General features: G+C 40.4%; 3 protein-coding genes, 1 long non-coding RNA gene, 99 other non-coding genes and 1 pseudogene across 104 annotated transcripts; 1 reads left to right on the forward strand and 103 right to left on the reverse strand.

Moving 5' to 3' along the window:
* Positions 1-8,539: 8,539 nt before the first annotated feature.
* On the reverse strand, positions 8,540-8,612 carry TRNAV-CAC (transfer RNA valine (anticodon CAC)). The gene has a single exon. It is a non-coding gene; the product is annotated as a tRNA-Val (tRNA).
* A 65-nt stretch (positions 8,613-8,677) lies between these two features.
* TRNAV-CAC (transfer RNA valine (anticodon CAC)) lies at positions 8,678-8,750 on the reverse strand. Its single transcript has one exon. It is a non-coding gene; the product is annotated as a tRNA-Val (tRNA).
* Positions 8,751-8,815: 65 nt separating this feature from the next.
* TRNAV-CAC (transfer RNA valine (anticodon CAC)) lies at positions 8,816-8,888 on the reverse strand. Its single transcript has one exon. It is a non-coding gene; the product is annotated as a tRNA-Val (tRNA).
* Positions 8,889-8,953: 65 nt separating this feature from the next.
* TRNAV-CAC (transfer RNA valine (anticodon CAC)) lies at positions 8,954-9,026 on the reverse strand. Its single transcript has one exon. It is a non-coding gene; the product is annotated as a tRNA-Val (tRNA).
* A 65-nt stretch (positions 9,027-9,091) lies between these two features.
* Positions 9,092-9,164, reverse strand: TRNAV-CAC (transfer RNA valine (anticodon CAC)). Its single transcript has one exon. It is a non-coding gene; the product is annotated as a tRNA-Val (tRNA).
* A 69,935-nt stretch (positions 9,165-79,099) lies between these two features.
* Positions 79,100-79,173, reverse strand: TRNAP-AGG (transfer RNA proline (anticodon AGG)). The gene has a single exon. It is a non-coding gene; the product is annotated as a tRNA-Pro (tRNA).
* Positions 79,174-79,261: 88 nt separating this feature from the next.
* TRNAP-UGG (transfer RNA proline (anticodon UGG)) lies at positions 79,262-79,333 on the reverse strand. The gene has a single exon. It is a non-coding gene; the product is annotated as a tRNA-Pro (tRNA).
* Positions 79,334-80,059: 726 nt separating this feature from the next.
* On the reverse strand, positions 80,060-80,131 carry TRNAP-CGG (transfer RNA proline (anticodon CGG)). Its single transcript has one exon. It is a non-coding gene; the product is annotated as a tRNA-Pro (tRNA).
* Positions 80,132-80,380: 249 nt separating this feature from the next.
* On the reverse strand, positions 80,381-80,452 carry TRNAP-CGG (transfer RNA proline (anticodon CGG)). Its single transcript has one exon. It is a non-coding gene; the product is annotated as a tRNA-Pro (tRNA).
* A 1,208-nt stretch (positions 80,453-81,660) lies between these two features.
* TRNAP-CGG (transfer RNA proline (anticodon CGG)) lies at positions 81,661-81,732 on the reverse strand. The gene has a single exon. It is a non-coding gene; the product is annotated as a tRNA-Pro (tRNA).
* Positions 81,733-82,462: 730 nt separating this feature from the next.
* Positions 82,463-82,534, reverse strand: TRNAP-CGG (transfer RNA proline (anticodon CGG)). The gene has a single exon. It is a non-coding gene; the product is annotated as a tRNA-Pro (tRNA).
* A 10,805-nt stretch (positions 82,535-93,339) lies between these two features.
* Positions 93,340-93,411, reverse strand: TRNAP-CGG (transfer RNA proline (anticodon CGG)). Its single transcript has one exon. It is a non-coding gene; the product is annotated as a tRNA-Pro (tRNA).
* A 1,076-nt stretch (positions 93,412-94,487) lies between these two features.
* TRNAP-CGG (transfer RNA proline (anticodon CGG)) lies at positions 94,488-94,559 on the reverse strand. Its single transcript has one exon. It is a non-coding gene; the product is annotated as a tRNA-Pro (tRNA).
* Positions 94,560-95,635: 1,076 nt separating this feature from the next.
* TRNAP-CGG (transfer RNA proline (anticodon CGG)) lies at positions 95,636-95,707 on the reverse strand. Its single transcript has one exon. It is a non-coding gene; the product is annotated as a tRNA-Pro (tRNA).
* Positions 95,708-96,783: 1,076 nt separating this feature from the next.
* TRNAP-CGG (transfer RNA proline (anticodon CGG)) lies at positions 96,784-96,855 on the reverse strand. The gene has a single exon. It is a non-coding gene; the product is annotated as a tRNA-Pro (tRNA).
* A 916-nt stretch (positions 96,856-97,771) lies between these two features.
* TRNAP-CGG (transfer RNA proline (anticodon CGG)) lies at positions 97,772-97,843 on the reverse strand. The gene has a single exon. It is a non-coding gene; the product is annotated as a tRNA-Pro (tRNA).
* Positions 97,844-98,919: 1,076 nt separating this feature from the next.
* Positions 98,920-98,991, reverse strand: TRNAP-CGG (transfer RNA proline (anticodon CGG)). Its single transcript has one exon. It is a non-coding gene; the product is annotated as a tRNA-Pro (tRNA).
* A 1,076-nt stretch (positions 98,992-100,067) lies between these two features.
* On the reverse strand, positions 100,068-100,139 carry TRNAP-CGG (transfer RNA proline (anticodon CGG)). Its single transcript has one exon. It is a non-coding gene; the product is annotated as a tRNA-Pro (tRNA).
* A 1,236-nt stretch (positions 100,140-101,375) lies between these two features.
* On the reverse strand, positions 101,376-101,447 carry TRNAP-CGG (transfer RNA proline (anticodon CGG)). Its single transcript has one exon. It is a non-coding gene; the product is annotated as a tRNA-Pro (tRNA).
* A 1,717-nt stretch (positions 101,448-103,164) lies between these two features.
* TRNAP-CGG (transfer RNA proline (anticodon CGG)) lies at positions 103,165-103,236 on the reverse strand. Its single transcript has one exon. It is a non-coding gene; the product is annotated as a tRNA-Pro (tRNA).
* A 9,357-nt stretch (positions 103,237-112,593) lies between these two features.
* TRNAP-CGG (transfer RNA proline (anticodon CGG)) lies at positions 112,594-112,665 on the reverse strand. The gene has a single exon. It is a non-coding gene; the product is annotated as a tRNA-Pro (tRNA).
* Positions 112,666-115,212: 2,547 nt separating this feature from the next.
* On the reverse strand, positions 115,213-115,284 carry TRNAP-AGG (transfer RNA proline (anticodon AGG)). The gene has a single exon. It is a non-coding gene; the product is annotated as a tRNA-Pro (tRNA).
* Positions 115,285-118,137: 2,853 nt separating this feature from the next.
* Positions 118,138-118,209, reverse strand: TRNAP-AGG (transfer RNA proline (anticodon AGG)). Its single transcript has one exon. It is a non-coding gene; the product is annotated as a tRNA-Pro (tRNA).
* Positions 118,210-121,062: 2,853 nt separating this feature from the next.
* TRNAP-AGG (transfer RNA proline (anticodon AGG)) lies at positions 121,063-121,134 on the reverse strand. The gene has a single exon. It is a non-coding gene; the product is annotated as a tRNA-Pro (tRNA).
* Positions 121,135-124,308: 3,174 nt separating this feature from the next.
* Positions 124,309-124,380, reverse strand: TRNAP-CGG (transfer RNA proline (anticodon CGG)). Its single transcript has one exon. It is a non-coding gene; the product is annotated as a tRNA-Pro (tRNA).
* Positions 124,381-125,618: 1,238 nt separating this feature from the next.
* TRNAP-CGG (transfer RNA proline (anticodon CGG)) lies at positions 125,619-125,690 on the reverse strand. Its single transcript has one exon. It is a non-coding gene; the product is annotated as a tRNA-Pro (tRNA).
* Positions 125,691-127,394: 1,704 nt separating this feature from the next.
* Positions 127,395-127,466, reverse strand: TRNAP-CGG (transfer RNA proline (anticodon CGG)). The gene has a single exon. It is a non-coding gene; the product is annotated as a tRNA-Pro (tRNA).
* A 1,238-nt stretch (positions 127,467-128,704) lies between these two features.
* TRNAP-CGG (transfer RNA proline (anticodon CGG)) lies at positions 128,705-128,776 on the reverse strand. The gene has a single exon. It is a non-coding gene; the product is annotated as a tRNA-Pro (tRNA).
* Positions 128,777-130,642: 1,866 nt separating this feature from the next.
* TRNAP-AGG (transfer RNA proline (anticodon AGG)) lies at positions 130,643-130,714 on the reverse strand. Its single transcript has one exon. It is a non-coding gene; the product is annotated as a tRNA-Pro (tRNA).
* Positions 130,715-130,962: 248 nt separating this feature from the next.
* TRNAP-CGG (transfer RNA proline (anticodon CGG)) lies at positions 130,963-131,034 on the reverse strand. Its single transcript has one exon. It is a non-coding gene; the product is annotated as a tRNA-Pro (tRNA).
* Positions 131,035-132,419: 1,385 nt separating this feature from the next.
* TRNAP-AGG (transfer RNA proline (anticodon AGG)) lies at positions 132,420-132,491 on the reverse strand. The gene has a single exon. It is a non-coding gene; the product is annotated as a tRNA-Pro (tRNA).
* A 2,359-nt stretch (positions 132,492-134,850) lies between these two features.
* TRNAP-AGG (transfer RNA proline (anticodon AGG)) lies at positions 134,851-134,922 on the reverse strand. Its single transcript has one exon. It is a non-coding gene; the product is annotated as a tRNA-Pro (tRNA).
* A 1,718-nt stretch (positions 134,923-136,640) lies between these two features.
* TRNAP-AGG (transfer RNA proline (anticodon AGG)) lies at positions 136,641-136,712 on the reverse strand. Its single transcript has one exon. It is a non-coding gene; the product is annotated as a tRNA-Pro (tRNA).
* A 262-nt stretch (positions 136,713-136,974) lies between these two features.
* On the reverse strand, positions 136,975-137,046 carry TRNAP-AGG (transfer RNA proline (anticodon AGG)). Its single transcript has one exon. It is a non-coding gene; the product is annotated as a tRNA-Pro (tRNA).
* A 583-nt stretch (positions 137,047-137,629) lies between these two features.
* On the reverse strand, positions 137,630-137,701 carry TRNAP-CGG (transfer RNA proline (anticodon CGG)). Its single transcript has one exon. It is a non-coding gene; the product is annotated as a tRNA-Pro (tRNA).
* A 730-nt stretch (positions 137,702-138,431) lies between these two features.
* Positions 138,432-138,503, reverse strand: TRNAP-AGG (transfer RNA proline (anticodon AGG)). Its single transcript has one exon. It is a non-coding gene; the product is annotated as a tRNA-Pro (tRNA).
* Positions 138,504-139,406: 903 nt separating this feature from the next.
* TRNAP-AGG (transfer RNA proline (anticodon AGG)) lies at positions 139,407-139,478 on the reverse strand. Its single transcript has one exon. It is a non-coding gene; the product is annotated as a tRNA-Pro (tRNA).
* Positions 139,479-139,900: 422 nt separating this feature from the next.
* TRNAP-AGG (transfer RNA proline (anticodon AGG)) lies at positions 139,901-139,972 on the reverse strand. The gene has a single exon. It is a non-coding gene; the product is annotated as a tRNA-Pro (tRNA).
* Positions 139,973-140,234: 262 nt separating this feature from the next.
* On the reverse strand, positions 140,235-140,306 carry TRNAP-AGG (transfer RNA proline (anticodon AGG)). The gene has a single exon. It is a non-coding gene; the product is annotated as a tRNA-Pro (tRNA).
* Positions 140,307-140,889: 583 nt separating this feature from the next.
* Positions 140,890-140,961, reverse strand: TRNAP-AGG (transfer RNA proline (anticodon AGG)). Its single transcript has one exon. It is a non-coding gene; the product is annotated as a tRNA-Pro (tRNA).
* A 262-nt stretch (positions 140,962-141,223) lies between these two features.
* Positions 141,224-141,295, reverse strand: TRNAP-AGG (transfer RNA proline (anticodon AGG)). The gene has a single exon. It is a non-coding gene; the product is annotated as a tRNA-Pro (tRNA).
* A 583-nt stretch (positions 141,296-141,878) lies between these two features.
* Positions 141,879-141,950, reverse strand: TRNAP-AGG (transfer RNA proline (anticodon AGG)). The gene has a single exon. It is a non-coding gene; the product is annotated as a tRNA-Pro (tRNA).
* A 262-nt stretch (positions 141,951-142,212) lies between these two features.
* Positions 142,213-142,284, reverse strand: TRNAP-AGG (transfer RNA proline (anticodon AGG)). The gene has a single exon. It is a non-coding gene; the product is annotated as a tRNA-Pro (tRNA).
* Positions 142,285-143,041: 757 nt separating this feature from the next.
* TRNAP-AGG (transfer RNA proline (anticodon AGG)) lies at positions 143,042-143,113 on the reverse strand. The gene has a single exon. It is a non-coding gene; the product is annotated as a tRNA-Pro (tRNA).
* A 583-nt stretch (positions 143,114-143,696) lies between these two features.
* On the reverse strand, positions 143,697-143,768 carry TRNAP-CGG (transfer RNA proline (anticodon CGG)). Its single transcript has one exon. It is a non-coding gene; the product is annotated as a tRNA-Pro (tRNA).
* Positions 143,769-144,498: 730 nt separating this feature from the next.
* Positions 144,499-144,570, reverse strand: TRNAP-AGG (transfer RNA proline (anticodon AGG)). Its single transcript has one exon. It is a non-coding gene; the product is annotated as a tRNA-Pro (tRNA).
* A 903-nt stretch (positions 144,571-145,473) lies between these two features.
* Positions 145,474-145,545, reverse strand: TRNAP-AGG (transfer RNA proline (anticodon AGG)). The gene has a single exon. It is a non-coding gene; the product is annotated as a tRNA-Pro (tRNA).
* Positions 145,546-146,770: 1,225 nt separating this feature from the next.
* Positions 146,771-146,842, reverse strand: TRNAP-AGG (transfer RNA proline (anticodon AGG)). Its single transcript has one exon. It is a non-coding gene; the product is annotated as a tRNA-Pro (tRNA).
* A 1,224-nt stretch (positions 146,843-148,066) lies between these two features.
* On the reverse strand, positions 148,067-148,138 carry TRNAP-CGG (transfer RNA proline (anticodon CGG)). Its single transcript has one exon. It is a non-coding gene; the product is annotated as a tRNA-Pro (tRNA).
* A 249-nt stretch (positions 148,139-148,387) lies between these two features.
* On the reverse strand, positions 148,388-148,459 carry TRNAP-CGG (transfer RNA proline (anticodon CGG)). Its single transcript has one exon. It is a non-coding gene; the product is annotated as a tRNA-Pro (tRNA).
* A 247-nt stretch (positions 148,460-148,706) lies between these two features.
* Positions 148,707-148,778, reverse strand: TRNAP-AGG (transfer RNA proline (anticodon AGG)). Its single transcript has one exon. It is a non-coding gene; the product is annotated as a tRNA-Pro (tRNA).
* A 1,225-nt stretch (positions 148,779-150,003) lies between these two features.
* On the reverse strand, positions 150,004-150,075 carry TRNAP-AGG (transfer RNA proline (anticodon AGG)). Its single transcript has one exon. It is a non-coding gene; the product is annotated as a tRNA-Pro (tRNA).
* A 422-nt stretch (positions 150,076-150,497) lies between these two features.
* On the reverse strand, positions 150,498-150,569 carry TRNAP-CGG (transfer RNA proline (anticodon CGG)). Its single transcript has one exon. It is a non-coding gene; the product is annotated as a tRNA-Pro (tRNA).
* An 88-nt stretch (positions 150,570-150,657) lies between these two features.
* Positions 150,658-150,729, reverse strand: TRNAP-AGG (transfer RNA proline (anticodon AGG)). Its single transcript has one exon. It is a non-coding gene; the product is annotated as a tRNA-Pro (tRNA).
* Positions 150,730-151,139: 410 nt separating this feature from the next.
* TRNAP-AGG (transfer RNA proline (anticodon AGG)) lies at positions 151,140-151,211 on the reverse strand. Its single transcript has one exon. It is a non-coding gene; the product is annotated as a tRNA-Pro (tRNA).
* A 408-nt stretch (positions 151,212-151,619) lies between these two features.
* On the reverse strand, positions 151,620-151,691 carry TRNAP-CGG (transfer RNA proline (anticodon CGG)). The gene has a single exon. It is a non-coding gene; the product is annotated as a tRNA-Pro (tRNA).
* A 249-nt stretch (positions 151,692-151,940) lies between these two features.
* Positions 151,941-152,012, reverse strand: TRNAP-CGG (transfer RNA proline (anticodon CGG)). The gene has a single exon. It is a non-coding gene; the product is annotated as a tRNA-Pro (tRNA).
* A 248-nt stretch (positions 152,013-152,260) lies between these two features.
* TRNAP-CGG (transfer RNA proline (anticodon CGG)) lies at positions 152,261-152,332 on the reverse strand. Its single transcript has one exon. It is a non-coding gene; the product is annotated as a tRNA-Pro (tRNA).
* Positions 152,333-152,741: 409 nt separating this feature from the next.
* Positions 152,742-152,813, reverse strand: TRNAP-CGG (transfer RNA proline (anticodon CGG)). Its single transcript has one exon. It is a non-coding gene; the product is annotated as a tRNA-Pro (tRNA).
* An 877-nt stretch (positions 152,814-153,690) lies between these two features.
* On the forward strand, positions 153,691-155,237 carry LOC149644182 (uncharacterized). 2 transcript variants are annotated; one of them, XR_016371999.1, is made up of 3 exons: positions 153,691-153,797; positions 153,852-153,975; positions 154,047-155,237. It is a non-coding gene; the product is annotated as an uncharacterized LOC149644182 (long non-coding RNA). The 2 variants fall into 2 exon arrangements; XR_016371998.1 differs by having other exon boundaries at positions 153,788-153,975.
* LOC149644183 (uncharacterized) lies at positions 154,218-156,270 on the reverse strand. The gene is made up of 3 exons (XM_089850430.1): positions 155,509-156,270; positions 155,360-155,438; positions 154,218-154,341 (listed from the first exon to the last, which is right to left on the reverse strand). Exons 1-2 carry the CDS (start codon positions 155,944-155,946, stop codon positions 155,406-155,408), a joined length of 471 nt encoding a protein of 156 aa, XP_089706556.1. The 5' UTR covers positions 155,947-156,270; the 3' UTR covers positions 154,218-154,341; positions 155,360-155,405.
* Positions 156,271-165,137: 8,867 nt separating this feature from the next.
* TRNAP-CGG (transfer RNA proline (anticodon CGG)) lies at positions 165,138-165,209 on the reverse strand. Its single transcript has one exon. It is a non-coding gene; the product is annotated as a tRNA-Pro (tRNA).
* Positions 165,210-165,457: 248 nt separating this feature from the next.
* On the reverse strand, positions 165,458-165,529 carry TRNAP-CGG (transfer RNA proline (anticodon CGG)). The gene has a single exon. It is a non-coding gene; the product is annotated as a tRNA-Pro (tRNA).
* Positions 165,530-165,938: 409 nt separating this feature from the next.
* TRNAP-CGG (transfer RNA proline (anticodon CGG)) lies at positions 165,939-166,010 on the reverse strand. Its single transcript has one exon. It is a non-coding gene; the product is annotated as a tRNA-Pro (tRNA).
* A 408-nt stretch (positions 166,011-166,418) lies between these two features.
* TRNAP-CGG (transfer RNA proline (anticodon CGG)) lies at positions 166,419-166,490 on the reverse strand. Its single transcript has one exon. It is a non-coding gene; the product is annotated as a tRNA-Pro (tRNA).
* A 249-nt stretch (positions 166,491-166,739) lies between these two features.
* On the reverse strand, positions 166,740-166,812 carry TRNAP-CGG (transfer RNA proline (anticodon CGG)). The gene has a single exon. It is a non-coding gene; the product is annotated as a tRNA-Pro (tRNA).
* Positions 166,813-167,861: 1,049 nt separating this feature from the next.
* Positions 167,862-167,933, reverse strand: TRNAP-CGG (transfer RNA proline (anticodon CGG)). The gene has a single exon. It is a non-coding gene; the product is annotated as a tRNA-Pro (tRNA).
* A 249-nt stretch (positions 167,934-168,182) lies between these two features.
* Positions 168,183-168,255, reverse strand: TRNAP-CGG (transfer RNA proline (anticodon CGG)). The gene has a single exon. It is a non-coding gene; the product is annotated as a tRNA-Pro (tRNA).
* Positions 168,256-168,663: 408 nt separating this feature from the next.
* Positions 168,664-168,735, reverse strand: TRNAP-CGG (transfer RNA proline (anticodon CGG)). The gene has a single exon. It is a non-coding gene; the product is annotated as a tRNA-Pro (tRNA).
* Positions 168,736-169,143: 408 nt separating this feature from the next.
* On the reverse strand, positions 169,144-169,215 carry TRNAP-CGG (transfer RNA proline (anticodon CGG)). The gene has a single exon. It is a non-coding gene; the product is annotated as a tRNA-Pro (tRNA).
* A 249-nt stretch (positions 169,216-169,464) lies between these two features.
* Positions 169,465-169,536, reverse strand: TRNAP-CGG (transfer RNA proline (anticodon CGG)). The gene has a single exon. It is a non-coding gene; the product is annotated as a tRNA-Pro (tRNA).
* A 408-nt stretch (positions 169,537-169,944) lies between these two features.
* On the reverse strand, positions 169,945-170,016 carry TRNAP-CGG (transfer RNA proline (anticodon CGG)). The gene has a single exon. It is a non-coding gene; the product is annotated as a tRNA-Pro (tRNA).
* Positions 170,017-170,258: 242 nt separating this feature from the next.
* Positions 170,259-170,330, reverse strand: TRNAP-CGG (transfer RNA proline (anticodon CGG)). Its single transcript has one exon. It is a non-coding gene; the product is annotated as a tRNA-Pro (tRNA).
* Positions 170,331-170,418: 88 nt separating this feature from the next.
* Positions 170,419-170,490, reverse strand: TRNAP-CGG (transfer RNA proline (anticodon CGG)). Its single transcript has one exon. It is a non-coding gene; the product is annotated as a tRNA-Pro (tRNA).
* Positions 170,491-170,738: 248 nt separating this feature from the next.
* Positions 170,739-170,810, reverse strand: TRNAP-CGG (transfer RNA proline (anticodon CGG)). The gene has a single exon. It is a non-coding gene; the product is annotated as a tRNA-Pro (tRNA).
* Positions 170,811-171,058: 248 nt separating this feature from the next.
* Positions 171,059-171,130, reverse strand: TRNAP-CGG (transfer RNA proline (anticodon CGG)). Its single transcript has one exon. It is a non-coding gene; the product is annotated as a tRNA-Pro (tRNA).
* Positions 171,131-171,860: 730 nt separating this feature from the next.
* On the reverse strand, positions 171,861-171,932 carry TRNAP-CGG (transfer RNA proline (anticodon CGG)). The gene has a single exon. It is a non-coding gene; the product is annotated as a tRNA-Pro (tRNA).
* Positions 171,933-172,662: 730 nt separating this feature from the next.
* TRNAP-CGG (transfer RNA proline (anticodon CGG)) lies at positions 172,663-172,734 on the reverse strand. Its single transcript has one exon. It is a non-coding gene; the product is annotated as a tRNA-Pro (tRNA).
* Positions 172,735-173,303: 569 nt separating this feature from the next.
* TRNAP-CGG (transfer RNA proline (anticodon CGG)) lies at positions 173,304-173,375 on the reverse strand. The gene has a single exon. It is a non-coding gene; the product is annotated as a tRNA-Pro (tRNA).
* Positions 173,376-173,944: 569 nt separating this feature from the next.
* On the reverse strand, positions 173,945-174,016 carry TRNAP-CGG (transfer RNA proline (anticodon CGG)). The gene has a single exon. It is a non-coding gene; the product is annotated as a tRNA-Pro (tRNA).
* A 569-nt stretch (positions 174,017-174,585) lies between these two features.
* Positions 174,586-174,657, reverse strand: TRNAP-CGG (transfer RNA proline (anticodon CGG)). The gene has a single exon. It is a non-coding gene; the product is annotated as a tRNA-Pro (tRNA).
* Positions 174,658-174,906: 249 nt separating this feature from the next.
* On the reverse strand, positions 174,907-174,978 carry TRNAP-CGG (transfer RNA proline (anticodon CGG)). Its single transcript has one exon. It is a non-coding gene; the product is annotated as a tRNA-Pro (tRNA).
* An 88-nt stretch (positions 174,979-175,066) lies between these two features.
* On the reverse strand, positions 175,067-175,138 carry TRNAP-CGG (transfer RNA proline (anticodon CGG)). Its single transcript has one exon. It is a non-coding gene; the product is annotated as a tRNA-Pro (tRNA).
* A 409-nt stretch (positions 175,139-175,547) lies between these two features.
* TRNAP-CGG (transfer RNA proline (anticodon CGG)) lies at positions 175,548-175,619 on the reverse strand. The gene has a single exon. It is a non-coding gene; the product is annotated as a tRNA-Pro (tRNA).
* Positions 175,620-176,508: 889 nt separating this feature from the next.
* Positions 176,509-176,580, reverse strand: TRNAP-CGG (transfer RNA proline (anticodon CGG)). The gene has a single exon. It is a non-coding gene; the product is annotated as a tRNA-Pro (tRNA).
* A 249-nt stretch (positions 176,581-176,829) lies between these two features.
* Positions 176,830-176,901, reverse strand: TRNAP-CGG (transfer RNA proline (anticodon CGG)). The gene has a single exon. It is a non-coding gene; the product is annotated as a tRNA-Pro (tRNA).
* An 88-nt stretch (positions 176,902-176,989) lies between these two features.
* Positions 176,990-177,061, reverse strand: TRNAP-CGG (transfer RNA proline (anticodon CGG)). Its single transcript has one exon. It is a non-coding gene; the product is annotated as a tRNA-Pro (tRNA).
* A 409-nt stretch (positions 177,062-177,470) lies between these two features.
* On the reverse strand, positions 177,471-177,542 carry TRNAP-CGG (transfer RNA proline (anticodon CGG)). The gene has a single exon. It is a non-coding gene; the product is annotated as a tRNA-Pro (tRNA).
* An 889-nt stretch (positions 177,543-178,431) lies between these two features.
* On the reverse strand, positions 178,432-178,503 carry TRNAP-CGG (transfer RNA proline (anticodon CGG)). Its single transcript has one exon. It is a non-coding gene; the product is annotated as a tRNA-Pro (tRNA).
* A 15,518-nt stretch (positions 178,504-194,021) lies between these two features.
* Positions 194,022-194,937, reverse strand: LOC149644212 (uncharacterized). The gene is made up of 4 exons (XM_089850359.1): positions 194,853-194,937; positions 194,730-194,792; positions 194,409-194,672; positions 194,022-194,351 (listed from the first exon to the last, which is right to left on the reverse strand). Exons 1-4 carry the CDS (start codon positions 194,912-194,914, stop codon positions 194,075-194,077), a joined length of 666 nt encoding a protein of 221 aa, XP_089706485.1. The 5' UTR covers positions 194,915-194,937; the 3' UTR covers positions 194,022-194,074.
* A 5,179-nt stretch (positions 194,938-200,116) lies between these two features.
* Positions 200,117-200,188, reverse strand: TRNAP-CGG (transfer RNA proline (anticodon CGG)). The gene has a single exon. It is a non-coding gene; the product is annotated as a tRNA-Pro (tRNA).
* A 729-nt stretch (positions 200,189-200,917) lies between these two features.
* Positions 200,918-200,989, reverse strand: TRNAP-CGG (transfer RNA proline (anticodon CGG)). The gene has a single exon. It is a non-coding gene; the product is annotated as a tRNA-Pro (tRNA).
* Positions 200,990-201,718: 729 nt separating this feature from the next.
* TRNAP-CGG (transfer RNA proline (anticodon CGG)) lies at positions 201,719-201,790 on the reverse strand. The gene has a single exon. It is a non-coding gene; the product is annotated as a tRNA-Pro (tRNA).
* Positions 201,791-204,279: 2,489 nt separating this feature from the next.
* Positions 204,280-204,351, reverse strand: TRNAP-CGG (transfer RNA proline (anticodon CGG)). The gene has a single exon. It is a non-coding gene; the product is annotated as a tRNA-Pro (tRNA).
* Positions 204,352-205,720: 1,369 nt separating this feature from the next.
* TRNAP-CGG (transfer RNA proline (anticodon CGG)) lies at positions 205,721-205,792 on the reverse strand. Its single transcript has one exon. It is a non-coding gene; the product is annotated as a tRNA-Pro (tRNA).
* A 1,209-nt stretch (positions 205,793-207,001) lies between these two features.
* On the reverse strand, positions 207,002-207,073 carry TRNAP-CGG (transfer RNA proline (anticodon CGG)). The gene has a single exon. It is a non-coding gene; the product is annotated as a tRNA-Pro (tRNA).
* Positions 207,074-207,641: 568 nt separating this feature from the next.
* Positions 207,642-207,713, reverse strand: TRNAP-CGG (transfer RNA proline (anticodon CGG)). Its single transcript has one exon. It is a non-coding gene; the product is annotated as a tRNA-Pro (tRNA).
* An 88-nt stretch (positions 207,714-207,801) lies between these two features.
* On the reverse strand, positions 207,802-207,873 carry TRNAP-CGG (transfer RNA proline (anticodon CGG)). Its single transcript has one exon. It is a non-coding gene; the product is annotated as a tRNA-Pro (tRNA).
* A 248-nt stretch (positions 207,874-208,121) lies between these two features.
* Positions 208,122-208,193, reverse strand: TRNAP-CGG (transfer RNA proline (anticodon CGG)). The gene has a single exon. It is a non-coding gene; the product is annotated as a tRNA-Pro (tRNA).
* A 409-nt stretch (positions 208,194-208,602) lies between these two features.
* TRNAP-CGG (transfer RNA proline (anticodon CGG)) lies at positions 208,603-208,674 on the reverse strand. Its single transcript has one exon. It is a non-coding gene; the product is annotated as a tRNA-Pro (tRNA).
* Positions 208,675-209,243: 569 nt separating this feature from the next.
* Positions 209,244-209,315, reverse strand: TRNAP-CGG (transfer RNA proline (anticodon CGG)). Its single transcript has one exon. It is a non-coding gene; the product is annotated as a tRNA-Pro (tRNA).
* A 248-nt stretch (positions 209,316-209,563) lies between these two features.
* On the reverse strand, positions 209,564-209,635 carry TRNAP-UGG (transfer RNA proline (anticodon UGG)). The gene has a single exon. It is a non-coding gene; the product is annotated as a tRNA-Pro (tRNA).
* Positions 209,636-260,521: 50,886 nt separating this feature from the next.
* Positions 260,522-266,316, reverse strand: LOC149644225 (uncharacterized). The gene is made up of 3 exons (XM_089850334.1): positions 266,227-266,316; positions 265,499-265,906; positions 260,522-265,426 (listed from the first exon to the last, which is right to left on the reverse strand). The coding sequence occupies exons 1-3, from the start codon at positions 266,314-266,316 to the stop codon at positions 260,522-260,524; spliced, it is 5,403 nt and encodes a 1,800-aa protein (XP_089706460.1).
* A 13,011-nt stretch (positions 266,317-279,327) lies between these two features.
* LOC149644226 (SCAN domain-containing protein 3 pseudogene) lies at positions 279,328-281,241 on the reverse strand (annotated as a pseudogene).
* Between the last annotated feature and the right edge of the window lie 7,117 nt (positions 281,242-288,358).

The raw sequence follows: 288,358 nt of genomic DNA on the forward strand, positions 1-288,358 counted from the left end.
ATAGTGGCTCAAGGTCTTGTTGCTTGGGGTCTAAATATGCGAGTCATTTCTCTGGGTTCTTGGAAAATACTTTCCTTGCTAGGTCTTTCATTTTGCACTGTGGATATAGAGGTATACGATAGTTCTAAAAGTTCTGTGTCAACTATGATGGGTTAGTTCCTTTTCTATTTTACGAAAGAATTTCTTTTCAGTTTAATTTAAAGTGATATGTTTAAGTTTAAAGGGCTAGTAATATCTTTATAATGTTAATTTAAGGTATTTCGTTATTATTTTAATGATTAATTGAAAATTCAATTTGATTTTCGAGACAAGATGGTTATAGCCTGTTAAGTACGGTAGGATGCGGCTACTATTATGAGCCCAGCCCTTCCCGTACAAAAATTTACGGCTGCATTTTGCTGTTATTTAGATTTTTTAGAATCTGCAATATATTGCAAATAAACTGGAATATTCTGGAAAAATACTGGAATAAACCTGAAAAATGTTCAATTTCAGACAAAATTAAGATGCATTCCAGAGAGCAATGCAGAACATTTTTGACGTTTTGCAGAAAAAATATCTTCCGTTGGAAAACTCAGTACAGCAGTATACAAAATTTAGCTACTCTAGAGTCATAAAATAGCTACCTTACAGCTAGAAAACAGAAGGGAAATAGTAACTCCCGTAAGAAATCAGGATGTTTGTAGGCTCATTACAGGTACTGTACCTTCCAGATATATTGTATGCATGTTACAGTCAGAAATTGCTAAGTTTGTAGGATAATGGCAGGCGGGTTTCGGATACTTTTTAGGATAATTGCAGGCGCGTTTAATATACTTTGTAGGAAAATTGCAGGCGCGTTTCAGATACTTTTTGGATCTTTGCAGGCGCGTTTATGATACTTTATTGGATCATTGCAGGCGCGTTTCAGATACTTTGTAGGATAATGGCAGGTGCATTTCCGATTCTTTGTCGGATAAATGCAGGTGCATTTCCGATTCTTTGTCGGATAAATGCAGGTGTGTTTCAGATACTTTGCAGGGTCATTGTAGGTGCGTTTCATATTCTTTGTAGGATAATTGCAGATGCGTTTCAGATACTTTGTAGGATAATTGCAGGCGCGTTTCAGATACTTTGTAGGATCATTGGAGGCGCTTTTCAAATACTTTGCAGGGTCATTGCAGCTGCGTTACAGATACTTTGTAGGATAATTGCAGCCGCGTTTCAAATACTTTGCAGGATCATTGCAGCCGCGTTTCAGAGACTTTTAAGGACCATTACAGGCGCGTTTCAGAGACTTTTAAGGACCATTACAGGCGCGTTTCAGATACTTTAATTTGTACGATATTTGCAGGTGCTTTTCAGAGACTTTTTAGGATAATTGCAGGCGCGTTTCAGATACTTTGTAGGATAATTATAGGCGCGTTTCAGATACTTTGTAGGATAATTGCAGGTGATTTTCAGATAATTTTTAGGTTAATTGCAGGCGCATTTCAGATACTTTTCAGGATAATTTCAGGAGCGTTTCATATACCTTGTAGGAAAATTGCAGGCGGGTTTCATATACTTTGTAGGAAAATTGCAGGCGTGTTTCAGGTACTTTTCAGGTACTTTTCAGGATCATTGCAGGCGCGTTTCTGGTACTTTTTAGGATAATTGCAGGCGCTTTTCATATACTTTGTAGGCAAATTGCAGTCGCGTTTCAGATGCTTTGTAGGATCATTGCAGGTGCTTTTCAGACAATTTTTAGGATCATTGCAGCCGCATTTCAGATACTTTGTAGGATAATTGCAGTCGCGTTTCAGATACTTTTCAGGATCATTATTGGCGCGTTTCAGATAATTTTTAGGATCATGGCAGCCGAATTTCAGATACTTTGTAGGATAATTGCAGGAGCATTTCATATACTTTGTAGGAAAATTGCCGGCGCTTTTCATATACTTTTCAGGATCATTGCAGACGCGTTTCAGATACTTTTTAGGATCATTGCAGGCGTATTTCGGATACTTTGTAGGATAATTGCAGGTGCGTTTCAGATACTTTGTAGGATCATTGCACCCGCGTTTCAGATACTTCGCAGGATCATTGCAGGTGCATTTCAGATACTCTGTAGGATAATTGCAGGCGCGTTTCAGATTCTTTGCAGGATCATTGCAGGCTCTTTTCATATACTTTGTAGGATAATTGCAGGTGCGTTTCAGATACTTGTAGGATCATTGCAGCCGCGTTTCAGATACTTCGCAGGATCATTACAGGAGCATTTCAGATACTCTGTAGGATAATTGCAGGTGCGTTTCAGATACTTTGCAGGGTCATTGCAGCCGCATTTCAGATTCTTTGTAGGATCATTGCAGGTGCAATTTAGATACTTTGTGGAATAATATCAGATGCGTTTCAGATACTTCGCAGGATCATTGCAGGTGCATTTCAGATACTTCGCAGGATCATTGCAGGTGCATTTCAGATACTTTGTAGGATCATTGCAGGTGCATTTCAGATACTTCGCAGGATCATTGCAGGTGCATTTCAGATACTTCGCAGGATCATTGCAGGTGCATTTCAGATACTTTGTAGGATCATTGCAGGTGCATTTCAGATACTTCGCAGGATCATTGCAGGTGCATTTCAGATACTTCGCAGGATCATTGCAGGTGCATTTCAGATACTTTGTAGGATAATTGCAGGTGCATTTCAGATTCTATGCAGGATCATTGCAGGCGCGTTTCAGATGCTTTGCAGGGTCATTGCGGGTTTTCTTATCAATTATTGTGAATCAGTCGCCTTATATACCCTAAATTTCCAAAAAAGTTTAAAGAGGCTTACGCTTGAGTTCAAACGTCAACAATAGCTATGTTTAAAATTATTTTAGGAATAAAGTTCCTTAAAACGATTTAACTAGAATTAAGGTAAATTAATGACGATTAAATTAATAAATATCAATTATATTTTTTTTAATATTTAAAAATAACCTCTAAATTGCGTCTCGACTTGGAGAGTATTATTTTGGATTCCCAACTTGTACTCATCCCTTACAAAAATATTAAGCTGTAATTTATCTGAATACACGCTTTTCTGACTTGCTAAAGTAATATCTGAGATGGTCCAACTGTTTAGGTACATGTACAAGTTCTTACCACATCTAGCTAAAAAGGTTTTTTCGTCTATCTAACATCCACAACATACACACTCACAGAACATAATCGAAAAAGTCTTTAAAACTTGTAGCTAAAAACCGACTACAACTGAAGGGAAGGGTCCCGACAGGCTTGTTTTACGTCTATTCGCAACCAGGAAAACTGCTGTAGACTTATATGATAGCGCTAAAGTACTTTGGTTCGCAATTTCCTTCACATTTCGAGCGCCATGATGATAGTAGATCTTGTCTTAATCGGTGAAGTTGGACTGCAAAACCGAGTGTATTCAATTCTCGAGTCATTCTCGAACTAGCTCTCGACAGTAAGTCTCTAGCATTACGAAGCATTGGCAGTGTCATACTTATTGAAACATATCTGATAAACCTTTGATAACTGTATATACAATACTGGCCCTTTTATGACCAAAAATGTTTCAATTTTCTATCTTTTATGGTGGATTAAATATTTTTAGGATCGAGACGTGACAGTATTAGATCAAAAGATCTTATTGAGACGAATGAGTAAAGCTTTATTAAGATGCCTTTTTAGGCCTAACCAATTGTTTATTCAAAGTTTAGGAAAATAAAAGCAGTAATATTAATGCCTAACAGAAGCAGATAAAAATTTATGGAGCGCTCGAAGTTGACTTCCCGTACAAAAATTTTAAGCTGTAATTCATCTGCATACGCGCTTTTTTATCGCTACCACGCTGTAACCATTAAGGCTACATTTCTGCAGCTCAAAAAACGGGAAAATTTCACAGCAATTCTAGAACTCCAAATTGACTGCCGTTTCTACATTTTCTGTTTGTTAACTGTTAACTGTCTAGCCTGGCAGAAATATGCAGCGCAATTCTGCAAACGCTATGCAAAAGTAGAAATACCAGCTGTTAGTTTAAAACTGTAATTTGACCGTTTTAATAGACATGTTACAGGTCTGCAAAAGTGATAGAAAAGTAGAAATACAGCTGCTAATTTAAAACTGCAATTTGACCACATTTATAGACATGTTACAGGTCTGCAAAAGTGATGGAAAAGTAGAAATGCAACTGCTAATTTAGAACTGTAATTTGACCATTTTTATAGACATGTTACAGGTCTGCAAAAGTGATAGAAAAGTAGAAATCCAGCTGCTAATTTAAAACTGCAATTCTACCACATTTATAGACATGTTACAGATCTGAAAAAGTGATGGAAAAGTAGAAATGCAGCTGCCAATTTAGAACTGTAATTTGACCATTTTATGGACATATTACAGGTCTGCAAAAGTGATAGAAAACTAGAAATCCAGCTGCTAATTTAAAACTGCAATTTGACCACATTTATAGGCATGTTACAGGTCTGAAAGAGTGATTGAAAAGTAGAAATCTAGCTGCTAATTTAAAACTGCAATTTGACTACATTTAAAGACATGTTACAGGTCTGCAAAAGTGATAGAAAACTAGAAATCCAGCTGCTAATTTAAAACTGCAATTTGACCACATTTATAGGCATGTTACAGGTCTGAAAGAGTGATTGAAAAGTAGAAATCTAGCTGCTAATTTAAAACTGCAATTTGACTACATTTAAAGACATGTTACAGGTCTGCAAAAGTGATGGAACAGTAGAAATACAGCTGCCAATTTAAAACTTTAATTTGACCTAAATTGACCATTTTTATAAACATGCAAACGTGATGGAAAAGTAGAAATTCAGCTACCAACTTAAAACTGTAATTTAACCACATTTAGAGAGATATATTGCAGGTATTCAAAAGTAGGAAATTCTACTTTTGAATACCTGCAATATGTCTACAAATGTGGAATAGTTACAGTTTTAAATAGGCAGCTTGATTTCTACTTTCCCATCACTTTTTCAGACTTGTAACATGTCTATAAATATGGTCAAATTACAGTTTTAAATTGGCAGCTGGATTTCTACTTTTCCATCACTTTTTCAGACTTGTAACATGTCTATACATGTAGTCAAATTACAGTTTTAAACTAGCATCTGATATTTCTACTTTTCTATCACTTTTGCACACCTGTAACATGTCTATAAAAATGGCCAAATTACAGTTTTAAATTGGCAGCTGGATTTCTGCTTTTCCATCACTTTTGTAGACCTGTTACATGTCTATTATATGTGGTCAAATTGCAGTTTTAAATTGGCAGCTGAATATCTACTTTTCCATAAGTTTTGCAGACCTGTAACATGTCTATAAATGAGGTAAAATTACAGTTTTAAATTGGCATCTGGATTTCTATTTTTCCATCACATTTGCAGGCCTGTAACATGTCTATAAATGTGGTCAAGTTGCAGTTTTAAACTAGCAGCTGGTATTTCTACTTTTTCATCACTTTTGCAAACCTGTAACATGTCAATAAATATAGTCAAATTGCAGTTTTAAATTGGCAGCTGGATTTCTACTTTTCCATCACTTTTGCAGATCTGTAACATGTCTATAACTGTGGTCAAATTACAGTTTTAAACTAGCAGCTGTTATTTCTACTTTTGCATCGCGTTTGCAGAATCGCGCTGCATATTTCTGCCAGTACAGACAATTAACAGATAATAAACAGAAAATGTAGAAACGGCAGACAATTTGCAGTTCTGGAATTGTTGTTAAATTTTCGCGTTTTTCGAGCTGCAGAAAATGTAGCCTTAATGTATACCTATTACAGCGTGATAGCGATAAAAAAGCGCGTATGCAGATGAATTACAGCCTAAAATTTTTGTACGGGTAGGAAAAGGACTTAATTTATAACATAATTGTTCAATTGGCGATTGAATGAGAACAAAAGCCAGACTTGGCTCTTCATGGGATCTCAGAACGTTATACGGCGTAGAGGGCACGAGGCGAGGCTTGGTCCATTTTTGTACATGTTAATGTTTTTCATAGGATCTCACTGCTTTTTGTAGACCCTCTCGTTATACTTCGGTAGTTATATTTGAACAATATCTCTCGCTGTACTTCGTTTGCCAATATAATTGCTAACGCTTGTCCATATTTACGCTGAATTACCCCTTTCGACCCCTTGAGAATATACAAGAAAAAGATAGTACGCTATATTCTAATATAAGAATGTAGCATCAGTTACGACCTTTACGTCCTTTCAACAAGAACACACACTATTTCTGTTGAAAAGACGACAGCGCCATCTAGTTTTAAAATAATTTTAAATTAATTTTTTTAAATAATTAAAGAACAATTTTACAAAAATTTCGGGATGTTTTAATTTTTCTGTGCTTAATAAAATAAATGAAAACTAAATCCTGAATTTTAAGTTTCTATCTACCCTCGAAGTACCTTAGAATTTTTATGATCGGTGAGTGAGTTACAAAATAAGGTAGATTTCACCTTCGATATTTCGAAACGTATATAGGGTAGGAACTTGAAATTTGGAAACTATAGCTAGGATTGACAGTCCTCGCGGCAAGCAAAATTTCAGACTTTTACCTGTACCCATCACGAAGTTACAGTGGGCTTAAAAGTGCCGTGAGTTGCTTCGAGAAAAGGATGTCAGTGCTCGACTTGGCGGGGAGCACTGCCGTGCTCCCCCAGATTAGGGTTATTTTTGTTATTCCATAATTTTATTATATAAAAACGTCTTGGTTTGGACCAAGGCCGAAAAAACAAACGATATGTGTGAGGTTTATCAATTGACTGAATTATCAGATATTGAAATTTTTTTCTAGTTATTTTTTCCACTCAATCCTTAATCAATATTTAACTCAATCAACTGATTTTACTGTTAATCGATCTATTCCTTCTAAATTAATTGAAAAAATTACATATCTACGCTTTTTCAAGAACAATTACATTTTCCGAAAACATTTTATCATGAAATTAATTATTTTGAAGGGAGTACGTGTTGAGGATACAGTATTGAATGTTTGAAATGTTCTACTGGATGTCTAAAAAGAGCAAGCGAATTTTGGCATAACTCGAATGGGAAATGTAAATATTTAATCGTGGATGCCAAACAAGGGTGTTGCGCGAATTTATACATTTAATTTCTTAAATCGAAATGCTATATTTCTATTGTCGCCTCTTTGATGGTAAAGTTGCACTGGAACTTCCATTTCCGTACTTAAGAATTTCTTGGTCATAACTCAGTCTATGGTAATATTGGCTGAGTGTATTGCGACGGCTCAGATGACCCATACACTGAAACCACTGGTGATTATAAAATGCCATATATTGGGAAAATAGAGGAAGGGAGGGGGTGTCGGAGTTAAATGTGACCTTCTTGGCATAACTAGTAATGAATGATGTGTTTAACCATATTATTTCCGCGGGAAATGAATATAACAAGTACTGAGAAGTATTTCTGTTTATGTGATCTTTACCCTTTACCACACAGGATAAACTTTGTTGTTTTGTATTAAGTAGACGACATTCACTGTAAACGACAGTCTTATCAACAACTTAAAACAGATATAAACTTCTTTTGGTGCAAACTTGAAAATTAGTCAAGCCAGCGACAATTAAAACTATGTCGGTCAAGGTGCTCACAAGTTAGTGAGCGTCGACACGAAATCCCTTCAAAATAATTAATTTCATGATAAAATGTTTTCGGAAAATGTAGTTGTTCTTGAAAAAGCGTAGATATGTAATTTTTTCAATTAATTTAGAGGGAGTAGATCGATTAACAGTAAAATCAGTTGATTGAGTTAAATATTGATTAAGGATTGAGTGGAAAAAAATAACTAGAAAAAAATTTCAATATCTGATAATTCAGTCAATTGATAAACCTCACACATATCGTTTGTTTTTTCGGCCTTGGTCCAAACCAAGACGTTTTTATATAATATCTGTCACTTCAGTCTTAATGTAATTAAATTTTGAATAATTATGTTTGCTTTACCGTCATACATTTTTATGTTTGCTTTACCGTCATAAATTTGCACTCTAAAATATAATGGTACATTCAAACACCATATATGCTGTTTTTTCCAGTGCCAAAAAAGACATCATTTAGGGTGTACTTTAACCCCATTTCTATGATCAATTCACGCCATTTACTAAGATTATTTGCAAGTATTAAGGAAATATTAGGCATTTGAGCACCATTTACAGTGGCTTTTAACATCTTTTTTAGACAATCTGTTGAACTTCTAATATTACTTAGTTTAATGGTTTTAAAAATAGGGAAAAAGTAAGCTACCTTTGTCACATAATTAAACCAAGTGGAGTGAAATAATTGTTAAATATTTATTATAACCACTACACCACAGACACGTGGTAAATCTAAGTTTTCCATGAGATCTAGCTAATTATTATGTCCAATCACGATGGTTAAAACAGGTATCTACCTGGGCTCGAACCTGGGACTTCCCCCGTGTTAAGCGGGCGTGATAACCACTACACCATAGATACGTGGTAGCACAGAGTTTTCCAAGAGATCTAGCTAATTCTTATGTCCAATCCCGATGGTCAATACATGTATCTACCAGGGCTCGAACCTGGGACCTTCTGCGTGTGAAGCGGGCGTGATAACCACTACACCATAGATACGTGGTAATACCGAGTTTTCCAAGATATCTAGCTAATTCTTTTGCTCAATCACGATAGTCAATACATGTATCTACCTGGGCTCGAACCTGGGATCTTCCGCGTGTGAAGCGGGCGTGATAACCACTACACCATAGATACGTGGTAATACTGAGTTTTCCAAGATATCTAGCTAATTCTTTTGCCCAATCACGATGGTCAATACATGTATCTACCTGGGCTCGAACCTGGTACCTTCCGCGTGTGAAGCGGGCGTGATAACCACTACACCATAGATACGTGGTAATACTGAGTTTTCCAATAGATCTAGCTAATACTTATGTCCAAACACGATGGTCAATTCATATATCTACCAGGGCTCGAACCTGGGACCTTCCGCGTGTGAAGCGGGCGTGATAACCACTACACCATAGAAACATAGTAAAACTGAGTTTTCCAAGAGATCTAGATAATTCTTATGTCCAATCCCGATGGTCAACACATGTATCTACCAGGGCTCGAACCTGGGACCTTCCGCGTGTGAAGCGGACGTGATAACCACCACACTACAGATACGTAGTAACACTGAGTTTTCCAAGAGATCTAGCTAATTATTATGTCCAATCACGATGGTCAAAGCCGTACTTCTGTAATTAAGTAAAATTAACATACTTAGACTTAATTGTTTTGATCAAGCTGGCCGATAGCACACCCTGAATACTTAATTGTTAATTTAAGATAATTCCGAAAAGTATCTTCGCTGTAGTTTTTAAGTTATCGGTGGGGAAAAATCACGAAAAACCCATGTTAATCTCCATAGGAAATTAGCAAAAGCGGGTGAATATTACTTTAACGTTACAAAACGGTATCAAGTCATATCTACAAGGGCCTACCGGCCCTGTAGAAATCGCTAACTTACAGGTAATTTTGCTAGGTGTGGTTATGTAAGCGGACCTTGCTTTGCGCTGATGATCTGTGGGTGTGTTTGTTTGTGTGTTTATGGCCGGGGTACGCCAGGAACAAGTGTGGCTAGATTAAGCAAAGAATTTCGATAAAAAAATTACATTGGGGCTTTTGTTTGCGGGCACGGCTCTTGGGAGTATTGGTAAACAGCATTGGTATCGTCAAAGAATTCACCCGGTTATGTCGCGGCAACCCTCCTATTTGGTTTAATTTGATGGACAGCTGTAGCGAAGCCCATTTGTTGAAAGCGTTTCAAATTAAGATATTTTCTCTTTACTTCGGTGTTTGGGGTTAACGCGGGGAGGGGGATAGGGAATGCGGCCAAGGTAGCTAGAGTGAGAGATTCATTTTTAGGCGTAAAGGGCACTATGTGTGAAGGCAGGGCTGCTGTGTATGTTCCGTAGACGAAAAGACCTTTTCAGCTATGTGTGGTAAACCCTTTATGTACCCCAACCGAATATTACCTAAAGGAGTTAAACAAGACGGCCCAAGGGCTCGTAATAGTAGATACATCGTACGAGTGAATAGCCCTCTATACCCTACCCTAATGAGCGGATAACCCCTCTTTCCTTACCCCAATGAGTGAATAGCGCTATCTTTTACAATGCTTAAATGATTTACCGTACATACAATCTTTTATAACCTCTTACTTGAATCGAAGAAGGAAGAATAACTCATTGTTAATTATATCACAATAGTCATTTAATACTGATTCATTCGGTTACATAATATATTTTAGTTATAACAGTTAAATCCTGACTCATACTCTGAGCAGGGAGTTCCGGACGACTAACTCTTTTAGTGCCCTCTAGGTTGGGGACTTAACACTCCTCCCCTCTAGGATACGAAGTCCGCTAAATACTTGGGACGGGCGTGAGGACGAGTTGAGCGACGTACAGGGGTGTCTTGATGAGGAGCTGGTGGTAGTTGTCGTAAACCAGCAGGAGGAGGCTCGTCGATAACCAACTGACTATCGGTTGGAGGGGTGGTATGGTCCGTTGATGAGTTAGGACCAGTTGGGTCGGCAGTCGGAACTGCTATGGTCGACGGAGAGAGAGGGTCGGTGACCAGTTGTGCGTGACGGCGAAGTTGATCGGTATGTCGGCGATAAAGTTGACCATCTGGTGTTTGAAGCCGATAGGACAAAGGACCTGTGCGATTGACGACATCCTCTTGAATCCAAGGCGGTCCAGCCGCATAATTTTTCATATAAACCGTGTCATGTGGTTCGAAGCTTCGAAGTGTGTGGTTATCAAGAGAACCCGGGCGATATCTTCTTTTTTATTACGAATCGCGTCGTTGAGATCAGGATGTAATCTATCCAAAAGTGATATTAGGCGGCGATTCATTAAAAGCTCGGCGTAGTAGAGGGTAAGGTGTGCTGGCCGAACAGAAAGCGGGCGAGGGGTGTTTTCCAATTTCCCTGAATTAACCGCTTTTATTGTTCTTTAGTAGTAGCGACCATTCGTTCAGCTTGCCCGTTTGAAGATGGGTGGTAAGGGGCAACAAAAACCCCACGAATTTGATTGCGGGCGAGGAAGTTTTGAAATTCGGAAGACGTAAACGTAGCGCCGTTATCGGAGACGATGGTATTGGGAAGGCCATGGGTTGCGAATAACCCGCGAAGTTTGGTGATAGCGGTTGTTGCTGACATGGAAGTGACTGGTAAGACTTCCAACCATTTCGAATGGGAGTCGACCACGAGGAAAAAGTTTTGACCTTGAAAAGGCCCCGCATAATCGATATGCAAACGAGACCATGGCTTGTCCTTCCATTCCCAAGGAAACAAAGGCTCTTTTGGTGGGTTTCTGCGAGTCGCTTGGCAACTTTCACATTTTAAGAGTTCATCTTCAATTTGAGCATCCATACCTGGCCACCACACGTAACTGCGCGCCAGGCCCTTCATTCTAACAACTCCCGGGTGTGCCCCGTGAAGTAGGGTTAAGACTTCCGGTCGAGCCGTAGGTGGAATGATTACACGACTTCCCCACAGAAGTAAATCCTTATGAACGCTAAGCTTAAATCGGCGGCGGAAGTAAGGCAAGAATGGTTCCTCATCGTTCTTTGATGGCCAACCGTTCAATACCCACAGAGAGACTCGTGAGAGGACGGGGTCCCTTTTTGTACGAGCAGCTATCAACGCTGCATTAATCGGTGTCTCTAGTGAAGATTCCAAGAGAAGGATTTCCTGTGGGGCCGGAATTTGTACTTTCGTCTCAAAAGGCATTGGGAGACGACTTAGGGCATCTGCGTTACTAATCAGTTTACCCGGGTGGTATTCTAAGTTATAGTTATAGGCTGCCAACAGGAGACTCCAACGCAAAATTCGTGGCGATACCATGTTCGGAAGTGGTTTCTGAGGGTTCAACAAACCCAGAAAGGGCTTTCGGTCTGTTATAATTGTAAAACGACGCCCGTAGAGGTATTGATGAAATTTCCGTACAGCGACGAGAATAGCGAGAGCCTCTTTGTCTGTTTGACTATAATTACGCTCTGCTGAAACCATGGTCCTGGATGCGTAAGCTACGGGTGCCTGGATAAACGTGGCCCAAAACCGCTCCCACGCCATAGGCAGACGCATCGCACGTGAGAACGATGGGCAATTTATCATCGTAATGGGCCAGTAAGTCGGAAGATTTTAAGAGATCCTTAGCTGCCTGGTAGGCCTTATCGTGCACCTCAGTCCAATTCCATTTCGCATCCTTATGAAGTAACTGATGTAGTGGTTCAAGCACGGTAGAGCGGTCTTTAAGGAAGATACCGTAGAAGTTAAGTAGGCCCAGGAATGCCTGGAGCTCTGTCAAGCATGTGGGAGTCGGAGCCTTATGAATGGCTTCGACTTTTTCAAGAGTTGGCTGAATTCCCTGGGAAGTAATACGGAATCCAAGGAAAACTATCTCCTTGACTGCGAAAACGCATTTATCCTTTCCTAGGCGAATTCCTGAATCGGAAAGGCGTTTTAGGACTTGTTCTAATTTCTTGTTATGATCATCGAGATCCTTCCCGATGATTAAGAGATCGTCTAGGTATTTGACAAGTGAGTCGATTCCCGCCATTACATCTTCTATTCGTTTCTGCAAAATGGAAACGGCGACCGAAATACCAAAAGGTAATCGCTTTGCGCGGAAAAGTCTTTAGGGGTATTTAACGTGAGAATTCGTGAAGCTGCGTCATCTACTGGAAGTTGTAAATAAGCTTGCAAAAGATCCAATTTTGAAAAAATCCTTCCGCCATGAACCGTAGCCAGTATCTCTGAGATGGTTGGTAATGGAGAGGTGAATTTTTTTATAGCTTGATTTACTGTCGATCGATAGTCTCCACAGATTCTAATACCATCATCTTGACCGGATTCATTCCTTTTAATTACTGGGACTATGGGCGTACCCCAATCTGAATAGTCTATTTGTTCCAAAATGCCCTTACTGACCATAGAATCCAATTCCTGATTCACCCGCTCTCGTAAACCGAAGGGTACTGGACGGGGACGATAGAATCTAGGTCGTACATTTTCATTCAATAGGATCGAAACCGGCGGACCCTTAAAAGTTCCTAATTCTAGAGTGAAGACGTCCTTGTAACGGTGTAGAATTTGATCCAGGCCAGTTAACGGTACATAATTTAATTCCAGAGCGGAGCTGTCATTGATCTCAAACCCTAATAGTGTAAACTATGATCGTCCAGGAAGTGAAGTGCCCTTTCCTTCCAAAACTCGTAACGGAAGGGTAGCATGTTTAGAATTGTAAGAAACGTCTACTGCGCACGTACCCAAAGTCTTAAGTTTCTCGTGACTCCACGTGCTTAAGCCTTCATTTACGTCAACAGGGATGAGATTGGGTGGATGAACAGGCCAAAGTTTAGCGAAGGTTTGCGAGCTTATGACCGCATGCGGCGAACCACTATCTAGATCCATAGTGTGCTCTATTCCATTGAGCTTCAATCGAACCCAATAAGGGAGCATGTATTTTCCACTTTCTTACCCTTGTGTTAGAGAATACAATCCCTGAAATCCAAAGGGATCTGTGGGAGAAGACGATGTGGAAGCGTCCCGGTAGTCATCAATCTCCAAACAATGTGTTTTGGGCAGTTTTTAAACTTGGCTGTCTGCTGTGTTCGTGGTTTTCCTTTCTGTGACTTAAGGTTACAGACTTTCTCAATATGACCAATTTTATGAAAATAATGGCATTCGGCCGTAGCGAAGCGACAAGAGGTAATAGGTGAAGTTCACCGCAGCGATGACATGGATTTTTTATGACCGTGGGTTGAACTTTTGGTTCCCGTTTTACTGACTTGTTCTTTGAAGCAACATAATTTACTTCTGTAGAAGTAGATTGACTTGGAGCTCGAATTTCAGCTGTGTTACGTGCTGTAGCCTCTCCCGCAAGCGCTTTGTTTACAGCATCGGTGAAGGATTTTGGAGGATCGTCAACGAGACGAGATTGAAGCTTTTCGTTATGAAGACCAACGATAAAACGATCGCGTAGTAACCGATCAAGAAATGTACCAAAATTACAGTGTTCCGATAAACGGCGAAGTTCAGTTACGTAATCGGCAACTGATTCAGAAGGAAGCTAGTGCCGTTTGAAGAAGCGAAAACTCGCGAGCACCTCCGAAGTTGCGGGGGGAAAATGAGCGTTTAGTTTAAGTACTAGGACGACGAAACTCACAGTATACGGTTTGATAGATACCAACTATTTCTCAAACCCACACCCCAATCTTCTTTGTCCTGTTAGGGATTAACCTTCCCTGCTTTTTCTAGGAAGGGTTCGACAGTTATAGCCTTTATTATTTTGGTTCCATAGAAATAGTTTCGCCTGCATTAGCAGCTTAGACTGTCCCCATGAAAGTTTTTTAGACATGATATTTTTCGCACCTCCCCAAACCGCCCTTCTCAAGAGACGACTTTTCGAGCCATCTATATTTACGATTAGGCAAAGCAAAAATGTAAAGTGCTGCCTCTAGTGGCTTAACTGCGTACTTCAAATCGCTAGACTTCCCCTTAAGGTTAAGCCCTTTGCTTTAGAGCCATCTATTTATTTGCAAATTAATTCTTAAACGTTGCTTCACTGAAAACACTTTTTTCCAGATTTGGAGCGGGTAGCTTTGCGTCATGGGAGTCTTAACGATGGTTGACATCATTCACAAGCGAGTCAAGGGAATTCCAGGATCAATGATGTCCTTCGCTGCTCAGAAACTCTTTCTTTATTTCGGAGCCATTTTGGAAAAAGGTAGAGTCTCCAGAGTCGAACAATTTATCGGGCCGGCCGGGTCAGGCTTTTCAAATTTTGGAAATTAAGGGGCAGTTAGTTACAAAATTTTAAAGCGCGCGCCCTGATTCCTATGCCAAGCAGAGCCGCGGTGGTCTAGTGTGACGTCACACAAGCGAATTGTTGGAGAGAGAAAAAATTTCGAAGGGGGCGTGAGCCCCCCTTGCCTGTCTTGCACCGTCGCACGCGTAAACACAAAACACGAAAGATGCCGTATAAATCTGTAAATTTTGCACGCCATCTATGATGGACGCGCAAAGTTAAAACTACATCCAATCAAAAGAGAAAAAACCCCTAGAGGTGGGCATTTTCTATCCATTTTCCACAAATTAGTGGAAAACGATTTTTTATAAACAAAGTTGAGGATATAATACGATTTAGCAAGCCAGTTCTGAGAACAACTTTCGAGTATCGATAAAGATGGAGAGATAATGCCGAGTTCTTAACGTCCATATACATTAAAGCCAGTATTCCACGCGGAATAGCTAAGGTAGTGAAATAAAAAAAAATTCGAATTTCCCTGAAGTGTGAATGCGGTCCAGAAATTTCAAACACTTTTTCTTCGATTTGCAAACTTGGGTGCAACAATGCACACAGACACACCCACACGTCCATTACAGTAAATGGTTTTTGTCAGTGGCTTTCAACCACTCAATCTTGTTCTATTGGTTTGTGTTGGTGCAGGCTTCGACATTCCTTCGTCACTGGCGATTCGCTTCAGCGTTGGAGTTTTCCTCTTGATAGTAGTGGTCTTCGTCAATTTGTTCAACGGAGTCTTGAAAGCCAATTTCTCGTCTCAGAAAAAGGAAAACATTAACAGGATACCCGATTTATTGAAAGTACCCGACGTCAACGTTTACATTTCTGGCTTTATAGATGCCATTGTTAAACAATCGGTGGAGATTTTTGAACACTTTAATCTCATTCCTAAAGTGCATTAATAAAATTTCATTTCTAACAGACTGACGATGACATGAAAACCATGTGGCATCAGCGAGCAAAACGCTTTGAACCGAGAGACTTACCGCCAGGAAAGCAAATATGGTTTGGAGATTTACCTATGTTACAGATTGTCTTGTCAAAAGAATTTGATGAGCCAAGGCTGAAACTATTGCATCTTCATCTTGGTTCGGCCAAGTACTTGGAACAACCGCTTGTGTTCTCAGTTGACAATGCAACAATGAATCCTAAAGCTCTGAAGAACATCAACCAAAGGTTCGTTAACTATCCTAATGCAAGAACAGTATCTGACCATTTGGTAATTGCAGATTTCGGTTTTTCTTGGAAACTGGCCAAATCACATCGTATCACCGCTTGTTCGAGAGAGACTGGCATATTGAATTGGAACCACAACATTCGACGGCTGAGAATGAAGTCCACGTACTCGGGTTCAAGGACATTGTAGCCAAGTTCCGATTGTGGGCGGCAATGCTTGGAGTCGCTTCTTTCGTCTTCACCGTCGAGCTATTGACAAGATTCCAGTTTCGAGAACCACTGCACATCATTAGGCTTAAACGAGGATTGTTAGGAATGTAATCCTTCGCAACGGAACTTTAAACTGGAAACTGATTTAAAACGATCTTGATCCGAACAAACACATGGCTAAGAGTCGGTTCAGACTAGTATTTATTTGCACAAAGCATAGGTATCTTCATGGTTAAATCACGCATCAAAATTGTACCCCATCCGTAAGCGAAGATTAAAAATTTTAAGACTTGGAGCGAGACCGCATTCTACCGAATTCAATTTAGCATACACAATAGCAGACGACGGTAACCACGAACTAGCACAAGACTACTTTAGGGGAGTGAATAAGCCTAATATAGCTAGCCGATTGAACGGCCAATCATGGCGAAACTCTGATGCCTCGCGACTTCTGGCCACTTTCAAACTTTCCCCTCATCCACTTTTGGTGATAGTAAGCTAGGGCCTACTTCATTTATTGTCGTTTGCGGACGAAACCAAGTTGATTTAAATAAGTGACACTTGGAAATCACCATAATCTAAAGTTACTATAGCGTGTAAATAGCTAACGCGATCTTCGGCAAATACTCAACTGACCAAAGTTCTAAGTGAAACAAAATAGAAGTTCTTACAATAATTGTAACCGTAAATAAATTATTCTGTCGGCGAATGAAAGCAGTCTTTTTCAAAATTTGAAAAAAAAGCATGGCCTAGTGATAGAGCGTTCCAATCAGGGAATCCAAAGTTAATAGTATACACTACTATAATTACTTAAAATATTGGAAATACTAATATGTTTGTAAAACCACGATGATTCTTAAATCGAATATACGCGTATGAATTTGTTAACGAGATATATAAATTATTACATAGATATTTATTGATGTATTCTAAGAAATAAATGGAAAATAAATAATTACTAAATGTATTTGTGGGAAATTAAATAATTACTAAATGTATTTGTGGGAAATTAAATAATTACTAAATGTATTTGTGGGAAATTAAATAATTACTAAATGTATTTGTGGGAAAATAAATAATTACTAAATGTATTTGTGGGAAAATGAATATTTACTAAATGTATTAATAAGAAAATAAATAATTACTATATGAATTTGTGGGAAAATAAATAATTACTAAATGTATTTGTGGGAAAATAAATAATTACTTTTTTTTTCTGGGGAAATAAATAATTACTAAATGTATTTGTGGGAAAATGAATATTTACTAAATGTATTTGTGGGAAAATGAATATTTACTAAATGTATTTGTGGGAAAATGAATATTTACTAAATGTATTTGTGGGAAATAAATAATTACTAAATGTATTTGTGGGAAAATAATAATTTCTAAATTTTTTTGTAGGGAAATAAATAATTACTAAATTTATTTGTGGGAAAATGAATATTTAATAAATGTATTTGTGGGAAAATGAATATTTACTAAATGTATTTGTGGGAAAATGAATATTTACTAAATGCATTTGTGGAAAAATAAATAATTACTAAATGTATTTGTGGGAAAATAAATAATTACTAAATGTATTTGTGGGAAATTGAATAATTACTAAATCTATTTGTGGGAAATTAAATAATTACTAAATGTATTTGTGGGAAATTAAATAATTACTAAATGTATTTGTGGGAAATTAAATAATTACTAAATGTATTTGTGGGAAATTAAATAATTACTAAATGTATTTGTGGGAAATTAAATAATTACTAAATGTATTTGTGGGAAATTAAATAATTATTAAATGTATTTGTGGGAAAATAAATAATGACTAAATGTATTTGTGGGAAATTAAATAATTACTAAATGTATTTGTGGGAAAATAAATAATTACTAAATGTATTTGTGGGAAATTAAATAATTACTAAATGTATTTGTGGGAAATTAAATAATTACTAAATGTATTTGTGGGAAATTAAATTATTACTAATATATAAACCGGAAGCGGTTTTTGCTCTACTAAAAGCCACATATAAATGCGCTCTTTCAAATTTTTTTGTAGCCTTACAATGAACCACTACCGACGAGTAAGTATCACCCTGACTTTTATGTATCGTAATGGCATCAGAAACAACCAAAGGCAATTGTTTCCTAGAAACTCAGGCACTATTTTGTCTCCATTTTCTATTAATCGACTTGATGACCTTTTCAACAGGCGTTCACGAAGCGTTAATATTACTATTCAAATATAAACCGTGACATTTTTGCCTCAACATTTTTCCAACTTTGGGATCGTCAAACTCAATCCATACCCTGAACGGGATTTTATCCCCAAGCCTATTTGTGCCGTACTCTATCTTTCTTAACCAACCGGTCGCGCCATTAGTTAGTCCGTCAGAGGTGTCAACATTGTTGGTCATCATATATCTCGCGCCACACGCAAGAGTCAATTGTTTGGGTAGACCATACGTATCAGACGTTGCTAACTTTTCAACTTGGGAAAGTATGTTATTTTTAACTTCACTAATAATAATTATAATAATAATAATAAACTTTATTACGGATCAATCTTTAAGTCGGAACTTATTTACAAAGATGTCCAGTATTAAGTATTGTTGGAAAATTTATAAAACTTTGTTGTTTAAAAATTTAAAGTGATTATAATTCGAATTCAGGTTGAATAATAAAAGGGCAATGCATTAAATAACAATAAAACTAGCAGAGAATTTAAATTAAGGTTTTACTGATATGGCCACTAATTTAAGTTTTAAAGATTTTTATTGTGGGAAGGGATTTGATGTTATTATCTAGGGAATTCCACAGGGTGATTCCATTAAATTTGGTACTCTTGTCCCGAAACCTCGTTACGAAGTGTTCCACGTAGAAGTTGTTTGTGTTTCTAGTTCGATGATTACTTCCTGATTCCAGGAACCAGCTTGAAACACTCCGTGGAACTTGGTTGTTCTTGATACGATACATAAATGGTAGTATTTTCTGTAGATAAGTGTGTCTAAGAGAAGGTACCTTTGAGTTCTCTATAGCGTGCGTGGCAGATGAAAATTTACCAGCCTTCATGATGAGTTTTGCTCCAGAAACGTATAGGCTATGCAATTTATTTAAGTTACTTTTGGTGGTATGCGAATAAAAAATGTCACCATATTCGAATACCGGCTTGATGCAAGCGTTATAAATCATTCTTAAAGTTTCCGAGTCAAGGTAGGTTTGAAGTGCTCTTATTAGCCAAAGTCTGGTTCTTACTTTTTTCGCGACATGTGCAATTTGCTCGTCCCAGTTAAATAGTTCGTCAATCCAAATGCCAAGATATTGAAATTGTCTTACTCTCATTATTTTGCCGTTGTATATACTGCTGATAGGTTCTGTGGTGAGTCTCATATTTTTTGTTGGGGCAAAAATCATACATTTTGTTTTATCAAGATTAATAACTAAGCCTCTTGATTTTAATGAGGTGTTTAGGTTTAATAGGTCTGTTTCAACGTTCCTTGTTAGTTGGTAGAGATTTGTATCTGCTCCCAGAATAACAGTGTCATCGGCGTATTCGTAGGCATTGGTGTACCTTAGTGTCTCGTGAATTTCCGACGTATAGACATTAAAAAGCAGTGGCCCCAGCACACTGCCTTGGGGAACCCCGTTTTTAACTGTGAGTTCTTCCGAGGAATGGCCGTTGTGCCAGACTATCTGTTTTCGCTGTTGTAGGTAGGAGTAGAACCATGCCAGGGCAGAACCAATGACGCCGGATTTTCTAAGGTCGTCTAGTAGTATCATGTGCTGCACAGTGTAAAATGCCTTTGATAGATCGAGATAGACACATACGACAAATTGCCTTTCATTGGGTTTTTGCAGGATTGTTTCTAAGAGATTAAAGATGCAATGCGTTGTCTAATGTTTGGCTCTAAAACCAAATTGGAACTTGTAGAAAGCTGCTTTCTTTTCTAGGTAGGTATAGACTTCATTGTGTACCAGTTTTTCAGTAATTAGAGAGAGGGAAGGCAGTATAGAGATTGGGCGGTAATTCTTTGGTTCATGGTGGTTACCAGACTTAAAGATTGGGGATACCTTGGCGGTCTTCCATTGTTGGGGGAAAGAGCCGAGTTCAAATGAGAGGTTAATAATTCTGGTGATAGGTTCGGAAATTATCGCGGCCAGTGCCTTTAACAAGGCGGGGGACAAACCATCTGTCCCGGTAGCTTTATTCGATTGTAGTTTCTTTAGAGCAGCGAAAACCGTTTCTTCGTACACTTTAGTGAGTTTTTCTAGGGGGTTTGTATGGTTTACACGAGTTGTGCAGTCTACATCTTGTATGTCCTCGGTGTTGAAAAGATTGTCAATAACATTTATATAGTACCTGTTCATGGTATTGACAATTTCTAGCGGATCTTCAAAGGAATGATTTTGGTAGTCAAGTCGTGCTATCGGTTGACTTGCTTTCAATTTTAAATATGGTTTTGAAGTTTTCCATATGTTAGTGGTCTAGTTTCCCTCTCCCATTCTATTTCTGAAGTAGTTTGTCTTGCGCTCCCAAAACTTCTGATTTACTAGGTTCCTTTGCTTACGATATAAGCTAGAGTAATGGTCACGATTGGGATGGTTGCGGCTTTTGGTTTTGTAGATGTCGCGAAGATGCATGTGAGATTTGATTTCAGGGGTCATCCAGGGCGTGTTTTTAGCTGTTACGAATTTAGTTCGAAGGGGAGCATGTTTATTAAGAGTTACTTTTATTGCAGTCTGTAGGAAGTGTAAAAGCTCATCGCGGGTGTCAGAGGAGACTGGTGTCCTTGATAAGAGCCTGGCTTGGAGATCTTTTACGAATAGTTCTGTGTCCATTTTCTTTAAGTTCCGCACGTCTTTAAGTATTTTGTGGGTCTTTGGACAGAGTTTTTTCCGTATAACCCAAGTCAGGTCATGGTCCGAAACACTGCATGGGACTACCTTGGTTTCTAGAATACGGTGCGGGTAGTTGGTGAAGATGTGGTCTATTAATGTAGATGAGGTCAACGTTAATCTCGTACGCTGTGCAATTAGTTGTTTAAATTTATTTAACGTTTGTAGAAGTGTCTTGGTTTTTGTTAGTTGAGGTTTTGCTATTATGATGCAGTTTGTGTCGCCTAATATGATCATTTCGTTGTTATCACGGGCGCTGACAGATTCAACGCAGTTCGTAAGGTCTTCGAAGGAAGCCTGAGTGTTGATTTGGGGAGGGATATAGACTATCCCTATACATAGGGCGCTAGAGTTGTTGTAGTTTATCGAGACCCAAAGTGCTTCCAAGTCTGAGTCCAGTGGTGGAAGATCACCATTGACAACATCTACTGCAACCGAAACAGCCTTTTCCGTATTCATGTTTAAAAGCTTATTTTGATTGAATTGGTTTACTTCCGCGTTAGTGGCGAAAAGATGTATCGCTTCTTTTGGGGGTACACGCTCAGGCGTTACCTCCAGACTACTAAAGAAATCAATATAATTTTGAGTCATACTTCCCACAGCCATTCTATTTAAAGATTCAGCAAATATTTTATCATCTCTCTGTCTCATAATTTCCTCAAGTTCGGCAAATTCAAATTGCTCCCATATTGGGTTACCAATTAACGACGCGTAAGAATTATCTGTCTCACTTTGACCTTGAAATGCGAAATAATCGCAAGCTGGTCTCAATTGGTTAAAGTCTCCAACTAGAACGACAGACACACCACCAAAATAATCAGGACAACCCATAATCTCTTGTAACCTAGCGTTTACCCGATTAAACACCTTCGCTCCAACCATTGAAATTTCGTCAATTATTACTAGTTTTACTTGACCATAGAGTAACCTGCATTTATGAAGTGTTTCACTTTCCAATCTCGATATATTTCCACCAAATTGGCTAACGGGTAAACTAAAAGTACTGTGCAAAGTTGTCCCACCTATGTTAAAGGCAGCCTTGCCAGTAGGTGCGCAACGGATTACTTTCGCTTCCGATGGATTACTCCCAGGTTGTTTGTTGTAAAACCTTGACACAGATTCAAATATAGCACTAATCAAAAGACTTCCCCACACCAGCGCCCCCTGTAACAAAGAGGCGCAACGGAGTTTCTTTGCTTTTTACATGATACAAAACATGGTAATATATCTCTCTTTGTTTTGAATTCAATTTTCTAAGAAGGGCGTTGTACTCAGAGTCATTAATTAAGGTAAATGACGGAGCAACAGTATTTTCGGCATTGCCATCAATAATTTCTCTATTAATATTTCCTACAGGTTCTTGAACCGTATTAATTAAAAAATCGGAATCATCCATAGCTAAAGATCTATCAACGTCATTTCTATGTTCTAATTCAGGCTGGATATTAGTAACATCCACTTGAATTTCTCCATTTTCTAAATCAGCTACAGCCTGTTCTACGGCTTCTTCGTCAATTTCATTGTGAAATTCTTTCCTAACTTCATTAATAGTTTCGCGACAAAGCTCATATTCTGATTTCATATCCTTTGTCAAAATATCATTACTTTCATCGCGCCAAGGCTTAAACAACATTAATTGTTCACGATAAAAGTTATCGGGATCTTTTTCTAAATTGAATCTTCTGTACCTAATAATTTTAGCACGGCCACGTTTCCTAATAAACCCTGATTCATCTTTAAGTTTCAGCCATTTACCACAAGCTTCAACTTCATTGCTCTCTCGCTCATCAACATGATCGTGGGCGGCTTTAGTCACTCTACGGGCTTTGGAATATTCGTACCAGGCACCAAATTGAGCTAACGTTATTGCCTCTAGTTCCTCTGGCCTTTGAACAAAATGTTTTAGCATCCCAGAGGCAAAAACATCATTACTGTCTGCTGGTAGTTCTTCAAGTTCAGATTGACTCTTAAGAATGTGTACACGATATTCAGGGGCATTGGTGTTTATAAAAACACAGGCGCGACTGCACCTGGACACAGGCATTTGTAAACCACAGTAAGCCGCTTCCTGAGCGCTTACCTCGTGGGCATTCAAGAACTGATTAGCAATTAGTTTCAACTTCTGTTTTACTGAACATTTATCATTTTTAGCCTGTTTAGAAGCTTCGCGCAGAAGCAAAGACATCCCTCTTTGAGACTTTCCTATATATGATACAATATACATAACCAGTGCGTAAGCATGAAGAACGAATTGAATGTCCATATTCGCCTGCCAAAGACGCAAAGCGCACGGATTGTAAGGATTAACTCTAGTATCTTTGGGGTGTCTTTTCAACAAAACTGTTTTCCTTTTGAGGTCATAAGTAACGGCAGAAATATACTCGTCTTCAGTTATACGCAACTTAGCTAGCAACTCCTCAAAACTATCTACCCGAAACTCTTTTTCTTTCGATTGCAACATCTCATACAATTTCTTTGACCTTTCCTTACATCTGAGTTCTTCCTGTACGCTACCAGGCTCTCTTAAACCAGGGTCGTAAATTATGGTTCTGGGCATAGGTTGAAACGGGATTCCAAAACGACAAAAGGAATTATTAACGACCTTCTTTCTACAAGTCGTTGTGTGTTTGTGAATTTGTAATCGTGTTAACAAATCTAAATGTTCGTCATTGTGCTCAGCAGCACAAGAAATAACATTATCAATAAATTCCTCTACTTCCTTAACATTTGAGAGATCATTTTTAAGTTTTGGAGCATCTTTTATCCAAATCAAAACATGTTGGTGGGGCGAACCTCTTTGCTGTATTTCAACTCTACAATAATAGTCTTCTATAACGCCAAGAGGACCTAATTTCTGTAGAGCCTTAAGCACAGCCCGAAAACGATGGTCAAAATATCTAGCGCAAGTAACAGGATCATCCTGAATCAGTTTTGCCCTTTCAGAAAAACTTAAATTGTTAATATCATCGTTAGGTAAACTCTCCTGCCCAGAGGTTAGTCTCAAAATATTAAGTAGCTCAGGCCATTTACTTTCGGCAGCTGAAAACGTTATGAAAGAGACGGCCCAAGGGCTCGTAATAGTAGCCATATCGTACGAGTGAATAGCCCCTCGTTTCCCTACTCTAAACAGTGATTAAATTATAACCGTATAAATTTACTTATGCTGTAATTCTAATATTCCGGCGAATCGAAGAACAGATAGTTTTTAGTGATAATCCCCTCGATGAGTTTACAACATAGACTTATGCCGATGGACGCTTATCGCATCTTATAAATTTCTAACAAGGACTTATGCCCAGAAACCTTTGAAAGAGAAAGTTTAGTTATAGTGATTACGCATTTTAGTCATTATCCCCTCGAATTACCTTTAGCAATGCTAAAATGATCAAACGCATAACGCTCATTTAACACTATGTTAGCTCTATCAAAACCCACATTTGAATTAACCGCCAAAACGTTCCAGTCAAACATAACATAGATGACGATAGCTACCGAAGGAGAACGAAAAACGGGGAAAATCGTTATCTATTTAATTAGCACATACATAAAAAGAAAATAAATATTAAAACCCCAAACATACAAATTCATAAGTATCCGTCTCCACAGATAAAAATTCAAAAATTTCCGACCCCACAGATTAAGAGGTACCCCACCCCACATCACCCCGACATTTTAGAGATAATAATAAATAATACAAAACTCGGAGTTTCTATCAAGTCTCTATGGTTCATTGGTAGAGTGGCTGTTTATTACGCCAGCGACCCGGGTTCGACTCCCGGGTCTGACCTGAAAAATTTTAATTAAAATTAAATCTCTAACCGAGCCCAGTAACCCCTATGGGTGGGTTGTGGTAATATAAAGTTCCTTTTAACCTAAAATCTGACGATAACGAAGCGACAACCCCGGCCACTACTACTACTACTACTACCACTACTACTACTACTACTACGACGGCTCGGGTCAAACTAAGAGCCTATCGTATACTACGATATGGCTAAAAAGGTAGCCGTACCAAGCTGTCTAATCATACCCATTAATTCCTTTTCTCTGTGTTGCCAATAAGAAGGCGAGCTCTGTAGTCTTTCTAAAACCCTAAAACCATCATCCTGCTTAATTAAAGCATCAAGAGAACCTGCAGAAGCTAAATGTCCAGCAGTATAATTCGACCCATCTGTTCTTTTAGTTTTCCTCATGCAAACCTGTATAGATTGACTAACTTTCAAGGTTTCCAATTTGACAAAAGAGTAAAACAATTTCGAAGGATTTTTAGCACAGCGCCTATCAATATTACGAAGCTCCCAATTAAAAATATCACCAAAACTTCCCTTAAGCTTAAGGTTCATTTTTTGACCCACGTAAATGCTCGGGAATGACAATTCTTCCGCATCCTCGTCAAAGAGTAAAGACATTGGGGTTTGACCTTCACCAGGAGCAAACTTCACATGCATGGTATTACTTGGCAAAAAATTACTTAAAGAAACTAATAATGTGTCTTGATTCCCAACTGTTAACGAACTACTTTCGTTGGGTTCATTCCACATATCATCGCTATCATTCTCTGCGATTATTGGTGCTACTGGATTATCTCCTCATACATCAACTTGATTTACCTGACGGTCATTTTCGTCAAAAATAAATTCAAGTTCTTCAGGAATGGGGTCTAATATGTCACTCTTAACGGTAATTCCATGTTTAACATACAAAGGCGTTTTTACCAGAACGTTAAGGGCCTCTAAAATGACTTTAAGTCTCACAGTTTCGTACAAATAGGGTGTGTTATACTGCATTCTTCTCATAAACTCAATTTGAATAGTATCCGTGACTCGAGGTAACCTGGGTAAAACCGTGGCGGTGGACTCTACATTTATAGGGACGTTAACCACATTTCCTTTAATACCACGTTGTTGGTCACACCCTAACCTTTGTATTTGCATAAATGGTATTCGTGGTGATATCATTTTTTCTTCTAAATTACTTATGTTACTTAATTGCGCAGGTATTTCAGGAAACACAAATCCATTTTCCCTTAAAAATTTTGGAATTTGCTTTCTCTTAACGGTTTTATTACAAGTACTACACAAAAATATTTCATCATTCAACTCTCTTTGTTCAATACCAGGGACTGACAAAAAATCTATGGACTTTACAATGGTGCCAGATGACTTAAAAAAAAGATTTGAACATCCTTCACACGGCCACGTTGGGCCGTCTTTTATGCTATCAAAATAGGTCTGCTCTATAAGCGAGGGGTTTGCTCGCCTATCTGCGGCTGAAGATCTTTTTCTAGCACGTTCAACATCTCTTTACTCGGGATCTTGGCGTTTAGCCGCCATACCCGTCTGGTTTCTAGCACGTTCAACATCTCTAAACTCGGGATCTTGGCGTTTAGCCGCCATACCCGCTTGGTTTCTAGCACGTTCAACATCTCCATACTCGGTATCTTGGCGTATACCCGCCATACCCGTCTGGTTTCTATCACGTTCAACATGTCTATACTCGGGATCTTGGCGTTTAGCCGCCTTACAAGCCTGGTTTCTATCACGTTCAACATCTCTATACTCGGTATCTTGGCGTATACCCGCCATACCCGTCTGGTTCCTATCACGTTCAACATGTCTAAACTCGGGATCTTGGCGTTTAACCGACTTATACAATTGGTTTCTGACACGTTCTCTTTCCCTATAATTTGGATCTTGGCGTTCAGTAGCCTTACTTAACTGATTTTTTACACGATCGCTTGCTTTATACGATTCATCAACCCTTTTTAATTTCTTGGTAAATATTCCACCCTGATTTTCAATTTCAAAATTTGACTCATTCTCTCGCTTTTTCCCCTTTGCTAGCGACTCCCTCTTACTGCATTCTTCATTTTGTCTCAAGATTCTTAATCTTTCTAAGGGATAGACATTACCATGGGACGTACAAGGTTCTTGTTCATCGCCTTCGATTATTTCAGTAATATTAGCATTATCATTTTGTACATTATAGGGTTCCTCATTAATAGATATGGCTACGCTTAAAGTACTTTCAATAGAGCTTTTATTTAATGCATCATCTTTCGCAGAATCATGGCCAACTGGCCTCGCGGTAGGACCAACATTGGGTGTACTAGAACCTGTTCCCGAAACAGCCTTTTTTTCAGCTGCTAACACTCTTCTCCTTTCATTTTCTCGTTTCCTAAATTCAGGATCTGATCTTTTTGCCCTCATTCTTTCCCTTGCTTTACGTTTCCTCATTTCCTATTTACTTAAATTATTATCTTCCTCCATTTAATGATTAATCAGTTAAATACTCACAAAGATTGGCCAAATCAATCTCCTTCAGTAATACGTAACGCTTAAATATATTATTTGCTGAACAAAATTAATCGAGCAAATTTAACGCTTAACTTCTGCCTTTGAAATTCTATCAAAGAGTTATTCAACTGTTTAAAAAACGGTTTTTTTCGCAAATAGGGCGCTATCATATCAACCGCAATTCCGTCATATTTAAAAATATACATTGCCAACACTTTTTTAGACAGAATAGTGGAAGTTTTAGTCTCATTTAAAACATGTAAAACAATTATCTCATCTAGAAATAGCTTACGCATGTCTTTTTACCAATACCTAGCCGTTTGGATTTTTCTAAAGCAATCTTAGCACCAAAATATTTTTGATACAAAATAAATGTTCTATATTCTTAATTTTTAAAAATCTGTTTTTAAGCGTTTATAATGATTACTCTCTAAACCTACACTAATCTTACACAAACAAGGAGTATAAATCCACTAGTGGAAGCGGTGTTTTTATTGAAAATATATATTTTTAAGCGTTTATCATGATTACGCTTTACAGCTACACTAATCTAACACAAACAAGGAGTACTATAAACCCACTACTGGAAGCGGTATTTTTATTCAAACGTAAAACAATTTCGTTTAAGTTTATCATCTCTAGACATCGGTAAAAATGTCTCTATCACTCCTAGGTAACTGTATGCCGAGGATTTTACGGCATTGTAACTCAAATTCATCTGATTATATTTTAAACAAGGTTAAATCTAACTGGGAGTAAGATGAAAGGAGTAGAAGCTTATCAGTCTATTTTATCTTAATATTTCGTTAAATCATAAGTTTATAACGAAAAAACGCGGAAGGGGAAACGAGCAGACAACAACGATTTTTGGGGGTAGAAGGTCAAGAGCGCCATCTGTCGTCCGTGCCAAAGTTGAACTTCCTCTCGAAACGCAATGAGAAAGTGGATAAAATAATGCCATCAGCTATTTAACTGCGTCGATATATTTAACGACTTGACCCATGGCTTCTATGAATCCTATTTATTCTTGGATGCAAGGAAACTTGGTAGACGTAACAGTCTGTACCAAGTACCCAAGCATCCTTCAATTAAAGGCTGGGCACATTGTGGTACGCATGGTACAACTAAAATATAGGATGTGTATTTATCTTTCGACTCACTCCAAGCCGTTACAGAGGATTTGAAACACTATCGTAATTCATAGTGTCTCGAATCTCTACGTTCCTGTCCATTATGAACAGTGCTGAGAGAATGATACATCAGAAAGAGCCATTCAAATTGAATTGCCGAAAATATTATCCATATTTTCATTTCATTTAACAGAGAAAATAAATTATTATGGTTCTGATAGGAGCTTCCCATTTTGGTTGTTGTTTTCAAAAATATATCGCAATGCACGGGCCTTGATAGAATAGGAGGCAATGAAGGATATATATCTCAATGCACGGGCCTTGATAGATATATAGAGGCAATGAAGGAAATATATCACAACGCACGGGCCTTGTTGGATATAGAAGGCAATGAAGGAAATATATCACAATGCATGGGCCTTGATAGATACTGGAGGCAATGTAGGAAATATAACGCAATGCACGGGCCTAAATAGATAGGAGGCAATGTAGGAAATATAACGCAATGCACGGGCCTTGATAGATATAGGAGGCAATGATTTATCGACTTCGGTACTTGAGAGGTTTACCTTTAATATTTAAATAAATATAATTATTTTTAATTATTTTAATCGCCAGTAAATAACTTTAAAAATAGTTAAATCGTTTAAAATAAAGTTGTTCATATTATCTTGCGAAACTTTGCTAATATTGACGTTTAAAGCGAAGGGTACCCCTCTTGCCCGCTTTCTTCAAATTTTGGGGTATATATACGATTCATTTCCATTATAATAATAGATAAAAACGCATTCGCGTGAACTGATGGTGGAAGCCCTGCCATTGGGAGGCTAGACGTTTCTCGTAACCCTAGCCGCTCGCCGCGTACATCTTAAGCCTAACGACGATGATGGAGTAGAAGCCGATGTTACAGATTGGTGTCTATGTGGTATAGACGAAAGACCAGTAGATGGTGGTGTTTGAAGCCAATGTTGCAGATTGGTGTCTATGTGGTATAGACGAAAGTCCAGTAGATGGTGGTGTTACAAGCCAATGTTGCAGACTGGTGTCCATGTGGTATAGACGAAAGTCGAAGAACAGAAGATGGTGGTGCTTGGAAGCCAGCATGTACAAACTAATGTCCATGTGGAGTGGACGAAAACCAAAACTGGTGGTGTGGGAACTCAAGTAGAATAGCCAGCGGAGACAAACACAAATTTCCGTGAACTGTCAATGCAGTACGGAAATTGGGAACACGTTTGCTCCGATACGCAAACTGCGAACGCGGTCACGTGGGGTGTGACAGACAGACACACACAGACAGACACACCCACACGTCCAGTGTAATACCTCTCCGTGACATACGTCACTCGGAGAGGTAAAAACGATCTACTACTGATAAAAATTCTCGACAACGTAATGAACGAGTGGAATCGTCATGACAAAGAAGCTGGAAATGAAACCTTACTACACCCGACATGACGAACTATCGACTATGCAAGGCGTAGTAATGATTTATTATTATTTTTATTGGGGGAAGAGAGGGGCTCACGTCCTAGCGCCGATGCCAGAGACATATTGTGCACCCTCATATTCAGGCTTTGAAGAGACCCGTGGCCGCGGCGTAACGTAGAATTCGTTCCACCGTCATAGAAGAGACCCGCGAGGGCTGCACAGTATGTGAATCAAAGTGATCTAGTCTGAGTGAGGCGAAGTAATCGCACTCGCCCAGTATGTGAGAGGGAGTTTCTTCCTTCTCCCGGCACGACTGGCAGAGACGGTCGTCAGCAAGGCCCATCAGATGGAGGTGTCTATTTAGCCGACAGTGTCCGGTCAAAAGACCGTAGCCAGCCTAATATCCCATCTGCTGAGCGAAATTAGGTCTCTAGCACGAGACCTGCAGAGACCATTGACAAACTGTTTTGTCTGTCTCTGGCCCTCCATGTTATGCCAGAGCTGATTTTGAATGACAGTCAACCTGTCATGCAGGCTTCGTCTAGCGTACCCGTAGGGGATGGGAACGACCGGCGCCGGTCCCAAGAACATAGCTTCCGCCCCCCGTTTAGCAAACCTATCGGTTTTCTCATTGCCATGATGTCCGCTATGCTCCGGCACCCAGTACAACTGGATTCAGTTGCGGGACGCCAGTCGCGCAAGCAGATAAAGGCAGCTGCGCACCAGATGACAAGTGATCTGACACTGGTTCAGCGCTTTCAGGGCGGCCTGACTGTCAGAGTAAATTCTGACAGTCCGTCCGGTATACCCTTTTTTGATGCATTAGTCCGCGCAATAACAGATCGCGGCAATTTCCGCCTGGAACACACTTGCGTAGGCGCCGAGACTCTGAAAAACCGAGCTTTGTGGTTTGGCAGTTGTAGCTGGCACCAACGCCAGAATCAGTCTTGGAACCATTGGTGAACCAAATAGTTTCATTCCCAGTACCAAGAGGCAGCGGGTTATTCCACTCAGCCTAACTGGGAAAGTGGATGTAAAATAAAAACTGCTAACGGTTTTGTCAGAGCACATCGTCAACGATGGCTCAACTGCAGCATACTCCCGGAAGAGCTTAGTATGGCTGTGATCCCAAAGTCTGGGTACCCAGCAGCCATTTTTGTAGAGCCTGTAGGCCCCATGGCAGCCTTCTCCTCAACGAAGTGATGAAGAGGAAGCATGTCAAAGAGTATCTCCAGGGAAGCAGTCGGGGTCGATCTCATGGCCCCGGTGATACCAATGCAGGCCAGCCTTTGAAGCTTGCGCAGTTCAGCCTGCACCGTTTTAAGCCGAACCCTCGTCCACCAGACAAGAGCCCCGTAGGATACTATGGGTCTAATGATCCCAGTGTAAAGCCAGTGTACGGCCTTGGGGTTGAGGCCCCAAGTCTTGCCGACAGAGCTCCTGGTTCTCCAGAAAACCATTTTGCCCTTCTTGATGCACCGATCAAGGTGCGGCTTCCATGTAAGTCTGCAATCGAAAGTCACCCCCAGGTATTTCACTTCGGAGGACTTAGTCAGGACCTGACCAAAAAAGGAGATATCATTGAACATTTCCTTAGTATTCTTCCACGTATAGGGAACAAGAGCAGTCTATCCAGGATTATCAGTGAGGTTAACCACCCGGAACCACTGCTCTAAGTTAGAAAGAGCAGAGCTCATAAGCGTGGCGACAGTAGCCGGGAATTTCCCGGTAATTACTATCGCCACATCGTCCGCATACCCGAAGCACCGGTAGCTCCCTACACCCTCGAGCAACCCCAATAGCTCGACCACTACCAGGCTCCACAACAGGGGGAAGAGAACTCCACCCTGAGGGCAGCCCATGTTGGTGGTCACCCTCAGAGTGTCCCCAAGAAGGGACGCCATGACCTCGCGGTCGTTAAGCATGGATTTAATGCAACGGCCAAGAATGTCGCTGATTCCAAATCTCATAACAGTTTCAGTAATAACCGAGCTGGAGACCTTATCAAAGGCCCCCTCAATATCGAGGAAAACGGCCCAACGAAGTCTAGGAATCGTAACAACCTGCCTGGCTACAAGCCAGTCCTCCCTCTTCGCCCTGTGCGGAACAGGGAAGAGAGAGTCAAGTCTCGATGGTTTTACTATAGTTGACAGGGTATTATTAGCATTAACCTTCGCACCACCTTTGTTTTCTTAGGAAGTATAAATAGGACCTATCCCTATTGAGACTATCCGCACTCTTCAACTAAAACTACGCTGGTACTTTCCAAAATGAGTAAAACAGTTGTGGTGGAATTCGACTGGCTTTTGGGAAAAACCAAAGAAAATAAACGTCCGACATTTATACCGAAAGAATTTTCCATCTCTACCGTAGAATCAAAACCCTCAGTCATTCTCTAGGGCTCGGACTCCGTTATACATTATCTGAAATGAGAGATATTGAGAATTATATATTATTAATATATATAGCGGAATGAATAATAATAATGACTACGTTATTTACAAACAATTACATATGTATATAGAAGTGTGGATATTCAATTGACATTGTTTGTATACAACATTAGCGCTAGATATTTATATTCGCGTATAATATTGGCAACTGAAAATTATAACATATTTGTTCATATAGGCTCTTTTCCATAACCGTTCATACGAGCTTTATTTCTGAAAGTAATCTCTCACAGACAATGTATAGCAACGTTACCGTTAGTAACGTATATCAATGAGAGGTTTAAATTTAATTCCGTGCCTATATTGGATCTGGCTTTGTTTAATATTTAAAAATATGCTTCAAAATGACATTAGTCGTTACAGCTGTTTTCGACGAAACTCGTGTTTCACTAGGAAACAGTTATCATTTTACGACATTCATTACTCTTAGCTTGATTCCAGCGGCCGTATTCTGCAGAAAAGTTAAGCTCCTCCTTCTGCCCTTGGCTCGCTGGTTGGACCGTCAACCATTGCCCTTGGCCTTTTAATTGGCTACTTCTACCGATGACGTTACATGCCTTGGCTCAGTGATTGGTGCAAATTCCGCGCAGACTCAGATGTAAACTATCAAATTATACACCAAATTCAAAATGTTTTTTCATAAACTGAAAAATGAGTTACCGGTTAAACACCGGTTTTAATGGTTGCTTCGGTAACGCTATGTGCTGAACGCACTTACAGCAGACGACATTTCAACACTTTTTATCAACCTCCCGACGTTGATCAACGTGTCGAGTAAAGTGGTGAGTGTAATTTATGAAGGATTAATTAATTTATGAAGTATTCAACTAAATTCTTTAATTTTCCCCCTTAAAATCCGATTTAAATGAAAACACAACATTTAATTTATTTCTTTTATGATTTATTACTTGTTCAGATTGTGTGGCAACTGTGGATCGCAGTATAGAAATTAGAAGTCACTGCAGTAAAAAAGTGAGAGGGCTGATCGCCTGTGGTAACTGAATGGTTAAAGCCTTATTTGAGCATTTAGCATGACCAAAATAGCAAAAGAAATTCCATGATTTGTTCATGCTCTTGTGGCATTAACAATTTCGCACTTATCATATTCTCATGGAATGGTGTGTTGATGAGCGAGATACACCCTTACCCTTTAATCAATATTTATCCTTTCCTCTCTAAGACGAGGTATATCTTCCAACTGCTGACGAACAAGCTTATCCAGAGACTGAGTGTCAAGCCATTTGCGCCTCGCAACTAACACTGGAAGTCGCGGATCACCCGCTTAGCGCTTTACAACCGCAAATCGACATAACTTATAAGACATAACCAGTAACCATATTTGCACCCTCCCAATGAACAGTTACTTGAAAAGTAAGCATTTCAGTATGCAGCAATTGGTATAATCACCTCTTTGTTTCTCTTAATATGAATATGGTAAATCTGAAATAGGTCTAATGAATGACAATATAATAGTTAAGTTATATTTAAAATAGGTATGTGGTCATGAAGACTTCGGAGGATGTAAATTGCAATCATGCAACAGAAAAGAGCAATGAACTCTTGACAGTCATAAATATGTAAAGTTTAATACACGTGGAAAATAAATTGCTGGATTTTTGGGTTTGAGAGCGTATCGGGATTGATTGGGTGCTGGCATGCTGGTTATAAATAATGTCATGTGAATAGATTAAAAACATGCCATTAGCGGTTTTTAAGCATTAAAGGCGGTAACAGACTTTTTCTTTTTTTTTTAAACCCCTCCCCGGCTCCACTTAGCTCTATGAGGATGACAAGCACTATCCACACAGGCTCACAACCCCTTTTGATAACAGTCAATGATAACAAAAATCCAAATAATTTAAGAAATGCTATGAAGTCTATCTAATAAAGTATTCAATGCATGCATATAACCCATGCAATAAATTTAATTGGCTTATTAAATGAAGCGTCTACAAAATTACAATATAAGTTAACAGTAAACTAACACGTATGCGAGAAATAAATCATAAAATACAAGCAAATAGCGCATGTAATAAATTAAATGGATTAAACGCGAAAAAAATAACTATTTATAATGAGAGAATGAAAAAAAGTACGTGTCAAATTGGATATAAAAGAAACTGTGGTGAAAATGAATTAATAGAATATCTACAATGAGTACTATAAAATCACAAAGGAGAATACAATAATCAGAGAGAGTTCATGCCGTCATGAAGAAAGTGCATGCCAAATTGAGCATTGAAAATAATCGAAATACAGGGAGACGTTATTCAAACAACCTTTCATGGCATTTAGAAAATTATCTACAGTAAAGTAGAACATGCTTCGCTTGAGCATGTCTTCAAAAAAGAAAACTAGTCATTATTTTCAGGCTGCAATTTTTCACTTCGGTCATGATGTTAGCTTGAATACTCTCGGCTTTCAGTCTAAAGCTTTTATTTTCATTTTCAAACCTAAGCTTTTCGAATTCATTCCTAGCCCTTTCATTTGCAGTCATTATTCGCCAAACAGACGCAAACATGAGTAGGGCCTCCAAACATGCATTAGCGGAAGCTATGAGAGTTTCTTGCTTTTCTTACTAGGCAGCGACTAAGCTATAAGAAAGTTTAGCCCATTTATAAATGAAACAATAAAGGAATAAGGCCATGCATGCAGAAAAAATAGCAAGGAATGATGGAAAAAAGAACAATGAAATGTTGAAGCGAAGAATAAAATTAAAAGGACACCGCAGTAACTCTTAATGGTTAACTGACTTTGCAGCAACCCTTTATCTCAAAAAAAGTGTCCAAATGAAATTTTCAGAAGGTGGACTATTATACCCTACGTCGAATAGAAACCATTCTTATGACCTTTTCTGTGTTCTTCAGTGGCAAGTGGATCAGCACCATGTTCATGGAAAGCAGAAGGCTCTTTTTAGGAATCTTCAGCAAAAACTGGAGGAAGGCTATTCAAGAAGCTTGCATCCACCTGCAACAAAAAATAATGTTAATAACATGGTTAATACATTACGAGAACTTACCAAATTTGCAATACGCAGAGCTTCACGTTCTTCTATAACAAGTGGAATATTGTTGAGGAATGCCTTTCATTGTCACCTCGGGAAAGGGTTCTCCGTTAGCGGTGGACATCATTTACCTGCTTTGTGATATGTTATCACATCGTTGTCCTCTCTTCGGGCGTGTTACCTAAGTCACTGATGACCAACAAGGGTACAGCCTTCAACTCATAGAGGGAATGCGGCGCCTTTTTCAGTTTTTTAAACATGTTTCATTACTATGTATAATTCAATACAATAACTACAAATAAATCTTACCAATGTTAGAAAATATAAATATACATGTAATTACAACTTCAAAAAATGAAGATAAATTACACAGGAATGAAAAAATTACGGTTTCACCATTACCAATAAAATTACTGACACAAAAATCTGTGTGCCCTTCACGTTATGCCCTCATTAGGCTTAGGTAATTATGGTTCGATGTTATCAAAGTAACAACATGGATAAAGGGAAAGATTTGACGATTAATACTTAACTCGCCAATTACAATTGGTTTTTATTTTTTATACCAATATGTCAAGCACATTATTTACGTGAAAATATATAACTTACTCAACATAAAACGATGTTACCTTAACAAGTGGCTGTCTGAAATACGTTGACGTCATTTAAAATTAAAAAAGAGCAGACGGCACGAAATTACTATTCAGTTCATAAGATAGGTGGCGTTAATAGCTTCAACGTTTCCGGTGAAAGGTTGCAGCACTGACCTTTGGCGACAAATTTACACTGTACACTGACCTTGCACCGAAATTTGGTTCAACTTGAAACTCAAACTGAACTGAATTCAAAGGCTTATTTTTGCCGGTTGAACCTCCAATCACTGAGCCAAGGCAAGGAACGTCAACGGTAGACGTAGCCAATTAAAAGGCCAAGGGCAATGGTTGACGGTCCAACCAGCGAGCCAAGGGCAGAAGGAGGAGCTTAACATTTCTGCAGAATACGGCCGCTGGTGTTTTAACGATAAATGACAGCAAGACATTAATGAAGTAACGTGTGTGTTTGGTATCAAAAATAATTTGAACGAGATAGCCTCTCAATAACATTTAAAACCTTCAGTATAAGAACTTGATTAACACAAGAGATCCAAAGAGCGTCAACGGATGTCTATGCGTAGGACGAACGTTATAAATGCGGTGGGTAACTCAGCTTTGAGAAAGGGACAGGTATTTAAACACACTTGGGTTTACTTGTAATATCGGTGCCACAACAATAATAATAAAGCTTTAGTTACACTCTAAGAAAAAAAGGTTCTACTTGGCCGAGAAAAGGGTTCTTAGCGCTTGTCCCCTATTTTAAACCCTTTTTTGATCTACAAAGAACTCTTTGATATGAGTTCTCTATAAAGCCCTAAGGAGTTTATCTACGATCCGAGCTGGGGTTTTTCTTTGAACCAAGTTAGTTTCTTTTGGAACCGTATTAGGTTCCTCCCTGAATCATGTGGCGTGTGCATCAGAACCTTGTTCATTTGTAATCGGAACCATGTGTAGTTTGACTGAGAACCGTGTTGAGTTCGACTCTGAACCCCGCTTCGTACGGCTAAGAATTGTATTGCGTTAAACCCAGAACCCGGTTTAGTTCGACCCAGAACCCTGTTTAGTTATAATCCGAACGCTGTGTAGTTCGACTCTGAACCCTGTCGAGTTTGCCTCTGAACCCTGTTTAGTTATAATCAGAACGCTGTGTAGTTCGACTCTGAACCCTATCGAGTTTGCCTCTGAACCCTGTCGAGTTTGACTCTGAACCCTGTCGAGTTAGCCTAAGAACCGTGTTGCAGTCAACCCAGAACCCGAGTAGCTCGAATCTGACTCCGGTTTAGTTCAAATCTGAACCAGATTTATTTTGACTCAGAACCCTCGTTTGTTTCAAATCCGTTGGAAATATATTATTGGGAGAGGGCAAACCCATTCTTGCCACGTCATAGGCTTATATCTCTTACCTCGATTCCATCCCCCTAACGGGGGAATTTCAGCATCGCGCCTACAAACGCTCCCGTAAGTAGAGGTATAAAATGACGTCGGATGTTCTTTCCCTCCCTGACAAACGCCCTCTCCCTATAGCATATGACCACCTCATAGAGGTTCTTATTTTAACAGTGTTAGGTTGCAATCATGACAATGATATTCAATTTTTCTCTCTTGGTGACTCCTTAAAAACACTCCACCTTGAAGTATAAGTTTACACTATATATAAATGTAGTAAAGCTGAATTAAAGAGTAAACACCAAATTTGAAATATTAATATAAAATCATTTCTTGGAATATTGAAATGAAACAGAGCTTTATAGCTACAAAACTACTAAAGGAATCGTAATGCTGAAACATATTTAACATATTTTCATTTAATATTCAGCAATAAGAAAATGTTATGATTTTGTAAAAGATCAATTCATCCTACTCGCTTCATATTAACCTTGTGTTTCTATTCATATGCAATCTTCATTACTCGTTCTATATAAACTTTCACTTGTGCCGTTCCAAAGAAAAGAAGATTATCTTAAATAATTAAATAAATATAACTGATATTAATTTTTTTAATCGTCAGTATTTTACCTTAATTCTAGTTAAGCCGTTTTAAGAAACATTATTCTTAAAATGAATTTAAACATAGCTATTGTTGACGTTTGACTTCTAGCGTATAGCGTTTTCACAATTTTTGGAAATTTAGGGTATATAAAGCGATTCATTCACAAATGATAAAAATGAGAGCAATTGCGTTACCATTTGGTGGAAGCCCTGCCATTGGGAGGCTAAACGTTTCTCGTAACCGTAGCCGATCTCGCGTACATCTTAACCCCAACGATGATAATGTAGTAGAAGCCAAGGTTCCAGATTGGCGTGTATGTGGTATACACAGAAGACTAATGGTGTTGTCAGAAGCCAATAAGTACAGATTTGCGTGTATGTGGTATATACCATACGGAAGACAAGTGTGGAGATACCGTAATGAAGTAGAATTTTCCCAATTTCTGTTAACTGCGAACGCGGTCCGGAAATTGCGAACACGGTTGCTCTGATTTGCCAAATGCGAACGCGGTGATAGACAGACACACACACAGACACGTCCAGTGTTATACCTCTTCGTGACGTCATCGTCACTCGGAGAGATAAAAACCTGTGTTAAGGGAAAATTCAAGTAATTTTATGAATTCCTCTAATTTGAAGACATTCCAGCATATTGAACTCTCCGAGAATTATTTCTCAATGACTTAAAAATGAAAAAAAATATGAGTTCCTTCAAATATTTAGTATAAGGTAGTCCGAAGAATTATAAATTAATTTTGATTATTAAAATCTTTGGGATATTTTTAGAATGTTTCACTATGCAGGTAGAATTAATAGATGATTTCTCTCTTCACCCTTCACGATCTAAGTTCATATTGAAAAACCTTTAACTTAAAAACACTACATATGAAGAAAAAAGTGTTAAGTAAAGCCCAAAGGTGTTAATCCCCACCATTCAAACAGTTTTATGTTAAACAACAATGCGATTCGGAATTGATTCGGTTAAAAACGGTTGTGTAATCGTGTCCAATGCGTTGGCAACGGTTGTGCAAGCTCGTGTAAACGCGGCTTATATTTCCGTTTATAAACATTTCAATAAGGGTCAATTAACACCGTGCCGTTTTTCTAAGCACCCATTGATAGAACACCTTCCAACTGAAACAAAAACACCCTGCAGATAAAAGCACACCTGGAAGAGTTAATAAAACCTAAAGGTGTTTCTAAGTACCAGTGAATCGCCATTTCCTTTAAAAAATACCTAAAAAGAGTCAACTAGCACGTTTTTACGGAGAAAGTACCATCCCAGTTACAAAACACTCTAAAAAACACCCATGAAACACCTTTTTTTCAAACAGTGTTCTTTCACGAACCTTTAAGGATCTTTCAAGAACCCGTATTTTTTTCATGAACCCTCAAGGATCTATCAAGAACCGAAATGTTCTTTCACGAACCCTCAAGGATCTAGCGAGAACCTGAATGTTCTCTCACGAACCGTGAAGGCTCTCGCAAGAACCCAAATGTTCTTTCAAGAACGTTCAAGGATCTTTCAAGAACCCGAATGTTCTTTCAAGAACCTTCAAGGATCTATTAAAACCCCACACGTTATTACAAGAACCCTTTTAATTAGATACGATCTGCTAAGAACCTTCCTGTTCTACTGTGAACCTTCATCCACGTCTGGGAACCTGTAGCGTTCCAACTAGAACGTAAGAGTGCTATTGAAAACCCTCGAAGAACCCCTTTTTTTTACAGTGTACGTGAATATTCTTATCAGCTACGCATCTAGTTTACATAAGAGTCCCTTAAGTTAAATTCACTAGTGTTAAGTAATTCCCAGGTCAATTCGGTTAAAGTTAAATAGATTCATGTAGTACGCAATGTACAAGTCAGCTGAGTTCTGTTATTAAAATTTATACACCTTTTGGTAAATATGTTTTTAATTAATTTTAAATGTTTTAAATGAGGTTTGACTTATTAATAATGGATCTAGTGCATTCCATAAGCGTACACTAAGTCCTCAGAATTCCTACCTTCATTTTTCTACTATATCTTTAAGGTAGAGAAGGGTAGCGGGGGTAATGTAGGTGTTTCGCTCGTGTTTTGCCGAACGACTATAGAGGGGGCAGTGATCGGAGCGGCGCCTAAAACCAATACTTTTAAAAATTAATTAAAAATAGTTAAGTTATTAAACCTATCAACATATATATATTTTTGAAAACGTAATTTTTGGTGCTATCTGATTTAAAAAAATTAAAACTTTTAATTAGTAGTCAAAAGTTTGATTCTATAAGCCACAGCGTTATTCTTGTAATATCTAAAGCAAGGTTTATCTTATACACAGATGTAGTATAGCTTAAGTGATATATAAACAACTAATTCAAATAATAATAATAATAGAAAAAATGTTCTTGGAATATCAAAATGAAACAGAGCTTTATAGCTACAATAATACTAAAGGCGTCGAAATTAAGAAAAATATTTCCATTTATTCTTTTTATATTATGAAAAAAGGAAATATTAGTGTAAGAACGGACAGACACACACAGACAAACACATAGACTGCTTTTTAACTCTTTCCGTATCCATTTTCAGTTGAGAAACAAGATTATCTTTAATACTAAAATGAATATAATTAAAGTTATATATTTTCTTAGTAAGTTCCGCGTTACATCGTTTTAAAAAAGAACAATTAAATACTCTTCAAAGACTTGCCTAATATTGACGTTTGAAATGAAGCATACGCCTAATGTTTCGCCTTACTCAAATCGGTAGCATATACAGGTTTCGAAGGGTAAGAACAGCGTAATTGCGCAACTTTTGGTGGAAGTCCCACCATTGGGAGGCTAGACGTTTCTCGTAACCCTAGCCGATCGCCGCGTACATCTTAACGGTGACGTTGGAGTAGAAGACAATGTGACAGATTGGTATCCATGTGGGAAGGAGGAATATTAGCAGATGGTGGTGTTCAGAAGCCAGTATGTACAGGCTGGTGTCCATGTGCGATGGATAAAGACCAGAAGATGGTGGAGTTTAAAAGCCAGTATGTTCAGACTGGTGTCCATGTGGCATTGACAATGACCACAAGATGGTGGTGATTAGAAGCCAGTTTGTACAGACTAGTATCCACGTGGGATGGAAAAAGATCAGAAGCCAGTAATTACAGGCTGGTGTCAATGTGGTATGGATAAAGACCAGAAAAGGGTGGTTTAGAAGCAAGTATGTACGTACAGACTGGTGTACAAGTGAATTTTCAAACATGCTACCCTATTCCCTTTCTCCATTCACGCGGGCTCCGTTGGGAACGTAAAAAATCTCAACGTCACAACTTTCAGAAATTTTGTATTAACGTTTAGTATTTTTAAGGGCATACGGAATGGATATCATTAGCAACGAGATTTTCAACTCTATGAAAATGCATCCTAAATGAGAAAAGTCGGAAAGAAATTACAAATTCTAGTGGCCTGTAAAATATGGTTTTTTCGATAAGTGAAACTCTGGAAATATATACTTAAGGTGTGGGTAGGCCTATATCAGTTGGTTGAAAATAGCGATTCTAACCCAAACGATATCAATGGTATCGACGGTATTTCTTTTTTGAGAAATTTTCAAAATTTTCTGCGGGGAATATAAAAATCTTATGCCTTGCCGTGCTGCATTTAGCCATCTACTTTCCTAGTTATTTTAATATTTAAATAACTTCCCAGTTCTCTAATCAAATGGATAAACAAGCCAAGCCTCGGGATGAACTCCGCAAATTTCAAAATGGCGGCTGCCTAGTAAAAGCGCTCTGAGTGTTAACCTCGTGACTAGCATACCCTCAATGTTTGGTGTGTGCCTACAGAAAAAAATGTGAAAATCGTATAAAATTCGCCCAGTGAAAACCGGATATGAATTTGGTAGATAATTCCTAAAAAGGCCGGCGGTAAACTGTTTTCACTGAAACTTGTAATATAACAAGACGGCCCAAGGTCTCGAAATAGTAGCCACATCGTACGAGTTCAGAAGTATCCGACCCCGCCGAACTCGATGCACTGTGTCATGCACGACAAATACCAATTCCTCTACTCAAGGCCACGAAGAATGAGCTCGATAGAATGGTTACAAACGGCGTAATATCACCCGTCGAAGAACGAACGGATTGGTGTTCGGCAATTGTTCTGGTTAAGAAGAAAGATAAAGCGCCGTTGAACAGAAACGAAAACCCGCCGTGTTCTCAACATCAGACGAAACGTCACGTTAAAGACCAAAGTAATGAAGACATCGACCTCCGAATCTGCGTCGATTTCTCGCCACTAAATAAGTATGTGAAACGAAAGCGTTATCCACTTCCACTCGTTGATCACATATTGGGCCAAATATCTGGAGCAAAATATTTCACAAAGCGGGACGGGAATAGCGGTTACTGGTAGATCCCACTTGATGAGGAAACGGCAAAACTTACGAGGTTCATTACACCCTTTGGACGTTACTACTTCCATCGACTTCCATTTGGGCTAAGTTCTGTATCGTAACACTTCCAAAGAAAAATTAACCAAATCATCGAAGGAGTTGAATGTACACTCAGTTTCTAGATTTATTACTCCCCCATGTCGTTTTCACATAACGGGGGACACGCTGGGCTCATCATGATCCCTGCTAGGAGACCACAGACCAGGGAAGGGAAAAACCTTTAAATCGGATTAAAAAACCCGCCGAGCTTGAGTCTAGTTAATTTACTAATTGTTAAACGAGTAAAATTGAATGAGATGGTGCATTAGTGTCCTTATTTCTTTATTTATTGTTTTCGTTTGCGAAAATATTTGTTTCGCCTTCAGCCCGTGCTGGCCGCTTTGAGAAAAACCCTACACATTGTGGACAGTCATAGAAATAGTGCAGGACATCACCCTCTGCCTGTCCACAAAAACAAGTATCATCTTCGCGACGTCCAAATCTATGCAGATACTTTGCAAATTGACCGTGACCACTCATGAACTGACTCATGAGATGGTCAGGTATCACGGGGTTTTCCTTAACTTTATTTCTAAAATAGTACGCAATCCTGCCTTTCTCAGACATATTCCAGTCGAGCTGCCACTGTTCGAGACAGAAGGAATGTAGCAATTTCTTGATATGCGTTTTAGAAACGCCCGTCTCTAGCTGAATAGTCACGTTACTTATAGCTGCCTTTGCAAGCGCGGGCCTATCGTTACCCACGGTACCATTATGAGCTTTTACCCAGGTAAAGCTTATATCCTGATCCCTAGCTCTTATAGATGATATTTGATCCCTTATTCTTTGTATTACCTTAGGTTGCGTTTTTCTAACAGCTATGGCTTGGATTGCCGATCTACTATCTGAGAACATAGTTACCGGTTTCTGTGACGCATCGCTTAGAACCCAATTTAGAGCTAAATTGATCGCAATTAGCTCTGACTCAAATACCGTCGCCCAATTACTAATTCTAATATTATCAATTTTTAATTTCAGATGTACCATCGAAGACACAGAAAGCCGCACCATTTCCAGCTTCGGACTTCGACCCATCCGTAAAAATCGCCAATCCCTCCACGTCTAGACCTTGCCCTAGCTCTTCCCGACGCTGTGCCGGGTGCGCATCCCAAAGTAAAGCTTTCTCTTCAAGGTAAGTAAACCTAAATTCCCTATTTTTAATAATTACTTTTTCTTTACATGTTAGGATCCTATATAGCACAGCTTCTTCAGCAATCGTATAAGCGATTGGTAGAACCCCTGCCATTACGCAAAGTGCATCATTGGAAATAGTTCTATAGCCTAAGACTATTCTTTTTAAGGGAATCCTTTGGATTGATTGTAATTTACGTTTAAGAACGGAGTTATCAATTTCGCGCCACCACGCCCCACACGCATAGACTATCCCTCTTTCTATACACGCCTTGTAAATTGCCTTTAAGGCTGGGCCCTTCATTCCCCAGGTTGACGTAGCTATTCTAGCAATCTTAGCCGTAATATTTGCCGTTTTTTCTTTTAGGTACGCCAGATGTGGTAAGAGGTTCAACCTATCACCAAGAACAACCCCAAGGTAAGTCATATGGTTAACGTTGGTAACTTTTTTATCGTTAATTTTAAATATAGTTTTCCTAGACATACGATTCTTACAGGCGATGGTCAGGGCGCACAACTTGTTCTCTGCAAAGGTGATTTTCTAAATTCTCCTCCATCCCTCCAAAACCGATAGGCCATTATTTCCAGTCCTTTCTAGCTGATTTCTGGAGGGTCCCCACAGAATTACCACCAAGTCGTCAGCGAAGGCCTGAATGAAACTATTCTACCCCAAGTTAAGCTCCAACGCAGTATCTGCAATAAGATTCCAGAGGATTGGACCGCTACACGAACCCTGGGGACATCCTCTAGTAACTTTTCTGTTAAAATATGAAGAGCCAGTTTGAAAGATGACAGACCGTTCCTCAAAGTAGCTAAAAAATACCGCGTATAAATTTCTGGGGCAATTGACTTCCTTAAGCCTGGCAAGAACTGAGGGCCACCAGACGTTATCGAACGCGCCTTGGATATCAATTGATAAAAGAGCTACATGATTACTCCGTTGTCTTTTATCCTTAACAATATCTAAGATACTTTTTATGGCATCTGTAGTGGAGACACCGTGCCTAAACCCAAACTGGCGACTATTGAGAAGACAGCTATTATAGAGTTTGAAGTATAATCTGTTTGTAATAAGTTTATCATAAATCTTGCCAATAACCGATAAAAGACATATTGGACGATATGCTTTGGGATCGCTTCCTTCTCTACCTTTTTTGAAATTAATACTAGTTTGGAGATTTTCCAACACCGAGGGAACAGGCCTAGTTTTAAGCACGCATTTAATAAATCTGTAAATTTATTAGGGATCGCTTCAAAGACTTTTTCAACTATCTCGATAGTAACCGAGTCAAGACCCGGCGCTTTCTCCCTAGCAAAGCCTCCTATTACATCCGGGATTTCGAAACAGGTGAACGGTAAGTCATCTGGGGTATTAGGGAAAACTAAACTCTGGGTCCTAACTTTCTGGTGAACAGGATTGTCCTCGGCGGGATTATCGTTAGGGAAAAAATTCTCGAGAAGTACGGAAATAGTTTCGTTAAACGAGGAGGTAAGCGTCCCATTGGCATTGACAACAGCGCGAATTTCTGTGGGTCTAAAGGTCTTCCCCACCGCGATCTTGTATGGCTTATCGAAGTAATTATTATGATTGACCCTTGAACAAAATTCTTCCCATGATTTTTGCTTGGAGCTATTAATTAAACGCTTATAACGCGCGTGTTCCTATATATCTTCCTTGCGGTCCGTATTTGCGCAGTTTTGGACTTCTGCGTTACACGACGAAGGGCTCTAACCCTTTTCCTGAATATCGCTATCTCTTTTGTCCACCAAGACACAGCACGGAATTTCCGTTGTACAGAATACTTTAAATTAGCGGAGCAAATCGCGGAAACCCTATTCATGAATTCCTTAGTAATCCTTTCTAATTCTAGTTTGGTAACGTCGTATATGATAAAGTCCTGAAAAGCTTCTCGGGTTGCCCTGGAAAAATTCTCCCAATCAGCATTCTTAGTTGAATATCTTATAAAGCTTGGGGCTTCACCCTCCCTAGCCAAACTAACGTTGAAACTAACATGATACCTCGTCATTGACTTCCCACAAGTTGATAAAGTCCAACAATGGTCCAGTAATAATGGTGAGGTCTATCCAACTCTCACCATTACTAGAGGAAAATTTAGCTATAGAATTTGGATCATTACAGATATGAAGGTTTAGGGTATTGGAAAAATCAATAACAGCTTCTCCCCTATGATACGGTTGTGGAGACCCCCAAAGAGAGTGCTTAGCGTTAAAATCCCCGCAGATAATAGTACTGGGATGTTTATATGTCGTTAAATCAGTTACAATGTCTTCAAGAAGAGTGTAAATCTCCCGCGAAGGTGGGGCATAAACCGAGACCATTAAGAATTCCTTCCTCTGAAATTTTACGTTTACAATAACTTAGAGCTCGATTACTTTAAGGGCAATAACGTCGATCTCGGGGTTTATAACTAATATAGCTGCCTTTGCTATACCAGAAGCAAAGACTGCCCTTGTACTTAAGGCAAGTCCGCCTATCGAACCCTCTAGGATATAGGGTTCTTGAATAAAAACAAGGTCAAGGGAATTAGCAAGAACCTGTTGTCTCATCTGGGCAGTAGAAGATTTTGCTTTGTTGAGATTAATTTGCAAAAATTTTAGGGGCGAGACGTCACCTATACTAATTGATTGCCTCGAAGAATCGAGGGTCTGATCAACCATAGTTGGTTCGCGCTTTTCTATACTGAATGGCATATAAGTAGCTTGGACAGTTTATATCGAGCGCCCCGTGTCCTAATCGATATTCCGTATTCCGTGAAGCATTACTACTCTCGCAATTCCTACAATGTTTACCTTTCGCGTCACAGACATTAAATTTGTGCCTACCCCCACAATTAGTACAGAATTGTTCCTTACTCTTACAATTGTTTGAGGTGTGTCCAAAAACGCAGCACATATAGCATCTCGGGATGCTACAATACTCCTTAATGGCAACTATCTCCCACCCAAGCTTGATCTTTCCTAGTTCAATGAGAAACTTAAATTTATCTGGTTCCGTTTCGAATATAAAGTTCATACTAAGGTTACGCGAAGCATAATTAAATAAATGCTTAAGATCAGATTGCTTAAGGTTACCATTAATTTGGGTGATAAAAGCATCAATTAGGGTCTCCCTAGAAACGTCCACACTAACGTCCCTAATAATAAATTTGGGATTATGCTTAGTAGAACTATAGGTTACGACCTTGGAGCTGATAGCTATAGTACTTTCTATCTGCGCTTGAAGTAATTCAAGATCCTCTAGTCTGTCTTCATGAATGATGACCCCATCATTCTTACCTGACCTAATATTTTTGACGTTAATGCCCAAATTAACAGGATCTATCTTACCTTTTAATAAACTTATAATATCTTTCGAGCTAAGGGGGGGTTCTACAACATTACTCGTAGCCTCAGCACTCTCATCGGCGCTAGTGCCCCCGGATTTGGTCTTAGGATACACTATTAAGGTAAAAGCCTCTAACGCTCTGGGTTCCTTAGCTCTCCCGCGCGCTTTACTGTTAGAATTTTCACTGTTTTTACCCTTAGCTCTATCAAAACCCTTGCTAGGAACCTTATTGTTCCCTTATTAATATTGTTAAGTTTCTCCTTATTGTTGTTGTTATTTATCTGATCCTTTCTAGTGTTCCCCATGCGAGGCTTTCCCATTTCTCTACCTATATTATCCCTAGAGTTAGTTGGAGTATTCAAACTCCGAGTTCTATTTTTACGTTTGCGCCTTGAGACTAAGTTAAATCCCTCACAATCCCTTTCCTGTCGATTTGGGCCCTCCTCCATGTCCGAACTCTCCATCAAATTTACAAATTCTTTAATTATTTCCGGCCTAGCTTCCGCATTGGACGCGTCTCTTAACCTAGTCAAAAGTGCCACTTGCCCCTCTAACTTCGCAATCTCAAGGGTTTGCGCCTGGAATACGGTGAATAATTCCTCAAAAATATCTAATATTTGTCCCCCTATAGCTTTGGGGACCCGTTTCTCAGAATTTGTTATAAGACGTTGCAGACTACACCTAGAGTCAGAGGCCAAATTACTGAACTTTTCAGCCACGGAAGTCGGTTCGCTACCCTTCTCGCTAGTATCTAATTTACGCTTCTTCGTTGCAATTGGGTAAAGCAGCCCAGACCAATCAAGCGAGGAATCTAACACCTTGTCGCCCACTTCCCCGTTAGGGTTAACATCGGGTTTGCCAGAATTTACCCCATCTGGCTTGGGTGAATTTAGAAAATTATCCATGATTAGATTAAAAAATATATTCATAAGGGATACTCCTCACCCACCACCGAGCCCAACCAAGGGGACCTTAAAACTAAGGCCAGGGATATGCCCCCTACATACTCAGGCGCGACCCACCAAGGGAGGACACCCAATTGACCTAAGTCCCAAAATAGGAGAGCCGATTGATTCACTGCGGTCACAATGAACCACCTGTCTTGGTCTAGCTCAAGGGTCAAAAGGGAATGTTGCCCAGAAGCACCCCACAAGACACCCCTACACTCAGCCCCCAGGATCCCTCTTACTAGACCCACAGGACGCCACCCACGGCAAACGGACGGGCCAGCAACGCGCTTAGCTAACGTGAATACATAAATCGTTAAATTAAAGACCTAAAGAATAAAATATACTAGTAAAACTTGGTGTTAAAAACGGAATAGAGTTAAAAGACTAATAATTAAATTACTGATAAGAAACTTAAAAGAGCTAATATTTAAAAGCGATAAAACTTAAGGTCTTTACGCTGCTACCAAAATTCCTAATCCTTAACTAGGTAAAAGGGCGGGAATCAACACAAATGGCGGAAAGTTAAGGCACTAACAGGCGAGTTAATCTTCTGTTGATGGCCGAACTCATCAACGGGTCCAGCGAAAGAAATAGCGGCTATATGGCTACGAGAGTGCAAAACTGTCCGGTAAAGAATTATCCCATACAGACTAAATACAACTCTACGCGCAGCGGGTTAATTATCATAGTAGCGGAATAACAAGAGCTAAGCATTACTAATTGGGGAGGGCAAGATGCAAAACAGCAAGTAGGGGAACATATAGCTAGGCTTACTACTTAAAACTAGGCTTACTATTTATAGCTAGTCATACTTCCTATAGCTAGTCATACTACCCATAGCTAGGCATACTACATATAGCTAGGCGTACTACATAAAGCTAGGCAGGCATACTACATAAAGCTAGGCATACTACCTATCGCTAGGATTACTACTAATAGACCCACTACCTAAACCGAGAATTACGACCCATAATTAATCTTGACTTACAGCTAGGCATACAACCCAAGAATTGGTTATCAAATTAACTACTACATCTTAGAGCTAGGCTTACACTTACGCTTACACTAACAATTTAACTTACGGTTTACTTACAGCATATTGATTTTACGACTACATTGATTAACCTCTACTTTTGCTTTACGGCTAAACTTATATAACATGAACGAATGGCTCAACGCAGCAAGGCGGAGTACTTAAAGAACTCCTCCAGCAAAACAAAAAGGCTCGTGGAGCCCAAAAACAGTTAGATGGCGCTCGCGTCTTCATTTTTCAGGTCTTATGCGTGACGTCAGAGTAGTCATTTACAGACGACATATCGGGCAGACTCTGCTTAGTTTATGTGTTTCGGGTCTCTTTAGATGCATTCAATTATAAGTTTTATTTAAAATATTTAATAACAATTTAAGAAATTGAACAAAATGGTTTATTGCGTTGCGTTTGGTTGTAATTCTGCAACATCTCCTGGAAAGAGTTTCTTTAAATTTCCCTTGAAAAACCCAAACCTTTTGAAGCAGTGGCTTATAAAGCTTAGGAGAAAGGATTTTACTCCAAATAAGTATTCAAGGCTCTGTCAAGAACACTTTGAAAATAGTTGTTTCGAATTAAGCGGAAATGAACAATTTTTGGAATCAATTGGGTTTACAAGCAGCAGTCAGACTTATAAAAAATTGAAGCCTGACGCGGTTCCAACCATATTTTGCTTTACCAAAAAGCCTAAATCCCCACGGAAATTAGCAGTAAAACGTCGTAGACAAAGTGTGAGTTTAAGTAACTTTGCCATTTGCCAATTAAAATACTATTATTTTATTAATGATTCCATGTTGGGTGTTAGGAATTATTAACCATCATGAACGAAGGTTCGACTTCTGACTTGCAAGTTGAAAATCAAATTAACGCTGATGATAATCTCCAACCTTTGCAAAGAGATGAAGTTATTCAATGTTTTGACTTTAAACGTGAAATTGAAACTCAGACAATGATAGAAATGGTTGGTTATTAACGTAAAACCATTTTTGTGAAAGCGTTGCTCATAGCCTCATATAAACATTGTTCTAGATTGACAGTTCTACAATGACTGCAGATTTGAATTTTGAAAAGAAAAATCTGAAACACTCTCAAAAGAAGAAAAAAACATACACACCTAGACGTTACAGATCAAAAGGATGTCAGACTTTTTGGAAATGTTTTGTCGAGGTAACTTTACCTTTCACTCGTCATTTAGCATCAGTAATTTTGAATATATTATATACCACTCTTAGCTCAAAGTAAATGTAGAACCAAAGACATTGAATATGATGTATCCAAATTTAAAGTTCGTATTGGCACTCAGTATGCTCTCAATGACATTGAAAGTGATGAAGAAGAGATTAAAGAAGATGAGGACCCTAATGTGTCCTTTTATGTTCCTTCGTCTGATTCTGAGAAGTAAGTGTCATGGTGAAAGATTTTAAATGGAATGTTGACCACTCTTCAAATAACTGAAACTAACCTAATAGCGAGGAAACTGATGAAGAACCAGAAAGGGAGTGGCATAATCAGGAATCTAAATTCATAGTATTCCTAACGAGCCTCATGCAACTTTTTTTACATTTTGCAAAACTTGTTTTTGCAAAGCCAGTGCGAAAGTAAAATATGTGAAGGGCACCGTGGTGTGTTTTGAGAGCTGGTGTGTCAAAAAGGTGTATGACGCTACTTGATAGCCACAATATAACTGTCAGAAAAGTTGTCACTGATCGTCATGTTCAAATAAGAAAATATTTACGAGAAAAACGACCAGAAATTGTACACGAATTTGACGCTTGGCATCTTGTAAAACGTAAGAAACACTAGAAGTTTGAGATAAATTTTTTAGATAGCATTTAAAAAATTTAAATGAAAATTAATATATTTTTATGTGCGGTCCTTATGTTAGCAGTGAATAAAAAATTAGCCAAAGCGTCACTCGTAGAAGGATGTGAAAATATTCAAAACTGGGCACGCAGTATATCAAATCACTTGTATTTTTGCGCCTCATCTAGTGCAACTAATCAAGAGAAAGTTGACAAATGGTTGAGTCTTCCCAATCATGTATCAAATATTCACAAAAACCACCCAGGGGAACTGCTTCCAGAATGCACCCACCCACCTATTACTAGGAGAGATTTGAGAAAATGGAAGAAAATCTGGATTAAAACGCGTAAACTTTTATTATTCATTTATGGGCCCGGATTAAGGGGGCACTGGGTCCTGAGCCCAAGGCTAGTTGAGGGCGCATTGAGTTAAACTATTCATCTAGCAATATTTGCTGTTCCTATGCTTCCCCGGCTTGACATGGCGCATATTATCTCGGCCCTAGGTGCAAAATCGCTTAATCCGGCCCTGCTAATTTGTATACTTAAAATTTAAAATATAACTTTTTCAATGTTTAATTCTCCCATATAGGCACTTTGCCTCATCTTAAAGTTTCTCAAATTGTTGAAATTAAGTTATTTCTAAAAGATGTTGCAATGATGTCTGGTAGCGGTGAAACAAGTGCTTTGGAAGGATTTCATTCGACCATTTTACATTTTGCCCCCAAGAACACTCATTTTTGCTATGAGGGCATGCAGTCAAGGCTGACAAACTCTTAAACGTTTACTTTATAATTTATACACGCTTACCTTATGATAATTTTAAGCAAAGTTCTCTAAAAAGTTTCATGAAATTATTTTAGAATTGCACTAGCTGCAATGCACCACAATGAAAACTGCCAAAAGGGTTTAAAATATAATGAGGATGAAGTTCAATGTTCAATTAATTTCCCAAAAGCAAAAAAGGGTGAAGCGGTCTTGTCCTTCAAGAAGGAAGAATGAACTTAAAATATAATGAGGATGAAGTTCAATGTTCAATTAAATTCCGAAAAGGAAAAAGGGGTGAAGCGGTCTTGTCCTTCAAGAAGGAAGAATGAACTTAAAATATAATGAGGATGAAGTTCAATGTTCAATTAAATTCCAAAAAGGAAAAAAGGGTGAAGCGGTCTTGTCCTTCAAGAAGGAAGAATGAACTTACAGTAATATTGACAAACATTCCATAATATGGAGTATTAATAATTTTAATTTAATCTTAATAATATATTTAGATTACGTTCAGAAATTATTTGAAGAAGTTTTACATATGAGAGAGGTTTACAAAACTTACGATGAAGCAGCTAAAAATTTAGAGAAATCAGTAATACCTCCACCCCTTGCTCATTCCTTTGAAATACCCAACAAGGAAGATATGATTAAAAAACATGAAAGCAGATTCAATCACTAAGAAATTTAACTTGAATCATATTTTTATTAAAGAATTTAATTGTACAAAAAGCCTCTATATACATTGTTCGGACTTGGAAATCTTTCTCTAATTGATTTTACAACACATGCTGGAATAACCGCCCTATTTCTCCTTCCCAAGTCATGCTCATAAATAAATCCTTTGAACATCCTATAGGCTGTATATCTAAATTTCCTATAAATAACTTACGTACGTTAACCTTGAGGTTCACTTTTTTTAACTAAAGTTCAAATCCATTTCACCAAAAACGGATTTATGGGATATTTCACCTACGTTTAATTTGGTAATCATTTTTTGGCATTACTTACATATTGGGATCTTCAACGTTTTGATTAACTCTTTGCCTAAATTCTCTTCGTGTATAAAGGCCCCAGACCGCCCTCAACACCCCTGGGTTTAAGCAAACTCCAGGAAACTCCGGATGAAGAGTTATGCATCCGCTTTCGCTATCGTTTGCTTTATTTCTTACCCTTAATTGCTCTCGGCAACAAACACATTCATCTTCTGTTTCCATTACCTGGCAATAATGACAACTACACCTAATAATTTTTAATTATATTAAAATTCCGCTCCATGGTGATTTAAATGTTAATTTTTAAATAATGATAATAATGTCCTGCTACTTCACGGAATGAATTTTTAAGACTTTTAGTTTGAATAAGCTATTGATATCCATGAAGTAGCAGGACTTATTATTATTTAAAAATTAAGTTGGTAGATAATAAAGCATTTTACAAAACGTACCAGGTGTCTAAGTTTTCTCTGCGATCACCAAAAATAGAGTCATATCATTGTTCAGAATCATTGATTTCCTCATTTTGACCTAAGTCACTAACTGATTCACAGCTATCAGTACTATTACCTTCTGGCTCAAATCGATATGGTTGTACAATATTCGTCATTTTATTTAAAATTTCTTATTTTCACTGCAAATTTTCCAACATGAATAGCTGGGGATGACTTAGGCCTAAACCTATATAGTCTGGCGGCAGCCAGCAGGATCCACTCCTCTGACGTCAGCGCGCCGATCTCCCTAAAAGTCACGTGACTTAGACTATCCGATTGTTTTGTCATCTGCTACATTTTTGAGTTTTAATTGGCAATAACTAAATAACTAATCATATTTAATTTTTTAAATATTTTTTCTCGATGTTTTAAGCGTTTTTACACCATATTCAATATAAACGTTTTTTTACTGGAGGTGTCCTTTAACTAGGGTAAGTCTTAGATTAGTCGCGTGTATAACTTCACATTCCTTTAAAACGAAACTAGGAAGACTCAACGCAAAGGGCGGAGTAAGTATAATAACTACACAACACCAACTTAAACCCTAGAGGGTACTAAGCCTGGCCTACCTGCCTACTCCAGGAGTCATATCAAACAGACCGTGGTCCGATGCACCATAACCTTTCTCCTGCGCCATGCCCCGTGTGCCTAGCTCACACGTCATGGACTTCTACGTCCTTATAGGGTAGTGAAACTAAACCATTCACTCCCTAGGAGATGGAATCGACCAGGTCTGTTTCCCACGCCCGTTCGGTAGGGACAAACCACACTGCCTCCGAACGCGGGACAGCACCTGAGTCGAAACCAAGGGAAAAAGGAGCGCGAGTGGGTGTGGACCTCAAGGTGCCACACACCATCTCGACCGAGGTCCATATAATTTAAATCTCCATGGCCTGGATTTTGTCTTGAAACGACCGGAGCCAATGCCATAGTCTAATTTAGTAAACCCCTAGACTATGGACTTTCTGGGTTGCGAAACCCTAATTTAATAAATCCCCAGACTTTGGACTTACTGGGTTGCCGAACACCATATCTTTTACTTCCCTGGCTCGCACTTAAGGGATTTTTAGTTCATATTAGACAAGTCGACTCATCCCCGCATCACCGCCCCCAGAAAGCTGGTTTTGGTGACACGCGCGATGGAGCCGACGAGAGCCCTACCACCACGACAATGTTATGAACTTTGGTAGGGTTGAATGTACAGTCAGCCTTCAAGACGATATTCTGATATGGGGACCAACGCGCGAAGAACATGACCGAACACTGCGTCAAGTACTAACGAAGCTGGCCAATGAAGGAATTACCTTGAATATGGCAAAATGCCAATTCGCCCAGCGGAAAATAAAGTTCATCGGTCACGTAATTGACGAAGATGGTATAAAACCTGACCAAGAGAAAATCAAAGCAATTACGAAGATGGCTCCACCCACCAACGTCATAGAATTGAAACGGTTTCTGGGCATGGCGAATTATCTCAGGAAGTTCATTCTGCAGATGTCAGAGTTATTGCATCCACTCCACTGTCTGCAGAGCACAAAGGTAGCTTGGACATGGCAAGAAACGCAAGAGAGAGCCTGTCACGAGAATCAGTTCTGGCTATCTTCGATCCAAAGAAGGAAACGATACTCTACGGAATTGGATCGGTTCTCAAACAGCGACAAAGTGACGGCACACTCAAAGTAGTAGCTTATGCATCAACTACCATGTCCGAGGCAGAAAGACGATATGCACAGGTCCGTGACATTTAGGCGCCACCATTTAGGTGCTGGCTATTTAGGCGCCGCTATTTAGCCGCCAAGACAATTAGGCGCCGTGACAATTGGGCGCCGAGACAATTAGGCGCCGCGACATGTAGGCGCCGCGATATTTAGGCGCCGTGACATTTAGGCTCCGCGACATTTAGGCGTCGAGACATTTACGTGCCAATAATTTTTCCACTATTTCTTCTAAAAATCCGTAATGACCTCTCATTTTGGCAACCCGTGTATTGTCCCTGTGCGTCACTGCATGACCATGTTCGCAATCCCCATTAAAGGACACGAAATTTTACTTGTTTTTACAAAAAAATCCTAAAATAATAATAGAAAAACATAACCTAAGTTGGGAAATCAATGAAAATAAACAACAATATTTTGGAAAAGGCGTATTATTTTGGAAAGTCAACGAATATGAACAACAATATTTTGGAAAAGGCATATTATTTTGGGAAGTCAATGAAGATAAACAACAATATTTGGAAAAGCCAAATTATCCTGGGAAGTCAATGAAGATAAACCACAAAATATTTTGGAATGGGCATATTATTTTGGGAAGTCAAAGAAGATAAACAACAATATTTAGGAAAAGGCATATTATTCGCTTTGAACCGAATTCCCATTCGACAGAACGGCTTTTTTGTGGGGTCCCATTCGACCGAACGGCTTTTTTGTGGGGTCCCATTCGACCGAACGTAGCCAAAAGGTGCGATTTTATTATAGTCCCATTGGACCGAAATTCTATTGAACTGGAAGAAGACATACTGTATGGTTTTGCATTAAATATATTTTTAATTAATAGGAAAATCTTTTGGAAAAGGTGGCAGCTAATTAATTGGAGAAAATTTTAGAAAAGGTGGTAGTTAATTAAAAGGAGAATATTTTTTGGAAAATGTGGCAGCTAATTAGTAGAAGAATGTTTTGGAAAAGGTTGCAGCTAATTAATAGGAGAATATTTTGGAAAAGGTGGCAACTAATTAATAGGAAAATGATTTGGAAAAGGTGGTAGCAATTTAAAAGGAGAATATTTTGGAAATGGTGGCAGCTAATTAATAGGAGAATGTTTTGGAAAAAGTGGTAGCTATTTAAAGGGAGAATATTTTGGAAAAGGTGGTAGCTAATTAAAAGGAGCATATTTTGGAAAAGGTGTCAACGAATTATTGGAACCAATCCTAACCTAACCTCACATAACCTAACCTAATCTAACCTTACCTAATCTAACCTTAACCTAACCTAACCTAACCTAACCAAACCTAACCTAACTCACGCGAAACCAAAATATTATAATTTTAATTTAAAACTTAAAGACATTAATGGAACTACCATTAAGACTGTACTTCATTTTAAGCACAATTTGTGTATTAATTCTATATATCTCTTGCCTTGAAAGGAATGAAAGTGAGCGTTTCAATTAGTATCATGAAACATTTACTTTTAATATTATTAACATACCTTTCGGAGATTCGAACCAACAACGTATCGCTTCGCAGTCCAACATCGTATCCACTACACCACCGAATCGCTGACGGCAACAGTGCTTCAAGTTATATTGATGTATTTTTTAGGGGCATATTCGGACGATTGGGATTTCGGTCCATCGGGAATATAGCCATTGGGCTGGAAATCTAAAATCATTGCGGGATTTTCGGTCGAATGGGATTTCGGTCCATTGGGAATTCGGTTGAAAGGAACGATACCATTGTATGTAGAGACTAGAGAACAATTGGCCGTGTTGGGTTCGTTTTAAGGTGTTTCACCTGGTGCCATCGGCCAACGATAGCCGCTAATTAGGTAATTTGTTTAAATTAAATCAATTTTTGTTGTTTAAAGTTCATTAATGCAAACTACGCATCAGGGTTCATTTCCTGGTTTCTCGACTGGTGCCACCAGTGGCCAGCCAAGTGCCAACGGTTACCGCTACGAAGATACGTTTTTTACTGGTAAAATAAATGATGGATTCAATCACACTATCACCAAATCCTGTTACCAAATCAACCAATATTTTTAATTCAGGTCCTTCCAATCATTTGTACTAGGTAACAATTGAATTGTTAATTATTTTGCGCCAATTCTAACTTTACCTAAGAAAACAGTAAACAATGGCCAGATTGCCAACGATAAACGCTACAGAGATTATATCTGGTGCAACCGGCAAACGATAACCACTGCTTAGATCATTTTGATTGTTTCATTAGTGGTAAAATAATTGATAGATTAAATCACACGATCACTAAACCCTGTCAACAAAAAACCAATAATTTTTATTCCGGCTCTTCCAATAATTTTTATTAGGTAACATTTAAATAATTTTTATTATTTATTAGTGCCATCGACCAACGACTAATTAGAATAATATTTTTCTTTAAATTAGATAAATTTTTGTTGTTTAAGATAGATTAATGCAAACTATATGCATAAGGGTTTGTTACCTGGTTTCTAAACTGGTGCCTAGGGTAGAAAAGAAACCATATGTAACATATAACACTAGAAATGTGTCCATCGATTTCCTACTCCGCCTTTGGTAATGCAAATTAGTTTAACGTTTAATCTTCTCGAAAAAGGGGTGCGGAAGCTGTGTATTATTCTCGAAAAGTTAGACAAGCCTCAAGGACTCCGTCATGCTACATTTTATTTCATTTCTTTATTATTTATAATTCAATTGCCGTTCTCAATTAGTTAAAAATGACAATTACCCAACAAATTATTTAACACCGCTGTGAAAAAAAAGCCATATTTTGTATTGTGGCTCTTCCAATCATTTTGATTAGGTAATAATTAAATTTTTCATTAATAATTTAGTGCTTATTTTAAGGATACATAGGAAAAAATGAAACCATGGCCAGTTTATGTATATAATGTTCATTTTAGTGCATATTCTAACATAACCTAAAAAAACCATAAACAATGGCCAATTTGTCCCAAGATTATCAGTTCCCTTATTGGTCATGAAAGTATAAAACAATCTTACTAATAAAATTATTAATATATTGAATCATAGGGTCGCTAAACCCGGTCAGGCAGTCACCCACAAACCAATATTTAATGTCCAAGCTGTTCCAGTCATTGTAATTAGGTAAAAAAAAATTAAATTTTTTATCAATTGTATGGGTGTCTGTAACTCAGTTTAGAAGATCTTAAGTTCTTAACACTGTTGAATTATTGATTTACAAAATTACATTTCACTAGATTTATCATAGGCACGAAATTATAAATTAATGGATCACTGTGTAGCTTTCTACATCATCAAATAGATCTACTGGGCAACCGTGAATTTCGTAGCTATATCAGTGCATTTGCTATTTATGTTCAATCCATCTGCCTAACCAATATTCCAGGAAATAGTAACACTACTCCCTAAAACACCTTCCAAAATGGGCCTAACTCGTTGTACATCCCTTTACAAACTTACTGATAAATCAAGGCCTGTCAACTCCGCTCTTGGACTACAGGACCATCTAGTGGCGTATGTTTAAACTAAACAAAGGCAAATATTGCTTTCAAATTAGGAAATTATAAGTTTAAAATGTTTACAAAAAAACACGAAAATTTAGGACATTTTAATATTACTGAGCGTAGCAGGCCGGTTAGCTATTCCCTTTCGACTATGGGAGCATCTAGTGGCGTTTCTTTAAACTAAACCACAACATGTATTTGCTTTAAAATTCGACGAATTTTCATTTTTTCATTATGTTATAAAGAAATTGATTAATGCAAGTTGATAAAAAAATATTTTATTTAAATTATTAGTATTTGTTTACAGCAATTAATGATGCATTCATATTAGTATAAATTGTTCATTTGTGTTAATAGGAGTTAAAGCAAAGCGCGGGCCAATGGATCCCCTACAAGTTGACTTTCCTCCTTGGCGAAGGCTAGTGGGCGGGGTTTATAAGTGCACTTATAAATCCCGACCATGGATGAAGAATGCACGTGAGTAAATTTGTTTTCACTCTATAGGGTCGGCAACTCCCTATCTCCAACGAGAGCTTATTCATGGAAAGTTATTTTTTTCAAGAAATGACAACATAGCTGGGAAACCGTGTTTTTACTTAAAGGGATAAAGAAATGACTAGGAAACGTTTTCTTCAGTTCAAGGGATAAAGAAATGGCTGGGAAACGTTTTCTTAAGTTCAAGGGATAAAATTTTTTAAAATGGATTAATTAGAACGGACCTTATTAAATAGATCAATAATGATGAAAAAAATTATTTGGTTCAAGAGATAACCAGTTTTTAAGTATTATGACATGGCTGGGAAACCATTTCTCGGGTTCAAAGGATAAACAAATGACTGGGAAACCATTTCTTATGTTAAAAGAAATAAAATTTTTCTAAAATGGATTAATGGGAATCAAAAGAATGAAATATTAGTTCATTAAAAAGAATTAAAAAGAATGCAATAATTATGGATGCAATTTATTTGGTTAGATGGATAAATATTATGACAAAAAAATTTAATGAAAATTAATATGGTGATGATGCTACAAAAAAAATAAGAAAAATATATTAATTACCTTCAATGAAAATTTTTAATTGAAACTCAAGAAAAGAATTCAAACTGTATAAATATTTAAAAATCCACCTTATTCCCTTTCGCCGGAAGTTAGGCTTAGCTCGGGATTGATGGGGGTGAGTAACGGGAAGAAAATTGTCTGTCGTCTGCTACAGTACATATTTTTGGCTTTTGTAACAGACGACAGACGAATTTCTTCCCGTTACTCACCCCCATGAATCCTGAACTAAGCCTAACTTCCGGCGAAAGGGAATAAGGTGGATTATGACTTTCGAGAAATTAATGAAAAAAACCCGATAGTAACTTCTTTTCCTGTGCCCCAATTTAATAAATGTGTTAACTTTTTTAAATGTGGCATAATACTTACAAAATATTTACAATGCGGTTTCCATGTTTGTACCCTCTTGTGGTGGGGTGGTTGGGTTGGTGGTGGTTTGGTTTGTGGTAGTGGAATTGGTGGTGGTGGTGGTGGAGTTGGTGGTGGTGGTAGTTGGATTTGTGGTGGTAGTTGGGTTCGTGGTGGTAGTTGGGTTCGTGGTGGTAGTTGGGTTCGTGGTGGTACTTGGGTTCGTGGTGGTACTTGGGTTCGTGGTGGTACTTGGGTTCGTGGTGGTACTTGGGTTCGTGGTGGTGGTGGTGGTAGTTGGGTTGGTGCCCATTTCTACCGGTAAGACCGCAAACGCGTCGTCTACTATGTAACCGTATATAAGTCAACTATATATATATATGCTTGAGCCTTTAACACCTTTGGCTGGTTTGCGTGCGATGTACTTTTTTTATAATTCATTTTGGTCTCACATGCAGAGATTCTGTGTCGTACAATTTCAGTCTAATATTCCCTTTTCTCTAGATACTTTTATACCATAGAATACCTTTCTACCTCATTGCCAATATTAGAACAAAATTACGCTATGAAAGCCATGGCGATAAAAGGCTCTAACTAAGAATGCTTGCATTAGGGCCACCTAGTGATAGCAGGGAACTTCACTGTCTTTTTTATTAAATTAAAAACTCGTTTCCCTAAACGAGAACTTTAACCAAGTGCATAGATGTTTTTAGGTAGCCCCAGGAAAAGCAATCGAAAATAGATAGTACCTAGATTTTGTGGGCAGTCCCGCATTAAATGGCCCGCCTTCTTGCACTTATAGCAAGTTCGGACCCACTGCCACCGACCGTTACGTTTACCACCGCCTCGTCCACGACCGCCGCCTCGTCCGTGACCTCCGCCTCGTCCGCGACCTCCGCCTCGTCCGCGACCGCCGCCTCGTCCCCGATCGCCGCATCTGCGTCCTCTCTTTCCACCGCCGCCGTAAAAATAGGCGTAAACTACCTTGATATTTTTGCCTTCCATTACTAAACCCAAACCGAAAAACAAGAAATTTCATTGAATTACTTTCTATCTAGTTTAAGGTTTGACATTAAATTTAAACATTATAACTTTAAATTTTATGACTTAGCTTCAAAACCCGTTAATTAATAAAATTAACTATTAAAAATACTGTTCAAAACATACTTACGAGGTTCAAGTTAGTCTGGCTGGATTAGAAATGATAAATCCTGGGATTTCCCGCCAAAAACTTCCCCGCGGGCCGCGCAAGCGGCAGTAGCATGGAGCAATTAAAACATTGGAGTGAAAACCATGATTTCACAGCAACGTTCTAGGTATAATTGCTCCATGCTACTGTTCTAGGCTCGGAAGGGCACTAAATTAAAATCGCTTGGCTGCTATTTGGGCGGGAATTGTTCCAATTTCCTCATCGTTCTGTTCTCTTACAATTCTGAAGACTTGTAAATGAATATCAGTTGCCACGAATCTTAATTATTAAGGTTTTATATGATCTATAAACAATTTTTTTAAGTTCCTACTGTAACAATAACTTTTGTTTTCTTTTTAGATTGTAAAATTGTCTTTTTCACTCTTAGCCTTAAAAGGCTTCACTATCCCTTGTAATTAATTTATTTTCATTCATTTTAATTGTATTTTTTTACGATTTGCAATTCTGTCAGAGGTATTTATCTTCATTCATTTTAATTGTATATTTTTTTACGATTTGCAATTCTGTCAGAAGTTTTTTTTTTGACACTGGGTTCTTTCTGTGCGCCCAATAGGTTCTCTGTGTTCCTATTATTTAGCCAATTCTTTGTGTTTGGCAATTGGGTTCTCTGTGTTCTCATTAATTGGGTTCTCTGTGTTCTCATTAATTGGGTTCTCTGTGTTCTCATTAATTGGGTTCTCTGTGTTCTCATTAATTGGGTTCTTTGGGCTCCCATTAATTGGATTTCTTTGTGTATCCAAATTGCAAGTTCCAGTGTGGAATTAAGGTATCTTTGTGACCTATTGCAATCTGTGTCAAATATAGTACTACTTGTACTGTTTGAAAATTTACAAAAATTGAAAAGAATTTGCTATTTTGAGTCCATTAAGAAATTTTGAAATGGTTTCTCAGGAGAGACTTAGGAAAAAAATTCCGTGAATTAAACCAAAAGAAAATAGCTGAAGCTAAGTTAAAATTACTTGTTCAAAGGAAAGCTGCGCAAAAAAAAGCAAGCTAAATGACTTAGTAACAAGAAGTACTATTTGAAAAACAAAGATAATTTTCTTAGAAAAAGTAAATCAACGCTATGTACACAAAAATGTGGTAAAAGGGCTAAAGTAGATAAATTTGGTTTTGCGAAAAAGCTCCTCAATGCGGGGATTTTCAAAACGAAAAACAAAAAAATTATAGCCGAAAAATATAAAAGGTTTCTAGTCAAACGTCTCACTGAAAGATTGGCGGCGTCAATGTCTTTTGACACCGAGACCAAAAATAGACGCACGAAGTCCATCTCTCACAAGCTAAAATGCCAAGTGCTAGCTGGTAGAATATTGCATTTGAAAGGGCAATTATATTCGGCTTACCACGCCCAACTAACGGGGGTTGTTAGTGAATTTAAGGATTTTGTTGAGAAAATCAAAAAATTCGGGTCCATTGATAGTGACAATTTGGCAGACGTTGTGGGTAGAAAAAGGCTTCACAGTAGCATGAAAGAGGCCTATTTCCATGAAACTACCTATTATCTGATTGGAAATAATGGAAAAATATTGAAAAATGGCAATGAGTCACATTACGGCAAATTTTTCAATTGGATTCTGATGGTCGTGTACGAAAGGTTCTGAGAGGCCGTGCTACCAGTTCGACTAAAGAATTGTTTGTTGACGAAATGGGAAATTTCGTTGACATAAAAAACAATAACGCAACTAGTAACGTTGAACGAGTTTTACAAGTTAATGAGTCGGGAATTGTTACGAATCTTTTCAAAATTGTTGAAACTGAAGAGAAGAATCCGAAAGCAAATTTTGTGATCAATGAAGGGGGGTTTATTGAAACCTTAAACAAAACTGTATATTGGGAATGCAGTGATATTTGTAATGTTCGAACTCGAGCCATTGCAAAAGTACTAGCTTTCGTAAACACAGTTGCCAATGCGAATGAAAAATCATTGAGTTAAAATTTTTGAGTCTGATTTCGACCTTTGCGAACTAAGAAAAGAATTTTGCAAAAATCAAACGTGTATATACGGACGAAATAGTGGTGAGAATAGTTCCGCTCCTAGGACACACTTCTTACTGCGCTGATAGCGAAGAATTCCAAAGTTATTTGCGTTCTTTCGCTGAATTGGCTCCTCATTAATCGGGAATTAGAACTATTCTGAATAAGATGTATCAAGTCAAAGCCTTGCTCAACGCGTTAACTACAATTCAACTGAAATTGAACGTAGTGATTACGATTCTCTGACGAATGTCATGGTGCAATCGAGAAAAATCCTAGCCACACGTGGGGAAAATTTAAATAACGAACAAAACAATGCTCCCACAGGATGCGTTAACGCTCCTCGGCCCACTCTCGATGAAAGTGAAATCTTGAGTCTTTACGAGAATCAATTCGCTCGGGCAATGCTAAACACCAACGAGTTTCACGACACGCCCTGCGACTGCTGTTTTAGATTACTGAAAAAAAACGATTTAAGAGCTGTAGAAAAACTAGTTAACTGTGCTGTTTTTGATAACGAGGCCTATCTGATTTTAACAGCTGGCTGGATAATGAATAATTCGGACGCTAGAGAAGCAGAGATGCTTCTATGTCGTTACTGCGCTACGGATTTGGGAAAGGGTAAAGTTCCCATTAGATGTTTTCTGAACAACTTGGCGGTTGACAATCCTCCGCCAGATGTCACCAATTTAAACATGTTCGAGAAAGTTTTAATTCAGCTTGTGAAGCCCTTCCACACTGTGGTGCGGTTAGGCACCAAAACCAACTCCAACGTGAAGTTTGGTACGGTTAAAGCTTTAAAGGGAAGAGAAATTTATCTTCCAATTCCAGTGGAAAATTCCCAAGACGTTGCCCAAAAATCACGAACTGCATATCTTGGTGCATGGCGTTCCCACTGCGGACAAAAAAGTTTGGCAGCAGGTTGTTTGCCTCGAAAAAGTGTTGAAAGCTTTTAGTGTGCTGAAAAAAAATAATCCTTTTTTCAAAGACATTGATATTTCGGCAATGAACGAGGATTATATTTGTGGGACGCCAAATATTAATGGCGGGGAAAATTCATTGATTCCCAATGAATTACCGAGCGTAGCAGATCCACTTGCGCTGATCAACGATGGCTGTGATGCGGTGCCACGTGGTTCCGCTGCGCTTCCAGTGGATTGCAGTCATGACATGCAAGTTGACCAAAACGCTTCAAATATGAGCGATCAGGGAGAAAATCAGTTGACCTATGCAGCAGATGACTACGCAATTATAACAAAACCCGAGGCTTTGTTGCGAAAACTTTCTGAAAGCGAAGCCAATGATCTGTACGATCATTACTCTATTCATCCGGTGAACGTCCAACCACCGAAGGATTTATGGGATGCATACCTAATAAAGCGCGTCGAGCTCGAGCCGGTTAGCACTTGGGACAAAAAACTGGAATACATGAACTTCGTTCATTTGTTCCCTCGGGGTCGCTTCGGCAAGCACGATGATAGACCATTTGGGAAAATAACGGAAACCGAGTATCGTTTATCCCGTCTTTTGAACAAAAGTCCAATTTTTAGACGAGATTACGCCTATTTGTTCCATTCTTATCAAGAATGCGAAATGAAAGCGATTTCTACCAGTTTGAACTACGTTCTTCGTGTTAAAAAACACATGCCAATTGGGGTTGAAAATTTGCTCAATCGAGTTGAATCTGCCGATAAAGAACTTGAGAGTAATTTAGCTAATTTCTTAGGTCATATTCGAGGAGCGAAGGACTACTGGTAAAAAGTTCTTAGACACGTTTTAGCGATGATTCGGGAATTTGGTCCTCCACCTGGCTTCTAACTTTTAATCCGGCCGAGTACGATAATATGGAACTGCACGATCTCTTGAGAAAAATGAATTCAGACGTTCCAGGAGTAGAGTCTATGACGGTGGCTGAATTGTTGAATTTCGACCCACTTAGCGTCAATTTGCACTTTCACAACAAAGTGCGGTCGCTGTTAAACAACTTTGTCTTGTGTAAGCAAAATCCAGATCTTGGCATGATAGAACATCATTTTTGGAGGGTTGAATACCAATCTCGGGGTTTACCTCACTACCATATGCTTTTGTGGGCCAAGGACGCTCCAAAGATTGGAACTTCTTCGACCGAAACGATTTTGGATTACGTGCAAAAACACGTCACGTGTTCGATGCCAAGAGCATCGGTAAGTCCGGAAGTGCAACGGCTGGTAAAAAAATCCAAACTCACAAATGCACCTCCAGTTGTTACAAGAAGGTGAAAAATTCTAAAAAAGGATTGAAAGTGTGTCGTTACGGTTTCCCTCGAAACGTAACAAAAATTGCCACCATGAATTCTGTTAGATCAGTTACTCGTCACCGTAAAATGAAAAAGGTGCAGAAACGACTGTACGACTTGCCGAGAAAACAGCACGAAGTTTTAATCAATGATTTCAATCCCACGCTACTTTTGGCTTCCAAAGCCAACATGGATTTGCAATTTGTCGCTTACAAATCGGAAATAGTGGCAAACTATGTCACGGCTTACGTGACAAAGGGAGACCGGGCTGACATGGACCAAACTTTTGCCGAGTTAGGGAACGAAAGTTTATCCAAAAAATTATTTGCCTATAGATTGAAATCTTTGACGTGCAAGCAAATAGGAACTTATGAAGCTCTCGATATGCTGCTGGGCCAAGACCTTTACAACAAGTCCGACAGCACTAAATTTATAAACACTAATTTCAAAAAAAACCGATCGAGAGTTTTGAAAGGTTACATGGAACTCGCACGTTTGAGGGAAACTGACCCCGAAAGCAAGGACACTTTTAAAAAAGGGTTCGTCGACGACAAATATCCGAATCGTCCTGACAGCTTGGAAAATCTTAGTTTGCGGGAATTTGGTCAGTTTTACGATTATGCGAAGCACTCTGAAGGTGTCGAGAAAAATGCGAGTGTAATCGTGTTGAAAAACAATCTGGGTTTCATCAGAAAGAGAATTAAGCCCTACACAGTAGAGCACTACATTCACGACCCGATAGAGGAGAAAGAAAAGTATTGTCACGCTCTACTGATCCTCTTCAAACCGTGGCGCGACGAAAATGAGCTATTGGGCGAGTTTGAAACCTACGCGGATGCTTTCGAAAACTCTCTTTCAGTGTTGAAAGACATGAGAGAATATGACGAGAAATTCTCGGTTTCCAAAGAAGGTGAAAAGAAACGGATGGCTTCTAAAAAGGCGAAAGAGCCAGAAACCATAGTCTCTGAGAAGGGAAAGAAATTGTTATTGAAATTGAGAATGCCATGGCTGATGTGGAAGCTGCCATGGAAATGAATTTCGAGACTGTTGTTGACAATGTGGCGTTACTAAACTCGGATCAAAGGAGAATTTATGATCACATCATGGATCACTTCTCCCAAGAGGGAGAAAAATCTGGAAACAAGTGCCTTTTTGTGTCGGGACCTGGTGGCACTGGCAAATCGTTTCTTGTAGACACTCTCGCCAACGCCGTAAGGCTACGCTTTCAAAATCCTACTAGCGTGGCAATTGCCGCGCCAACGGGTTTGGCAGCATTGAATGTTAATGGCGTAACATTACACAGATTACTAATGTTGCCAGTAGATCATGGGCGTATCGCCGAATACCATTCCCTGAGTTCTGACAATATGAGCATTATGAAAGAAACTTTGAGAAATTTAAAACTGTTGATTATTGATGAAATTTCTATGGTCTCGTCGGTGTTACTGACTCACGTTCACTTGAGGCTGAACGAAATTTATGAAATGAACCAAACATTTGGTGGAGTTGTATTTATCCTTGTTTTGGGAGACTTTCCAATTACCTCCGGTTCAAGGAAATCCCGCGTTTATCAAAATCACTTCCAAAGAAGCCAGACGTAGATTCAATTGCATCGGAGGAAGTGATCTTTGGAAGTTTTTTAAATACGATAAACCAACGCAAAATGTTAGACAAGCCAACGACCGAAGTTACGGCGACATTCTAAGCAGAGTTAAAATTGCAAATATTTCCGAATCTGGTGTTGCAACCTTTCAATCTAAATTGGTTGAGGGAGGAAAAAACATCGAGGTGGCTATGGAGCTTTTCATTAAGCTGTCCAATGAAGGGTTTCAACCAATTTGTTTGATGCCTAAATTAGCCATGTGCGAAAAATTCAACTTTGAAATGCTGCGAGAAAGTTGAAAGCATTCCTTGTCAGGATAGACTCGCAGACAGTGAGAAAAAAATGAATAAAAACATTCTCGGGAGGTTGCCAAGGCTTGAAAACGAACCGTCCAAAACGGGCGGTTTGGAGAGGAAGTTACCTCTTTGCGTTGGCTGCCGAATAATGGTCAGAAGGAATATCAGTTTTGAAAAAGGCGTTGTAAATGGTACGATGGGTTTCGTAACAAACGTTACTGGTATTTTTCTCAGAGTAGATCGCGAACCGAATAACGACGACGATATCTCCGATTTTTTATTTGTGAAAATTAGCGTTAAATTTTTGCTCATGGCAAAAATTTTCATTAAGAGCTCCCAGTTTCCCGTCATCTTGGCATACGCTATTACGATACACAAAAGCCAAGGCATGAGTTTAAAATGCGCCATTATGGATTTAGTTCCGAATTTATTCGGAACCGGCATGGCGTACGTCGCTTTGTCAAGAGTGACGTCTTTAGCCGGACTCCATCTATTACAGTTCGATCCGAGTAAAATTAAGGCGGATGGACGAGCCATTATGGAGTTTAACAGGCTTCGCAAAAAATATAGGCCAGATATGCCTCCGGGACCCGATGGGGTCTTCCCTCTGCTTTTGCAGGAGGGCTTAGACCACATCGCCTCTACGCTATGCAGGATCTACAGACTCTGCATTGCTCTCGGTCACAAACCCCGTGACTGGAAACGCTCTAGGGTCATCTTTATTCCCTAGCCCGGGAAGACTTCCTATCTCGAGGCGAAGGCATTTAGGCCCATATGCCTGACCTCCTTCTTCCACAAAATTCTGGAGAAGCTGGTGGACAGGTACATTAGAGACGAGGTACTCTCGGTAACTCCTCTCTCTTCTTCACAATTTGCTTACCAAAAAGGCAAATCCACTGAGACGGCCCTTCACGGCCTTACGAATTGCCTGGATAGGGCATTCGAGTTTCAGGAAATTTCACTGGCCGTCTTCCTCGACATTGAGGGGGACTTTGACAAGGTCTCTAGCTCGGTTATTACTGAAGCTGTTAAGAGATTTGGCATCAGCGACACTCTTGGCCGCTGGATCAAGTCCATGCTTACCGACCGCGAGGTGTCGGCGTCCCTCCTTGGGGACTCTCTAGGGGTGACTACCAGCAGGGGCTGCCCTCAGGGTGGAGTGCTCTCCCCCCTGTTGTGGTGCCTGGTGGTGGACGAACTCTTGGGGAGGCTCGGGGGTGCTGGGGGCTGTAGCTGCTTCGGGTATGCGGACGATGTAGCGATAGTCTTTACCGGGAAGTTTCCGGATACTGTTACCGCGCTTATGAGATCTGCTCTCTCTAACGTGGAGCAATGGTGTCAGGCGGTCAACCTCACCGTTAATCCTGATAAAACTGTCCTTGTTCCTTTTACGAGGAAGAATACTAAGGATCTGTTCAATTATATCTCTTTCTTTGGCCAGGTCTTGACAAAGTCCTCCGAGGTGAAATACCTGGGGGTGACCTTTGATTGCAGACTCACATGGAAGCCGCATCTTGATCGGTGTATTAAGAAGGCCAAGATGCTCTTCTGGAGGACCAGGAGCTCTGTCGGCCAGACTTGGGGCCTCAACCCCAAGGCTGTACACTGGCTCTATACTGAGATCATCAGACCCTTACTATCTTACGTAGCACTTGTCTGGGGGACAAGGGTCCGGCTTAAGACGGTGCAGGCTGCCCTGTGCAAGCTTCAAAGGCTGTCATACAAAACCAGCTCTGGCATAACATGGAGGGCCAGAGACAGACAAAACTGTTAGTCAATGGTCCCTGCAGGTCTCGTGCTAGAGACCTAATTTCGCTCAGCAGATGGGATATTAGGCTGGCCACCGGTCTTCTGACCGGGCACTGCCGGCTTAATAGGCACCTCCATCTGATGGGTTTTGCCGACGACCCTCTCTGTAGGTCGTGTCAGGAGAAGGAAGAAACATCCGCTCACGTACTTTGCGAGTGCGACTGCTTCGCCTCGCTTAGACTAGAATATTTTGATTCACACACTTTGGAACCCTCGCGGGTCTCCTCTATTACGGTGGAGCGAATTCTTCGCTATGCTGTGGCCACGGGTCTATTCAAGGCCTGAATACCTGGGTGCACAATATGCCTTTTGGCATTGGTGCAAGGGCGCGAGCCCCCCTACTCACTAATAATAATAATGCCTCTATTGAAAATAACTGAGTCAAAACAAAGCCGAGTTAGAAAAAGAAGTGCACCAACTCTATCTAAAAGCCTTTCAGATGGCTAGGAAGAGAGATGTGACGATACGGCGCAGGAAATGCCAACGAAGAAAAGGAAGGACCAACAGAGTTTGGATGGTTTTCCCGTGAAAGGTTTAAATAACGATGATCAAGTAACATGCTATTCAAGTAGCGTTTTGCAACTACTGTTATTAGTGCCCGAATTAAAAGAATTGGTCAAATCTTGCAACGGATCATTCGTAGAAAAACCAGTTTTACGCTGCCTCCATAACGCATAAACGACATCGAGAGTTCTCAAGGTAGTTTTAGCCATAAAGGCTTGGAACTGAGAATAGCTGTTGGTAATCACTTTGCACAAAATGATCAACAAGACGCCAGTGAATTTTTGATGGTCCTCTTGACGACACTAAGCCAAGAAATGGAAGCCGATTACTCTAAGGCTCTAAAAGATCTTTTTTGGTCAAAGTCTCTAAACGTTACCAATTGCCCCAGATGTCAAGTTGAACAAAATTCGGAAAACATTGTTTAAAGCAACATTTTCAATCTTCCACTAGAAAACCGAGATAAAATTGATTGGAAATCTTTAGAAAAAAGGATGAGATTAACAGAAATGCGATGCGTATTTTGTGATAATCCTACAATACAAGAGCGTGATGTATTGATATCCAGCGGAAAGTACGTATTTCTTTGTCTTCTATGTGGCGATTACAAAGATGGTCGACCAATTAAGATTTCGACCAAAATATCAAGTTTCGAAAATCAAAAAGTGTCAATGAACAAGATGCTTTTTAAAACTATAAGGGGTGATTATTCATAAAAGTGAATCGTTAGCCGAGGGACATTATGTGAACTTTGTGAGAAAAGACAACGGCTGGTACGAGGTCAGCGATACTGTGATTAGAAAAAGAGAGAGATTTGTCAGTAACTTAACTGACGTCACTGTTCTGCTTTTGGAATGAGTATAGACATTTTAAAGGGAATGTTAAGCGCCCGGATTCCTAAAAAATTAACCCGAGTAAACCCTAAAATTAATCAGATGGTTTCACGTCCTGCCAGAGATGTGCCAATAGTTTCATATTACCTTAAGAGTAATTCATAACTAGGTAAAATTATAGGCCCTCGAGAAAGTTTAAGGTTTACGTTGGTTCAAGGTTCATTTCGCAGTTGCCTTGCCAATAGCTGTGAAAAGGGAGCGGAGGGAGGGTTGTTGGGCCAGTGCGAGGGGTCGGACGTTCGTCAAAATCCCGTACAGTTCGTTTGAAATCTATTAAAATCTCTCTCGAAAATCTCGAAATCCCGAAATCTTACCCTTAAAATCTCAAAATCCCGAAATCTCACGTCAAAATCTCAAAACCCCAAAATCTCACGTGAAAATCTGAAAATCCCAAAATCCCTACCTCAAAATCTGAAAATCCCGAAATCCCTACCTTAAAATCTGAAAATCCCGAAATCTTCACCTAAAATCCCGAAATCCCACATCAAAATCTAGAAATCCCGAAATCTTAACGTAAAAGCTCGAAATCTCACCCTAAAATATCAAAATCGGAAGGGTAAAACTCTGCCTTCCGTCTCGATTTTTGGCGCCTGCGCTATATAAGAGTACTGTATTACAAATTAGACTATTTTTGTCGATTTTTCTCCGGTATTCATTACGGTAAATTAAAACAAATTTATAGTCTAAAACCTAAACCTATATTTCAAAATCTCGAAATATCCTATGAACACGGGAAGTTAATAGACCAATATGATTACCTACAGTGAAACAAACTTCCAGGGGCACGCCTACATACTGGATAATTTCCCTGTCGGCAAGACAACACTAGAGGCAGCCCAAGCTCACTGCATGAGCTTGGGCTGCCTCTGACATGATTGAAATTATCCACTATAGAGGCGTGCCACTGGTAGTTTGTTTCTCTTCATGTAATATTCGTATTGGTCTATAGTAAATCTTGATATCCCCTGCAAATACCCAAAATTTCATCAAAAATCCGAAAATCTCCTCGAAATCTGAAAATCTTGTTCCAAATCCCGAAATCTCCTTCAAAATCCCGAAATCTCCTGAACAAAATCCCGAAATCTCCTGAACAAAATCCCGAAATCTCCATCAAAATCTGAAAATCTCATTGAAAATCTTGGACTCGATTTCAAGATTTCTAAAATCTCAGTCAGAATCTCAAAATCTTAAAATCTCAAAATCCCGTACACTAAAATGCTGAACGTCCGACCTCTTGGGCCAGTGTTATACAGAAGAAAAAGCTATATAGGAAAAAAAATGTAACTTTTTCTTAAGAAAGATTATCGTTCGCCTCGAAATTAAAACGTAATTTTTTTTTAAGTTTTGTAGTACATCATCTAAATCTGAGTGTACTTTGGATTAACAGTTCTGGGTGTGAATCTTTTGCAGGTACAAAGTGTTGTTTGTGAACCACTCTATTGGATATCTTCGTGATTCCAAAGTGTTCTGTGTGAATCACTCTATTGAATATCTTTGTGATTCAAAAGTGTTCTGTGTGAACCGTTATATTGGATAACTTTACGTTACATCCTGCCATAGATGTACGAATAGTTTCGTATTACCTTAGAGTAATTCATGCCTAGGTAAAATTATCGGCCCTCGAGAAAGTTTCAAGGTTCATTTCGGAGTTGTCTTGGCAATAGCTGTGAAAAGGGAGCGGGGGGAGGGTTGTAGGACCTAGCTATTGCTACGAGAGAAAAAAAACAGGAATCTGCTTTAATTTTAGAATTTCCAAGAGGTAAAAATAATTAAATGCGTAACCCCTGTTAGTAAAGCATTGAAATGAAATTTAATTTCTTAATAAGCTCGTAAAAAGGCTACTTAAAACTGAACAGACTTGTTGAACTGAAATTTAGACACTATAGTATCCAAATTTTAAACCAATATCAATTGCAATTAATTTTTTCAAAGGGTTCACTAAATATCAGTTTCACCACTTCATTATCAACGCTCCACATATTTTAACGTTAAGACACTCTTTAAACTAATGCATTACTCATTTTAAAAAGTTAAAAATATCTAAACTAATTTTAAGTATTTACAACTACAACACCCAAATAGTTTAAATTTTATATTTAAATAATATCTTTTATTATATCCTTTTCTTTGTATTATTTTTGTATACCAGTAATAGTATTTTGGCTAAGAAATATATGAACTAATTTAATTGTCTGATTAACTATCTCTACACTTTGTGTAGAAATTGATTTTAAAGTGTAATAGAACTTTTCACTATTGTCGTCACCAAAAAAATATAGACATTGCCCCCATAAATAAAAAATAACTAAACTATTTTTTTCAATCAAAATATTCCAGGAAGTTTTGCATATTCTCTTAGTGTTTCTAAACAGCTAGGGTAATCTATCTGCGTGACAGGTGACGTTTCCTATAAATCAACAGGGGTAGAATTTGCAAAAATATTCTGGTAAATTTAAGAAAAAAAAAATTTAAGTTTAATAACCATTTCATTGTCTTTTTGGTAACCCATGCACAAAATAATGATTATAAAACAGCAGTGTTCTTTAAGTTTAAGCTAATAGTTGCGTGATAAAATTTTAAAAAGTTTTACTTCAAACCCCCTCGCCATTTACACAACTTATATAACCAAGTACAACATTCTTTCGACAAATCAGTAATTTCCCATCGTATCAACATGCGCCAACAGAAAGATATTTCATCATAGCCAACACGAGTAATATAAAATACTTAAAATGTACAGTTAAAAATACGATGACCAATAGAACTTCCCAAACTATCATTTTGAAAAAAAAACCCCAACAAGACCTACGACAGACACGACATATCCAGAAATATCCATATTCAATTTCTCTACTGATATTCAGACGCTTTGGATTCAAAAAGTGAAAGTCACTTTGGATTAAGAACAACAAAGATGTACAAAGAAACAACCTTTGTGTTGGCTTCAACTATACCAATTCCAAAAAATATATCCCAATGCTTCAACTTCGCTACATAACTACTTTACGACTTGGCAATTGGTCCACAAACAAAATAGAAGCTCGTAAAAGGATTCGCAAAATAACTTCTTCAAACAATTTGCATTGAAACTTCGTAATTAAAACCTTCGCAATTCAATTTGCATTGAAACTTCGTAATTAAAACCTTCGCAATTCAATTTGCATTGAAGCTTCGCAATTAAAATCTTGGCAATTCAATTTGCATTGAAGCTTCGTAATTAAAACCATCGCAATAAACCTTTGACGAACAAAACAAGCTCGATGAAATCGGTAATTAAAGATGTCAATTAATGACACTCACTCATCAACCACTAACGCTATCATGCAATAATAATGAATACGAAAAATGTTTATGAAATGAATTAGAATTATCGCTAACAATTAAAGGACATCTGAACAACTCATATTTTACATCAACAAATCAGAACGCTTTTAAAAAGCACCTTTAAAATTGTTAAAGGTGATTTAACAAAGACACCCCTCCCCCCCTTTATAGGAGAGCAAAAAATTACTGTTTTTCTGGCAACTAGGCTATTATTAATTCCCAATTTAAGAGTCCTAGGATTAAATGTATATAAATACTTTTTCAAAATGGAATCTTTCACTTGAGAGATTATCAAAATTATTATAGGCATTCAAGATTAATTTAGAACTTTTAAGTCCATCCTTCACGTATGATTATCTTTGAAAATTTCATTAATCTCTTCAATGATTCCATAGTGAAACTTACATTTACCACCGAATTGACAATTTCACGAGAACAAATCACTAACTATTTTAAAAACCATTCTGGAGACAAAAATTAAATTTTCCTCGGAAGCTACGAATAAAACCTTATAAAATACGCAACTATTAGCTTAAACAAGGAAAACTAAAAATATTACTAGAAAAAAATTTAATAATACAATTTATAATAACAAATCAACCATGGGAATTTAAGCCCAAATTAAAGGCTTTAAATAAATTCAGCTATACCAAACCAAAAGTGTACATAAAATAAATCTATTGTGCATTAACAGAACATCATCATACGTGTTTAAAGCTTTTAAAATACTCAAAAAACTAAATATCCATAATGTTATTTAATTCTTTAATGATTCACGAGTAATTATTAAACAAAAGTTAACTTCAAAATTCCAGATAATGTTATAATTATTCATTTAAGAACTCTTTTCTTGAATAAAATTGTTGACCATAATTTTTATAGTTGTTAAATTATTGTACTCAAGACCTAAATAGCTGACAACACGTAATTTCACGATTCATTTCATAAGTATAAATAAATAGTTACATCTAATGCTTAATGCTAAAGCTAAACAGTTCCATTGCCTGCCCTAACACGGTGCCTAATATTCTACCCTACAATTTTACAATACCAAAGTCAGAAACCAATTAGAAGTCAATACGAGGGCGGACCTTAAAGTAGCTTATGCCAGCTTTTTCAAAAATACACAAAAGAGAAAATCTCTAACAGTACCAAAGGAGCGATGTTGCACTAAATTTGCGCCTGTTATTGCTTTAAAATTTTTATCAAATTGCCCCATTTAGAACGATATTACTAAATTGGATGTTTTTCCACAAAAATATTGCTACCTTTCCCAAATTATTGGTAGTTGGTTTATTTATAGTCAGGTTTACCAAAATTTGCCTATTTCACCAACTGCCAGAATAAGACATACTTAAAGTCATTTATGATGAACGTGAAAGTTAAGAGCAATATCCGTATTTAAATGTTGTTTGAACAATGGCATTAAAAGAGCCTTCAAGAATGATGTGCGTGGGAGCATCTGGTATATTTCTGGTCAACCCCCATCGGGAATTAAATAATAATGCCGATTCTATGGTATGAGGGAATACGCGATGAAATAATGGCTAAAATCAACCCCGGTTTCAACATTAAAATAAATTAATAATCAATTAAGACTGAAGTTGCAGATATTAGTCAAAAATGTCTTGATTAGAATCAAGACTTAAAAAAGTATCGATAAGACTGAGGTTATCACTTGACTTAAGGTTCAGATATTAATTTTTCTTTTTAATTGAAACTTAAAGGCATGCTTAAGAAAAAACAACGTTCCATTACCGTTTTACGTTGAAATAACTTATTTTACAGGTAATCAATTTCCAAAATTTACTTATCTCGGGTTTTCGGGCACAATTCCATTCCCCCAAAACATTTTATCATTACATTAATTACTTTTGAGAGATAACGTGTCAAAATAAACTTTAAAACAATAGAAAACTGAATGAGCGGTCTGTTTAGCCATGACCAAAACTTTCAAATCAGTGTTGCCAATGTTAGAAAGTGGATTTTCCCACTTCCATTTTAAAATTTCTCTCATTTCCCGCACCCCCTTTTTTACAGTCATATTTATCTGGACTATTTTATCCTACTAAGCTTAATATGGAATATCACTCCGCATGGTTTTGACAAATGTACAAATGCTCCAAAATGCTATAAAGCTTAAAAATTCTCAAAATATGCGTTCTTTCTTTTTCAGTGGCAAACTTAAAATCACCGAATTTATTTCAAAATGTCGCTTGAAATTATTAAACCGGACAAAATTTTCGAAAATACACTAATTTCAATTGCACAGTCTGCACTATTAATCCTTTAACAGGAAAATTCCGACATTTGATCGATTTCGGAAAAATATTACTTTTTCCCCACAGAGCCTAACATCAAACCTAAATTTCCCACGATGTGAGAAATTACCCACACATTGGCAACACTGCTTTAAAAAGTTGCAACATGCACCCTTTCGAGACATGTCCAGTGCAGAACATATTAGTGCTTAACCCGCTAATAGTACGACCACGGAGAATTGATGTAAACTGTAGTTGAAATATCATCATGTGCGACAAGCGGCACTGAATAGTCTCTAACCATTGTTTGAAACTAGAGAGAGAAATAGTTGAGTAGTATTAATCATGTCCTGAACTATGAGAATGAACAGTATGACTGTTGACTGAAGTACACTAGACATTACATCATTTTGCATAACCACGAGTAAAAATCCAACTGTCCCTACTTAATTTTCCGCCATTGTTTTCAACTGTTCCACTGCGAAGCATGACGGGAAGAAATGGGGGAACCTTTTAAAACTCAAAGTCATACACGTACTCTCTCAAAAGTAATTAATGTAATGATAAAATGTTTTGGGGGAATGGAATTGTGCCCGAAAACCCGAGATAAGTAAACTTTGGAAATTGATTACCTGTAAAATAAGTTATTTCAACGTAAAACGGTAATGGAACGTTGTTTTTTCTTAAGCATGCCTTTAAGTTTCAATTAAAAAGAAAAATTAATATCTGAACCTTAAGTCAAGTGATAACCTCGGTCTTATCGATACTTTTTTAAGTCTTGATTCTAATCAAGACATTTTTGACTAATATACATCTGTTATAATACATGAAGAACCAACCGCAATTTCATTAACGAGGTATTTATTTTCCGGTTCAGAAAGTATTGACTGAAAACGCGAATGAAAACCTTTCTAAGGATCTTTCAAGTTTGGTGCGAGAAAAATGAAGAGTGCATTTCCATTTTCATTTCAAAATTGTCACATTAGGCGTATCTACTTCAAGTTCTTTGGAACTGTAAACTTAACGAAACTAAAGTGCGAAAAGGTTCCGGGCGCTACACTAGACGGAGTACATTTGTATCTGACTGTATTCTGATAAACATGAAACACTTCTCAATCAAAGCCTCTAAACCAAGTATGGTTTGACAAAGACCCCTACTCACGCTCATATTCGGCTGTATTGTCAACCTAGAAAACATTTCAACCCAAGAAACTAGAGAGCTGCATGGAAACGGTAAATTTCCATTTATCGCGGTAACCATCGAAAACCCTGGGAATGGATGGTTTTTCGGATCGGGAATGGACGGAAAAACCAATACGGAATGAATGTGGTTAAATTGATACATATTTTAGTTGGAAATGGTTAATAAATGGATAGAATCTATTTTCTATGGAAGATCCTAAAATTGTAAAATAAATAAAAACGGTTTTGCCACTGAGTAATGGCAGATATCGGCCTTTGACAGTATTAGACGATATAAGGCCACTACTACTCATCTCACTTAGTTTGTTGAAGGCTAGTTACTAGCTATCTATGCTCACAGTACCGTCTTCACGGCTATTATATCTGTCAATCGGTCCATTGTAAGTTTTCGCGCCAAATTCTCGGAATAGATATTTTGGGAAGTGTCTCATGCTATTTGGCTACGGGCGAGCAAGAGTCCCTCAGTCCAGTCAGATTTTTCTACAGTTCAGCCCCCTTATTTTTCAAAAAATTCCCGATGAAGAACCCGTATTGCAGTGGTAGTTTTGGGCCAAACCAAGACGCTCAAAGGATATATTCTTTCGAACTCTTTGGTAGGGAAATGCTTTTCTGCTATTGTTCATTTCGTTAATGGTTGGAACTGCAATAACGTTTCTTAATTGGGAATGGGAATGGTTGGTATTTGGAAACCACGGATCGGCAACGGATGGGGAGGTTGATGAAAAATATGGGTGGAATTGGTAAACAAAATTGGTATGGAAATGGTTACGTTTGAAACTGAAATGCAGCTCTCTACAAGAAACTAAACCAAATACGCTAGGACATAGACACACGTATTTGATTGAATTCTGGGAAACTAAGAAACATTTTGACCAAAGCCACTAAACCCAGTACGCTTGGACAGGGAACCCTAATCCCACTTGTATTTAATTCAAGTTTATAGCTGTCCCACGTAATGCAATGGGATTTTGGCCGAGGGGCTGTCCAAGAGTGGGAGACCTAAGTTTAGTTTAAAATTTGAGACTGAAAAAGAACTTAAAAGTCAACTTTAATCCTTTAAATAAAATTAAAGGGTTGGTCTAACTAACGTTCGAATGGAATAATGAACTGATTTTAACAAACAAAATTATTACTTTAAACCATAAGCGTGACTCATGAGAAAGTGAAATAGAACTATGAGCAAAAGAAACCCAAAAAGACTATTGATAAAACTTTTTATTTGAAGGGTTAGTATTTCAATATGAAACAAAACATTTTTAATTAAATTTTTGTACAGAGTTATGAAACATATCTACAGTTTACAAAACAAAATAGGGTTAATAATCAAAATCAGTTTAGTTATTTAGTAATTTCTTTAGTCAAAGTTAAGGTCAACAAAAATAATTTAACACTTACTACTCGGAAACAATATACTCATTTCGCAACACGTTTTATTTTATTACCGAATGCTTCACATAATATATCAAAATGATGCCAAACACTGATGCGGGTACGCGGAATCTCCAACATGATGGCAATGGATAATGAAACGAAAATGGATCGCAACTAAGTTATGAAACCATAAACGAGTAGCCAAAACGAAGGATTTAAAAACATGAAGATTTTAAACTGTCAATGAGGTCTGCAGATATTTTTTCAAAATATATCATATTGTTGATTTTTAATTTCTATTAGTTGAAAAATTTCTTATGAGTATTAAAAAGATGTGTAATAAGTTGCAATTTTTTTAATGGATTATAAAGTATATGACGAAATTATTTTCTTTCATCTATAAAAAACGCTACATACGAATGAACGGCGACATTTATTTGTTGATACGCCTTGTTCATATTTTGTTGGTTGTTATCAAGTCTAAAGTTACGATAAAAAAACTGATAAAGTATTTCGATTATCACTGTTTATAACAGTAAATTCAATAAACATATACTTCTTTTGTTTGTTTACAGATATTTGTATATGAACAAATTCATCGTCTACTTCAGTTACAATCCATTAATGCATATCGTATTATGTATAATGACATGATAGTCATCATTATTCAAATGGCTTATATTATAAAAACTGCGAGCCCTACTCAACTCGTAGTCCTACTATTTAACTAGTTACATTTAAATAGTCACCAAATAATTTCTGCAAAACTCGGGTCCGTCCGGGATTTGAACCCGGGACCACTCGCACCCTAAGCGAGTATCATACCCCTAGACCAACGGACGACATATGACACTGAAACATGCTCAACTCGTAGACCTACAATTTAACTCGTTGCATTTAAATAGTCACCAAATTACTTCTGCAAAACTCGGGTCCGTCCGGGATTTGAACCCGAGACCACTCGCACCCAAAGCGAGTATCATACCCCTAGACCAACGGACCATGTATGAAATAAAACATTCTCAGCTCATAGGCCTACCCTGTAGTTAGTTGCATTTAAATAGTCACTAAATTACTTCTGCAAATCTCGGGTCCGTCCGGGATTTTAACCAGGGACCACTCGCACCCTAAGCGAGTATCATACCCCTAGACCAACGGACGAAGTATGACACTGAAATATGCTCAACTCTTAGTACTACAATTTAACTAGTTGCATTTAAATAGTCACCAAATTACTTCTGCAAATCTCGGGTTCGTCCGGGATTTGAACCCGGGACCACTCACACCCGAAGCGAGTAGCAAACCCCAAAACCAACGGATCATGTATGACAGCGAGACATGCTCAACTCGTAGGCCTATAATTTAATTAGTTGCATTTAAATAGTCTCAAATTACTTCTGCAAAACTCGGTTCCGTCCGGGATTTGAACCCGGGACCACTCGCACCCAAAGCGAGTATCATACCCCTAGACCAACCGACCATAAATGAAATAAAACATGCTCAACTCATAGGCCTACCCTGTAGTTAGTTGCATTTAAATAGTCACTAAATTACTTCTGCAAAAACTCGGGTCCGTCCGGGATTTTAACCCGGGACCACTCGCACCCGAAGCGAGTAACATACCCCAAAACCAACGGATCATGTATGACAGCGAGACATGCTCAACTCGTAGGCCTACAATTTAATTAGCTGCATTTAAGAAGTCACCAAAGTACTTCTACAAAACTCGGGTCCGTCCGGGATATGAACCCGGGACCACTCACACCCGAAGCGAGTATCATACCCCTAGACCAACGGACCATGTATGACACTGAAACATGCTCAACTCGTAGTCCTACTATTAAAATAGTTACATTAAAATAGTCACCAAATTACTTCTGCAAAACTCAGGTCCGTCCGGTATTTGAACCCGGGACCACTCACAACCGAAGCGAGTATCATACCCCTAGACCAACGGACGAAGTATGACACTGAAACATGCTCAACTCGTAGGCCTACAATATAACTAGTTGCATTTAAATAGTCAGCAAATTTCTTCTGCAAAAACTCGGGTCCGTCCGGGATTTGAACCCGGGATCACTCACACCCGAAGCGAGTATCATACCCCTAGACCAACGGACCATATGTGACACTGAAACATGCTACACTCGTAGGTCTACAATATAACTAGTTGCATTTAAATAGTCACCAAATTACTTCTGCAAAACTCGTTTCCGTCCGGGATTTGAACCCGGGACCCCTCACACCCTAAGCGAGTATCACACCCCTAGACCCACGGACGAAATACGACACTGAAACATGCTCAACTCGTAGGCCTACAATATAACTAGTTGCATTTAAATAGTCAGCAAATTACTTCTGCAAAAACTCGTGTCCGTCCGGGATTTGAACCCGGGACCTCTCGCACCCTAAGCGAGTATCACACCCCTAGACCAACGGACGAAATAAGACACTGAAACATGCTCAACTCGTAGTCCTTCTATTTAACTAGTTGCATTTAAATAGTCACCAAATTACTTCTGCAAATCTCGGGTTCGTCCGGGATTTGAACCCGGGACCATTCACACCCGAAGCGAGTAGCATACCCCAAAACTAACGGATCATGTATGACAGCGAGACATGCTCAACTCGTAGGGCTACAATTTAATTAGTTGCATTTAAATAGTCTCAAATTACTTCTGCAAAAACTCGTGTCCGTCCGGGATTTGAACCCGGGACCTCTCGCACCCTAAGCGAGTATCACACCCCTAGACCAACGGACGAAGTATGACACTGAAATATGCTCAACTCTTAGTACTACAATTTAACTAGTTGCATTTAAATAGTCACCAAATTACTTCTGCAAATCTCGGGTTCGTCCGGGATTTGAACCCGGGACCACTCACACCCGAAGCGAGTAGCATACCCCAAAACCAACGGATCATGTATGACAGCGAGACATGCTCAACTCGTAGGCCTACAATTTAATTAGTTGCATTTAAATAGTCTCAAATTACTTCTGCAAAACTCGGTTCCGTCCGGGATTTGAACCCGGGACCACTCGCACCCAAAGCGAGTATCATACCCCTAGACCAACCGACCATGTATGAAATAAAACATGCTCAACTCATAGGCCTACCCTGTAGTTAGTTGCATTTAAATAGTCACTAAATTACTTCTGCAAAAACTCGGGTCCGTCCGGGATTTTAACCCGGGACCACTCGCACCCGAAGCGAGTAACATACCCCAAAACCAACGGATCATGTATGACAGCGAGACATACTCAACTCGTAGGCCTACAATTTAATTAGCTGCATTTAAGAAGTCACCAAAGTACTTCTACAAAACTCGGGTCCGTCCGGGATATGAACCCGGGACCACTCACACCCGAAGCGAGTATCATACCCCTAGACCAACGGACCATGTATGACACTGAAACATGCTCAACTCGTAGTCCTACTATTAAAATAGTTACATTAAATTAGTCACCAAGTTACTTCTGCAAAACTAAGGTCCGTCCGGTATTTGAACCCGGGACCACTCACAACCGAAGCGAGTATCATACCCCTAGACCAACGGACGAAGTATGACACTGAAACATGCTCAACTCGTAGGCCTACAATATAACTAGTTGCATTTAAATAGTCAGAAAATTATTTCTGCAAAAACTCGTTTCCGTCCGGGATTTGAACCCGGGACCCCTCACACCCTAAGCGAGTATCACACCCCTAGACCCACGGACGAAATACGACACTGAAACATGCTCAACTCGTAGGCCTACAATATAACTAGTTGAATTTAAATAGTCAGCAAATTACTTCTGCAAAAACTCGTGTCCGTCCGGGATTTGAACCCGGGACCTCTCGCACCCTAAGCGAGTATCACACCCCTAGACCAACGGACGAAATAAGACACTGAAACATGCTCAACTCGTAGTCCTACTATTTAACTAGTTACATTTAAATAGTCACCAAATTACTTCTGCAAAACTCGGGTCCGTCCGGGATTTGAACCCGGGACCACTCACACCCGAAGCGAGTAACATATCCCAAAACCAACGGATCATGTATGACACTGAAACATTCTCAACTCGTAGTCCTACAATTTAACTAGTTGCATTTAAATAGTCACCAAAATACTTCTGCAAAACTCGGGTCCGTCCGGGATTTGAACCCGGGACCACTCACACCCGAAGCGAGTATCATACCCCTAGACCAACGGACCATGTATGACACTGAAACATTCTCAACTCGTAGTCCTACAATTTAACTAGTTGCATTTAAATAGTCACCAAAATACTTCTGCAAATCTCGGGTCCGTCCGGGATTTTAAACCGGGACCACTCGCATCCTAAGCGAGTATCATACCCCTAGACCAACGGACGAAGTATGACACTGAAATATGCTCAGCTCGTAGTACTACAATTTAACTAGTTGCATTTAAATAGTCACCAAATTACTTCTGCAAATCTCGGGTCCGTCCGGGATTTGAACCCGGGAACACTCACACCCGAAGCGAGTATCATACCCCTAAACCAACGGACGAAATATGACACTGAAACATGCTCAACTCGTAGTCCTACTATTTAACTCGTTGAATTTAAATAGTCACCAAATTACTTCTGCAAAACTCGGGTCCGTCCGGGATTTGAACCCGGGACCACTCACACCCGAAGCGGGTATCATATTCCTATGCCAACGGACCATGTATGACACTGAAACATGCTACACTCGTAGGCCTACAATTTAACTCGTTGCATTTAAATAGTCAACAAATTACTTCTGCAAAACTCGGGTCCGTCCGCGATTTGAACCAGGGACCACTCACACCCGAAGCGAGTATCATACCCCTAAACCAACGGAAGAAATATGACACTGAAACATGCTCAACTCGTAGTCCTACTATTTAACTAGTTACATTTAAATAGTCACCAAATTGCTTCTGCAAAACTCGGGTCCGTCCGGGATTTGAACACGGGACCACTCACACCCGAAGCGAGTATCATACCGCGAGTATCATACCCCTAGACCAACGGACCATGTATGACACTGAAACATGCTACACTCGTAGGCCTACAGTATAACTAGTTGCATTTAAATAGTCACCAAATTACTTCTGCAATACTCGGGTCCGTCCGGGATTTGAACCCGGGACTATTCACACCCGAAGCGAGTATCATACCCCTAAACCAACGGACGAAATATGACACTGAAACATGCTCAACTCTAAGTCTTACTATTTAACTAGTTACATATAAATAGTCACCAAATTACTTCTGCAAAACTCAAGTCCGTCCTGGATTTGAACCCGGGACCACTCACACCCGAAGCGAGTATCATACCCCAAAACTAACGGATCATGTATGACACTGAAACATGCTACACTCGTAGGGCTACAATTTAACTCGTTGCATTTAAATAGTCACCAAATTACTTCTGCAAAACTCGGGTCCGTCCGGGATTTGAACCCGGGACTACTCACACCCGAAGCGAGTATCATACCCCTAAACCAACGGACAAAATATGACACTGAAACATGCTCAACTCGTAGTCCTACTATTTAACTAGTTACATTTAAATAGTCACCAAATTACTTCTGCAAAACTTGGGTCCGTCCGGGATTTGAACCCGGGACCACTCACACCCGAAGCGAGTAACATACCCCAAAACTAACGGATCATGTATGACAGCGAGACATGCTCAACTCGTAGGCCTACAATTTAATTAGTTGCATTTAAGTAGTCACCAAATTACTTCTGCAAAAACTCGTGTCCGTCTGGGATTTGAACCCGGGACCCCTCGCACCCTAAGCGAGTATCATACCCCTAGACCAACGGACCATGTATGACACTGAAACATTCTACACTCGTAGGCCTACAATTAAACTCGTTGCATTTAAATTGTCACCAAATTACTTCTGCAAAACTCGGGTCCGTCCGGGATTTGAACCCGGGAACACTCACACCCGAAGCGAGTATCATACCCCTAAACCAACGGACGAAATATGACACTGAAACATGCTCAACTCGTAGTCCTACTATTTAACTCGTTGAATTTAAATAGTCACCAAATTACTTCTGCAAAACTCGGGTCCGTCCGCGATTTGAACCAGGGACCACTCACACCCGAAGCGAGTATCATACCCCTAAACCAACGGACGAAATATGACACTGAAACATGCTCAACTCGTAGTCCTACTATTTAACTAGTTACATTTAAATAGTCACCAAATTGCTTCTGCAAAACTCGGGTCCGTCCGGGATTTGAACACGGGACCACTCACAACCGAAGCGAGTAACATACCCAAAAACCAACGGATCATGTATGACAGCGAGACATGCTCAACTCGTAGGCCTACAATTTAATTAGTTGCATTTAAGTAGTCACCAAATTACTTCTGCAAAACTCGGGTCCGTCCGGAATTTGAACCCGGGAACACTCACACCCGAAGCGAGTATCATACCGCGAGTATCATACCCCTAGACCAACGGACCATGTATGACACTGAAACATGCTACACTCGTAGGCCTACAGTATAACTAGTTGCATTTAAATAGTCACCAAATTACTTCTGCAAAACTCGGGTCCGTCCGGGATTTGAACCCGGGACTACTCACACCCGAAGCAAGTATCATACCCCTAAACCAACGGACGAAATATGACACTGAAACATGCTCAACTCGTAGTCCTACTATTTAACTAGTTACATTTCAATAGTCACCAAATTACTTCTGCAAAACTCAAGTCCGTCCTGGATTTGAACCCGGGACCACTCACACCCGAAGCGAGTATCATACCCCAAAACTAACGGACGAAATATGACACTGAAACATGCTCAACTCGTAGTCCTACTATTTAACTAGTTACATTTAAATAGTCACCAAATTGCTTCTGCAAAACTCGGGTCCGTCCGGGATTTGAACACGGGACCACTCACAACCGAAGCGAGTAACATACCCAAAAACCAACGGATCATGTATGACAGCGAGACATGCTCAACTCGTAGGCCTACAATTTAATTAGTTGCATTTAAGTAGTCACCAAATTACTTCTGCAAAACTCGGGTCCGTCCGGAATTTGAACCCGGGACCACTCACACCCGAAGCGAGTATCATACCGCGAGTATCATACCCCTAGACCAACGGACCATGTATGACACTGAAACATGCTACACTCGTAGGCCTACAGTATAACTAGTTGCATTTTAATAGTCACCAAATTACTTCTGCAAAACTCGGGTCCGTCCGGGATTTGAACCCGGGACTACTCACACCCGAAGCAAGTATCATACCCCTAAACCAACGGACGAAATATGACACTGAAACATGCTCAACTCGTAGTCCTACTATTTAACTAGTTACATTTCAATAGTCACCAAATTACTTCTGCAAAACTCAAGTCCGTCCTGGATTTGAACCCGGGACCACTCACACCCGAAGCGAGTATCATACCCCAAAACTAACGGACGAAATATGACACTGAAACATGCTCAACTCGTAGTCCTACTATTTAACTAGTTACATTTAAATAGTCACCAAATTGCTTCTGCAAAACTCGGGTCCGTCCGGGATTTGAACACGGGACCACTCACAACCGAAGCGAGTAACATACCCAAAAACCAACGGATCATGTATGACAGCGAGACATGCTCAACTCGTAGGCCTACAATTTAATTAGTTGCATTTAAGTAGTCACCAAATTACTTCTGCAAAACTCGGGTCCGTCCGGAATTTGAACCCGGGACCACTCACACCCGAAGCGAGTATCATACCCCTAGGCCAACGGACCATGTATGACACTACAACATGCTACACTCGTAGGCCTACAATTTAACTCGTTGCATTTAAATAGTCAACAAATTACTTCTGCAAAACTCGGGTCCGTCCGCGATTTGAACCAGGGACCACTCACACCCGAAGCGAGTATCAAACCCCTAAACCAACGGACGGAATATGACACTGAAACATGCTCAACTCGTAGTCCTACTATTTAACTAGTTACATTTAAATAGTCACCAAATTGCTTCTGCAAAACTCGGGTCCGTCCGGGATTTGAACACGGGACCACTCACACCCGAAGCGAGTAACATACCCCAAAACCAACGGATCATGTATGACAGCGAGACATGCTCAACTCGTAGGCCTACAATTTAATTAGTTGCATTTAAGTAGTCACCAAATTACTTCTGCAAAACTCGGGTCCGTCCGGAATTTTAACCCGGGACCACTCACACCCGAAGCGAGTATCATACCGCGAGTATCATACCCCTAGACCAACGGACCATGTATGACACTGAAACATGCTACACTCGTAGGCCTACAGTATAACTAGTTGCATTTAAATAGTCACCAAATTACTTCTGCAAAACTCGGGTCCGTCCGGGATTTGAACCCGGGACTACTCACACCCGAAGCGAGTATCATACCCCTAAACCAACGGACGAAATATGACACTGAAACATGCTCAACTCGTAGTCCTACTATTTAACTAGTTACATTTAAATAGTCACCAAAATGCTTCTGCAAAACTCAAGTCCGTCCTGGATTTGAACCCGGGACCACTCACACCCGAAGCGAGTATCATACCCCAAAACTAACGGACGAAATATGACACTGAAACATGCTCAACTCGTAGTCCTACTATTTAACTAGTTACATTTAAATAGTCACCAAATTGCTTCTGCAAAACTCGGGTCCGTCCGGGATTTGAACACGGGACCACTCACAACCGAAGCGAGTAACATACCCAAAAACCAACGGATCATGTATGACAGCGAGACATGCTCAACTCGTAGGCCTACAATTTAATTAGTTGCATTTAAGTAGTCACCAAATTACTTCTGCAAAACTCGGGTCCGTCCGGAATTTGAACCCGGGACCACTCACACCCGAAGCGAGTATCATACCGCGAGTATCATACCCCTAGACCAACGGACCATGTATGACACTGAAACATGCTACACTCGTAGGCCTACAGTATAACTAGTTGCATTTTAATAGTCACCAAATTACTTCTGCAAAACTCGGGTCCGTCCGGGATTTGAACCCGGGACTACTCACACCCGAAGCAAGTATCATACCCCTAAACCAACGGACGAAATATGACACTGAAACATGCTCAACTCGTAGTCCTACTATTTAACTAGTTACATTTCAATAGTCACCAAATTACTTCTGCAAAACTCAAGTCCGTCCTGGATTTGAACCCGGGACCACTCACACCCGAAGCGAGTATCATACCCCAAAACTAACGGACGAAATATGACACTGAAACATGCTCAACTCGTAGTCCTACTATTTAACTAGTTACATTTAAATAGTCACCAAATTGCTTCTGCAAAACTCGGGTCCGTCCGGGATTTGAACACGGGACCACTCACAACCGAAGCGAGTAACATACCCAAAAACCAACGGATCATGTATGACAGCGAGACATGCTCAACTCGTAGGCCTACAATTTAATTAGTTGCATTTAAGTAGTCACCAAATTACTTCTGCAAAACTCGGGTCCGTCCGGAATTTGAACCCGGGACCACTCACACCCGAAGCGAGTATCATACCCCTAGGCCAACGGAACATGTATGACACTACAACATGCTACACTCGTAGGCCTACAATTTAACTCGTTGCATTTAAATAGTCAACAAATTACTTCTGCAAAACTCGGGTCCGTCCGCGATTTGAACCAGGGACCACTCACACCCGAAGCGAGTATCAAACCCCTAAACCAACGGACGGAATATGACACTGAAACATGCTCAACTCGTAGTCCTACTATTTAACTAGTTACATTTAAATAGTCACCAAATTGCTTCTGCAAAACTCGGGTCCGTCCGGGATTTGAACACGGGACCACTCACACCCGAAGCGAGTAACATACCCCAAAACCAACGGATCATGTATGACAGCGAGACATGCTCAACTCGTAGGCCTACAATTTAATTAGTTGCATTTAAGTAGTCACCAAATTACTTCTGCAAAACTCGGGTCCGTCCGGAATTTTAACCCGGGACCACTCACACCCGAAGCGAGTATCATACCGCGAGTATCATACCCCTAGACCAACGGACCATGTATGACACTGAAACATGCTACACTCGTAGGCCTACAGTATAACTAGTTGCATTTAAATAGTCACCAAATTACTTCTGCAAAACTCGGGTCCGTCCGGGATTTGAACCCGGGACTACTCACACCCGAAGCGAGTATCATACCCCTAAACCAACGGACGAAATATGACACTGAAACATGCTCAACTCGTAGTCCTACTATTTAACTAGTTACATTTAAATAGTCACCAAAATGCTTCTGCAAAACTCAAGTCCGTCCTGGATTTGAACCCGGGACCACTCACACCCGAAGCGAGTATCATACCCCAAAACTAACGGATCATGTATGACACTGAAACATGCTACACTCGTAGGGCTACAATTTAACTCGTTGCATTTAAATAGTCACCAAATTACTTCTGCAAAACTCGGGTCCGTCCGGGATTTGAACCCGGGACTACTCACACCCGAAGCGAGTATCATACCCCTAAACCAACGGACGAAATATGACACTGAAACATGCTCAACTCGTAGTCCTACTATTTAACTAGTTACATTTAAATAGTCACCAAATTGCTTCTGCAAAACTCAAGTCCGTCCTGGATTTGAACCCGGGACCACTCACACCCGAAGCGAGTATCATACCCCAAAACTAACGGATCATGTATGACACTGAAACATGCTACACTCGTAGGGCTACAATTTAACTCGTTGCATTTAAATAGTCACCAAATTACTTCTGCAAAACTCGGGTCCGTCCGGGATTTGAACCCGGGACTACTCACACCCGAAGCGAGTATCATACCCCTAAACCAACGGACGAAATATGACACTGAAACATGCTCAACTCGTAGTCCTACTATTTAACTAGTTACATTTAAATAGTCACCAAATTACTTCTGCAAAACTTGGGTCCGTCCGGGATTTGAACCCGGGACCACTCACACCCGAACCGAGTAACATACCCCAAAACTAACGGATCATGTATGACAGCGAGACATGCTCAACTCGTAGGCCTACAATTTAATTAGTTGCATTTAAGTAGTCACCAAATTACTTCTGCAAAAACTCGTGTCCGTCTGGGATTTGAACCCGGGACCCCTCGCACCCTAAGCGAGTATCATACCCCTAGACCAACGGACCATGTATGACACTGAAACATTCTACACTCGTAGGCCTACAATTTAACTCGTTGCATTTAAATAGTCACCAAATTACTTCTGCAAAACTCGGGTCCGTCCGGGATTTGAACCCGGGACCACTCACACCCGAAGCGAGTAACATACCCCAAAACCAACGGATCATGTATGACAGCGAGACATGCTCAACTCGTAGGGCTACAATTTAACTCGTTGCATTTAAATAGTCACCAAATTACTTCTGCAAAACTCGGGTCCGTCCGGAATTTGAACCCGGGACCACTCACACCCGAAGCGAGTATCATACCCCTAGGCCAACGGACCATGTATGACACTGAAACATGCTACACTCGTAGGCCTACAATTTAACTCGTTGCATTTAAATAGTCAACAAATTACTTCTGCAAAACTCGGGTCCGTCCGCGATTTGAACCAGGGACCACTCACACCCGAAGCGAGTATCATACCCCTAAACCAACGGACGAAATATGACACTGAAACATGCTCAACTCGTAGTCCTACTATTTAACTAGTTACATTTAAATAGTCACCAAATTGCTTCTGCAAAACTCGGGTCCGTCCGGGATTTGAACACGGGACCACTCACACCCGAAGCGAGTAACATACCCCAAAACCAACGGATCATGTATGACAGCGAGACATGCTCAACTCGTAGGCCTACAATTTAATTAGTTGCATTTAAGTAGTCACCAAATTACTTCTGCAAAACTCGGGTCCGTCCGGAATTTTAACCCGGGACCACTCACACCCGAAGCGAGTATCATACCGCGAGTATCATACCCCTAGACCAACGGACCATGTATGACACTGAAACATGCTACAATCGTAGGCCTACAGTATAACTAGTTGCATTTAAATAGTCACCAAATTACTTCTGCAAAACTCGGGTCCGTCCGGGATTTGAACCCGGGACTACTCACACCCGAAGCGAGTATCATACCCCTAAACCAACGGACGAAATATGACACTGAAACATGCTCAACTCGTAGTCCTACTATTTAACTAGTTACATTTAAATAGTCACCAAATTACTTCTGCAAAACTCGGGTCCGTCCGGGATTTGAACCCGGGACCACTCACACCCGAAGCGAGTATCATACCCCAAAACTAACGGATCATGTATGACACTGAAACATGCTCAACTCGTAGGCCTACAATTTAATTAGTTGCATTTAAGTAGTCACCAAATTACTTCTGCAAAACTCGGGTCCGTCCGGAATTTTAACCCGGGACCACTCACACCCGAAGCGAGTATCATACCACGAGTATCATACCCCTAGACCAACGGACCATGTATGACACTGAAAAGTGCTACAATCGTAGGCCTACAGTATAACTAGTTGCATTTAAATAGTCACCAAATTACTTCTGCAAAACTCGGGTCCGTCCGGGATTTGAACCCGGGACTACTCACACCCGAAGCGAGTATCATACCCCTAAACCAACGGACGAAATATGACACTGAAACATGCTCAACTCGTAGTCCTACTATTTAACTAGTTACATTTAAATAGTCACCAAATTACTTCTGCAAAACTCAAGTCCGTCCGGAATTTGAACCCGGGACCACTCACACCCGAAGCGAGTATCATACCCCTAGGCCAACGGACCATGTATGACACTGAAACATGCTACACTCGTAGGCCTACAATTTAACTCGTTGCATTTAAATAGTCAACAAATTACTTCTGCAAAACTCGGGTCCGTCCGCGATTTGAACCAGGGACCACTCACACCCGAAGCGAGTATCATACCCCTAAACCAACGGACGAAATATGACACTGAAACATGCTCAACTCGTAGTCCTACTATTTAACTAGTTACATTTAAATAGTCACCAAATTGCTTCTGCAAAACTCGGGTCCGTCCGGGATTTGAACACGGGACCACTCACACCCGAAGCGAGTAACATACCCCAAAACCAACGGATCATGTATGACAGCGAGACATGCTCAACTCGTAGGCCTACAATTTAATTAGTTGCATTTAAGTAGTCACCAAATTACTTCTGCAAAACTCGGGTCCGTCCGGAATTTTAACCCGGGACCACTCACACCCGAAGCGAGTATCATACCGCGAGTATCATACCCCTAGACCAACGGACCATGTATGACACTGAAACATGCTACAATCGTAGGCCTACAGTATAACTAGTTGCATTTAAATAGTCACCAAATTACTTCTGCAAAACTCGGGTCCGTCCGGGATTTGAACCCGGGACTACTCACACCCGAAGCGAGTATCATACCCCTAAACCAACGGACGAAATATGACACTGAAACATGCTCAACTCGTAGTCCTACTATTTAACTAGTTACATTTAAATAGTCACCAAATTACTTCTGCAAAACTCGGGTCCGTCCGGGATTTGAACCCGGGACCACTCACACCCGAAGCGAGTATCATACCCCAAAACTAACGGATCATGTATGACACTGAAACATGCTCAACTCGTAGGCCTACAATTTAATTAGTTGCATTTAAGTAGTCACCAAATTACTTCTGCAAAACTCGGGTCCGTCCGGAATTTTAACCCGGGACCACTCACACCCGAAGCGAGTATCATACCACGAGTATCATACCCCTAGACCAACGGACCATGTATGACACTGAAACATGCTACAATCGTAGGCCTACAGTATAACTAGTTGCATTTAAATAGTCACCAAATTACTTCTGCAAAACTCGGGTCCGTCCGGGATTTGAACCCGGGACTACTCACACCCGAAGCGAGTATCATACCCCTAAACCAACGGACGAAATATGACACTGAAACATGCTCAACTCGTAGTCCTACTATTTAACTAGTTACATTTAAATAGTCACCAAATTACTTCTGCAAAACTCAAGTCCGTCCTGAATTTGAACCCGGGACCACTCACACCCGAAGCGAGTATCATACCCCAAAACTAACGGATCATGTATGACACTGAAACATGCTACACTCGTAGGGCTACAATTTAACTCGTTGCATTTAAATAGTCACCAAATTACTTCTGCAAAACTCGGGTCCGTCCGGGATTTGAACCCGGGACTACTCACACCCGAAGCGAGTATCATACCCCTAAACCAACGGACGAAATATGACACTGAAACATGCTCAACTCGTAGTCCTACTATTTAACTAGTTACATTTAAATAGTCACCAAATTACTTCTGCAAAACTTGGGTCCGTCCGGGATTTGAACCCGGGACCACTCACACCCGAAGCGAGTAACATACCCCAAAACTAACGGATCATGTATGACAGCGAGACATGCTCAACTCGTAGGCCTACAATTTCATTAGTTGCATTTAAGTAGTCACCAAATTACTTCTGCAAAAACTCGTGTCCGTCTGGGATTTGAACCCGGGACCCCTCGCACCCTAAGCGAGTATCATACCCCTAGACCAACGGACCATGTATGACACTGAAACATTCTACACTCGTAGGCCTACAATTTAACTCGTTGCATTTAAATAGTCACCAAATTACTTCTGCAAAACTCGGGTCCGTCCGGGATTTGAACCCGGGACCACTCACACCCGAAGCGAGTAACATACCCCAAAACCAACGGATCATGTATGACAGCGAGACATGCTCAACTCGTAGGCCTACAATTTAATTAGTTGCATTGAAGTAGTCACCAAATTACTTCTGCAAAACTCGGGTCCGTCCGGAATTTGAACCCGGGACCACTCACACCCGAAGCGAGTATCATACCACGAGTATCATACCCCTAGACCAGCGGACCATGTATGACACTGAAACATGCTACACTCGTAGGCCTACAATATAACTAGTTGCATTTAAATTGTCACCAAAATACTTCTGCAAAACTCGGGTCCGTCCGGGATTTGAACCCGGGACCACTCACACCCGAAGCGAGTATCATACCCCTAGACCAACGGACCATGTATGACACTGAAACATGCTACACTCGTAGGCCTACAATATAACTCGTTGCATTTAAATAGTCACCAAATTACTTCTGCAAAACTCGGGTCCGTCCGGGATTTGAACCCGGGACTACTCACACCCGATGGGAGTAACATACCCCAAAACCAACGGATCATGTATGACAGCGAGACATGCTCAACTCGTAGGCCTATAATTTAATTAGTTGCATTTAAGTAGTCATCAAATTACTTCCGCAAAACTCGGGTCCGTCCGGAATTTGAACCCGGGACCACTCACCTTCGAAACGAGTATCATACCGCGAGTATCATACCCCTAGACCAACGGACCATGTATGACACTGAAACATGCTACACTCGTAGGCCTACAGTATAACTAGTTGCATTTAAATAGTCACCAAATTACTTCTGCAAAACTCAAGTCCGTCCTGGATTTGAACCCGGGACCACTCACACCCGAAGCGAGTATCATACCCCTAGACCAACGGACCATGTATGACACTGAAACATGCTCAACTCGTAGTCCTACTATTTAACTAGTTACATTTAAATAGTCACCAAATTACTTCTGCAAAACTCGGGTCCGTCCGGGATTTGAACCCGGGACTACTCACACCCGAAGCGAGTATCATACCCCTAAACCAACGGACGAAATATGACACTGAAACATTCTACACTCGTAGGCCTACAATTTAACTCGTTGCATTTAAATAGTCACCAAATTACTTCTGCAAAACTCGGGTCCGTCCGGGATTTGAACCCGGGACCACTCACACCCGAAGCAAGTAACATACCCCAAAACCAACGGATCATGTATGACAGCGAGACATGCTCAACTCGTAGGCCTACAATTTAATTAGTTGCATTGAAGTAGTCACCAAATTACTTCTGCAAAACTCGGGTCCGTCCGGAATTTGAACCCGGGACCACTCACACCCGAAGCGAGTATCATACCACGAGTATCATATCCCTAGACCAGCGGACCATGTATGACACTGAAACATGCTACACTCGTAGGCCTACAATATAACTAGTTGCATTTAAATTGTCACCAAATTACTTCTGCAAAACTCGGGTCAGTCCGGGATTTGAACCCGGGACCACTCACACCCGAAGCGAGTATCATACCCCTAGACCAACGGACCATGTATGACACTGAAACATGCTACACTCGTAGGCCTACAATATAACTCGTTGCATTTAAATAGTCACCAAATTACTTCTGCAAAACTCGGGTCCGTCCGGGATTTGAACCCGGGACTACTCACACCCGATGGGAGTAACATACCCCAAAACCAACGGATCATGTATGACAGCGAGACATGCTCAACTCGTAGGCCTATAATTTAATTAGTTGCATTTAAGTAGTCATCAAATTACTTCCGCAAAACTCGGGTCCGTCCGGAATTTGAACCCGGGACCACTCACCTTCGAAACGAGTATCATACCGCGAGTATCATACCCCTAGACCAACGGACCATGTATGACACTGAAACATGCTACACTCGTAGGCCTACAGTATAACTAGTTGCATTTAAATAGTCACCAAATTACTTCTGCAAAACTCAAGTCCGTCCTGGATTTGAACCCGGGACCACTCACACCCGAAGCGAGTATCATACCCCTAGACCAACGGACCATGTATGACACTGAAACATGCTCAACTCGTAGTCCTACTATTTAACTAGTTACATTTAAATAGTCACCAAATTACTTCTGCAAAACTCGGGTCCGTCCGGGATTTGAACCCGGGACTACTCACACCCGAAGCGAGTATCATACCCCTAAACCAACGGACGAAATATGACACTGAAACATTCTACACTCGTAGGCCTACAATTTAACTCGTTGCATTTAAATAGTCACCAAATTACTTCTGCAAAACTCGGGTCCGTCCGGGATTTGAACCCGGGACCACTCACACCCGAAGCAAGTAACATACCCCAAAACCAACGGATCATGTATGACAGCGAGACATGCTCAACTCGTAGGCCTACAATTTAATTAGTTGCATTGAAGTAGTCACCAAATTACTTCTGCAAAACTCGGGTCCGTCCGGAATTTGAACCCGGGACCACTCACACCCGAAGCGAGTATCATACCACGAGTATCATATCCCTAGACCAGCGGACCATGTATGACACTGAAACATGCTACACTCGTAGGCCTACAATATAACTAGTTGCATTTAAATTGTCACCAAATTACTTCTGCAAAACTCGGGTCCGTCCGGGATTTGAACCCGGGACCACTCACACCCGAAGCGAGTATCATACCCCTAGACCAACGGACCATGTATGACACTGAAACATGCTACACTCGTAGGCCTACAATATAACTCGTTGCATTTAAATAGTCACCAAATTACTTCTGCAAAACTCGGGTCCGTCCGGGATTTGAACCCGGGACTACTCACACCCGATGGGAGTAACATACCCCAAAACCAACGGATCATGTATGACAGCGAGACATGCTCAACTCGTAGGCCTATAATTTAATTAGTTGCATTTAAGTAGTCATCAAATTACTTCCGCAAAACTCGGGTCCGTCCGGAATTTGAACCCGGGACCACTCACCTTCGAAACGAGTATCATACCGCGAGTATCATACCCCTAGACCAACGGACCATGTATGACACTGAAACATGCTACACTCGTAGGCCTACAGTATAACTAGTTGCATTTAAATAGTCACCAAATTACTTCTGCAAAACTCAAGTCCGTCCTGGATTTGAACCCGGGACCACTCACACCCGAAGCGAGTATCACACCCCTAGACCAACGGACCATGTATGACACTGAAACATGCTCAACTCGTAGTCCTACTATTTAACTAGTTACATTTAAATAGTCACCAAATTACTTCTGCAAAACTCGGGTCCGTCCGGGATTTGAACCCGGGACTACTCACACCCGAAGCGAGTATCATACCCCTAAACCAACGGACGAAATATGACACTGAAACATTCTACACTCGTAGGCCTACAATTTAACTCGTTGCATTTAAATAGTCACCAAATTACTTCTGCAAAACTCGGGTCCGTCCGGGATTTGAACCCGGGACCACTCACACCCGAAGCAAGTAACATACCCCAAAACCAACGGATCATGTATGACAGCGAGACATGCTCAACTCGTAGGCCTACAATTTAATTAGTTGCATTGAAGTAGTCACCAAATTACTTCTGCAAAACTCGGGTCCGTCCGGAATTTGAACCCGGGACCACTCACACCCGAAGCGAGTATCATACCACGAGTATCATATCCCTAGACCAGCGGACCATGTATGACACTGAAACATGCTACACTCGTAGGCCTACAATATAACTAGTTGCATTTAAATTGTCACCAAATTACTTCTGCAAAACTCGGGTCAGTCCGGGATTTGAACCCGGGACCACTCACACCCGAAGCGAGTATCATACCCCTAGACCAACGGACCATGTATGACACTGAAACATGCTACACTCGTAGGCCTACAATATAACTCGTTGCATTTAAATAGTCACCAAATTACTTCTGCAAAACTCGGGTCCGTCCGGGATTTGAACCCGGGACTACTCACACCCGATGGGAGTAACATACCCCAAAACCAACGGATCATGTATGACAGCGAGACATGCTCAACTCGTAGGCCTATAATTTAATTAGTTGCATTTAAGTAGTCATCAAATTACTTCTGCAAAACTCGGGTCCGTCCGGAATTTGAACCCGGGACCACTCACCTTCGAAGCGAGTATCATACCGCGAGTATCATACCCCTAGACCAACGGACCATGTATGACACTGAAACATGCTACACTCGTAGGCCTACAGTATAACTAGTTGCATTTAAATAGTCACCAAATTACTTCTGCAAAACTCAAGTCCGTCCTGGATTTGAACCCGGGACCACTCACACCCGAAGCGAGTATCATACCCCTAGACCAACGGACCATGTATGACACTGAAACATGCTCAACTCGTAGTCCTACTATTTAACTAGTTACATTTAAATAGTCACCAAATTACTTCTGCAAAACTCGGGTCCGTCCGGTATTTGAACCAGGGACCACTCACACCCGAAGCGAGTAACATACCCCAAAACTAACGGATCATGTATGACAGCGAGACATGCTCAACTCGTAGGCCTACAATTTTATTAGTTGCATTTAAATAGTCACCAAATTACTTCTGCAAAACTCGGGTCCGTCCGGAATTTGAACCCGGGACCACTCACACCCGAAGCGAGTATCATACCACGAGTATCATATCCCTAGACCAGCGGACCATGTATGACACTGAAACATGCTACACTCGTAGGCCTACAATATAACTAGTTGCATTTAAATTGTCACCAAATTACTTCTGCAAAACTCGGGTCAGTCCGGGATTTGAACCCGGGACCACTCACACCCGAAGCGAGTATCATACCCCTAGACCAACGGACCATGTATGACACTGAAACATGCTACACTCGTAGGCCTACAATATAACTCGTTGCATTTAAATAGTCACCAAATTACTTCTGCAAAACTCGGGTCCGTCCGGGATTTGAACCCGGGACTACTCACACCCGATGGGAGTAACATACCCCAAAACCAACGGATCATGTATGACAGCGAGACATGCTCAACTCGTAGGCCTATAATTTAATTAGTTGCATTTAAGTAGTCATCAAATTACTTCCGCAAAACTCGGGTCCGTCCGGAATTTGAACCCGGGACCACTCACCTTCGAAACGAGTATCATACCGCGAGTATCATACCCCTAGACCAACGGACCATGTATGACACTGAAACATGCTACACTCGTAGGCCTACAGTATAACTAGTTGCATTTAAATAGTCACCAAATTACTTCTGCAAAACTCAAGTCCGTCCTGGATTTGAACCCGGGACCACTCACACCCGAAGCGAGTATCATACCCCTAGACCAACGGACCATGTATGACACTGAAACATGCTCAACTCGTAGTCCTACTATTTAACTAGTTACATTTAAATAGTCACCAAATTACTTCTGCAAAACTCGGGTCCGTCCGGGATTTGAACCCGGGACTACTCACACCCGAAGCGAGTATCATACCCCTAAACCAACGGACGAAATATGACACTGAAACATTCTACACTCGTAGGCCTACAATTTAACTCGTTGCATTTAAATAGTCACCAAATTACTTCTGCAAAACTCGGGTCCGTCCGGGATTTGAACCCGGGACCACTCACACCCGAAGCAAGTAACATACCCCAAAACCAACGGATCATGTATGACAGCGAGACATGCTCAACTCGTAGGCCTACAATTTAATTAGTTGCATTGAAGTAGTCACCAAATTACTTCTGCAAAACTCGGGTCCGTCCGGAATTTGAACCCGGGACCACTCACACCCGAAGCGAGTATCATACCACGAGTATCATATCCCTAGACCAGCGGACCATGTATGACACTGAAACATGCTACACTCGTAGGCCTACAATATAACTAGTTGCATTTAAATTGTCACCAAATTACTTCTGCAAAACTCGGGTCCGTCCGGGATTTGAACCCGGGACCACTCACACCCGAAGCGAGTATCATACCCCTAGACCAACGGACCATGTATGACACTGAAACATGCTACACTCGTAGGCCTACAATATAACTCGTTGCATTTAAATAGTCACCAAATTACTTCTGCAAAACTCGGGTCCGTCCGGGATTTGAACCCGGGACTACTCACACCCGATGGGAGTAACATACCCCAAAACCAACGGATCATGTATGACAGCGAGACATGCTCAACTCGTAGGCCTATAATTTAATTAGTTGCATTTAAGTAGTCATCAAATTACTTCCGCAAAACTCGGGTCCGTCCGGAATTTGAACCCGGGACCACTCACCTTCGAAACGAGTATCATACCGCGAGTATCATACCCCTAGACCAACGGACCATGTATGACACTGAAACATGCTACACTCGTAGGCCTACAGTATAACTAGTTGCATTTAAATAGTCACCAAATTACTTCTGCAAAACTCAAGTCCGTCCTGGATTTGAACCCGGGACCACTCACACCCGAAGCGAGTATCACACCCCTAGACCAACGGACCATGTATGACACTGAAACATGCTCAACTCGTAGTCCTACTATTTAACTAGTTACATTTAAATAGTCACCAAATTACTTCTGCAAAACTCGGGTCCGTCCGGGATTTGAACCCGGGACTACTCACACCCGAAGCGAGTATCATACCCCTAAACCAACGGACGAAATATGACACTGAAACATTCTACACTCGTAGGCCTACAATTTAACTCGTTGCATTTAAATAGTCTCCAAATTACTTCTGCAAAACTCGGGTCCGTCCGGGATTTGAACCCGGGACCACTCACACCCGAAGCAAGTAACATACCCCAAAACCAACGGATCATGTATGACAGCGAGACATGCTCAACTCGTAGGCCTACAATTTAATTAGTTGCATTGAAGTAGTCACCAAATTACTTCTGCAAAACTCGGGTCCGTCCGGAATTTGAACCCGGGACCACTCACACCCGAAGCGAGTATCATACCACGAGTATCATATCCCTAGACCAGCGGACCATGTATGACACTGAAACATGCTACACTCGTAGGCCTACAATATAACTAGTTGCATTTAAATTGTCACCAAATTACTTCTGCAAAACTCGGGTCAGTCCGGGATTTGAACCCGGGACCACTCACACCCGAAGCGAGTATCATACCCCTAGACCAACGGACCATGTATGACACTGAAACATGCTACACTCGTAGGCCTACAATATAACTCGTTGCATTTAAATAGTCACCAAATTACTTCTGCAAAACTCGGGTCCGTCCGGGATTTGAACCCGGGACTACTCACACCCGATGGGAGTAACATACCCCAAAACCAACGGATCATGTATGACAGCGAGACATGCTCAACTCGTAGGCCTATAATTTAATTAGTTGCATTTAAGTAGTCATCAAATTACTTCTGCAAAACTCGGGTCCGTCCGGAATTTGAACCCGGGACCACTCACCTTCGAAGCGAGTATCATACCGCGAGTATCATACCCCTAGACCAACGGACCATGTATGACACTGAAACATGCTACACTCGTAGGCCTACAGTATAACTAGTTGCATTTAAATAGTCACCAAATTACTTCTGCAAAACTCAAGTCCGTCCTGGATTTGAACCCGGGACCACTCACACCCGAAGCGAGTATCATACCCCTAGACCAACGGACCATGTATGACACTGAAACATGCTCAACTCGTAGTCCTACTATTTAACTAGTTACATTTAAATAGTCACCAAATTACTTCTGCAAAACTCGGGTCCGTCCGGTATTTGAACCAGGGACCACTCACACCCGAAGCGAGTAACATACCCCAAAACTAACGGATCATGTATGACAGCGAGACATGCTCAACTCGTAGGCCTACAATTTTATTAGTTGCATTTAAATAGTCACCAAATTACTTCTGCAAAACTCGGGTCCGTCCGGGATTTGAACCCGGGACTACTCACACCCGAAGCGAGTATCATACCCCTAAACCAACGGACGAAATATGACACTGAAACATTCTACACTCGTAGGCCTACAATTTAACTCGTTGCATTTAAATAGTCACCAAATTACTTCTGCAAAACTCGGGTCCGTCCGGGATTTGAACCCGGGACCACTCACACCCGAAGCAAGTAACATACCCCAAAACCAACGGATCATGTATGACAGCGAGACATGCTCAACTCGTAGGCCTACAATTTAATTAGTTGCATTGAAGTAGTCACCAAATTACTTCTGCAAAACTCGGGTCCGTCCGGAATTTGAACCCGGGACCACTCACACCCGAAGCGAGTATCATACCACGAGTATCATATCCCTAGACCAGCGGACCATGTATGACACTGAAACATGCTACACTCGTAGGCCTACAATATAACTAGTTGCATTTAAATTGTCACCAAATTACTTCTGCAAAACTCGGGTCAGTCCGGGATTTGAACCCGGGACCACTCACACCCGAAGCGAGTATCATACCCCTAGACCAACGGACCATGTATGACACTGAAACATGCTACACTCGTAGGCCTACAATATAACTCGTTGCATTTAAATAGTCACCAAATTACTTCTGCAAAACTCGGGTCCGTCCGGGATTTGAACCCGGGACTACTCACACCCGATGGGAGTAACATACCCCAAAACCAACGGATCATGTATGACAGCGAGACATGCTCAACTCGTAGGCCTATAATTTAATTAGTTGCATTTAAGTAGTCATCAAATTACTTCTGCAAAACTCGGGTCCGTCCGGAATTTGAACCCGGGACCACTCACCTTCGAAGCGAGTATCATACCGCGAGTATCATACCCCTAGACCAACGGACCATGTATGACACTGAAACATGCTACACTCGTAGGCCTACAGTATAACTAGTTGCATTTAAATAGTCACCAAATTACTTCTGCAAAACTCAAGTCCGTCCTGGATTTGAACCCGGGACCACTCACACCCGAAGCGAGTATCATACCCCTAGACCAACGGACCATGTATGACACTGAAACATGCTCAACTCGTAGTCCTACTATTTAACTAGTTACATTTAAATAGTCACCAAATTACTTCTGCAAAACTCGGGTCCGTCCGGGATTTGAACCAGGGACCACTCACACCCGAAGCGAGTAACATACCCCAAAACTAACGGATCATGTATGACAGCGAGACATGCTCAACTCGTAGGCCTACAATTTTATTAGTTGCATTTAAGTAGTCACCAAATTACTTCTGCAAAACTCGGGTCCGTCCGGGATTTGAACCCGGGACCATTCACACCCAAAGCGAGTATCATACCCCTAGACAAACGGACCATGTATGACACTGAAACATGCTACACTTGTAGGCCTACAATATAACTAGTTGCATTTAAATAGTCACCAAATTACTTCTGCAAAACTCGGGTCCGTCCGGGATTTGAACCCGGGACTACTCACACCCGAAGCGAGTATCATACTCCTAAACCAACGGACGAAATATGACACTGAAACATGCTCAACTCGTAGTCCTACTATTTAACTAGTTACATTTAAATAGTCACCAAATTACTTCTGCAAAACTTGGGTCCGTCCGGGATTTTAACCCGGGACCACTCACACCCGAAGCGAGTAACATACCCCAAAACTAACGGATCATGTATGACAGCGAGACATGCTCAACTCGTAGGCCTACAATTTAATTAGTTGCATTTAAGTAGTCACCAAATTACTTCTGCAAAAACTCGTGTCCGTCTGGGATTTGAACCCGGGACCCCTCGCACCCTAAGCGAGTATCATACCCCTAGACCAACGGACCATGTATGACACTGAAACATTCTACACTCGTAGGCCTACAATTTAACTCGTTGCATTTAAATAGTCACCAAATTACTTCTGCAAAACTCGGGTCCGTCCGGGATTTGAACCCGGGACCACTCACACCCGAAGCGAGTAACATACCCCAAAACCAACGGATCATGTATGACAGCGAGACATGCTCAACTCGTAGGCCTACAATTTAATTAGTTGCATTTAAGTAGTCACCAAATTACTTCTGCAAAACTCGGGTCCGTCCGGAATTTGAACCCGGGACCACTCACACCCGAAGCGAGTATCATACCACGAGTATCATATCCCTAGACCAGCGGACCATGTATGACACTGAAACATGCTACACTCGTAGGCCTACAATATAACTAGTTGCATTTAAATTGTCACCAAATTACTTCTGCAAAACTCGGGTCAGTCCGGGATTTGAACCCGGGACCACTCACACCCGAAGCGAGTATCATACCCCTAGACCAACGGACCATGTATGACACTGAAACATGCTACACTCGTAGGCCTACAATATAACTCGTTGCATTTAAATAGTCACCAAATTACTTCTGCAAAACTCGGGTCCGTCCGGGATTTGAACCCGGGACTACTCACACCCGATGGGAGTAACATACCCCAAAACCAACGGATCATGTATGACAGCGAGACATGCTCAACTCGTAGGCCTATAATTTAATTAGTTGCATTTAAGTAGTCATCAAATTACTTCTGCAAAACTCGGGTCCGTCCGGAATTTGAACCCGGGACCACTCACCTTCGAAGCGAGTATCATACCGCGAGTATCATACCCCTAGACCAACGGACCATGTATGACACTGAAACATGCTACACTCGTAGGCCTACAGTATAACTAGTTGCATTTAAATAGTCACCAAATTACTTCTGCAAAACTCAAGTCCGTCCTGGATTTGAACCCGGGACCACTCACACCCGAAGCGAGTATCATACCCCTAGACCAACGGACCATGTATGACACTGAAACATGCTCAACTCGTAGTCCTACTATTTAACTAGTTACATTTAAATAGTCACCAAATTACTTCTGCAAAACTCGGGTCCGTCCGGGATTTGAACCAGGGACCACTCACACCCGAAGCGAGTAACATACCCCAAAACTAACGGATCATGTATGACAGCGAGACATGCTCAACTCGTAGGCCTACAATTTTATTAGTTGCATTTAAGTAGTCACCAAATTACTTCTGCAAAACTCGGGTCCGTCCGGGATTTGAACCCGGGACCATTCACACCCAAAGCGAGTATCATACCCCTAGACAAACGGACCATGTATGACACTGAAACATGCTACACTTGTAGGCCTACAATATAACTAGTTGCATTTAAATAGTCACCAAATTACTTCTGCAAAACTCGGGTCCGTCCGGGATTTGAACCCGGGACTACTCACACCCGAAGCGAGTATCATACTCCTAAACCAACGGACGAAATATGACACTGAAACATGCTCAACTCGTAGTCCTACTATTTAACTAGTTACATTTAAATAGTCACCAAATTACTTCTGCAAAACTTGGGTCCGTCCGGGATTTTAACCCGGGACCACTCACACCCGAAGCGAGTAACATACCCCAAAACTAACGGATCATGTATGACAGCGAGACATGCTCAACTCGTAGGCCTACAATTTAATTAGTTGCATTTAAGTAGTCACCAAATTACTTCTGCAAAAACTCGTGTCCGTCTGGGATTTGAACCCGGGACCCCTCGCACCCTAAGCGAGTATCATACCCCTAGACCAACGGACCATGTATGACACTGAAACATTCTACACTCGTAGGCCTACAATTTAACTCGTTGCATTTAAATAGTCACCAAATTACTTCTGCAAAACTCGGGTCCGTCCGGGATTTGAACCCGGGACCACTCACACCCGAAGCGAGTAACATACCCCAAAACCAACGGATCATGTATGACAGCGAGACATGCTCAACTCGTAGGCCTACAATTTAATTAGTTGCATTTAAGTAGTCACCAAATTACTTCTGCAAAACTCGGGTCCGTCCGGAATTTGAACCCGGGACCACTCACACCCGAAGCGAGTATCATACCACGAGTATCATACCCCTAGACCAGCGGACCATGTATGACACTGAAACATGCTACACTCGTAGGCCTACAATATAACTAGTTGCATTTAAATAGTCACCAAATTACTTCTGCAAAAACTCGGGGCCGTCCGGGATTTTAACCGGGGACCCCTCGCACCCTAAGCGAGTATCATACCCCTAGACCAACGGACTATGTATGACACTGAAACATGCTACACTCGTAGGCCTACAATATAACTAGTTGCATTTAAATAGTCACCAAATTACTTCTGCAAAACTCGGGTCCGTCCGGGATTTGAACCCGGGACTACTCACACCCGAAGCGAGTATCATACTCCTAAACCAACGGACGAAATATGACACTGAAACATGCTCAACTCGTAGTCCTACTATTTAACTAGTTACATTTAAATAGTCACCAAATTACTTCTGCAAAACTTGGGTCCGTCCGGGATTTTAACCCGGGACCACTCACACCCGAAGCGAGTAACATACCCCAAAACTAACGGATCATGTATGACAGCGAGACATGCTCAACTCGTAGGCCTACAATTTAATTAGTTACATTTAAATAGTCACCAAATTACTTCTGCAAAACTTGGGTCCGTCCGGGATTTTAACCCGGGACCACTCACACCCGAAGCGAGTAACATACCCCAAAACTAACGGATCATGTATGACAGCGAGACATGCTCAACTCGTAGGCCTATAATTTAATTAGTTGCATTTAAGTAGTCATCAAATTACTTCTGCAAAACTCGGGTCCGTCCGGAATTTGAACCCGGGACCACTCACCTTCGAAGCGAGTATCATACCGCGAGTATCATACCCCTAGACCAACGGACCATGTATGACACTGAAACATGCTACACTCGTAGGCCTACAGTATAACTAGTTGCATTTAAATAGTCACCAAATTACTTCTGCAAAACTCAAGTCCGTCCTGGATTTGAACCCGGGACCACTCACACCCGAAGCGAGTATCATACCCCTAGACCAACGGACCATGTATGACACTGAAACATGCTCAACTCGTAGTCCTACTATTTAACTAGTTACATTTAAATAGTCACCAAATTACTTCTGCAAAACTCGGGTCCGTCCGGGATTTGAACCAGGGACCACTCACACCCGAAGCGAGTAACATACCCCAAAACTAACGGATCATGTATGACAGCGAGACATGCTCAACTCGTAGGCCTACAATTTTATTAGTTGCATTTAAGTAGTCACCAAATTACTTCTGCAAAACTCGGGTCCGCCCGGGATTTGAACCCGGGACTACTCACACCCGATGGGAGTAACATACCCCAAAACCAACGGATCATGTATGACAGCGAGACATGCTCAACTCGTAGGCCTATAATTTAATTAGTTGCATTTAAGTAGTCATCAAATTACTTCTGCAAAACTCGGGTCCGTCCGGAATTTGAACCCGGGACCACTCACCTTCGAAGCGAGTATCATACCGCGAGTATCATACCCCTAGACCAACGGACCATGTATGACACTGAAACATGCTACACTCGTAGGCCTACAGTATAACTAGTTGCATTTAAATAGTCACCAAATTACTTCTGCAAAACTCAAGTCCGTCCTGGATTTGAACCCGGGACCACTCACACCCGAAGCGAGTATCATACCCCTAGACCAACGGACCATGTATGACACTGAAACATGCTCAACTCGTAGTCCTACTATTTAACTAGTTACATTTAAATAGTCACCAAATTACTTCTGCAAAACTCGGGTCCGTCCGGGATTTGAACCAGGGACCACTCACACCCGAAGCGAGTAACATACCCCAAAACTAACGGATCATGTATGACAGCGAGACATGCTCAACTCGTAGGCCTACAATTTTATTAGTTGCATTTAAGTAGTCACCAAATTACTTCTGCAAAACTCGGGTCCGTCCGGGATTTGAACCCGGGACCATTCACACCCAAAGCGAGTATCATACCCCTAGACAAACGGACCATGTATGACACTGAAACTTGCTACACTTGTAGGCCTACAATATAACTAGTTGCATTTAAATAGTCACCAAATTACTTCTGCAAAACTCGGGTCCGTCCGGGATTTGAACCCGGGACTACTCACACCCGAAGCGAGTATCATACTCCTAAACCAACGGACGAAATATGACGCTGAAACATGCTCAACTCGTAGTCCTACTATTTAACTAGTTACATTTAAATAGTCACCAAATTACTTCTGCAAAACTTGGGTCCGTCCGGGATTTTAACCCGGGACCACTCACACCCGAAGCGAGTAACATACCCCAAAACTAACGGATCATGTATGACAGCGAGACATGCTCAACTCGTAGGCCTACAATTTAATTAGTTGCATTTAAGTAGTCACCAAATTACTTCTGCAAAAACTCGTGTCCGTCTGGGATTTGAACCCGGGACCCCTCGCACCCTAAGCGAGTATCATACCCCTAGACCAACGGACCATGTACGACACTGAAACATTCTACACTCGTAGGCCTACAATTTAACTCGTTGCATTTAAATAGTCACCAAATTACTTCTGCAAAACTCGGGTCCGTCCGGGATTTGAACCCGGGACCACTCACACCCGAAGCGAGTAACATACCCCAAAACCAACGGATCATGTATGACAGCGAGACATGCTCAACTCGTAGGCCTACAATTTAATTAGTTGCATTTAAGTAGTCACCAAATTACTTCTGCAAAACTCGGGTCCGTCCGGAATTTGAACCCGGGACCACTCACACCCGAAGCGAGTATCATACCACGAGTATCATACCCCTAGACCAGCGGACCATGTATGACACTGAAACATGCTACACTCGTAGGCCTACAATATAACTAGTTGCATTTAAATAGTCACCAAATTACTTCTGCAAAAACTCGGGGCCGTCCGGGATTTTAACCGGGGACCCCTCGCACCCTAAGCGAGTATCATACCCCTAGACCAACGGACTATGTATGACACTGAAACATGCTACACTCGTAGGCCTACAATATAACTAGTTGCATTTAAATAGTCACCAAATTACTTCTGCAAAACTCGGGTCCGTCCGGGATTTGAACCCGGGACTACTCACACCCGAAGCGAGTATCATACTCCTAAACCAACGGACGAAATATGACACTGAAACATGCTCAACTCGTAGTCCTACTATTTAACTAGTTACATTTAAATAGTCACCAAATTACTTCTGCAAAACTTGGGTCCGTCCGGGATTTTAACCCGGGACCACTCACACCCGAAGCGAGTAACATACCCCAAAACTAACGGATCATGTATGACAGCGAGACATGCTCAACTCGTAGGCCTACAATTTAATTAGTTACATTTAAATAGTCACCAAATTACTTCTGCAAAACTTGGGTCCGTCCGGGATTTTAACCCGGGACCACTCACACCCGAAGCGAGTAACATACCCCAAAACTAACGGATCATGTATGACAGCGAGACATGCTCAACTCGTAGGCCTATAATTTAATTAGTTGCATTTAAGTAGTCATCAAATTACTTCTGCAAAACTCGGGTCCGTCCGGAATTTGAACCCGGGACCACTCACCTTCGAAGCGAGTATCATACCGCGAGTATCATACCCCTAGACCAACGGACCATGTATGACACTGAAACATGCTACACTCGTAGGCCTACAGTATAACTAGTTGCATTTAAATAGTCACCAAATTACTTCTGCAAAACTCAAGTCCGTCCTGGATTTGAACCCGGGACCACTCACACCCGAAGCGAGTATCATACCCCTAGACCAACGGACCATGTATGACACTGAAACATGCTCAACTCGTAGTCCTACTATTTAACTAGTTACATTTAAATAGTCACCAAATTACTTCTGCAAAACTCGGGTCCGTCCGGGATTTGAACCAGGGACCACTCACACCCGAAGCGAGTAACATACCCCAAAACTAACGGATCATGTATGACAGCGAGACATGCTCAACTCGTAGGCCTACAATTTTATTAGTTGCATTTAAGTAGTCACCAAATTACTTCTGCAAAACTCGGGTCCGTCCGGGATTTGAACCCGGGACCATTCACACCCAAAGCGAGTATCATACCCCTAGACAAACGGACCATGTATGACACTGAAACATGCTACACTTGTAGGCCTACAATATAACTAGTTGCATTTAAATAGTCACCAAATTACTTCTGCAAAACTCGGGTCCGTCCGGGATTTGAACCCGGGACTACTCACACCCGAAGCGAGTATCATACTCCTAAACCAACGGACGAAATATGACACTGAAACATGCTCAACTCGTAGTCCTACTATTTAACTAGTTACATTTAAATAGTCACCAAATTACTTCTGCAAAACTTGGGTCCGTCCGGGATTTTAACCCGGGACCACTCACACCCGAAGCGAGTAACATACCCCAAAACTAACGGATCATGTATGACAGCGAGACATGCTCAACTCGTAGGCCTACAATTTAATTAGTTGCATTTAAGTAGTCACCAAATTACTTCTGCAAAAACTCGTGTCCGTCTGGGATTTGAACCCGGGACCCCTCGCACCCTAAGCGAGTATCATACCCCTAGACCAACGGACCATGTATGACACTGAAACATTCTACACTCGTAGGCCTACAATTTAACTCGTTGCATTTAAATAGTCACCAAATTACTTCTGCAAAACTCGGGTCCGTCCGGGATTTGAACCCGGGACCACTCACACCCGAAGCGAGTAACATACCCCAAAACCAACGGATCATGTATGACAGCGAGACATGCTCAACTCGTAGGCCTACAATTTAATTAGTTGCATTTAAGTAGTCACCAAATTACTTCTGCAAAACTCGGGTCCGTCCGGAATTTGAACCCGGGACCACTCACACCCGAAGCGAGTATCATACCACGAGTATCATACCCCTAGACCAGCGGACCATGTATGACACTGAAACATGCTACACTCGTAGGCCTACAATATAACTAGTTGCATTTAAATAGTCACCAAATTACTTCTGCAAAAACTCGGGGCCGTCCGGGATTTTAACCGGGGACCCCTCGCACCCTAAGCGAGTATCATACCCCTAGACCAACGGACTATGTATGACACTGAAACATGCTACACTCGTAGGCCTACAATATAACTAGTTGCATTTAAATAGTCACCAAATTACTTCTGCAAAAACTCGTGTCCGTCTGGGATTTGAACGCGGGACCCCTCGCACCCTAAGCGAGTATCATACCCCTAGACCAACGGACCATGTATGACACTGAAACATGCTACACTCGTAGGCCTACAATATAACTCGTTGCATTTAAATAGTCACCAAATTACTTCTGCAAAACTCGGGTCCGTCCGGGATTTGAACCCGGGACTACTCACACCCGAAGCGAGTATCATACCCCTAAACCAACGGACGAAATATGACACTGAAACATGCTCAACTCGTAGTGCTACTATTTAACTAGTTACATTTAAATAGTCACCAAATTACTTCTGCAAAACTCGGGTCCGTCCGGGATTTTAACCGGGGACCCCTCGCACCCTAAGCGAGTATCATACCTCTAGACCAACGGACGAAATATGACACTGAAACATGCTCAACTCGTAGTTCTACAATTTAACTCGTTGCATTTGAATAGTCACCAAATTACTTCTGCAAAAACTCGGGCCGTCCGGGATTTTAACCGGGGACCCCTCGCACCCTAAGCGAGTATCATACCCCTAGACCAACGGACCATGTATGACACTGAAACATGCTACACTCGTAGGCCTACAATATAACTAGTTGCATTTAAATAGTCACCAAATTACTTCTGCAAAAACTCGTGTCCGTCTGGGATTTGAACCCGGGACCCCTCGCACCCTAAGCGAATATCATACCCCTAGACCCACGGACCATGCATGACACTGAAACATGCTACACTCGTAGGACTACAATTTAACTCGTTGCATTTAAATAGTCACCAAATTACTTCTGCAAAACTCGGGTCCGTCCGGGATTTGAACCCGGGACCACTCACACCCGAAGCGAGTAACATACCCCAAAACCAACGGATCATGTATGACAGCGAGACATGCTCAACTCGTAGGCCTACAATTTAATTAGTTGCATTTAAGTAGTCACCAAATTACTTCTGCAAAACTCGGGTCCGTCCGGAATTTGAACCCGGGACCACTCACACCCGAAGCGAGTATCATACCACGAGTATCATACCCCTAGACCAGCGGACCATGTATGACACTGAAACATGCTACACTCGTAGGCCTACAATATAACTAGTTGCATTTAAATAGTCACCAAATTACTTCTGCAAAAACTCGGGGCCGTCCGGGATTTTAACCGGGGACCCCTCGCACCCTAAGCGAGTATCATACCCCTAGACCAACGGACTATGTATGACACTGAAACATGCTACACTCGTAGGCCTACAATATAACTAGTTGCATTTAAATAGTCACCAAATTACTTCTGCAAAAACTCGTGTCCGTCTGGGATTTGAACGCGGGACCCCTCGCACCCTAAGCGAGTATCATACCCCTAGACCAACGGACCATGTATGACACTGAAACATGCTACACTCGTAGGCCTACAATATAACTCGTTGCATTTAAATAGTCACCAAATTACTTCTGCAAAACTCGGGTCCGTCCGGGATTTGAACCCGGGACTACTCACACCCGAAGCGAGTATCATACCCCTAAACCAACGGACGAAATATGACACTGAAACATGCTCAACTCGTAGTGCTACTATTTAACTAGTTACATTTAAATAGTCACCTAATTACTTCTGCAAAACTCGGGTCCGTCCGGGATTTTAACCGGGGACCCCTCGCACCCTAAGCGAGTATCATACCTCTAGACCAACGGACGAAGTATGACACTGAAACATGCTCAACTCGTAGTTCTACAATTTAACTCGTTGCATTGAATAGTCACCAAATTACTTCTGCAAAAACTCGGGCCGTCCGGGATTTTAACCGGGGACCCCTCGCACCCTAAGCGAGTATCATACCCCTAGACCAACGGACCATGTATGACACTGAAACATGCTACACTCGTAGGCCTACAATATAACTAGTTGCATTTAAATAGTCACCAAATTACTTCTGCAAAAACTCGTGTCCGTCTGGGATTTGAACCCGGGACCCCTCGCACCCTAAGCGAATATCATACCCCTAGACCCACGGACCATGCATGACACTGAAACATGCTACACTCGTAGGACTACAATTTAACTCGTTGCATTTAAATAGTCACCAAATTACTTCTGCAAAACTCGGGTCCGTCCGGGATTTGAACCCGGGACCACTCACACCCGAAGCGAGTAACATACCCCAAAACCAACGGATCATGTATGACAGCGAGACATGCTCAACTCGTAGGCCTACAATTTAATTAGTTGCATTTAAGTAGTCACCAAATTACTTCTGCAAAACTCGGGTCCGTCCGGAATTTGAACCCGGGACCACTCACACCCGAAGCGAGTATCATACCACGAGTATCATACCCCTAGACCAGCGGACCATGTATGACACTGAAACATGCTACACTCGTAGGCCTACAATATAACTAGTTGCATTTAAATAGTCACAAATTACTTCTGCAAAACTCGGGTCCGTCCGGAATTTGAACCCGGGACCACTCACACCCGAAGCGAGTATCATACCACGAGTATCATACCCCTAGACCAGCGGACCATGTATGACACTGAAACATGCAACACTCGTAGGCCTACAATATAACTAGTTGCATTTAAATAGTCACCAAATTACTTCTGCAAAACTCGGGTCCGTCCGGGATTTGAACCCGGGACCACTCACACCCGAAGCGAGTATCATACCCCTAGACCAACGGACCATGTATGACACTGAAACATGCTACACTCGTAGGCCTACAATATAACTCGTTGCATTTAAATAGTCACCAAATTACTTCTGCAAAACTCGGGTCCGTCCGGGATTTGAACCCGGGACTACTCACACCCGAAGCGAGTATCATACCCCTAAACCAACGGACGAAATATGACACTGAAACATGCTCAACTCGTAGTCCTACTATTTAACTAGTTACATTTAAATAGTCACCAAATTACTTCTGCAAAACTCGGGTCCGTCCGGGATTTTAACCGGGGACCCCTCGCACCCTTAGCGAGTATCATACCTCTAGACCAACGGACGAAGTATGACACTGAAACATGCTCAACTCGTAGTCCTACTATTTAACTAGTTACATTTAAATAGTCACCAAATTACTTCTGCAAAAACTCGGGGCCGTCCGGGATTTTAACCGGGGACCCCTCGCACCCTAAGCGAGTATCATACCCCTAGACCAACGGACTATGTATGACACTGAAACATGCTACACTCGTAGGCCTACAATATAACTAGTTGCATTTAAATAGTCACCAAATTACTTCTGCAAAAACTAGTGTCCGTCTGGGATTTGAACGCGGGACCCCTCGCACCCTAAGCGAGTATCATACCCCTAGACCAACGGACCATGTATGACACTGAAACATGCTACACTCGTAGGCCTACAATATAACTCGTTGCATTTAAATAGTCACCAAATTACTTCTGCAAAACTCGGGTCCGTCCGGGATTTGAACCCGGGACTATTCACACCCGAAGCGAGTATCATACCCCTAAACCAACGGACGAAATATGACACTGAAACATGCTCAACTCGTAGTGCTACTATTTAACTAGTTACATTTAAATAGTCACCAAATTACTTCTGCAAAACTCGGATCCGTCCGGGATTTTAACCGGGGACCCCTCGCACCCTAAGCGAGTATCATACCTCTAGACCAACGGACGAAATATGACACTGAAACATGCTCAACTCGTAGTGCTACTATTTAACTAGTTACATTTAAATAGTCACCAAATTACTTCTGCAAAACTCGGGTCCGTCCGGGATTTTAACCGGGGACCCCTCGCACCCTAAGCGAGTATCATACCTCTAGACCAACGGACGAAGTATGACACTGAAACATGCTCAACTCGTAGTTCTACAATTTAACTCGTTGCATTTGAATAGTCACCAAATTACTTCTGCAAAAACTCGGGCCGTCCGGGATTTTAACCGGAGACCCCTCGCACCCTAAGCGAGTATCATACCCCTAGACCAACGGACCATGTATGACACTGAAACATGCTACACTCGTAGGCCTACAATATAACTAGTTGCATTTAAATAGTCACCAAATTACTTCTGCAAAAACTCGTGTCCGTCTGGGATTTGAACCCGGGACCCCTCGCACCCTAAGCGAGTATCATACCCCTAGACCAACGGACCATGCATGACACTGAAACATGCTACACTCGTAGGACTACAATTTAACTCGTTGCATTTAAATAGTCACCAAATTACTTCTGCAAAACTCGGGTCCGTCCGGGATTTGAACCCGGGACCACTCACACCCGAAGCGAGTAACATACCCCAAAACCAACGGATCATGTATGACAGCGAGACATGCTCAACTCGTAGGCCTACAATTTATTTAGTTGCATTTAAGTAGTCACCAAATTACTTCTGCAAAACTCGGGTCCGTCCGGAATTTGAAACCGGGACCACTCACACCCGAAGCGAGTATCATACCACGAGTATCATACCCCTAGACCAGCGGACCATGTATGACACTGAAACATGCTACACTCGTAGGCCTACAATATAACTAGTTGCATTTAAATAGTCACCAAATTACTTCTGCAAAACTCGGGTCCGTCCGGAATTTGAACCCGGGACCACTCACACCCGAAGCGAGTATCATACCACGAGTATCATACCCCTAGACCAGCGGACCATGTATGACACTGAAACATGCTACACTCGTAGGCCTACAATATAACTAGTTGCATTTAAATAGTCACCAAATTACTTCTGCAAAACTCGGGTCCGTCCGGGATTTGAACCCGGGACCACTCACACCCGAAGCGAGTAACATACCCCAAAACCAACGGATCATGTATGACAGCGAGACATGCTCAACTCGTAGGCCTACAATTTATTTAGTTGCATTTAAGTAGTCACCAAATTACTTCTGCAAAACTCGGGTCCGTCCGGAATTTGAACCCGGGACCACTCACACCCGAAGCGAGTATCATACCACGAGTATCATACCCCTAGACCAGCGGACCATGTATGACACTGAAACATGCTACACTCGTAGGCCTACAATATAACTAGTTGCATTTAAATAGTCACCAAATTACTTCTGCAAAACTCGGGTCCGTCCGGAATTTGAACCCGGGACCACTCACACCCGAAGCGAGTATCATACCACGAGTATCATACCCCTAGACCAGCGGACCATGTATGACACTGAAACATGCTACACTCGTAGGCCTACAATATAACTAGTTGCATTTAAATAGTCACCAAATTACTTCTGCAAAACTCGGGTCCGTCCGGGATTTGAACCCGGGACCCCTCGCACCCTAAGCGAGTATCATACCCCTAGACCAACGGACCATGTATGACACTGAAACATGCTACACTCGTAGGCCTACAATATAACTAGTTGCATTTAAATAGTCACCAAATTACTTCTGCAAAAACTCGTGTCCGTCTGGGATATGAACCCGGGACCCCTCGCACCCTAAGCGAGTATCATACCCCTAGACCAACGGACCATGTATGACTCTGAAACATGCTACACTCGTAGGCCTACAATATAACTAGTTGCATTTAAATAGTCACCAAATTACTTCTGCAAAAACTCGTGTCCGTCTGGGATATGAACCCGGGACCCCTCGCACCCTAAGCGAGTATCATACCGCTAGACCAACGGACCATGCATGACACTGAAACATGCTACACTCGTAGGCCTACAATTTAACTCGTTGCATTTAAATAGTCACCAAATTACTTCTGCAAAACTCGGGTCCGTCCGGGATTTGAACCCGGGACCACTCACACCCGAAGCGAGTAACATACCCCAAAACCAACGGATCATGTATGACAGCGAGACATGCTCAACTCGTAGGCCTACAATTTAATTAGTTGCATTTAAGTAGTCACCAAATTACTTCTGCAAAACTCGGGTCCGTCCGGAATTTGAACCCGGGACCACTCACACCCGAAGCGAGTATCATACCACGAGTATCATACCCCTAGACCAGCGGACCATGTATGACACTGAAACATGCTACACTAGTAGGCCTACAATATAACTAGTTGCATTTAAATCGTCACCAAATTACTTCTGCAAAACTCGGGTCCGTCCGGGATTTGAACCCGGGACTATTCACACCCGAAGCGAGTATCATACCCCTAAACCAACGGACGAAATATGACACTGAAACATGCTCAACTCGTAGTGCTACTATTTAACTAGTTACATTTAAATAGTCACCAAATTACTTCTGCAAAACTCGGGTCCGTCCGGGATTTTAACCGGGGACCCCTCGCACCCTAAGCGAGTATCATACCTCTAGACCAACGGACGAAATATGACACTGAAACATGCTCAACTCGTAGTGCTACTATTTAACTAGTTACATTTAAATAGTCACCAAATTACTTCTGCAAAACTCGGGTCCGTCCGGGATTTTAACCGGGGACCCCTCGCACCCTAAGCGAGTATCATACCTCTAGACCAACGGACGAAGTATGACACTGAAACATGCTCAACTCGTAGTTCTACAATTTAACTCGTTGCATTTGAATAGTCACCAAATTACTTCTGCAAAAACTCGGGCCGTCCGGGATTTTAACCGGGGACCCCTCGCACCCTAAGCGAGTATCATACCCCTAGACCAACGGACCATGTATGACACTGAAACATGCTACACTCGTAGGCCTACAATATAACTAGTTGCATTTAAATAGTCACCAAATTACTTCTGCAAAAACTCGTGTCCGTCTGGGATTTGAACGCGGGACCCCTCGCACCCTAAGCGAGTATCAAACCCCTAGACCAACGGACCATGTATGACACTGAAACATGCTACACTCGTAGGCCTACAATATAACTCGTTGCATTTAAATAGTCACCAAATTATTCTGCAAAACTCGGGTCCGTCCGGGATTTGAACCCGGGACTATTCACACCCGAAGCGAGTATCATACCCCTAAACCAACGGACGAAATATGACACTGAAACATGCTCAACTCGTAGTGCTACTATTTAACTAGTTACATTTAAATAGTCACCAAATTACTTCTGCAAAACTCGGGTCCGTCCGGGATTTTAACCGGGGACCCCTCGCACCCTAAGCGAGTATCATACCTCTAGACCAACGGACGAAATATGACACTGAAACATGCTCAACTCGTAGTGCTACTATTTAACTAGTTACATTTAAATAGTCACCAAATTACTTCTGCAAAACTCGGGTCCGTCCGGGATTTTAACCGGGGACCCCTCGCACCCTAAGCGAGTATCATACCTCTAGACCAACGGACGAAGTATGACACTGAAACATGCTCAACTCGTAGTTCTACAATTTAACTCGTTGCATTTGAATAGTCACCAAATTACTTCTGCAAAAACTCGGGCCGTCCGGGATTTTAACCGGGGACCCCTCGCACCCTAAGCGAGTATCATACCCCTAGACCAACGGACCATGTATGACACTGAAACATGCTACACTCGTAGGCCTACAATATAACTAGTTGCATTTAAATAGTCACCAAATTACTTCTGCAAAAACTCGTGTCCGTCTGGGATTTGAACCCGGGACCCCTCGCACCCTAAGCGAGTATCATACCCCTAGACCAACGGACCATGCATGACACTGAAACATGCTACACTCGTAGGACTACAATTTAACTCGTTGCATTTAAATAGTCACCAAATTACTTCTGCAAAACTCGGGTCCGTCCGGGATTTGAACCCGGGACCACTCACACCCGAAGCGAGTAACATACCCCAAAACCAACGGATCATGTATGACAGCGAGACATGCTCAACTCGTAGGCCTACAATTTATTTAGTTGCATTTAAGTAGTCACCAAATTACTTCTGCAAAACTCGGGTCCGTCCGGAATTTGAACCCGGGACCACTCACACCCGAAGCGAGTATCATACCACGAGTATCATACCCCTAGACCAGCGGACCATGTATGACACTGAAACATGCTACACTCGTAGGCCTACAATATAACTAGTTGCATTTAAATAGTCACCAAATTACTTCTGCAAAACTCGGGTCCGTCCGGAATTTGAACCCGGGACCACTCACACCCGAAGCGAGTATCATACCACGAGTATCATACCCCTAGACCAGCGGACCATGTATGACACTGAAACATGCTACACTCGTAGGCCTACAATATAACTAGTTGCATTTAAATAGTCACCAAATTACTTCTGCAAAACTCGGGTCCGTCCGGGATTTGAACCCGGGACCCCTCGCACCCTAAGCGAGTATCATACCCCTAGACCAACGGACCATGTATGACACTGAAACATGCTACACTCGTAGGCCTACAATATAACTAGTTGCATTTAAATAGTCACCAAATTACTTCTGCAAAAACTCGTGTCCGTCTGGGATATGAACCCGGGACCCCTCGCACCCTAAGCGAGTATCATACCCCTAGACCAACGGACCATGTATGACACTGAAACATGCTACACTCGTAGGCCTACAATATAACTAGTTGCATTTAAATAGTCACCAAATTACTTCTGCAAAAACTCGTGTCCGTCTGGGATATGAACCCGGGACCCCTCGCACCCTAAGCGAGTATCATACCGCTAGACCAACGGACCATGCATGACACTCAAACATGCTACACTCGTAGGCCTACAATTTAACTCGTTGCATTTAAATAGTCACCAAATTACTTCTGCAAAACTCGGGTCCGTCCGGGATTTGAACCCGGGACCACTCACACCCGAAGCGAGTAACATACCCCAAAACCAACGGATCATGTATGACAGCGAGACATGCTCAACTCGTAGGCCTACAATTTAATTAGTTGCATTTAAGTAGTCACCAAATTACTTCTGCAAAACTCGGGTCCGTCCGGAATTTGAACCCGGGACCACTCACACCCGAAGCGAGTATCATACCACGAGTATCATACCCCTAGACCAGCGGACCATGTATGACACTGAAACATGCTACACTCGTAGGCCTACAATATAACTAGTTGCATTTAAATCGTCACCAAATTACTTCTGCAAAACTCGGGTCCGTCCGGGATTTGAACCATGGACCACTCACACCCGAAGCGAGTAACATACCCCAAAACTAACGGATCATGTATGACAGCGAGACATGCTCAACTCGTAGGCCTACAATTTTATTAGTTGCATTTAAGTAGTCACCAAATTACTTCTGCAAAACTCGGGTCCGTCCGGGATTTGAACCCGGGACCATTCACACCCAAAGCGAGTATCATACCCCTAGACAAACGGACCATGTATGACACTGAAACATGCTACACTTGTAGGCCTACAATATAACTAGTTGCATTTAAATAGTCACCAAATTACTTCTGCAAAACTCGGGTCCGTCCGGGATTTGAACCCGGGACTACTCACACCCGAAGCGAGTATCATACCCCTAAACCAACGGACGAAATATGACACTGAAACATGCTCAACTCGTAGTCCTACTATTTAACTAGTTACATTTAAATAGTCACCAAATTACTTCTGCAAAACTTGGGTCCGTCCGGGATTTTAACCCGGGACCACTCACACCCGAAGCGAGTAACATACCCCAAAACTAACGGATCATGTATGACAGCGAGACATGCTCAACTCGTAGGCCTACAATTTAATTAGTTGCATTTAAGTAGTCACCAAATTACTTCTGCAAAACTCGGGTCCGTCCGGAATTTGAACCCGGGACCACTCACACCCGAAGCGAGTATCATACCACGAGTATCATACCCCTAGACCAGCGGACCATGTATGACACTGAAACATGCTACACTCGTAGGCCTACAATATAACTACTTGCATTTAAATAGTCACCAAATTACTTCTGCAAAACTCGGGTCCGTCCGGGATTTGAACCCGGGACTACTCACACCCGAAGCGAGTATCATACCCCTAAACCAACGGACGAAATATGACACTGAAACATGCTCAACTCGTAGTCCTACTATTTAACTAGTTACATTTAAATAGTCACCAAATTACTTCTGCAAAACTCGGGTCAGTCCGGGATTTTAACCGGGGACCCCTCGCACCCTAAGCGAGTATCATACCTCTAGACCAACGGACGAAGTATGACACTGTAACATGCTCAACTCGTAGTCCTACAATTTAACTCGTTGCATTTGAATAGTCACCAAATTACTTCTGCAAAAACTCGGGGCCGTCCGGGATTTTAACCGGGGACCCCTCGCACCCTAAGTGAGTATCATACCCCTAGACCAACGGACTATGTATGACACTGAAACATGCTACACTCGTAGGCCTACAATATAACTAGTTGCATTTAAATAGTCACCAAATTACTTCTGCAAAAACTCGTGTCCGTCTGGGATTTGAACGCGGGACCCCTCGCACCCTAAGCGAGTATCATACCCCTAGACCAACGGACCATGTATGACACTGAAACATGCTACACTCGTAGGCCTACAATATAACTCGTTGCATTTAAATAGTCACCAAATTACTTCTGCAAAACTCGGGTCCGTCCGGGATTTGAACCCGGGACTACTCACACCCGAAGCGAGTATCATACCCCTAAACCAACGGACGAAATATGACACTGAAACATGCTCAACTCGTAGTGCTACTATTTAACTAGTTACATTTAAATAGTCACCAAATTACTTCTGCAAAACTCGGGTCCGTCCGGGATTTTAACCGGGGACCCCTCGCACCCTAAGCGAGTATCATACCTCTAGACCAACGGACGAAATATGACACTGAAACATGCTCAACTCGTAGTGCTACTATTTAACTAGTTACATTTAAATAGTCACCAAATTACTTCTGCAAAACTCGGGCCGTCCGGGATTTTAACCGGGGACCCCTCGCACCCTAAGCGAGTATCATACCCCTAGACCAACGGACCATGTATGACACTGAAACATGCTACACTCGTAGGCCTACAATATAACTAGTTGCATTTAAATAGTCACCAAATTACTTCTGCAAAACTCGGGTCCGTCCGGAATTTGAACCCGGGACCACTCACACCCGAAGCGAGTATCATACCACGAGTATCATACCCCTAGACCAGCGGACCATGTATGACACTGAAACATGCTACACTCGTAGGCCTACAATATAACTAGTTGCATTTAAATAGTCACCAAATTACTTCTGCAAAACTCGGGTCCGTCCGGGATTTGAACCCGGGACCCCTCGCACCCTAAGCGAGTATCATACCCCTAGACCAACGGACCATGTATGACACTGAAACATGCTACACTCGTAGGCCTACAATATAACTAGTTGCATTTAAATAGTCACCAAATTACTTCTGCAAAAACTCGTGTCTGTCTGGGATATGAACCCGGGACCCCTCGCACCCTAAGCGAGTATCATACCCCTAGACCAACGGACCATGTATGACACTGAAACATGCTACACTCGTAGGCCTACAATATAACTAGTTGCATTTAAATAGTCACCAAATTACTTCTGCAAAAACTCGTGTCCGTCTGGGATATGAACCCGGGACCCCTCGCACCCTAAGCGAGTATCATACCGCTAGACCAACGGACCATGCATGACACTGAAACATGCTACACTCGTAGGCCTACAATTTAACTCGTTGCATTTAAATAGTCACCAAATTACTTCTGCAAAACTCGGGTCCGTCCGGGATTTGAACCCGGGACCACTCACACCCGAAGCGAGTAACATACCCCAAAACCAACGGATCATGTATGACAGCGAGACATGCTCAACTCGTAGGCCTACAATTTAATTAGTTGCATTTAAGTAGTCACCAAATTACTTCTGCAAAACTCGGGTCCGTCCGGAATTTGAACCCGGGACCACTCACACCCGAAGCGAGTATCATACCACGAGTATCATACCCCTAGACCAGCGGACCATGTATGACACTGAAACATGCTACACTCGTAGGCCTACAATATAACTAGTTGCATTTAAATCGTCACCAAATTACTTCTGCAAAACTCGGGTCCGTCCGGGATTTGAACCAGGGACCACTCACACCCGAAGCGAGTAACATACCCCAAAACTAACGGATCATGTATGACAGCGAGACATGCTCAACTCGTAGGCCTACAATTTTATTAGTTGCATTTAAGTAGTCACCAAATTACTTCTGCAAAACTCGGGTCCGTCCGGGATTTGAACCCGGGACCATTCACACCCAAAGCGAGTATCATACCCCTAGACAAACGGACCATGTATGACACTGAAACATGCTACACTTGTAGGCCTACAATATAACTAGTTGCATTTAAGTAGTCACCAAATTACTTCTGCAAAACTCGGGTCCGTCCGGGATTTGAACCCGGGACTACTCACACCCGAAGCGAGTATCATACCCCTAAACCAACGGACGAAATATGACACTGAAACATGCTCAACTCGTAGTCCTACTATTTAACTAGTTACATTTAAATAGTCACCAAATTACTTCTGCAAAACTTGGGTCCGTCCGGGATTTTAACCCGGGACCACTCACACCCGAAGCGAGTAACATACCCCAAAACTAACGGATCATGTATGACAGCGAGACATGCTCAACTCGTAGGCCTACAATTTAATTAGTTGCATTTAAGTAGTCACCAAATTACTTCTGCAAAACTCGGGTCCGTCCGGAATTTGAACCCGGGACCACTCACACCCGAAGCGAGTATCATACCACGAGTATCATACCCCTAGACCAGCGGACCATGTATGACACTGAAACATGCTACACTCGTAGGCCTACAATATAACTACTTGCATTTAAATAGTCACCAAATTACTTCTGCAAAACTCGGGTCCGTCCGGGATTTGAACCCGGGACTACTCACACCCGAAGCGAGTATCATACCCCTAAACCAACGGACGAAATATGACACTGAAACATGCTCAACTCGTAGTCCTACTATTTAACTAGTTACATTTAAATAGTCACCAAATTACTTCTGCAAAACTCGGGTCCGTCCGGGATTTTAACCGGGGACCCCTCGCACCCTAAGCGAGTATCATACCTCTAGACCAACGGACGAAGTATGACACTGTAACATGCTCAACTCGTAGTCCTACAATTTAACTCGTTGCATTTGAATAGTCACCAAATTACTTCTGCAAAAACTCGGGGCCGTCCGGGATTTTAACCGGGGACTCCTCGCACCCTAAGTGAGTATCATACCCCTAGACCAACGGACTATGTATGACACTGAAACATGCTACACTCGTAGGCCTACAATATAACTAGTTGCATTTAAATAGTCACCAAATTACTTCTGCAAAAACTCGTGTCCGTCTGGGATTTGAACGCGGGACCCCTCGCACCCTAAGCGAGTATCATACCCCTAGACCAACGGACCATGTATGACACTGAAACATGCTACACTCGTAGGCCTACAATATAACTCGTTGCATTTAAATAGTCACCAAATTACTTCTGCAAAACTCGGGTCCGTCCGGGATTTGAACCCGGGACTACTCACACCCGAAGCGAGTATCATACCCCTAAACCAACGGACGAAATATGACACTGAAACATGCTCAACTCGTAGTGCTACTATTTAACTAGTTACATTTAAATAGTCACCAAATTACTTCTGCAAAACTCGGGTCCGTCCGGGATTTTAACCGGGGACCCCTCGCACCCTAAGCGAGTATCATACCTCTAGACCAACGGACGAAATATGACACTGAAACATGCTCAACTCGTAGTGCTACTATTTAACTAGTTACATTTAAATAGTCACCAAATTACTTCTGCAAAACTCGGGCCGTCCGGGATTTTAACCGGGGACCCCTCGCACCCTAAGCGAGTATCATACCCCTAGACCAACGGACCATGTATGACACTGAAACATGCTACACTCGTAGGCCTACAATATAACTAGTTGCATTTAAATAGTCACCAAATTACTTCTGCAAAAACTCGTGTCCGTCTGGGATTTGAACCCGGGACCCCTCGCACCCTAAGCGAGTATCATACCAATAGACCAACGGACCATGCATGACACTGAAACATGCTACACTCGTAGGACTACAATTTAACTCGTTGCATTTAAATAGTCACCAAATTACTTCTGCAAAACTCGGGTCCGTCCGGGATTTGAACCCGGGACCACTCACACCCGAAGCGAGTAACATACCCCAAAACCAACGGATCATGTATGACAGCGAGACATGCTCAACTCGTAGGCCTACAATTTAATTAGTTGCATTTAAGTAGTCACCAAATTACTTCTGCAAAACTCGGGTCCGTCCGGAATTTGAACCCGGGACCACTCACACCCGAAGCGAGTATCATACCACGAGTATCATACCCCTAGACCAGCGGACCATGTATGACACTGAAACATGCTACACTCGTAGGCCTACAATATAACTAGTTGCATTTAAATAGTCACCAAATTACTTCTGCAAAACTCGGGTCCGTCCGGGATTTGAACCCGGGACCACTCACACCCGAAGCGAGTATCATACCCCTAGACCAACGGACCATGTATGACACTGAAACATGCTACACTCGTAGGCCTACAATATAACTCGTTGCATTTAAATAGTCACCAATTTACTTCTGCAAAACTCGGGTCCGTCCGGGATTTGAACCCGGGACTACTCACACCCGAAGCGAGTATCATACCCCTAAACCAACGGACGAAATATGACACTGAAACATGCTCAACTCGTAGTCCTACTATTTAACTAGTTACATTTAAATAGTCACCAAATTACTTCTGCAAAACTCGGGTCCGTCCGGGATTTTAACCGGGGACCCCTCGCACCCTAAGCGAGTAGCATACCTCTAGACCAACGGACGAAGTATGACACTGAAACATGCTCAACTCGTAGTCCTACAATTTAACTCGTTGCATTTGAATAGTCACCAAATTACTTCTGCAAAAACTCGGGGCCGTCCGGGATTTTAACCGGGGACCCCTCGCACCCTAAGCGAGTATCATACCCCTAGACCAACGGACTATGTATGACACTGAAACATGCTACACTCGTAGGCCTACAATATAACTAGTTGCATTTAAATAGTCACCAAATTACTTCTGCAAAAACTCTTGTCCGTCTGGGATTTGAACCCGGGACCCCTCGCACCCTAAGCGAGTATCATACCCCTAGACCAACGGACCATGCATGACACTGAAACATGCTACACTCGTAGGACTACAATTTAACTCGTTGCATTTAAATAGTCACCAAATTACTTCTGCAAAACTCGGGTCCGTCCGGGATTTGAACCCGGGACCACTCACACCCGAAGCGAGTAACATACCCCAAAACCAACGGATCATGTATGACAGCGAGACATGCTCAACTCGTAGGCCTACAATTTAATTAGTTGCATTTAAGTAGTCACCAAATTACTTCTGCAAAACTCGGGTCCGTCCGGAATTTGAACCCGGGACCACTCACACCCGAAGCGAGTATCATACCACGAGTATCATACCCCTAGACCAGCGGACCATGTATGACACTGAAACATGCTATACTCGTAGGCCTACAATATAACTAGTTGCATTTAAATAGTCACCAAATTACTTCTGCAAAACTCGGGTCCGTCCGGAATTTGAACCCGGGACCACTCACACCCGAAGCGAGTATCATACCACGAGTATCATACCCCTAGACCAGCGGACCATGTATGACACTGAAACATGCTACACTCGTAGGCCTACAATATAACTAGTTGCATTTAAATAGTCACCAAATTACTTCTGCAAAACTCGGGTCCGTCCGGGATTTGAACCCGGGACCACTCACACCCGAAGCGAGTATCATACCCCTAGACCAACGGACCATGTATGACACTGAAACATGCTACACTCGTAGGCCTACAATATAACTCGTTGCATTTAAATAGTCACCAATTTACTTCTGCAAAACTCGGGTCCGTCCGGGATTTGAACCCGGGACTACTCACACCCGAAGCGAGTATCATACCCCTAAACCAACGGACGAAATATGACACTGAAACATGCTCAACTCGTAGTCCTACTATTTAACTAGTTACATTTAAATAGTCACCAAATTACTTCTGCAAAACTCGGGTCCGTCCGGGATTTTAACCGGGGACCCCTCGCACCCTAAGCGAGTATCATACCTCTAGACCAACGGACGAAGTATGACACTGAAACATGCTCAACTCGTAGTCCTACAATTTAACTCGTTGCATTTGAATAGTCACCAAATTACTTCTGCAAAAACTCGGGGCCGTCCGGGATTTTAACCGGGGACCCCTCGCACCCTAAGCGAGTATCATACCCCTAGACCAACGGACTATGTATGACACTGAAACATGCTACACTCGTAGGCCTACAATATAACTAGTTGCATTTAAATAGTCACCAAATTACTTCTGCAAAAACTCGTGTCCGTCTGGGATTTGAACGCGGGACCCCTCGCACCCTAAGCGAGTATCATACCCCTAGACCAACGGACCATGTATGACACTGAAACATGCTACACTCGTAGGCCTACAATATAACTCGTTGCATTTAAATAGTCACCAAATTACTTCTGCAAAACTCGGGTCCGTCCGGGATTTGAACCCGGGACTACTCACACCCGAAGCGAGTATCATACCCCTAAACCAACGGACGAAATATGACACTGAAACATGCTCAACTCGTAGTCCTACTATTTAACTAGTTACATTTAAATAGTCACCAAATTACTTCTGCAAAACTCGGGTCCGTCCGGGATTTTAACCGGGGACCCCTCGCACCCTAAGCGAGTATCATACCTCTAGACCAACGGACGAAATATGACACTGAAACATGCTCAACTCGTAGTGCTACTATTTAACTAGTTACATTTAAATAGTCACCAAATTACTTCTGCAAAACTCGGGCCGTCCGGGATTTTAACCGGGGACCCCTCGCACCCTAAGCGAGTATCATACCCCTAGACCAACGGACCATGTATGACACTGAAACATGCTACACTCGTAGGCCTACAATATAACTAGTTGCATTTAAATAGTCACCAAATTACTTCTGCAAAAACTCGTGTCCGTCTGGGATTTGAACCCGGGACCCCTCGCACCCTAAGCGAGTATCATACCAATAGACCAACGGACCATGCATGACACTGAAACATGCTACACTCGTAGGACTACAATTTAACTCGTTGCATTTAAATAGTCACCAAATTACTTCTGCAAAACTCGGGTCCGTCCGGGATTTGAACCCGGGACCACTCACACCCGAAGCGAGTAACATACCCCAAAACCAACGGATCATGTATGACAGCGAGACATGCTCAACTCGTAGGCCTACAATTTAATTAGTTGCATTTAAGTAGTCACCAAATTACTTCTGCAAAACTCGGGTCCGTCCGGAATTTGAACCCGGGACCACTCACACCCGAAGCGAGTATCATACCACGAGTATCATACCCCTAGACCAGCGGACCATGTATGACACTGAAACATGCTACACTCGTAGGCCTACAATATAACTAGTTGCATTTAAATAGTCACCAAATTACTTCTGCAAAACTCGGGTCCGTCCGGGATTTGAACCCGGGACCACTCACACCCGAAGCGAGTATCATACCCCTAGACCAACGGACCATGTATGACACTGAAACATGCTACACTCGTAGGCCTACAATATAACTCGTTGCATTTAAATAGTCACCAATTTACTTCTGCAAAACTCGGGTCCGTCCGGGATTTGAACCCGGGACTACTCACACCCGAAGCGAGTATCATACCCCTAAACCAACGGACGAAATATGACACTGAAACATGCTCAACTCGTAGTCCTACTATTTAACTAGTTACATTTAAATAGTCACCAAATTACTTCTGCAAAACTCGGGTCCGTCCGGGATTTTAACCGGGGACCCCTCGCACCCTAAGCGAGTAGCATACCTCTAGACCAACGGACGAAGTATGACACTGAAACATGCTCAACTCGTAGTCCTACAATTTAACTCGTTGCATTTGAATAGTCACCAAATTACTTCTGCAAAAACTCGGGGCCGTCCGGGATTTTAACCGGGGACCCCTCGCACCCTAAGCGAGTATCATACCCCTAGACCAACGGACTATGTATGACACTGAAACATGCTACACTCGTAGGCCTACAATATAACTAGTTGCATTTAAATAGTCACCAAATTACTTCTGCAAAAACTCGTGTCCGTCTGGGATTTGAACCCGGGACCCCTCGCACCCTAAGCGAGTATCATACCCCTAGACCAACGGACCATGCATGACACTGAAACATGCTACACTCGTAGGACTACAATTTAACTCGTTGCATTTAAATAGTCACCAAATTACTTCTGCAAAACTCGGGTCCGTCCGGGATTTGAACCCGGGACCACTCACACCCGAAGCGAGTAACATACCCCAAAACCAACGGATCATGTATGACAGCGAGACATGCTCAACTCGTAGGCCTACAATTTAATTAGTTGCATTTAAGTAGTCACCAAATTACTTCTGCAAAACTCGGGTCCGTCCGGAATTTGAACCCGGGACCACTCACACCCGAAGCGAGTATCATACCACGAGTATCATACCCCTAGACCAGCGGACCATGTATGACACTGAAACATGCTATACTCGTAGGCCTACAATATAACTAGTTGCATTTAAATAGTCACCAAATTACTTCTGCAAAACTCGGGTCCGTCCGGAATTTGAACCCGGGACCACTCACACCCGAAGCGAGTATCATACCACGAGTATCATACCCCTAGACCAGCGGACCATGTATGACACTGAAACATGCTACACTCGTAGGCCTACAATATAACTAGTTGCATTTAAATAGTCACCAAATTACTTCTGCAAAACTCGGGTCCGTCCGGGATTTGAACCCGGGACCACTCACACCCGAAGCGAGTATCATACCCCTAGACCAACGGACCATGTATGACACTGAAACATGCTACACTCGTAGGCCTACAATATAACTCGTTGCATTTAAATAGTCACCAATTTACTTCTGCAAAACTCGGGTCCGTCCGGGATTTGAACCCGGGACTACTCACACCCGAAGCGAGTATCATACCCCTAAACCAACGGACGAAATATGACACTGAAACATGCTCAACTCGTAGTCCTACTATTTAACTAGTTACATTTAAATAGTCACCAAATTACTTCTGCAAAACTCGGGTCCGTCCGGGATTTTAACCGGGGACCCCTCGCACCCTAAGCGAGTATCATACCTCTAGACCAACGGACGAAGTATGACACTGAAACATGCTCAACTCGTAGTCCTACAATTTAACTCGTTGCATTTGAATAGTCACCAAATTACTTCTGCAAAAACTCGGGGCCGTCCGGGATTTTAACCGGGGACCCCTCGCACCCTAAGCGAGTATCATACCCCTAGACCAACGGACTATGTATGACACTGAAACATGCTACACTCGTAGGCCTACAATATAACTAGTTGCATTTAAATAGTCACCAAATTACTTCTGCAAAAACTCGTGTCCGTCTGGGATTTGAACGCGGGACCCCTCGCACCCTAAGCGAGTATCATACCCCTAGACCAACGGACCATGTATGACACTGAAACATGCTACACTCGTAGGCCTACAATATAACTCGTTGCATTTAAATAGTCACCAAATTACTTCTGCAAAACTCGGGTCCGTCCGGGATTTGAACCCGGGACTACTCACACCCGAAGCGAGTATCATACCCCTAAACCAACGGACGAAATATGACACTGAAACATGCTCAACTCGTAGTGCTACTATTTAATTAGTTACATTTAAATAGTCACCAAATTACTTCTGCAAAACTCGGGTCCGTCCGGGATTTTAACCGGGGACCCCTCGCACCCTAAGCGAGTATCATACCTCTAGACCAACGGACGAAATATGACACTGAAACATGCTCAACTCGTAGTGCTACTATTTAACTAGTTACATTTAAATAGTCACCAAATTACTTCTGCAAAACTCGGGTCCGTCAGGGATTTTAACCGGGGACCCCTCGCACCCTAAGCGAGTATCATACCTCTAGACCAACGGACCATGTATGACACTGAAACATGCTACACTCGTAGGCCTACAATATAACTAGTTGCATTTAAATAGTCACCAAATTACTTCTGCAAAAACTCGTGTCCGTCTGGGATTTGAACCCGGGACCCCTCGCACCCTAAGCGAGTATCATACCCCTAGACCAACGGACCATGCATGACACTGAAACATGCTACACTCGTAGGACTACAATTCAACTCGTTGCATTTAAATAGTCACCAAATTACTTCTGCAAAACTCGGGTCCGTCCGGGATTTGAACCCGGGACCACTCACACCCGAAGCGAGTAACATACCCCAAAACCAACGGATCATGTATGACACTGAAACATGCTCAACCTGTAGTCCTACAATTTAACTCGTTGCATTTGAATAGTCACCAAATTACTTCTGCAAAAACTCGTGTCCGTCTGGGATTTGAACCCGGGACCCCTCGCACCCTAAGCGAGTATCATACCCCTAGACCAACGGACGAAATATGGCACTGAAACATGCTCAACTCGTAGGCCTACAATTTAACTCGTTGCATTTAAATAGTCACCAAATTACTTCTGCAAAACTCGGGTCCGTCCGGAATTTGAACCCGGGACCACTCACACCCGAAGCGAGTATCATACCACGAGTATCATACCCCTAGACCAGCGGACCATGTATGACACTGAAACATGCTACACTCGTAGGCCTACAATATAACTAGTTGCATTTAAATAGTCACCAAATTACTTCTGCAAAACTCGGGTCCGTCCGGGATATGAACCCGGGACCCCTCGCACCCTAAGCGAGTATCATACCGCTAGACCAACGGACCATGCATGACACTGAAACATGCTACACTCGTAGGCCTACAATTTAACTCGTTGCATTTAAATAGTCACCAAATTACTTCTGCAAAACTCGGGTCCGTCCGGGATTTGAACCCGGGACCACTCACACCCGAAGCGAGTAACATACCCCAAAACCAACGGATCATGTATGACAGCGAGACATGCTCAACTCGTAGGCCTACAATTTAATTAGTTGCATTTAAGTAGTCACCAAATTACTTCTGCAAAACTCGGGTCCGTCCGGGATTTGAACCCGGGACCACTCACACCCGAAGCGAGTATCATACCCCTAGACCAACGGACCATGTATGACACTGAAACATGCTACACTCGTAGGCCTACAATATAACTCGTTGCATTTAAATAGTCACCAAATTACTTCTGCAAAACTCGGGTCCGTCCGGGATTTGAACCCGGGACTACTCACACCCGAAGCGAGTATCATACCCCTAAACCAACGGACGAAATATGACACTGAAACATGCTCAACTCGTAGTCCTACTATTTAACTGGTTACATTTAAATAGTCACCAAATTACTTCTGCAAAACTCGGGTCCGTCCGGGATTTGAACCCGGGACCACTCACACCCGAAGCGAGTAACATACCCCAAAACCAACGGATCATGTATGACAGCGAGACATGCTCAGCTCGTAGGCCTACAATTTAATTAGTTGCATTTAAGTAGTCACCAAATTACTTCTGCAAAACTCGGTTCCGTCCAGAATTTGAACCCGGGACCACTCACACCCGAAGCGAGTATCATACCGCGAGTATCATACCCCTAGACCAACGGACCATGTATGACACTGAAACATGCTACACTAGTAGGCCTACAATATAACTAGTTGCATTTAAATAGTCACCAAATTACTTCTGCAAAAACTCGTGTCCGTCTGGGATTTGAACCCGGGACCCGTCGCACCCTAAGCGAGTATCATACCTCTAGACCAACGGACGAAATATGACACTGAAACATGCTCAACTCGTAGGCCTACAATTTAACTCGTTGCATTTAAATAGTCACCAAATTACTTCTGCAAAACTCGGGTCCGTCCGGGATTTGAACCCGGGACTACTCACACCCGAAGCGAGTATCATACCCCTAAACCAACGGACGAAATATGACACTGAAACATGCTCAACTCGTAGTCCTACTATTTAACTAGTTACATTTAAATAGTCACCAAATTACTTCTGCAAAACTTGGGTCCGTCCGGGATTTGAACCCGGGACCACTCACACCCGAAGCGAGTAACATACCCCAAAACTAACGGATCATGTATGACAGCGAGACATGCTCAACTCGTAGGCCTACAATTTAATTAGTTGCATTTAAGTAGTCACCAAATTACTTCTGCAAAAACTCGTGTCCGTCTGGGATTTGAACCCGGGACCCCTCGCACCCTAAGCGAGTATCATACCCCTAGACCAACGGAAGAAATATGACACTGAAACATGCTCAACCTGTAGTCCTACAATTTAACTCGTTGCATTTGAATAGTCACCAAATTACTTCTGCAAAAACTCGTGTCCGTCTGGGATTTGAACCCGGGACCCCTCGCACCCTAAGCGAGTATCATACCCCTAGACCAACGGACGAAATATGGCACTGAAACATGCTCAACTCGTAGGCCTACAATTTAACTCGTTGCATTTAAATAGTCACCAAATTACTTCTGCAAAACTCGGGTCCGTCCGGGATTTGAACCCGGGACCCCTCGCACCCTAAGCGAGTATCATACCCCTAGACCAACGGACCATGCATGACACTGAAACATGCTACACTCGTAGGCCTACAATTTAACTCCTTGCATTTAAATAGTCACCAAATTACTTCTGCAAAACTCGGGTCCGTCCGGGATTTGAACCAGGGACCACTCACACCCGAAGCGAGTAACATACCCCAAAACTAACGGATCATGTATGACAGCGAGACATGCTCAACTCGTAGGCCTACAATTTAATTAGTTGCATTTAAGTAGTCACCAAATTACTTCTGCAAAACTCGGTTCCGTCCGGAATTTGAACCCGGGACCACTCACACCCGAAGCGAGTATCATACCGCGAGTATCATACCCCTAGACCAACGGACCATGTATGACACTGAAACATGCTACACTCGTAGGCCTACAATATAACTAGTTGCATTTAAATAGTCACCAAATTACTTCTGCAAAAACTCGTGTCCGTCTGGGATTTGAACGCGGGACCCCTCGCACCCTAAGCGAGTATCATACCCCTAGACCAACGGACCATGTATGACACTGAAACATGCTACACTCGTAGGCCTACAATATAACTCGTTGCATTTAAATAGTCACCAAATTACTTCTGCAAAACTCGGGTCCGTCCGGGATTTGAACCCGGGACTACTCACACCCGAAGCGAGTATCATACCCCTAAACCAACGGACGAAATATGACACTGAAACATGCTCAACTCGTAGTGCTACTATTTAATTAGTTACATTTAAATAGTCACAAATTACTTCTGCAAAACTCGGGTCCGTCCGGGATTTTAACCGGGGACCCCTCGCACCCTAAGCGAGTATCATACCTCTAGACCAACGGACGAAATATGACACTGAAACATGCTCAACTCGTAGTGCTACTATTTAACTAGTTACATTTAAATAGTCACCAAATTACTTCTGCAAAACTCGGGTCCGTCCGGGATTTTAACCGGGGACCCCTCGCACCCTAAGCGAGTATCATACCTCTAGACCAACGGACGAAGTATGACACTGAAACATGCTCAACTCGTAGTTCTACAATTTAACTCGTTGCATTTGAATAGTCACCAAATTACTTCTGCAAAAACTCGGGCCGTCCGGGATTTTAACCGGGGACCCCTCGCACCCTAAGCGAGTATCATACCCCTAGACCAACGGACCATGTATGACACTGAAACATGCTACACTCGTAGGCCTACAATATAACTAGTTGCATTTAAATAGTCACCAAATTACTTCTGCAAAAACTCGTGTCCGTCTGGGATTTGACCCGGGACCCCTCGCACCCTAAGCGAGTATCATACCCCTAGACCAACGGACCATGCATGACACTGAAACATGCTACACTCGTAGGACTACAATTCAACTCGTTGCATTTAAATAGTCACCAAATTACTTCTGCAAAACTCGGGTCCGTCCGGGATTTGAACCCGGGACCACTCACACCCGAAGCGAGTAACATACCCCAAAACCAACGGATCATGTATGACAGCGAGACATGCTCAACTCGTAGGCCTACAATTTAATTAGTTGCATTTAAGTAGTCACCAAATTACTTCTGCAAAACTCGGGTCCGTCCGGAATTTGAACCCGGGACCACTCACACCCGAAGCGAGTATCATACCACGAGTATCATACCCCTAGACCAGCGGACCATGTATGACACTGAAACATGCTACACTCGTAGGCCTACAATATAACTAGTTGCATTTAAATAGTCACCAAATTACTTCTGCAAAAACTCGTGTCCGTCTGGGATTTGAACCCGGGACCCGTCGCACCCTAAGCGAGTATCATACCTCTAGACCAACGGACGAAATATGACACTGAAACATGCTCAACTCGTAGTCCTACTATTTAACTAGTTACATTTAAATAGTCACCAAATTACTTCTGCAAAACTTGGGTCCGTCCGGGATTTGAACCCGGGACCACTCACACCCGAAGCGAGTAACATACCCCAAAACTAACGGATCATGTATGACAGCGAGACATGCTCAACTCGTAGGCCTACAATTTAATTAGTTGCATTTAAGTAGTCACCAAATTACTTCTGCAAAAACTCGTGTCCGTCTGGGATTTGAACCCGGGACCCCTTGCACCCTAAGCGAGTATCATACCCCTAGACCAACGGAAGAAATATGACACTGAAACATGCTCAACCTGTAGTCCTACAATTTAACTCGTTGCATTTGAATAGTCACCAAATTACTTCTGCAAAAACTCGTGTCCGTCTGGGATTTGAACCCGGGACCCCTCGCACCCTAAGCGAGTATCATACCCCTAGACCAACGGACGAAATATGGCACTGAAACATGCTCAACTCGTAGGCCTACAATTTAACTCGTTGCATTTAAATAGTCACCAAATTACTTCTGCAAAACTCGGGTCCGTCCGGGATTTGAACCCGGGACCCCTCGCACCCTAAGCGAGTATCATACCCCTAGACCAACGGACCATGCATGACACTGAAACATGCTACACGCGTAGGCCTACAATTTAACTCGTTGCATTTAAATAGTCACCAAATTACTTCTGCAAAACTCGGGTCCGTCCGGGATTTGAACCAGGGACCACTCACACCCGAAGCGAGTAACATACCCCAAAACCAACGGATCATGTATGACAGCGAGACATGCTCAACTCGTAGGCCTACAATTTAATTAGTTGCATTTAAGTAGTCACCAAATTACTTCTGCAAAACTCGGTTCCGTCCGGAATTTGAACCCGGGACCACTCACACCCGAAGCGAGTATCATACCGCGAGTATCATACCCCTAGACCAACGGACCATGTATGACACTGAAACATGCTACACTCGTAGGCCTACAATATAACTAGTTGCATTTAAATAGTCACCAAATTACTTCTGCAAAAACTCGTGTCCGTCTGGGATTTGAACGCGGGACCCCTCGCACCCTAAGCGAGTATCATACCCCTAGACCAACGGACCATGTATGATACTGAAACATGCTACACTCGTAGGCCTACAATATAACTCGTTGCATTTAAATAGTCACCAAATTACTTCTGCAAAACTCGGGTCCGTCCGGGATTTGAACCCGGGACTACTCACACCCGAAGCGAGTATCATACCCCTAAACCAACGGACGAAATATGACACTGAAACATGCTCAACTCGTAGTGCTACTATTTAATTAGTTACATTTAAATAGTCACCAAATTACTTCTGCAAAACTCGGGTCCGTCCGGGATTTTAACCGGGGACCCCTCGCACCCTAAGCGAGTATCATACCTCTAGACCAACGGACGAAATATGACACTGAAACATGCTCAACTCGTAGTGCTACTATTTAACTAGTTACATTTAAATAGTCACCAAATTACTTCTGCAAAACTCGGGTCCGTCCGGGATTTTAACCGGGGACCCCTCGCACCCTAAGCGAGTATCATACCTCTAGACCAACGGACGAAGTATGACACTGAAACATGCTCAACTCGTAGTTCTACAATTTAACTCGTTGCATTTGAATAGTCACCAAATTACTTCTGCAAAAACTCGGGCCGTCCGGGATTTTAACCGGGGACCCCTCGCACCCTAAGCGAGTATCATACCCCTAGACCAACGGACCATGTATGACACTGAAACATGCTACACTCGTAGGCCTACAATATAACTAGTTGCATTTAAATAGTCACCAAATTACTTCTGCAAAAACTCGTGTCCGTCTGGGATTTGAACCCGGGACCCCTCGCACCCTAAGCGAGTATCATACCCCTAGACCAACGGACCATGCATGACAATGAAACATGCTACACTCGTAGGACTACAATTCAACTCGTTGCATTTAAATAGTCACCAAATTACTTCTGCAAAACTCGGGTCCGTCCGGGATTTGAACCCGGGACCACTCACACCCGAAGCGAGTAACATACCCCAAAACCAACGGATCATGTATGACAGCGAGACATGCTCAACTCGTAGGCCTACAATTTAATTAGTTGCATTTAAGTAGTCACCAAATTACTTCTGCAAAACTCGGGTCCGTCCGGAATTTGAACCCGGGACCACTCACACCCGAAGCGAGTATCATACCACGAGTATCATACCCCTAGACCAGCGGACCATGTATGACACTGAAACATGCTACACTCGTAGGCCTACAATATAACTAGTTGCATTTAAATAGTCACCAAATTACTTCTCCAAAACTCGGGTCCGTCCGGGATTTCAACCCGGGACCCCTCGCACCCTAAGCGAGTATCATACCCCTAGACCAACGGACCATGTATGACACTGAAACATGCTACACTCGTAGGCCTACAATATAACTAGTTGCATTTAAATAGTCACCAAATTACTTCTGCAAAACTCGGGTCCGTCCGGAATTTGAACCCGGGACCACTCACACCCGAAGCGAGTATCATACCACGAGTATCATACCCCTAGACCAGCGGACCATGTATGACACTGAAACATGCTACACTCGTAGGCCTACAATATAACTAGTTGCATTTAAATAGTCACCAAATTACTTCTGCAAAACTCGGGTCCGTCCGGGATTTGAACCCGGGACCCCTCGCACCCTAAGCGAGTATCATACCCCTAGACCAACGGACCATGTATGACACTGAAACATGCTACACTCGTAGGCCTACAATATAACTAGTTGCATTTAAATAGTCACCAAATTACTTCTGCAAAAACTCCTGTCCGTCTGGGATATGAACCCGGGACCCCTCGCACCCTAAGCGAGTATCATACCGCTAGACCAACGGACCATGCATGACACTGAAACATGCTACACTCGTAGGCCTACAATTTAACTCGTTGCATTTAAATAGTCACCAAATTACTTCTGCAAAACTCGGGTCCGTCCGGGATTTGAACCCGGGACCACTCACACCCGAAGCGAGTAACATACCCCAAAACCAACGGATCATGTATGACAGCGAGACATGCTCAACTCGTAGGCCTACAATTTAATTAGTTGCATTTAAGTAGTCACCAAATTACTTCTGCAAAACTCGGGTCCGTCCGGAATTTGAACCCGGGACCACTCACACCCGAAGCGAGTATCATACCACGAGTATCATACCCCTAGACCAGCGGACCATGTATGACACTGAAACATGCTACACTCGTAGGCCTACAATATAACTAGTTGCATTTAAATCGTCACCAAATTACTTCTGCAAAACTCGGGTCCGTCCGGGATTTGAACCCGGGACCACTCACACCCGAAGCGAGTATCATACCCCTAGACCAACGGACCATGTATGACACTGAAACATGCTACACTCGTAGGCCTACAATATAACTCGTTGCATTTAAATAGTCACCAAATTACTTCTGCAAAACTCGGGTCCGTCCGGGATTTGAACCCGGGACTACTCACACCCGAAGCGAGTATCATACCCCTAAACCAACGGACGAAATATGACACTGAAACATGCTCAACTCGTAGTCCTACTATTTAACTAGTTACATTTAAATAGTCACCAAATTACTTCTGCAAAACTTGGGTCCGTCCGGGATTTGAACCCGGGACCACTCACACCCGAAGCGAGTAACATACCCCAAAACTAACGGATCATGTATGACAGCGAGACATGCTCAACTCGTAGGCCTACAATTTAATTAGTTGCATTTAAGTAGTCACCAAATTACTTCTGCAAAAACTCGTGTCCGTCTGGGATTTGAACCCGGGACCCCTCGCACCCTAAGCGAGTATCATACCCCTAGACCAACGGAAGAAATATGACACTGAAACATGCTCAACCTGTAGTCCTACAATTTAACTCGTTGCATTTGAATAGTCACCAAATTACTTCTGCAAAAACTCGTGTCCGTCTGGGATTTGAACCCGGGACCCCTCGCACCCTAAGCGAGTATCATACCCCTAGACCAACGGACGAAATATGGCACTGAAACATGCTCAACTCGTAGGCCTACAATTTAACTCGTTGCATTTAAATAGTCACCAAATTACTTCTGCAAAACTCGGGTCCGTCCGGGATTTGAACCCGGGACCCCTCGCACCCTAAGCGAGTATCATACCCCTAGACCAACGGACCATGCATGACACTGAAACATGCTACACTCGTAGGCCTACAATTTAACTCGTTGCATTTAAATAGTCACCAAATTACTTCTGCAAAACTCGGGTCCGTCCGGGATTTGAACCAGGGACCACTCACACCCGAAGCGAGTAACATACCCCAAAACCAACGGATCATGTATGACAGCGAGACATGCTCAACTCGTAGGCCTACAATTTAATTAGTTGCATTTAAGTAGTCACCAAATTACTTCTGCAAAACTCGGTTCCGTCCGGAATTTGAACCCGGGACCACTCACACCCGAAGCGAGTATCATACCGCGAGTATCATACCCCTAGACCAACGGACCATGTATGACACTGAAACATGCTACACTCGTAGGCCTACAATATAACTAGTTGCATTTAAATAGTCACCAAATTACTTCTGCAAAAACTCGTGTCCGTCTGGGATTTGAACCCGGGACCCGTCGCACCCTAAGCGAGTATCATACCCCTAGACCAACGGACGAAATATGACACTGAAACATGCTCAACTCGTAGGCCTACAATTTAACTCGTTGCATTTAAATAGTCACCAAATTACTTCTGCAAAACTCGGGTCCGTCCGGGATTTGAACCCGGGACTACTCACACCCGAAGCGAGTATCATACCCCTAAACCAACGGACGAAATATGACACTGAAACATGCTCAACTCGTAGTCCTACTATTTAACTAGTTACATTTAAATAGTCACCAAATTACTTCTGCAAAACTTGGGTCCGTCCGGGATTTGAACCCGGGACCACTCACACCCTAAGCGAGTATCATACCCCTAGACCAACGGACGAAATATGGCACTGAAACATGCTCAACTCGTAGGCCTACAATTTAACTCGTTGCATTTAAATAGTCACCAAATTACTTCTGCAAAACTCGGGTCCGTCCGGGATTTGAACCCGGGACCCCTCGCACCCTAAGCGAGTATCATACCCCTAGACCAACGGACCATGCATGACACTGAAACATGCTACACTCGTAGGCCTACAATTTAACTCGTTGCATTTAAATAGTCACCAAATTACTTCTGCAAAACTCGGGTCCGTCCGGGATTTGAACCAGGGACCACTCACACCCGAAGCGAGTAACATACCCCAAAACCAACGGATCATGTATGACAGCGAGACATGCTCAACTCGTAGGCCTACAATTTAATTAGTTGCATTTAAGTAGTCACCAAATTACTTCTGCAAAACTCGGGTCCGTCCGGAATTTGAACCCGGGACCACTCACACCCGAAGCGAGTATCATACCACGAGTATCATACCCCTAGACCAGCGGACCATGTATGACACTGAAACATGCTACACTCGTAGGCCTACAATATAACTAGTTGCATTTAAATAGTCACCAAATTACTTCTCCAAAACTCGGGTCCGTCCGGGATTTCAACCCGGGACCCCTCGCACCCTAAGCGAGTATCATACCCCTAGACCAACGGACCATGTATGACACTGAAACATGCTACACTCGTAGGCCTACAATATAACTAGTTGCATTTAAATAGTCACCAAATTACTTCTGCAAAACTCGGGTCCGTCCGGAATTTGAACCCGGGACCACTCACACCCGAAGCGAGTATCATACCACGAGTATCATACCCCTAGACCAGCGGACCATGTATGACACTGAAACATGCTACACTCGTAGGCCTACAATATAACTAGTTGCATTTAAATAGTCACCAAATTACTTCTGCAAAACTCGGGTCCGTCCGGGATTTGAACCCGGGACCCCTCGCACCCTAAGCGAGTATCATACCCCTAGACCAACGGACCATGTATGACACTGAAACATGCTACACTCGTAGGCCTACAATATAACTAGTTGCATTTAAATAGTCACCAAATTACTTCTGCAAAAACTCCTGTCCGTCTGGGATATGAACCCGGGACCCCTCGCACCCTAAGCGAGTATCATACCGCTAGACCAACGGACCATGCATGACACTGAAACATGCTACACTCGTAGGCCTACAATTTAACTCGTTGCATTTAAATAGTCACCAAATTACTTCTGCAAAACTCGGGTCCGTCCGGGATTTGAACCCGGGACCACTCACACCCGAAGCGAGTAACATACCCCAAAACCAACGGATCATGTATGACAGCGAGACATGCTCAACTCGTAGGCCTACAATTTAATTAGTTGCATTTAAGTAGTCACCAAATTACTTCTGCAAAACTCGGGTCCGTCCGGAATTTGAACCCGGGACCACTCACACCCGAAGCGAGTATCATACCACGAGTATCATACCCCTAGACCAGCGGACCATGTATGACACTGAAACATGCTACACTCGTAGGCCTACAATATAACTAGTTGCATTTAAATAGTCACCAAATTACTTCTCCAAAACTCGGGTCCGTCCGGGATTTCAACCCGGGACCCCTCGCACCCTAAGCGAGTATCATACCCCTAGACCAACGGACCATGTATGACACTGAAACATGCTACACTCGTAGGCCTACAATATAACTAGTTGCATTTAAATAGTCACCAAATTACTTCTGCAAAACTCGGGTCCGTCCGGAATTTGAACCCGGGACCACTCACACCCGAAGCGAGTATCATACCACGAGTATCATACCCCTAGACCAGCGGACCATGTATGACACTGAAACATGCTACACTCGTAGGCCTACAATATAACTAGTTGCATTTAAATAGTCACCAAATTACTTCTGCAAAACTCGGGTCCGTCCGGGATTTGAACCCGGGACCCCTCGCACCCTAAGCGAGTATCATACCCCTAGACCAACGGACCATGTATGACACTGAAACATGCTACACTCGTAGGCCTACAATATAACTAGTTGCATTTAAATAGTCACCAAATTACTTCTGCAAAAACTCCTGTCCGTCTGGGATATGAACCCGGGACCCCTCGCACCCTAAGCGAGTATCATACCGCTAGACCAACGGACCATGCATGACACTGAAACATGCTACACTCGTAGGCCTACAATTTAACTCGTTGCATTTAAATAGTCACCAAATTACTTCTGCAAAACTCGGGTCCGTCCGGGATTTGAACCCGGGACCACTCACACCCGAAGCGAGTAACATACCCCAAAACCAACGGATCATGTATGACAGCGAGACATGCTCAACTCGTAGGCCTACAATTTAATTAGTTGCATTTAAGTAGTCACCAAATTACTTCTGCAAAACTCGGGTCCGTCCGGAATTTGAACCCGGGACCACTCACACCCGAAGCGAGTATCATACCACGAGTATCATACCCCAAGACCAGCGGACCATGTATGACACTGAAACATGCTACACTCGTAGGCCTACAATATAACTAGTTGCATTTAAATAGTCACCAAATTACTTCTCCAAAACTCGGGTCCGTCCGGGATTTCAACCCGGGACCCCTCGCACCCTAAGCGAGTATCATACCCCTAGACCAACGGACCATGTATGACACTGAAACATGCTACACTCGTAGGCCTACAATATAACTAGTTGCATTTAAATAGTCACCAAATTACTTCTGCAAAACTCGGGTCCGTCCGGAATTTGAACCCGGGACCACTCACACCCGAAGCGAGTATCATACCACGAGTATCATACCCCTAGACCAGCGGACCATGTATGACACTGAAACATGCTACACTCGTAGGCCTACAATATAACTAGTTGCATTTAAATAGTCACCAAATTACTTCTGCAAAACTCGGGTCCGTCCGGGATTTGAACCCGGGACCCCTCGCACCCTAAGCGAGTATCATACCCCTAGACCAACGGACCATGTATGACACTGAAACATGCTACACTCGTAGGCCTACAATATAACTAGTTGCATTTAAATAGTCACCAAATTACTTCTGCAAAAACTCCTGTCCGTCTGGGATATGAACCCGGGACCCCTCGCACCCTAAGCGAGTATCATACCGCTAGACCAACGGACCATGCATGACACTGAAACATGCTACACTCGTAGGCCTACAATTTAACTCGTTGCATTTAAATAGTCACCAAATTACTTCTGCAAAACTCGGGTCCGTCCGGGATTTGAACCCGGGACCACTCACACCCGAAGCGAGTAACATACCCCAAAACCAACGGATCATGTATGACAGCGAGACATGCTCAACTCGTAGGCCTACAATTTAATTAGTTGCATTTAAGTAGTCACCAAATTACTTCTGCAAAACTCGGGTCCGTCCGGAATTTGAACCCGGGACCACTCACACCCGAAGCGAGTATCATACCACGAGTATCATACCCCTAGACCAGCGGACCATGTATGACACTGAAACATGCTACACTCGTAGGCCTACAATATAACTAGTTGCATTTAAATAGTCACCAAATTACTTCTGCAAAACTCGGGTCCGTCCGGAATTTGAACCCGGGACCACTCACACCCGAAGCGAGTATCATACCACGAGTATCATACCCCTAGACCAGCGGACCATGTATGACACTGAAACATGCTACACTCGTAGGCCTACAATATAACTAGTTGCATTTAAATAGTCACCAAATTACTTCTGCAAAACTCGGGTCCGTCCGGGATTTGAACCCGGGACCCCTCGCACCCTAAGCGAGTATCATACCCCTAGACCAACGGACCATGTATGACACTGAAACATGCTACACTCGTAGGCCTACAATATAACTAGTTGCATTTAAATAGTCACCAAATTACTTCTGCAAAAACTCCTGTCCGTCTGGGATATGAACCCGGGACCCCTCGCACCCTAAGCGAGTATCATACCGCTAGACCAACGGACCATGCATGACACTGAAACATGCTACACTCGTAGGCCTACAATTTAACTCGTTGCATTTAAATAGTCACCAAATTACTTCTGCAAAACTCGGGTCCGTCCGGGATTTGAACCCGGGACCACTCACACCCGAAGCGAGTAACATACCCCAAAACCAACGGATCATGTATGACAGCGAGACATGCTCAACTCGTAGGCCTACAATTTAATTAGTTGCATTTAAGTAGTCACCAAATTACTTCTGCAAAACTCGGGTCCGTCCGGAATTTGAACCCGGGACCACTCACACCCGAAGCGAGTATCATACCACGAGTATCATACCCCTAGACCAGCGGACCATGTATGACACTGAAACATGCTACACTCGTAGGCCTACAATATAACTAGTTGCATTTAAATCGTCACCAAATTACTTCTGCAAAACTCGGGTCCGTCCGGGATTTGAACCCGGGACCACTCACACCCGAAGCGAGTATCATACCCCTAGACCAACGGACCATGTATGACACTGAAACATGCTACACTCGTAGGCCTACAATATAACTCGTTGCATTTAAATAGTCACCAAATTACTTCTGCAAAACTCGGGTCCGTCCGGGATTTGAACCCGGGACTACTCACACCCGAAGCGAGTATCATACCCCTAAACCAACGGACGAAATATGACACTGAAACATGCTCAACTCGTAGTCCTACTATTTAACTAGTTACATTTAAATAGTCACCAAATTACTTCTGCAAAACTTGGGTCCGTCCGGGATTTGAACCCGGGACCACTCACACCCGAAGCGAGTAACATACCCCAAAACTAACGGATCATGTATGACAGCGAGACATGCTCAACTCCTAGGCCTACAATTTAATTAGTTGCATTTAAGTAGTCACCAAATTACTTCTGCAAAAACTCGTGTCCGTCTGGGATTTGAACCCGGGACCCCTCGCACCCTAAGCGAGTATCATACCCCTAGACCAACGGAAGAAATATGACACTGAAACATGCTCAACCTGTAGTCCTACAATTTAACTCGTTGCATTTGAATAGTCACCAAATTACTTCTGCAAAAACTCGTGTCCGTCTGGGATTTGAACCCGGGACCCCTCGCACCCTAAGCGAGTATCATACCCCTAGACCAACGGACGAAATATGGCACTGAAACATGCTCAACTCGTAGGCCTACAATTTAACTCGTTGCATTTAAATAGTCACCAAATTACTTCTGCAAAACTCGGGTCCGTCCGGGATTTGAACCCGGGACCCCTCGCACCCTAAGCGAGTATCATACCCCTAGACCAACGGACCATGCATGACACTGAAACATGCTACACTCGTAGGCCTACAATTTAACTCGTTGCATTTAAATAGTCACCAAATTACTTCTGCAAAACTCGGGTCCGTCCGGGATTTGAACCAGGGACCACTCACACCCGAAGCGAGTAACATACCCCAAAACCAACGGATCATGTATGACAGCGAGACATGCTCAACTCGTAGGCCTACAATTTAATTAGTTGCATTTAAGTAGTCACCAAATTACTTCTGCAAAACTCGGTTCCGTCCGGAATTTGAACCCGGGACCACTCACACCCGAAGCGAGTATCATACCGCGAGTATCATACCCCTAGACCAACGGACCATGTATGACACTGAAACATGCTACACTCGTAGGCCTACAATATAACTAGTTGCATTTAAATAGTCACCAAATTACTTCTGCAAAAACTCGTGTCCGTCTGGGATTTGAACCCGGGACCCGTCGCACCCTAAGCGAGTATCATACCCCTAGACCAACGGACGAAATATGACACTGAAACATGCTCAACTCGTAGGCCTACAATTTAACTCGTTGCATTTAAATAGTCACCAAATTACTTCTGCAAAACTCGGGTCCGTCCGGGATTTGAACCCGGGACTACTCACACCCGAAGCGAGTATCATACCCCTAAACCAACGGACGAAATATGACACTGAAACATGCTCAACTCGTAGTCCTACTATTTAACTAGTTACATTTAAATAGTCACCAAATTACTTCTGCAAAACTTGGGTCCGTCCGGGATTTGAACCCGGGACCACTCACACCCTAAGCGAGTATCATACCCCTAGACCAACGGACGAAATATGGCACTGAAACATGCTCAACTCGTAGGCCTACAATTTAATTCGTTGCATTTAAATAGTCACCAAATTACTTCTGCAAAACTCGGGTCCGTCCGGGATTTGAACCCGGGACCCCTCGCACCCTAAGCGAGTATCATACCCCTAGACCAACGGACCATGCATGACACTGAAACATGCTACACTCGTAGGCCTACAATTTAACTCGTTGCATTTAAATAGTCACCAAATTACTTCTGCAAAACTCGGGTCCGTCCGGGATTTGAACCAGGGACCACTCACACCCGAAGCGAGTAACATACCCCAAAACCAACGGATCATGTATGACAGCGAGACATGCTCAACTCGTAGGCCTACAATTTAATTAGTTGCATTTAAGTAGTCACCAAATTACTTCTGCAAAACTCGGTTCCGTCCGGAATTTGAACCCGGGACCACTCACACCCGAAGCGAGTATCATACCGCGAGTATCATACCCCTAGACCAACGGACCATGTATGACACTGAAACATGCTACACTCGTAGGCCTACAATATAACTAGTTGCATTTAAATAGTCACCAAATTACTTCTGCAAAAACTCGTGTCCGTCTGGGATTTGAACCCGGGACCCGTCGCACCCTAAGCGAGTATCATACCCCTAGACCAACGGACGAAATATGACACTGAAACATGCTCAACTCGTAGGCCTACAATTTAACTCGTTGCATTTAAATAGTCACCAAATTACTTCTGCAAAACTCGGGTCCGTCCGGGATTTGAACCCGGGACTACTCACACCCGAAGCGAGTATCATACCCCTAAACCAACGGACGAAATATGACACTGAAACATGCTCAACTCGTAGTCCTACTATTTAACTAGTTACATTTAAATAGTCACCAAATTACTTCTGCAAAACTTGGGTCCGTCCGGGATTTGAACCCGGGACCACTCACACCCGAAGCGAGTAACATACCCCAAAACTAACGGATCATGTATGACAGCGAGACATGCTCAACTCGTAGGCCTACAATTTAATTAGTTGCATTTAAGTAGTCACCAAATTACTTCTGCAAAAACTCGTGTCCGTCTGGGATTTGAACCCGGGACCCCTCGCACCCTAAGCGAGTATCATACCCCTAGACCAACGGAAGAAATATGACACTGAAACATGCTCAACCTGTAGTCCTACAATTTAACTCGTTGCATTTGAATAGTCACCAAATTACTTCTGCAAAAACTCGTGTCCGTCTGGGATTTGAACCCGGGACCCCTCGCACCCTAAGCGAGTATCATACCCCTAGACCAACGGACGAAATATGGCACTGAAACATGCTCAACTCGTAGGCCTACAATTTAACTCGTTGCATTTAAATAGTCACCAAATTACTTCTGCAAAACTCGGGTCCGTCCGGGATTTGAACCCGGGACCCCTCGCACCCTAAGCGAGTATCATACCCCTAGACCAACGGACCATGCATGACACTGAAACATGCTACACTCGTAGGCCTACAATTTAACTCGTTGCAATTAAATAGTCACCAAATTACTTCTGCAAAACTCGGGTCCGTCCGGGATTTGAACCAGGGACCACTCACACCCGAAGCGAGTAACATACCCCAAAACCAACGGATCATGTATGACAGCGAGACATGCTCAACTCGTAGGCCTACAATTTAATTAGTTGCATTTAAGTAGTCACCAAATTACTTCTGCAAAACTCGGTTCCGTCCGGAATTTGAACCCGGGACCACTCACACCCGAAGCGAGTATCATACCGCGAGTATCATACCCCTAGACCAACGGACCATGTATGACACTGAAACATGCTACACTCGTAGGCCTACAATATAACTAGTTGCATTTAAATAGTCACCAAATTACTTCTGCAAAAACTCGTGTCCGTCTGGGATTTGAACCCGGGACCCGTCGCACCCTAAGCGAGTATCATACCCCTAGACCAACGGACGAAATATGACACTGAAACATGCTCAACTCGTAGGCCTACAATTTAACTCGTTGCATTTAAATAGTCACCAAATTACTTCTGCAAAACTCGGGTCCGTCCGGGATTTGAACCCGGGACTACTCACACCCGAAGCGAGTATCATACCCCTAAACCAACGGACGAAATATGACACTGAAACATGCTCAACTCGTAGTCCTACTATTTAACTAGTTACATTTAAATAGTCACCAAATTACTTCTGCAAAACTTGGGTCCGTCCGGGATTTGAACCCGGGACCACTCACACCCGAAGCGAGTAACATACCCCAAAACTAACGGATCATGTATGACAGCGAGACATGCTCAACTCGTAGGCCTACAATTTAATTAGTTGCATTTAAGTAGTCACCAAATTACTTCTGCAAAAACTCGTGTCCGTCTGGGATTTGAACCCGGGACCCCTCGCACCCTAAGCGAGTATCATACCCCTAGACCAACGGAAGAAATATGACACTGAAACATGCTCAACCTGTAGTCCTACAATTTAACTCGTTGCATTTGAATAGTCACCAAATTACTTCTGCAAAAACTCGTGTCCGTCTGGGATTTGAACCCGGGACCCCTCGCACCCTAAGCGAGTATCATACCCCTAGACCAACGGACCATGTATGAAATAAAACATGCTCAACTCATAGGCCTACCCTGTAGTTAGTTGCATTTAAATAGTCACTAAATTACTTCTGCAAAACTCGGGTCCGTCCGTGATTTGAACCCGGGACCACTCACACCCGAAGCGAGTATCATACCCCTAGACCAACGGACCATGTATGACACTGAAACATGCTACACTCGTAGGTCTACAATATAACTAGTTGCATTTAAATAGTCACCAAATTACTTCTGCAAAAACTCGTGTCCGTCTGGGATTTGAACCCGGGACCCCTCGCACCCTAAGCGAGTATCTTACCCCTAGACCAACGGATGCAATATAACACTGAAACATGCTCAACTCGTAGTCCTACTATTTAACTAGTTACATTTAAATAGCCACCAAATTACTTCTGCAAAACTCGGGTCCGTCCGGGATTTGAACCCGGGACCACTCACACCCGAAGCGAGTATCATACCCCTAGACCAACGGACCATGTATAACACTGAAACATGCTACACTCGTAGGCCTACAATTTAACTCGTTGCATTTAAATAGTCACCAAATTACTTCTGCAAAACTCGGGTCCGTCCGGGATTTGAACCCGGGACTACTCACACCCGAAGCGATATCATACCCCTAGACCAACGGACGAAATATGGCACTGAAACATGCTCAACTCGTAGGCCTACAATTTAACTCGTTGCATTTAAATAGTCACCAAATTACTTCTGCAAAACTCGGGTCCGTCCGGGATTTGAACCCGGGACCCCTCGCACCCTAAGCGAGTATCATACCCCTAGACCAACGGACCATGCATGACACTGAAACATGCTACACTCGTAGGCCTACAATTTAACTCGTTGCATTTAAATAGTCACCAAATTACTTCTGCAAAACTCGGGTCCGTCCGGGATTTGAACCAGGGACCACTCACACCCGAAGCGAGTAACATACCCCAAAACCAACGGATCATGTATGACAGCGAGACATGCTCAACTCGTAGGCCTACAATTTAATTAGTTGCATTTAAGTAGTCACCAAATTACTTCTGCAAAACTCGGTTCCGTCCGGAATTTGAACCCGGGACCACTCACACCCGAAGCGAGTATCATACCGCGAGTATCATACCCCTAGACCAACGGACCATGTATGACACTGAAACATGCTACACTCGTAGGCCTACAATATAACTAGTTGCATTTAAATAGTCACCAAATTACTTCTGCAAAAACTCGTGTCCGTCTGGGATTTGAACCCGGGACCCGTCGCACCCTAAGCGAGTATCATACCCCTAGACCAACGGACGAAATATGACACTGAAACATGCTCAACTCGTAGGCCTACAATTTAACTCGTTGCATTTAAATAGTCACCAAATTACTTCTGCAAAACTCGGGTCCGTCCGGGATTTGAACCCGGGACTACTCACACCCGAAGCGAGTATCATACCCCTAAACCAACGGACGAAATATGACACTGAAACATGCTCAACTCGTAGTCCTACTATTTAACTAGTTACATTTAAATAGTCACCAAATTACTTCTGCAAAACTTGGGTCCGTCCGGGATTTGAACCCGGGACCACTCACACCCGAAGCGAGTAACATACCCCAAAACTAACGGATCATGTATGACAGCGAGACATGCTCAACTCGTAGGCCTACAATTTAATTAGTTGCATTTAAGTAGTCACCAAATTACTTCTGCAAAAACTCGTGTCCGTCTGGGATTTGAACCCGGGACCCCTCGCACCCTAAGCGAGTATCATACCCCTAGACCAACGGAAGAAATATGACACTGAAACATGCTCAACCTGTAGTCCTACAATTTAACTCGTTGCATTTGAATAGTCACCAAATTACTTCTGCAAAAACTCGTGTCCGTCTGGGATTTGAACCCGGGACCCCTCGCACCCTAAGCGAGTATCATACCCCTAGACCAACGGACGAAATATGGCACTGAAACATGCTCAACTCGTAGGCCTACAATTTAACTCGTTGCATTTAAATAGTCACCAAATTACTTCTGCAAAACTCGGGTCCGTCCGGGATTTGAACCCGGGACCCCTCGCACCCTAAGCCAGTATCATACCCCTAGACCAACGGACCATGCATGACACTGAAACATGCTACACTCGTAGGCCTACAATTTAACTCGTTGCATTTAAATAGTCACCAAATTAGTTCTGCAAAACTCGGGTCCGTCCGGGATTTGAACCCGGGACCACTCACACCCGAAGCGAGTAACATGCCCCAAAACCAACGGATCATGTATGACAGCGAGACATGCTCAACTCGTAGGCCTACAATTTAATTAGTTGCATTTAAGTAGTCACCAAATTACTTCTGCAAAACTCGGGTCCGTCCGGAATTTGAACTCGGGACCACTCACACCCGAAGCGAGTATCATACCACGAGTATCATACCCCTAGACCAGCGGACCATGTATGACACTGAAACATGCTACACTCGTAGGCCTACAATATAACTAGTTGCATTTAAATCGTCACCAAATTACTTCTGCAAAACTCGGGTCCGTCCGGGATTTGAACCCGGGACCACTCACACCCGAAGCGAGTATCATACCCCTAGACCAACGGACCATGTATGACACTGAAACAAGCTACACTCGTAGGCCTACAATATAACTCGTTGCATTTAAATAGTCACCAAATTACTTCTGCAAAACTCGGGTCCGTCCGGGATTTGAACCTGGGACCCCTCGCACCCTAAGCGAGTATCATACCGCTAGACCAACGGACCATGCATGACACTGAAACATGCTACACTCGTAGGCCTACAATTTAACTCGTTGCATTTAAATAGTCACCAAATTACTTCTGCAAAAACTCGTGTCCGTCTGGGATTTGAACCCGGGACCCGTCGCACCCTAAGCGAGTATCATACCCCTAGACCAACGGAAGAAATATGACACTGAAACATGCTCAACCTGTAGTCCTACAATTTAACTCGTTGCATTTGAATAGTCACCAAATTACTTCTGCAAAAACTCGTGTCCGTCTGGGATTTGAACCCGGGACCCCTCGCACCCTAAGCGAGTTCCATACCCCTAGACCAACGGACGAAATATGGCACTGAAACATGCTCAACTCGTAGGCCTACAATTTAACTCGTTGCATTTAAATAGTCACCAAATTACTTCTGCAAAACTCGGGTCCGTCCGGGATTTGAACCCGGGACCCCTCGCACCCTAAGCGAGTATCATACCCCTAGACCAACGGACCATGCATGACACTGAAACATGCTACACTCGTAGGCCTACAATTTAACTCGTTGCATTTAAATAGTCACCAAATTACTTCTGCAAAACTCGGGTCCGTCCGGGATTTGAACCCGGGACCACTCACACCCGAAGCGAGTAACATACCCCAAAACCAACGGATCATGTATGACAGCGAGACATGCTCAACTCGTAGGCCTACAATTTAACTCGTTGCATTTAAATAGTCACCAAATTACTTCTGCAAAAACTCGGGTCCGTCCGGGATTTGAACCCGGGACCACTCGCACCCAAAGCGAGTATCATTTCCCTAGAACAACGGACCATGTATGAAATAAAACATGCTCAACTCATAGGCCTACCCTGTAGTTAGTTGCATTTAAATAGTCACTAAATTACTTCTGCAAAACTCGGGTCCGTCCGTGATTTGAACCCGGGACCACTCACACCCGAAGCGAGTATCATACCCCTAGACCAACGGACCATGTATGACACTGAAACATGCTACACTCGTAGGTCTACAATATAACTAGTTGCATTTAAATAGTCACCAAATTACTTCTGCAAAAACTCGTGTCCGTCTGGGATTTGAACCCGGGACCCCTCGCACCCTAAGCGAGTATCTTACCCCTAGACCAACGGATGCAATATAACACTGAAACATGCTCAACTCGTAGTCCTACTATTTAACTAGTTACATTTAAATAGCCACCAAATTACTTCTGCAAAACTCGGGTCCGTCCGGGATTTGAACCCGGGACCACTCACACCCGAAGCGAGTATCATACCCCTAGACCAACGGACCATGTATAACACTGAAACATGCTACACTCGTAGGCCTACAATATAACTCGTTGCATTTAAATAGTCACCAAATTACTTCTGCAAAACTCGGGTCCGTCCGGGATTTGAACCCGGGACCACTCACACCCGAAGCGAGTAACATACCCCAAAACCAACGGATCATGTATGACAGCGAGACATTCTCAACTCGTAGTCCTACAATTTAACTAGTTGCATTTAAATAGTCACCAAAATACTTCTGCAAACCTCGGGTCCGTCCAGGATTTGAACCCGGGACCACTCACACCCGAAGCGAGTATCATACCCCTAGACCAACGGACCATGTATGACACTGAAACATGCTACACTCGTAGGTCTACAATATAACTAGTTGCATTTAAATAGTCACCAAATTACTTCTGCAAAATCTCGTGTCCGTCTGGGATTTGAACCCGGGACCCCTCGCACCCTAAGCGAGTATCATACCCCTAGACCAACGGAAGAAATATGACACTGAAACATGCTCAACCTGTAGTCCTACAATTTAACTCGTTGCATTTGAATAGTCACCAAATTACTTCTGCAAAAACTCGGGTCCGTCCGGGATTTGAACCCGGGACCACTCGCACCCAAAGCGAGTATCATTTCCCTAGACCAACGGACCATGTATGAAATAAAACATGCTCAACTCATAGGCCTACCCTGTAGTTAGTTGCATTTAAATAGTCACTAAATTACTTCTGCAAAACTCGGGTCCGTCCGTGATTTGAACCCGGGACCACTCACACCCGAAGCGAGTATCATACCCCTAGACCAACGGACCATGTATAACACTGAAACATGCTACACTCGTAGGCCTACAATTTAACTCGTTGCATTTAAATAGTCACCAAATTACTTCTGCAAAACTCGGGTCCGTCCGGGATTTGAACCCGGGACTACTCACACCCGAAGCGAGTATCATACCCCTAAACCAACGGACGAAATATGACACTGAAACATGCTCAACTCGTAGTCCTACTATTTAACAGTAGTAGTGTAAAGCCGCACTTCGTACCTCCGTAGGTGTAGAATGTAGGTGTAGAGTGTAGGTGTAGAATTTCAAGGTCACCCTCTCGCCACGCCCCCTTGGGAAACTCGCGCGCGCCCCCTGGAAAACTCGCGCGCGCCCCCTCGCGGGAAAACTCGCGGGCTCCCGCGCGCCCCCTGGCGGCTGCGCCCCCTCGCGGGAAAACTCGCGCGCCCCCTCGCGGGAAAACATTGCGCGGGAATCTGGCAGTCCTGTCTACAACTGTCTCTGTGACGTCATTGGCGGGAAAATCTACAACTGTATTTGTGACGTCATTGGCGGGAAAACACCGTGCGCCGCCTATTGGGAAACTCCTCCCTTCTACAACTGTATTTGTGACGTCATTGATAAGAGACGAGAATTTATTAAACGTACATGGCCAAGGGTTAATGATAGGCTGAAAGTTGCGCAATCCATTGTAATATTTAGTTTGACTCAAAATTTCAAGGAGTTTATTTTGATTATGGTATTGTTTTTAATGGTAATTAAAAGTCAGTCTCTTCTACAACTGTGACGTCATTGATAAGAGACGATAAAAACTTTAAACGTACATTGCCAAGGCTTAAATCTTCTACAATTGTAGTTGTGACGTCATTGATAAGAGACGAATGGAAGCTTTAAACGTACATTACCAAGGCTTAAATCTTCTACAATTGTAGCTGTGACGTCATTGATAAGAGACGAGAATGGATAGCTTTAATACATTGCCAAGGGTTAATGATAGGTCTCTGCTGGATGGTAATTAAAAGGTACACGTAAAAGCGTAATTAATATATAAGAAATTCATCTTAGACGCAATAGTAGAAAGCGTAATTAGTCTCTGAATGTAGAGTTATACTTACAAAAGGAACAAAGATTTGTCAGCCCAAACGGAATCAAATACCAGTACTTAGTTTCAAAATACAATCACAGAAAAGTAAGCGTGTGAAAATACTCTCCTTTTAAATCTGGCATATTCAAAGCAATTCACGTCTAATTTTCTATTAGAATGGTACTAAAGCCAAGGTGGAGGCCGAGGCTACCCCGTTTACAGGTCAACACCAAATGCCAGGACTCGTCCTAACGTGTCTAAACCTAACCTACCTCCAAGTTATAACGAAGTTATCACTGATTCAAAATAAATCACCGATAGGTTAGTAGTGGTTTGAAAGCAATTACCTATACTAAACCAGACTATTTTGGTAAAGATGTCGTACTTGCAATGGTTTAATAGTAGCAAAATTTCTTCCAACATATAAATGTTTAAGGGATTTGTTTTTTCCAGCTAAATCGGCATCGAAATCTGAAAGGACTCGACTTTAATTTGAGCTGTTAGATTGTCATACCTTTTGAAATAACTAGTTTTTCAGGCATTTTCCTCCTGTCGTATGTTTATATTTATTACCAACGTTCCAATCAAGGTACTAGAACCTACTTTGTTATTCCCTATTGAAATTGAATTCATAGTTTGTTTATTTAAAAATGGATAGAGCACACATTCCACTATTTAGATATTCAGGGTGTAGAAAGTAAATTATTTTTAATTGATTTTAACATAAAGAACAAACTATTTAGCTGTGCCAAGTGATTGAAAATAGAGTCTTCAAGTTTAAAGCAATTAACAACGAGATTGAAGACAAAGCAATTCACGTCTAATTTTCTATTAGAATGGTACTAAAGCCAAGGTGGAGGCCGAGGCTACCCCGTTTACAGGTCAACACCAAATTCCAGGACTCGTCCTAACGTGTCTAAACCTAACCGCTTAGATCCATTAACGGCTGAAGAAAGTCGCAGAGACCCTTGTAAATCTTTGATAGATAAACTACAGTCAGTCAGAGTTGCGGGTGAAAACTATAGCCATAAAGGGCCGTACCCCAACAACTTATTACGTAAGATGGCGAGAAGAAATTCCCCCCACAGAATTTGTATAAGTCTTAGACGTTGATATGATGCCCAACTATAACCTCCACGAAATGTTCCTGGAGTATGCCTGAGAAAATAGACACCTTCAAAACTAAGTTAATCTATACTTGATATTCAAGTAATCTCATCTGTATAAATGTTGATTTAAATATAAAATGTACAAACAACAGCTTCAAAACTAAGTTAATCAATACTTGATATTCAAGTAATCTCAATGTTATTTGTATATGATCTGTATACTTTCTCATTTAAATAAAAAAATGTACAAACAACAAACCTACAATCGTAAATTCATACGCAAAGATAAATTATCACTATGCAGCCAAAGGTAGAAAAAACTAGTTGGTTTATATTGAACTGGTATTGGGTGAAAAGCGTTTCAAAAATGGTACACCTACTGTTTCCGTTTTGTCGTGACAGATGTTCGTGGAATGGTTAGTTGATTCAAACGAAAAATATCGTTATAATATTGGATTGCTATTGGGAATGTACAGTTATTATATGTGAAAAACTAAGCAACATTTTATTATTATTTTTAATTTTTTACACAAAGATGATTTTCTCTCATCAGGTAAAGTTTGTCGCATTTGAAGCAACGGTTTTTCGTATCGCATTTGGTGTTTTTTAAATGCCAAAAAAAACAAATTTTACAGTGTACGGTCGTGGTGCCTCTCGCTTTTATAACGGATTTAGCCGTAAACCGACAAGTTGTGCCTTCTTCGGAACATTCGGCGTTACGAGCGTCCTTCGCCGACGAATACGTACCGCATACTAAACACACTCTATCCGGACTCAAAGGTTGAAATTTTTCTTCTATCGGGTGTATGTGATTATTTTTTGTTACAAAAACAGTGTGATGTCTTAAAGGACAATCGAGATCTCCATCGCAATAAAACGTTTGTCCGGCGTGATCTGGAAACTCAATAAGGCTTCCGCCGCATTGATAACATCCAGTCGGATAAGGTTTCATTTTATCAGTAGACATATTATCAAGAACTAGAACTAAACGATTTTTTCGACTATTGCGTTAGCAAAAACTACATTGGTTATTCAGTAGATATACTTTTCGTCACGGGGGGGAAAGAATCATATTATATTAATAAATCCACGGTACTATAGTCATCAACCGAATACACCCTCAAGTAACATTGGTTCGCTCGTTAACGTATCTGCCTTTAAACTCGTTGTTCACGAGTTCGAATCCCCTTAGCGAGAGTCCTTAACAAGCGAACCAAGGTTACTTTTGTAAAGGATATGTATTTTTATCTCTTATAACAGTTGCTTTTATAAAGCGAAAACAAGGTTGACGTCAAAGATAATTGGAAATATATTTTTATATCTTATAACAAACAGTTGTTTTTATAAAGCAAAGACAAGGTTGACGTCAAAGATAATTGGAAATATATTTTACTCTCTTATAACAAACAGTTAGAGTATTTGGTTAATTTTTACACCATCAGGGACGAATCAAAAGCGTTCTCCGAAACTGACAACACATCGGACACCCCTTCCTAGCCTATCTGCTGTAGTGAGGATTGTAGAATGAATTCACCCATTACTTTAGAAGCCGTCGTTAGACGAAACAACTTAAGACGAATTGAAAAATTTGGTGCTATCGGATGGGATAAAGATTACGGAAAATCCGAAAGGACTACAGATCCCGAAACGGGGTATTTACAAATAAACCCCACACCGAATGAAGTCTATAATATAGCCGATGGTGAAGGTTATATATGGCAATACGTTAATGGTCCTAATATAAATTTTGGATTGAAACACTTGGCAATGTACAGATTACTAACTTCTACAGTGCAATTACCCCCAGGGTCATTAATTAACATGTTTGTTAGACAGTTTCCATGTATCATAAATAACAAGGTTCATCAATTCAAATTGAAAGAAATCACTGGGGATAGTATCCACGAATTTAACGTACACCTGACACCGAACAAAATGTATGGAACCTCAAATATTTGTCAGTTAGGTAGTTGCCATCCTCGCAATGAGGAGGGATGTAAATTTCGTACATTTTATTATGGAGGATACGAATTTCATTGTCCAAACCAATACTTAAGAGTTCTTAACTTAGCTCTTCATATGTGTATGTTTATGGTATATAAAACTAACAAAACCATAAGGAAAAATTATAGTGATGAAAACGACATAGCTACGCATTATATATTCAAGGCCATGCAGATTTGCAGGTTAGCCGAGTGTTTGTGTGATAACACTAACAGTTTAATGTTTCATGAAGTTCATTATCACATGAGATCCAATGACGCGAATAATTATTTCGCGAATAAGTATTTCGCAGACTTTCTTTAATATAAGCCTATTTTCAAACCTTATCTTTTTACCATTTAAACAACTGTCTATCTGAACGAGGTTTAATTCATGGTTCGTACAAACCTGGGAAAACTAAGGCAAATAAATAACTTTCAAAAAATTCAATGTTTTTCTTCTTGGCGGTCTAGTGTAACCATGTTTTACTGTAGTTTAGTGTGTTTTGTTTTAATTTAAGTGAATTTTAGACTGTTTTATTGCAGTTTTATAGCAATTTAAATGTTTTATTGTGCTTTTAGTGTGTTTTATAGTGGTATAGTGTAGGTTTAGAGTGTTTTATTGTGTTTTACTGTATTTTATTGTAGTTTTATTGTACCTTAATGTATTTTATTATGGTATAGTGTACTTTTAGAGTGTTTTATTGTAATTTTAGTGTATTCTATTGTGTTTTACTGTGTTTTATTGTAGTTTTATTGTACTTTTAGTGTATTTTATTGTAGTTTTATTGTACTTTTAGTGTATTTTATTATGGTATAGTGTACTTTTGAAGTGTTTTATTGTAGTTTTAGAGTGTTTTATTGTGTTTTAGAGTGTTTTATTGTACTTTTAGAGTGTTTTATTGTAATTTTAGTGTATTCTATTGTGTTTTACTGTGTTTTATTGTAGTTTTATTATGGTATAGTGTACTTTTAGAGTGTTTTATTGTAGTTTTAGAGTGTTTTATTGTGTTTTAGAGTGTTTCATTATAGTTTTATTGTACTTTTAGTATATTTTATTGCAATTTAAATGGTTTATTGTGTTTTACTGTGTTTTATTGTAGTTTTATTGTACCTTAATGTATTTTATTATGGTATAGTGTACTTTTAGAGTGTTTTATTGTAGTTTTAGAGTGTTTTATTGTGTTTTAGAGTGTTTCATTATAGTTTTATTGTACTTTTAGTATATTTTATTGCAATTTAAATGGTTTATTGTGTTTTTAGTGTATTTTATTCGTTTTATAAAATACTATAGTTGTTGGTTATAGACTTCGTTCCATAAAATAACTTAATCTAGCTAGGACCCAAGGATTCGTTATACCTGAAGGTGAATAATATAGCGCCTATACCGTGTTATATTTTGCTTCGTTATAATTAACAGGTGTTTTAATAAAGCGAAAACAAGGTTGACGTCAAAGGTAATTCGAAATATACGTATGACGTTAAGGTTATAATATATTTTCCTCCGTTATAACTAGCAGCTGTTTTTGTAAAACGGAAACAAGATTTTTTTACATCTATGTTAGTTCAAAATGTACTTATTTTAACGTGATACGTAGACCGGTTTAGATCTAGTATATAACCCAGCAAGTCGCGGCATACAATCACTTGAGGCAATATCTCTCGACCATAAACTAAATTCTCACGATGCCTTTAGACATGGTAAGATTTTTTTTTCCACGTTTTTAAAAACTGCATGTCCAAATGTATCATTATTGTCTTTAGACGGTAAATCAAACGTGGGAAACTATCGAAATTAAATTTAACGAGAGCGACAATATCGGTGTAAAATTAGTTAAATTAAACAATAAATTATATGTAGATATTAGAAGATACGCTTTTAAAAAACCCCTTATATATGGAATATGTATTTCGATAGACGAGATAGAAGAAGTTAAAAAAAATTTAAGCAAACCATGCGGTAGCATAAAACAGACCCTATGTTTCCCGGGAATGTTGGAACTGGAAAATTTTAAAGATACGGGCTATTTATTAACAAAATATAGGGGGGAAATGCGCGAAAAAAAATTAAATTTAAAGTTTGATGAAATACCAGAGGTTGTCAGTCTTATAGACAAAGTTTTAAAGAAAATACCTGTAACTGTATAAGAAATTTGAAAATGTACGCAATAAAGAATTTTTAAAACGTATTTTTAAAACGTATTTTTAGAAAAATTAATACTTTTTTTTATTTTAGAACTTGTAGTGTATATTATTTTAGATATTTTAGTTTGTTTCCTAGGTCTACGTCAAGAGTTTTATTTCGAGTCGCGCCTAAGATCAAATAGAAAACATGTCATCATCCGAAGAAGAGCCTTTGGATCTTTCCTATTTCAATCCTAAAAGGTTTTACGAATTATCAAAAGTTAACCAAACTGTCTCTCGAAAGTTCAACTGTTTAGCCTCTGAATATAAAATTATTTTTAAAGACCTTCATATGCTCAAATTGACAGAAGTATATGAACAATTGAAAAAAATCTTTCAATCCATTATAGAGACAATTTTAGAATCTTCTTCAGGTTACAATAGCGTTAGATTTTGTGTTAGGTCTGACTTACTGGAAAATGCTATAAATTTAAATTTTATGGCCCTAAATGAGTTAACGGCGGAAAGATTAATGACTGCCATTAGTCAAGTAAGTCAAAGCCGAAGAAATTTTTTTCTCGAGGGTGATGTCAGGCTCGATGCTATATTTTTAAACGTTAATGTACCAATATCAGGTCGTCGATCTGTTAAAAATAGATCGATGATAGCTCTCGACAAATATATTCAGAAAGGAAGGACATTTTTACCCATAATAAACGATGACGAACTATGCGTATCAAGAGCAATCGTTTGCGGGACGATGGTTGCTGATTTAACATATTTAAAGAAACAAAAGCTTAGTACTTTGACTTTTGATTTTAATCGTTATAGACGTATACAAATAGGTCATAGACCTTTGCAAAAAGAAGAAGCGTTAAAGCTTCATGCCAAGGCTAATGTGCCTATTGGTCCCGTTAGTTTAGCCCAAATTGCAATGTTTCAAAAAGTATTGCAACCCGAGTATCAAATAGTTATTTTCAGTGCTAATGATAATTTCAAAAAGGTTTATCAAGGTGAAATGTTTTCGGAGAAAAAAATTTTTCTATTACAAATAGATCAACACATGCACGTTATTAAAAGTTTAGCCAGTATGTTTGGGGCCATGTCGTATTGCAATACGTGTTTAACAACGTTTACTAATTCAAAGAACGCAAAAAAACACAAATGTTTTAATCAAAAAACCAAATGTTGGCGTTGTTACTCTGAGACCTTTCACGAAGACCCTCAGATTGAAATATCTCGCTGCCAAAACTGTAATAGATACTTTAAAGGACCTGAATGTTTCCAATTTCACATAGAAAATGGCACTTGTTTAAAAATTAAACGGTGCTTAAAATGTTGCAAAGAAATTCGCGATGACAAACATAAATGTCTTACAACTTGTTCTAGATGTAAAATTGAGCACCCTCCCAAAATGTGTTACGTTCAACCTCTTGATGATACTTTTAAAGAAACTAGATTTTGTTATTTTGACTGTGAAACTATTGATATGAACTATAAACATACCCCAGTTCTATTAGTTTCGGCCATGCAAATTAATGATACCGAATACGATTATCAAATTTTTAGAGGTTTTGATTGTGTTGATAAGTTTATGAAATATCTGACCCAAACAGAAGATGAGACATCTTATACAAGGAACAATAAACGAATAAAAATAAGTAAACCTAAATTTGAAAATTTGACTATAGTGGCCCACAACTTTAAAGGTTTTGATTCGTATTTTATATTAAATTGGTTAATTAATAACCATGTAAAACCAGACGTCATATTCGACGGCTCTAAAATTCTAGCTCTCTTTATTAAAAGTCAAAATTTTAGGTTTATTTGTAGTTATTCCTTCGTGGCCCTTCCTCTGAGAGCTTTTACAGAAACCTTTCAATTGGGTAGTTACAAAAAACAGTTTTTTCCTTATATTTTCTTAAAAGAGGACACTTTAAACTATGAAGGTCCGTTACCTGAAAAAGCCGTATTTCAACCTGAATTTATGAATGAAAAGGACCGACAGGCCTTTGATTTATGGTACAGTGAAAAAGGTAAAAAATCCACGTACAAAATAATGACCGAATTAGAGGAATACGCTGTACAAGATGTGGTAGTTTTACAAAAAGGAATTACAAAATTTAGAGAACTTTACAAAAAGGCATCGGGTCTAGATCCTCTTAATTGCGGAGCTATTACAATATCGGGGGCCTGTACTAACGTGTTTTTACACAAATATTTAGAAAAAAATACATTGGGTGTGGTACCTAGTCCGGGTTATCGCGGGTCATACAACCAAAGTAGTAAAGCTATAAAGTGGTTGGCTTGGGTTAGTAAAGAAATGAAGGTAGAAATACAGACAGCCCTATCTCCTGAAGGAGAAAAAAGAATTGGACCTTATTTAGTTGACGGTTACTCAAAGGATCCTGAAATTATCCTAGAGTTCAATGGTTGCGCGTATCACGGTTGTCCGAAATGTTTAAAAGGTAGTGAATGGAACAGTTTAGTAAATGATACAAATAAAAACTGTTACGAAAAGGGTCTGGATAGAATAGAATTTATAAAAAAGTTACACCCCAATGCAAAGTATATAATAATGTGGGAATGCGAGTTTGAAAAGTTGTTAAAGACAAATGCCGCTTGTAGTACCTTTTGCGAGACTGTAGAGGTACCTCCGCCAATATTAGCCAGGTCGGCTTTATACGGTGGAAGGACAGAAGTCTTCAAATTATATCATAAACCGGATGAAGCAAAAAACGAAAAAATTTATTATTACGACCTCATGTCACTCTATCCCGCTGTCAATAAATACGGAATCTACCCAAAAGGACATCCCAAAATTTTAAATAGTAACTTTAACTATGAAAAAAATGCCTATTTTGGTATAATATCGTGTGAACTCTTGCCCCCGACTGACCTATATATCCCAGTTTTACCATATAGGTTTAATGGAAAATTGTTTTTCCCCCTGTGTAAGTCATGTGCCCTTGAATCAAATAATGAAGCGTGTCAACATTCTGACAAGGAACGAATTATTTCGGGTATTTGGCCCTCGCCTGAAATTTACAAAGCCGTAGAAATGGGTTATAAAATTATAAAAATATACGAAGTACATCATTTCGACGAGACATTTCAGTATGAAAAACATGTTAACGATGGACTATTTGGCGGTTATGTTAACAATTTTTTGAAGATAAAACAAGCTAATTCCGGCTATCCGTCTTCAGTTAAAACTGACGAGCAAAAACAAAAATATATTGAATCGATTTATGAATCTGAAGGTATTAGTGTCGAGATGGATGAAGTAGTTCATAACCCCGCGCTGAGAGCTATTTCAAAGACTTGTCTCAACAGTCTTTGGGGTCGTTTTGGTATGAATACAAACAAAACCAAACACTAATTGTTAACGAGTGCACAGAACTTGTGCGTATCTTATCTGATGACACAAAGGAATTGGTAGATTTAAGACCAATTAATGAAGAAATGTGCTTATTATCGTACAAAAACAAAGATGATTTTGCACCAACATATTTCAAAGGAAATCCGTATGTGGCTTGTTTCGTTTCGTGTTACGGAAGATTAACCTTATTCGAGACCTTGCATAAATTGGGTAAAAGAGCATTATACACAGATACGGACAGCGTTTTATTTGTGGCGGGGGAAAACGATTTTAAACCCCCCACGGGTAACAATTTAGGATGTTGGGTTAACGAACTAGGGGACGCTACAATTGCAGAGTTTGTTTCAAATGGGCCCAAGAGTTACGGTTACAGAACTACGGACGGTCAATCTGTCGTGAAGGTTAAAGGAATTTGCCTTAATCGTGTTAATGAGAAAATTATAAACTTTGAAGCTATAGTGGACTCTATAAAAAATAAATCCAAACGTCTAAAAGTGGACGTTCCTTTCAACGTCATTCGAAATAAAACGTCGGCCAATCTTTTAAGTCGAAAACTAGAAAAAAGCTTTCGATTTACGTTTAACAAACGTGCAATTAAAGGTTGGGACACTTTGCCATTTGGTTTTAAAGCGGACCCATGAAAAGTATTTTAGAACTTTGTGTAAAAGAAAAAAATTAGTAATTTTATCTTGTGTAAATAACAAATCAAATAATCATAATAATTAATAATGTATAGTCTAAAATTAACAAAATAGATCAATGTAAAAAAATAATATAGGTAAATAAGATAACAGCTTAGAAAACCTCTGCTGTTCTAAGATAAAAAACGGACACGTGACGTATAGGGTCTCGCGTCTCTTGTTAGTGAGTCTCTCAAAAAATCACTCTCGAAATTACCTCCAACGCGAGAAGTTCATTTAATTTTAACCTTGCTAAAATAAACTATTTCTTGCAAATAAAGTCTCAAAGTTTATTCATTTACAAAATAACCAACAAAAGTATATTAAGACTAGTTAATTTTTCAGTCGGTTAATTAGTTCTTTTAGATAATATTAGTTCTCCCAATAACCTAAACACCAACAAGGAGCTATTCGCAACAACTTTACCTGATGAGAGAAAAGCATCTTTGTGTAAAAAACCAAAAATTGTTGGTTAGTTTTTCACATATAATAACTGTACATGTAATACCGCTGGAAGATCGATATAACATGGAACTATATAATAACATGAGGTTTAAACATCGGATTAAAGAAACTGAAAAACTTTTAAAACCAATTTTCGATAGTTTCCTAAATTGCCCGAAATAAAGAAATTTTGATTTCCAATTGGGTCTAAGAATTTAATAATTAAATATTTTTTAGGAAATTTTAGAAAAATTAAGTAATAAGATAATAAGAACCGAAAATGAGAAATTGTACGAAAAACACCCGTCATGGAGAAATTTACAGATAGCGCGGGTCAGGCCGATGTTGCGTGAAGGTGTACAGGAGCAACAGGACCCAATTGAGGAAATACCCTTCGTTTTGCGTTTGAACGAGCAACAACGTCAATGGATAAGATCACAACATAGAAGTCAGGGGTTGCCCTTACCACTTGAAGCGGCCTCTACATCCACAACTCCTAACTCTAATAATCATCCTAGTAACACTTCAAACCTTAACCGTAACCCACCACAATAAAATACACTAAGGTGCAATAAAACATTTATTTTCTGTACTGGTACCGTAACCCACCACAATAAAATACACTAAGGTGCAATAAAACATTTATTTTCTGTACTGGTATTTGATTCCGTTTGGGCTGACAAATCTTTGTTCCCTTTTAATTACCATCCAGCAGAGACCTATCATTAACCCTTGGCAATGTATTAAAGCTATCCATTCTCGTCTCTTATCAATGACGTCACAGCTACAATTGTAGAAGATTTAAGCCTTGGTAATGTACGTTTAAAGCTTCCATTCGTCTCTTATCAATGACGTCACAGCTACAATTGTAGAAGATTTAAGCCTTGGCAATGTACGTTTAAAGTTTTTATCGTCTCTTATCTATGACGTCACAGTTGTAGAAGAGACTGACTTTTAATTACCATTAAAAACAATACCATAATCAAAATAAACTCCTTGAAAAAAGGTTAAAATTTTGAGTCAAACTAAATATTACAATGGATTGCGCAACTTTCAGCCTATCATTAACCCTTGGCCATGTACGTTTAATAAATTCTCGTCTCTTATCAATGACGTCACAAATACAGTTGTAGAAGGGAGGAGTTTCCCAATAGGCGGCGCACGGTGTTTTCCCGCCAATGACGTCACAAATACAGTTGTAGATTTTCCCGCCAATGACGTCACAGATACAGTTGTAGACAGGTCTGCCAGATTCCCGCGCAGGGTTTTCCCGCGAGGGGGCGCGCGAGTTTTCCCGCGAGGGGGCGCAGCCGCCAGGGGGCGCAGCCGCCAGGGGGCGCGCGGGGGCCCGCGAGTTTTCCCGCGAGGGGGCGCGCGCGAGTTTCCCAAGGGGGCGTGGCGAGAGGGTGACCTTGAAATTCTACACCTACACTCTACACCTACATTCTACACCTACATTCTACACCTACGGAGGTACGAAGTGCGGCTTTACACTACTTTTAACTAGTTACATTTAAATAGCCACCAAATTACTTCTGCAAAACTCGGGTCCGTCCGGGATTTGAACCCGGGACCACTCACACCCGAAGCGAGTATCATACCCCTAGACCAACGGACCATGTATAACACTGAAACATGCTACACTCGTAGGCCTACAATATAACTCGTTGCATTTAAATAGTCACCAAATTACTTCTGCAAAACTCGGGTCCGTCCGGGATTTGAACCCGGGACCACTCACACCCGAAGCGAGTAACATACCCCAAAACCAACGGATCATGTATGACAGCGAGACATTCTCAACTCGTAGTCCTACAATTTAACTAGTTGCATTTAAATAGTCACCAAAATACTTCTGCAAACCTCGGGTCCGTCCAGGATTTGAACCCGGGACCACTCACACCCGAAGCGAGTATCATACCCCTAGACCAACGGACCATGTATGACACTGAAACATGCTACACTCGTAGGTCTACAATATAACTAGTTGCATTTAAATAGTCACCAAATTACTTCTGCAAAATCTCGTGTCCGTCTGGGATTTGAACCCGGGACCCCTCGCACCCTAAGCGAGTATCATACCCCTAGACCAACGGAAGAAATATGACACTGAAACATGCTCAACCTGTAGTCCTACAATTTAACTCGTTGCATTTGAATAGTCACCAAATTACTTCTGCAAAAACTCGGGTCCGTCCGGGATTTGAACCCGGGACCACTCGCACCCAAAGCGAGTATCATTTCCCTAGACCAACGGACCATGTATGAAATAAAACATGCTCAACTCATAGGCCTACCCTGTAGTTAGTTGCATTTAAATAGTCACTAAATTACTTCTGCAAAACTCGGGTCCGTCCGTGATTTGAACCCGGGACCACTCACACCCGAAGCGAGTATCATACCCCTAGACCAACGGACCATGTATAACACTGAAACATGCTACACTCGTAGGCCTACAATTTAACTCGTTGCATTTAAATAGTCACCAAATTACTTCTGCAAAACTCGGGTCCGTCCGGGATTTGAACCCGGGACTACTCACACCCGAAGCGAGTATCATACCCCTAAACCAACGGACGAAATATGACATTGAAACATGCTCAACTCGTAGTCCTACTATTTAACTAGTTACATTTAAATAGTCACCAAATCACTTCCGCAAAACTCGGGTCCGTCCGGGATTTGAACCCGGGACCACTCACACCCGAAGCGAGTAACATACCCCAAAACCAACGGATCATGTGTGACAGCGAGACATGCTCAACTCGTAGGCCTACAATTTAATTAGTTGCATTTAAGTAGTCACCAAATTACTTCTGCAAAACTCGGGTCCGTCCGGGATTTGAACCCGGGACCACTCACACCCGAAGCGAGTATCATACCCCTAGACCAACGGACCATGTATGACACTGAAACATGCTACACTCGTAGGCCTACAATATAACTAGTTGCATTTAAATAGTCACCAAATTACTTCTGCAAAAACTCGTGTCCGTCTGGGATTTGAACCCGGGACCCCTCGCACCGTAAGCGAGTATCATACCCCTAGACCAACGGACGAAATATGACACTGAAACATGCTCAACTCGTAGTCCTACTATTTAACTAGTTACATTTAAATAGTCACCAAATTACTTCTGCAAAAACTCGTGTCCGTCCGGGATTTGAACCCGGGACCACTCACACCCGAAGCGAGTATCATACCCCTAGACCAACGGACCATGTATGACACTGAAACATGCTACACTCGTAGGCCTACAATATAACTCGTTGCATTTAAATAGTCACCAAATTACTTCTGCAAAACTCGGGTCCGTCCGGGATTTAAACCCGGGACCACTTACACCCGAAGCGAGTATCATACCCCTAGACCAACGGATCATGTATGACAGCGAGACATTCTCAACTCGTAGGTCTACAATATAACTAGTTGCATTTAAATAGTCACCAAATTACTTCTGCAAAACTCGGGTCCGTCCGGGATTTGAACCCGGGACCACTCACACCCGAAGCGAGTAACATACCACAAAACCAACGGATCATGTATGACAGCGAGACATTCTCAACTCGTAGTCCTACAATTTAACTAGTTGCATTTAAATAGTCACCAAAATACTTCTGCAAACCTCGGGTCCGTCCAGGATTTGAACCCGAGACCACTCACACCCGAAGCGAGTATCATACCCCTAGACCAACGGACCATGTATGACACTGAAACATGCTACACTCGTAGGTCTACAATATAACTAGTTGCATTTAAATAGTCACCAAATTACTTCTGCAAAATCTCGTGTCCGTCTGGGATTTGAGCCCGGGACCCCTCGCACCCTAAGCGAGTATCTTACCCCTAGACCAACGGACGAAATATGACACTGAAACATGCTCAACTCGTAGGCCTACAATTTAACTCGTTGCATTTAAATAGTCACCAAATTACTTCTGCAAAACTCGGGTCCGTCCGGGATTTGAACCCGGGACTACTCACACCCGAAGCGAGTATCATACCCCTAAACCAACGGACGAAATATGACATTGAAACATGCTCAACTCGTAGTCCTACTATTTAACTAGTTACATTTAAATAGTCACCAAATTACTTCCGCAAAACTCGGGTCCGTCCTGGATTTGAACCCGGGACCACTCACACCCGAAGCGAGTAACATACCCCAAAACCAACGGATCATGTGTGACAGCGAGACATGCTCAACTCGTAGGCCTACAATTTAATTAGTTGAATTTAAGTAGTCACCAAATTACTTCTGCAAAACTCGGGTCCGTCCGGGATTTGAACCCGGGACCACTCACACCCGAAGCGAGTATCATACCCCTAGACCAACGGACCATGTATGACACTGAAACATGCTACACTCGTAGGCCTACAATATAACTAGTTGCATTTAAATAGTAACCAAATTACTTCTGCAAAAACTCGTGTCCGTCTGGGATTTGAACCCGGGACCCCTCGCACCGTAAGCGAGTATCATACCCCTAGACCAACGGACGAAATATGACACTGAAACATGCTCAACTCGTAGTCCTACTATTTAACTAGTTACATTTAAATAGTCACCAAATTACTTCTGCAAAAACTCGTGTCCGTCCGGGATTTGAACCCGGGACCACTCACACCCGAAGCGAGTATCATACCCCTAGACCAACGGACCATGTATGACACTGAAACATGCTACACTCGTAGGCCTACAATATAACTCGTTGCATTTAAATAGTCACCAAATTACTTCTGCAAAACTCGGGTCCGTCCGGGATTTGAACCCGGGACCACTTACACCCGAAGCGAGTATCATACCCCTAGACCAACGGATCATGTATGACAGCGAGACATTCTCAACTCGTAGGTCTACAATATAACTAGTTGCATTTAAATAGTCACCAAATTACTTCTGCAAAACTCGGGTCCGTCCGGGATTTGAACCCGGGACCACTCACACCCGAAGCGAGTAACATACCCCAAAACCAACGGATCATGTATGACAGCGAGACATTCTCAACTCGTAGTCCTACAATTTAACTAGTTGCATTTAAATAGTCACCAAAATACTTCTTCAAACCTCGGGTCCGTCCAGGATTTGAACCCGGGACCACTCACACCCGAAGCGAGTATCATACCCCTAGACCAACGGACCATGTATGACACTGAAACATGCTACACTCGTAGGTCTACAATTTATCTCGTTGCATTTAAATAGTCACCAAATTACTTCTGCAAAACTCGGGTCCGTCCGGTATTTGAACCCGGGACTACTCACACCCGAAGCGAGTATCATACCCCTAAACCAACGGACGAAATATGACATTGAAACATGCTCAACTCGTAGTCCTACTATTTAACTAGTTACATTAAAATAGTCACCAAATTACTTCCGCAAAACTCGGGTCCGTCCGGGATTTGAACCCGGGACCACTCACACCCGAAGCGAGTAACATACCCCAAAACCAACGGATCATGTGTGACAGCGAGACATGCTCAACTCGTAGGCCTACAATTTAATTAGTTGCATTTAAGTAGTCACCAAATTACTTCTGCAAAACTCGGGTCCGTCTGGGATTTGAACCCGGGACCACTCACACCCGAAGCGAGTATCATACCCCTAGACCAACGGACCATGTATGACACTGAAACATGCTACACTCGTAGGCCTACAATATAACTAGTTGCATTTAAATAGTCACCAAATTACTTCTGCAAAAACTCGTGTCCGTCTGGGATTTGAACCCGGGACCCCTCGCACCGTAAGCGAGTATCATACCCCTAGACCAACGGACGAAATATGACACTGAAACATGCTCAACTCGTAGTCCTACTATTTAACTAGTTACATTTAAATAGTCACCAAATTACTTCTGCAAAACTCGGGTCCGTCCGGGATTTGAACCCGGGACCACTCACACCCGAAGCGGGTATCATACCCCTAGACCAACGGACCATGTATGACACTGAAACATGCTACACTCGTAGGCCTACAATATAACTCGTTGCATTTAAATAGTCACCAAATTACTTCTGCAAAACTCGGGTCCGTCCGGGATTTGAACCCGGGACTACTCACACCCGAAGCGAGTATCATACCCCTAAACCAACGGACGAAATATGACATTGAAACATGCTCAACTCGTAGTCCTACTATTTAACTAGTTACATTTAAATAGTCACCAAATTACTTCCGCAAAACTCGGGTCCGTCCGGGATTTGAACCCGGGACCACTCACACCCGAAGCGAGTAACATACCCCAAAACCAACGGATCATGTGTGACAGCGAGACATGCTCAACTCGTAGGCCTACAATTTAATTAGTTGCATTTAAGTAGTCACCAAATTACTTCTGCAAAACTCGGGTCCGTCCGGGATTTGAACCCGGGACCACTCACACCCGAAGCGAGTATCATACCCCTAGACCAACGGACCATGTATGACACTGAAACATGCTACACTCGTAGGCCTACAATATAACTAGTTGCATTTAAATAGTCACCAACTGCAAAAACTCGTGTCCGTCTGGGATTTGAACCCGGGACCCCTCGCACCGTAAGCGAGTATCATACCCCTAGACCAACGGACGAAATATGACACTGAAACATGCTCAACTCGTAGTCCTACTATTTAACTAGTTACATTTAAATAGTCACCAAATTACTTCTGCAAAACTCGGGTCCGTCCGGGATTTGAACCCGGGACCACTCACACCCGAAGCGGGTATCATACCCCTAGACCAACGGACCATGTATGACACTGAAACATGCTACACTCGTAGGCCTACAATATAACTCGTTGCATTTAAATAGTCACCAAATTACTTCTGCAAAACTCGGGTCCGTCCGGGATTTGAACCCGGGACCACTCACACCCGAAGTGAGTATCATACCCCTAGACCAACGGACCATGTATGACATTGAAACATGCTACACTCGTAGGTCTACAATATAACTAGTTGCATTTAAATAGTCACCAAATTACTTCTGCAAAACTCGGGTCCGTCCGGGATTTCAACCCGGGACCACTCACACCCGAAGCGAGTAACATACCCCAAAACCAACGGATCATGTATGACAGCGAGACATTCTCAACTTGTAGTCCTACAGTTTAACTAGTTGCATTTAAATAGTCACCAAAATACTTCGGCAAACCTCGGGTCCGTCCAGGATTTGAACCCGGGACCACTCACACCCGAAGCGAGTATCATACCCCTAGACCAACGGACCATGTATGACACTGAAACATGCTACACTCGTAGGTCTACAATATAACTAGTTGCATTTAAATAGTCACCAAATTACTTCTGCAAAACTCTGGTCCGTCCGGGATTTGAACCCGGGACTACTCACACCCGAAGCCAGTATCATACCCCTAAACCAACGGACGAAATATGACATTGAAACATGCTCAACTCGTAGTCCTAATATTAAACTAGTTACATTTAAATAGTCACCAAATTACTTCTGCAAAACTCGGGTCCGTCCGGGATTTGAACCCGGGACCACTCACACCCGAAGCGAGTATCATACCCCTAGACCAACGGACCATGTATGACACTGAAACATGCTACACTCGTAGGTCTACAATATAACTAGTTGCATTTAAATAGTCACCAAATTACTTCTGCAAAATCTCGTGTCCGTCTGGGATTTGAACCCGGGACCCCTCGCACCCTAAGCGAGTATCTTACCCCTAGACCAACGGACGAAATATGACACTGAAACATGCTCAACTCGTAGGCCTACAATTTAACTCGTTGCATTTAAATAGTCACCAAATTACTTCTGCAAAACTCGGGTCCGTCCGGGATTTGAACCCGGGACTACTCACACCCGAAGCGAGTATCATACCCCTAAACCAACGGACGAAATATGACATTGAAACATGCTCAACTCGTAGTCCTACTATTTAACTAGTTACATTTAAATAGTCACCAAATTACTTCCGCAAAACTCGGGTCCGTCCGGGATTTGAACCCGGGACCACTCACACCCGAAGCGAGCAACATACCCCAAAACCAACGGATCATGTATGACAGCGAGACATTCTCAACTCGTAGTCCTACAATATAACTAGTTGCATTTAAATAGTCACTAAATTACCTCTGCAAAAACTCGGGTCCGTCCGGGATTTGAACCCGGGACCACTCACACCCGAAGCGAGTAACATACCCCAAAACCAACGGATCATGTATGACAGCGAGACATTCTCAACTTGTAGTCCTACAGTTTAACTAGTTGCATTTAAATAGTCACCAAAATACTTCGGCAAACCTCGGGTCCGTCCAGGATTTGAACCCGGGACCACTCACACCCGAAGCGAGTATCATACCCCTAGACCAACGGACCATGTATGACACTGAAACATGCTACACTCGTAGGTCTACAATATAACTAGTTGCATTTAAATAGTCACCAAATTACTTCTGCAAAATCTCGTGTCCGTCTGGGATTTGAACCCGGGACCCCTCGCACCCTAAGCGAGTATCTTACCCCTAGACCAACGGACGAAATATGACACTGAAACATGCTCAACTCGTAGGCCTACAATTTAACTCGTTGCATTTAAATAGTCACCAAATTACTTCTGCAAAACTCGGGTCCGTCCGGGATTTGAACCCGGGACTACTCACACCCGAAGCGAGTATCATACCCCTAAACCAACGGACGAAATATGACATTGAAACATGCTCAACTCGTAGTCCTACTATTTAACTAGTTACATTTAAATAGTCACCAAATTACTTCCGCAAAACTCGGATCCGTCCTGGATTTGAACCCGGGACCACTCACACCCGAAGCGAGCAACATACCCCAAAACCAACGGATCATGTATGACAGCGAGACATTCTCAACTCGTAGTCCTACAATATAACTAGTTGCATTTAAATAGTCACTAAATTACCTCTGCAAAAACTCGGGTCCGTCCGGGATTTGAACCCGGGACCACTCACACCCGAAGCGAGTAACATACCCCAAAACCAACGGATCATGTATGACAGCGAGACATTCTCAACTTGTAGTCCTACAGTTTAACTAGTTGCATTTAAATAGTCACCAAAATACTTCGGCAAACCTCGGGTCCGTCCAGGATTTGAACCCGGGACCACTCACACCCGAAGCGAGTATCATACCCCTAGACCAACGGACCATGTATGACACTGAAACATGCTACACTCGTAGGTCTACAATATAACTAGTTGCATTTAAATAGTCACCAAATTACTTCTGCAAAATCTCGTGTCCGTCTGGGATTTGAACCCGGGACCCCTCGCACCCTAAGCGAGTATCTTACCCCTAGACCAACGGACGAAATATGACACTGAAACATGCTCAACTCGTAGGCCTACAATTTAACTCGTTGCATTTAAATAGTCACCAAATTACTTCTGCAAAACTCGGGTCCGTCCGGGATTTGAACCCGGGACTACTCACACCCGAAGCGAGTATCATACCCCTAAACCAACGGACGAAATATGACATTGAAACATGCTCAACTCGTAGTCCTACTATTTAACTAGTTACATTTAAATAGTCACCAAATTACTTCCGCAAAACTCGGGTCCGTCCGGGATTTGAACCCGGGACCACTCACACCCAAAGCGAGCAACATACCCCAAAACCAACGGATCATGTATGACAGCGAGACATTCTCAACTCGTTGTCCTACAATTTAACTAGTTGCTTTTAAATAGTCACCAAAATACTTCTGCAAACCTCGGGTCCGTCCAGGATTTGAACCCGGGACCACTCACACCCGAAGCGAGTATCATACCCCTAGACCAACGGACCATGTATGACACTGAAACATGCTACACTCGTAGGTCTACAATATAACTAGTTGCATTTAAATAGTCACCAAATTACTTCTGCAAAATCTCGTGTCCGTCTGGGATTTGAACCCGGGACCCCTCGCACCCTAAGCGAGTATCTTACCCCTAGACCAACGGACGAAATATGACACTGAAACATGCTCAACTCGTAGGCCTACAATTTAACTCGTTGCATTTAAATAGTCACCAAATTACTTCTGCAAAACTCGGGTCCGTCCGGGATTTGAACCCGGGACTACTCACACCCGAAGCGAGTATCATACCCCTAAACCAACGGACGAAATATGACATTGAAACATGCTCAACTCGTAGTCCTACTATTTAACTAGTTACATTTAAATAGTCACCAAATTACTTCCGCAAAACTCGGGTCCGTCCGGGATTTGAACCCGGGACCACTCTCACCCGAAGCGAGCAACATACCCCAAAACCAACGGATCATGTATGACAGCGAGACATTCTCAACTCGTAGTCCTACAATTTAACTAGTTGCTTTTAAATAGTCACCAAAATACTTCTGCAAACCTCGGGTCCGTCCAGGATTTGAACCCGGGACCACTCACACCCGAAGCGAGTATCATACCCCTAGACCAACGGACCATGTATGACACTGAAACATGCTACACTCGTAGGTCTACAATATAACTAGTTGCATTTAAATAGTCACCAAATTACTTCTGCAAAATCTCGTGTCCGTCTGGGATTTGAACCCGGGACCCCTCGCACCCTAAGCGAGTATCTTACCCCTAGACCAACGGACGAAATATGACACTGAAACATGCTCAACTCGTAGGCCTACAATTTAACTCGTTGCATTTAAATAGTCACCAAATTACTTCTGCAAAACTCGGGTCCGTCCGGGATTTGAACCCGGGACTACTCACACCCGAAGCGAGTATCATACCCCTAAACCAACGGACGAAATATGACATTGAAACATGCTCAACTCGTAGTCCTACTATTTAACTAGTTACATTTAAATAGTCACCAAATTACTTCCGCAAAACTCGGGTCCGTCCGGGATTTGAACCCGGGACCACTCACACCCGAAGCGAGTAACATACCCCAAAACCAACGGATCATGTGTGACAGCGAGACATGCTCAACTCGTAGGCCTACAATTTAATTCGTTGCATTTAAGTAGTCACCAAATTACTTCTGCAAATCTCGGGTCCGTCCGGGATTTGAACCCGGGACCACTCACACCCGAAGCGAGTATCATACCCCTAGACCAACGGACCATGTATGACACTGAAACATGCTACACTCGTAGGCCTACAATATAACAAGTTGCATTTAAATAGTCACCAAATTACTTCTGCAAAAACTCGTGTCCGTCTGGGATTTGAACCCGGGACCCCTCGCACCGTAAGCGAGTATCATACCCCTAGACCAACGGACGAAATATGACACTGAAACATGCTCAACTCGTAGTCCTACTATTTAACTAGTTACATTTAAATAGTCACCAAATTACTTCTGCAAAACTCGGGTCCGTCCGGGATTTGAACCCGGGACCACTCACACCCGAAGCGAGTATCATACCCCTAGACCAACGGACCATGTATGACACTGAAACATGCTACACTCGTAGGCCTACAATATAACTCGTTGCATTTAAATAGTCACCAAATTACTTCTGCAAAACTCGGGTCCGTCCGGGATTTGAACCCGGGACCACTCACACCCGAAGCGAGTATCATACCCCTAGACCAACGGACCATGTATGACACTGAAACATGCTACACTCGTAGGTCTACAATATAACTAGTTGCATTTAAATAGTCACCAAATTACTTCTGCAAAATCTCGTGTCCGTCTGGGATTTGAACCCGGGACCCCTCGCACCCTAAGCGAGTATCTTACCCCTAGACCAACGGACGAAATATGACACTGAAACATGCTCAACTCGTAGGCCTACAATTTAACTCGTTGCATTTAAATAGTCACCAAATTACTTCTGCAAAACTCGGGTCCGTCCGGGATTTGAACCCGGGACTACTCACACCCGAAGCGAGTATCATACCCCTAAACCAACGGACGAAAAATGACATTGAAACATGCTCAACTCGTAGTCCTACTATTTAACTAGTTACATTTAAATAGTCACCAAATTACTTCTGCAAAACTCGGGTCCGTCCGGGATTTGAACCCGGGACCACTCACACCCGAAGCGATTATCATACCCCTAGACCAACGGACCATGTATGACACTGAAACATGCTACACTCGTAGGTCTACAATATAACTAGTTGCATTTAAAAAGTCACCAAATTACTTCTGAAAAATCTCGTGTCCGTCTGGGATTTGAACCCGGGACCCCTCGCACCCTAAGCGAGTATCTTACCCCTAGACCAACGGACGAAATATGACACTGAAACATGCTCAACTCGTAGGCCTACAATTTAACTCGTTGCATTTAAATAGTCACCAAATTACTTCTGCAAAACTCGGGTCCGTCCGGGATTAGAACCCGGGACTACTCACACCCGAAGCGAGTATCATACCCCTAAACCAACGGACGAAATATGACATTGAAACATGCTCAACTCGTAGTCCTACTATTTAACTAGTTACATTTAAATAGTCACCAAATTACTTCCGCAAAACTCGGGTCCGTCCGGGATTTGAACCCGGGACCACTCACACCCGAAGCGAGCAACATACCCCAAAACCAACGGATCATGTATGACAGCGAGACATTCTCAACTCGTAGTCCTACAATTTAACTAGTTGCATTTAAATAGTCACCAAAATACTTCTGCAAACCTCGGGTCCGTCCGGGATTTGAACCCGGGACCACTCACACCCGAAGCGAGCAACATACCCCAAAACCAACGGATCATGTATGACAGCGAGACATTCTCAACTCGTAGTCCTACAATTTAACTAGTTGCATTTAAATAGTCACCAAAATACTTCTGCAAACCTCGGGTCCGTCCGGGATTTGAACCCGGGACCACTCACACCCGAAGCGAGCAACATACCCCAAAACCAACGGATCATGTATGACAGCGAGACATTCTCAACTCGTAGTCCTACAATTTAACTAGTTGCATTTAAATAGTCACCAAAATACTTCTGCAAACCTCGGGTCCGTCCAGGATTTGAACCCGGGACCACTCACACCCGAAGCGAGTATCATACCCCTAGACCAACGGACCATGTATGACACTGAAACATGCTACACTCGTAGGCCTACAATATAACAAGTTGCATTTAAATAGTCACCAAATTACTTCTGCAAAAACTCGTGTCCGTCTGGGATTTGAACCCGGGACCCCTCGCACCGTAAGCGAGTATCATACCCCTAGACCAACGGACGAAATATGACACTGAAACATGCTCAACTCGTAGTCCTACTATTTAACTAGTTACATTTAAATAGTCACCAAATTACTTCTGCAAAACTCGGGTCCGTCCGGGATTTGAACCCGGGACCACTCACACCCGAAGCGAGTATCATACCCCTAGACCAACGGACCATGTATGACACTGAAACATGCTACACTCGTAGGCCTACAATATAACTCGTTGCATTTAAATAGTCACCAAATTACTTCTGCAAAACTCGGGTCCGTCCGGGATTTGAACCCGGGACCACTCACACCCGAAGCGAGTATCATACCCCTAGACCAACGGACCATGTATGACACTGAAACATGCTACACTCGTAGGTCTACAATATAACTAGTTGCATTTAAATAGTCACCAAATTACTTCTGCAAAATCTCGTGTCCGTCTGGGATTTGAACCCGGGACCCCTCGCACCCTAAGCGAGTATCTTACCCCTAGACCAACGGACGAAATATGACACTGAAACATGCTCAACTCGTAGGCCTACAATTTAACTCGTTGCATTTAAATAGTCACCAAATTACTTCTGCAAAACTCGGGTCCGTCCGGGATTTGAACCCGGGACTACTCACACCCGAAGCGAGTATCATACCCCTAAACCAACGGACGAAATATGACATTGAAACATGCTCAACTCGTAGTCCTACTATTTAACTAGTTACATTTAAATAGTCACCAAATTACTTCTGCAAAACTCGGGTCCGTCCGGGATTTGAACCCGGGACCACTCACACCCGAAGCGATTATCATACCCCTAGACCAACGGACCATGTATGACACTGAAACATGCTACACTCGTAGGTCTACAATATAACTAGTTGCATTTAAAAAGTCACCAAATTACTTCTGAAAAATCTCGTGTCCGTCTGGGATTTGAACCCGGGACCCCTCGCACCCTAAGCGAGTATCTTACCCCTAGACCAACGGACGAAATATGACACTGAAACATGCTCAACTCGTAGGCCTACAATTTAACTCGTTGCATTTAAATAGTCACCAAATTACTTCTGCAAAACTCGGGTCCGTCCGGGATTAGAACCCGGGACTACTCACACCCGAAGCGAGTATCATACCCCTAAACCAACGGACGAAATATGACATTGAAACATGCTCAACTCGTAGTCCTACTATTTAACTAGTTACATTTAAATAGTCACCAAATTACTTCCGCAAAACTCGGGTCCGTCCGGGATTTGAACCCGGGACCACTCACACCCGAAGCGAGCAACATACCCCAAAACCAACGGATCATGTATGACAGCGAGACATTCTCAACTCGTAGTCCTACAATTTAACTAGTTGCATTTAAATAGTCACCAAAATACTTCTGCAAACCTCGGGTCCGTCCGGGATTTGAACCCGGGACCACTCACACCCGAAGCGAGCAACATACCCCAAAACCAACGGATCATGTATGACAGCGAGACATTCTCAACTCGTAGTCCTACAATTTAACTAGTTGCATTTAAATAGTCACCAAAATACTTCTGCAAACCTCGGGTCCGTCCGGGATTTGAACCCGGGACCACTCACACCCGAAGCGAGCAACATACCCCAAAACCAACGGATCATGTATGACAGCGAGACATTCTCAACTCGTAGTCCTACAATTTAACTAGTTGCATTTAAATAGTCACCAAAATACTTCTGCAAACCTCGGGTCCGTCCAGGATTTGAACCCGGGACCACTCACACCCGAAGCGAGTATCATACCCCTAGACCAACGGACCATGTATGACACTGAAACATGCTACACTCGTAGGTCTACAATATAACTAGTTGCATTTAAATAGTCACCAAATTACTTCTGCAAAATCTCGTGTCCGTCTGGGATTTGAACCCGGGAGTAGTAAGTTACCACACTTTTAGGCATGCAAATTAGCCGAAAATGATCCAAATTTGCATAATTCAGAAATCCCACTTTTAACCATGCCGAAAATGATCAAAATTTGCATATGCGCTCAGAATTTGTATTATCACACCTGTCAATCAAAAATGTTAATAAAGCAATTAGTAAATTGATGAATACGTCATTAGCAAAGAATAACTCGACAAGTAAACATGGCAATGTTAGCACCCGCTTACGATTGCTTTTACATTACTTTACCAAGTAATGCCTCCATGCAATTATATCCTGAAAATACTAAAACAAGTTATAGGACGGAACTACCTACAACGTATAATTTATCGGATGGAAATTGGGAGGTTGGTTTGTCGGAAATAAATATGCCTTCAAAGTGGGACAACATAACTGATTGTTTTGATGAATTTGTCGTTAGATCGGTGGATCTTGATTATGAGTACGAAATTGGGGAAGGCGGTTGTGGTAATTTGGGAAATATAGTTAAGGGAGCGAAAGACGAACCTACTAGTATTTACCAAAAATTATTCGAAACGTTTAAACAATCAATAACAACAAACGCTATGGATGATATAAATTTTGAAATAATGATGAAAGAGGGAATGACATTTATGAAAATTAAAATTAACGGAGACAAACAAACGGCTATTAAGTTTCCTAAAGAATATGGAAAATTACTTGGAATAGCGGAATTAGACTGGGATCGATGGATTTTTCGGGAAACATATATAGCTAGTAATCCTTTAGACACTGCACGGGATCAATTAGATACCAGAAATTTGGGTAAATTCCTAGTCAAACAATTTGTTTCAAGGGATCGAAATAGAGCCGTTGATGTTGATAAAGATGTTAATAAAGCATCAATCGAAACGAAAGCTTATACGATACCTCATGGAACGAATGAAAGTATAGATACCGTACTCGAAGCAATGAAAATGGTTTTACCCGAATCGAAACGAAAATATTTCGATTTTGTGTATAATAAAACAGGAACAGTAACAATCAAATGCGGGGTTGGAATTGTTAAGGAGAATACCCCATGGCATAAAATTACTGCAAATGAGGCTAAATATATGGATTATTTTTCAATTACATTTCCAAAAGATAATCCCGGATTAGGTTTAATGTTAGGATTTGATAAGAGTCAAGTAGACACTCCGTTGAGGAACAATACGGAAAGTAAACATCTCGGAGATATAAATAGAGGTGTACAAACCTTATTCATTTATACGAGTCTCATATACCCCCAGGTAATAGGTGACTCTTGGGGTGGGCTTTTACGGACAATTCCAAGACCTGAAAACAGTCGAGATAATAAACCTCACGTGTTAACATTCAATCCAATTAATTATTATCCAGTACGTACACCCAATTTTAATTTAGTTGAGATTGATATAAAGACAGATTCGGGAACGAAAATTCCATTCAAACTCGGAAAAACTGTTACGACTTTACATTTTAGAAGGATCCGTAATTACTAATGTCTGTACGGAATAGATATTATAATTATTATTTACAACAATCGGGCGGGGCGTTTGTTGGGCCAGTATTTCAAAGAGGAAATGGTTTGGGATCGATATTTAAGAGTTTAGTTCGGTTCATAACCCCCATACTCAAACCAGCAGCAAAAGCTGTTGGACGAGAAGCGATAGGTGTCGGAAGTAGATGGTTTGGTGATATATCAACGGGAGCAGATCCTAAAAGCTCTTTCAAAAAGAATATTAAAATTGCGGGGTCTAATTTATTACATAAAGCGGGTGATAAAATAGGAGAAGCGCAATTTGGGAGTGGAAGGCGTAAAAGAAGAAAAAGAGCCAGTAAGCTAGGAAAGAGAAAAGTGAAAAGAATAAGGAAGAAGTCTGATTTTTTAGCTTAAAGAAGACGCGATAAAAATCAAAGGGGAGTATAAAAGTAGGGAATATACGCGAGTAATAATTAGTTTACGCTTAAACATTGACAAATAAAGTTATTCAAAATGGAAGGAATGATGTCAGAATTAGATTTGTTCGCTAAACCCGTCTCTAATTTGAATATTGTGGCCAGTAACGACATACAACTACAAACTGTTAATGCTATAACGGATGGTGGTCCATTGGAATTTTTTATTCCCGGAACACCTGATAGTTATATAGACACTTCAAAAATTAAACTGTACGTTAAGGCTCAAATATTAGGATTTGATACAACTGATAATACATGGAAAGCTATCGCGGGAAGTGATAAACTCGGCCCGGCTAATTTAACCTTATGGAGTTTATTTGATCAAATAGAAGTACTCAGGTTCAAGTCGTGAATAATTTAGCCCCATATATCGCTTATTTCGAAACAATGTTAAATTATGGGAAAGAAGCTAAAGACACGCAATTGGCATTAGAAATGTTTTACAAAGATACAAAACTAACAAATACCGATTCACACCATGCCGAGAATAACGGAATGAAATCTAGAAGAACCAGAACCGGAGCATCTAAAATATTTGAAATGATAGGGAGATTACACGTTGATGTATGTAAGATGAACAAGTTCTTATTGAACAACGTTGATATAAAGTTTAAATTTATTAGATCAGCGGATACTTTTCCAATAATTTTCCAACCTCCTCCTCCTGCTGCTCCGGCCCAAGGTGGTAACCCTCCTCCTCCTGATCCAATTAATAATTATAAAATCGTTATTAAATCAGCTTCTTTATTTGTACGGAAAATAAAACCAAACACTGAAATTATGCTAGCCCATGCTATGGTTTTGGAAAAAACACCGTGTGTGTATCCCATTAATCAAACTGTGGCAAAGTATTTTAGTATCGAAACCGGGAACAGTGACACGATAAAAGAAAACTTATTTTTAGGTAGAATTCCTAATCGAATGATTATCGGATTCGTTAAAACATCAGCCTTCAATGGGGCTTTATCTCAAAATCCATTTTATTTCGAACACCTAGATTTAAACTTTTTATCAGTTACAGTAGGGAATAAAAATTATCCAGATCAACCTTTCACACCGGATTTTACTCACGATCATTACTGTAGGGAATACGCTACCTTATTTACGGCTCTAGATATGTATGGGAAAAATAAAGGAAACTACATTAGTCTTTTTGATTATCCTAGAGGTAACACTCTATACGCTGTTGACTTTACTCCGGAAGAGCAGGCTAGTGCCGAGCACTGTTCTTTAGAAAAACACGGTAGTTTAAGGTTAACTATACGTTTTAAAAGGCCACTCACTTTTGCGGTAACAGCCATAGTATACGCCGAGTTTGAAAACGAGTTATTAATAACGAGGGATCGTAACGTTTTGTACAAACTAGAGTGAGAGTATGGACGAGTACGTTTATTTTCCAACTCGAAAAGATAATAATCTTCTCGTAACAGTTAGAAATAACAAAAGACACGTAACTATCGTCGGTAATTGTTGGGATTTTAAGGAAATTAAAAAGGTGTTGAAAGAAATATAAAATTAAACGTCTCCAACGAATTAGCGTCAAATGATCGCGTGAAAATCATGAAACAACAACAGTACAATCTCTCCGATAAACAAACTATCGAGATAGCCGAAGCTGGCGATGATCTAATTATTTCCATTTCCGATAATGCGAGAACGGAGTATATGGTTACTATTAGTAACAAAGTATATCAAAACTTATGGTTGCTGGTGGATTATATAAACTTGTTTTTCCAAGACGTCTTACCTCGCTTCCACAGTACCCTACCGGAAAATTTTCAAGTTGAAGGTTACGTATCTGGAACCGGAACAAAGTATATCGACATTCGACAATACGTATGCGAAAATTCGAATATTCATCGCTACGATTTACTGTGGATGGCTACGTGTAAAGGATTTTGTTTAAATAAAACCACGTGGAATCGATTGAAACAAATAAAACCGGAATTGGATCGGCAGTTGGAAATAAAAGCCAATACCAAGGAATTATTCAGAACAATGATTTTGCGAGACATTACCGAAAATTTACTGGAAAACACCAACTGCTGCGGTAATCTTAATTGCCAAGGCGAAATCGAGCACCACGTATCCTGCACCTCACATTCGAATACTGACTTGAATATCCTACAAGCGATATCGATGTTAAATAAGACGAACCTGAAGAATGATTTTGAAAAACGATTTGGAGAGAAGAACGAAAATTTGGATCAATTATTTCTTATTATTACCGACAATGTAACGCAATTGAAAAGAGATGTTTTTTACAATTACGTTTGATAAATAAAAAGCTTATTCACAGATGGTTTTTTTCTTTATTAACCAAATACCTTCAAAGATGGTTAGTAAACGAATAGCGCGTAAAATCGAAAATATATATTACGATCCGCAACATCCCGCGAGTTTAGGTTCGGTGAGAAAATTACAAAAAGCTCTACCAAATGTATCAAAGGAAGATATCGAGCAATGGTTGATTTCCCAGCCCGCGTATACGAAACATAAACCCAGAAGAAAAATATATCCTAGAAATCAAACGTACGTCACTAGTATGAACGAGGTTTTCCAATGCGATTTAATCGATTTACCCCAATTATCCAACTACAATAACAAATATCGTTATATTCTAACCGTTATTGACGTCTTGTCGAGATACGCGTGGGCTTTACCGTTAAAAACAAAGGGGGCGAAAGAAATTATAAAAGCTCTCGGTACAATCTTTAAGCAACGTACACCTTCGAGGTTAAATTCCGACGAAGGAAGCGAGTTTAAAAACAAAAAAGTGCAAGCCTATCTTAAAAGTAAGGATATCCATTGGTACGCTAGTTACGGTAATTTAAAATGCGCCATGATAGAAAGATGGAATAGAACATTGAAAACGCGAATGTTTCGATTAATGACGAGAAATAACAATTATAATTACACGAAACATTTACAAAAAATTGTAAATGGATATAACGCCACTGTTCATTCAACAATCGGTATAGCTCCGAAAAACGTAAATATAAATAACGAACATTTAATATGGAAACGATTATACTACAAGAAGAAACGTACAAGCAACAAGCCAAAATTACGCAAGGGTGATTTGGTGAGAATTACGTCCGACAAAGGTGCCTTTGGTAAAGGATACACTGGATATTGGACGAATGAAATTTTTGTCGTACATAAAGTACTACTACGTACTCCAACTGCTTACATAATAAAAGACGAAAACGACGAAATAATAAAAGGATCATTCTACGAGCCGGAATTACAAAAAGTTGCTAAATGAATACGGAAGAATTAAACCTTTTTTTAAGCACAGATCCTCGAACGAGACCCTACTTCATAGGAGTGTTCCCGAAAGATATTTTACCCGACCCACCAGAACGGAAACCCTATTGTTTCGTGGTCAATTCGGAACCATCCTCAAACGAAGGATTGCATTGGTTAGGAGTCTATATCGATACTAACGATAACGGTTATTTCTTTTGCTCGTACGGTAAAGACCCTAGTTATTACGGTTTTAATCTATCAAGCTACGCTTCCAATTGGTATTACAATAATTGTCAAATACAACCGAATAGTTCATTTACATGCGGGGGACACGTTATTTTTGTTTTAACAAGTTTGTGTTACGGATTTTCCTATAATGAAATAATACGAGAATTGTACGACGTGAAAGATAAACCTTACAACGACGTGATTATTATGTTAAATATGTGTATACATTTATTGAATCAAGAGAAAAAATGAAATAAAATATTTTTTTATTTTTTTAAAAAATTGGTACATTTTCATTTAGACCATTTTATCGGTGTTTTGACTTTTCGCAATTTCATACCAGTAAGGAGACGTCTCGGGCGATAAGGATGACCGTCACCATCATCACCATTATCACCTTCCTCCTCCGGTATACCTCTGGTATATCGTCGATGTCTCTTCGTTTTCGGAGTCGACGTGAGTTTAGGCCGTGGGAATGACTTCCTAATCGTCGAGGGCACCCTCGAGGGTGACCTCGGTGTTGACCTTGAGAGGGCCAGGGGGGTCCCTTGAGGTGATTGTTGTTGCGAAGGCGGCTGTACTTGAAACGGATTAGGTGTTAGAAATTGCGGTGGTTGAAAGGATTGTTCAACGGGTTGTTGTTGTTGAACTTGGAAAACTGGTGGAATATTTGCAACGTTGACGCTAGGAGGTTCTATCAGGCTCTTCATAGTCAAATACTTTTGTAAAGTTAATAAATAATGTCGAAGTTTATCCTCCGAAGAGGTGTTTTGTTTTAAAATCCGACTCATTTCACGATCCAACTCTGTCGCTTCTTTTTCAGCTCCCGATAAAACAGCGGATTCGGGTAGTAATACCATTCGTTTCATCTCGCTAATGAAGTGATGGTAGATATCAAGGTCGGTACCAAAGCAGCTATTAACCCGGGTAAAAATCCTCCCGCCTGTTTTATAAGAAGTTTCCGTTTGTTTTTAGCCAGACCTCTTTTATTAGCGATTTTTCTTATATATACTCGATGTTTTTTAATATAAATTCTATCCTTTTCGGGTAAAGGAATATTTCCCTTTAACAAATTATAAAACGTGTTGTGAACGGCTTTGATTTGACTTTGCTTGGCTTTTTTCAGTACCTTGGTTAATTTTCCTCCGCCACTTTGACTGGCGCGTACCAATCCACGAAAAAATGGTAAATGTCTGTGTAACGGATGACGTCCTCTCTTTCGAATTTTTCGTTTAAAATTTCTTTTTAATACTTTTTTTAACAAACTCGATTTACGCTTTCTCTTAACCATTCCAACTCCTCGAACGTTCCAACGCGAAATAAAAGACATACGGAAACGATAAATAGTTTTATATACAGATTTTATTTGTCATCGGATACAATAATCATATTTCCTTCATGCGGAAAAATATTTGTTCTTAAACGCAAATCATCGTGAATGTTTTGTTTTAAATCGATACACAAGTAATAATAGGGAGTACCCTTGGTAACAAAATCATACGCTCTAGTTACGAGGTTTTTATTATTCGGAAATATTTGTCTGCTCAAGTAAGTTATTTGAGACCCGTCTCGCGGATTTTTAAAAACAATTATGTACGAAGAGTTAAGACTAATGGTTCGACTCTCTTTACCTTGACCAAAAAGATTTTGAGTTAAAAGAGCGACGGATAAATTTTTATGATGAGAGCCGACGCAAAATATATTAGCGATATGGGAACTATTATAACAAGAGAATGCCAGATCATCTATTATTAGAAAATTATTAATACTTTCATCCCAAAAGGAAGAATCATTCGGGGGGAGTCCTTCCATAAATTCAATGTTTTTAATTTCTTTTTTCGCAATGTCAAATTTCGGTTGATATTCTTTATAACAGTACACTATCCTGTCCGGAGGTGGTTCGATCAAACAATGGGCGTGTTTCAAAAGGTTAAATATCCACGTCGTTTTACCAGCCATAGTACTACCGGCCAGTAAAATTTGCATGGGGGCTTGGAATTTTATTCTACAAGCATCAAACATTTCTCAAAAAGTTTATTAAAATCGTCAATCCGTTTTTGAAAATGGAGTTTGTTTATTTCTCTCCAATTAACGCGATCTTCGTACGGAATAATAAAAACCACGGGGATATCGTCGAAAGTCACTTTTTTTCTTTTAGAGTTGAAATTCCGTGTTGAAAGCATCTATCGACGATTCGAGAATTAAATCGACGAAACTAGACGTAAACGTTTTGATGGATTCGTCAAAATATTCCACGATTTCTTCCTTTAATCTTCTCTTTTCCCCTTCTTCATCCGCCAGACTCACGTTAGTAATATCGAGTCCGAGAATATAATTACAAAATGGAGCTTGTTTTTGATGCACTTCGTGAGGATTAGTCTCATTCGATCCTCCCCAATCGAATAAGTTATGACAGCTGAAACACATGGTTTTTAAACCGTCGTTCAAGTAAAAGAGACCCGACGCTGCTAGTTCCGCGGGGATAACTTCCAACTCCGACGAATTGGAAGTCCAATGACCGTTAAATGATTTTAAACGTAGACTTTCACGATGCATCTTGCTTTAACGAGTATCCAAACGGATATGTTAAAAAATTGTCCGCGATTATTCTCTTATTAAAAGTCACGCCGAAACTTTTTTTCAGATTTCCTAAAAGTAGTTTCGCGCGAGCTTTGTCACGCACAACGTTAAAGGGGATTTCCAAAGTGTAATTAGTTCCCGGAGTGTCTAAAGCCGATTTGATCGAATCAAAGTTAATTATCTGTTCGTTTTTCCTGTTTAACGAAATTCCTTTCATTTTCGTAACGCAATGCCCGGTATTTGTTTTGTAACTGTACGATTTCGGACCCGAAGTAACGAATTCCGATATATACCCATTTGGAACTTCGTCGGTCCAATCACCCATAAATTGTCCGACGGGTGGAAGAAATTCGTCACTTTCTTTGTGAATAAATATAATACTATCCGTATCGCAGTACAAAACCCTTTCTTTTAATTTATTCAGAGTTCGAAATAATTCCATCCGACCGTACGAACTAACGAAACTCCCCAACACCGCCGATCCTTTGTAATATGTCGGGCAAAAATCTTTTTTGAATTTGTAGGTCATTAAACAAACGTCATCGTCGTTAATTGGCCGCATATCCGTTAATTCCAATGTCGGATCCATTATAATTTTAATGAAATCTTGATAATCCTTGACGAAAACCGATTTTGGTTTATCGTTGTTTAAACAATGTCGACCCCATAACGAGTTTAAAGCTAATTTCGCCAACGCGCGTAGAGCTGAATTGTTTGTTACATCTTCGGGTCTAATCTCGATATCTTCTCGTTCTTTAATTAGTCTTAAATATTCCGTTTTTTCCTCGTCGGTGGTAACGTTGCGAGGCCAACCAGAGTTTTGGATTTTTAGTTTCAAAAATGTATTAATGTAACTTCCGAAAAAACCAGGATCTTTATCCTTGATATAGGTGTACCTTTCGGGGTAATGGTGAACCTCGAAGATTTCCAATATAACGTAACCGGTTTCGACCGCCATGTATATTTCCGGGGTGGGCCAAATCCCTTCGAAAGCGCGCTCGGAGTCGTTATGCCCGCAGGCTGTTTGTATATCGTTTTCCACGCAAGTACGACACAAAGCGAAAAATAGTTTTTTTCTGGTTCGAATTGGTAATGCCGGTATGTAAGCGTCTTTCGGAGCTAATATTTTACAAGACATTACCCCAAAGTAACGATTCAAATCGAATGAAAAATCTCTCGTAATAATCTCCGGGTGATTTTTAGGATAGTCTCTGTTTTTACATACAAAGGGGTACAAACTACAAACATCGTAATATAGAATTTTTTCGTTTGGTTTGGTTTTATGATACAGCCTGAAGCATTCAGTACGACCACCGTATAATGCCGATCTTGGCCCTATCGGATCTCGAAAGTGTAACGAATCGCAAAACTTTCTTACCTCGATTCTGTTTTTCAACATTTCGTCAAACTCGCAACTCCATATTCTAACATATTCAGCGTTCGGTGCATTACACATGATATCATCATCTCGATCCAGAGTTCTCTCGTATAAATTTTTAAACGTATCTTGCAATAACGGATTCCATTCGCCTCCTTTCGTATGTTTCGGACATCCGTGAATAAAATCTCCGTCAAATTGAAATATTATTTCGGGTTGAGAAGAATAACCATCTACCGGGTATCGTCCAATCTTTTTTCCCCTTCCAACGAGAGAACCGATTGAATTTTTATTCCGCGTTCTTTTTCTTCCCACGCCAACCATTTTAAAGCAGATTTGCTTTGATTGTAGTTATTCCTGTAGCCGTTACACGGTACTACTCCGAGCGTAAATTCTTCCAAGTATTTATGAAGGAAAATATTCGTGCAGGCCCCCGCTATGGTTAAAGCGTTCATATTTAAAACATCGAAACCAGTTTCCTTCTCGAACAATTGTCTAAATTTATCCATACCCTGTTGTAAAACCTTAACATCCATGATAGTATAATATTCCAGTTCTTCGCGTAAATTATAGACCGATTGTCTCGATTTCGTCGCGTACCATTCGAGAAAATCTTTATAATCTTTTTCTTTCATATGTTCCGGTTGAAAATACTCTTTCGGCGGTAGTGGACCGACATAATCCAAAGTTTCTTCGGTGTGGAATATGTAAGGGAAAAATTCTTTTCTATTTTCGCCCAAAGAAAACGTCGCGGGGAACGATCTTAATGGTTGCGAGACGAAATTGAAAGAGTCGATAAATTTCATTTTTTGATTTTTCAAAAAAATGGCCAACATTTTGCTTCCGTCAAAAACAATATCCGGTATGATGTTCAATTTTAATAACCCACGAAGAATAAAGAACGAATCGAAACCTTTACTGTTATGGGCTAACAACGTAATATTTTCAAAAACCGGTTTAGTTGCTTTAAGCCGTTTTGTCGCGTGTTGGAAAACCATTTCTTTCGTCCGGAATAAATAATTTAGAAATTTATCGACGCAGTCGAACCCCCGAAATATCTCGTACTCGTAATTGTTCCCTTCATTTTCTTGCATAGCGCTTACGAGTAAGACAGGGACGTGTTCGTTATTTTTAACGATTGATTCGGTATCGAAATAACAATATCTGGTTTTTTCGTACGTTCTCGAAAGAGGCATAACGTAACAACGGTTCCTCTCGTGTACGCGTAAACAGTTTTTACATGGTTTCGAGCAAGAGTGTTTTTCTTTCAGTTCTAGTCCACATTTTAAACACCTTTTAAAGTTATCGCACGTTCCGTTAGATATATGAAAATTCAAACATTCTTCTCCTTTAAAATAACGATGGCATTTTCGACATTTAACAGGTTTAATTAGTTTATCTTCGTGGAATACATTTAAAGTTCTACATCTACTACATTTAACTCGAGTTTCGCAAAAGTGATTATTCTTTTGATTAGTTCCGTGAAATACTTTTAAACATTTAGAACAATAAGATATACCGCCAAACATTGTATGCAATTCCTTAACTACATGCACGTGATCATTAACTAACAATAGAAAAATTTGTTTTTCCTTGAAAGGTCCGACAAAATATTTTTCTAAATTATCAGCTCTGAATATAATAATTTGATATTCGTTTAAGTAAGTTTGAAAATTTTGAATATCTAATAAATTAACGGTATCCGGAGAAATATTAGCGTTTTTATATAGTTGCTCCGCTTTTTCTTTTTGGAGGGGGTGATTACATTTTTTTATCTTTCTAAAATAATTAATTGACTCGTTCGTTGTTTGATACTTTTCATTCGTATTCTTTTCGAATCTCTTATCAGCCAAATAAATTCCTATCACCAAAGCTCTTCCAAAACATAAGTTATCGGTATTGTCAATGTAAATATAATTTGGACTCGTTTTTATAAACGTATCCAAAATTACTATATTTCTATTTTTTAACGATTTTGATCGACGTCCAACGGGTACGTCGCAATGTAAAAAAATAACGTCAAAAACTAAAGAGCTTTGTAAATGGAAATTTCGATTTGATTGGGCAACTTGACTTATAGCTCCTATTACTCTTTCAGCCGTTAATTCATTAATATTCATAAACCTTAAATTTATCGGACTATCCAACTCATCCGAACGAATACAAAATCTAACTCTATTATATCCTTGCTGGTTGCGTAATAATTCAAAGAGTATGGAATTAATTATACTAACAAACGTTTCGTTTACTTCGGTTAATTTAATACGTTCTAAATTTTTAAATTTAATTTTACATTCTACTTGATTACATTTGTATTTTCTTGATTTTTTATCTAATATTTTTTCGCAAGTATAAAATTGTTTAGGATTAGCTTTAACGCTTAAATTTAGCGGTTCTTCATTTTCGGAATCGCTCGAACTACTCATCTTAAAATGAGTAAGTTTATCAAATTGTTTAGAGTTTTATATATTTTTTTTTCGTTTTTCTTCTTTTTCTTTTAAATCGTTTTCGACTCTGTGTTGTAACATGGCCACGTAAGGTGATAGTCGTGGTCCGGTGCGATGATTTTCCGGTCCCGAGTATTTCCTTTCAATTTCCTCGAAAAAATTACGTCCAATGATAGGGACGTTTCCACACCTCTTTCCATCCCCAAGAATAAATCTGCATAACGGTTGTTCGAGGCCATGAACAGCCAATGGATGATTGTCGGCTCTCCATCCAGTCAAGGCGGTAAGGCAAGAAAAACAACGAACGGTTTTAGGACTAATGCAATAAAAACCGCTGGCTGCCATGTCATCCACGCTAATACCTTCGACAGACCATATCTTGAACGTAGATAATCTATTAACTTCGAGTCTCATATCCATCCCATCCACCACGTAATAATTGTCTTCTTTTTTATATTAAATAGTAGTAGTAATTGATATATTGGGTATATAGTATATATAAATACGTCAATAGATATACGAGTAATAGATATTGGGATTCCATATTGATTAATTATTCGTTTTTGTTAAAAAACGAATAATTTTTCGTGATCTTGTCGGGATTATCGATGATATGCTTGGCGATCTTGTTCACGATAGATCGAATTTGTTTACATTCGACGCTATCTTTAGACGCGACAAATCTTAATCTTCTTCCATCGCATTGCCAAATATCTTTATTATCTCTATCTTTTATATCCTCGTACTTGTATATTTGAATATCGAAATAAAAATCGTCACGCGACGCTGGTAATGAAGTCACGTAACTAGCTAAACCTCGTTTAATATCGTATCGAGGGACAATGCCGGTTTTTTCGATAGTATTTTCCTCTTTAACGTTTTTAATTTGCTCAAAAATATCTATTTCCTCCTCATCATCTGATATATTAAGTTTTCGCTTACCGAGTGAAGATGAAGATGCCATAACGAACGTCGAGTGAAGAACGAATAAAATATCCGAAAATCCCGAGCCCTTATATACACCGTCCCCGCCGCCCCCGGGGGAGGGGGGTGACACACGGCGTCCCCGCGCGCCGGCGCGCGGGGAACGCCTAATTATACGGTTAAAAATATTTTTTTCCCCAGTAATAATTACGATAGGAATTCTCGTAGATAATTATAGCCTCTATAAAATTTTTAAAAGTTAGAATTCTCATGGATAATTATACGATACCTCTTGGTTATAAAAATATATTTTGAATTCTCGTCGTTAATGATACTTAATGATACCTCTTGGTTATAAAATATATTTTGAATTCTCGTCGTTAATGATACTTAATGATACCTCTTGATTATAAAATATATTTTGAATTCTCGTCGTTAATTATACTTAATGATACTCTAGGTATATACAATGTAACAAAAATAATTGCTTTTTTAGCTGGCTGCGGGTATACTTTTTTAATGATGGGTAGATATACGATTTCAAACACCTGGATACCCCTAGGTTATCAAATATATTTTTTAAAAGTAATTTACCGAGAATTCTAGTCGTTAATTATACTTAATGATACTTTTAGGTTGTAAAATATATTTTTTGTATTACAATGTATCAAAAATAATTGCTTTTTTTATCTGGCTGCGGGTATACTTTTTAATGATATTAGATATACGATTGGAACACCTGAATTCCCCTAGGTTACAAAATATATTTTTTAAATTACATTGTATCAAAAAAATAATTGCTTTTTTATACGATGCACCTGGGTGTAATTACCGAGAAGTATTTTTTGCTTCGATCAAATTGGTCTGGGTGGAGTTTATGTAGAAGGCTAAAGACGCTTTCCAACACACATCCTACACAGATGGAAAGCTTTAATTGGTATTTAATGGTTTTATAAAAAACGAAAAAGTGTGGGAATTTAAACAGGGATTTTTCGGGGGAAAGGTGCTCCGATCTTAAAATGGATGATATTTTTGGAAAAAGGGCGAAGGGTCAAAAACTCTCGTAGATAATTATACTTTCAAAAATCACGTGTGAATTCTCCCAAGGTTTCTATTTTCTCGTAATTATCAGGTATAAGAATTTCTATCGCTTAAGGGTAATATTATGGAATTTTTAAGTGGAGATATTTTACTATAAAAAGACCCCGAGTTTTTGTTAGGAAAGTCAATCGAAAGTAAATGTTTGAAACTGCACTGCTCGTTCCTGAATAAAAATACCCGTGATGTGTTGTGAGTAATACTATTTTTATAAAAATATGGCTATGTTTCGCGATTTGAACTTACACTTAACAAAAAGCGGTGTAACGGTAACTGTTTGTCCGCGGGGAAGAGACGTAGAACCAACAGTTATTGTTGAAAGTGGAAACTTTATTTTAATACCGTATAAAATATGGTACATCTTGAACAAACGTAAATCTGAATTCGCGGCCTGTATGCAGAAATCGTCAATTAAATTTTATCGTTGTCAGAACATCTATATATCTATTACGAGTTTGGGTCTTGTCTTTACGTATGACGAAAGCGTTCCAGTAACAATTAAACCCGAAGTATTTACGCTTATTATGCAAGACCCCATGAACGGGTTTATTTCAACCCATATTAACTTTATTATTAATCAAAGAATTTTCATAAAAAATATGCTACTCACCTTTCGAATTCTTTTGGGTGATTTTGAAAAAAAAACTATTGGATGTTAAACGCGAGTATAAAACTACCTTACACGCATTTTGCAGCACGTTAAATTTAACCGATCTGTTAAAATCTTTCGAAAATAATTTACGTAATCCTCAAAATATTCAATGTGTTTTAAGCATTCAACAAATGATTTCGTACTGTTTAATTGAATTTTAAAAAATCTTTTAATAACATGTAAAATTAAAATACAACAATAATAAATGGTATATATTTGGAAAAAGTTAATATTTTTTTTTAGAAAAAGAGTTAAACATTTAAAGGATAATCAAACATTTCCATAAATGCCGTATTAAAATCATCGGGATGGCCGCGACAGGGGTAATGAATATTAAACATAAAAACGGGGATGCAAATACCCACTATCTTATTATATCGGGGACAGGATAGAGTTCTACAATAGAAAGCCTTTGTAATATTTCTATCGATTTCAGAAACCTCTCTTCCTTTACAAACGCAACACGGTACGAATGCGTATGAATGAGTTTCGAAGATTCTAAAATACATAGCTACTTTTACTTAACTATACTTTTTAATGGTAAAAATATCACTTACCCTGCAGATGCCCTTTCTCTCGCTAAAGCTGCGGTAATTTCTAACGGTACTTGGGTTCTATAAAAAACACTCTTAAGAAACTAGAAGCTTAAAAACAACTAGTAAACTTTTAGCTTACAGAAAGTCCATCTCCTGTAACTGCGGCTGAGGATTATCTTCTGGGAGACCCATGTTTTTTAAAAGACTTTCTCGGATGAAGCGTTAAAAGAAAATGATAAAGTTTTCCCCGAGATATCTACTATTTCAAAAGAATTATTATTAGGCGTTGTCAAGGTTAACTACTTTTTAAGGCACTACGGTTGTTTAAGAGAGGGGATTCTTATAGAGTGTTTAAGCTTAATATAAAAAGATAAGAGACAAGTTTCGTTATAATATATATATTTTTATTGAGAATTAATTTGAGATAATAATTTAGGTAAGCGTCTACGATCAATAAGAAAACAGAAATGAGAATTATTTAAAATATGAACAGGATAATATTTTTGATGATAGGAGAAGCAGATGAGATGTTGGTATAAAGGACAGTCTCGAATAGGACAGAAGTAGAGCTTGTAGACAGTTGTACGTCGTTCCGGAACGCAGACAGTTTCCCTGATAGTGTAGTGGTTTGGAGAACGGCAGTAACAATTAGGGCAGCGAGTAGGAATATCGTAGGTAGAACTATAAAAATAGGTTAAAATTTGTTTTTATATACAATAAGACTCATTTCCAACTTACTTTAAGTCAATTTGTAGATCTTTTTCGTATTCGGGAAGCCGGTATGCTTTATATTTAGAAAGGAAAAACGTATCTAGGAAAATGTTAATTGGATAGAAATTAGACTGATCCCAGGTAAGGCAGATGATAGTTCGGAAAAGAGGGCAATTAGGAGTAGCGCAAAAGTATAAAATATAGCGGGATTCAGTAGTACGAAAAATGACATGAGAATTAAATTCGGTGGAAAAACAACAAGAACACAATGTTGGATAGGGATATTTAAGACTGTAAAAAACATGTATTAGTTTATTAATTTTTAGATAATAATTTATTTTGCTTTACTTTAAATCAATTTGCATGCATGGGTATTCTTGAATCATTGCGTTGTAAAGTTCTTCGCTTTCGCTGTTTTAAAAATTTCTTGTTAGGTATCTTACAATTCCTCAAACTTATTTAAAACCTTACGTTTCTTCATCCGAGGATGATTCGGTAGAGACCACATCCGGGTCGTCCGCTTCGGCGAACATATCAAAATTCGCGATTAATTCGTTTATTTCCTCCTCCATGCCATCTGGGATATCATGCTCCTCGTGGATGATGATTGGTTCTACTTCCAATTCATCATCGATATCCCAGAGTTGGGGTAGAGCGCTATATATAAAATAGATCTGGTATTAAAAAATAATTTTAACTTGCTAGCTAAAATAACTTACAATTCCTCAACCGGTTGAACAGCGTTTGAGTTAAAAGATTTTGCTGGACACATTTTTCTAGTAGTACTCTAGACTTTGAAGATATTTTCAAACTTAAAGTTTTTTGCGTTATGATGTGAAACTTTGAAATCCGTTCAGTTTATATATGAAATTTTCAAGGTTGTTAGCTTAAGAAGTCTAGTTAGGAATTTGTAATGAGCGTCGAGGTCATCCCCTGGTTTTCTTAGAAAAATATATTTAACTGTTGGTTTTTTATGTATTAACGATTTTAAAGAAGGGTCCATATTATTGAGCGTCCCTATCGAAAAATATTTATCAGTCGTTTTAAGAAGGGTGCATATTATAAATGTATAATTTTAAAAGAGGCCCTCACAACGTGCGTGTTTCTTATAAGATAATATTACTTTTCACAGACTTGAATGAAAAACAATTTTCGGAATTAAATACCACAGGCCAAACTGAGTTACAGAGTGGTCAGGATCTAAACTGTCTTTTTTGTGAAAAAGACGATATTGCTAGTTTCTCATCTATTGGTGGTGAAATTCATTACTGCGTTAACAATAATTGTGAAAAATTTAAAAAAGCCATTTATAAACAATATGGTAAAGTTTTAATCACCAATATTGAAAACGCTTACGCGATTCTGGACAATAGTTTTTTTTGTATCAATTGTAACCAGTTTTGTTACAAAGCTCAACGCCAAGAAAAAGAGTGTTCATACTGGGACAGTGAAGAGGAACCAAACTATTATTTGTGTAGCTTCCCCAAAAAATGAGAGAAATTTATTCGTACAATTTTAATGAAAAAAATATTATTGAACATGATTGTAAAAATAACGTACCTCGGTTAGGGACGTTATGTCTAATCGAAATTGAAGACAATCGTCAGAAATTTGCGCGAAAGTATAAAATAACTCACACAGTGATTAGAAAACTCGTTTGCGAAGAAATTTTGAAAAACAAGCGGGAGAGTTATGTTGTAGAACTATCTTGGGTCACTTTCTGTACAGTTGACTCATTATGTCAAATCGATACGGTTGATTGTGGTATTTACATCCCTACAACGGAGTGTAAACTAGGTCGGATTCATAAGTACTATAACAAACAAAACTGGCGTTGTCAACATCGAAAAGAGGCGGCCTACGTTCTGGGATACGTTTGTCACGACAGTGAGGCTGTTCAAGCAGTAATTAACACGGCGATTGTTAAAATCATTTACGAATGCAACTCTACGTTGACGTATAAAAACCCATTTCGTAAGAATTACGCAACATCTAACAGCTTCAGCTCAAATTTCTAGAAGCTGTTATATATTAGTGTTGTAATCGATTCTTTACGGTTCGGCAATTACTCTAAATCATCCTTATCAAATACACTGTCTAGATTTAGGGATACATTTTTTAAGGTTCGATACTCTTTTTGTAAAACCGGTCACTTTCGTGACAATGTATCCATTGATAACGTGTATGAAGTGATTTTTTCAAAGAATGCCACCTATAAATCTTACGAAGATTTTCAAAATGCCAATCCATCTTTCCTAGAACTTGAAGGTGAAGATTGGGATTGGTAATGATTTGCAAGATAGTGAACCATCATTTACCTTTTAGTGAAATAAAAATTCAAAAAATGGATTCCGGGTTTGGAGAATGCATGCATCACATGGTTTTTGGTTCAAGTAACAATATAAATTATCGATTTTCGAGTTACGCGTGTGGCGAAGCTTTTTGTATTAAATCACAAGCTGCGAACGCGATACCTCGGTTAGGTACGTTATGCCTGATCGAAATTGAGGACAATCGTAAAAAGTTTGAAGGAAACAATCTAATATCGAAGTATGCTATTGCTCAACTTGTACACAGTGAAATGTTAAAAAACTTGTGGATCAACAACATTGTTAAAGTATCTCGTAACCGATATGATTTTTGGAGAGATGTAATCTCGATCGATACCAGGGATTGCGGACGTTACATCTTGACTACGGAGTGTAAACTAGGACGTTTACATAAATACAACCCTCATGAACTTGATCAATGTCAACATTCGAGTCAAGCAGCGTACGTTTTAGGGTATGTGTGTCACGATCAAGCGAGTGTTGAATCGGTATTAAACACAGCAATTATAAAACTTTTGTATGAATTTAACACTCGTTTGATCATAAAGGATAAAAATGGCAATGATGATTACTTCTATTATATTAATGGTGATCCCCGTATTAGTTATACTGTTAATGTGATAAAGTTATTATATATTAACGTAGTTATTGAAGAATTGCATAAATTTAATCATTCGTTAATGGATTTAACTTTCACTTTCGAAAAAATGAAAATAAAATTTAATCTCTTTACAAAATCTAAAAATATTCCAAGAATTTTGAGAGATAAAATCGGTTTAATATATGACCCCACTTTTAAAGTATTTTCAAAAGACGCTGTTAATTATGCACGCCTAGAGTTGCAAAAAATAGAACAAAAAATGTTATATTCATTTCCAAGTTTTTGGAATTATTTTCGCAGAATTTAACCCCAGAAAGAAGTTATTTTTAAAGAACGCTGTCAATTATAATTCACGAGATAGTGAACCATCACCTTTTGGGGAAATAAAAATTCTCAAAAATGGAGAACGTTTTTGGTATTGAATCGCGTAAAAATATAAATCATCGGTTTTCGAGTTATGTGTGTTGCAAACCTTTTAGTATTAAATCAGAAGGTGCAAACGAGATACCTCGATTAGGTACATTATGTTTGATCGAAATTGAGAACAATCGTAAAAAGTTTGAAGGAAACAATCTAATATCGAAGAGTGTCATTAATCAACTTGTACGTCGCGAAATGTTTAAAAACTTGTGCGCTAACAACATCGTTAAAATATCTTACTACCGACATGATGGATGGAAAGATTGGACCTCTATCAATACCCGAGATTGTGGACGCTACGTTTGTAGTTCGGCATGTAAACTAGGAAGTTTACATAAATACAACCCTAATGAACTTGATCAATGTTATCGAGCAGCGTACGTTTTAGGGTATGTGTGTCACGATCAAGCGAGTGTTGAATCGGTATTAAATACTGCAATTATAAAACTTTTGTATGAATTCAACACTCGTTTGACTATAAAGAACAGACAATGCAATGACAACCCCCATATTAAATATATTATTACACCTGTTAGTTATACTGTTAATTTGTTTAAGTTATTATATATTAGCGTAGTTATTGAAGAATTGCATAAATATAATCATTCTTTAATGGATTTAACTTTCACTTTCGAAAAATTTAAAAATAAATTTAGTCTCATTACAAGATCTCCATATCTTCCAAGTATTTTGGAAGATAGAAACTTGAGATTAGCGTATGACCCCACTTTTAAAGTATTTTCAAAAGACGCTATTGATTATTATTATCATCAAGACTTGGAGCGGATGGAAAGACACTTTTTAAATTTATTTCCAAATTTTTGGAATATTTATCGCAGAATTTAATCGTGATGTAATCAATACAAATAAACATTGTTTTTTAAAAAATTTATTTCATCCTTTGATTTGTTTTTTACACCATTGACACAATCCTGTTTTAAAAAAATTCTGATCTAAAATCGGTAAGAGTACAGGATAAAAACCAAGAAGCGCTACTCCTGGGTTCATAGATAACATTCCACAAATAACTCCTACAGGTACAGTTATGGGAAGGATAAGTAATAACCCAGCTAAACAGACATTTTCTTTTACAACCTGTAAAACACGCTGCGTACAACATCGATTATTACAATATTCTTCAGTCTTGGATTTGCTTGTAGTTGAAACGTATTTCTCCGTTGGTGGTACATCTCTCCCTATCTCATCGATAGAACAATGTATAAGTATGTTGCATGTCGAAAACCCTTTCACAATTGGGCATTCCGGGGAATATTTCCGATGCTCCTCATTTACTTTATCATTAGCTTTCCAACTATGTAATGTTATATCGCAATAAAAACATTTAACGGCGTCGCCCTTCTTTAAATAATAAAAACCATGTTTCGCAAACTCTGACGGTTTTATATTACTAACGGGGTAATCTTTAAAAGTTTCGAGCCGTAGTTTTTCCCAGTTCATTATAGCTTTACGTTTTGTCCCGAACTAATATAATTTCAACCACTGTTGCTGATATATCTTACAAATTTTACCTACGTCACAACACTACACGTGACTCACACGTGACTCGCATTTGATTGACAGGCGTGGGATTCTGAATTATGCAAATTATAATCATTTTCGGTTCATTTACATGTTTAAGGTCGGATCTCTGAATTATACAAATTTAGATCCTAATTTGCATAGTCAAAAGTGGGATTTCTGAATTATGCAAATTTGGATCATTGTTGGCTAATTTGCATGCCTAAAAGTGTGGTAACTTACTACTCCCGGGACCCCTCGCACCCTAAGCGAGTATCTTACCCCTAGACCAACGGACGAAATATGACACTGAAACATGCTCAACTCGTAGGCCTACAATTTAACTCGTTGCATTTAAATAGTCACCAAATTACTTCTGCAAAACTCGGGTCCGTCCGGGATTTGAACCCGGGACTACTCACACCCGAAGCGAGTATCATACCCCTAAACCAACGGACGAAATATGACATTGAAACATGCTCAACTCGTAGTCCTACTATTTAACTAGTTACATTTAAATAGTCACCAAATTACTTCTGCAAAACTCGGGTCCGTCCGGGATTTGAACCCGGACTACTCACACCCGAAGCGAGTATCATACCCCTAAACCAACGGACGAAATATGACATAGAAACATGCTCAACTCGTAGTCCTACTATTTAACTAGTTACATTTAAATAGTCACCAAATTACTTCCGCAAAACTCGGGTCCGTCCGGGATTTGAACCCGGGACCACTCACACCCGAAGCGAGTAACATACCCCAAAACCACCGGATCATGTATGACAGCGAGACATGCTCAACTCGTAGGCCTACAATTTAATTAGTTGCATTTAAGTAGTCACCAAATTACTTCTGCAAAACTCGGGTCCGTCCGGGATTTGAACCCGGGACCACTCACACCCGAAGCGAGTATCATACCCCTAGACCAACGGACCATGTAAGACAATGAAACATGCTACACTCGTAGGCCTACAATATAACTCGTTGCATTTAAATAGTCACCAAATTACTTCTGCAAAACTCGGGTCCGTCCGGGATTTGAACCCGGGACTAATCACATCCGAAGCGAGTATCATACCCCTAAACCAACGGACGAAATATGACACTGAAACATGCTCAACTCGTAGTCCTACTATTTAACTAGTTACATTTAAATAGTCACCAAATTACTTCTGCAAAACTCGGATCCGTCCGGGATTTGAACCCGTGACCACTCACACCCGAAGCGAGTAACATACCCCAAAACCATCGGATCATGTATGACAGCGAGACATTCTCAACTCGTAGTCCTACAATTTAACTAGTTGCATTTAAATAGTCACCAAAATACTTCTGCAAACCTCGGGTCCGTCCAGGATTTGAACCCGGGACAACTCACACCCGAAGCGAGTATCATACCCCTAGACCAACGGACCTTGTATGACACTGAAACATGCTACACTCGTAGGTCTACAATATAACTAGTTGCATTTAAATAGTCACCAAATTACTTCTGCAAAATCTCGTGTCCGTCTGGGATTTGAACCCGGGACCCCTCGCACCCTAAGCGAGTATCTTACCCCTAGACCAACGGACGAAATATGACACTGAAACATGCTCAACTCGTAGTCCTACTATTTAACTAGTTACATTTAAATAGTCACCAAATTACTTCTGCATAACTCGGGTCCGTCCGGGATTTGAACCCGGGACCACTCACACCCGAAGCGAGTATCATACCCCTAGACCAACGGACCATGTATGACAATGAAACATGCTACACTCGTAGGCCTACAATATAACTCGTTGCATTTAAATAGTCACCAAATTACTTCTGCAAAACTCGGGTCCGTCCGGGATTTGAACCCGGGACTAATCACATCCGAAGCGAGTATCATACCCCTAAACCAACGGACGAAATATGACACTGAAACATGCTCAACTCGTAGTCCTACTATTTAACTAGTTACATTTAAATAGTCACCAAATTACTTCTGCAAAACTCGGATCCGTCCGGGATTTGAACCCGTGACCACTCACACCCGAAGCGAGTAACATACCCCAAAACCAACGGATCATGTATGACAGCGAGACATTCTCAACTCGTAGTCCTACAATTTAACTAGTTGCATTTAAATAGTCACCAAAATACTTCTGCAAACCTCGGGTCCGTCCAGGATTTGAACCCGGGACAACTCACACCCGAAGCGAGTATCATACCCCTAGACCAACGGACCTTGTATGACACTGAAACATGCTACACTCGTAGGTCTACAATATAACTAGTTGCATTTAAATAGTCACCAAATTACTTCTGCAAAATCTCGTGTCCGTCTGGGATTTGAACCCGGGACCCCTCGCACCCTAAGCGAGTATCTTACCCCTAGACCAACGGACGAAATATGACACTGAAACATGCTCAACTCGTAGGCCTACAATTTAACTCGTTGCATTTAAATAGTCACCAAATTACTTCTGCAAAACTCGGGTCCGTCCGGGATTTGAACCCGGGACCACTCACACCCGAAGCGAGTATCATACCCCTAGACCAACGGACCATGTATGACAATGAAACATGCTACACTCGTAGGCCTACAATATAACTCGTTGCATTTAAATAGTCACCAAATTACTTCTGCAAAACTCGGGTCCGTCCGGGATTTGAACCCGGGACTAATCACATCCGAAGCGAGTATCATACCCCTAAACCAACGGACGAAATATGACACTGAAACATGCTCAACTCGTAGTCCTACTATTTAACTAGTTACATTTAAATAGTCACCAAATTACTTCTGCAAAACTCGGATCCGTCCGGGATTTGAACCCGTGACCACTCACACCCGAAGCGAGTAACATACCCCAAAACCAACGGATCATGTATGACAGCGAGACATTCTCAACTCGTAGTCCTACAATTTAACTAGTTGCATTTAAATAGTCACCAAAATACTTCTGCAAACCTCGGGTCCGTCCAGGATTTGAACCCGGGACAACTCACACCCGAAGCGAGTATCATACCCCTAGACCAACGGACCTTGTATGACACTGAAACATGCTACACTCGTAGGTCTACAATATAACTAGTTGCATTTAAATAGTCACCAAATTACTTCTGCAAAATCTCGTGTCCGTCTGGGATTTGAACCCGGGACCCCTCGCACCCTAAGCGAGTATCTTACCCCTAGACCAACGGACGAAATATGACACTGAAACATGCTCAACTCGTAGGCCTACAATTTAACTCGTTGCATTTAAATAGTCACCAAATTACTTCTGCAAAACTCGGGTCCGTCCGGGATTAGAACCCGGGACTACTCACACCCGAAGCGAGTATCATACCCCTAAACCAACGGACGAAATATGACATTGAAACATGCTCAACTCGTAGTCCTACTATTTAACTAGTTACATTTAAATAGTCACCAAATTACTTCTGCAAAACTCGGATCCGTCCGGGATTTGAACCCGTGACCACTCACACCCGAAGCGAGTAACATACCCCAAAACCAACGGATCATGTATGACAGCGAGACATTCTCAACTCGTAGTCCTACAATTTAACTAGTTGCATTTAAATAGTCACCAAAATACTTCTGCAAACCTCGGGTCCGTCCAGGATTTGAACCCGGGACAACTCACACCCGAAGCGAGTATCATACCCCTAGACCAACGGACCTTGTATGACACTGAAACATGCTACACTCGTAGGTCTACAATATAACTAGTTGCATTTAAATAGTCACCAAATTACTTCTGCAAAATCTCGTGTCCGTCTGGGATTTGAACCCGGGACCCCTCGCACCCTAAGCGAGTATCTTACCCCTAGACCAACGGACGAAATATGACACTGAAACATGCTCAACTCGTAGGCCTACAATTTAACTCGTTGCATTTAAATAGTCACCAAATTACTTCTGCAAAACTCGGGTCCGTCCGGGATTAGAACCCGGGACTACTCACACCCGAAGCGAGTATCATACCCCTAAACCAACGGACGAAATATGACATTGAAACATGCTCAACTCGTAGTCCTACTATTTAACTAGTTACATTTAAATAGTCACCAAATTACTTCCGCAAAACTCGGGTCCGTCCGGGATTTGAACCCGGGACCACTCACACCCGAAGCGAGCAACATACCCCAAAACCAACGGATCATGTGATAGCGAGACATTCTCAACTCGTAGTCCTACAATTTAACTAGTTGCATTTAAATAGTCACCAAAATACTTCTGCAAACCTCGGGTCCGTCCAGGATTTGAACCCGGGACAACTCACACCCGAAGCTAGTATCATACCCCTAGACCAACGGACCTTGTATGACACTGAAACATGCTACACTCGTAGGTCTACAATATAACTAGTTGCATTTAAATAGTCACCAAATTACTTCTGCAAAATCTCGTGTCCGTCTGGGATTTGAACCCGGGACCCCTCGCACCCTAAGCGAGTATCTTACCCCTAGACCAACGGACGAAATATGACACTGAAACATGCTCAACTCGTAGGCCTACAATTTAACTCGTTGCATTTAAATAGTCACCAAATTACTTCTGCAAAACTCGGGTCCGTCCGGGATTAGAACCCGGGACTACTCACACCCGAAGCGAGTATCATACCCCTAAACCAACGGACGAAATATGACATTGAAACATGCTCAACTCGTAGTCCTACTATTTAACTAGTTACATTTAAATAGTCACCAAATTACTTCCGCAAAACTCGGGTCCGTCCGGGATTTGAACCCGGGACCACTCACACCCGAAGCGAGCAACATACCCCAAAACCAACGGATCATGTATGACAGCGAGACATTCTCAACTCGTAGTCCTACAATTTAACTAGTTGCATTTAAATAGTCACCAAAATACTTCTGCAAACCTCGGGTCCGTCCGGGATTTGAACCCGGGACCACTCACACCCGAAGCGAGCAACATACCCCAAAACCAACGGATCATGTATGACAGCGAGACATTCTCAGTTCGTAGTCCTACAATTTAACTAGTTGCATTTAAATAGTCACCAAAATACTTCTGCAAACCTCGGGTCCGTCCAGGATTTGAACCCGGGACCACTCACACCCGAAGCGAGTATCATACCCCTAGACTAACGGACCATGTATGACACTGAAACATGCTACACTCGTAGGTCTACAATATAACTAGTTGCATTTAAATAGTCACCAAATTACTTCTGCAAAATCTCGTGTCCGTCTGGGATTTGAACCCGGGACCCCTCGCACCCTAAGCGAGTATCTTACCCCTAGACCAACGGACGAAATATGACACTGAAACATGCTCAACTCGTAGGCCTACAATTAAACTCGTTGCATTTAAATAGTCACCAAATTACTTCTGCAAAACTCGGGTCCGTCCGGGATTTGAACCCGGACTACTCACACCCGAAGCGAGTATCATACCCCTAAACCAACGGACGAAATATGACATAGAAACATGCTCAACTCGTAGTCCTACAATTTAACTAGTTGCATTTAAATAGTCACCAAAATACTTCTGCAAAACTCGGGTCCGTCCGGGATTTGAACCCGGGACCACTCACACCCGAAGCGAGTAACATACCCCAAAACCAACGGATCATGTGTGACAGCGAGACATGCTCAACTCGTAGGCCTACAATTTAATTAGTTGCATTTAAGTAGTCACCAAATTACTTCTGCAAAACTCGGGTCCGTCCGGGATTTGAACCCGGGACCACTCACACCCGAAGCGAGTATCATACCCCAAAACCAACGGACCATGTATGACAATGAAACATGCTACACTCGTAGGCCTACAATATAACTCGTTGCATTTAAATAGTCACCAAATTACTTCTGCAAAACTCGGGTCCGTCCGGGATTTGAACCCGGGACTAATCACATCCGAAGCGAGTATCATACCCCTAAACCAACGGACGAAATATGACACTGAAACATGCTCAACTCGTAGTCCTACTATTTAACTAGTTACATTTAAATAGTCACCAAATTACTTCTGCAAAACTCGGATCCGTCCGGGATTTGAACCCGTGACCACTCACACCCGAAGCGAGTAACATACCCCAAAACCAACGGATCATGTATGACAGCGAGACATTCTCAACTCGTAGTCCTACAATTTAACTAGTTGCATTTAAATAGTCACCAAAATACTTCTGCAAACCTCGGGTCCGTCCAGGATTTGAACCCGGGACAACTCACACCCGAAGCGAGTATCATACCCCTAGACCAACGGACCTTGTATGACACTGAAACATGCTACACTCGTAGGTCTACAATATAACTAGTTGCATTTAAATAGTCACCAAATTAATTCTGCAAAATCTCGTGTCCGTCTGGGATTTGAACCCGGGACCCCTCGCACCCTAAGCGAGTATCTTACCCCTAGACCAACGGACGAAATATGACACTGAAACATGCTCAACTCGTAGTCCTACTATTTAACTAGTTACATTTAAATAGTCACCAAATTACTTCTGCATAACTCGGGTCCGTCCGGGATTTGAACCCGGGACCACTCACACCCGAAGCGAGTATCATACCCCTAGACCAACGGACCATGTATGACAATGAAACATGCTACACTCGTAGGCCTACAATATAACTCGTTGCATTTAAATAGTCACCAAATTACTTCTGCAAAACTCGGGTCCGTCCGGGATTTGAACCCGGGACTAATCACATCCGAAGCGAGTATCATACCCCTAAACCAACGGACGAAATATGACACTGAAACATGCTCAACTCGTAGTCCTACTATTTAACTAGTTACATTTAAATAGTCACCAAATTACTTCTGCAAAACTCGGATCCGTCCGGGATTTGAACCCGTGACCACTCACACCCGAAGCGAGTAACATACCCCAAAACCAACGGATCATGTATGACAGCGAGACATTCTCAACTCGTAGTCCTACAATTTAACTAGTTGCATTTAAATAGTCACCAAAATACTTCTGCAAACCTCGGGTCCGTCCAGGATTTGAACCCGGGACAACTCACACCCGAAGCGAGTATCATACCCCAAGACCAACGGACCTTGTATGACACTGAAACATGCTACACTCGTAGGTCTACAATATAACTAGTTGCATTTAAATAGTCACCAAATTACTTCTGCAAAATCTCGTGTCCGTCTGGGATTTGAACCCGGGACCCCTCGCACCCTAAGCGAGTATCTTACCCCTAGACCAACGGACGAAATATGACACTGAAACATGCTCAACTCGTAGGCCTACAATTTAACTCGTTGCATTTAAATAGTCACCAAATTACTTCTGCAAAACTCGGGTCCGTCCGGGATTAGAACCCGGGACTACTCACACCCGAAGCGAGTATCATACCCCTAAACCAACGGACGAAATATGACATTGAAACATGCTCAACTCGTAGTCCTACTATTTAACTAGTTACATTTAAATAGTCACCAAATTACTTCCGCAAAACTCGGGTCCGTCCGGGATTTGAACCCGGGACCACTCACACCCGAAGCGAGCAACATACCCCAAAACCAACGGATCATGTATGACAGCGAGACATTCTCAACTCGTAGTCCTACAATTTAACTAGTTGCATTTAAATAGTCACCAAAATACTTCTGCAAACCTCGGGTCCGTCCGGGATTTGAACCCGGGACCACTCACACCCGAAGCGAGCAACATACCCCAAAACCAACGGATCATGTATGACAGCGAGACATTCTCAGTTCGTAGTCCTACAATTTAACTAGTTGCATTTAAATAGTCACCAAAATACTTCTGCAAACCTCGGGTCCGTCCAGGATTTGAACCCGGGACCACTCACACCCGAAGCGAGTATCATACCCCTAGACCAACGGACCATGTATGACACTGAAACATGCTACACTCGTAGGTCTACAATATAACTAGTTGCATTTAAATAGTCACCAAATTACTTCTGCAAAATCTCGTGTCCGTCTGGGATTTGAACCCGGGACCCCTCGCACCCTAAGCGAGTATCTTACCCCTAGACCAACGGACGAAATATGACACTGAAACATGCTCAACTCGTAGGCCTACAATTAAACTCGTTGCATTTAAATAGTCACCAAATTACTTCTGCAAAACTCGGGTCCGTCCGGGATTTGAACCCGGACTACTCACACCCGAAGCGAGTATCATACCCCTAAACCAACGGACGAAATATGACATAGAAACATGCTCAACTCGTAGTCCTACAATTTAACTAGTTGCATTTAAATAGTCACCAAAATACTTCTGCAAAACTCGGGTCCGTCCGGGATTTGAACCCGGGACCACTCACACCCAAAGCGAGTAACATACCCCAAAACCAACGGATCATGTGTGACAGCGAGACATGCTCAACTCGTAGGCCTACAATTTAATTAGTTGCATTTAAGTAGTCACCAAATTACTTCTGCAAAACTCGGGTCCGTCCGGGATTTGAACCCGGGACCACTCACACCCGAAGCGGGTATCATACCCCTAGACCAACGGACCATGTATGACACTGAAACATGCTACACTCGTAAGCCTACAATATAACTCGTTGCATTTAAATAGTCACCAAATTACTTCTGCAAAACTCAGGTCCGTCCGGGATTTGAACCCGGGACCACTCACACCCGAAGTGAGTATCATACCCCTAGACCAACGGACCATGTATGACATTGAAACATGCTACACTCGTAGGTCTACAATATAACTAGTTGCATTTAAATAGTCACCAAATTACTTCTGCAAAACTCGGGTCCGTCCGGGATTTGAACCCGGGACCACTCACACCCGAAGCGAGTAACATACCCCAAAACCAACGGATCATGTATGACAGCGAGACATTCTCAACTTGTAGTCCTACAGTTTAACTAGTTGCATTTAAATAGTCACCCAAATGCTTCGGCAAACCTCGGGTCCGTCCAGGATTTGAACCCGGGACCACTCACACCCGAAGCGAGTATCATACCCCTAGACCAACGGACCATGTATGACACTGAAACATGCTACACTCGTAGGTCTACAATATAACTAGTTGCATTTAAATAGTCACCAAATTACTTCTGCAAAATCTCGTGTCCGTCTGGGATTTGAACCCGGGACCCCTCGCACCCTAAGCGAGTATCTTACCCCTAGACCAACGGACGAAATATGACACTGAAACATGCTCAACTCGTAGGCCTACAATTTAACTCGTTGCATTTAAATAGTTACCAAATTACTTCTGCAAAACTCGGGTCCGTCCGGGATTTGAACCCGGGACTACTCACACCCGAAGCCAGTATCATACCCCTAAACCAACGGACGAAATATGACATTGAAACATGCTCAACTCGTAGTCCTACTATTAAACTAGTTACATTTAAATAGTCACCAAATTACTTCTGCAAAACTCGGGTCCGTCCGGGATTTGAACCCGGGACCACTCACACCCGAAGCGATTATCATACCCCTAGACCAACGGACCATGTATGACACTGAAACATGGTACACTCGTAGGTCTACAATATAACTAGTTGCATTTAAATAGTCACCAAATTACTTCTGCAAAATCTCGTGTCCGTCTGGGATTTGAACCCGGGACCCCTCGCACCCTAAGCGAGTATCTTACCCCTAGACCAAAGGACGAAATATGAAACTGAAACATGCTCAACTCGTAGGCCTACAATTTAACTCGTTGCATTTAAATAGTCACCAAATTACTTCTGCAAAACTCGGGTCCGTCCGGGATTTGAACCCGGGACTACTCACACCCGAAGCGAGTATCATACCCCTAAACCAACGGACGAAATATGACATTGAAACATGCTCAACTCGTAGTCCTACTATTTAACTAGTTACATTTAAATAGTCACCAAATTACTTCCGCAAAACTCGGGTCCGTCCGGGATTTGAACCCGGGACCACTCACACCCGAAGCGAGTAACATACCCCAAAACCAACGGATCATGTGTGACAGCGAGACATGCTCAACTCGTAGGCCTACAATTTAATTAGTTGCATTTAAGTAGTCACCAAATTACTTCTGCAAATCTCGGGTCCGTCCGGGATTTGAACCCGGGACCACTCACACCCGAAGCGAGTATCATACCCCTAGACCAACGGACCATGTATGACACTGAAACATGCTACACTCGTAGGCCTACAATATAACAAGTTGCATTTAAATAGTCACCAAATTACTTCTGCAAAAACTCGTGTCCGTCTGGGATTGAACCCGGGACCCCTCGCACCGTAAGCGAGTATCATACCCCTAGACCAACGGACGAAATATGACACTGAAACATGCTCAACTCGTAGTCCTACTATTTAACTAGTTACATTTAAATAGTCACCAAATTTCTTCTGCAAAACTCGGGTCCGTCCGGGATTTGAACCCGGGACCACTCACACCCAAAGCGAGTATCATACCCCTAGACCAACGGACCATGTATGACACTGAAACATGCTACACTCGTAGGCCTACAATATAACTCGTTGCATTTAAATAGTCACCAAATTACTTCTGCAAAATCTCGTGTCCGTCAATTAACCACTTCGCTAACTACAATTCTTCTTCTGTTGGGAGAGTTCTTCTATTTTTACTTCTATTCTTCAAAATTTTTAGTATCTAAAGGTCTCCCGGGTTTCGGCACCATTAATTTACGTAGAAACTTAATTTAGTTAATTGTAAGTGAAATGAATAATCCGGGTTTAAAAACATGAACAAATTTTGCTGCAAACTTTATTTTTGACCTTCTTCTTTGCGAGACTACGAGCAACTGAATATTTGTATGTATTTTATTTTCTTTCTCGTTTCTTCACGATGGCTTTAAATTTTTCGTAGTACTTCCCTGCTGGACACGGTGAAAGGCTAGACATGCAAGTCGGGGTTCGCCAATTCTTAGAACTAAGATTCTGTGTCAACATATTTCCCCTTTCAAGGCCCAAACCTTGCCATTCCAGCAGGGAAGGGAACGAAATATCTTTCTTTGTAAAGGTTAAAGGTATACTTAAATTTAAAGGCATACTTAAATTTAAAACAAAAATTAATACAAATGATAAACCCAAGTTATAACAAATAGTCTTGGTCCTTCATCGTCACCATTTGACATTTATTCGAAATAATGTTTTTTCTTTTTGTTAATTTCAATGTTTTATTTAGAACACTCGTGTTTTTGGAGACAAGTCAGAGAACTCCAGGACAAAATTACCATGCTTTTAGACACCGTGAATTATTTTGGGAGAACGGCAATCAAATTCAAGACGCGACTCCGTTGTCTCTTGGGTTCCTTGCACCCATTTTTACAATATACCTCTATGGAATTGCAGTTGCCACTGCTGTCGCCATTTTTGAGATTTTATATATTTTGAAGAATTTATTGTCATGATTAGACAATTCATAAATGACAGCGATTGTCTTCTTCATTTTTATGATCGATTAATGATTTAATGAAAATTAATCATGGCCACACATGTGGAGTAACATGTATCAACATTCAAACGTTTTCAATAAAAAGCGTTATTGCACCTTTATCTGGCCAAAGTGTACTTTTTAATGGGTATGAATGTGTGAACACTGGGAAATTAAATCAACATGCGTGATTATTTCCTTGTTTTGAGGGGCAGTGTTTGGAGCCCATTTATCCGTAATCGGGAATTTATCCCATCGTAGTTACTAAGGACAATTCTTATTAGCGTCCCTTGCGTTGGTGATGAAAACATTCCAAAAGCTAATTATTTTTAGCATGAATGGGGTGAATATTTTTCCCCTTTTAAAGTCGAGACATCATGAAACTAGAGATTTACGTCTCTATAGCTCTTACCGATGAGCAATTGAATTAAACACTTTTACTGAACCTCTCTCTATATCATTATGCATTTAAGCACGATTCCCCCAAACCTCCTTACTCTCCCACTGGCTCTCATGAAAATAGATATTTTCTTATCATGTGGATAGTTTTATAATTTATTTTTAAAGAGGGACGGGATCGGAAATGCGGTCGCAGCGATTGGAAAATTCATCCCGAACACCGATGTGAACTTCGGAAGTTATAAACTTATGTCGTAACTTTATGTTGTAGACCGCATATTCAATTTATTTGACTCTTTCTACTCAAAACAAAACAAGCAAACAAACTTTTCAAAAACACCTTGAATTATACAGGGTGTATCTGAAATGGACGTAGGAGCGGAAGTATTTGGGTTCCTGGGGCCAATATAAGACGAAACTGTTCTATGACATTTTGTCGTACGCCAAGCCATTTGGAAGTTACTTGAACCTAACACTTGCTAGTTTGCATAAATCACAGCATGTTGACTTCGTCTAAAACAGTAGGAATTAAGTTCAAGAATGATGATTATTGCAAATTAGTGGTTGCCAGCTAAAAGAAAAAAAGCCTCATAGCCATAGAGTTTGTAGTAAATTTTTAAGGAGTAGAAAGTTGTACAGTTGGTGACTCATAAAGGAACATCAATGTAAAACAACATGTTACGATTTAGTGTGTTGAAACAACTGACCGATACTAACGGTAAACTGACAGCGATAAGTAGCGCAAACTAATAAGGAACACCGACATTTTGCTTCATTCTTCAAACAATCGAAAGGTTGCATTTAGTTTAAAGATTAGGTTAATGTTGCAACTTATCGAAATCGGTATTCGTGAATAAATGTTAGTGGGCGAATGTTTGGGATGGGATGTTGGGCAACGCCTGTTAAAACTGAGCAGTAAAATGCATAATTTGCAAAAATTAACCCTTATAAAAATCAACAAATAATGATGAAACCTAAATGTTGAAAATGAATTAAACCCTTATAAAAATCAACAAATACTGTAGAAACCTAAATGTTGAAAATGAATTAAAACTTTTTATGGTTCAAAGTGACCAAAAAAGGGAACATTCCTTTCTCCAAAAAATTACAGTGAGGGAGTAATGGCATTTTTCTTGGTGCCTCACCCGTAACAAATTAGGTACGCTATGTTGAATAGCGTACTTAGGAGTGGGCTTCATAAAACCTAGCATTCCTTCTCAAGGTCACACACTACTAACTTGTTCAAGAAAGGGTTGAAAGGCTCGTGATTGGCCTACACTGATTACGAGGTACCACCAAAAGTATTAGCATACATTTTAAGAAGAAATTTTCGTTCTTCACCTCGGAACCGAACGGATGACCGCAAATAAATCTAAAGATAATTTGAGAAAAAACCAAAAGTGGAGGGTTAACTTATAACTAAGAAAAAACTTCGCAAATAAATTAATAAACGAATAAACCTTAGTAAATTTGCAGACCACCCTAAAACTTTAGACTTATGACGTTTACTAACTGGTAGCAATCCGCCAGCGTTGAGAACGACAGGAGACATACGTGCAATGCGAGATGCAATGTAATGTACCCATAAGAAAATGTACATTCTTACTCCTTAGAATTATTCTATGAAAATTGCCATTAAAAACGGTAAAAAAGCTACTTCTTTTAAAGGTTCAAAGTGTTGTAAAGCATGTAAAAAATAATTTACTAATTTAATGGAAGCAAGACGTCGCCGGATATGTAGTCTTGTACACAAACCAAAATGAACGCTTTTACAACCTTTTGATTGTTTGAAGAATGATGCAAAATGTCGGTGTTCCTTATTTGTTTCGGCTAGTTATCGCTGTTATTTTCCCGTTAGTAGCGGTCAGTTGTTTCAACAAACTAATCGTAACATGTTGTTTTACAATGATGTTCGTTATGATTCACCAACTGTACAACTTTCTACTCCTTAAAAATTTACTCTATGGCTAAGAGGCTTTTTTTTGTTTTAGCTGGAAACCACTAATTTGCAATAATCATCCTATCTTGAACTTAATTCCTACTGTTTTAGACGAAGTCAACATGCTGTGATTTATGCAAACTAGCAAGTGTTAGGTTCAAGTAAATTCCAAATGGCTTGGCGTACGACAAAATGTCATAGAACAGTTTCGCCTTATATTGGCCCCAGGAACCCAAATACTTCGCGGACAAAATTCGAAATTCGCTCTCCCTCCTTAGATATTTCGCGCTCTCCCTCCTTATAAAACCCTCGCTCCCTCTCTTTAAACCGCGGTCCCTCCCTTCAAAACCTTCCCTCTCTTTCTAAACCTGGCTCTCCCTCCTTATAATACCCTCGCTCCTTCTCTTTAGACCTCGCTCCCTCCCTGCAAAACCTTCCCTCTCTTTCTAAACCTCGCTCTCCCTCCTTATAATACCGTCTCGCTCCCTCTCTTTAAACCTCGCTCCCTCCCTGCAAAACCTTCCCTCTCTTTCTAAAACTCGCTCCCTCTCTTTAAACCTCGCTCCCTCTCTTTAAACCTCGCTCCCTCTCTTTAAACCTCGCTCTCTCCCTTCAAAATCTTCCCTCTCTTTCTAAACCTCGCTCTCCCTCCTTATAATACCCTCGCTCCCTCTCCTTATAAAAGCCTCGCTCTACCTCCTTATAATACCCTCGCTCCCTCTCCTTATAAAAGCCTCGCTCCCTCTCCTTATAAAAGCCTCGCTCCCTCTCCTTAAAAAAGCCTCGCTCCCTCTCCTTAAAAAAGCCTCGCTCCCTCTCCTTATAAAAGCCTCGCTCCCTCTCCTTATAAAAGCCTCGCTCCCCCTCTTTATAATAGCCTCGCTCCCCTTCTTTATAATAGACTCGCTCGCCCTCTATATAATAGACCCGTTCCCCCTCTTTATAATAGACTCGTTCCCCGTCTTTATAATAGACTCGTTCCCCCTCTTTACAATAGCCGCGCTCTCTCTCCTCGGCAAAAACGCACGCTCTCTCCCCTCAGGAAAACGCGCGCTTTCTCCCCTCAAGATAGCGTCCTGGCTTGCCTGTTTTTTATCGTTGCCTTCCACAGGACATTTTTGGTTGGGATGCGCTATTTTGCAAAGACATGCAGTTGCGGTGAAGATAATCAAACAGCTCGCGCTACTTGCAGACCGCAGTTCAGGAGACTCATACTGCAGACTCTGTATAGGTTGGAATTATATACAAATTATTATGGATAATTACAGATAATTATAAAATAAAGTGCAAAATAAACTAAAATCCTATTATCTATATTTTTTCTCATGCAAATTTTCTGGTAATTTTAAAGTATAGACAAAAATAAAGTGACGTTAAAAAGACAGAGCTCTGGTGCTCTGCTATGCAAACGTTAGGTCACACGATTGTCAGATATTGAAGAGGTAATATCGGAAATTATTCGGGTACAAGCCTGGTTGTTGTAGGGTTTTTTTCGACAGTCAATTAGGCGGTCCAAAACAGTCTGAAAATTAGTGAGTGCACTTTTCGGTAAATTGCAAAATGAATGTATTAATTATTCATTAACATATTAATTATAATACCAATTTGGTCTGTAAGTTGTACTCAGGCATTTTTTGTGCAACTTTAAAAATAATTGCTTATGTGTTATGGTTTTAATTAACTTTAAGGTATGTTTCCATTTCCCCATCTCAGATTTCCCAATCGGATTTTTCTCCCAATTTTTAAGATTTCCATTTCTCCCAATCTTATATTTCCCAATCGGGTTTTTTCTCCCAATTTTTAAGATTTCCATTTCTCCCAATCTTATATTTCCGAATCGGATTTTTCTCCCAATTTTTAAGATTTCCATTTCTCCCAATCTTATATTTCCCAATCGGATTTTTTCTCCCAATTTTTCAGATTCTCATTTTCCCCGAAACCACGTTCCTCCCAAAGCTCTTAGATACAGAATTTAGTAAGGTGGAATTGATTAGGTCCGTTGCAGTTGTAATTGATTACTTTAGGTTGGATTTGGTTGGCATTGATTAAAGTAGGTTTGGTTACGTTTGGATGGGTTTGAATAAATTAGGGTATGTTTGGTTGGAATTGCACAAATTAGATTAGTATTGGTTTGATTTGGCTGGATTTGAATTGTTGAAGTAATGTTTCACTGGCTTTGAATAAATGAATTCAGGTTGGGTTTGGTTGAAATTGATTAAATTAGGTTAGGTCAGGTTTGTTTTAAATTGATTAAATTCGGTTAGGTCAGGTTTGGTTGTAAGTGAATAAATAAGGTTAGATTTGGTTAGGTTCGGTCGAGGGGGCTGACACTTCAGGAACTCGGTGTACAAGTGGAAATGAACTCGCAAGTACTCTCACGAATTCGCCAGAACTCCAAGAACTCTTGATTGAGAACTCCTGGAAACTAGGGAGAAATCTCTCGAATTCAGGATAAACTCGCGAGAATTCTCTCGAATTCAGAACTCGCGAGAACTCTCTCGAATTCAGAAGACCTCGCACGAACTTTCCCGAATTCAGAAGAACTCGAAAGAAACTCTATCAAATTCGCCATTCAGTGCCACTAGCGGAGGGTCTGAAAACTACTCCCATTGAGTCTACACGGGTTCGCAGAATTTCCGTCAGATGGCGCGACGCTCGAGCCCTGGCGGTGATTCTGCAAAACCGTGTATGGCGCCCTAGACTCAATGGAAGTAGTTTTCAGACCGTCCGCAAGTGGCGCTGATTAGACATATGACAAATTCAATAGAACTCGCAAGATACTCTTCCGAATTCAATAGAACTCTCTCGAATTCAGAAGAACTCTTGCGAACTCAAAAAAATGAAGTGTCTACCCCCTAGCAATTAAGATTGTACGAACTATACTTTTTGTTTTAACATCTATATACTTTTGGTATTATCACTATAGATTCTAACTAAAACTTAAAATAAAAATAAGGAAAGCTCCAAAGCGTTTGTCATTTATTCAATGGTTTGCTCGGAAGCGCTAACAGAACACTTTTAATTAACTCAAAACTTGTTATAATTTAAGTTTCGCCTTTCGATGGTAGTTTTCATCGGTACATTTCGGTAATTTACAACAAAGCGCGAAATCGTTTTGAAACTCTCTGGAAACTGCCTTGCGAAAAGCGCAAAACGCCCCTTTTTGGCACATTTCGGCGAATAGGCCCTTCCAAAAAGTTTGACTGCCTTGTGCATCTTGTTGTTTAAGTTCTTCGCGCACGCGCACTTGGAGCTAAAAAACGTCGGGTACGTTCAGTTACTCTCTTTGATGACAGCGCTAACTAAGCGATGCCAGATTTTTCCCACTGTACGCTTTTTCGTGTTTCCAGTTTTGACGTCATGATTCTCAGCGCTTGCTCATCAAAAAAACCATCGATATGGTTTTTTTTATGGCGTGACGTAGCGCTTGACTGTTGAACATTTGACAGACGAAAAGTTGGCGCGAGATTTAAAAATTAAATTCCAATAATGCTATTCCTATATTCTAGGTGGCCAAAATATTCGCCGCGTTAACGATTGTCGTGATTTAGGTATACAAATATCGCAAAATCTTTCTTTTCATGCCCACATCAAGAAAACTTGTAGTCGTGCAAACGGTCTCCTTGCCACACTTAAAGCCAACTTTCCAAAAATCCCTAGTACCTTAATGACCCGTCTCTTCAACTGCTATGCGAGGGGCTGGTCAATCGGCAAAATTTTTTTACACCTGATTACTGATTTCTGAATTTTTATGTGAATTCCGATGATTACTGAATGAATTCCTTGATTTCCGTGATTACGATTATTTTCGGTGATTTCCATAATCTTTCCCGTTATTGCCGCTGATTACTCGTGATTTCTGTTTGAATTCCAATGAATTTCGGTGATTTTTTGGTGAATGCCGTGATTACCACTGGATTATTCGTGAATTTCGATGAATGCAGTGATTATTTCTATTTCAACTGATTATGATTTAAATTTTGGATTTGCGAATTCCTCGATTGATTACGCGTGATTATTTCACGAAGGGTGGGATTACCGAGGTGATTACAAAAGATTACTAGTAAATCATGTGATTATTTCTGATTTTCTCAAGATTTCACGTGATTTCCAGTGATTATCGAAGATTTCTGATAAACTTTGATTACCCACAAAAATGATTGTGATTACTGATGATTTTATAAGAATTCTAGAAATTAAGTAACCGAATTCTGCTATTTTGTACCCCTTCCCATATTAGAATTTGGTAGCCAAATTTGGAACCCTAATCAGGACTCTGACGCTAAATTACTCGACAATGTTCAAGGTCGTGCGTCGAAAATACCTTTCCACCTTCGTCACCTCCCTCGTCCCGATAGACTAAATTGCTTGGGTTGGGCGTCCCTGTCTGCGCGGCGCACTTATCTCGACCTAGTTTCCCTTTTTCGTATAGCCCACACCAGTGGTCAAAAGGTTTTTTAAACAAGCCCCAAACCATCATGCCACCTTAAACTATTTCTCCCCCCTTCCCGCAAAAACCAATTCAAAAACTCCTTTTTTCGAAGAACCATTCCTCTCTGGAACTCTTTACCACCTGATTTGGTCTCCCTGACGTTCCTTCCTCCTTTTAAAATAGGGCCTAAAAAATTCCATCAAGTGTAGTAAATATCATTGTATTTTAATTTTTATCTCAGTCAATTTGTATATTTTGTATATTTTGTACATTATTATATTGTTTATTTCGCTCCTGGAGCTGTAAGGCGTTCCACGCCTTAGCTCAATAAACACGGAACACAAAAAAAAACGGGCAGAATGTGTCCGAGAGACGCGTGATTTAGAAGGCTGTGGTTTTTCAAAGGCTCACTTTAGCTTATTTACAGCCCGATTTGTAGCAAGCTGTTAAAAAGTTCGTCTGCTAGTCGTATTTTCGCGCTCAATTTTTCTATGGTGATTCGTGACTCGGAGTTTATTTCATATTGTCCATACGATAATATTGAATTCATTCACAAAGGTTCCACAAATAAATGAGGAGGGCTATAGAATCAATAGAGAGTATAGTATATAATTCTCCGAATCAAGAAATTTTAAATCGGGTTACATCCTCAATGAATCGTCCAACCTATTCAAATAATGATGAAAGTCGCCCTTTATCGAACGAAGCTACAATGGCTTCATCAGGACAACAATGTCGAATTGGTTCAGAAGAAGTCGAAGTTAGAAGATTATTTGCACCAAGAAGATCTCAAACTCAGTTAAATATTAATGAATATCTACAACCCCAAAACAGCAGACCCGCCACATCATCCACATGTATGTCTTAAGTTTTTTGTCATTGCATCTGTAGTTTTAGAATATTTTTACATATTTTGTGAAGTTTGTGATAGTAGAATGAAATTTCGTAAATAGTAAAATAGAAAATTATGTAAAAAATTGTCAATGATCCTAAACGTTTAGGTGTACGTGGCACTTCAAACACTAGTCATATTAGACCTGAGTTTGCACAACAAAACAATCGTTTGATTGGAGCTACTGACTTCTATCCAAACAATACTCAAAGTGAAGCGCGTGGTTCATTAAATGTTGATTCGTGTGAGGCTGCCAATTTAGGAAACTCTAGTCCTATGATATGTGGTTTTGGAAATAGTATGCAAAACTCTGATGTACCGCCAGGTATTAAGTTTAATTAATTTATAAGCTCGTGAAACTCTAGTTTTAAGTTAAAATATACGTTCTTGGAAAACTAGCTCCTGCATTTCACTATGGTATATCTACTATAAGAACAAACCAAAGGGGAAGAAAGAGAAGAAAGAAAGCAAATTAAGATGATTGTTATGTAACCTAAAGGCAAGAAAATCATGTAACCGTCCGATAGGTTACATGTTTTTCTTGCCTTTTTGTAATATAACAATATTTCCAAAACCTCAATGGCTATAGGTTTACTTTCAGTACTGCACACTCATCATCCTACGTAGATCTAAATTATAAGACGTTTCTGAAAGAGATGGTTCTGCTGCCCAACCCATCTTGGAACGTGGTAGTTAGAGGACACGACAAGATACACCTGAATGCTGAAGGATTTGTTCGCAGCGCTGTTGAATGCAATAAAGACTGGTCTGAGGATATTCTTCTAACTGAAGTATTTAAACAGTTTCAAAGTCGCTTACCTCCATCCACAAAGTAAGAACTAATACGCGCCAAGTGGGGAAACGTCGCTCCCTCGCCCCCGCTTGGTAGTACAAAAGTCCCTCGGCGGGGGGTAAAATTATTTGAAATACGTCATACTACGCTACTGTCATGTGTGTGTTACGTCACGCATATACGCTTCGAGACATAGAACGTGACACCATCTGGGAACAAAGTTCGAAGTAAACGAACTGTACAGTGCCACGTGACTGTGACATTCTATGACGTATTTCAAAAATATTTTACCACCCGCCGCTGCCTTCTTTGAAGTCCCTTTAAAGGGAGGGTGAAGTGGTTTTTAATCGATTCTTCTACTAGTTATAAGACCTATCTGCATAGCAAGTGAAACATCCAGGAAATATCTCTGAATGATTTAAAAAATTCAGATTTCACCAATAATTTAAATCTTGCACCTTCGACCAATCGCGTAACGCCCTGCCTTCCAATGAACAAAATTTCCAAGTCACGCTCAATGTCGCGTGCTACGGTTATCACATCGCGCGCAATATTTATCATTTCTCGTGCTAAATAATGCTCGAAATAGAGCGTGACTTGGAAATTTTGTTCACAGGAAGGCAGGGCGTTACGCGGTTGGTCGGAGGGGCTTATTTCAAATTATTGGTGAAATCTGAATCTATTTTAATTTTTTAAATCATTCAGAGATATTTCCTGGATGTTTAACTGTAGGCAGATAGGTCTTATAAGTAGTAGAAGAATCGATAAAAAATCACTTTATTTTCCACTTCACCCTCCCTTTAAAGGGAGAATGAAATGGCAAGACAACCGTTATTTATTAGGTTAAATAAAATGTTTGAAAAGTTAACATTATAATTCTATTGTTTTAGCATAAGACTTAAGTATGCCTTTAAGTTTCAGTTCACAAGATAAATTAATATCTGATCCTTCAGTCAAGTGATCGATACTTTTTCGATAAATCTCATTGAGGGATGATGAGAAACATAAAGGAAAAAAAAATTTATTTTAATTGTTAATCCTGTTAATTAGGTTCAATTTAATTGTCTTTAATTCTAATTTGTTATATTTTTTGGCTGAACATTAATAGTTAAAATTAGTTGATAAATTTATTTTGAGTGCAATTAAGGCATTAATTAATATTAATTTAAGAAAATTTATTGAATTTTTTTTGAACTAACATTATTTTTAATAGAAATTATTTGCCGAAATGTTAGAGCCATCCTCCTATACCCTATAGGCCAGGACAGATAAGCCAAAGAAGGGCTTGACCTAGAACACTTGAACATAAAGATGAAAATTGGTAGATGTGTTGTTTTTGACCCAACAAAAAGTATACTAAAAGTCCCCTGCTGTAGAGCGCGAGCTTTCACCGCCATCTTGGAAAATGGCCGCCGTGAATTACAGCTACAATGTAGTCCACGTTCTTCTTCAAAAATTATGAAAATAGGTACACATTATGATTGGAACCACATGAACATCATGGCCAAATTTTACAGCTCTGTGTTCAATAGTTTGGTCGCCATATTGGAAAATGGCCGCCGTGAATGCTAGGTACAGTATATTTCACCATGTTGTTGGAAAATTATGAAAATTGATAGGTATTATAATCAGAGCTGTTTGAATCTCATAGTAAAATATTGAAGCCATTAGTCAAATAGTTTGGCCGCCATGTTGGAAAATGGCCGTCATCAATGCCATTTAGATACAGTATATGGTTCAAAAATTATGAAAATTGGTAATTATTTAGTTGAAGACCGTCTAAACATCATACTTGAATATTGAAGACATGCTACAGATAGTTTGGGCGCCATCTTCGAAAATGACTGCTCGAAGTGCCAAATATATCACCGATATATAAAGTTTTTGTTATTTGTTTTATTCAGTATATGATTTCCATGAACGTATAAAACGCCATAAAAATAACTATTTTCGAGTCTAAATTATCGACTCATCTTCAAAACATGGTCCCTGAAATATTACTATCCTAAAATCTGGAGAAAAGAAAAGGAAAGCCATATTACTCGGATTTTGGTTTGGAAAAACCGTTTTATATGGGGTATATACATTTTAGTGTCGTTAGGGATTAGATTTAAGACACATTTTTAACATTTCGTTCATATTTCTCGTCATCCTGAAGATTTTTTACTACGACTATTACCTTGACAATGACCACACATTGCCCAGCAAGCTAATCCAGATCGTCTACATTCACAGTTCTTTATACAAGATTTTCTGCAGACTGCAGGTAGAAATAATGAGTGTTACAAAATCATCTGATGCCGGAAGGAGAATGGTGTGAATGGGATTAAATCGTTTCCTAGCTATTTTGGACTTGAAGATACGCTCGGAAAAAATGTAGTTTTGCGGCGTCGGTTGTTGGATGAAGCTTAGCGAGATCAAATGAGGACTTGACAGTATGTTTGGCAACGTTTCCATTATACGTGTAATATCTACATAGTTGAAGCTTGGACGTGTCAAATGTCACCCTAAAAAAAGCGAAAAGAAATCTCTCTTCGGCAGCAGCTATGGCTTCCCTAGATGCAATATCGTCATTATAAAAGCGCAACAAATTTGTAAGATGTTGATTATCTGTAATTACTTTAAAGCACGCCTTATCATAACCACACCCAGTTACAGCACGTAAATGAAAGAAATGTTCTCTTAACCTTTTTAACTCAAAGGACTTATCGTGGCGGTTGGGGCCCGAGTTCGGTGTGACGGTTCGGGAGTTCCTTGGGTTCGCCCTTGGTTCAGACCGTTCCTTGCCCCAATCCGTGAGGGGTTTTTTCTGGGCCGCTTCGCCCCCGCCCAGGTGTTGCCTAGGCTCGCCCCCCGCTATTGGCAACCCTCTAGGGGTCGCGGATACACTATTTGTTTGGGCCGTATGGCGCTGTTGTGCTTGGAGAGAACTCCCCCATCCCCTCGAGTCTTCTGCTGCCTTAATCCTTCCCGGTCACCGACCACCTCCTGACTGGGCTCGCCGCTGACGGTGTCCAGCTTCTGTCACCTGCTCAAGTGGCGTTTGTCGGTCCCACTGGCCGATCCCGTGTGCCATGACGGCAGTTCCGCAGGTTCAATTTGGAATATGATGGGGAGGGGCGCTGATAAGGCCCCCAGCTAGGTGTAGCGCCTAATCAAGGGTTCTGACTTGCAATTATTATGAAAAATCTTCAGGATGACGATGAATATGTATGAAATGCTAGAGATTTGTCTAAATTCTAATCTTAAACAACAGTAGAATGTTTAAACCCCATATTAAATCATATTCTCTAATCAACATGTTGAGAATAACCGCTTAGAATAACTTTTCTTTCTTTCAGAATTTAGGGCAATGATTTTCATGTGGCTATATTTAAAGATAGCGTCGATAATTTCGACTTCAAGATATCCATTTTTTGTTGTTTATTACGTTAATGAAAATCATCTATTCAAAAAAGGAATTTCAAAAAGATTTATATATTTGAAATATATTTAGCATTTCGAGCAGTCATTTTCGAAGATGGCGCCCAAACTATCAGTAGCACGTCTTCAATATTCAAGCATGATGTTTAGACGGTCTTCAACATAATTATAACCAATTTTCATAATTTTTGAACCATATACTGTATCTATATGACATTGATGGCGGCCATTTTCCAACATGGCGGCCAGACTATCTGATTAATGGCTTCAATATTTTACTATGAGGTTTACACAGCTCTGATTGTAATACCTATCAATTATCATAATTTTCCAACAACATGGTGAAATATACTGTACCTAGCATTAACGGTGGCCATTTTCCAATATGGCGACCAAACTATTGAACACAGAGCTGTAAAATTTGGCCATGATGTTCATGTGGTTCCAATCATAATGTGTAGCAATTTTCATAATTTTTGAAGAAGAACGTGGAATACATTGTAGCTGGCATTCCCGGCGGCCATTTTCCAAGATGGCGGCGAAAGCTCGTGCTCTACAGCAGGGGACTTTTAGTATATTTTTTTGTTGGGTCGAAAACAACACATGTACCAATTTTCATCTTTATGTTCAAATGTTCTATGTCAAACCCTAAAAGTCCTGGGCTACTAGACATCACTTGAGAAACAGGCCCAATTATCCCTTCCAATTTTGCATTAAAAGATTCTAATTTAGAAAGGTACGTGCATTATTTTACATTCACTGGTCTAGTCATGAGATGGAAGTTTTTCCCGCTCGTTTGTGAGAAATCTGATGCAACTAACCACTTGATAATTTCTTAAAGTTTTCCCCCTTCCTCAGTCTCTCAGCCTCTCTCTCGTTGTGGTGGGAGTTAAGAATTATGGCTATCAGTGTTAAAAGTGCTTCCAATACGTCTCTTATCCCACTCCTCCCGGATACTATCAACCAAAACAAACTTGCAAATTCCTTACACAGGGCCTATTTGCTCAATAAACTCGGGAACTTTCGCTCTTTACCTCTCCGAGTCACGTATGCATGGTGTTGACCTAGATCTTTCCAAAACAAAGTAAAAATTTTTATTGTCTACCTCTAAATCGAGAATGTGAAGCGCGGGGGAAGGTCATTGATGAAATCCCGTACGCTACCCGCTAAAGAAATCGGAAATCAATGCTAATTTCGAAATCCCATAAAAAAATCCGAAATCAGGAACGAAATCACAATATCAGTAAAAAAAAGACAAAATCAACAAAGAAATCACGAAATCAACAACAAAATCATGAAATCAAAAGCGAAATCAAAAAATCAATAAAGAAATCGTGAAATCCAATACGAAATCCCGTACACCTTTTCCAAAACGTCCGACCCCTCAAGTATTTCATTCTTTTGGTATTTTTGCACGACCTGATCATCATTAATGTACTTCCTTTAAATAGAAGTTGTAGATGAACTTAATTTTGGGACGTTGTTAGTTTAGGAATATTTCAAACAACAGAGTGATGAAAGAGGCGAAGAATCCGAAGAGCAGATACGAAAAATTACCAAAAAGGCGAGCACCTTGATGACTACGAATGCATCTGGTGTTTCCGTTTTCTAGCAAGAATGCAGTTTCGGTTTCAAAAGAAGGGTTTAAATCGACGAAACGATCACCCTCGATCAATTGACGCACTCTGAACAATAAATCATTAATTATAGATGGTAGCGGCTTAATTCCCTTATGTGTGAATCTTACCTTCTGTTAACTTTCTTAATTAATGTTTGGGAGATGTTTTTCCTGAAAAAGATTGTCCTAAAAAAATATGTCTATGGGTTTGCTTTGTTTCATTTTGCAGTGGGGTATGTTCTCATGGTGACATTCCAGTTTCTAATGTGCGCGGCTGTAAGAATTACTTATGATTTACGCTTACCGAATGAATGCTGGCATTCTTTATTACGCTAGGCCTTTTCTGGTAACACGAATCTGGATATGTTTTACCCGCTTCCTTACTTCCTCAAATGCGGGGTTAGTCAATGAATTTATCTACAAATGAGAATTATGGCGAGAGGTAACTTGCTGGCAAAGCAATACTTCACCATTGACCATTTTTAATTTACATACAGAGAAACCAATACACAGGGGCGAGGCCGCCAATGGTGTTATCTCCCTCTCGCCAAGTAGCACCGCCTAGAGGTAGTGCGAGTTGGTTAACCTACAACCTGTAGTGAACGCGAGCTCCATCTGGCGTTGATTCTTGGAGCGAGGGAGAATACCCCAATGGCGTCCTCTTCACTGTGTTGGTTTCTCTGTATGTAATTTCCGAAATGGTCTATTGCCATTAGCAGTGAGCGCGTATAAGGAGAGTCAAAGAAGGAAAGGGGAAGGTAACTATAACGGCACATTCCGATCTGTTCAGCACATGCGCAATTGGCGCAACAGAGGTGTGTTTACGACCAGTACGGGTCACGTGACGACTGGATCCTTGGCTGTGCGCCGAGGTAGATGCGCGCGACAGAGAGGGAGAGATTAACTACTTTATTTTTGAAGTAGAGCTGCAAATGTTTACAATTACATGGGTTGCTTTCGCACAGTTTACCGATCAGTTAATTGATTACAATTGTTGTCATTATATTTTTAAAATGGTTAAGCTATAATTTACAATACGTGTAAAATTTAGAAATTTAAAATAGGTGTATAATGTATATAAAAATAAGACAAAGACTTAATTAGAATTCGAAGCGAATAGGTGAAAGTTCAGTATAGCCGCGTTTACACGAGACACTTTGGAACCGTTTTAGACTGTTTTGGAAAGGCCTACCACTTGTTAAAAATAATATTTGCATTTTCTCGTGAAAGATCTCTGGCTTTATCAGCTTAATATTATTTTTTGTACATTCCAAAACGGCTTAAAACAGTTTCAAAATGTCTCGTGTAAAGGCGGCTTATGTTTACAGAGTCACTCACAACTGATGTGGCTACTTCATTAATTAATGTCCTTTGCAGGTTAAATTTTCGAACAAAATCAACAAAAAAATTTGATATCGTTCCGCGCAATCCTACGTATAGGCCGATAGTTTCCCACTCTATCACGTCAGGGTACTTATCGCGGAAATACGCGTGCGTTGACACGGTCTGCCTGATCCAATTGTTGCTCGAATCGTACCGTAGGGTCGAGAGAGAGTGTGAGAGAGAGATGCCGTTATGGTTATTATTATTATTATTGAAGGGGGCTCACGCCCTAGCACCCAAAGACATATTGTGCAACCTCACATTCAGGCCTTGAATAGGGCCGTAGCCGCAGCGTAGCGAAGAATTCGCTCCACCGTAATAGAGGAGACCCGCAGTGTGTGAATCAAATGTTCTAGTCTAAGCGAGGCGAAGCAGTCGCACTCGCAAAGTCCGTGAGCGGATGTTTCTTCCTTCTCCTGACACGACCTACAGAGAGGGTCGTCGGCAAGACCCATCAGATGGAGGTGCGTATTAAGCCGACAGCCTAATATCCCATCTGCTGAGCGAAATTAGGTCTCTAGCGCGATACCTGCAGGGGCCATTGACTAACTGTTTTGTCTGTCTATGGCCCTCCATGTTATGCCAGAGCTGGTTTTGTAGGACCGTCAGCCTGTCATGCAGACTCCGTTTGACATAACCGTAGGGGATGGGGACGGCCGGCGCCGGCCCCAAGAGCTTGGCCTCCGCGCCCCTTTTTGAAAATCTATCGGCTAGCTCATTGCCATAATATCCGCTATGCCCTGGCACCCAGTACAACAGAACCCTGTTGCAGGACGCCAGTCGCGCTAGCAGATCAAGGCAGCTACGCACCAGTTGAGAGGTAATCTGACTCTGGTTCACCGCATTCAAGGCGGCCTGACTGTCAGAGTAAATTCTCTCAGTCCGTCCGGTATACCCTTTGTTAAAGGGATAGAATCGATCTTTTGACTACTAATGAAAAGCTTTCATTTTTTTTTAAATCAGATAGAACCTAAAATTACGTTTTCAAAAATATATAGATATTGATAGTTTTAATAACTTAACTATTTTTAATTAATTTTTAAAAGTATTAGTTTCGGCGCCGCTCCGATCACTGCCCCCTCTACAGGCGTTTTCGAAAAAACTAAATTACTCCCGCGACTTTCCTCTCGCTCGGAGGTACAGTAGATTTACTCCTAAAAGTAGTTTTCATACTATTCTGCATTTTCGCCAAATTAATATAATTCATTTCGATACGGGGATGCTTTGAAAGTTATAAAGGAAGGTAAATAGTTTCACTGTAATTTTGGTGTTCATAGTAATAGTTTTACTATGTTTATTTACAATTAAAAATATGTTAAAGCTTAGATTAGGGCCATTAGGCTAAAATATGGCCATATCATTATTATACATGGAAGCTAAGCCTTTGCCAAAATAGCGCAAAAATGTGGTGTTTTGGACACTACCTGTAACAATTTTGACAAATCTCTATCATCCTTACTCTACAACGTAACCGAGAGTTAAGAGAACAAAGGATAATAAACATCAAGAATCAGAATTATGTTTACAAAGGTCTTCTCAAATATGCGCCGCTTCCCCCGTGATAGTGAAAGTGAAAAGCTACTATACAGTGGTCTAGAGCTCCCTTCATTCTCCTATTTCCAAACAACCAATGAATCAAGAGACATTTGCAACGACATAGTGTGAAAAACAAGTTGGGCGGTATTTCGCGGCTAGTTTGAATTTCAAAATATCTAACGTACTTTTCTTAATTTTAAACGTTTTAATTCGATTTTTTTGGCACACATAATTTTAGGCACATTTTTTACCTAAAACTGCCCTAATCTTGTACAAGTCGGAAAACATTGAACCTATCCCTTTAATACAGTAATCTGCGCATTAACAGATCGCGGCAATTTCCGCCTGGAACACACTAGCAAATGTGCCCAGACAAGCAGAAAAACCAACCTTTTTGGCTTGGGAGTAATAGCCGGTACCAGCGCCGGAGTCAGTCATGGAACCATCTGTGAACCAAATAGTTTCACCCCCAGTGCCAAGAGGCAGCAGGTTAGTCCACTTGGCCCGACTGGGAAAGTGGATGCTGAATGGCTTAGTGAAATCAAAACTCGTAACGGTTTTGTCAGAGCACATAGTTAACGACGGCTCGAGTGCGTCGTACTCCCGGAAGAGCTTCTTATGGCTGTAATTTCAAAGTCTTGGAACCCAACAGCCATTAATGTGGAACCTGTAGGCCCCCATGACACCCTCCTCCTCAATGAAAAGATGAAGAGGAAGCATGTCAAGGAGCACCTCCAGGGATGCAGTTGGGGTCGATCTCATGGCTCCCGTAACACCGATGCAGGCAAGCCTTTGAAGCTTGCGCAGGGCAGCCTGCACCGTCTTGAGGCGGACCCTTGTCCACCAAACAAGTGCCCCGTAGGATAATATGGGTCTGATGATCCCAGTATAGAGCCAGTGTACAGCCTTGGGGTTGAGGACCCAAGTTTGGCCGACAGAGCTCCTGGTCCTCCAGAAATGCATTTTGGCCTTCTTGATGCACCGATCAAGATGCGGCTTCCATGTGAGTCTGCCGTTATGGTTACCTTCCCCTTCCTTCTTTGACTCTCCTTCTTATAAGTGCTCACTGCCTATGGCAATAGAACATTTCGGAAATTACATACAGAGAAACCAACACACAGAGACGAGGACGCCATTGTGGTATTGTCCCTCGCTCCAAAAAGCAACACCAACCAGAACCTGAGGGTAATATCCTATTGGATAGAATCCCGTTGGATCGAATTCAAATTTCTAAAATTGTAGCCAAATTTAAAACAATTTATAGCCCAAAGAGCGATTTTCTACTGAATGGGAATATTTAAATGGAAGAGCTTTCGACTGAATGGGATGGGTTTACACATATAAAATCATAGCGTTTTCCTTGAGTTACCGGGCTCCAGTGGCGCAATGGATAAAGTGATTTGGATGATCGAAGAAGTTAAGCAGCATCGAGCGCCGTCAGTACTTGGGAGGGAGATCTCTTAATGGTAAGGTTAGATTACGTTAGGTATGGTTAGGTTAGGGTTAGACAATTTCCAAAAATGGAAGTTATTTTCTGAAATTTATTGAAGAATGTTATTGGTGAACACATATTATTTGCTGCAGTATCAAGAAGTTTAATAAGAAAATCAATTTTATTATTAGGTTAGGTTAGGTTAGGTTAGGTTTGGTTAGGTTAGGTTTGGTTAGGTCAGGTTAGGTCAGGTTTGGTTAGGTGAGGTTAGGTTAGGTTAGTTTAGGTTAGGTTAGGTTAGGTTAGGTTTGGTTTGGTTTGGTTTGGTTTGGTTTGGTTAGGTTAGGTTTGGTTTGGTTTGGTTTGGTTAGGTTTGGTTTGGTTAGGTTTGGTTAGGTTAGGTTAGGTTAGGTTTGGTTAGGTTTGGTTAGGTTAGGTTAGGTTAGGTTTGGTTAGGTTAGGTTAGGTTAGGTTTGGTTAGGTTTGGTTAGGTTAGGTTAGTAATATTTTATAAATCATTTAACAATGTTACGCCTTTTCCAAAATATTGAAATTTAGCTTCATTGACTTCTCAAATAATATGCCTTTTCCAAAACATTACTGTTATGTTAGGTTAGGTTTGGTTTGGTTTGGTTAGGTTAGGTTAGGTTAGTAATATTTTATAATTCATTTAACAATGTTACGCCTTTTCCAAAATATTGATGTTTAGCTTCATTGACTTCTCAAATAATATGCCTTTTCCAAAATATTACTTCTATGTTAGGTTATGTTTGGTTAAATTAGGTTAGTAATAATTTATAAATCATTTAACAATGTTGCGCCTTTTCCAAAGTATTGAAATTTAGCTTCATTGACTTCTCCAAAAATATGCCTTTTCCAAAACATTACTGTTATATTAGGTTACGTTTGGTTTAGTATTTTCTGTAATAACAAGAAGTTTAATAGGAAAATCAATAGAAAAATAGGATTGAAAGGAAAATTCATGATTGGAAAACCGCCCAAATTGCGGTATTCGGTCTAATGGGATTCGGTCGAACGAGACATTCGATCCAATGGGATTCGACCCAATGGTAGACAATCGAACCTGAGTTCACTACAAGCGGAAGATAACCAACTCGCACTGCGTCTACCGGTGCTTCTTGGCGATAGGGGGCATATTTCCCCTTCCGATAATATCAGAAGGGGATAATCGAAGAAGGTATTCTCCTAGTACTTCAGTTATGTAACGTCTTTCTTCTCAGGCTAACCCTTTAAGTTTGCTTTTCTGCTCATCAAACTTCAGATGGGCATCGAACTGTGAGGTGAATTCTATAATTATTTGGTGCTAAATCCCCAACAATCAACCCGCAAACCTCGTCTTAGGGTGGGACAAAAAATTCACACGCGCGTCTTGGCTAATAGTTAAGCGCTAATTGATTAATGATGAGGGAACTATTTATCGTGTATGCGATTCGGTTTAGTAACCTTGCTCCAAATATTTCGATGATGGGAAGAATGACGTTACACTTACTCCGGTTTGTTGTACACTTCTCTCGAAGGGAAGTATTACATACTTCTGATAATATTAACCTGAATTAAACTGAGAGCAGCGGAGCCCTTTCTCAACAGAGGTATAGCAGAGGGAAAGCGAAATACATCGTCTATAGTGTCGAAAGGCGGGGCTTCCGATTAGCAGGAAATCTATGACGTTATTTCCGAAGATACGAACACTAATAAAATGAATGATGGCAGTCACCAAATTCGTGACTAATCTAAGTATACCGAGGACAAAAGAAAAAAAAAATCCAGTCCCTCCCCCCACCCTAAAAAACCTAGGGGTTTTATTGAGTTTTACCCTACATAAAAAAAACTTAATAAAACTTATACCTAAGATCTTCAATTTTCATGACTTTCAATATTAGAATAATTTCATTTTAAAGATGGTGTGAGATATGTTTCACATTCAAAAGTATTAATAATAATTTATTTTTTATGAAACATTTTAAGACTTTTTTAACCAAGCATTGACTTTTGAAAGGCAGTTTCTGCAATTCACTTGACTGGAAAAGATAAAAACCGAAAACCCAATAGAACCCGGTGGGCTGTGTTTTTTAAAATAAAACCCATGTTTTTTCGAACCCTGGGAAAAGACTATTGAATTGCACCAAGTAAAAAATGAAAGGTTTTGAAATTTTCATAAACAACACGTGAGAGAATATGCAGCCAGTATGGAGTAATTCAAGATGGCGGCCACTCAAGGGGGAGGAGTCGGTTTTTCCCGGTCTCTCTCTCTCTTTACCTGTCAAGATTTGATTGATTGATTGTATAGGCTTATAACAAATGATGGTTTTGTAGGAATAAAGACTATAATATAAAGTTAAGAACATTTATTTCGCAATAACAATGATATTAAATAGATTAATGAAGATTTATTTGGTATTAATAAAAAAAGTCTGCAGACAAACCGCCCCAGTTAATTAAATGCTTAAAAACTATACAATTATATACAACTTTACAAATTTAAATTTACTTAAGATACCCGTAAGGGGTCGTGGTGTAATCGGGGAAAACTCTGACTTTGTCGACAACTACCTGATATGTTTTAGTTTGATCAATTGTAATTAAAGTATGATTAGGTAATCGTCGAATTTGGGGGCCAATCGGTACTTGTACAGAGTTCATTTCTGGTTTGCCGTTGTTGTTTACGCCTAACAACTTTTTCATAATATCAAAATTGACATGGTTTTCTGTTGACGAATTTAAATAGAAACCTTTAACTTTAATTATGTTGGTGATTTTTTCTGTTGCAGGATCGTATATGTTCATAGAATAATTTTTTGCCCCCGCGCTTCCAAACTCACAAATGTAAGCGTCTTTCCCGTATGGCTCTAACTCATTCTTTAACTCACCAAGATAATCTCCTGTGGGGAGTATAGGAGCGCCATCTGGTGAGAGGTAGATCAGGCTGTCCGTATCCATATAAAAACATAGGTCTCCCACCATTTCGAGATGTTTTAAAAGGTGAAGGCGTGCTATAGTTGTTGTATAGCACGCTATAACTACATTTGTATGCTTGTGAGCTATCTCGTTTTCTACAATATCTTCTGATTTGACTAAGATGGTATTGTCATTTAGTGTCAATAGCGTTTTCACCTCTTTGTCTGGGTTAAGCAGTAACTCATATAGAGTCTTGGCGTCTTTTATTATATCTGTTGACACGTGTCTGGTGTTTTGTCCGAACTTCCCCCAAAAAGAATTCAACATGAGCTTACTTAGGCATCTCAACCCTTCATTCTTTTCAATTTTATTGATGTCTAAGTCGATCCCTTCAACTTCTTTGTAATTTTTGACATAGTTTTCTTTGTCTTCCTGAGTGACACATTCGGCAGGGAAGCCGCTAGCCAGAGTTTTATACTCCAGAAAGGCGTTTACATAGTCTTTAAAAAGCCCGCCTTGTTTAGTATTGGGATCGTATTGTGTTATTTGATATGACCAGGCTTCATACATCTGCGTGATTTTGTACCCTCGTTCTACGGCGTACCTCAACTCATCGGTTACCCACGTGCCTCGTAGTTCTCTTTGATCAGGTGTGTGGGTGCAGTCCCCCTGAAATTGTGTCTTACAACAAGTGTAACATAGGGGGAATGTTAACTTCCCATTTATTCGAGCTGGCAAAACAGGGTGTACTAGATTTTGGGCCGGAAGTACGTCACATTTGAGAAGTCCATCAAAAGAGAAGATGTCGGGGAAATTATCCAAAATAATTTTGGGATGACCAATAGGAATTTTTCCCGTTTTGTTGACGAAAGGGTACAGGCTAGTGAAATCCACGTAGTGCATTTTCTCTGTACCTGTTGTTTTATGGTAGAGCTTGTTAGCACAGCAGCGTCCCCCGAAGAAAGCGTCTCGGGGGTTTAATCTTTTGGATGTTTTAACACGAATGTCGTTCCGTTTTAAAAATTCATTAATGTCGGGGTTATTTGTTTTGTCTTGTTGCCACTCACATTCCCATTTGACATTGACTGTATATCCCAGGGCCTCTAGTTTGCTAATTTTCTTCTCGGTTTTCGTGTACCTGGTGTTTAACGTTTCAGTAGGGTCACCATGTAACATCTTGTTTCTATTGATGGGAAAATGTATTTTGCATCCATGATAATAGCATCCCATATATTCGAACACTTCTTTGTTGATTGAACAATAACCGTCTACCTTTAGGGTTTGGATTTTAACTTCCTTACCCCTAAAAGAGGATTGAATGTGGATATTTCTCTCATGAGATGTCCATTCAAGCCATTCAATGGCGCCTAAAGACTGATTCTCACCAAGTCTGTAATAGTTTGCGGGAATGATACTAATGGTATTCGATTTAAGATAATTTTTCCTGAAAACGTAAGAACAAACGCCAGGGAGGGTAACTGAGCCGCAATTAAAAGGATCTACGCTAGTGACTTTAAGTAGAAGGGACCGAAAGGTTAAACATCCTAGAAAGAGAAGTAGAGTATCGTTTTCGCAATAATAATACAACTCATTTAAGAAGTTGAACCCTTTCTCTTTACTGACTTCGGAGTTGTGCCATTTCATAAAGGTGTCCAAGTTTTTCCTTGCAAAGTACTGACAACCGTAAGCCTCTGTGGGGGGTAAAGTATTTTCTAACACGTAGTTTGTCTCCTCCTGTCGGTCTATATCGAACTCGTGATCAACTACGTTGAAAAGAAAATGGGGAAAGTACCCCTTGGCGGCATTAGGTAACCCAAAAGTGGCAGGGAACTTAGATAAAGCTACGGGGATAAAATTGTACGAATCGAGGAATAATAGATTAGAGAGTTTCATTTCTAAAATGCGCGTACCGTTAATTTTCAGAGTTTCGGGGACAAATTTCTCGTCCCGATCGATAATTTCCCTAATTAATATTTGATTGTCGTAATTGCTCCCAAAATGCGATAATACAATAACCTTCTTTACGTCGAATAGGCTGACTAAATAATCCAGGAATAAAGCTATAGGTTTGCCTCCTGAGAAACGTTGTTTTCGGGGTCCAAATTGGTTGCATTTGATACAATTAAAATCTAGGGATTTTTCGTCAACGCAATCTTCGCAAACAGAGATACTGACGCATAAGATGGCTTGATGTTCGTAAGCACCCAATTTTTCCTGACATATTTTCGTCTGTATGCATTCCACGTCAAAGAAAACATACATTAGTTTCGGTATATTACGACGAGGTTTTTTCGAGGGGATAACGCTGGTGTTTTTGTCCTTTATCACTTGAATGTAGCATAAGTGATCGCTGGGTTGATGTTTTCCACATACTTGACAAAAAATTTCTCCGCAAATATGGTTAGTCTTACGGTTTGCGAAATCTATTGTTTTAAAACAATTTTTACAAAGGTAGAGCCTCTCACAAAGAGGTTTTTTGTTACCAGTTGGAACCAAGTGACTGTTATAACAATCATCACCCCAGAATTTTCGCAAACATGAGCCACATGTTTTTTCACGGCCATGACAAATAGCGGGAAGCATACATTTAAAGCAAAAGTCATTGCATTTGTGTGATTGAATTCGCCAGTATGGGGTAAGACACTTCTCGCAAAAGTACTCGTGACTAAAAAGAGGCTTTAAATTGGTAATTACATTGTAGTGATTATTTTCGTTAAGTAGAAAGAGGCGTGGTCTGGTGTCTGTAGGGTCATTTTCGCCCAATATTAAAACAGGTACCCTATTTTCGAATTTATAGACAAAGATGGAGTAAGCCGGTAAATAAACTTTAAATTTCTGGAACGAGTCGGGGCTACCACATTCAGATAAAGCGACTCCTGCCTTACGACATAGCTCTAAAGCCGCTGTTTTTTGCATTTTGTTGTGGGGACCTATTCTGGATATGCTCTTGTAATGAGCTTTTAACTCTTCGTTGTTTTTGTTGTTCATGTAGTCACGATGAGAAATAGCTACACAGAGACCTCGAGCTAGGCACAGATTATCGGTACTTGTAATCCGACGTATTCCACGCCTATCTTTAGAGAAAATATTGAAGGGTTTAAGTTGACGACGATTAGATCGACCGTATCCTTCGGGAATTCTAACTATATGGAAAATAATTTTTACGGGGCCTTGAAAAAAATGTTCAATTTCATCGTCATAAAGTAGATCGGCTAGTTGGTCAAAGAGAATAGAGGGATCTACTTGGTCTAGTCTTTTAAATGACAACTCTAATTCTGGCCTGCAATTTATACCTAGACTTCTCAATGTTATTTGGACATAATCAGTGGGTCGATATTCGCTTAATACGTGATCCGTAATAGTACTTATACTATCTACGGGGTCGTCAGTAATGTTTAGAACTAATTCTCTACCGTACATATTAAATTGGTCATAGAATTTTTCGCTCTGTTCCAAGATTTCGCAATGTGGGACGTCCTGAATAGGTGAAGGTGGGCACCCACCACCCCATTGATCGTACGCATCGGCCTCGACTTCTTCCGAGTCCACGAGAGACTCCTGTTCACTGGGTAGGTAGTCGGAGAAGTTAAGAGACAGGTACTCAAAAGGGTCGTTTTGTTGACATTCCTGATTCAAAAATGCCGCCATATCTATATCGTATTGTGGATTGTTGAATTCGGCGATTAAGGTTTCTTCCTGGTTAGTGGGTAGTAATTCATTCCGTCGACTTTCTATGCGATCGGCGTAAGAAATATTTAGAGGTCTAGGGATTAAGTTACTTAGGTGGTCCAATTCGTCTATTGTATGGCAGTCTTCCGGTGTTCTAGGGACGGTTCTCATGTACGCGATTATGTCCAGAAAAGTTTCGATTATATTTAAACCACCATTCATAATAAAAGTGGGTAAAGTTGAGGGTACATTAGCAGGGTTGATGTGTAAATAGGCACATAGGAAAAAATAAAATTTGTATAGTGAAGTTAGGGCCCAAGGCCTATTTACAGCTAATTCATCCAAATTCCAGCGAAGTGATTCAGGATCCATCTTGATGTTACGAGATCTAAAGTTAGAATGTGGTATTCTGTTGATCTCTCTCGTTATTCTATACTAAATTTCTCTAGGCTTTTTAGCAGGGGGGAGGGGAGGGGGGTGGAGGTTTACCTAAGCTTCTACTGGCCAATGGTACGTTGACCTTTCGGACGAGTTTAAACACGTCTACTATTGTTTGGCAATCAACAGTAGGTGACATAAGATTGACATTCGAGTGATTTTAAAAGGTGGCAGATGGTAACAAAAGGATGAGTCATCAATAGATTTCTTAATTCAACAAAAGGATTATAACAAAAGAGATGATGCGTCATTCCGTGGGGTTTTTACGACAATACATGAAGATGTAAGAAAAGTATTTCTTCAAACAATCAAATATTGACAGGTTACGGTTGTCTCTATTAATAGATAAATAGGTCAAGTTTACTATTGTATAATTTATTTATTCGTAAGCTGCTACGGAGTCAAGTACACAAAGGCTGTCGAGAATTCGTCAGATCTTGGAGATTAATCCCCAAAAACTACTTATTGTATTATTTATTTTATTGATTTTGGGAATGCTTTGACTGTCTATTTTTTTTTAAAAAAAAGGGTGTAAGCCGGGGGGCAGGTATGTATTGGATAAACAAGATAGTTATATAGTTGTTCAATCTAGCTATCCATAGGTCACTGGGTAGAGGTAAAGCTTCCTAAAATGAGGGACTGAAGGGTGAAGAAGCCTGGGGAGATATAATCAGCGGGGGGAGGGAGGGGATATTTAGGATAAAGAAGTTAATAACAGTTGTTAAATGTATCTAACCATAGATCAATCGGTAGTACGATAGAATGACAACACAAAATATTTTTAGGTGTCGAAGACACTTCTTTACATTTTATCCATAAGATAGCAATACTTTGTTTAATGCATGTGGTAAAAGACAGAATAGAGTAATTGTCTTGATATTCAGTTTATTGACTCATAAAACGAAATAAATACAAGAGATGTTAGAATAGGGCTTGCCCCCATCCCACAAATACTATGTAATATAATAAGGAACATATAGTCATTTATAAAATGAATTTCAGTTATAATAAAATACTAAAATATTTTTAATCTTTTTTTTTTAAATTTTAATTTTTTTTAAATTTTTAGTATTTTAACATTTTTTTTCTTAACTTTATTTTAAACTTTTTTTAAATTTTTTTTTAACAAAATACTTTTCGAACATTTCTGTGGAGATATTTGATAATTTTTAACTATTTTCGTGAGGAAAAAATGCTGCGCAAGGTCAAGTGTGTTATCCTTCCCTCCGAAGAGGAAAGGATAACCGACTTCAACTTGAAGTCGGACTTGACCTTGCGCACCATTTTTTCCTCACGAAAATAGTTAAAAATTATCAAATATCTCCACAGAAATGTTCGAAAAGTATTTTGTTAAAAAAAAATTTAAAAAAAGTTTAAAATAAAGTTAAGAAAAAAAATGTTAAAATACTAAAAATTTAAAAAAAATTAAAATTTAAAAAAAAAGATTAAAAATATTTTAGTATTTTATTATAACTGAAATTCATTTTATAAATGACTATATGTTCCTTATTATATTACATAGTATTTGTGGGATGGGGGCAAGCCCTATTCTAACATCTCTTGTATTTATTTCGTTTTATGAGTCAATAAACTGAATATCAAGACAATTACTCTATTCTGTCTTTTACCACATGCATTAAACAAAGTATTGCTATCTTATGGATAAAATGTAAAGAAGTGTCTTCGACACCTAAAAATATTTTGTGTTGTCATTCTATCGTACTACCGATTGATCTATGGTTAGATACATTTAACAACTGTTATTAACTTCTTTATCCTAAATATCCCCTCCCTCCCCCCGCTGATTATATCTCCCCAGGCTTCTTCACCCTTCAGTCCCTCATTTTAGGAAGCTTTACCTCTACCCAGTGACCTATGGATAGCTAGATTGAACAACTATATAACTATCTTGTTTATCCAATACATACCTGCCCCCCGGCTTACACCCTTTTTTTTAAAAAAAATAGACAGTCAAAGCATTCCCAAAATCAATAAAATAAATAATACAATAAGTAGTTTTTGGGGATTAATCTCCAAGATCTGACGAATTCTCGACAGCCTTTGTGTACTTGACTCCGTAGCAGCTTACGAATAAATAAATTATACAATAGTAAACTTGACCTATTTATCTATTAATAGAGACAACCGTAACCTGTCAATATTTGATTGTTTGAAGAAATACTTTTCTTACATCTTCATGTATTGTCGTAAAAACCCCACGGAATGACGCATCATCTCTTTTGTTATAATCCTTTTGTTGAATTAAGAAATCTATTGATGACTCATCCTTTTGTTACCATCTGCCACCTTTTAAAATCACTCGAATGTCAATCTTATGTCACCTACTGTTGATTGCCAAACAATAGTAGACGTGTTTAAACTCGTCCGAAAGGTCAACGTACCATTGGCCAGTAGAAGCTTAGGTAAACCTCCACCCCCCTCCCCTCCCCCCTGCTAAAAAGCCTAGAGAAATTTAGTATAGAATAACGAGAGAGATCAACAGAATACCACATTCTAACTTTAGATCTCGTAACATCAAGATGGATCCTGAATCACTTCGCTGGAATTTGGATGAATTAGCTGTAAATAGGCCTTGGGCCCTAACTTCACTATACAAATTTTATTTTTTCCTATGTGCCTATTTACACATCAACCCTGCTAATGTACCCTCAACTTTACCCACTTTTATTATGAATGGTGGTTTAAATATAATCGAAACTTTTCTGGACATAATCGCGTACATGAGAACCGTCCCTAGAACACCGGAAGACTGCCATACAATAGACGAATTGGACCACCTAAGTAACTTAATCCCTAGACCTCTAAATATTTCTTACGCCGATCGCATAGAAAGTCGACGGAATGAATTACTACCCACTAACCAGGAAGAAACCTTAATCGCCGAATTCAACAATCCACAATACGATATAGATATGGCGGCATTTTTGAATCAGGAATGTCAACAAAACGACCCTTTTGAGTACCTGTCTCTTAACTTCTCCGACTACCTACCCAGTGAACAGGAGTCTCTCGTGGACTCGGAAGAAGTCGAGGCCGATGCGTACGATCAATGGGGTGGTGGGTGCCCACCTTCACCTATTCAGGACGTCCCACATTGCGAAATCTTGGAACAGAGCGAAAAATTCTATGACCAATTTAATATGTACGGTAGAGAATTAGTTCTAAACATTACTGACGACCCCGTAGATAGTATAAGTACTATTACGGATCACGTATTAAGCGAATATCGACCCACTGATTATGTCCAAATAACATTGAGAAGTCTAGGTATAAATTGCAGGCCAGAATTAGAGTTGTCATTTAAAAGACTAGACCAAGTAGATCCCTCTATTCTCTTTGACCAACTAGCCGATCTACTTTATGACGATGAAATTGAACATTTTTTTCAAGGCCCCGTAAAAATTATTTTCCATATAGTTAGAATTCCCGAAGGATACGGTCGATCTAATCGTCGTCAACTTAAACCCTTCAATATTTTCTCTAAAGATAGGCGTGGAATACGTCGGATTACAAGTACCGATAATCTGTGCCTAGCTCGAGGTCTCTGTGTAGCTATTTCTCATCGTGACTACATGAACAACAAAAACAACGAAGAGTTAAAAGCTCATTACAAGAGCATATCCAGAATAGGTCCCCACAACAAAATGCAAAAAACAGCGGCTTTAGAGCTATGTCGTAAGGCAGGAGTCGCTTTATCTGAATGTGGTAGCCCCGACTCGTTCCAGAAATTTAAAGTTTATTTACCGGCTTACTCCATCTTTGTCTATAAATTCGAAAATAGGGTACCTGTTTTAATATTGGGCGAAAATGACCCTACAGACACCAGACCACGCCTCTTTCTACTTAACGAAAATAATCACTACAATGTAATTACCAATTTAAAGCCTCTTTTTAGTCACGAGTACTTTTGCGAGAAGTGTCTTACCCCATACTGGCGAATTCAATCACACAAATGCAATGACTTTTGCTTTAAATGTATGCTTCCCGCTATTTGTCATGGCCGTGAAAAAACATGTGGCTCATGTTTGCGAAAATTCTGGGGTGATGATTGTTATAACAGTCACTTGGTTCCAACTGGTAACAAAAAACCTCTTTGTGAGAGGCTCTACCTTTGTAAAAATTGTTTTAAAACAATAGATTTCGCAAACCGTAAGACTAACCATATTTGCGGAGAAATTTTTTGTCAAGTATGTGGAAAACATCAACCCAGCGATCACTTATGCTACATTCAAGTGATAAAGGACAAAAACACCAGCGTTATCCCCTCGAAAAAACCTCGTCGTAATATACCGAAACTAATGTATGTTTTCTTTGACGTGGAATGCATACAGACGAAAATATGTCAGGAAAAATTGGGTGCTTACGAACATCAAGCCATCTTATGCGTCAGTATCTCTGTTTGCGAAGATTGCGTTGACGAAAAATCCCTAGATTTTAATTGTATCAAATGCAACCAATTTGGACCCCGAAAACAACGTTTCTCAGGAGGCAAACCTATAGCTTTATTCCTGGATTATTTAGTCAGCCTATTCGACGTAAAGAAGGTTATTGTATTATCGCATTTTGGGAGCAATTACGACAATCAAATATTAATTAGGGAAATTATCGATCGGGACGAGAAATTTGTCCCCGAAACTCTGAAAATTAACGGTACGCGCATTTTAGAAATGAAACTCTCTAATCTATTATTCCTCGATTCGTACAATTTTATCCCCGTAGCTTTATCTAAGTTCCCTGCCACTTTTGGGTTACCTAATGCCGCCAAGGGGTACTTTCCCCATTTTCTTTTCAACGTAGTTGATCACGAGTTCGATATAGACCGACAGGAGGAGACAAACTACGTGTTAGAAAATACTTTACCCCCCACAGAGGCTTACGGTTGCCAGTACTTTGCAAGGAAAAACTTGGACACCTTTATGAAATGGCACAACTCCGAAGTCAGTAAAGAGAAAGGGTTCAACTTCTTAAATGAGTTGTATTATTATTGCGAAAACGATACTCTACTTCTCTTTCTAGGATGTTTAACCTTTCGGTCCCTTCTACTTAAAGTCACTAGCGTAGATCCTTTTAATTGCGGCTCAGTTACCCTCCCTGGCGTTTGTTCTTACGTTTTCAGGAAAAATTATCTTAAATCGAATACCATTAGTATCATTCCCGCAAACTATTACAGACTTGGTGAGAATCAGTCTTTAGGCGCCATTGAATGGCTTGAATGGACATCTCATGAGAGAAATATCCACATTCAATCCTCTTTTAGGGGTAAGGAAGTTAAAATCCAAACCCTAAAGGTAGACGGTTATTGTTCAATCAACAAAGAAGTGTTCGAATATATGGGATGCTATTATCATGGATGCAAAATACATTTTCCCATCAATAGAAACAAGATGTTACATGGTGACCCTACTGAAACGTTAAACACCAGGTACACGAAAACCGAGAAGAAAATTAGCAAACTAGAGGCCCTGGGATATACAGTCAATGTCAAATGGGAATGTGAGTGGCAACAAGACAAAACAAATAACCCCGACATTAATGAATTTTTAAAACGGAACGACATTCGTGTTAAAACATCCAAAAGATTAAACCCCCGAGACGCTTTCTTCGGGGGACGCTGCTGTGCTAACAAGCTCTACCATAAAACAACAGGTACAGAGAAAATGCACTACGTGGATTTCACTAGCCTGTACCCTTTCGTCAACAAAACGGGAAAAATTCCTATTGGTCATCCCAAAATTATTTTGGATAATTTCCCCGACATCTTCTCTTTTGATGGACTTCTCAAATGTGACGTACTTCCGGCCCAAAATCTAGTACACCCTGTTTTGCCAGCTCGAATAAATGGGAAGTTAACATTCCCCCTATGTTACACTTGTTGTAAGACACAATTTCAGGGGGACTGCACCCACACACCTGATCAAAGAGAACTACGAGGCACGTGGGTAACCGATGAGTTGAGGTACGCCGTAGAACGAGGGTACAAAATCACGCAGATGTATGAAGCCTGGTCATATCAAATAACACAATACGATCCCAATACTAAACAAGGCGGGCTTTTTAAAGACTATGTAAACGCCTTTCTGGAGTATAAAACTCTGGCTAGCGGCTTCCCTGCCGAATGTGTCACTCAGGAAGACAAAGAAAACTATGTCAAAAATTACAAAGAAGTTGAAGGGATCGACTTAGACATCAATAAAATTGAAAAGAATGAAGGGTTGAGATGCCTAAGTAAGCTCATGTTGAATTCTTTTTGGGGGAAGTTCGGACAAAACACCAGACACGTGTCAACAGATATAATAAAAGACGCCAAGACTCTATATGAGTTACTGCTTAACCCAGACAAAGAGGTGAAAACGCTATTGACACTAAATGACAATACCATCTTAGTCAAATCAGAAGATATTGTAGAAAACGAGATAGCTCACAAGCATACAAATGTAGTTATAGCGTGCTATACAACAACTATAGCACGCCTTCACCTTTTAAAACATCTCGAAATGGTGGGAGACCTATGTTTTTATATGGATACGGACAGCCTGATCTACCTCTCACCAGATGGCGCTCCTATACTCCCCACAGGAGATTATCTTGGTGAGTTAAAGAATGAGTTAGAGCCATACGGGAAAGACGCTTACATTTGTGAGTTTGGAAGCGCGGGGGCAAAAAATTATTCTATGAACATATACGATCCTGCAACAGAAAAAATCACCAACATAATTAAAGTTAAAGGTTTCTATTTAAATTCGTCAACAGAAAACCATGTCAATTTTGATATTATGAAAAAGTTGTTAGGCGTAAACAACAACGGCAAACCAGAAATGAACTCTGTACAAGTACCGATTGGCCCCCAAATTCGACGATTACCTAATCATACTTTAATTACAATTGATCAAACTAAAACATATCAGGTAGTTGTCGACAAAGTCAGAGTTTTCCCCGATTACACCACGACCCCTTACGGGTATCTTAAGTAAATTTAAATTTGTAAAGTTGTATATAATTGTATAGTTTTTAAGCATTTAATTAACTGGGGCGGTTTGTCTGCAGACTTTTTTTATTAATACCAAATAAATCTTCATTAATCTATTTAATATCATTGTTATTGCGAAATAAATGTTCTTAACTTTATATTATAGTCTTTATTCCTACAAAACCATCATTTGTTATAAGCCTATACAATCAATCAATCAAATCTTGACAGGTAAAGAGAGAGAGAGACCGGGAAAAACCGACTCCTCCCCCTTGAGTGGCCGCCATCTTGAATTACTCCATACTGGCTGCATATTCTCTCACGTGAAAACAATGAAATCGTATAAACTTACATTTCGAAATGGTGCTCTATAGTAAACGCCCATTATATCTTCATTCGTTTTTCAATAGTTAAAGAGTATTCGCTCGACGTTTTTGATTTACTTACCATATGTTCTTATTTTCTGGGTCTTATTCGTGGGCCCGGGGGAAATTGAAGTAATCGAGGGACCCAACACACAGAAGGTGCGGGCCCAGGGGAAACTGACCAAATTTTCTACCCAACCCTTCACAGCAATGTTTAGTTTTTCTCTCTCTTCCCTGATATCTCTATTTCATCAGAGACCAGTCTTTCGTCACTGCTTATATTATCTTGTCTGCTCTTTCGATTCCATTTTTAAATAACGATATTTAGAATACAATTCTGGATTCAAAGTTTTCATGAAGTCCTCAAATAGTTTATTTCTAGTTACTTTAAATAATAAATATTAACTGTTCAACAAAAGTAAAAATATTGGTTGGGTTTCGATCCTTTTACAGAGTCGAAAAATATGTGTTTATTATGAGACAATAGAATAGTGTGAGACAGTTTATTTTAACCTTAGCGTGAAAGATTAAGTAAAGAAGAATGCGGCGATATAGAATTGCCTTCGACACAGAATAAGTTGAAAAACATATTTACTTCAGGGAGGGAAACAAAACCGAGTTCTGCCTTATTATTTTATGCTTAATAGGTTTAATAAATTTGCATGAGTAAATGTGGTAGCGTGTCAAACAAATTAAGTTTAGGCCACGGTTTAAAACATTTCCTAATGTTCTAAAACAAAAAATAACAGAAATAATAGTCATTCCGTCCATTAAGTGCACACATAGCGTTAGTCATAATTCAGGGTCGAAACAGTATCGATTGCTACAAAAGTTACGCAAGTCGTTGCTTATCAAATAGAACGTTTTTGACTCGAGTGTACACCTCAGGTTAGGCGTTTTTGGCAGTGTATTAGTAGCCATTTTTGGAGACGTCGATGGTATAATATTTCACACGCCAATACCATACCGGCTATTAAGTGAACATACAACATGAAATTAAACAATGTTGATAGTTGTTCGAGTTTAAATGGTGTCGCCTCCTCGTAATTTGTCACTTTTTCACATTTTTGGTAGTTTAACAGTTTCTTATTGATGTTACGGACGATGATGGCTTGCTCGTGAAGTCTGAGTATGCTAGATTAAAAAAAATACTGTTTGAAAATTTCACGCCCAGCATTTGTTCAAAAAGAGAAGTTCATATCCCGCCTCGAATTACAAAGATGTAAAGCTTTGTTTAACTTAGGGTAACTTTTTGAATTTCCTCTGGTATTAAAAACCAACAAACAAAAAGAAACCTTCGATTAGTTTTGTTTTGACAAAGGGTCTGACATCAACTATTTAGCATATCTTCTAACATACGGAGCGATTTTTTCTGTTCTCGCTTGTTCAGAACCTTTCAGACACACTTAGGTTTTTATGAACTTCTTTGAGATCGACCAAAAGTCTATAAAACCCCATGGCGTCCGAGATTTCATAAAAACAGTTGTTAGGGAAAGAGCAGACTTTAACTCGAGTTTAGAACAATTCTTAGCCCTACAGTTTGCCTTACCTATTAAATACAGCTAGATCATCATACACTAACCTAACATAACCTTACCTGACCTAATATTGTTGAGGTTAAAATAAAAAAAAACTAACCAAACAAAATAATATTGGGGTTCAAATAACAAAACCTACACCATCATAAACGACTTTGGTTTGTACTGCTCTTTAGGGAACTGCTATTTGTAACGGTACGTCGTGTTTACGAGAACCACTATGTAGGGTTCCGTGGTTATGAGGAGCGCTATTATGGGATCATCTCCTACGGGAATTGCTTATATGAGAGGTTCCTGGCAATTTCAAAGACAAAAAATAAATGTCCATCTAGGGAAAATATGTAAGAAATTATGGGGTGGGGCTAGCATCGCGGTGTTTGGCTGTCTAAAGCCAAAAGAGTATGATTGAATGTACTTCGGGTGTCATTAATTCCTGATTCAAATAGTAATTATGTTGCTTAATATCTGGAATTTCACGTTTCCACTTGACCTTACCAGTCGTTAATTCGGCTGTATAATTCTTTAGGAAAATCTCTTCGTACGAGGAAAACCAGCAACATTGAAAAGTAGGATTCCTTTGAGAAATTGAATTTTCTTTTTCCAGTAAAACTTCCGCATAAAGGCGACACGATCGTTTTAAGAATAGTCTTAGAGTATAAAACTGCTGATTCTCCGGACCAAACTTCATCGTATAATTCACGATCTGATAGCTCTTTTGCAGTAAGGTATTTGTTAACCATCGATTCGTCCAGCCGTTTCACAAGATCATATTTGCCCATTTTTTGAAACTCCTGTGTAAGTATTTTCATTAGCTTTCAAGTATATTGTTTAATTTTTGTATTATACCAGCAGCAACAGAACTGACGTTGGTTCTAAGGACAATTTTGTTACTTTTCGGGCAATTATTTTTAAAAGGTGGGGTTATCAACAAACGTTTTCAACAATTCTTAACCCAACAGTTTGCCATACCTATTAACAGAAATATATTACTTTACACGAAGTTCACTTCTCCCTACCTCGCGCCGGCCATCGTCTATGAAGTATTTTTACAGGCTAGAAACGGTACCGTTCCTCCCGAACAGCGAAGCAGACAGGTGAAAATAAAAACACTAGCGTCGCGTAGTGAGAAAAATGTGCTTTTCTTACAATCGTATCATGGTTGTATCTTATGCAGCGGCTTCTCACTTGCGCAAAATACAGTTGAATCCCGCCGTTTCTAGGAAACGTCAGATTATCTTGGCAGTGGCCATTTATGACAGTTCTCTCTCGACAGGAAAATTTTTTCTCTTCGCGACTTGCGCGCGTCGGGAGGGGGAAAAAATTCACGCCTCTTCACTGTTGCAAAGTTTTTTTTTCGGGTTTTCTCTTCATAGATGATGTCCACGGTACTAACCATTATTGAAGTGAACTTCGTGTAAGGTAATATATTTCTCCTATTAAGTACAACCAAATAATCATAGGCTAACCTAGCCTAACCTTACCTAACCTAATACTATTGGGGTTTTAATAACCAAAATAAACTGACCTAATACTATTGGGGTTCAAATAACCGAACCTAAACTGACCCAATACTAAAGGGATTCAAATGAACGAACCTAAACTGACCTAACATTATTGGGGTTCGAATAACCGAACCAAAACTGACCGAGTACTATTAGGTTCAAATAACCAAACCTACAGCATCATAAACGACTATCGTTTTCTTTAGGGAACTGCAGTAACAGTACACCGCGTTTACGAGAACCATGCACTGTACAGATAACTGCAGTAACGGGCTAACTGCTAATACGGGAACCACTTTATGAGGGCATCCCAAACTGTCTATTTGAAATAGTCCCGACAAATTCACAGCCTAGTAGCTAATGTAGTTTGGGCTGTGAGTTGATTATCAGTTAGCGAGGACTTCTTAAAAATAATTAAGGACTTCTTAAAAATAATTATATCTTACACTCTTGTAAATTTTGTGATCGTCTCCCCTTCTGGCCCTAATAACGGTGTTTACAACCTTCGACAAATCTTCCAAATTATTAATAACATTCACTTCCGTTTCCTTTATAATCGATGACTTTATAGATCCAGAAAGCGCTTTCATCAAAACCATAATGGAGAAAATCCAACAGATAATTACAAGGCGAATATGTCGAAATGAATGACCAGGATTTGGAACGCCTACAACCAAAAATAAATTTATGAGAATTAGAAATGATTCATTACCGTGATTTTAGGCTCTTTATGAGCATATCAACGTGGTTTATAAACCATTCTATAACAAACTTTAGTGGTTTCACTTTTCAGAAACCAATTTTTGTTGTTCACGTCTCATCATCCTTTGCCTAAAACACATTTCTACACAAGGCGGGAAAGCAATATAAACCCCTTAGAGTCGAGACGCAATGAAGAGTTTGTTCTTAAATAATTAAGTAAATATAATATATATTAGTTATTTTAATCGCCATTAATTTACCTAAATTCTGGTTAAATCGTTACAAAAAATCTTATTCCTAAAATGATTTTAAGCATAGCTAATGTTGACGATTGAATTCAAGCGCATGCTTCTTTAACAATTTTTGGAAATTTAGAGTATATTAGGCCGTTGATTCATAATAAATGCTAAGGAAACCCACAATTGCGTGAACCTTTGGTAGAAGCCCTTCCATTGGGAGGCTAACCCTAACCGATCGCAGCGTAGTTCTTAATCCTAACGATGATAATGGAGTAGATTTAGCTAATGTTGCTTTCTACGAACACTTTTGCTTCAATTTACCAACAGCAAACGCGGTGACTGACACATACACAGTAACAGCCACATCCAGTGTAATACCTCTCCGTGACGTTATCGTCCTTCGGAGAGGTAAAAACCTAGTTTATTATCACTTAAAGACAATCTAATGTAAAATCTAAACCTTGATAAACCGATATTATAATGTTTTAACTTTAAAATGAACTGCGTAATACGAAAAACAGTAAAACATATTATTAAAGCTTACTTTGCTGGAAAGTATTCATTAATTGAATATACGATACATTCAGGAAATGTTCTAAGAAAGAGATCTTCTTTCTTGATTTAGGCCTACTACTTAGGAGATACGAGTTCGCAGCGGCAACGAGTGAACAAAACGCGAAGGCAAAAATGAAAGACAACCATATCTAAAAAAAAGGAAATTCAGATACAACCTTTTTATGTTCAAGATCTGGCCCCATTATCAAAATTATTGCTGTACCTTTACAATCAAGGCAAACAAGATTAAAAGAGAGTGCATTATGATATTTAGGGTGTACCATGTAGCAGCCAGCAGTTCCCGGAAGAGCAGTTCTCGAAATAGCAAACTGAGGTTCTTAAAAATAACAGTTTTGAAAGATTCGTTTCTCATATCCTGGTTCTACTGCTCTTCAGGGAATTGCTGTAATGGGTTAATTGCGTTTTCGGGAAACTTTATCATTTTCCTCTAGCGGACGAAATTAACTCTTTTTCGACGGATTTGGGGCTTTCAAAGATATTTTTAATTGTACTCGCTCTGACGTAGACCTAAGACGATTAATGGCATTTCAGTTATTTAAATTAGCCTTTGGGATAATTATTTCCGTCGCAAAACAGGCGAGTATTTTGGAAGTGTATTTTAGAAATATGAAGTGCTTTTATAGTTGTGCCACCTCTTCAAATACCTCATTCTCCAAGACTTCGAAAAATCTATGGAAGTGCGTGAAACCCACAAAGTAACTAGATGATAAAATTCGTGTGTTTATTAGTCCAACTGGATTTGTCGGCCAAAAAACTTCGTTTCTTCTCGGATTCAGGTACACACTTGACAGGAAAATATCTGTCTTCTATAATAAAATGTTAATAAATACGACTTTATTCAAACAGATCAGGTTGTTTACGGAATTTTATAAATTATTTAAGTTGGCTGACATAATTGCTTGTGGTTTATGGTGAAAATAGATTTTCCACCAAAATTAGTATAATAACAAATAAAAGTGGTATCCTTAAAGAAATTATGTTACTTCAGTGAGCACGTATAAGAAGGAGGTTGGAGAAACCAAATTCTCCGTCAGACCCCCCCCCCCTTTCAAAACCGCCACCGAGCTGTGGCTCGGTATCAGGAGACCGCACATGTGCAATCGGAGAGAGAGAGAGAGAGAAAATAAGATGGCCCAAGGGCTAGGACTTAATACGAATTTTTCACGGCTCACGTGGTTCCCCATATAGTTGACCTCCCTAAGGTAATATTAAAATAAATCGTACAACTAAAAAACATTTCTTAAACACAATCGTGTATCCCCTTAATTTCTAATAACGTCACATTTCAATTATTATGAATGATACTAAATTGTGCACCCCACTAAAGTATAATTTTTTAAAACCATACGAATCAAATAATGTATCTAAAACAAAATCCTGGGAGGCTATTCTCTAAGGTCCTTTTGGAGGAATTTCGATCCGAATCTTTTCATTCGGAGTCCATTTCTCCGAATGAAAATAAAACGTATTCTGTAAGCACCTTATCCTAATCATACGGTGATAACCTCTCCGAATCAATCGGCGGTCGTAAGAGACGGCCGAATCGGGCATTCGGAGTTTTTATCGCCTCTCTTCCCTCCATCAATCTTAGATTCGCGGAACTTTCGCCGGAGTTTTGGCTGCGGTTCATATTTTTATTTAGTATGGCTGCTTTGTTTTTAAAACTCAAGCTTCATCGTTTGCGATTTGAACATGGTAATCGCATTGCCCGTCGCGATTTACGAGTTCAAAGGGTTTTTCGAGACTTAAAATCAAGCGTGGGCAAAATTTTAGGTTAAAGCGGGAAATGGCTTTAGGCCTTGGCGGGCCTTGGCGAAATCTACAAGGTAGAATGGTAGATCGACGGCTTTTTGGTAGATTTAAAGGTAAAAACGTCGTTGAATTTATCCTACATTTAAGGGATAATTTCGCGAGATCCAATTACTTAACACAGATTTAATTGTTCATTTTAATATTTTTTCTACCAGGGCTTGTAAGTTAGAGCCACCTATTTTTGACCAATTGCATCAATTATTAATGATTTCTAGATTAAATTTGGTTATTTCGTTTAGCATCTATTTAAATTATTAAATTTTGGTAGGTGTGTGACCATTGATAGAAGGCTAATGATCTACATTAATGAATTTATCATAATCTCACGAGATCCACACAATTGGATTATAATTTGCGATTAATTAACGTTGTTATTCTAGGTTCTCATTGCCTCATATTTAACCCTACTAAAACTTGCGCTAAGTTTCATTCAAAATTCGACGTATATTAATTGTTGTTTAGCGTGTTCTTTAATACCATTTTAAAAGAATATTATGAAGCAATTTAAAAATAAATAATTTTTTATCAAAAATAAATAAATAAATAAAAAAGGAAAAAAAGCACTTGTTTCTATCTTAAAAGAAATCGAAAAAGAGAAAATTTGCTTTGTATTGAATGTGTTCCCAATACAAAGACCATTTCCCAAAATTTCCACTCCTTGGGAAAAACCAGTTTCCATCCCTTCAATTTGAAAGCGCGCCAAATAAAATTGTCCAATAAAGAAAAAGTGGGCGTCAAAAAGTACCACGTGGCTTAAGAGGAAGTGACGTCCATTCGGATTGAGAGAAAATTTTCGAAGTATCTGAATGACGATAAGGATTGGGGTTAGAGAATACGGTTTGTTCGGTCCACTCCGAATGAGCCGATCCGAACCATAAGGATTCGGAGTGATCCGAATGATTTTCGATTTTTAGAGAATAGCCTCCCTGGATCCCCTAAACCAGAAAGCACTATGACCGCAAACCGTCCCCTCTATTTTACCGAACCTAACCATTCAGCATAATCTATATATATATAATATCACGCGAACAAATTGCACGAAAACTATCATCTTGTTTCCTTCACTCAAAAACGCCCGCGAAATTTAAACTACCTTTCTTTCCTCTCTCTCTCTCCTCTCCTCTCTTCTCCTCTCCTGGCGGGACGCCCCCTCTCCCTCTTCCCCCTCTCACTTATATACTAGGCAGGTAGGTATCTCTCTACGTCATGCTTTCATTCGTTTCTCTCCGAGCTTCTCTCTCCAAATCGTGTACGCTCTCTCCGTATCATGTACGCGTCCGGCACAGGGACAGGAACAGGCATTTTACCGGAATTAAAATTCCGTGTAAAATTTAAAAATAGGGAGTGGTGTGTACGGTTCACGAGATGTCTGGAGGTAGGTGACAGAGAGTTTGGGCTGTGCGGTATTAGTTACCTTCTGTCTTCCCTCTTTGAGTCTCCATGTTAGACGTGCTCACTGCCTATGGCTATACGGAATTGACCATTTCGATGTAACTAAGAGGGAATGACAAGGGGGCAAAACGTTGCCTTAGATCTCGCTTTTTGGCGCCTGTGCTGTAGTCTTTTTGTATACCTAGAGTGCCCAGAGAAGGCAATGTATCAATCCCCTTGTATGCCTACCCCCTTTTTTACATCGAAAATGTCTATTAAGTGCGTGATCTTATTTTTTTCACAAATGAAGAATGTCAGTAAATTGTTTCTTACATTATCATGTAAAAGACCCAAAGCTCCAGTCCAGGTTCCATTATCAAGTTCTTTTCCGTAATCGTATATGCCAGTAAAATGGAAAGTATAACTGATAATGAAAAACCCGTATTGTAATCGATGGAAGTATGTAGTACATCATAAGTTTATAAGATATGTTCCATAAGTATGACACTTCCTATGCTTCGTAATGCTAGAGACTTACTGAGAGCTAGTTCGAGAACGACAAGCGAGAATTGACTTCACTCGATTAGTTTTGCAATCCATCTTCTTATTTAGTCTGTACTAAGCCTTTGACAGCGCCTCACCAGGCATCATTTTAAGAGAATTGCTGACATTCACTCACGTTACTTCATGACAAGCTCTCAGTAACCAGTGACAAACTTATAGATCATATCTTATGAAATTATGGTTCACGCACCTGAAGTTTATTGCTTTTGAGAAATAATCGGCTACCATCGCTGCTATGCCATCGATATCGTAATAGGTCTCTTCATTCTTAACAAACTTGGTTTTTATGGTAGACCATAAGCTGTTCTATAAGTGATGAAATAATTAAATGAGAATTTCAGGCTTGAATTTTCTTTTTGTTTTATTCGAAAGAGTGTATAAAATAACGACCATTTTCAAATTGAAACCAAGTGTCAATTTATAAAATTAATGAAGATACGAGAGATTCAGTTTTCTCAAGCCTGGTTTTCACGGAACAGTAAGAAAAACTCCGCAAAATTAAAAAAAACAGTGGCAAAACGTTTTCAATAAACCTTGTAATGTAAAGGAGTGCGAGCTCGTGGAGACCAAGGCTTACCAGTAAGGTTGAAAATGCACCAATAGCACCCTATCGATTTTCTTAGATTTTATTGTCTTTGTAAAAACGTTTTATATATTTTATATTTTTATCATATAAATAACGATTAAGTCTAACTTCTTTAACAAATCGTTAACTATACATTTTTTATAAATTTAACTCGACAGCACAAACGCATTCAATTAAAAAAATGGCTTCGAAAAAAACCTCGCAAGCTGACCAAAAACAAGCCTATGACATCACGCATTCGTCGATTCCTATTGGCCACCGCTTTCCTTTCCGTAAGATTTTGCGGAAAAATTGAAAACCAATTCCGTGCTTGCCGCCCAAAAAACGCAAAATTTTGTGGCAAGTTACCTCTGAAAAAAAAAGGGCGCGGAACGCGTTTTTTCCTGCGTTTTAGACCAGTGAAAGGCTTTACTGAACTATACTTCTCTGCAAAGAGGACGAGACCAGTTTGGACGAATCTATCACGTGGTACTTAGTCGTCTAATAGAATTTTTTGCCCCCTTACGTCTTCTTCGCAGAGAAGCCAGATGCCTGGGATCCAATAAGAGAAACTTAAATGATCGTATCTTTGTCAATATCATAAATGCTTCTAATTTGAAATATTCATTATTTAATGCATTCTTTTTAATGCAAAGAACGCATGTAACACTAAGACCACAGTTAAGACAGATATTTTACTCAATGTAGAGTTTGACACGGAATGCCATTTAAATTATACTGTATTTGGTATTAAATCTGGCGAGATTATAGAAATCTAAAGCTCTAGCTCGAAATAAGATGAAACTCCGAGGGGTGAGTCACTTGAATAATCAGGTGTACAAAATCATAGAAATCGATTACTTGATTTCTAGAATTCTTAGAAAATCATCAGTAATCATACTAATTTTTGTGGGTAATCAACTATAATCAGAAATCTCCGATAATCACTTAAAATCTTGAGAAAATCGGAAATATTCACATGATTTACTAGTAATCTGTTTTAATTAGCTCGGAAATCACACATTTCATGAAATATTCAAACATAATCAATCGAGGAGTTCGAAAATTCAAGATAAAAATCGTAATCAGTTGAATTAGAAATTATCACTGCATTCATCGCAATTCACGAAGAATGCCATTCACCAAAAAATCACCGGAATTCATTGGTATCGTTCCTTTCAACCGAATTCCCAATGGACCGAAATCCCATTCGACCGAATATCCCGCAATGATTTTAGATTTCCAGCCCGATGGCTATATTCCCGATGGACCGAAATCCCAATCGTCCGAATATGCCCCTAAAAAATACATAAATATAACTTGAAACTCTGTAGCCGTCAGCGATTCGGTGGTGTAGTGGATACGATGTTGGACTGCGAAGCGATAGGTTGTTGGTTCGAATCTCCGAAAGGTATGTTAATAATATTAAAAGTAAATGTTTCGTGATACTAATTAAAACGCTCACTTTCGTTCCTTTCAAAGCAAGAGATATATAGATTTGATAAACAAATTGTGCTTAAAATGAAGTACAGTCTTAATGGTAGTTCCATCAATGTCTTTAAATTTTAAATTAAAATTTTAATATTTTGGTTTTGGGTGGGTTAGGTTAGGTTAGGTTAGGTTGGCTTAGCTTAGCTTAGCTTAGGTTAGGTTAGGTTAGGTTAGCTTAGGTTAGCTTAGCTTAGGTTAGCTTAGCTTAGGTTAGCTAAGGTTAGGTTAGCTTAGGTTAGGTTAGCTTAGGTTAGGTTAGCTTAGCTTAGCTTAGGTTAGGTTAGGTTAGGTTAGGTTAGGTTAGCTTAGGTTAGCTTAGGTTAGCTTAGCTTAGGTTAGCTTAGGTTAGGTTAGCTAAGGTTAGGTTAGGTTAGGTTAGCTTAGCTTAGGTTAGGTTAGCTTAGGTTAGCTTAGGTTAGCTTAGCTTAGCTTAGCTTAGGTTAGCTTAGGTTAGGTTAGGTTAGGTTAGCTTTGGTTTGGTTTGGTTCCAATAAAACGTTGACACCTTTTCCAAAATATGCTCCTTTTAATTAGCTACCACCTTTTCCAAAATATTCTCCCTTTAAATAGCTACCACCTTTTCCAAAACATTCTCCTATTAATTAGCTCCCACCTTTTTCAAAATATTCTCCTATTAATTAGCTACCACCTTTTCCAAAACATTCTCCTATTAATTAGCTGCAACCTTTTCCAAAACATTCTCCTACTAATTAGCTGCCGAATTTTCCAAAATATTCTCCTTTTAATTAGCTACCACCTTTTCTAAAATATTCTCCTATTAATTAGCTGCCACCTTTTCCAAAAGATTTTCCTATTAATTAGCTGCCACCTTTTCCAAAATATTCTCCTATTAATTAGCTGCCACCTTTTCCAAAATATTCTCCAATTAATTATCTGACATCTTTTCCAAAATATTTCTATTATTGCTAATAAATTGTTTTAATACTCATATAAATAATCTTTTTACCTCCAAACAAGGTTGGGTTGGGTTGGGTTAGGTTAGGTTAGGTTAGGTTAGGTTAGGCTAGGGTAGGTGAGGTTCGCCGTAATTATAACGTAGTTAAAATAATTGCAGTATTACATTTTCAACTCACATTTATTTTAACAATAATAAGTTGTGAAATTAGAAATATATTTAATGCAAAACCACACAGTATGTCTTCTTCCAGTTCAATAGAATTTCGGTCCAATGGGACTATAATAAAATCGCACCTTTGGCTACGTTCGGTCGAATGGGACCCCAAAAAAAACCACCTTCTGTCAAATAGGAATTCGGTTCAATGGGACCAAAGCAATTCATTAGGATTCAAACATAAATCTCAAGTAATCTAAGGCAATAACGGGAAATCAGTGTTAAGATTATGGAAAACACCGAAAATAATTGTAATCACGGAAATCAAGGAATGCATACGGAAATCAAGGAATGCATACGGAAATCAAGGAATGCATTCAGTAATCAGCGTAAATCACATAAAAATTCAGAAATCAGTAATCAGGTGTAAAAAATGTTAGTGAATGACTAGCCCCTCCTGAAACTCATTGTATTCAGTCTAGGTAATAAAACTTACCGGGAAAAATCCAATTCTGATATGCATAATTAAATTTTTCAACTAGAATTAAAAAAGATGAATGAAAAATTTAATGATCGTACACATTATTCCTCAACCGATTTACAATGGTAAAATAAATCTTAAACCGTTCACAAATCTTACCTGATAGTTCTGTCTTTTAATTGTTTTTTTTTATTAAAAACGGAGTTCGTAACAGGTTTGCGACGATATGAAGTAAGCACGTAGCTATTTTTAATCCATGATTCAGGCACCGTTCAACATAGATTAAGCAGAATAAGCTATTACTTGATTTGCTATTGCTTGAAAAGTGGAGCGAATGTGTTTGTGTGAGTTCGAGCAGAGCCGCGGAAAAACACTGAAGAAACAATGCCAGGGAACACTTAACTATTCGTAATGCGGAGTTGCCTGGCAGCTATTAGGTTTCATTCGTAAGAATCTTTTGATTTCTTTCAGTGCCAGAAACATAGATGGTTTTCGCTCAAATGTCCAGTGTCATCATAAGTAAATAGCAAAGCTCTAAGGTAGCTTAATGAATGTCCTTTTTAAGAAGCGACGACCTACTAGAAAATCTGTTTCACTCCATTCGCGCATTCACGAAAGACGATGCGTATTTTTCTAAGACCCTCTATTTTTCCTGCCCCCTGGGTTTTTGCGGGAACGAAATTCGACCAAACAAACCATGCTTGAAGAAAAAAGCAAACCACATGAAGGAAAGAATTCTGGTTTTTCGACGCTTTTTGACTTGTATTTAGGTGTTTGGCCTTCCCCCTTAGTTGGGTGTTCCCTGGAAGCACTCTAAAAACACGTACCCTATACCTTGTTAAATTTCGTCACGGTAAAATATAACTGAGGTTATGGAGTTTGTGTTAGGTAGACCAAATGAAACATTCATTGATTCTGGTAAAATATATTTTTCTCGAGGGGCTAGTCATTCGCCAAAATGTTTTTACACCTGATTACTGATTTCTGAATTTTTATGTGAATTCCGTTGATTAAAGAATGAATTCCTTGATTTACGTGAGTACGATTATTTTCGGTGATTTCCATAATCTTTACACTGATTTCCCGGTATTGCCGTAGATTACTTGTGATTTATATTTGAATTTTAATGAATTCCGGTGATTTTTTGGTGAATGCCGGGATTACCACTGGATTGTTCGTAAACTCCGATGAATACAGTGATTATTTCAACTGATTACGATATTTATCTTTGATTTTCGAATTCTTCAATTAATTATGTGCGATTATTTTATGAAATGTGTGATTTCCGAGCAGATAACAACAGATTATTAGTAAATCATGTGATTATTTTCCATTTTCTCAAGATTCCGCGTGATTTCCAGTGATTATCGGAAATTTCTGATTACCGCTGATTACCCACAAAAATGATTATGATTACTGATGATTTTCTAAGAATTCTTGAAATCAAGTAATCGATTTTTGTGATTCTGTACACCTAATTATTCAAGTGACTATCCCCTCGATTTCTCTTCACATATTTACGTCATTATTAATTCTCAGATAATAAAGGACAGTGTCGCAAAATTAAAGTGAGGATAATGAAGAAAAACCAGGTGAACTCGAATTTAACTTTTTGTTTATTTAAATCAGGGACTGCCACTTCATGGAAATCATAAAAATAAGTTTATTTTCAAACTAAAATTATTTCGCGAGTTTATGGACCAAGGTCCTTCCTCAGCCAAGTTTTAATTTTTACTAATTTAAATTTACAAGTAACTATTATCAAGTTTTTTCACTGTAATCAAAAGTGACATCGCCAATTGTGTACATTTTTTTAATTTTTTATTCCTATTTTCTTTATTATTAAATCTCCCCCCCCGTTTATATTTATTGCCTGTTGATCTTAATTAAAATTTCCTCTTTCCACTTTGCCTTGCTTAAAAGAGCTATATTTATTGAGATATTTGATGGAACGTCATTGAATTGAACCCATATCATTCAAAGGTATTTACGACTCCAGGAATAAATAGATTTCAACTACTTGGAATCTATAACACGTAATTTTTTGGGCCTTTCTGCTTGAAATAAAGGGGAGGAGATGTAGGAAACGTCATCCCTGACGTCACACCTAATATATTTGAACTTAGAAGCCATGGTACATTGACGGAGCTATGGACCTCTTCGATGTAACTAAGAGGGAAAGACACGGGGGTAAAACTGTGCCTTCCATCTCGCTTTTTGGCGCCTGCGCTGTAGTCTTTTTGTATCAGAAGAGTGTGCTGAGACGGAATTGTGTCAACCCACTTGTACGTCCCGATATAGAGGGTTGCCTATTCCTTTTTTTAAGTCGATAAAGTCTATTGACCTATCCGCGAGGAACCCGAATGTAAACATGTTATCTTGGCATTGTGTGAAAGAGTAAAAAGCTTCAGTTCCATTGCGCCGAATCCCAATCAACCGAACCCCATCCCTTTCGACCGAAAAACCCGCACTTTGGCGGATTTATGGTTCGGTCCAATGGGACAGCCCCATTGCACCGAAAAACCCGCACTTCGGGTTCGAGGGGGTAGCCATTAGCGTATTCAACGTACACCATACTAAATATTACTCGGTACTACGAATATATTACAAAGTTCCTGGTACTACAAATAATAAACGGTACTACGAATATACTTCCAGATATTACACGGTAATTCCTCATACTACGAATATACTTCTAAATATTACTGGATACTTCAAAATTACACAATATTTGGAATATATTTTCAACTTCAAACATTACACTATTTTACGAATATATTTACTTTTTCAACCAATTATTTCCAATATTACACTTACTTTGAAGGTACTACACATTAAAAAACTTAATTCAATGCGTTATAGTTTTCTAGATAATTCTAAACATCTACGTTTTTATAATTTACTTTATAAGTTCAAATAACTGATGTCGTATTCCTTACACTTAATAGTTGCAATAGTACTTCCATCTTACGTACGTACTATCTTGGTAAACCTTTTCTATATTATTGTAGAATAATATCTGATAGCTTTGTATTTGGATGTCTTAGAAAAACTGATGGTTCGTCGATCACGTTTTTATGGAAATGTTGGCTTTTATTCTAAGGCGTTCAAGGACTCATAGTTATAACAATTATAATTAAGAGTTCTACGAGGCAAATCATTCATCTGATTAACTTAAAAACCAACCCTGATTAACTTAAAAACCAACCCTTAAGCTACCCTGCTCCATATTTCATAGCTTTGGTTTTGACTGAGTTTGTGATTAAATTAGAGCTTGCCTAATATATGATCACAAAATCGGTGCAATGTGAATCTATGCAAACGAGAGTATAGGTTCTCGATGAACTCAGGTTTGCAATGCTACAGTTTTTATCATTTATAAACCTGATTAGTCTTATTAACCGATTAAAATGAATAAAGTAATCTAGCCTCGTCACAAATGGATAAACAATGAGCAAGAACATCCCCGAAATAATAAACAATTTACCATATTAGCTTTTTCATTTGGTAAATTCAACTTACAAGTAGCGCATTTAAAAGTCAATCACGGCTCTATAGTTATGATAGTCGTCCGAAAAACTCCCAAGAACTAGTGTCATTGCTTAGTCCGTTGCCTACGTTAATCAAGGCCTGTGCGCGGTAATTTCGAAGGGGGCGACGTTTAAGAAACGCGACTTCATATTTTCTCCCTATTTTACCGCAAAATGGCATTGATAGCTGGACCGAAACGGGCGCGAAAATGGGTATTCAAAATTCCAAGCGAAAGAAAATGAGCATTTAAAATGCCAAGCGCGAGAAAATGAACATTTCATATTCCTCAAGTCCAGCTAATAGTGCTCTCAGGTGAGAGAATCGGCAACTTAAATTTCCAAACGGAAAATAGAAATCGGCGCCGTTCACAGGCCTTGATTAACGTAGGCAAAGCTTAGTCAAACAACAGAGGATCGAAATAAACCGAGACTAAAATTACAAGCCTTTAACACGTATAGATAATAGAAAGATTAAGTAAAGAGCAAAAATACGCCAAGTACAAGTCTATAAGCTCAAGCTCACTTGATGTAATCTCTATTACATCAAGTGAGCTTGAGCTTATAGTGATGTTAAATATTGTGGAATTAATGATCACGTGCGCCAGAACATAATTTGCTTAACCTCTCTCTTGCGAATATAAATCATCCCTTTACCAGTATAAGTGGCGTTCAAAGTGTAGATGGAAAAGGGTTGAAACTCCCCAAGTGAACGTCAGGTCACAGCTTAAGCCAATCGGAAGCCTTGCACTACCAATCTCCTACTCACTGTAAAGCTATGTTGTATGTATGAACTCTGTATCTACTGTGAGAAAGTTCTGGAATTTGGACTAAAATCCAAGATACTCTGTTTCCCACGGTTATAATTTGGGATGGAAACATAAAATACTGCGAGATTCTCGATTTTATAAAAGATTACACTAAGATTCTTAATATTCGTAAGGATTCGCGAAATACTTCGAATATTATCATTATACTCTTCATATTCTCTGTATATTCTTCGTATTACATGTATTACACTTAATACACCATACTTTGCAATATTTCAATATTTCGAATCCACTTCACATTACTTTTCGGTATTTTTTCATACTTCAAATATTATGAAACCAAATGTACACCTACTTCACGTAGTGGCTACCCCCTCGTTCGGGTTTTTCCCGATATAATTTAAATAAATAAAATCCCGGAAACGCAAAGATTTTATCTTTGCTGGCAAAAATTAAATGAACTTAAAACAATTTAAAGCTTACGTAAAATGAACACTAGATCCAAACATTTTCTAAATAATTATTTTAAAACTAAGGATTGTAAGAAACAAATAGTAATAAATGAGCAAAATATGACATAATAAAACCAATTCCTAATATTTGTTTATTTTTTTTATGTTATATTCATCATGAAAATACTTTAATATTTTACATCAATATTTTGGAAAAGGCGTAACATTGTCAAGTGATTTATAAAATATTACTAACCTAGCTTAACCAAATAGTGGCGTTTTATGTTATATTCATTATGAAAATACTTTAAGCCGTTTTAATATAATTGAAGTGTATAACCGCTCCAAGCCGTTTTAATATAATTGAAGTGTGGGAGAGCGGGAGGAATTGGAGTCTGAACCGGCCGATTACCGACTGAAAAAATAATCGTAGGTTCTGGGAGGCGGCAAAATAACGCGACAGCGGATTAAAATAATAACAAAACAAAACAAATTTATTTAAACGACTGAATATTGATTTACTACTACAAATTAATAGTTCAAAAAGGGCAGTAGCAAGGAGTTTAGTTTCGCGTTAACTCGCGATCAAAAATTTATACACCCGCAGGTTGGAATAAAACTCAAAAAACTGACCACACAAAGGTACACTTTCAAGTTTTTCTCTCTTTCGAGGGAAAACGTGTGCGTCATGGGTTTTTTCGGGTTTTCGTGGTGCTCCTGCATTTGGAAGCCTTGGTAAGGTACGGTGTTGTTGAACTCTTGAGAGAGGGGAGGGGAGAATTACCGGCCCATCGTACAACAGCGTTTATGTCAACAAAGGGGTTCGGGGATTAAGAGAGCTTCCAAATGCAGGTGTGCAACTTTGGGGACTAAAAACTCAAAAAAATACCGCGTAAGAAAAAATACAAATGAAACTAAAAAAAAACAAAAATTAATGACGACAAAGTTTGTCAATTATGTGGATAATTTCTCGAAATAAAAAATGATTATAATATTTAACACACTCCCCCGCCTTGAGCAATGCTCAAAGTAGGGTTCAATTGGCAATTTCCAAATTATACAACAATTTAATGGGCCTTTTCATCTTGGTCCCATTCGCTAACCTTAACATGCAAGATCTGACAATATTATCGCGGCCCCTAAACAGTTCATCTATGACCGCGATTTTCCAACAGAGACGGGGCATCCTGTTCTCTTCTACTATGACGACATCTCCCACCTTTAGTTCTGGGGTCGACTTAACTCTACTTAGATGATGAGCGTTTCTCAGCTCAAGGAGATATTCTCGCTTCCAACGGGTCCATAGTCGTTCCAACAAGGCTTGTTGGTGTTTATATCGGATTCTAATGTCCTCTCGCGTGACGGGCTGAATATCTTTTTCTGAGAATTTTCTCGATGGCAACACAGTTAACCGGCCACCAACCAGGAAGTGGGCGGGGCTCAGTGGGATTGGGTCCCCAACCTCTTGGGACATGAAAGTTATCGGCCTGGAATTTATAGTGGCCTCAACTTCCGCTAAAATTGTGGATAATTCGACATTTGATAGGCTAGCAGATCCTAAAGTTTGTTTCAATGAGTTTTTGACAGATCGCACTAGCCTTTCATAAAAACCGCCAACCCAAGGGGCTCGGTCTATAATAAACCGCCAACGGATTTTTAAATCAGTGAAGTAGTTAATTACTTCCGGATTCCGCATGTTTGCGAAAATTTCTTTTAAGTCTGTGTTCGCGCGTTTAAAACTTTTGGCGTTATCCGAGTAAATAATGCTCGGAATGGATCTACGAGCGGCGAATCTGCGAAACGCGAGTAAAAAACACTCGGCCGACATATTTTCCGCGAATTCAAGGTGAATACAGCGCGTGACCGCGCACGTAAACAAAACGAGGTAACACTTTTCACCCGTTTTATTGTAAATCGGTCCAGCGTAATCTAGACCTATGACACTGAAAGGTGGAGCGGGTGTGGTTCTCTCCTCCGGAAGGGGAGCCATTCTGGCGGTACAGGACTTCGCGCGAAACCGTCGGCAGAGAATGCAACCAGCAACTATTCTTTTGACAAGTTGACGCGCGCGTACTATCCAGTAGGTTTCCCGTAAACCCACGAGTACGTCATTCACCCCGGCGTGATACAACCGCGCGTGGCAATTTTGAGCGAGTAGCTCAGAAAACCGATGGTTGTTTGGAAGAATCCAGGGATGGGTCTCCCTGTATGTTAGGGATTTAGTCTTCAATCTTCCTCCTACCACGAGTAGGCCAGCATTGTCTAGTTTGGGATCTAGACTACGGATTGGGGATTCCTGTTCTACTTCTTGACCTGCCTTCAACCTTTTTATTTCTGAGTGGAATACATCTTTTTGGGTGATTTTCACCCATAAGAGTTCGGAATCGCGTATTTCTTCGGCCGTTAAGGGTCCCTTTGGCTTTTCCCCGCGACCGATACGGATGAAGCGCATTACGTAGGCAGTAATGCGAAATATCTTGGTGATTGAACTGAATGCGTTTAGATTTAAAGGCGGATCTGTTTTGATGGCGGTGGACACAACTCCTTGAGCGGCTAGGCGAGCTTCTGTTTTCATTTCATCTAAGACTTCCGTCGGGAATGGCTCTGGATTAGGATTTTGACCGAATGGAATTTTGCAGTTCGGTTCGTATAAGTATTGTGGTCCACGCCACCATTTGGAATTGTTTAAGAGGTCTTCCGCGCTTCGTCCCCGTGTTGGCAAGTCTGCCGGATTATCCCTTGTTGGGCAATAATTCCAAGTATTTGGATCGGAGTTAGCTTGAATTTCGCGTATGCGATTCGAGACAAAGGGGCGCCAGGTGTTTGACTTGTCTTTTATCCAACTCAGTACAATAGTTGAATCAGTCCACATGTGAACTGCTTCCGGCTTATTTATGAGAGCGCGCGTGACGCTTTTAGCTAAGCGAACGCCTAAGACCGCACCCATCAATTCAAGCCTGGGAATGGATAACTTGTTTATCGGGGAAACTCTGGTTTTGGCGGCAACCAGACTGGTCTGTATTTTTCCATCTTTTGTTTGACAACGCAGGTAAACAACCGCGGCGAAGCCTCTTTCGCTCGCGTCTACGTAACAGTGCAATTCTGACGTAACGCGATTATTTTCTGGAATTCCGGAGAAATAAAACCGAGGGATTTGTAATTTGCGGAGTGATGCAATCTCAGCACACCAGTTGTTGAACGGACTTGCTAATTCTTCCGGAAGTGGGTCATCCCACTGTAACTTGCGTTTCTTCTGTTTGTCTTGCCACTCCCACAGCTGCTGATAAAGGAATTTGGCGCGAACTGTGAAAGGTGAAAGGAGGCCCAGCGGGTCGTAAATTCTCGCGAGGGATCTTAATACCCATCTTTTGGTTTCTTGTTTTTCTAAGAGGAATTGCAACAAATTGTTGACCTCAAAACTTAGAGTGTCTTCTTGACTATTCCAAATTAATCCGAGGACCTTCAGTTCTCCTGGATTGGAAAGATTATGAGTGGCGCTTTCTGGGGGTGGATCCTTCTCTCCCCATAACTTTCTGAGCTCTGGTGAATTCGTATTCCATTTACGGAGATTCATTCCGGCTTTACTAATTATGAATTTGCTCTCCTCGGTGATTTTATGCGCCTCCTCTACGTTTGCGGCTCCAGCCAGTAAATCGTCGACGTACAGGCTTAATTTTAGGATTTTGCAGGTCTCCTCGAAATCGGCTTCAAATTTACTGATATGAAATTGTAGCGTTGCTACCAAAAGGAATGGACTACAGGTGGCTCCGAACGGTACCCGAGAGATTCGGTAGGTTTTTAGTTCGGCTTTCCTCGGGTTGGTGATGTCTGAGGTCCAAAGAAATCGGAGGGCATCCCTGTCACTAGGGTTTACAGATATTTGGAGAAAAGCCTTCTCGATATCACTGGAGAAGGCGACGCGATGCTCTCGGAAACGAATGAGAACTTGGATAAGCTCGGGATTAAGGTTTGGGCCCGACTCTAGGACATCGTTGAGGGACGGCGAGTTTTGGCTATGGGACGAGGCGTCGTAGACAACACGGACTTTGGTTGTGACGCTGTTCTCCCTGACGACAGCGCGGTGGGGAAGATAATACGCTAGTTTTGGGACTGCAAACGGGTCTACTTCCTCGATTATTCCCTCTTGAAGTTGGCTTCTCAGAATATCATCGTATTCTCTCAATAAAACTGGATTAGATGCTAACTTGTTTAGCAGGTTGGTTGTTCGTTTCTTTGCCACGGCGAAATTATCGCTGAGAGTATCCTTGTTTGGTTTCCAGGGTAGTTGGATTTCATAGCGATTGTTGTCAAATTTTACGGTTTTGTTAAAGGATTCTTGGACGTCGTCCTGGAGGGGTTTTTCTAGTTCTTCGGGTTTGACTCCCATAATTTCTAGGTCCCAAAAGGCGCGTAATTGACGCGAGACAAGTTCTTCCTCCGAGACGCGTTCCGCCGCTACTCTCATTACCGTCACGGAATTTACGCTGACTACCGACCGACTCACGCTTAACTCAGCAGGACCTTGGATGGTCCATCCCAAAATCGTCTCGATCGCGGCTGTTGATTTCCCGAGACGTTCGTGTCGGTCTCTCGCGACTTCCCAATAGAAATCCGACCCGATTAGCACTTCGATTGACGCGTGATCATACTGACGACCGGTACACGGTTCATCGGCCATAACTAGACCTTTACTTTGCATTTTTTGCACAATTTCGCCACTGGGTATTGAAACAACCGATCCGCATATTTGCGGGGTTTCAAACGCGATAACGGGAATTGAAATTGTAGGATCATGAATATTGCACAATACTACGCGAACTTTCCTTCTTTTGGAATAAACGGGAGTGTCGCTACCGAAATGATTAATACGGAGAGGTTCTTCTCCGATGACCTCTAATTGGAGACGGCGCGAATCTTCTTCTTTAATGAAAGATAACTGGCTTCCGCTATCTAATAAACAGCGGAGTTGACTGGAGGTTTGACCGTTAGGACTTTTTACGGTAGCTAGCGCGGTCTGGAGTAATATGACGCTCGAGCTATTAGAAATCGCGGACACGATATTCGCGGGAGGGTTTTCTCTTGGTTGTTCATCTGGAGTGTCCACCGATTTTGGCTCCGTGCTTTGACCTCTATCTTGGTCCTTGTTATAGCAAAGGGTGAAATGATGCTTTCTCTTACACCATTTGCACTGTCTTACTCTAGCGCGGCAATCATTAGTTCTATGACCTTCGCGTAGACAGTTAAAACATCGACGTTTACTCATCACTATATCGCGTCTTTCGTCTGGACTATGTTTAGTGCATTCGGTCGTGAAGTGACTAGTTACGTCACAGAAAAGACAAAACTTTTGGCTTGAGGTAACGCTCAGAGCAGAGAAACTGCCTTTCGGTCGGGATTCGGGACGGGAATGGCTACCTCTAGCGTCAGACTGGCTTCTTTTGGATTCGCTGTCTGTCTTTCTGGACCTAGTCAGAGCCGCGGCTCTCTCTCTACTCGAGACTTCACGCAGTAGAAATTCGCATAAGTCATCTAAATCCCAATCTTCGCTATCATCAAACTTTCGGTTAAACGCTATAACTATGTCTTCCGGAATTAAGTCCATTAAAACGGGCGTAAGTAGCGCGCTGTAACTACTCGTGGATACTCCTAAATTTTCTAGGCTCCTAATCTGGATTTCGCAATTATCATATAGAACTCTTAACGCGGCGACGTCGCTTGAGTCTTTAACTTTAGTCATGCTTGTTAAACATTTCATGTGAGCGCCTATGATATCTTTTTTCCTACCAAATTGCTTTTCAAGGACTTTTATGGCTGAATCATAGTTTAAACCCGTTGGCTGTAAGCCTCTGATCGCCCTAGCGGCTTTGCCTTCAAGATAGGAACGTAAATAGGTAAACTTAACTGCTGGGTCCAGGTCTGCTCGGTGAACTGCGGCATCAAACTGGCTCCAAAATTATTGCCAGTTCGCGGAATCGCCGTGGAACTTTTTTATCTCCAGAACTGGTAATTTCACCAAAGGAGTTTGGGATTGGCAGGAGGACCCGCACGATGACGACCGATCTTCTTCGGCGGCAGCTTGGTTGTTTCCGTTGCCGTGGGATCTTTCTCCACCACGTTGAATAAGTTTGCTGGCTTTGAACTTACAGGAGATAATTCTTTCGTGGCACTCCTCGGTCTTGAGAATTTCGGCTTCTATCAGCGAGTCGTCTATTAGATCCTGGATTTGGTCGTTCATAAGGAGTAGTTTCCTTTCTTTTTCTTTAAGCTGCATTAGCTTCTCCTCGATCATAGCTAAATCTGGCGTTCTTTTCTTTGTTTCCTCATCAATAGTCCTTATCACGTTTGTTGTACTAGACCGTAACGCGCCTCGCGCTTTTACTAACTTGTCTACGTCTACGGGTGTCACGTTTGCCATAATTAACTTTGTTCGAAATTAATTAGTTCATCTAAAGATTTCCCGGGTTTCGGCACCAAAAATGTGGGAGAGCGGGAGGAATTGGAGTCTGAACCGGCCGATTACCGACTGAAAAAATAATCGTAGGTTCTGGGAGGCGGCAAAATAACGCGACAGCGGATTAAAATAATAACAAAACAAAACAAATTTATTTAAACGACTGAATATTGATTTACTACTACAAATTAAAAGTTCAAAAAGGGCAGTAGCAAGGAGTTTAGTTTCGCGTTAACTCGCGATCAAAAATTTATACACCCGCAGGTTGGAATAAAACTCAAAAAACTGACCACACAAAGGTACACTTTCAAGTTTTTCTCTCTTTCGAGGGAAAACGTGTGCGTCATGGGTTTTTTCGGGTTTTCGTGGTGCTCCTGCATTTGGAAGCCTTGGTAAGGTACGGTGTTGTTGAACTCTTGAGAGAGGGGAGGGGAGAATTACCGGCCCATCGTACAACAGCGTTTATGTCAACAAAGGGGTTGGGGGATTAAGAGAGCTTCCAAATGCAGGTGTGCAACTTTGGGGACTAAAAACTCAAAAAAATACCGCGTAAGAAAAAATACAAATGAAACTAAAAAAAACAAAAATTAATGACGACAAAGTTTGTCAATTATGTGGATAATTTCTCGAAATAAAAAATGATTATAATATTTAACACATGAAGTGTATAACCGCTCCAAAGAGGAAGAGACGTCCTCCGAACCAAACCTAATCTAACAGTAATTTTTTGGAAAAGGCATATTATTTGGGAAGTCAATGAAGATAAACATCAAAAGGCGTAACATTGTTAAATGAATTATAAAATATTACTAACCTAGCTTAACCAAATGGTGGCGTTTCCAAGTCAGTAAAAATGTATTTAAAACGCTTTCATTAAAAAACGACATTAATAGAAATTAAACTACATAGCATTTTTGGGGTCCCTGTTTTCGACAAATAGAGTCGTTTTAATTGTAAATAGAAAACCCACCGTTGGGCTAAATTCATTAAAAACATTGGCGGGATTCGATCTAATAAAATTCTGCGCAATGGGAAGATACCGAGTAAAAATAGGGTGCCTAGCCAATGAAACACTAGTAAGGAGGATCGTTCGGGTTTTATCAAAGTTTTAAGCCCTTCCCCTTACCTTCAATTAGATATTAGTATGGGGATATGACTTCTTAAAGATTCAAATAGAAGAATTCTATGTATTCCTGACAACTCTTATTTAGTTACTCTCTGAAGTCCTTACACATTTTAGTTTTAACTGCGTAACACCTACCCCTTATGAGAAGTTCTAAGACTATATAATCTGTTAAATTTTCACCTTTCTTATCAGTTTAAAAACGCGAACCAATCAAAGGGTCGAGAAGATAGTCCTACATTTTCAAAGGCTTTGATCTTAAATAGCTATTCTAAAGAACGATGATTTGAAACAAAACATCATTAGGAAATCAAAAAAGAATAACTTTAGGAGTAGCGACGTTATGCTTTAGGTAGAATCAATAAAAATTGCCCAATTTTATTGTTCACCCTCTCTTTCTTTGTCCTATAAAATTTCAGCTTTCCGGGGTGCAGCTGAAATTGAAATTGTTCAGGAAATACAACCTACGTGCATAACCGTTAACACGCAATTCAATCATGCTATAAACAGATGCCACGTTCACAACTCGACGAAGTATTCCGGTTCAAAGCTATGCATGGAGCTTCCGAAGTGAAGTGTGAACACCTCTTAAAATCGATAGGGTAATGGCAGCCCTCTGGCATCGACTGTTTTAAGCTCTATGGGGAAATAACTTGGGGGGCCTTAGTCTATAAATTATTTAAAACACGGTGCAATAGCTAATCAATGGGCCTACTTCTTGTTCTTTAACGAAGTTTTTTGTTTGTTTTTTTTTTGTAAAGAGTAAAATAAAAAAAAGTTAACACCCTTTCTGAAAACATATTATGCCGTATTTTTAGATGAAATATACGATTTTACAAGTTGGGAATGCAAAATATTACCTCTTCGAGGCAAGTACAGTATTACAAACTTACTTGAAATTATTACTCTTTCACAACTATATTGGCGTGCAAAAACCGTCCACTCGTTATACCTCAAAAATATTCTTAGTATGCCAGAATGACTATTAATTTTAGACCATACTAAAGCTGTTTATCTCTAGCCGCACTAAATGAATAAAATCGTATATCCTAACCCTAAAAAAGTAGAAGCCGATAGAACAGGTTGGTGTTTGTGGAAAACTAGTAGATAGAAGCTAGCAAGTACAGTTTGATGTCTATGTGGGATAGACAAAGACTCAGATTCGGAATTTTGTAATGCCTCCTCTCTTTTGCTCAGTATTATCTGTCGATCACTTAGGTTTTATTTTAAGCCAACGACTGTTTTATGTTTTAGCACAACTCATACACAATCGGGGAACATCGGTTACAATATATAAGCGAAAATTACATTGACAGAATCTAAAGTTCTGATAATTCAATATTTCGTGACCTGAAGAAACTCGTGGTTACCTCTCATTTCCCGAAAGACATTTTTGTAATACCTATTACATTAACTAAACGTTAAATTTAACCTAAGGCTATTTTCATTATTTATTTGGTTAAGGTTTTCCATTTTTAAGCAGCAAGAAAATAATAAGGCTTAACGTGAAAGAAAATCTCGTGCGATCTCCTCGAATTTCTCGCTAAATGGGAACGCCGACTCTGGTGAATAAATAATCGTCAAGAAGTTTCAGCGGGCGAATACATATTTCGAGTGCTTTTTATCGCCAAGTGGGAAGCAGGCTTGAAGTGGACTAGACCGGCGAGTAGCTCCCGGCGAAACTGGGCAACGGGGGCTTGAGGGAGAACGGATCGGGATTAGGTACGTGCGCGTGAGCATGCGCGTGCGCGTACGCGGCAGCGGTTTTGGCGTCGATTGGGAATGGGAGTTTGGGACAGAGTGAGAAATAAGGAAAATTTTTAAACTGGTCATTTGACCAGTAGAGCCCAAGGGGTTCAATAAAAAAACTGGTCAATGACCACTGAATATTTCTACATACTGCCAGAGCTGCACTGAAATGGCTCTATGTTTTATATACTGCTTATTTGTTTATATGTATTAATTTCTATATCCCACTAAAAGGTTAGTTTATAAATGTTAAAAAAAATTAAAATTAGAAAGAATTTTGTTTTCATAAAAATAAACACATATCACCGTAAAAGTATCTTATACTTCAGAATTAAAAATAATTGCTCTTCAGACAAGAGGTATTTGTACTTAAAATTATTATAATTATTAAGATTGTATCACATATATTGCTGCAAAATCGCTTTCATCAACTGATGATAACGATGCTATTTTTGTTTTCATTGTAGTTGCTTTACGTTTTCTTTTTTTGTATCGGCTATTGACAGAATCTAGCCATAAATTTTGAGCAGGCTGACAGTCAAAATCTTTAATGGAACCATGTTCCACTTTAATACGAATAAAATTTTCCAGATTTGAAGTGTTCAAATTTGCTCTGAGAGAATTCTTTGTTGTGTTACAAACACTAAATCCTCTTACAATGAAAGACTAACGATGCCAAAAAACAACTTACATCGCAGCTAGCCTACTAGGCACTGGCGCTAAGTTCCATCTTTTCAACCAAAATTTACAAAGAAAAATCTTTCGAACTTTTAACATACAAAATTGAACTGTGGAACATCTGGATCTCGGGTGCTGTCCGGCAATGATCCACTCCCAAAAAATGGCGAAACAAATGCCTTTTTCGCCACGGTCGTCTTCTTTTCTCTAGACACCCTTGATTGTTTTACGAGCATTTGCTTTTTCCTTTTTTCCCATATCCAATAATTTTAACGTTAAGAACAGAAACGGGATATCAATGGTAATGGTTTCAGCGTTTACGAATGGAACGTTACATTATTCCCAGCAAAACATTCGTAATATTGGTGTGGTTAAACCCATAGTTTTAAACTGTAATGAATAATATGGTTTTAGGACTTGCTCAAAACTTCCCGAATACCATTTTCACCCAAAATCTTTATTGATAATGTGAAAACGAATTTTGCTTATGAAACTGGGCATTACTGAAACGCAAAGAGCCATATGAGTTGTCATTATGCCACTTATGACACATTTGCAGCTTAGCAACACTTGAACAAAATAGAGAAGACATTTTGCAGGCTAAAACCAAGGGGCAAAAAAAAAATAAACTCAAACTCGGCCTACAATTAAGGCCTATTTAGATGATTCTTCTTTTTGATTTATTAGTTGATTCAACACAAATAAGCTTCATAGACTAGTTAAGAGGTGTGTACAGAATTAAAATTGATTGCGCTGACTCACGTACCAAAGACATGGTGATAAAAACGATGATCGGGGATCCATTTTTCTACTCACATAGTTAAGTCAAAAAGCATCGTCTGAAAGGGGCTGTAGTTAAAATAGTACACATTTTTCTAGCGCCTCGTAACTTACACATAGTGACTAAAATAACGTACTGTACACTTCTTTATTTATTCATACCAACGTTTTTCAAGTAGAAAAGTCGTTTTATTAAATTAGCTTTAGCTGTTAGTTTCCAGGAACAATCCATTTACATACACTCGTATTTCAATGTTTACTCGCTTATACATTTATTTCAAAAGATACTGAATATTTTACTATATCGAAAAGGTTTCAGATGTCGTCTTAGCACATTAAAAGGACAAAAAAGGGAGACAGCTGATAAAAAATGTTCGGTAGGTAACTTACTGTTCTTCTCGAAGTCACTCGATTCCGCCTTCCCTCCCCGGAAGGACCTGCCACCGCTAGGTCTACCCCTTGCTCTTCCTGTTCCTCAACTCGACCCCAGCGTCGGAGATTATATTCCCGCCGTGGTATCGGGGTGGGAACCGAGTCGTTATCTACTGGAATGTTAAGATTCGGAACGGGTGTATCCGGTTCTACATCCATCGAGGTCGACGACCTATCGACGATCCCTTCTGGCTGGCTTTGACGAGGCCGGAAGTCATATACCCTAACGGGCACCGTATCCCAGACATTCTCCTGACCGTCCCGGGAATCGGCATCAATAAACGATCTTTCGTTCTGTGTTACAACCAGCTCATGATCTGGCGCATCTCCTGGGTCTGCATCGTTCTCCAGTTCCTGTATTACCGGTGGGATCTCAAACTCCGTGATTTCCTGGGTGTCGAGGACCACCGAGTTCAACAGTAGTTTCAACTGATTGATATGCCAAGTACCGGCCACAGCACCTGACTCCAAATCCATGATAACATAGGAAACTGGTGATATCTTTTCGACTACCCTATAGGGACCCTCCCAAGCTGGAGCTAACTTAGCCGAGAACTTAGCTGCAGCGTTGGATAAGCTATGTCCTGCTTTCCACACTAATTGCCCCACTTCTAGCTCCCCATCGGAATAGTTCCGGTCATAGAAGCGTTTTTGTTTGGCGCTGGCTTGCTCATTCATTTCCTGAGCAAAGTCAATAGACAACTGGCATTCCCGGAGCGGCCCATCCTCATAATCCCTAATCTCTCCTTCGATGTCCTCGGGTACCCCGGCAAAGGTACGTTCATCCCAGGGTAACGTAGGCTCATAACCATGATGTAAATAAAAGGGGGATGAACCAGTGGTAGTATGTATGGCACTGATAATGGCCAACTGAATAAGGGGCAAGCTTTCGTCCCACTTCGTATGGACATTCCCGGTATAAATACTCATTATTTCGCCTATAACCCTGTTTGCCCGCTCGGTCATATTTGCCTTTGGATGTTATAAAGACGTGAAATTCAATTGAATTTTTAACATTCGGCATAAGCGCTTCCATAAGACAGATATGAACTGAGGCCCATTGTCCGATAACAAGACTGTCATCGTACCATGACGTGAAACATACTGTAGTAAGATCTTACACAGTATAGGGCGGTAACACTTCGTGCCGGAAATATCTCTACGTACTTGGTAAAATAGTCTACCATTACCACTAGGAACCTATTCTGGGATTTCGTTACTGGTAATGGACCCATAATATCAATCCCTACCAAATCCCCGGGATGGATTTTATGAGAAGGAATCATTAAACCTGGTTTCTTAGTATTCCTGCTCTTATGTCTTTGACAAATTTCGCATCCCCGGACGTAGTCTTGAACCAGGGAATACAACTAAGGATGATAGTAGCGGTGCGACCTCTATGACTCGATAGTGGGTAGTCATGATAGGCTTGACATATCCGTGGCACTATCGCGGTTGGTATAACTACCTTTTCCGGCTGAAAACCCTGGGCTTTCTGCTATAATATATAATCTTTTATTATATATAAGTTGGATGCCTTTCCCTTTTCCAAGTCCTGTCGAATAGCCTGCCAGTACGGGTCACCAGCCTGCGCTAACTTAATGTCGGCCTTAGTTGCTAATCTAACGGGAGCCCTAATGCCACCGGATTACACGATACCATATTAATCCGGACTTCCTGGCCTTCAGAATCTGGCGACTGGTCTATGTCGTTCATTTTTAAGACCTTTGGACTGAATGTGTCGAAATCTGATACCGGGCATCGAGACAAGGCATCGGCAACCACATTTTCCCTTCCGGATTTATGCAGGATTTCGAACAGATAAATTCCTGTAGCTTCAATGCCCACCGCATGAGCCGACTTTTCTTATCCTTCAAGCGTAGTAACCAGCATAAAGCCTTGTGATCCCATAAGACCGCAAATTTCCGGCCCTCTATATAGCGGCGAAATTTACGGACGGCTTCTACGACCGCTAATGCTTCCTGCTCCGGAGTACTATATTTTAATTCTAAAGGTCTTAACACGCGACTGGTATATGCCAGCGGTACTTCCACCTCCCCTTGAATCTGGGTTAACATGCCTCCAATACCGATGCCACTAGCATCCGTGGTAACGATAAATTTCCCAGCCGGGGTTGAGGCCTCTAACATAGCAGCTTCCGCTATAGCCTGTTTTCAACCCTTATAAGATGTCTCCTCATCGTCCCCCCATTGCCATCTCTGGTGTTTATGTTTTAGTCGATTAAGTGGGGCCGTCAGATCCGCGAAGTGAGGGATAAACCAGGAGTGAAATCCACACATTCCTAAGAAGGATGAAACCTGTTTTATGGTTCATGGTCTGGGAAAGTTCCTAATTGATTCTACTTTCTCCGGGTCAATTTCTACACCTTGCGCGCTTACAACGTAGCCAAGGACGGCAACCTTAGAAACTCCAAAACTCGATTTTCTCAAATTAAGCGTTAAACCGGCGTGTTTCAGCTGTGAAAACACATACCGAAGAGCTTCTAGGTGTTCCTCCCAGCTAGCATTAGCGATGACAATGTCATCCAAATATACACCGACCCCGAAACGTCTCGCATATTTTAAAACCTTCTTCATCAAACAGGAGAATGTTGATGGGGCATTATTTTAATTGAACGGCAAAGGTGGGCATTTTCTAATACTTCATTGTTAGAACATTCACACTCAAAGATAAGGACGTCTGTATTTACCATTTAACTCTTCCTTTTATGAAGGAATGAATCATGTTAAGCGAGAAACCATCAGGATCACTGCTCAAAGTTTATAAGGATTGTTAAAACATTCTATATACTCGAAGGGACGATCCATGCCGCGAGATCCATATGACGTTTCTTCCAAGTGAAGATTCATGCCGCTAGAACTTTATGAAGTTTCTTCAAAATGAAGATTTATCCCGCGATATTCATATGGAGTTTCTTCAAAATGAAGGTTCATACCGCAATACCCATATGAAGTTTCTTCAGAATGAAGAAAAGGGGATTGGCATATCATAATATTATGACACTCTGATCTTCGAATTAATATATTCAAAAAAGAACGGATTGCGTTATTGCCAATAGGAAGTGGGGAGAGAAAAATATGAGGTCAAGCGCTTCAACGATCAGTGAGATAAGTTATACGTGCTGTGACGTTTATCGTGGCTCATTCATAATGATTCCTCAAGCTCTCTACCTCAGGAATCTAGCGAACACTTAGAGAAAAACACTACACCATCATTCTTCGTAGGCTGGTATCCGTATGCATTCCTGGTCTTATACGGTACAAAGTTCACTTGATTTTGCTCATCACCCTCCCTACCACTAAAGTTTAAAGGGAAAGTGAAGAGTTATGCGATCGGCTTTTATATCGATTCGGCCGCTATTTATAAAATCAATCTGAACACCTATCTTCGAATGATTTTAAAAAACCCTAGTATATTCACATTTCATTGATACATTAAAAGCTAATACACATCCGACCAATCGCATAACACACGGTCTACCAGCTAAGTATTATCCGCAACACTCATGATTTAGCGCGAGATCTCATAAACCTTGCACGCTCAATTGGATATTTTGTTACCTGAAAGTTGGGGTAGAACCTTTACTATATCAGTAAAATCTGAACCTATTCTCATTTTAAAAATCACTGGCAGATGTTTCCTAAATGGTTCACTAAGCATTTAGCACTATGCAGGTAGATCTTATAATTTTGTCCTGAATTGATAAAAAACTTGATTTTCCACTTCACCTTACCTTTAATCGAATAGCTTGTTTGTATTTTCTAGATTAGCATAAATTCATATTGTGACGTCAGATCCTGGGGTTTTGACCTAAAATAGGGTGGGGTTAGGTTGTTTGATAAGCCATTTCGCGAAGAACGTATTCAGGGCATGCGTCAAATATGATTAAAACGTGAAAACAATTGTTCGGACGAAAACATCGCTCTCATTCGGAACGAAATGACCTCGACCAAAGGTTCTACGGGTTCAGCAAAGAAAGAAAAAGTAACGGAAACGACGCCAACCGTATTCGATACCGATTTCCCACGCAAATTCCATTCTGGCGAGTATGGGAAACGTAATTTGCAGGACCATTTTTCTTACCGTGGAAGTCTACCACAAGAAAACGGCCTGGCATCAAAATCTGTTGTACTTATTTGTGTGATTTGCAATTCTATATTTCATGGCAATACCCCAAACAACTTTTAAAGACACCCAAAGGTAAGCAAGATTTGTTTTAGGGAACTTAAAATCCGTCTGATATTGGTGAAACTTACGCTTTCTGTTAGCCTTGGGTTCAGCGCTTGCATTGCATTTGCTATTTTAGGGTATCACAGTGTTATGTTACGTTTATGGCAATGTTCAAATTATAGAATTTAAAGGTGTCACCGGCGCTGTTAGGATGGACATTGCCCTTAGTTCCGGCCATAACTTATGGCGCTATCTTCGCAGCTTATCAACAATTTGGCCCCCTGGTCCCCCCAACCAGCGCCAGTGATTCACTTTAAGAGAGGTAGGGTCACTATAATGAATTTCCTTTAAATGAAGTAAAATAATCAGTTATGCCAGTAAAACTTCCTATAAAAACAAACTGGGCGCAATGTCAAACCAAAAACCGCGACATGAGCAAATTGAGATTAGGTTTCTATTATGTTTAGGTCAGTCGACATTTCACAGCACTGTCTAAAACCGGGCGCGGTAAGAAACGGCAATTAGAATCTGTATTCCTTGTGGTATGTCAAGGTCACTCGACAGTTCTTAGCACGGTATGTGGCAGGGGCACGGGGGAGGAATGTGAATGAGATGTGTTCCACTAAGGTCACGGTGCTCGGGTCGCAAAATGTTTCTACTTTCTCTATCCCTTTTAGTGTATGCAGTGTAATAAATATAATATCAACATCTATCTTTGTGGACGGCCCCCAATGCTGCGGTCGGATGACGTCAATATACTACAGTGTCGATCTCGTTTACAGGGTGTAGATAATTACGTGTCATTGTAAGAATTTGAGATAGTTGAAAGAGTTTAATATGGAAAAAGCTTGAAAAACATTGCAAAGTCACAGATCGAAGCCTTGGAAGTTGCCAAGTGACGTCCGAGGCTAAGATCTGTGACTTTGCCATGTTTGTAGCCGTCCGCTTTTCCCATATGAAACTTATTGAACCATCTTAAATTCTTGCAATGACACGTATTTATTTACATCCTGTATGCGAGGTCTGCACTGTAGTATTTTGACGTCATCCGACCGCAATATTGGGGGCCGTCCACAAAGATAGGTGTTGGTCTGATCTTTACCACACTGTAAACCATCCTGGCTTATAGATGCATTTATATACAGATTAAGCATAGCATGATTTTGAGGGAAACCGAGGATAAAAAGAAATGATCCGTTTTAGCTTCGTTTCTGACTACGTCCTCTTTCAAACCACGGAAAATGTTAAAGCTTGACCCAAACTCCGAAGAGCAACTAGCGTTCCAACAATGTATGCTGGATACGGTCACACGTTTGACTTCGTCGACAAATTGGCGTTCAGACGGTTCACCTCAATATTTTGCCCTCAAGTGCATGTACCCGCACGTCGTACTCTAGTGCAACATTTGGAATCAGCTGTGGAGTCTATTAAACCGAAGATTTCGGTACTGTTGGGAAAGGTTTTAGAAAAATCTCTACATCTAACGCTTGACATATGGAGCACTAGACTTCGGGATTCCGTTTTAGCAATACGGTGTCACTTTATTGACGAGCAATGGTGTTTGAAAAACCTGCTCATTGGATTCATTCACTTCGGCGGCAGTCACACGGGCCAAAATATTTTAAAGGAGGTCAAAAACCAGTTGCTTAAAGTGGGAGTGAAACCCAGCCAGGTAAATCTTCACTTGCGATTTTAGTATGTTGCTATACGACTTGTATTTTAAACCAGATTTCAAACGTGTGCTCTGATAATGCCGCAAATATGATAAAGGCATTTAACATGACCGAAGTATTTGGACAATTGGAATTAGACGTATTAAATACTTCAGTATCTACTCCTTTAGACACTCAGTCTACGGGTTTCGAAGAGCCAGCGGCTTCAGAATTCTATCGTAGCATGTTTTTTCACTTGGTTATTCTTTAAAGGGATGGTTAAGAGGGGGATCAAGTAATGTTCTACAGATTCTGCTAATTATAAGACATGTCTTCATAGTGAAACATTTAACAAATAACCCGAAATGTGTGTGAAACGTCCAAATCGGTTCAGATTTCAGCGTTTCATTCAACGTTGAACTTCCGACCAACCGTTCCTGTACCGCAACAATAAAAAGTGGCGTGGCACGCGCAATGTCGAGCGTTATTTGGTGCGAGAAGTGATGAACATTGTGCGCAATAAGATAAATGACGTAGATTATGCCAATAAAAGTTCAACGCTTGTTCCGAGGTGTGAGTTTTACTTTATCGACGAAGTCTGAATCAGATATCAGTTTTAAATTCATTCGGAGATGTCCCCCGTTTGTTTCATTTATACATGGTGTTTCTGATAAGTCTGCCATAAATCAAGGGGCGTTTTCTTTGGGTAAAACTGAGTGGAAAGTGTCAAAGAACATGGGGTGTACAAGAATTTGCAACTGAGATATGGCCCCCAAACATTGGCCCCTAAAACCAGAAAATGTTCGAAAATGTAGAATAAAACAAATTCAACATGAGACAATTTCTAACATCGTTATTGAACTTTTACCTAACAGAAGTGTAGAAAAAAGACTATTGAAAGTTGATGAGGCTGAATTTGTTTCATTCTACATTTTCGAACATTTTCTGGTTTTAGGGGCCAATGTTTGGGGGCCATTCTCAGTTGCAAATTCTTGTACACCCCATGTTCTTTGACACTTTCCACTCAGATTGACCCAAAGAACACGCCCCTTGATTTATGGCAGACTTATCAGAAACACCCTGTCTATGTGAAAGAATCCACATAACAATCACTCGATAAAATTGTACGCAATATCAATTGATTCCTTTTCATCCTTCCTTTAAAGAACCTTGTAAAGGTGTTTATCCTTTGTTACCTATAGCATTGTTTTTATAACCACTGCACCAAAGAATTCATATATTTCCACTGAAGAAACGGATGGATCAGTACCATCAACATTCTCCGGTGTTATCTCTGGACGTATAAACGTTTTGCATGCAATCAATGTAGTAACAAATCAGACGAAACAAGCGTTCTTCAATGCCCCACCCGATATATTGGACGAATATATAACTTGCGAGATACCTTTTGACCCGGAGTGGCAGAAACAGCCATGTCTGGCTCATACGTTACAACTTGTAGTAAATCACAGTTTAAAGGCCTGTGACGTTGCTACATCTTTCGTCCAGAAAATAAATTCGTAGATTTTGTTCTTTCGTCGTTTCCCTAAATGGACCGAAATATTAAAGGCACAATCTGAAGGCAGGGATGTAATCCTTCCGATCTGCACAAGATGGAATTCAGTTTTCCTAGCGATAGAACGAGTATCCGAGGTATTATTTTATTACAACAAGTTAACGGTACAACCAGAGGAGAATAAGAGAGAAGGGATACATTAGAGCCTGCTTTGGTAACGAGAGTCCGACCAACCTCAAGAAAACCGCGAAAACTTTGCGCAAGTACACACCTTTTAACCAATTTACTGCAAATATAGTTCTTTAAGTTCTACGCGCCGCACGCGGCAGTTTGCTAGATTTTCATTCTCCAAAGGCTTAGGGCTGTCGATGTTTCGTTCTTGCGTAATTATAACCTCAAGTATGTATTTTATTGAAAATAATTTTTATTTTTTAATATTAATTCAGAATAATTAGTTTTCATCTATTTATTACCTTCAAATTATCTGATTTTGGTATGTTCTCAATTCCCGTGTATCTAAATTAATTGCACAGCTTGATTTCGTTTATCAACATGAAATTCGGCCCTTTTTGTCTCCTTCAATGTAAAGTTGTAAACAAAACTACTTTTTATTCGTCAACCGAGACGTCACAATAGCCAATCAGTGAAGGGTAGTTGATTTGAGGTTAGTAAGACTGTTGTTACGAGTGTTAAGCATTATGGAGATATAAAGTGTGTCCCTTCTCTCTTATTCCCTTCTGGTACAACTATAATAACCCTTAAACGCGTGTCTCTTCATTTATCAGCCTGAAATGTTGGATGCTTTGAACAACGTACTTTCGCGGGCCAAAAACATGAACGGTGGTCCCAAGATTACATTTACCATGCCAACACCAGCAGCTTCGTCTGAAGCGAAAGAGCTTTTGGACTTACTGAGACCGTTAAAAATGGCCACAGATAAGTTTCAACGAAAAGATGCCGTCTCGGGGGAAGTCATTGCTGAGATCCTTACAGTATTTTCTAGGGTGTCCGATGTACAAGCTGATAGGTTTCATGTGGTACAAACCAATATTCTTACCGAAATAAATAAGCGCTTCCCAAGCAGTTTAAACCAGCGCTTCTCAAACTTTTTAACATTGCGGACCGTTTTTTTTTCAACTATGTATGACGGACCAGACATATTTTTTCTTTGGTATAAATTGCAATTTTCCAAGTTTAATGAATGAAAAAATGGTAAAGACATTAGTAGTTTATTTATGACGTGTGAAAACCAATATTAGGTGGTTACAACTTAATGGGAGGGATGAGCCTGCTTATTTTTAACTATTTTTTCTAATCGTGGCTCAATTGTCGAAAGTGCCACGCGAAATGGATGATGAACGTTCATATTATTCCTATATTTGGTTTTAACAACGCTCATTGTTGAAAATCCCACTTCACAAAGGTAAGTTGTGAGAAACGGAAGAAGTTTTTTATGGCAATGTCTGAAAGCTCGGGATATTCCGGATTCACTTCTATCCAAAATGATGCGAGTGACATATTTTCAAAGCTTGCTCTCAAACCTTCGTCAGCTGAGAGTTCCAACAATTTATTTTCTAAAATTATGGGCAAGTCTTCTTTTATTGGAAGGAATGGATTTCGCACCCATGCATTTTCTTTTCGTGTATCTTCTTCTGGTGGAAAATAGCACTCGAAACGTTCTTCCAAATTAGACAAGTGTTCGGTAATGGTATTTTTCAGAGATGCAATAATAATCTCTTCTCTTGCACCGTCAATGAATGTTGCTAAGTTGTGAAACATGTCATAACTATTTCTTGATACTCGACTTTTCCAGGCGCGAAGTTTTCTTTTCTGTCCATCAATCTTGTCTGCGACGTTGAAACAAGAAATCATCCTTCCTTGCATCGAGGTGTTAAGATCATTAAAGATAGCAAAGATGTCACTCAAATAAGCAAGCTAGGCCATCCAATTAACATTCAAGAGAAGTTGAACCCAATTCGGTTTCCTGCTTTGAAAGAACTCCACTAGTTCGTTACGAAGCTCAAATACCCTTGAAAAGACTTTTCCTCTCGACAACCAGCGTCCTTCCGCGTGTAACAGCAAATGCTTGTGTTCCGCTCCCATTTCATCGCACAATAAAGCAAACAGTCGCGAGTTCAAGGCATTCGCCTTTACGTAGTTAATCATTTTCACGACTTCACTGAGTACGACATTGAGTTCTGTGGACATTTTCTTCATGGCCAGATTTTCCCGGTGAATGAAACAGTGTGTGGACCTACATTCAGGTGCAAGCCTTTTAATCTGGGTAACTACTCCGGAAAGTCGTCCTGTCATTGCAGCAGCCCCGTCAGTACATACACCTACACAAAATTTAAAGTCCATTCCACAGGTTTTGACCACGTAATCTCTCACAGCTTTGAATATTTCTGCACTAGTGGTGTTTTTTGGTAGCGACACCGAAAAGAAAACTCTTCCTTCAGGTCGTGATTATGTTCATATCGAACATACACTAGAAGAATTGCCTCATTCGCAACATCTGTTGATTCGCCAAGTTGCAAAGCGAAATACTTCGCTGCTTTTATTTGTTCTATTAGCTGGTCTTCCATGTCACGAGCGAGGTCTTGAACTCGGCGAGCAATAGTGTCGTTTGAAAATGGTACTTGTGCTACCTTCTTTGCTGCCTGTTCGCCCAGCATTTCTAAACAAACGTCGTTAATACAGCCAGATACTAGCGCTTCACCAACCGTGTATGGCTTTTTAGCTTTAGCAATGCGAAGAGCAACTTTGTATGAAGCTCGTAAAGCAGCAACATTCACGTGTGATACGTTAAATATCTGTTTTTGCTGAACCATTAAATTAGTATGAATCGTTGAAAATATTCAATAGGTTTGGAACTCAATTCTGGATGTTTGGAGATCAAGTGTCTTTTTAGTTTCGATGGCTTCAGGGCGTCGTTTGATAAAATGACACTACATACGACGCATTGCGGTTTCGGAATTCCGTCGTCGATGAATTCTGTGAAACCGTATTCAATGTATGAGGAGTCATACTGACGTTTGAACGTCGAGCGAAATCGTTTCGATGTGGACGGTACTTGACTTAAGTTCAAATCACTATCATTGTCATCCGAGTCAGAAGCACTGTCATGCTGCGTAGATATTTTTTTGCGAATCACAAATGAGTCCAGGGGGCCTCTTTTCGCCATCCCTTACCAAAAGCTGTGAACTATTTTCCACCAACAAAATAGATGTTCAATTTTATTTGAAATTATATTTTTTTAACAGAATGGGTACTTACGGTATAAAAATTAGTACAGATATAACGGAAAACGCGTAAATTTCAAATATTAAATAAGTTAAATATGGTAAAATAATGAACGTTGAGTCGCAGAGATTCTTATCAAAAAGATATTTCTCGGGCACGCCTGTCATTAGTCTGCACTTGGTGACACCTAGCGGGGTTCTTCCGAAAAAAACCGCGCCAATTCAACTTTAACTAAAGGGATTAGGTCAAAAAGGGTAGAGGGAAGGTAACTATAATGGAACATCCCGATCTCAAACTCTCGCGCACCTAACTAGGCGCACGTGATTCGTTAAGATGAAAATTCAAGAAGGTAAATACGACCTTGGTCTTTTTTATCTTTACTAAGGTGGGACTAGAAACAGAGAAACGGCCGTTTATACCAGGGAAAGGCAGATTCTGCCGGCGCTTGCCTGCGGACCGGCAGCCGCATGTCCGCGGACCGGTGCCGGTCCACGGACCACAGTTTGAGAAGCGCTGGTTTAAACCATCCTGACTACGTAGCTGCTGCCGTTCCCGACCCACGTTTTAAAACTGAATTCTTTAAACGTAAGCGTAATTGTTTGTTTAAACTGCATTGTTGCTACTATACAACAAGTTTATTTAGCGCCATATTGCAAGCCATCGAACAAAGCCTTCCCTTCTGTTAAATGTCCAACGGTGAAATGTGCTACAAATATTATTAAGAATTTGGTGACTGAAGACAACGGGCAAGAGTTCGATGGAGTAAAAGCAAGTTTGAACGAAGAAACACGGCCTACCAAATCAGTTCTCTTTGCCTATTTAAAAGCAAAAAAACCACGCCGATTGAAAGAGTCACGTCAACCGAAAGACGAATTAGATCGTTACCTACAGGAAGGTCCTATGGATCTTTGTGGTGTTGGACCTTTGGATTTCTGGAGGGCCAACGAAGTTAAGTATCCTCGTCTTGCGAAATTAGTAAAGAGATATCTTTCTATTCCTGTATCATCGGCAGATGTGGAACAAACCTTTTCAATCGCAGGATCCATTCAACGAGCTCGTCGAGCAAAAATTAGTATTGAACATATATCGGATATACTCACATATCGAGAATATCGTTACTTGCAACTCCAACAAGAACCAGTCGAATAAGACGACCACTTAGCAATTTAATTTACCCCTTGTTAAAAGGAAGGTATACCCACTAAAATGTTTCACCGCTATCTACACAATAAACAATATTTAAAATTGTAACAGATGACAAAGGAGTCTCGGACGCTAGCTTCCATAGTGCAGATGCCAATGGGATCCGCGAACGTCACGGTTATTAACCAAAATCATTACGCCAGTGCTTAACCCGATACCGATCGATACCGGTACAAACATGAACCGATACCGATATGGTATCGGTTCATCCCTACAGGCGCGTACTAAGAAAGATTTTCGCTTATTAGTTGTTAGATAAACTGAATTCAGGTACTTTTTATATAAATGAGAACTCGTCACGATTGTAATTCATAGAAATGAGATATTATCACCATCATTACGTTACGAAAAGACCTAAAAATGTCATGTAGCTTCATTTAACGCATTTTAAACGAGTATCGGTTTAGTATCGGTATCGAATAGGGTTGTAAGTCGGAAAATTTTCCGCTCGGAAAATTTTCCGGAAAATGACCGAGCTATATTTTTCCGGAAAATTTTACGTATTTTTCCGCTACCGGTTTTTCAATTAAAAAGTTAAAACTTTATTTTTTTTCAATTGCCTTTCTTTTCAAAACATTCATTATTTTGTTTTAGGTGAATTCGGAGGGGTAAAAAATTGTCCAAGGGCACAGAGTCTAGTGACCCCTATTCTCTATAGGAAAAGCTCACTCATTTGCTATCGCTTGCATGCATAGGGTTACTGTTTGCTCTTATGACGGTATAAGGCGTTAGAGAGTCGAGACCTAACCGTTAAGAGACCCAAGTGAAACTAAAATTATCAGGCATAAAGGATAGTGATCGTCTGCGACATTGTAAGGGAAACGAGGTGTTATGTTGTTAATGTTATTAAGCTTGTTAACCCTGTTTAAAATCACAAATTATGGGAAAATCAACCTGTAATATTTGGCGGTACTTTAATAAATCTACTAAAGATGGCAAAATAACTGGGGAATGTTTTAAATCTTTAAAATTGGATAAATTGACTCAAAGCTCACATAATTGCTAGTTTTATATTTTTCCGATTAGCGGAAAATTTTCCGCGAAGAGGAAAAGTTTCCGGAAAATTTTCCGCGTTTTATTTTTCCAGAAAATTTACAACACTAGTATCGAACCAACGATCGGATACTATAGGGAAACCCTGAGCATCGGAGCCGATACCGATATGGTATCGGTACCGGTTCATCCCTACACTGTTAAAAATTACCGTTACTTCCTGTTGAATTACCGTAAAAGTTCAACTAGTAATATCCAATACCAGATATTACAGTTGGATTAACAGGATATTTACTATAAGTAACAGCAAAAATGTAATAATTTTATTAACTGTACATTTAGCAGTAAATATTCAATAAATAACAAGAAATTTACTGTTATCTTAATATCAACAATAAAGTAATAGTAAAAATACTGTCGATGAAAAGTACTGTAAAATCAACACTAAGTAGTAGTAGAAACATTGTCGTTTAGAAATATCGTAACATCAACAATAAATTATGAGTGATCAACTGTGAGGATGCTGTTAGGTTAGGAATAACTTATCAAAAATGGTATTCTTTACATTGGGTTTCGTACTCTCCCAAATGAAATAAATTCAAATAATTTCACATTTTTTCTCTGTTAGGATATTATTTACTATTAATTATTTATTATTACAATTTACGACATTGGACAACATCTAAGCGTAACAAATCGGATTAATCAGCAATCGTCCACGTAATTCAGTGATGCCAGATTGAGGAAAATTTCCCATATCTAGCGAAATTTATTTTAATGGTATTGGATTTATTTCCTATAAATTAATTGAATTAAAAAATACTTATCTCAGTTTTCAACAACAATTACATTTTCCTGAAACATTTTATTTAGAAGTTTATTTTTACCTCTCCGAGTGACGATGACGTCACGGAGAGGTATTATACTGGACGTAGCTGTGTGTCCGTCTGTCTGTCACCGCGTTTGCAGTTGGCAAATCGTAGCAAACGTGTTCGCGATTTCCGGACCGCATTCGCAGTACACAGAAATTCGGAAAACTTTACTTCATTGCTATATTTATCTTACTTAACGTCAATCATTAACTAGCCGTTATAACTTCATCTGCTGGGCTAACCGCGAACTCTTTCACCCAATTCCAATCGGTATTTATATGATTCTTAGAACAACACCATGCATTAGTCTTTCGTCCATACCACATAGACACCAATCTGCAACATTAGCTTCTACTGCATCTACGTCGTTAGGTTTAAAATGTACGCGGCTAGCGGATAGGGTTACGAGAAACGTCTAGCCTCCCAATGGCAGGGCTTCCAACATAGGTTCACGCATATGCTCATTTTCTTATACCTCACTGTGAATCGATCACCTTATATACCCTAAATTCACGAAAGTTCTGAAAAAGGGGTTCGCTAGAAGTCAAACGTTAACAATAGCTATGTTTAAAATAATTTTAGGAATGATGTTTCTTGCATCGACTTAACTATAATTAATCTAAAATACAGACGATTAAAATAATTAATATAAGATATATTTAGTTAATTATTTAAGATAAACTTCTATCTTCGGAACGACACGATTGAAAGTTTATATAGAACGAGTAATGAAGATTGCATCTGAATCGAAACACCATACGCGTATCAAAGTTAATATAAATCGAGTAGGATGAAAAGATCTCTTACAAAACCATTAACATTTTCTTTTTGCAGAATACTAATTGAAAATCTATAAAACATATTTCAGCATTACGATTCTTTTAGTAGTTGTGTAGCAATGAACCTCTGTTTCATTTCAATATTCCAAGAACATCTCTTGATATTAATATTTCAAATTTTGTGTTTACAATTTAATTCATCTTTACTACATTTATATATAGCTTACACGTAAAATTTAACTTTCATAGTTTCAATGGATGATAACGCTTATTATGTTAGTAACTGTTGTTCTGAGTGGATCCATGAATTAAGAATTCCTTGGGCTAAAGCAAAATTAGGCTGGATTCATGTTCTCCTTGCGGAGGTCTGAGAGTGAGCCGAAAGTTAAATACACATTTAAATGATATGTATTTGGTCCTTTAATAGAATTAAGGAGGATATTTAGTGAAGGATTAGACACTTCAACCTTTACAAATGAACTATGCATGATCTTATTTCCTGTTATCTCATTGGCTGATTGACCTTTGTTTGAAAAGTATAACTCTTTTTAGGAAATGTTAGCTCTCTACTCGGAGAGTTTTAATTTGGTTTCCCAACTTATTTTGAGGGATATTGTTACCATCTATTTAGACTGGAAATTTATAATTGAAAACCTTGAAAATAAACCGTAAAAACACATAAATTTGCTGTAGTCACGATGGGCTGCCGTCATTTAATTTTAAAATAATGGGATGTTTCCAGTAGTTACTACGGTTAACTGTAATTTTATTTGGAAAACTAGTAAGGAAGGCAGAATTTCACGTTGGAACAACAGTAACGTTCCAGCAAAACTAACTTTACTTCACTTCTGCATGGAGCAAGTTCTTAATTGCAAGATTTACGTGAAAAATAACATTGTGGTTTTTACTGTCATTTTATTTTAAAATAATAGTAGAAATCAGGTAAAATTTACTGTTGAAACCACAGTAATGTTTCTGTTAAACTAACTATACTATACTTGTACATATATCAGGTTTTTAATTGCAAGTTTCACGATAAAATTAATGTTGCTGTTTACGTTAAAAAAACTTGTAATTTAACGGTAACTTTCCTGGTAATTTTCTGCCAGTAAAATTGCCGTAATTTCAACAGTTATTTTTTACAGTGTAATATATTCCTACTCGCTTTGCACTTTATGAGCTCTTCTATGGTGATACCATACTTTTTAATAAGTATACTTTAGTGACATGTTACAATGAATTTCAACGACAAGTTCATAATACTCATTACCCTTTAAACGTCTAATGGATTTTTCTTGTCTATGAAGTTCTAAAGACTTGAGTGGCAGATTTCAGCTATAGTCTTATAGATCACGTGACTCGACAAACGCCTACGTTAACCTAGGCAGCGATTTAACAATTGCCTCGTCAGAAATTTTAGGCTGTCTGCCTAGTCACGTCACCTATGGAGCCATGGTCCCTCGGAACGATATCTTCGTGCCTTCAAGTTCACAAAATCAACAGAATAATTCAAAAAACGTGACTCGAATACCAAATAATTTGGTCAATTGGCTGACAAAAACATTAATTTTTTAGTGGTTTTATTCGCTATAGAATAGTCGGTTTTTCGAACCTCATTATTTGGTATTCTAGAATTTTGAAAACCATTATTTGATTCGTTAGAGCGAATAGTAAACCTCAATTTAGACAAAATTATTTGATCCGACGAAATAGTAACGAATAGTCTGCACGGGCCTAGTGGTAACAGGAACGAACTAGATGTTTGGCGTCGAGGTAGTTACTTGACGGCAGCGGACTGAGTATAAACCAAAGGTCTAAAAATTTAAGCTTCGCACTGCAAAAAGTAATGGTCTGAATATGGTTTGAAATCTAAGAGCCACCCCACATGGGACTTTGAATGGAACTTAAAGGGTTTTAAAGAATATGTAAACCATATTGGGTATAAGACATATTTTAGATTAAACCATTAACGGAACGTCTAAATGGTTTGACACAAAACCATATCCAAAAGGCTTTATAGTAAACCCTAAATGGTTTGATATTAAACCAGATAGGAAAGGCTTTACGATAAACCACTAGGTAGATGGTGACGTACTTAAATTAAACCGTTGGCAAAATTGTTTGAATTTCTACCAAAAATACCTCCCCCAAATGAAATTCAAAGTTTTTGTTAGTATATAATATTTCAGTGAAGCGCGCTAATATTTTATTTCACATGACTTTAAGGAATCAAACCTGACACGACAATGATAAGTTTTTCTTAATTAGTTACATTATCAAAATAAGGCTATATTCCTCAAAAATATATAAATATCCTATATAATAAAGCAACTAAACTATCTTCTAGTCAGTGAAAGGCCGATTTATCTCGTGCAATCGTACGATCTTGTAGTATTCAATGTACTTTATAGCTGAGATACAATTCTGCACTGCCGTAAGGATCCTAATAAAAAGACCAGTTTTTACTCATGGTTCATCTCATCTTGAACGGACAGTGAGTGTATAGCGAGGATTATTTTTCCTAAAATGACCTGGCACTAGAAAGCGCTTCGCACTGTTACACTTTAAAGGAAATCTAGCAGAGATGCCGTTTCAAGTTGCCCATGACCTTCACCACTCCCTAAATTCTTTCTTTTCAAACGTCTAAAACTCTTTCTTTTCTTGGAACTTTACGCTTCACTACAAAGAGCATTAATAGAGCCTACACTACTGGACTTGTATGTCTTTGCGTAGAAAATGTTCTGTACTGCCATGCACCTTCTTCAGTTACTAATGGGACAGATGTCGGTCTGTAATATTTTTAGTCTGTGGTCTTTTGTCAGCCTTTAGCAACGGAAATTTTATTCAAACTTTCGTCTTTCGGTCCGAGGCTCTGAGCGCGGTTAAGGCTAAGCAATCGGTACGGTACTAGTTCGCGACCGGACGCTGAAGTTTTACGGGTTGATTTTTGTAACGGTTTTCGCGAATTTTTGCTATAATTTTTCTGATTATAGTTTTCGGTATCAGTGGCATTAACCAAAAAAGGAAATAATTCGTATCGTTTCGTGTTTTAAAATTTTTTAAACATCATTTCAAGAACGCTACACTCGTCAAGGATGGCCAATAAAAGTGGTGAATAGATCGAGATCAATTTTAAGGAGGACGTCCGAAATTCACATCAGATGAAAATTCAGTGCCAGCCAGTACAATTTTGGATACAATTACAACAGTA

Source organism: Phalangium opilio, unplaced genomic scaffold, assembly GCF_054372755.1.
Source record: "Phalangium opilio isolate 3A_F unplaced genomic scaffold, DU_Popi_V2 ptg000090l_1, whole genome shotgun sequence".
NCBI classification, from domain to species: Eukaryota; Metazoa; Arthropoda; class Arachnida; order Opiliones; family Phalangiidae; genus Phalangium; species Phalangium opilio.

Coding starts and splice junctions, on each gene's coding strand:
- LOC149644225 (XM_089850334.1), bottom strand. CDS start 266,316: ATGCAGGAGCACCACGAAAACCCGAAAAAACCCATGACGCACACGTTT. Junction 265,907..266,226: donor TGAAAGTGTACCTTTGTGTG/GTCAGTTTTTTG, acceptor TTTCGAACAAAG/TTAATTATGGCAAACGTGAC. Junction 265,427..265,498: donor GCCAATCCCAAACTCCTTTG/GTGAAATTACCA, acceptor TTTTGGAGCCAG/TTTGATGCCGCAGTTCACCG.
- LOC149644212 (XM_089850359.1), bottom strand. CDS start 194,914: ATGTTCGCCGAAGCGGACGACCCGGATGTGGTCTCTACCGAATCATCC. Junction 194,673..194,729: donor TGCATGCAAATTGATTTAAA/GTAAAGCAAAAT, acceptor TGTTTTTTACAG/TCTTAAATATCCCTATCCAA. Junction 194,352..194,408: donor GATCTACAAATTGACTTAAA/GTAAGTTGGAAA, acceptor CTATTTTTATAG/TTCTACCTACGATATTCCTA.
- LOC149644183 (XM_089850430.1), bottom strand. CDS start 155,946: ATGTCTACTGATAAAATGAAACCTTATCCGACTGGATGTTATCAATGC. Junction 155,439..155,508: donor TGAGAGAAAATCATCTTTGT/GTAAAAAATTAA, acceptor CATTCCCAATAG/CAATCCAATATTATAACGAT.